Here is a 288,358-nt window from a genome sequence, read left to right as displayed (position 1 = left end):
CTAAGGAGGGGAACCTGCATTTGCTTCTCATTTACCTTGCTTGCTAATAAGTTCAAGGAGTTAGGGTTAAATGCTCATTCCATTTTTAATTTTAGGTGCCCTATCCTCTCTTCATAAAGTTTGTTCAATTGTAAAGCTATGTTAGGTAAATTTAGATGTCTGAAAAACAGAAGGGATATAAAATCAGGGCTAGAAAAAAAAAGAAGGAAGATGACATATAAGCCTTTTCTATGTGGACCTCTGGAAAGAGTTAATAAAAACAAATCATTGGCTAACATACTACTAGATTCGATCCATATATAGAATATGTTTACAGGCCTATGTGTTCTTAAGTTTGGTATAAATGGAAATTGATGTTGAGTAAACAGTAAACCCTCAGAGTCCTAATAAGTCACTAAAAGTTATTTGAATGAAGATGTCTCCCCTTAAAACTATTTTAAATAACAGGTAGAATTATCATAAAAAATCATTGTATAAAGAAGAGTAGGGCTTCCCTGGTGGCGCAGTGGTTGAGAGTCCGCCTGCCGATGCAGGGGACACGGGTTCGTGCCCCGGTCCGGGAAGATCCCACATGCCGCGGAGCGGCTGTGCCCGTGAGCCAGGCCGCTGGGCCTGCGCGTCCGGAGCCTGTGCTCCGCAACGGGAGAGGCCACAACAGTGAGAGGCCCGCATACCGCAAAAAAAAAAAAGGAGAGTAAAATCTTTCTTTCAATATTCATTGACTGTGTATCCCCCTGTCTCATAAAAATAAAACCAATACTGATAGGACCTGAAGAAAGGAAATAGAAAGGAGTAGCCATTTGGTGGGTGGGAGGATTAAAAGTTAGAGGGAGATACAGTACCATACTGAGAAGAATACTTTCAAAGAATATGATATGTATGATTAGGTTTGTAAAAATAAAGGGCATTGAGAAAGTTACCAGTACACCTACTTCTATTTACTATATGTAGAATGGTCCAAAGAGGCATAAAAAGGATATCTTTAAAATTCATTTAAAAAAAAACAAAACAAAACACTTGTGGACATCAAGTTCCCAATTAAGTGAATTCACATCGAATAAGATTAAGCAGTCGGTTAGCCAGCACTGCTATAATACTGTAGTCTAGGTAAATGGCAAACATATTTTTGGTTTTTATTTAAAATAGTATGTTAGGGACAAAAATAATTAAAAAGAAACCATATCGTCAAATAACAGATTCTACGTCTAAACTGGCCAGTTGACATTTCAGGCTGCTAGTTAAAATGCAATCATCCCTTTTGCATTAGAGCTTGAAGACAGGAAGAATGTTACTTGAAATGCTACCTCCTACTTTTTATTTAAAAAAAAAGAAAGAGAATATCTTCCTTTTTTTCCTGGTGATTTGTTTTTAAATCAAGGAAGTCTTGGGCATCAATTTGAATGAAAAGTCATCCAGTGGATGTAGGTAGTTAGAGAAAGCTGCCCCTTTCAGAGATGTAATAACTAAACTAATTATAGAAACCAGTCTGTGAAATGCTTTGCTTCTCCAGGTCCTGGCACCAGCTCCATTTCCCCACTGCCTTTCCAAACCAGTCGTCTGTGCAGAGAAGTCCCATTATTACTGCTAATTAAATTATGTACACTTTATCACAAATACAATATTTTAACACTTTACAGATTTCTTTTCAGATAGTAATACAGTAGCTGCTCAATTAGAGTAACTAGTATCAGCATTGGCGATAGTAAGTTGGGCCCATGTATTACTCAGAAACTACCATCTAATGTGTGGTTAGAAAACTGAGGTCCTAAATTCGATGATGCAGGGATGAAAATTAATCCTAATCCCCTCAGAGTTCTAAAACTCGATAGGAAATTACATATTAACTTTTACATTGAAAGAAAGTCCCTAATGCAAAAGAGGGGAGTTTCCATGACCAATGGAGAGATATTTTTAACCAGGAATTTACAAAAGATCCTAAAAATACACAAAAAATATATCAGACACTTGAGTACTATAGACTTACTGTCAGTTTGGAATAAACTAATCAATCAGCAGCTTACAGCAGGAGACCAATAAACACCATTAAAATATTTCAGCTATGAGGCATTTTTTCCACCCCAATATCAAACTGTTTTCTCACTGCCTTAGAGACCAGGGTCAAAACAGTCTTCTTTAACAAATCCAAAGCACCAATGCTTATGTCTAATAAAAATCAGAAAATTCTTTTGTGGTCATAGAATATAGTGGCACATGGCAGCAGGTCAGATTTTTTTTTTTCTGGACACATTTCAGCCCACAGAACTATATGCTGTTTCTCGTATGAAATGCAGACTCGGGAGCCAGCGACAAGGCCTTGGGGACCTGATCCCCCAGTGCTCTGATTAAGCGCTTCACAATTCAGAGGCACGCGGCCGATCTGCTGGAAACAGATGTCCTCAGACTAAAAATGCAATTACTTGTAGAGCTATCGGGAGACAGCGGCTAGAGTAGAGTCTGGTTGCATGGCTACCTCAAGGATACACTGAAGTAATGTGACATTGGTGTCGCCGGCCAGGACCTCGGGACTGCTGTCAGAGCACACTGACACACAGAACAAGAAACAAGTAGCTCCCTCAGAGCAAAATCAGGGCTGACCTCCACAGAAGAAATCGCACTGGCAAATGAGCACAGACCCTATCAAGACAGTGACAGGGATCACTTTAAAAAATTTTTAAATTAAATCTTTAGATTCAGTGCTACTAATGCAACAAAGTATAATGACCCCTTCACAATTACTTTTAACAAAAACATTTGTAAATAATAGGATCAAGGTGTTCAATTTAACTTCCCAATTAAATGCAGTAAGTAACGAAATCATTCAAAGGTTTGTGTTTTTAAAACACAATTGATTCCTATTACAATGTTGCTAACCATCCTATGGATTTGGATATGCCTGAGATCAAACTGCCTCTCAAAACTAAAATGACTAATTATCATCAGGGTAGAAAACCTCTGGCTTGAGCTTAATTCATCCAACCCTAGACAAATTTCGTAAAATTAAAAATTCGTTGGTTATTTCTACCTACTGCAGTTAACATCAACAAATAAACTCAGAAATTCCCCCAAACATGTCCTCTCATACATTGCTGGTGGAAGTGTGAATAGGCATAATTTTGATATAAATATCTAAAACATGTAATATGCACAATATCCTTTGGCCCTGTAATTCCATGATATATTAGAGTGGAAGCTGCAGAGTAACATTTTACTTCAAAATGAGGAGGACCTTTCCCAAATCTGAGCTGTCCCAGTGGCATAATCAACCTTGGAAAATAATAAGAATTCAACTTAAATTTGAAATTCCCATTATTGACAAACCCGATACAAGTTAACAATAAATTTAACTGTCCATGAGGCCAGTGTGTTCCTGGGCTTCACTTCAGTACTGCAAAACGCTCTGCCCTGAACTGGTCAGACTGTGCCTGGAGGACCATGGACAGTTCCCAGCTGAAATTTTAAGAGGGACATTGTCAAAATGGAATGAGTTCTGCATCACATGCTAGGATTAGACCCATAACAAAAAAATTTATGCAATCATGTTATTTTAAATTCTGTTTTAATTTACTTTAAATGTGTTGAATGAACCTAAAGACAAAGCATTGAAAACTTAATTATAGTTACAGAACAGAATGAAAATATTACAAACCTTGACAAGGTAAATACAATAATAAAATAAAAACTGGAATGCAGAACGATGGGAGTAAAAAGTAGGAGGCATTAAATTCATCATATATCATAGCAGAACATCTAAAAATACTATATCAGGTTGTTGAATCAGGAACAGAAATGTATTGTTTTAAAGTCTTAATGGTAATATCAGAGGTTCAAACAAGAGTTTGAGGCTAGAAGTGGAAGGAGAGATGATTTTTAATTTCACTTTGGAGCCTTATGAACATTTTTAATCTTTTATAATATGAGCAGATATTAGTTTAGTGTTTATTTTCATTTTAATTACTCACCATTTTAGAATGGTGAGCTCCTCTAGCTTATGAGCGCCAGGACCCAGACCTACCCACCATCCTGTTGGCACCAGTACTGGGATGCCTCAGGCCAAGTAGCTAGGTGGGAAGGGATACAGCACCACTAGTAGGCTGGCTGGCTGCCTTAGAACCCCATAATCCACTAGCCCACCCACCAGAATGCCCAGGACCAGGCCCCACCCACCTGTGCACCTGCACTAGCCCTGGAACCCCCAAGACCTGCAGCCAGCTGACATTACTTGGCCACAGCCACTAGGAGGCCAACACCAGCTCTGAGATACCTTGGGCCCCTCAGCCAGCCACCCCAGGAACCAACCCCACCCACAAGCAGGCAGACAACAGACCCAGGACCACTGCAACCCAGGAACCTGCCATGTCAGGACCCAGCCCACACACGAAGGAGCCAACACCAGCTCTGGGACACCCTGGGCCACTCAGCCAGCACCAGTCCCTAGAAACATACAATCTTCCAAGACTGAATCAGGAAGAAATAGAAAATATGAACAGACCAAACATCAGTAATAAAATTGAATCAGTAATTTTAAAACTTCCAACAAACAAAATTCCAGGATCAGATGGCTTCATAGGTGAATTCTACCAAACATTTAGAGAAGAGTTAACACCTATCCTTCTTGAATTGTTTCAAAAAATTGCAAAGGAAGGAACACTTCCAAACTCATTCCACAAGGCCATGTATTATCCTGATACCAAAACCAGACAAAGAATCACTAAAAAGAAAATTACAGGCTAATACCACCGATAAACATAGATGCAAAAATCGTCAACAATAAATTAGCAAATCAATTTTAACAATACATTAAAAGGATCATACCCATGATCAAGAGGGATTTATCCCAGGGATGCAAGGATGTTTCAACATCTCCAAATCCATCAGTGTTATATACTACATTAATATATTGAAAAATAAAAATCATATGATCATCTCAATAGATGCAGAAAAAGATTTTGACAGAATTCAACAGCCACTTATGATAAAAAAAAAAAAAACTCTCCAGAAAGTGGGCATAGAGGGAACATACCTCAACATAATAAAGCCCATATATATGACAAGCCCACAGCTAACATCATACTCAATGGTGAAAATCTGAAAGCATTTCCTCTAGGATCTGGAACAAGATAAAGATGCCCACTCTTGCCACTTTTACTCAACATAGTATTGGAAGTCTTAGCCACAACAATCAGACAAGAAAAAGAAATAAAAAGAATCCAAATTGTGAAGGAAGAAGCAAACTGTCATGTTTGAGGTTGACATAATACTATACATAGAAAATCCTAAAGATGCCACCAAAAAACTACTGGAACTCATCAATGAATTCAGTAAAGCTGTAGGATACAAAATTAATATGCAAAAATCTGTTGCATTTCTATATACTAACAATGAACTATCTGGAAGAGGAATCAAGAAAACTATCCCATTTACAATCACATCAAAAAGAACAGAATATCTAGAAATAAATCTAAGGAGGTAAAAGACCTGTATTCAGAAGATTATAAGCCACTGATGAAAGAAACTAAAGATGACAGAAACAGATAAAAAAATATACCATGCTCATGGACTGGAATAATTAATATTGTTAAAATGACCATACTACCGAAGGCAATCTACAAATTCAATGCAATATCTATCAAAATACCAATGTTATTTTTCACAGAACTAGAACAAATAATTCTAAAATTTGTACGGAAACACAAAAGACCTCAAATAGTCAAAACCTTCTTCAGAAAGAAGAAAAAGCTGGAGGTATCATGCTCCCTGATTTCAAACTATTACACAAAGCTACAGTAATCAAAACTGTGTGGTACTGGCACAAAAACAGACATGTAGATCAATGGAATAGAATAGAGACCCCAGAAATAAACTCACATTTATATGGGCAATTAATCTACAACAAAGGAGGCAAAAATATACTGTGGGAAAAAGATAGCCTCTTCAACAAATGGCGTTGGAAAAACTGGACAGCTACATGCAAAAGAATCGAACTGGACAACTTCCTCACACCACACACAAGAATAAATTCAAAATGGATTAAAAACTTAAATGTAAGACCTGAAACCATAAAACTTCTAGAAAGAAAACATAGGCTATGTGCTCTTTGACATCAGTCTTAGTAATATTTTTTTGGACCTGTCTCCTCAGTCAAGGGAAACAAAATCAAAAATAAACAAATGGGACTACATCAAACTAAAAAGCTGTTGCACAGCAAAGGAAACTATCAACAAAATGAAAAGGCAGCCTATTGAATGGAAGAAGATATCTGCAAACAATAAATCTTTTAACAGGTTAAAAGCCAAAATATACGAAGAACTGATACAACTCAACATCAGAAAAAAAAAAAAAAAAGGTCTTCCCTGGTGGCGCAGTGGTTGGGAGTCCGCCTGCCGATGCAGGGGACGCGGGTTCGTGCCCCGGTCCGGGAGGATCCCACATGCCACGGAGCGGCTGGGCTCGTGAGCCATGGCCACTGAGCCTGCGCGTCCAGAGCCTGTGCTCCGCAACGGGAGAGGCCATGGCACTGAGAGGCCCACGTACCACAAAAAAAAAAAAAAAAAAAAGAGAACAACTAGATTGAAAAATGGGCAGAGGACCTGAATAGACATTTTTCCAAAAAGACATACAGATGGCCAACAGATCCATGAAAAGATGCTCAACATCACTATTGAAAATCAAAACCACAATGAGATATTACTTCTCACCAGTCAGTACAGTTATTATCAATAAGACAACAAATAGCAAGTGTTGGTGAGGATGTGGAGAAAAGGAAACCCTCGTTCACAGTTGGTGGAATGTAAATTGGTGCAGCCTCTGTGGAAAACAATATGGAGATTCCTCAAAAAAATTAAAATTGAACAACCATATCATCCAGCAATTCCACTCCTGGATATTTATCCAAAGAAAATGAAAATACTAATTAGAAAAGATATATGCACCCCTATGTTCCTGCAGCATTATATATAAATATATAACTCAGCTATAAACTCAGCTATAAGAAAAGAATGAAATCTTGCCATTTGCAACAACATGGATGGGCCTAGAGGGTGTTATGCTAAGTGAAATAAGTCAGACAGAGAAAGACACAGAATCACTGTGCGATTCCATTTATATGTGCAATCTAAAAAACAAATGAACAGATATAACAAAACAGAAATGGAGTCATAGATACAGAGAACAAACAGGTGGTTGCCAGAGGGTAGGGGGACGAGGGAAGGAAAGAAGTAGGTGAGGGAGACTAAGATGTACAAACTTCCAGCTGCAAAATAAGTGAGTCATGGGTATGAAATGTACATTGGGGAATATAATCAATAATTACGTAATATCCTTTTATTGTGACTGACAGTAAATAGACTTACCATGATGATCACTTTGAAATGTATAGAAATATCAAATCACTATGTTGCATAACAGGAACTAACATAGTGTTGTAGGACAAATATACTTCAAAAACAAACTCATCGGTTACAAGGGGTGGGAGGTAGGGGAAGGGGGAATTAGATGAAGGCAGTCAAAAGGTACAAACTCCCACTTAAAAGACAAATAACTCCTAGGGATGTGATGTACAACATGATAAGTATAATGAACGCTGCCGTATGTTATACGGGACAGTTGTTAAGAGAGTAAATCCTAAGAGCTCTCATCACAAGGAAAAAATTTTCTATTTCTTTAATTTTGTATCTATACGAGATGATGGATGTTCACTAAACTTATTGTGTAATCATTTCACGCTGTATGTAAGTCAAACCATTATGCTCTACACCTTAAACTTATACAGTACTGTATAGCGATTATATCTCCATAAAACTGGAAAAAAAGAGAGAACCAGGATGAGGACGTGAATTATAGGGATTTTGATCCTGACTTGCTCCAGTGAAGAACTGTCAAACAATTAAGACTGCACAGAGGAAGTGGACCTCCGGTGAGTTCCCTGCCTCTGGAGGAGTTCAAGGGAAGGCTGGGTACTAGCTAGACAGGGACATTTTAGAGATGATTCTTATTTCAAATAGAGAGTTTGATGATCTAGATTCTAGAAGACCTTAGGGTCACTTCCAACATTGTGATTCTATGATTTTGAAGAGCTCTTTAACTTCTTTAGTAATTTATCCTGTCTGATAATTTCTCATTTCCAGGAACTCTTTCCATATGTCTGTACTCTTAAAATAACCATACATTTACTTTAATCCCTAGATAAAAGTAAATAACTAGGAAAAGGAAATTAAAACACTGAGCATCAATTATGTGCTGGGCTTGTCTTGAGTACCATATGTAGATTACATCATTCAATCCTAACGATAACTGTAAGAGGTAGATCCTTAAATTATTTTCCCATTTTACATACAAGAAACTGAAGTTCAAAGAGGTAAAGTCATATGCCTCAGATCACACAGCCAAATGATTCTGGAGCCTATATTAAAAACCCAAGAGCCTCGCCTCTGAGCCACCCTGCTCAGTGTGTCTCTCTTATCCTCTCCCCTCCTACACACGCTGCTGTAGACAACAAACCAAGAAAGCAGAAGGGACATCCTTCCAAACCAAGCCTGCTGACTCCAAAACCAATATTCTTTCTCCTAGCTTCAATTCTGGCCACTAGAATTAAGGAAAATGTGAACAGTGTGAAGGAAAATAAGCTGTTTTAAATCCATTATGTAAGTTTAATTTCTGATTCACTGATTGAAATGTCTGGTCTATAGGAAACGTGTGTGGCTAATGTAGATAAAGTGACTACTTTTCTCAGCATTAGATTATTTCGAGACAACAACAACAACAAAAGGTGCCAATCTATAAAAGTTTTAAAAACATACTGCAATTTTAACTATTAAAGATTGTCAAATAATATATTATCCATATGTATAATAAATCACCTGGATTTTTATTTGGGAATTTTCATAAAGTAACTTAAAAAAAATCATTAAGATAATAAGAAAAGCTGAGTTTGGTAGAAACAGCACCTCAGCCCCGTGGATACTTCTACCTCTGCAGTCATTCTGGACTTTATTAATAAAGTAAGTTTCCAACCTCAAAAACAGAGCTTTAGAAAGCATTATGAAAACTCTTCCTGAGACCATTAATGTGTCAGTAAAAGCACTTGACAGTGTTTTTCAGTAGTAAATCTTTGGAGTCATAATCCCATGAATGAGCACTTTATTAAAGACCTCAAGTTTTTTACTGCCCATATTTTTTTAATAATTTGTATTATTTTGGCAGGAACTTGATCCCAAAGTGAATGTGTTTCACAAGTCTGAACAACATTGCATCATCAGTCATTTACAAGTAAAGACACATATAAAAGAGGAGTAAGTTTTGTATTTTTAATGTGCTTTTGCAATACATTGTCATTTCCTACTGCTCATCTCCAGAAACGCACTTTTATAGACAAACTCAATTCTTCATAATTTTCAAGGCTTGATAATTTGATAACTACTATCTATAATCAAATTAAAATCATTCATTCACTGAGGAAATTTGCATAGCTACTTATTTTTATTGTTCCACTGACAAATAGTATTTGGCACCAGACTTGTATGGAGGAAGTAGCTGTGAATATACATGTAAAGGGGATTACTGATAAAAGCACAACAACATAATGACCAGGGTTCAAGTCACTTTGCCAGTTAATAGCTGTGCATACTTGAGCAAAGTACATAACCTCTCTGAGCACTTAGCAAAATGACTATGCTAATGGCAAGTGATTGATAAATGGTGACTATTATACTAATGATTGCTGATAGTACTAACATAAAAAGTCTGAGAGTCTTAAACTTCACTAAGAAGGTTTACTTATAGGTAGAATATTGAAAGTGTAATTTTGAAATAATTTTATGTATATTGTAAGACAAATCAAATGAGTAAATATTATTATTAATATCCAAAAGATACTAATATAAAGTTAAAAGATATTAATTTATTAATAAATTAATTTTTATTTTTAAAATTAATTAATTTTAATTAAAAGTAATATTCTAATTAACTCTAGAATATTACTTTAATTAAAAATACCAGTATTAATTTATTACTAAAAAAAGTATTTCTAGCTCTGTCCACTGAAAGCAATGACACCCCAATAGCAATGAGCACACCTAAAGCCTGAATCTTGGTTTCTAAGCACCATTCCCCAGTAAAAGGAGCCAAAGCTCCATAGAGAATAGGCTGCTTTTAGTTCTGTGGTCTGAAAATTGTAAGTGAGCCTAAGATATCATCTTCTGTCAAAAGGCAAGGAAGCATTGAAAGACTAAAGGAGTCAGGTTATGAGGTCACAGAGACCATCTTGTAGGGACTCGTCCTGGCCAAACATGGAGGATTGGAAAGCCAAAAGGAGAATAATTGATTATAACATAGTAAGTGTCAATAAATAAAAATCCATGTGTCCATAGAATTGAAAACAAAAAGCTTTTCTTTACATAAGAATGTCAACTAATAAGTAGAAGGAAGGGTGAAATTAGAATATTACCACTTTGCCACCCCTGATGTAAGTTAATCCAGAAAAGGATCAATGGATGATAACATCACTAGGTCAACTTGATGCAGAACAGAAATAACCTGCCAATGATCACCCCACAGATACCTTACTTAACTGAAGGAAAAAAAATGTACCTTTACACTAAAGAGCTGGGCAATCAAACTTAGTTTCAGCAACAACAGAAAAATCTAACACTGTCTGCTTCTAATGCAATGCAATATGAAATGTACAACTTTGTTTTGGTTTTGTTTGTTTGTTTTTACAACTTTATTTTGTTTTTTTTTGTTTGTTTGTTTGTTTTGCGTTACGCAGGCCTCTCACTGTTGTGGCCTCTCCCGTTGCGGAGCACAGGCTCCGGACGCACAGGCCCAGTGGCCGTGGCTCACGGGCCCAGCCACTCCGCGGCATGTGGGATCTTCCCGGACCGGGTCACGAACCCGTGTCCCCTGCATCGGCAGGCGGACTCTCAACCACTGCGCCACCTGGGAAGCCCTGAAGTATACGACTTTAGCTTTGAAATATTCTTGCCAGAAAGGTTTAACCTGGGAACTTCCCTGGTGGCACAGTGGTTAAGAATCCGCCTACCAATGGAGGGGACACAGGTTCAATCCCTGGTCCAGGAAGATGCCACAGAGCAACTAAGCCCGTGCACCACAATTACTGAGCCTGCGCTCTAGAGCCCATGAGCCACAACTACTGAAGCCCGCGTGCCTAGAACCTGTGCTCTGCAACAAGAGAAGCCACCGCGATGAGAAGCCCACTCACCACAACAAAGAGTAGCCCCCGCTCGCCGCAGCTAGAGAAAGCCCATGTGCAGCAACGAAGGCCCAACGCAGCCAAAAATAAATAAATAAATTAATTAATTAATTAATTTTAAAAAAGGTTTAACCTGAATCCAATACAGCCCCTAGGTATAGGGCATAGATGAGCAAGTTAAATAACACCTTGAAGAAACAATCAGACCACTGCTCTGTACTCTGTACTCTGTATAAGTCAATGATATGTTTTGAAAAACTATAAAAGGCTAAACATAACAAATAAATGCAATGAATGAACCTAGACTGAGCCCCAATTTGGGGAAGAAAACAGCTATAAAAGACATTCTTGTAGAAAATGATGAAATTTGAATGTCAATATTAGATGGTTATTGATTAGCTATTGCGGTGTAACAAATTAGCCCAAACTTAGTGGCTTAACACAACAAACATTTATTATCTCACAGCACTATGGGCCAGAAATCTGGGACTGAGTTAGCTGGGTGTTTCTGACTCAAGGTCTCTCAGAAGGTTCTAGTCAAGCTGTTGACCAGGGCTACTTTCACCTCAAGATCATCTGAAGGAGGATTCACTTCCAAGCTCACTCACATGGTAGCGGATAGGCCTCGGTTCCTGGGCACCTGGGCCAGGCAACTGGCTACCTGAGGGCCCCACCACATGACAGCTGGTGTTCCTCAAAAGCAACGATGCAAGGGAATTCAAGAGAGTGTGTCTAAGACAAAAGCCACAGTGTTTTCATAACCCAATCTCATAAGTGAGATCCCACCACTTCTGACGTATTCCACTCACTGGAAGTGAGTCAATTCATCCAGCCCACAAGGGGAGGGGGATTAAATTCCACCTCTTAAGAAGTACAAAAACCATGTGGGTCTGATAACCTCCAAGGATGATATTGTGGCATTATTGTTGACTTTTAGATGTGATAATGGTATTGTGATTATGTACGGTAATGTCCTTATTCTTAGAATATATATGCTGCTGTAGTCAGAAGCAATACATACGATGTCTAAACCTATTTTGTGTGTGTGTGTGTGTGTGTGTGTGTATGCAAAGTAATAAAGCAAATACAGCAAAATGCTAACAACTGTTGCACTTGGGTGGGTAATAAATGGATGTTCATTGTATTCCTGTCTATACATGTTTGAAAATTTCTGTAAGAAAAATTTGGAGAAAAATAATTGAGTTACTTGAATTGTGTCCGCTCAAAATTCATATGTTGAAGCCCTAGCATCCAACGTGATGGTGTCTGGAGATGGGACCACTGAGAGGTAATTACATTTAGATGAGGTCACTAAATGTCATTACCTCCCAGCCTCCAGAACTACGAGAAATAAATGTCTGTTTTTTAAGCCACCCAGTGTATGGCATTTTATTATAATAGCCGAAGCAGACTAAGACAAGGTGCTCAAATGATTGAAGTGACTTGATAACAGTGATAAAATTTTTACTCATTTCACAAAGTTAATGTGACAGAAGAAGAAATCCAGTGGTAAGAAGGGCTTTTGATACAGAGAACTGGGGGGAAATAGAAATTATTATCATTGCTGTGGATCACTTTCATATTCCAACTTCTCATATTACCTCAGCTTGGCAGTGAAGTCACTGTAGACCTGGAAGACCTAAGAGATGATCCCACAAAGATGGCTCCTTCTACTGCATCCCGCCAACTCCAGAACCCCCGTCACAGCCTGTGGGACACCACTGAACCTTCACCCTTCATGGAGCCTCTCTTTTTCAGCATTAGTCATTCCTTAATTTTAAACTCCATCTCCTTTACTCTTCAACTTTCTCTTACGTATTTTATTAACTGATTGCACTAGCTCACTTTTGCTTTTGGAAATTAATTGTTATTATTAATCCCATAATTAGTTTCCTTGACACAAAATTTTTTAAATATAATTAAAGGATTATATAGTGTTAAAAAAATACCGTATTAATTCCCATGCTCAAACAGACTCCAGCTAATTTAAAAGGTAAAGCAATTCATCGGATAAATAAAAGTTTGGAATTAAGAGTCACTTCCCTTTGGCAATATCTCTCAAAAATTACAAACCCCATATCCTTTGACCCAGCAAGTCTACTTCTAGGATTTTTGTCTTGCTGATATAGTCTCACATATGAGAACTGACAGATTATTCATAGCAGCCTTGTGTATAATAGTGTGTAGTGTCTTACCAATTTTTTAAAAAGTAAATAAAAAGAAAAACATAGAGGTGCAGAGTATGTTGCCATTTGTGTTAAAAATAAATAAAAATAAACATATGCATATATATATGTAGAAGATTTCTAGAAAGGTATATAAGCAATTGTTAACAGGTTGCCTCTAGAGAGACCAACTCGGTGGCTGGGGGGAAGGGACTGGGGGATAACTTCTCATCACATTCCCCTGTGTCCATTTAGAATTTTGTATCTTGTGAATGCATTACCTATTTGTTCAAAAATTAATTTAAAATTTCTGTAATCCTTACAGTTTAACCAAATAAGACATATTAGCTACAAACTTTTTACTTTTAAGTGTTCTGTATTTCTTTTTTTCTAATTAGAAAGAAACTGTATCCAATGGCCAGATCAGGTCACTGACTCCCGTGGTGCCCCAGACCTCCTGCTGAGAGGAGCCTTTGAAATCGCAGTCAATAACACTAGTGCGCTCATCCACATCTGGTTTTCAATTTCTGCTTCATAAACATGATCACAGATGCACACACACGCTCCACATATTGTACCTGGTTCAGCTTCTCTTTCTCTTCAACGCAGGAGGCAGCTTTTTTCTGCTCTCTGTTTACTTCTGAAGCCAGCCTCATGATTGTTTCTCTGCTAGCTTTTGCCTCCATCTCATGGACATTTTTAGTCTCTTCAAGAGTAACGATTTGTCCTTTCACGAATGCGTTTGCCTTGCACAGCTCTCCAAGCTGAAGAGAAAGCAATTACAGCTGTCCCGTAAAAATTAATAATTTCATACCACTCTAAGCAATTCTGATCTATAAACCCCAATGATCTCATTATCACATGACAACAGGGAAAGAGCTATCCCTCCATCCACTCAAAAGATAACTTTTTCAAAGGCAGCCCCTAAATGCTCTTGTTATGTGCAGACCCAGTGGTCAAATTAAAATTAATCAAAAGGTAGCTACAAGGCAACAAGGATGAGAGTTCAGCCAAAAGCTTCCAGACAGAACAAGCATCAACGAGCCCCTGGCTGCGGAATACTCAAGGGCCGGTGATGTCCCTACAGTTACGGCAGGCAAGGAAGCAAGGCGCTCTATTCAGCCCACATCCACTGGCACCAACTGCCTGCAGGGCGTTACCTGGCACAGGGTGGGGACACACAGAGAAGAAAGCAGGACTCTCTTTTTCAAAAAGAAAATCCTTCTTGTTAATATAAGCATAGAAAAATCCTGAATAACATGCTCGAACAATGTATTCAAGGGGTTGGCTGGGAGAATAAGACTTGTATGATTTATAAGGAGGGAAAATAAAACCAACCAGCCTCCTTGGCCCCAGGGAAACAGCCACGCAGACAGCTCAAGGATATCTGTCGAAAGACCCAAAACTCCTCATGACAGGGTCAGCATTTGCGTTAGGACAATCAGGGAAAGTGACATATCTTTTAGCCTCAGCAATTTGCCAACATGGTGCCCTGTTCCTGACTCAGTGCTATTCCCTCTCTCGTGAACACTTTTCCTCATATTTGTACACTTCCTCTCCAACCTCCTTTTCAAGGTCCCCATCTCAGAGGGGCACTCCTCGGCCGGTCTACCTAAAGTAGCACCCCATGCCTCTAACCTGCTTCACTCTCTTTCCCCATATCCCGATTTGTTTTTCTTCTTTGCATCTTTTACTACATGGGATAATACTGGATATTTGTTTATTTCCCCAGCATCTTTAACCACAACAATGGAAGCTCTAGGAGGGCACAGACTCAGTCTTGTCTCATTCACTGCTGTGTCCCAGCACCCAGAACAGTGTCTAGCACACTATAATCACTCACTAAACGTATGGGAAATGGATGAATGAATTGCCAAATAAGGAATCCCTTCTTTTCTACTGTTTCCTTAGAGTGTGTGTGTACATGTGGTTACAAGGGCTTTAAAAGTAAGGGAATGGCTTTGAAATTGCAGTGGTTTCATTCACCTTCTCAGGGTAACACCCAGTGAGTGTTCAAGACAGTAGCCTTTTTGCTCTTGGCCAGGGAGATTGTTGGTTGTTTTTTTTTTAAGACAGGGACCTCCTCAGGCGATTGGGATGCTAAAACTCTAGGGTCTCAGGATCTGTTTAAAAATACAGGTTATATTATCATTCAGGTATGGTGAGGCCAACGGATCAGGAGACATTGTAACTGTGTTACTCACAGTTTCTGAGAGGAAGGGGCACACCATGCCGTGCAGGGCCACCCAGGGAGCACCAGGGCTGGTCAGGAGACAGAGAGAGCCAGGGGAAAACATGCTTCCCACGGGAAGGAATGGGTGAGGCAGGGTAAGCAAGCTAGTCTGACTAATTTCAGTGGGTTCTGGAGTGTAGGAGCCATCTCTAGTTGTCTGGCACCTGACCCTGGGGTGATTAGTTGTATAGTGGCCAGAGTATAAAAGCCTGATAGAGGAAGTGGCTGGGGTATGGGCTGTGTATTGATTGGTTTGCATATGAAAGCTGTGCACCCAGGAGAGTCATTTACTAGGAACTGGCTGATCCTGGGACCCAGTCTTTCCTGGGTCAGCAAGGTCCCAGATGTCAAAGCATTCGAAGTACAGAATATAAAAAGGCGAGATTAATACAGTATTAACACCCAAATTAGCACCTGGAGATTGTCTCTGATGAGGGAAAGGGTACCTGAAAGAAGGAGCTTCTTAATTTCCTTTTCTTTTCCCCACCACTTGGCTTTAAAGATAACCCCCCAAACTACAATGTGAAGTGGACTTTTATTGCCAGGCTCCTGGTCACATGTTACAGAGGGGGAGCTGAATCCAGCACGTTGAGGATAGCAGACAGACCCCAGGCCTGAGCAACCAAAACCCATGAGTGAGGTGGAATTTCCTGAAGCGAAGTGTTACATTTCGCAGCTCTCACAGAGTTCACGTGGGAGGCTTACTAATAACCCACTGAGGGGAGGCCTTTAAGAACGGCTGCATCGGGCTTCCCTGGTGGCGCAGTGGTTGAGAATCTGCCTGCCAATGCAGGGGACACGGGTTCGAGCCCTGGTCTGGGAAGATCTCACATGCCACGGAGCAACTAGGCCCGTGAGCCACAACTACTGAGCCTGCGCGTCTGGAGCCTGTGCTCCACAACAAGAGAGGCCGCGATAGTGAGGCCCGCGCACCGTGATGAAGAGTGGCCCCCGCTTGCCACAACTAGAGAAAGCCCTCGCACAGAAACGAAGACCCAACACAGCCAAAAATTAATTAATTAATTAATTAAAAAAATACGGGAGTCCATGTATTTAAAAAAGAATGGCTGCATCCCCAGTGGTCACTGCAGTGCTGTTTACAATAGCCAAGACATGGAAGCAACCTAAATGTCCATCAACAAATGAACAGATAAAGAAGATGCAGTACATATACACAATGGAATAATACTCAGCCATAGAAAAGAATGAAATAATGCCATTTGCAGCAACATGGATGGACTTAGAGATTATGATACTAAGTGACGTAAGCCAGACAGAGAAAGAAAAATATCATATGCTATCGCTTATATGTGGAATCTAAACAAAAATTATCCAAATGAACTTACGTACAAAACAGAAATAGACCCACAGACATAGAGAACAAACTTATGGTAACCAAAGGGGGAAGGGGGGGAGGGATAACTTAGGAGTCTGACACTAACATATACACACTACTATATATAAAATAGACAACCAACAAGAATCTACTTCATAGCACAGGGAACTATACTCAATAATTTATAATAACTTATAAGGGAAAAGAATCTGAAAAAGACTATATATATATAATACATATATATATATATATATTACTGAATCATATGTATATGAATCATTTTGCTGTACACCTGAAACTAACACAACAGTGTAAATCAACTATACTTCCATTTAAATAAATAAATAAATATTTTTTTAAAAAAAGAATGGCTGCATGGAAATCTATCAGGAAGCAAGGATATGAAAGGTTTATAAATGAGCAAAGATATGGTGTCCATTCAAATAGCTTCAGGCTCTCTAATGAATCACTACAGTCCAGGTAGTGATATAATTAATTTCCATCTCAATGGCAACCTACCATTAAAGTAGGATTTTTATTTATTTGGCTTTAGTGTAAAATTAAAAAGTACTTTAGAGATAATCTTAACCTTATGCTCAAAAAGTATCCAAAAAATGACACACAGCTGGTTTTGGTTTTGGTTGTGAGTGTGTATGTGTTTCTATCTGTAACTAAAACAAACAAAAATCTTCCTAAAACAAATCATTAAAATGAATAATTCGTTGTATTTGACAACCTAAATACATTTTAGACAAAACAATCAATTCCTTCTGGAGAATAATTAATCTCAAATAATGCTAGAAAGGATCTTGGAATTGAGGCTCAGAGAGGTGATATGTTTTTTCCCAGGTCACACAATTAATGCTGTACTAGGGCTCCTGTCCTGTTCTCCTGCACCCCCAGACTCAACCACAGCTCTTCCTTTATGGCACACTTCAGAATGACCACTAAATGTATAGTCTTTTTAATCTTCATACAAATACCTTTAGAATTAAATCTTCATCTGATGCCTTTTCATTCTTCTTCCCTGGATCTAAGCAGTCATGAAGTTAAGCCAGAAATTCCTCATGTTTCCTGCAATTCTGTGAGACTTGATCCTTATTCTCCTTGTTTTCCTTTAAACATTTTCTGTCGGGCAAATAACAAATAGGTCAAGTTTTAACACCAAAGAAGATAACATTCATCAAAGTTCAGAACTCAAGCTCTCTGTCGGGAAATAACCAATAATCATTTCAACACAACACAGTTTCCCAGACACAGAGCACGATATCGTCTTGCAAGCCCAGTTAAAGAGGGAGAGAAGTGGAAACAACACTGGGGCACGTACACTCTGCAGAAATGTAGGGAGATCTTTACGGCATGTTAGCAAGGGAGACAGATCTGCCTCCTGTTCCTGACATTTTAGGATCTGCAGAAGTGGAAGGTGGTTCTCTAGATCACACATGGATCCACTCAGCCATGAGTCTCTGTTGTGGCTTCGTGGGAAAGAAAGAGAGTGATGCTACATTGGGTCTAGAGACCATGCTTTGGTCACTACACAATGATCCATAAGGGTTACTTAGAGCTTTCCCTGGCTCATGGCCAAGCATAACTATAATCAAAAATACATCAGAAGCAGGGGATGTGCCCACCCCTGGAAAAGAGAGGTGTTCAATCATCAGCAAAGATCACTATTAGTTTTTGCACATCCAGAATTTTTAAAGAATATTGGAATGGGCCAATCAAGGAAAATCAGTCAATTTATGCTCTGCTGTGAATATTTTATTTCAAATCTCAGATAGGTTTGCTAAAATAGCATCGTCTATTTCTAATTCTTTAAATGTTAAAAACTAAGAGATCATAAAAAACAGACATATTTTAAAGGCAAATTAGGATCATTTCAATAATTTGGCATCATTTTTTAGTACCCTAGATAATAAACATGATTATTGCTTTCCCTTTTTACCATGTTGAGTGTTTACTGCAATTCTTTCACGCTATTCAAAGATTAACAAAGCATGTAATTGCATATACTCAAAAGCATATCATATTTCTATTTAGAAAAAATGTATAACAATAAAAGACCAACATCAATATATCTCTAAGTTCTTATTTTCAGCATATGAAAGGTAATATTTATTCAGTCTCTCTCACTCATTTAAGTCATAGTTAATGCTATGGCTCTGATTTATTTATGTATATGATTCTATATATTTACGCTAAGATTTCAGTCTTACTTCTGTTCCAGGAGTTTCTAAATTATTTCCACTTCTATTTGCATTTCACTTTAACCCAACAAAGTCCCAGGCGTCTGTCATAAAGACATAATCACATAAATGTGAAAATATGAATGCACATGGGTACTCACTGCATCTTAGTTTATAATAATTTTTTGACTGGAACTAACCTAAGTGTCTAAAGTTAAGAGCAAAAAGAACCTGTTAAGTAAATTATGATATTAACAGGCAATGGAATATCACTGGCCATTAAAAATGATACAATGAAAGACTTTTTAAGTATTTACAACATAGTATTCAGGAAAAATAGTTCCCTACATGATGCCGTTTATGTACAACTGTCTGAAGATCTATTCAACAAAATGTTAGCTATAGCATTTCTGGAATCATAAGGTTGTGAGTAATTTTAATTTTGGGGGGCACTTTACTATATCTTTAAAAACTTTCTTATAATGAATATATATCATTTTATTACTCAGTTGTTTAATAAATATTTATTGGGCACTTACTATGCTACTTACTATGCTTAAAGGTGCTAAAGATACAGTAGTAAACAAAACAGATAAACATCCCTCATAGGGCTTACATTCTAGTTGGGAAGATGGACAATAATCAAAACATAAATGTATGTAAAATGTATAGTATATTATAAAAGGGCTGGAGACAAAAACAATTAAGCAGGAAAGGGAGTAAGAAACATTTGGGAGGAGTGGGGTGAAATTTTAGATGTAGTCGCTAAGATCAGGTTAGTGGCAATGGGAAGTTGTCAAAATTTAGATTTATTTGGACGGCAGAGACAGATGATGAGATTTACTGAAGGATCAAGGAAAGAGAAACAAGGATGATCCAAGATTTTGGCCCTGATCAACTAGAAGAATGGAATTATCATTAAACGAGATTAGGAAAAGCACAGGAGGATTTTATGGAAACACCAGGAGGTATTTTGGACATGCTCCGTTTGAGATGCCTGTTAGACATCCGCATGGAGATGCCCAGTAAGTCGTAAGATATGTGGGTCTTTAAAAAAAAAAAAAAGATATGTGGGTCTTGAGCGCTGGGAGGAGGTCCAGGCTAGATCTAGAAACTACATGCTCGTGGGGGGTCACGAGCATGTAGATCATACTTTAAGTCATGAGACTGGATGAGAGTGAATTTAGATAGAAAGGAGAAGAGAATCAAGGACTGAGTGAGCCCTGGGGCACTCCAGTACTTGGAAGTCAAGGAGATGAGGAGGACAAAGCAAGAGACTATGACAGAGAGGCTAGAAAGGTAAGATCAAAAGCAGGGGGGCTTCCCTGGTGGCGCAGTGGTTGAGAGTCCGCCTGCCGATGCAGGGAACACAGGTTCGTGCCCCAGTCCAGGAAGATCCCACATGCCGCGGAGCGGCTGGGCCCGTGAGCCATGGCCGCTGAGCCTGCGCGTCCGGAGCCTGTGCTCCGCAACGGGAGAGGCCACAACAGTGAGAGGCCCGCGTACTAAAAAAAAAAAAAAAAGCAGGCACGCGCAGTGTTCTGGAAGCTAAAACAAGAAAGTGGTTCAGGGAGAAAAGCCAACTGTTGGCTCATACTGGAAGGTCAAGTAAGATAGGACTGATCATTGAATTTGCAATGCGCGGTCACTGGTCACCTTAATGAGTGGCTTCAGTGGAGTAGATCTGAGAAAGGAGAGAAATTGGTACAGTGAGTACATATAAACATGTTCCAGGAGTTTGGCAGTACATGGAAGGAGAGAAAGAGGACAGGAGCTGGAAGCATTGGGTTTTTGTTTTTATAAGATGAAATAAGTAAAACAAGTATCAAGTATTTTATTAGTAAAGTGATTTAAGTTATTATACACAGAATTTTTAAAGTGTATCTTAAGAACAGGTAGCTCCCAATTTTATCTCAATAATCACCTTGTGTCAGAACTAAGGGTAGAAAACCTAGATTTCCTGAGCTCTCTGCATAAACTGGCAATAAACCCTAATGAGGAGTGTTCAGGGTGGTCTGGGGTGTTTTGGGTTTCCGGGGTATTTTTATAACTAGCTTCTGAATAAACCCTTCCCCCTGTGCACTATTCCTCCACCTCCACTTAAACCTCTACTTAGAGGAAATCTTCCAAATTGTATATATCTAAGAATTTGCAACCCTAATCAATAGGGCATAAACATGCTTAGGACAACGCCATGACATTTAGAAATGAGCTTGGAAAAAATTTTCAAGAGTCCAAAGATACGTGAGGTCAATGATTTTTTTTTTTTTCAAAAATGCAGGGGACACGGGTTCGAGCCCTAGTCCGGGAAGACTCCACATGCCGCAAAGCAACTAAGCCCATGCACCACAACTACTGAGCCTGAACTCTAGAGCCCGTGAGCCACAACTACTGAGCCTGCCTGCCACAACTACTGAAGCCCATGCACCTAGAGCCCTGCTCGGCAACAAGAGAAGTCACGGAAATGAGAAGCCTGCGCACAGCAACAAAGAGTAGCCCCCCTCACCGGAACTAGAGAAAGCCTGCACAGAGCAGCGAAGACCCAATGCAGCCAAAAATAAATTAATAAATTTATTTTTTAAAGTTAAAAAAAAAAAAAGAAATTAGTATTTTAACACTAGCTCCACTGAGAAGTATATTGAAATATCCTCACTGCAATTTCTCGTCCAGTTCTACAACTTTCTTCTTTAACTCCTGGTTCTCCTTGATTGCAGACTGAGCTGTGATTTTTAGTTCTAATTTTAGAAGTGGAGAGTGCCGCTGATTCTTATTCTAGCTCCTGAACTCTGTCTCTCAAAGAGGTGAGGAGAGACGATTCTCTGGCATTGTTTTCTCCGTAGTTCTCCATTTCAGCTTTCAACTCTTGACAGGAAACTCCTTTGGAAAGCATCTTGGATCGCAGTTCTCGAAGCTAACATGGAAAAGAAGTAAAAGAGGGAAAAGAAGTAAAAGAGGGAAAAGATGTCAATGGTATAAGTTGGAAGTACCTTGAAAAAAACCCAAAGTCATAACTTAAAATTTCAATCTTTTATTCATGACTTCATCTGACTTTACTTTTTTTTTCTTCATATTTGTTTCCACATTATCAGCTGGGAAATTATGCCTTCAATAGGGGACTTCATAGTCTGTCTTTTTCAAAAAACAATTGAGCAATGTCTTGTGGTAATTGAGTCTCACTCAAGAGACATGTGTTGTGTATTTTGCAAAAAGCAATAAAATATTTTGCAATGAGAATTCATTTTCTAAATCTGTATTACTGCTATTGCTGCTCACGATGAAACAAGGAAGCTGCAAGGTAGGCTGTTTGTAATTTCATGGCCATAGCTGTTTCCCAAGTCAATACGGACTATGCGATATATCACAGCATTTCTCCCCCTGGCCTTATGGACCCTTACTGTGGCTGATAAAGAAAAATAATACTCGGATTTCTGGAAAAAATATAGGAGAAAAGGAAAAATCATTATAGGATTTATACTAAGGAAACGTTTTAACTTTTATGAATTCTGTGGCATCAAAATGCTGAACACAGTATGTGCCTTATTAAGCTACCAGATCCACTCCCATTAGAAAACTTTATGAATGCATCTATTTTTTTGGAAATGTAAGTATGCATGCATACACATACACACACACACACACACACACACACACACAATCAACTCATCTTTCAGTGGGATCCTGGCAGCCTAGTGAGACTGCTAGTTACCTCACAGGCAAGCCTAGGATTCCTTGGGGCCATCAGGCTATAAGTGCAGTGAGTCTAGAGAGAATCTCCCAGAAACTCCACAATAGACCTGATCCAGGTCAGAGGGTAAATGGATCCCAATCATCTTCCTAGAATTTCCCCCAGACAATCAGAACCACAAGAAAGGGATTCAGATTTCCAACCCCAGAGCTTCAGATTGCAAGCAATCCACATTAAAGGCAGCTACTCCCAGGGATGCTTACAGCCATCCAAAGCCCACACAGCCCAAACCCGAAGTCCCCAGGTGTCCCCAGGTGCTCTCGAGGATGTAGAGCTCCCCTGAGATCCAGAATCCTGCCCACGTCACCCTGCTTTGCATCACGGCAAATGCACAGCCTTTCAGGAGTTCTCCACAGCTAGAGGGTAGGGGCACAATAAGAGAATAACCGTAAACTTTGCCAAAAAGTTTAAAACTGTTTCCCTTTGTCCTACTTCTAATCACCTCTATACTCTGCTTCACTCCATAAGAAGCTAACAAGGCCATTTGTGAGTTATGAAGACGCAGACTCTCACCTCAGACTGAGCAGATTCAAATTTGACCAGAGTTGCTGCAAGTTCACTCCGGGCAGCCTCGGCCACATTCCGATAGTGGTTTAACTGCTCCCGAGTAACTGTGACTTCCAAGAGATGATTATAAGTTTCCTGATAGGGTTCCCCAAAAGACAAAATATACAAAGGAGAGTTAAACAATCTTTTCCATGCAGCTGTGCAAAGCAAGATTAAGTACAGAAGCATTCTTTGTAGTCCAAATATGTTGGAAAGGCTGCCCAGAGATGTGTTTGGTTCAGATTATTTCATTCTCCTTCTCAAAATTTTAAGGGAAGCAGGAGGCAGCCCAGGAACGAATGATAGGCTCCCCCAGGATGGTAGTGGAGTTTGACTTTTAAGAGTTAGTATGTCCCCTTGGGGGACTTCCCTGGTGGTCCAGTGGGTAAGACTCCACACTCCCAATGTAGGGGGCTGGGATTTAATCCCTCGTCAGGGAACTAGATCCTGCATGCTGCAACAAAGATCCCACATGCCACAACAAAGACCTGGCACAGCCAAAAATAAATACATAAATAAAATAAAATATTAAAAAAAAAAAAAGATTTGGGCTTTGACACTTTACAGAGTTTCCTTCCGCCCAACTCCAATGTTATTTGACCTCTGACCAGAACAGATAGCATCAACAAAGAACCACCAGAAGAGATGGCTAACAGGAGGCAGTTTTTATTGTTCTTCTATTTCCAGACTACAAAGATTATCAACTCATCTCTGGTCTGTTGAATAAGTGTTTCAGGTGTTTATCAAAGAGACCCTGTGATTCAAGTATAGAAGTCTGTCTCCTTCATAATTATCCACTATGCCATTTATTCTCAATCTCATAGCCTATCTTGGTTTTTTGTTTTTGTTTATTTATTTATTTTTGGCTGCGTTGGGTCTTCGTTGCTGCACGCCGGCTTTCTCTAGTTGCGGTGAGCGGCGGCTACTCTTGGTTGTGGTGAGTGGGCTTCTCATTGCGGTGGCTTCTCCTATTGCAGAGCTCAAGGGCTCTAGAGCGCAGGCTCAGTTGTTGTGGCGCACGGGCTTAGTTGCTCCACGGCATGTGGGATGTTCCCGGACCAGGGCTCGAACCCGTGTCCCCTGCATTGGCAGGCAGACTCTTAACCACTGCGCCGCCAGGAAAGCCCTATCTTGGGGTTTTGAAGGTTACTCAGATGAATGCCTGAGGCCAGAGATAGTGGTCATGCCTGGAGTCCTTCTCCATCCAGAAGGGAACAACTCCCAGCTCCACTGACGGCTGCCAATGCAGAAATATGGATCCCAGCATGGCCTCATTACTCTAATTTTTCAAGACAAGTCCTATATTTGGGCTTTTTGAAGTAAAAATTCCCAGTTTTTCCCTCTGGGTAATTAATTTAAATTAAAAAAAAACACCATATGATCCCAATAAACACATCTGCAGAGCAGATTTGATGGGTTTGGGCTGTGGGTCAGTATGTAACCTCTGGTTCTGCTTCTGTCCGATTCATGCCATAACACCCGCTTTCTGAAAGAATTATTCCAGAGTTTGGACAGATACCCACCTCTATGAAGTTTCCAGGGCCTGGGGTCTTTGTGAAAGACATACAAGAAAGCCATTCATTTTTGAAGGAATATGAAAGAGGTCACATAAAGGAGGGTTTCCCTGGAATATCTAGTGTCCTCGGGGGACACACCAGTAAAACCTGTTTATGATTCTGCCCGGCTACTGAACTGCCAAAGACTACTGTTTGGAAATACTCATGAATGCAAAGTCATCTTAAAGCCCTGAACTTCACAACAAGCGTTGTCATGACTAGTGTGTTTCAATCCACAAAATGCTAAACAAAACCTTCAGCGCACTTAGTAACAGCCAGTGTTTGTCAATTACAACATATGCAAGAAGATGGTAGGCATGTACTCCTGGGGAGAAAGCATAAAACAATTAACTGCATCTGTTAAGAGAACCACATCCTGTTCAGCCTCACCCAGCATTCAGAAGGAACTTTTCCACCCTAAACACTCCAGCAATATTTTCCAGAATAAGCCATGTGAGGACCTAGGTCACCTACAAGAGGTCTGAGCTACAGCACGTATGGACCATTTTCTAAATTTCCTTAGGGAAATAAGTTTCTTAATGGCCATGATTATTTCTTTCATTGACTAACATGATTTTTTAGGACATGACAGAGTCATACTATAATTTTATATCTCTTTCTTATGAAAAAATAGTGTCCGTTGGATATAATATTAAGAGCCCCTGAGACAGTTCAGAAGTGGGCCTTTATTTGAGGAGGTTACAGTGTAATGCAGGACACCACCAAAAGCATTAGCGTCTTCACGTGCTCATGGGCGAAAGAAACCACATATTAAGATATTATTACCTTTGACACTGGAGCAGGGCCTACGTGAGGAGGACTCTTGATTACTGAGTTTAGAAGACAGGTGCTAGGATCTAAATCACCTTTCAAAGTCCAGCAGACTCGAGATTATTCAACAGCAAGTGTTTACAAAAAGCCTGTTCTGGGTCAGGCACTGAGCTTACAGTCTAATAAGAAAAAGAGCATTTATCAAACAACCACGCTGGTGATTGTGTAATTACAAACTGAAATAAATTCAAGCAAAGAAAGAAACAGACAACAAAGGAAAGTGACTTAAAATTAGGGAGGTGGAAGGAAAGATTTCCCTAAAGAAGTGATGATTAAATAGAAATTAAATAGGCAAGAGGTACTGAAACAGGAGCAACCCACATCTTTCAAATAGCCAGAAGTCCGAGCAAAGGTCCTGTGGCAGGAGTATGCCCTGTGTCATTAAGGATCAGAGAGAAGGCAGTGAGGCCTTCTGAGGGGTCAGAGCAGGTGAAGAATACTGGCAGCAGGGCTCGAAAGACAGCCCTGAGCCCATTGATATATTTTAGTACCTGACAGGGCTTCTTTTTAAAAATACTCCTCCTTGGCTATTCTTACGTGTTCATTTTACCATATGAAATTTAGAATCAGCTCATCAAATTCCAAAAATTCCTGTTGGTATTTTTATTGGGAGCATGTTAACTTTATAAATAAACTTAAAGAGAATTAACATCTCTTAAATGTTGAGCTTTCCAAATAAAATCATCTTTTTTCCATTTGTTCAGGAATTCTCATATGTCACATATGTAGCTGTGATGGTTAATTTTATGTGACAACTTGACTGGGCCACAGAGTGTCCAGATATTTGGTTTAAACATTATTCTGGTTGTGTCTGTGAGGATTTTCTGGATGAGATTAACATCTGAATCAGTAGACTGAATAAAGCAGATTGCCCTCCCCAATGTGGGTGGGCCTCATCCAATCCACTGAAGGCCTGTATAGAACAAAAAGCCTGAGTAAGGGAGAATCTGTTCTTTCTGCATGTTTTTGAGCTGGGACATCAATCTTCCCCTGCCTTTGGATTCAGACTCAGACTGGAATTTACACCTTCAGCTCTCCTGGGCCTCCAGCTGGCCTACTGCAGATCTTGGGAATTCTCAGCCTCCATTATTACTCAAGCCAATTCCCTGTCATATATATATATGTATATATATATGTATATATATATACACACACACACACACACACACATATACATACATATACATCCTACTGGTTCTGCTTCTCCAAAGAACCCTGACTGAGCCGCAGGGACACCTCTGTGTTGAGCTGGGCTCTGGAGTATACCACACTGACATAAATCATACCAATGTTTTCTTTTTTTTTTTTTCTGTTGCTATACCAATGTTTTCTTAAGCAAAAATAAACAAATGGGACCTAAACTTATAAGCTTTTACACAGGAAAGGAAACCATAAACAAAATGAAAGACAACCTATGGACTGGGAGAAAATATTTGCAATGTGACCGACAAGGGCTTAATTTCCAAAATATACAAACAGCTCCTACAACTCAATGACAAAAAATTAAACAACCCAATTAAAAAATGGGCAGAAGACCTAAACAGACATTTCTCCAAAGAAGACATACAGATGGCCAATAGGCACATGGAAAGATGCTCCACATTGCTAATTATTAGAGAAATGCAAATCAAAACTACAATGAGGTACCACTTCGCATCGGTCAGAATGGTCATCATCAAAAAGCCTACAAATAACAAAAGGTTGGAGAGGGTGTGGAGAAAAGGGAACCCTCCTACCTGTTGATGGGAATGTAAATTGGTACAGTCACTATGGAAAATACTCAGTAGTATCAAGGTTCCTTCAAAAAAAAAAAAAAAACTAAAAACAGAGTTGCCATATGGAGTATACCACAGAAATCCATTCCTTCAAGACACTCTGAGGTAGCTTGAAATGAGAAGAAATGCACAGCAGTAGCATGAGAGGATTACAAGGATAAGAAAAACAATATGAAAACTGAAAGAAGACATGAATTTATTTAGTTATGCCTACGCTTTTCCTCTTAGCCCTTCCTTGGCCGTCCCACAGATCCTTATGTAGTCTTCTTCATATTTGGCTTGGATTTCTTCTTTGACCTGAGTTGTTTTAAGGGCTTAGTTGTTTTTGTGGCTCTCTGTCCTCAGAATTTGTTACGATGTCTGTTTTATTGCACTGTGCTCAGACAACCCAACTGTATTCCAGGCTGACATTCACGGGTGTACACCAGTGGGGTGGACCAATGTCCATTCAGAACTGGGTCCATTCAGACTGGAAGGTTGTCCTTCTTATACCAGCCATTACACATTTTCACCATCATCCTTTTCTATATTATTTCTACTTCAGGGAATTTATCAAGGTTTTTGTGAATACTCAATTTTATGAACATCCAATGGGTATTTAAAAGGAAGGTATATTCTCTATCTTCTGAGCTTGAAATTCAATATGTATCAATTAGTTCTACTTTATTCATCATTTTAATTACGCATTTCTAGTCTCGTCTAATTTCTACGCTAATTTCTACTCTATCCTGGCTCGAGAGAGGTGAGCTAGAGCCTCCTATTACTACTATAATTCTCCATCACCTTGTAGCACTTGTATTCTTGCTGAATGAACACTGGTACTGCTTGACTTGGTGCAAAGATTCAGAAATTTCATATATTCTTTGTGAATTATACCACGTAGCACGGTAATGTGCCATTATTTGTCTGACCCTTTTTGCTCATAATTCAACTTTTTCCAATATTGAGATCATGACTCCTGATTTCTTTTTGTTTGCATCTGACTACATATACCTTTGTTCCAGCTTTTTATTGTCAACCTTTCGGTATCACTTTGTCTTGGGTGTCTTATATGTAAATAAAGTTGGTTAAGCCCTTTGGATACCCTTCCAATTACACTATATCTATTAAAAATTTAAATGTAAATACTATGACCCAGCAGCTCTACCTCTCAATTATCTCCCCTTGAAAAACAGTCACATATGTGCATAACGATATAACAGCAAAAAAGAGGGGGTGTGTGAAACAATATAAATTCCCATCAACAAGGCAATTACTAAAAAAGGCACTCCCAAACTATGAATACTAGGCAACAAGCAGTAGGAGATCGTGCTGTATGTTTGGGCATAAGAATATCTCCAAGATATACCACTGAACAAAAGTAAGAAAGTACAGATCCACAGTTTGATACCTTTTTTCATAAAACACATAGGGAGGGAAAGCACTATGTCTTTTCTATAAATGTATTTAGAGAAGAAAAAGAGAAAAAGGTCTGAAGGGACACACATCACCTTAATAACACTCCTCACCTCTGGAGCCGACAATAGTATTGGAGCTGGGAGGGGAAAGGCTTTGTTTTTTTCAAGAAGGATATATTTATGCATTATTTGTATAATTAAATATAATTTAAAGAAAAGAAAAATACTGGGAAGAAATGTTACTGTGGTTATGTTTCAGTAATAGGACCACCTTTTATTTTCTTCTTTATTATATGTTTTTATATTTTCCAAATCCTTTATAGTGACTGTACATTAATTTTATAATCAGAGTAAACATCCCCCCTTAAATAGAAACAAAAGGAATAAGGATAAGAATAGACAAAAATCACAAAACCTGCCATGTGGTGCCTTTATGGAAAACACAAGGACAAAGAAACAATCCCAGTAGCATAGGAATTTGAATGCATGTGAGAGCAGACATCTCAGGGGTTTGCTCTTTTAATTAAGCCCCCTAAAGTTAGTAAGATTTTTGGAAAATTCTTCAACTTTTTCTATAAATATTAAGCAATCTTCACTTTAAAGAAACGAATTTTACCCTATTCAAAATGGCAAGATTAAAAACTCATCCATTTGTCCTCACATGAGGACACTCCAAGTTATTAGGTCTCTCTCAGCCAACCCATGAAGCAATTTTACATTAATTTTAAAAAGCCAACTACCTATGATTTGATTCAGCTACTGATATTATGATAATGATTGAAATTGCCTCACAGGGTGGCTCACAGGCTTTTCAGAATAAAGGATAGTTTCAAAGCGCAAAGGCAGAAAGAAGAGATCAGCTTATTCATAATTTAGTACACAATGTGTCCAATTATCTGACCTGGGGACAATGTCTTGGGCCAGTCTTGCTTCTATGGTTTAGTTGTCTTATTTTCCCATGGACAAAAAAGAAAAAGAAAAGAAAAGGAGAGGAAAATCACTGCCTACCTCTGACACACAAAAGCACCTAAATCCATTCCTATCTTTCTATCCCATAACCAGCCTCCCCTTTTGTTCCAGCATTATTCCATACCGCAGCTCGTGACTGTGTCCCCAGGGCACTTCCACTGTGGAATGCTTCCTTTAGCCTCTCTCTCTCTATCTCCTTCCCTCTCTCTCCCCATCCCTCTTTAAGCCTTCACTGCTGCCCCAGTGAGCAATTCCTTCTAAGACTCTCTCCCCTACTCTCCAACTTCTTCCCCCCAAGTAGTTTCTTCCCTAATTTACAGAGCATAAATTAAGTCTTACAAATTGTATTTCTCCAACCAATGCCAATTTTGACTACTCATCAATTCTTCTCCGGATTTTCAAGGATTTTCCTGGCCCTCCTGCTTTTCCTTCTTATATCTGCATTTGGTTTCCGGGGTTTACTACTGCCTGCAGGGGACAGTGTGATGGGTGTGGAATTCAGGAAATAAATCTGAGTGTCTACATTTTAGCAGTTGTGGGACAAATTTTGGAGGAAGACATTTCTGCATTAAATCAAGTTTTGTGAAGAAGCTGATCTATTATTTTTCCATTGTTCTCTAATCCCTTTTTTCTTGGGTGTCACTTAAAAACCCTTCTAACTCTATATCTTTATTGCAGAGAATGCAGTATTCCAAAATGTTCTTAATACTGTGGCTCTACTAAAAGAAACTGAGTCATCTTTTCAGATGGGGAAGGGTTGCAGTTAGAAAAACTTAGATGCCAAAACTTTTGAGGGTTTGCTTCAAGTACTAATCCTGATATAACAATATATATTAAATATGTATCTTATATATACTTATATATTAGATATGTATCTCATATATATACATATATATATGATCATAACTAATATTCACTGAACCAGGAACTACTTCTTTTTTGGGGGGGGTTGGGGGGGAACTATTTCCATTCAATCTTCACAACAGCCCTATGACTATTCTTTTTTTAATTTATTTATTTATTTATTTACTTTTGGCTGTGTTGGGTCTTCGTTGCTGCACGCAGGCTTCCTCTAGTTGCTTTGAGCAGGGGCTACTCTTCATTGCGGTGCACGGGCTTCTTAATGCAGTGGCTTCTCTTGTTGCGGAGCACAGGCTCTAGGCGCGCAGGCTTCAGTAGTTGCAGCACACGGGCTTCAGTAGTTGTGGCTCACAGGCTTTAGAGCGCAGGCTCAGTAGCTGTGGTGCATGGGCTTAGTTGCTCCGCGGCATGTGGGATCTTCGCGGACCAGGGCTCGAACCCGTGTCCCCTTCATTAGCAGGTGGATTCTTAACCACTGAGCCACCAGGGAAGTCCCCTCTATTTTTATCCCCCAGGGACTGTTCTTATCCTCTCATCAAAAAATGAAGCTATTAAGGACTAAAAAGGAAATTCTTTTGCCAAATAGCAAACAACTGGTAGTAGATCTGGAAGCAGTGATTGCTTTTCTGTGCTATATAATTTTAAAATTAAGTTTAAAGTAGGATTAATGAATGGGCATATAAAATGTCCCTGCCACTGCAGGAGACACTTCGGCGTATACCCCGTGACCCACAATTCTACTTGTCATTCTACATGAATGTTCGTGGTTCGCAGTGTCCATCAATACAGGAATTGGTCAACAATAGTACATTCATAAGATGGGAAACTAGAAAGCAGTTAAAAGAGCAGAACTAAACCTATTTAGAGCAGCACAGATAGATCTCAAAAACATATTGTTTTTCAAATAAAGTAAATCAGAGAACAAAACTAATAGTATGATACCGTTTATGTTTTTAAAATACATGTTAGACAAAATAACATATTTTCTAGGTTTAAGTATGAATGCAAAAAGTATTTTTTTAATGGTCTGGAAGATACTCACCAAACATTTAATAATTCCCTCTGCAGAAGGGGATCAGGATTAGAGGTGATTGACAAAAGGAACTATAGTTTATATGTAATGTCCTCATTTTTAAAGGAAAAGTGGATATAATTGTAATATTAAAATCAGTTTCTTAATTAAGTGAAAAGACAACTGAAAGCATGTTTAAAGAGGCCAATTTTCTGTGTTCTCAGCTTTCACACCCTAATCTTCAGACTTAAGAAACTGAATACCATGTGAATTCTTTACTGGCTGCGGAGGCAGCAGGAAACCCTGAACTTGAACCTCAGCGTGCACAAGGCGGCAGCGGTAAAAAGAAGAATCATTGAGTTTCCAGCAATACTTGGAATGTATTTTTTGGGCAGCAAGAAGGTTTTGACTACATTTCGGACAGGAAGTTCACCACAAAAATGAATGGAATAATACAATATTATAGCCAAAACAGTATCTTCAAGGATTAAAACAAGAATTCAATGATTCTTAATGTTTTTATTAACTCTAAAACGATCTCCAATTAACAAAGGACAAGCCAGAGAGAGAAAACAACCTAAATAACATGCGTTGCACTAAATCCCTGCTTTCTCTTCCAGGGTAACTCTTAGCTCTGCCCGAAGAAAACTCAACAAAAATGATGCTGCTTCATCATTTTGATAATATTTCTTCTGTTAAAAGGAGGCCATGACTTCCAGCATACACACTCCTGCCAGCGACAGTCTCCTGAGAGACGAATTTTGTAAACAATGAGAAGACTGTGGAACGTTAGCATGTGTAATCTCTCCAGGTTTCACATTAGAAAGAAACCAAATAATTTTTAACCTCCTCATGAGAATTGTTGCAAGGTGACAAAGCAAGATGACAACGCAAGATCCACAAGTAAGTTTTCAGAATTAATTTTTCTCTTTTGCGTCCAGAATAAAACGGGTTAAAGGCAGATTTCAAATCCCAAACCGCAGGGCTTAGCAAGTCTCATTACTAATCATGGAGAGGACAGGGATGTCCTCGGCACACTCTAGAGGACAGACCAGAGTGGGCAGACTCCTGTTTAGGAAGCCCTTCCTTTCTAAAGATAGAACCCCTAATCTCACCCTCTCTCCTCCCCAGGACCTGCATCACATGATCCCTAATAAAGAGCTCAGCAGGAGGCAGCTGGGGAAGATCAAAGGAGGGGTCAGAGGCCACAAGAAAATCAACTAATGGACAGTGTATTCACCTGAATAGTAAACCTCTCGGGACTTCCCTGGTGGTCCAGTGGTTAAGAATTCGCCTTCCAATGCAGGGGACGCAGGTTCGATCCCTGGTCGGGGAACTGAGATCCCACATGCCACGGGGCAACTAAGCCCGCGCGCCACAGCTACTGAGCCTGTGCACTCTGGAGCCCATGCGTCACAACTAGAGAGAAGCCTGTGCGCTGCAATGAAAGATCCCGCGTGCCGCAACTAAGACCCGATGCAGCCAAAAAAAAAAAAAAAGAAGTAATCCTCTCACTCTTCTCATATTTGCAATTTCAAAGTCTTCGCACTCCATTTTCCCCTCTGCTTAATTTTCTAAAAGACTTGACCCATCAAAATTCCCACCTGACCACACCACTATCTTTCAGTTATTCTCTCATACAGCCTATGCTTCTCCTTCACAGCACTTACACAATGGCAAGGAATACATTATATGTGTAATTAGTATTTAATGTCTCCCTCCCTCAAAAGACTGTGATGTTCACAATGTCATACCTAGCACCTAACCAGTACCTCACAATGTAAGTGTTCAATAATTATTCGTAGAATAAGTGAATGGATGGATGGATGGATGGATAGATGCTCTTTTTATTAATATCTTAGTCCTCCCATTTGATTCACTCCACAATCTCATCCTGTTCTCATCTGCTATACCAAGTTCCATCAGTCTCTGGAGCTGGCTGATTTCTACTGCACACCGAGCCCCAGCGATGATGGGCTAGTTTAGGAAACACACAGATTCTCCCACTATGACCCATCGCAGCCTGTCCGTCTCCAGTAGCATGAGTATCCAGACACCACGGATGTATCACATAACCATAAGCCCTGACAAGAGAAAAGCTGTCTTGCCTTTGACTCTATGGGTGTTCTGGAACATACTTCCCAGTCACTGAATAGCTTCTTCTATATCATGGCAGGATCATAAACTAAAGGCGAGTCCCCACCCCACTAGTGTTTCCTGTAATCTTCACAGTTTACCAAAGGTCAGGACCTTAGAGAACGACTTTAACTTCCATGCAAAGTTTCAAGTTTATTTCTCATCCAATGTCAAAACAAGAAAAACAAAAAAGGAATTAAGCAAATGGCAGGAAAGAAAGATTGAAAGAGGGAACGAATAAGAGGAAGCGAGTGTCCTGTGTGTGCTGTTGGTGCCGTGCACTTGTTAGGGGCGAACCGGTGTGACTTGGCCCTTCCAAGCAGATCAACGTGACTCACACGATCTACCCGAACCACGAGGTAAAGCAAACAAGTTGCTCCGTAACAGGACACCTGTTCACTGCAGGAAATCACAACAAATCTCAAAACCCGTGGAACAATCCAACGGCGTAATGCCAAGCCTTTGTTCAGTAAAAGCACTTCTATAGCAGGGCCAAAACAGTGGAGTCCAAATAGGCATCTCTCTCGGGTTTTGGTTTCTCAGGGGTAATTTTGAAGTAGAGCAGAGAATGAATGAATGCAGCTTCTTCGGTCAATCCTCTGAATGTCATTGGACAACATCAGCTTAGTTAATATGAGAAACACATTCCTGAGACCTCTCGTATTAAGACTCATCGTCTGGATCCAGCCTCCTGCTGAGACCAGGAAAATACGTCCTGCTAGGTGAGAACAGAGGCTTCGTATATCTAACTCCAACCTACCAAGCTCTCAAATGTCACATGTGCTAAGCTGATGTAATAATTTTAAGGCATTTCAACATTAGGACTGAAAATGGCTCTGTCAAAACTGCATCCAAAAATAAACGTAGACGGATGCCACAGCTGTCTCGCTCTCCTCCCTTCCACGCATCTCCTTTTGCGCTGACCTAACCTTCCCACTGCTGCAGAGCAGACGGGATGAAACGCACACCTGGTCAGGTCCCTCCCTACCTACCAAAGCTGCCCATCTTAGACAAGGTAAGGGATAATCTCCTTAAGTTGTACAAATCTCCTCTCAATCACCAAAGGCCTGTTATCAGTGTTTCTGTCCCAATGTCAGTATCTAGCCTAACCTTCAGTCACAAATGAGATTTGTCTAAACATGCCATGTATCTTTTGTAACTGTCCCATGCTTGAGGTCCTTCTGCCTCCTTCCCAGTCTCTTCCTCCACTTGAGAAACGCCTGGACTCAACTCAAGAGTTAGAATTGGCTTCTCTGTGAAGCTTTTCTAGCGTACCCAGGCAGAATTCTTTTTTTTTTTTTAATTTTTATTGGAGTACAGTTGATTTACAATGTTGTGTTAGTTTCTGTTGCACAGCAAAGTGAATCAGTTATACATAAACATATATCCACTCTTTTTTAGATTCTCTTCCCATATAGGTCATTACAGAATGTTGAATAGAGTTTCCTGTGCTACACAGTAGGTTCTTATTAGTTATCTATCAATATTTTATATATATTAGTTTGTATGTGTCAATCCCAGTCTCCCAATTTATCCCTTTCCACCCCCTACCCGCTTAGTAACCATAAGTTTGTTTTCTACTTCTGTGATTCTATTTCTGTTTTGTAGATAGGTTCATTTGTACCATTTTTTTAGATTCCTTACCCAATTTACCACTCAGCCTCAGCTTGTTTTATTTATTTTGGTTAATAATTCCCTGATTGTCTAATCAATGAAAAAAGATAAATGTCACCCGCATTCTTACCAGAGACAATACTGATATATTTTCATGCATTTCTTTATAGTACTTTTCTTATACATATATATTGTGTGCTTTTTAAAAAACATAATTGGGGTTACACTATAACAATAATTTGGTATCCTATCTTCTTCGCTAAATATTAATATTTTCCCAAGTATTCTTTTAAAATGTTAAGAGATGCACAACGTTCCATCATAAAGCTGTAATTTAATCTCACTATTCTATTGATAGACATTTAGTTCTTTTTCCTATCTGTCACTATTACACATCTGTTAGAATTTCTGATTGTTTCCTTAAGATAAATTCCTGGAAGGGAAACAACTGGGTCAAAGTGAATAAAAATTTTAAGGATTTTCGTACATATATCAACACATAAGCAGCACTAATTTACATTCCTACCGATAATTTATTATAATAGTTTCATGACACTAAGGGTCACCGCTTACTCAGCCCCTTCCCAATATTTCTCTATCACTTTAAAGATGGCTGCATTTTAATATTTATCAAATGAATAATAACACAGTAACATAAGTTATCATTTTCTGAGGATTTGAGCTACATAAGCACAACGTGAAGACTGTGCTAACATGATTACATTCGATCCTTACAATTCTTACAGAAGACAATTCTCCTCCTCTCCCAGGCTTGCCCAAAAGATAGTGAGTGACAGAACCTGACAACAAACCCACAGCCTACCTGACCTAAATCCATGCTTTGACCAGCGGGCCTACAAATGTTTTTGCTTATGCAACCTATCAGTATCAATTTGTAGAATAAATTTGAATATTTATTTATGTAAAAATATACTACTGTCATATTAGGCATATTACCAAATATACACAAAGATACAAATTAAGACGAGATTAAAATAATAATGCAAATATTTTCTTCCTGAACCTCTCATAAGTCATTTTGCACAGCTCCTGTAGACACAAGCCCACTTCTGAGCAGCACAGCACTTATCTTCTACACTGGTTTTTATGTCTACCACTAGGACATAAGCTCCACGAGGGCAGGCCCTGTGTCCGTTTTTTAGCACTGTATCTCCAGTGTCTACACTGCCTGGTACACTAATGAAAGACATGTTGAATATTAATAAATGAATAAATGATTCAGCTGCAAGGTTGTGGGTTTGAGGGAAGAATCTAGAAATCAGTTTTATTTGTATCCCTAGCACCAAGCACATTTCCTAGCACATGATGGACACCTCTATAAATGTCTGCTGAGTGGATATACATTTGCTGTTTGATGAGTAAATGAGTGAATGGAGGGATGATGGATGGATGGATGGACAGATGGACAAACAGAATGGAAAGGCTTCTTCCCCTCTGTTCACATCTCTAGGATTAGCATATCAAAGATAAAAATACCTGGCTGAACTTATTTATTTAATTTCAATAACACTTTACTACTGCTAAACAGTGGTCCTGTTGGAACAAGTATAGATGGAGTTTCACTCACCTCTTGTAAAAACAGAAAGTAACAAGCCTCATATTTTTAAAATTAGCCCTGGCGAGAGATCAACCTAGAACAGAGATATGAGCTTCAGAAGAAGATGGGAGGGAGAGGAGATAGTTGACCAAGATGCACTGGGGAGGAAAGGCCATGAATTATTTATTCATCCACATCTTGCTAGATAAGAATAAAAGTTTAAAAGACTGAAAAAATACTTACCTTGAAGGAACCAAAATTATAACTCAATCCTTGTTAGGGTGAAGGTCTCATCCTATCTAATTTGTAATTTTTCTGTATCTTGTTATGAAAATATCTTGGCTAATAAAATTGCAGTTGTTTCTTTAACTCATCCTGTCTTTAGAAGCTTATTGTCACTCCCTGTGTAACAGCTATTCTTAATCTCAAGGTTTACATGCTACATGGACATGAGGGGAAATTACATTAATCCACACTCTCAGTATCTCTAATTTGTAACCTTGCTGATACATCACTTACGTTCACTTGTTAATCAGAAAACATTAAGATGTTTTGTCTTGCCTTTTTCTTCAGCTGTGACTGTAATTTTAAAAATCATTTCTAAAATGAGCATAAATGTGGAAGCTCTTCAAACAGCTATTAGCCTCTCTTTGCTTATTTCCATTCTTGAGGTGGATATGATTACCTCACCGGAATGCAAACTCCATGAGGGCATTATTATTTATAGACACCAGGTAGCCAATACTAATCATGCTAGCTCTGTGTCAAGCATGAGTCAAATACGATGCCGTTTAACCCCAAGTGCAGCCGCGCGAAGCTGTTACAACTATATCCACATTGCATAAAAACGAAATTTAGGTTCAAAGATGACAAGGCATTTGATCTGAATCCCACAGCTGTGTTTTCCGGCTCCTCTCTTCCCCTCCCCTCCCCTCCCCTTCCCTTTCCTCCTTCCCCCGGTCTCCTTCCCTCTCCTCTCCTTTCGACCATCAACTCTAATCTCTTACTCTGGCTCACTCTACCCAGCCACTGTGACCTGTTTTCAGTCTTTAAATCAATGTTCCCTGAGCCTCAATCTAAATTAGTTTCCTGTGTTATTCACGCTCGTGTCGCCTAATACTTATCCTTCGTGTTATCACCAAATTAACTATTATTTATTTGTATTTACTTAATATCTATGTCCCCCAGTAGTACTTAATATTATTTACTTAATATCTATGTCCCCCAGTAGACTATGAGGTCCACAGAGGCAGGAAAATGCCTGTTCTTTTCACCACCGTGTCCCCTGTGACTGAGTATCAGTAAAGATCACAGAGTGAATGAAGGAGTGAGTGAAATGGCACAGCCAGAATTCAAACCAAAGCCTATCTGACTCCAAAGTCCGTATTGTTAATCACTATGTTATCATCCTATATATAGATATGCAATCATTTCTCCCTAAGTTGAATTCTTTTCCGACCTTCATTCAATATTGCTGTCTGCAAGGCAAGTAGGGCTGCTGTAGTAATGAGGTGCATTTCCATAACTAATTTTAAGTTCACAAAATTTAACTTTAATAAATTCATAAATCTCTTTCCAACCACTTTCTGGAAGATTCCTGGGGGAAGGGATAAATTGGGAGACTGAGACTGACATATACACACTACTATATAGAAAATAGATAACTAATAAGAACCTACTGTATGGCACAGGGAACCCTGCTCAATACTCTGTAATGATTATTTGGGAAAAGAATCTTAAAAAGAGTGGATATACGTATAAGTGATTCACTTTGCTGTACAGCAGAAACTAACACAACAGTGTAGATCACAACAGTGTAAATCAACTATACTCCAATAAAAATTAATTTTAAAAAACGATTCTTGGGACTTCCCTGGTGGTCCAGTGGGTAAGACTCCACGCCCCCAATGCAGGGGGCCCAGGTTCGATCCCTGGTCAGGGAACTAGATCCCGCATGCATGCCACAACTAAGAGTTCACATGCCACAACTGGAGGATCCCGCATGCTGAGACTAAGACCCGGCGCTGCCAAAATAAATAGATAATTGATTAACAAATAAATGAATAGATTCCTTCTGCTTTCTACAAGTTCCTGAATGTTGTATAGGTCGGGTCTAGTCAATTTAGAAGCTTATATTTTCACTTAACGTAAAGTCCTTTGAATTTATTTTTAATCTGTTACCAAGTTATCTGTTACCAAGATAACTTCTTAGTTAAGAAAGTCACAGGCAAGTTAATTAATTTCAGGTCCTATTTTAAGTGACTAGCAATTTCTCAGTGTTTATATCGGATATATCTCCATGGGAGGTATCAGGTGTAGCTATCAAGGCTAATAATGGATGCAGATTTGGGAACACTGTCACATATGGAATAGCTTCTGTGAGTGGAAGGGTGGAAACAAAAATCTCTGTTGACAACTAGATGGGACATTTTATTCATTGGAATCCTGTATATATCTTTTTGCATATTAATGATTCTAGAACTCTTCCCAAGTGGGATTTTTTTCACTCTATCTATTATCAAACACTTGATAAATTATCTTAAAGTGAAAAATTTTCCAAGATACAATATTTTACTTCCTATGCTGAGTGGTGTGCTTGAAACTTTAATAAGTTGTCTATTCAAAGTGGCTCCTCAGGAATATTTCCCTTAGAATGAACTTGAAATATAGCTTAACCCATCTTCCAAAAGAGCAATTGTCTAGTGCAATAAAATTGTCATAGGGAGACTTAAGTCTTGTTGGACTTCATTTCAATACTCATCATTTTATGTCAACCTTTAGGAGAAGGAAAAGCAATTTTAAGACAAAATTTTCTTCAGCATTACTCACAATTCACAAGACGTGAAACAACCTAAAAGCCCATCACTGGACGAATGGATAAGGAAGAAAATGTGACATGCTTATATCTACCTATATCTAAATAATGGAATATTACTCAACCATAAAAAAGAAGAAAATCCTGCCATTTGCAACAACATGGATGGACCTTGAGGGCATTATGCTCAGTGAGATAAGTCAGACAAAGACAAATACTGTATGATCTCATATGTGGAATCCAAAACAAGCAAAAAACTCATTTTTTTAAAAAAAGAGGGGCTTCCCTGGTGGCGCAGTGGTTGAGAGTCCGCCTGCCGATGCAGGGGACACGGGTTCGTGCCCCGGTCCGGGAAGATCCCACATGCCACGGAGTGGCTGGGCCCATGAGCCATGGCCGCTGAGCCTGCGCGTCCGGAGCCTGTGCTCCGCAACGGGAGAGGCCACAGCAGTGAGAGGCCCGCGTACCGCAAAAAAAAAAAAAAAAAAAAAAAAGAGGACTTCCCTGGTGGCACAGTAGTTAACAATCCACCTGCCAAGACAGGGTACATGGGTTCGAGCCCTGGTCTGAGAAGATCCCACATGCCTTGGAGCAACTAAGCCCGTGTACAACTACTGAGTCTGCACTCTAGAGCCTGCGACCCACAATCACTGAACCCACGTGCCACAACTACTGAAGCCCACGTGCCTGGAGCCTGTGCTCCGCAACAAGTGAAGCCACCACAATGAGAAGCCCGCGCACCGCAACGAAGAGTAGCCCCTGCTCACTGAAACTGCAGAAAGTCCGTGTGCAGCAATGAAGACCCAACACGGCCAATAAATAAATAAATAAAAAATTTTTAAAAAGAGATCAGATTTACAGTTACCAGAGGTGGGGGGCTGTCAGGGGTGGGGGCATTGGAAGAAGACAGTCGTAAGGTATAAACCTCCAGTTATAAGATAAATAAACGCTGCGGGTGTAATGTACAACATAATGACTATAGTTAACACTGTTGTACGATATATTTGAAAGTCCTAAATATATCTGAAAGTTCTCATCACAAGGAAAAAAAGATCTTCTTTTTTTGTATCTATATGAGATGATAGGTATTAAATTTAAGTTAACTAAATTTATTGTGGTAATTACTTCACAATATATTTAAGTCAAGTCATTATGCTGTAAACCCTAAACTTACACAGTGCTGTATGTCAATCATATCAAGAAAACTGGGAAAAAATATGTTCTATTATCTATGTCTTCGTATCATCTCTTCTGTTGCTTAACAATGCTTTCTATACAATGTTTCTACACACAGTTTCATCTCCCTACAGGACTACATTATAAATTTTGTGGGTCCTGTGCACTTTTACCTTCATGGTCTCTTTCCTCCATAAAGACAGTAAAAATTATATTTTATAACTAATTGGTATAAAGAACATATCAAAATATTACATATTAAAATATTTTTTCAACTTAAAAGTTATTTTTTTCTCTCTCTCTCCTGATTTTAAAAGAAATTAAAACATTCTTATGGGTTCCTTAAAATATGGTGGTCTCCAGTGACACTGATGGATAGATTGGTCCTGTCTCTCTAAGAAAATCAGGCAGTAGATATGACAAACTCTCCCCAGTTTTCTGCTGTTGATTATTAGCTTTTGTGTTTGTGTGTTGAGCACCTGTGGGCCTTGCTGCACTGTCCGTTGTTTTTTTTTTTGCGGTATGCGGGCCTCTCACTGTTGTGGCCTCTCCCGTTGCGGAGCACAGGCTCCGGACGCGCAGGCTCAGCGGCCATGGCTCACGGGCCTAGCCGCTCCACGGCATGTGGGATCTTCCCAGACTGGGGCACGAACCCGTGTCCCCTGCATCGGCAGGCGGGCTCTCAACCACTGCGCCACCAGGAAAGCCCGCTGCACTGTCCTTTGTGGTGGACTACAAACCCATTGGTTCTCACAACCTCCTCAAGCATGGAAGGACTCAGCGAAGTACCCTGTGTATTAATTAAGGTTCTCCAGAGAAACAGAGCCAATAGAATGTAGATAGATAGATAGATAGATTTATTTTCAGGAATTGGCTCACATGATTGCAGGGGCTGACACGTCTGAAATCTGCACAGCGAGCTGGCAGCCTGGAAACCGGGAAGAGTTGATGTGGCTGTTTGAGTTCAAAGGCAGTTTGGAGGCAGAATTCTCTCTTCCTCGTGGATCTCAGTCTTTTCTCTCAGGCCTTCAACAGACTAGGGGAGGCCCACCCACATTACGGAGGCTAATCCGCTTTACTCAAATCTACTGACCTAAATCTTAATCTCACCTAAAAGATACCTTCAACAGTGAAATATAGGCTGGTTTTTGGCTATATATCCTAGCCTAGACAAGTTGACATACAGAAGTAACCATGACTGGGCTTCCCTGGTGGCGCAGTGGTTGAGAGTCCACCTGCCGATGCAGGGGACACGGGTTCGTGCCCCGGTCCGGGAAGATCCCACATGCTGCGGAGCGGCTGGGCCCGTGAGCCGTGGCCGCTGAGCCTGCGCGTCCGGAGCCTGTGCTCCGCAACGGGAGAGGCCACAACAGTGGGAGGCCCGCGTACCGCAAAAAAAAATAATAAATAAATAAATAAAATAACCAAGAAGTAACCATTACTTTGCTGTACATGTGAAACTAACACAACATTGTAACTTAACTATACTTCAAAAAAAAAAAAAGTAACCATTATACCCTGTATTTTGAAAAAAAATATGATCTTGAGGTTGCTACCAGGCTGTTACACAAGGTTACAACGATCTTCATGCAAATATCACTGCCAGACTAGAGAAGAAATAAATTGTCTCAAGGTCAAAATAATGTGAAACAAAACTGTATCACCTGTGTCTTGAACAAACCTAGCCTTGTAAACTTGAATAAATCTGAATATTTTGATTTTGTTTTTAAGTAAATGTCAGCCTGCCCATTTGCCTTTATGAACAGAAGTGCAAGCATTTTTCTTTACCCAAATAGCATGGTTTTTAAGCCAGGGGCCAGAAATGGCCTTAAAATACTTAGTTAATTACATCAGAAAGGAACATTTAACAGTCAGTATGGACAAAACCATAATCATTGTTTTTGGCAGCTATTCTCAAAATTCAAACTGTCAATTCTAAATAAATCCAGGCTCCAACACATGGGAAAAGGAGAACTGGAGGGAGACACGACCAGTGCTTAGATGATGCTGGCCCTAGTGCGACCTAACACCTGCCATGAGTGGTGCAGGCTGCGGGCACTAATGAAGACCCCAGCTAATGCCCTTGCTTCCCAGGATGTGGCCCTGGAGTGGAAGCCTCTCACAACAGCCCTACAGGCAGGAAGCTCCCGGGCATAGAATGAATGGCGATGACCGAGTGTTGTGCCCACTGGGAAGCCCCCCCACCAGCACCCACTCCTCAGGTAAGGAGGGGAAACCATACCCTGGTTTCCCTGACACGGAAACACTATTTTTTTAATTTATTTTTTTAACTAATTTTTATTGGAGTATGGTTGCTTTACAATGTTGTGTTAGCCTCCATTGCACAACAAAATGAATCAGCCATACACATACAGATATCCCCTCCCTTTTGGATAGACAACTGATGGGAACATACGGTATAGCCCAGGGAACTCTACCTAATGCACTGTGGTGACCTATATACATTATTGATACTATGTATAAAATAGCTAACTAATGAGAACCTACTGTATAGCACAGGGAACTCTACTCAATGCTCTGTGGTGACCTAAATGGGAAGGAAGTCCATTTTCCCAAGTAAAGCAAAAAGGTAGACGTAGATAAGACAACAGACTTAAGGGACTTGGGATGGAAATAAAGAGCGTACAGCAAGGCTGAACCTTCAGAGCCAGGGCAAAGTTAAGGATCTCAGTAGAAACTGCTGTCCAAGTCCACGAGGGAAGTCGGGGCCAAAGGGAACAGAGGATGGTGCTCAGCCCAATGCTCCACCCCACCTTCAGTGCCAAGAAACTCATAACCAACTCCACTCCCACTTGCAAAGACTTAGTTCATCTAAGGGGAAAGGGAATGAGGAAAACAAATGGAATAAGTTTCCTTGAATTGACAAAATGGCATTTTTCTTCTAAAGAGAATAGCCTCTGCTGAGCTAAGCTGAGTTGTTATAAAATGTTACAAAATGTTTGCCCACCTAAGTTACATCGTCTCTAAGCCTTATACTCACTGTATATGTAGTAACTGAACTTCAGTCACTCACCAAAGAGAGCTATCCATCACGGCTAAATACATAAAGAAAACCGATACATAAGCAGAAGAGTAACAGAAACAAGTTAATGAATCGCTTCAGGTTCTACAAGTTAGAGTGGCAGAAAGTTTATTTCTCTAGAGAAGTGACTTCGCTAAGGTACAGCTTAATACACTTCAGCCTTTAGGGATAAATGTTATGAGGAAACTTCATATGAAGAAAGTTGTGCAATTAAAGACAATGTCCATTATGTTCCATCATAGTTACACTTTATGTTTATTTGAAAGACCTCTGTGGTGTGAGCTCTGAGCACCAGTGGTTGTACTAACTTTAGCAAAGGCTGACTATTAGTCAGCTCCCGCTGTTGTAACAAAATACCTCAGATGGGTGGCTTCAACAACACATTTATTACCTCACAGTTCTGGAGGCTGGGAAGCCCAAAATCAAGGTGCCACTCAATTCAGATCCTCCTGAGAGCTCTCTTCCTGGCTTGCAGATGGCCACCTTCTCACTGTGTCCTCACATGGCAGAAAGAGTTCTAGTCTTTCCTCTTCTTATAAGGACATTAATCCCATCATGGGGGTCCCACCTTCATGACCTCATCTAGACCTAATTACCTCCCAAAGGCCCCACCTCCTAATACTATCACATTGGGGGTTAGGATTTCAACATGCAAACCTGTGGAGGACACAAACATTCCATCCACAACAGACGGCACATTGAATTGCATGGAGTGCAAACAGGTAAATCCGAAGTGCAGGCAGTGGAAGGGCACTGGGGGTGCAGGCAGCCAATCCACGTTCTGTTCATCAATTAATCACCCCAAGTCCTCCTTACTTCCTAATCTGTATCCCTAACTGGCAATTCCAAGCATGGAACCTTCCAGAGGTCTCTGGGAAGAACAATTCCACCTCCACTGCTATCTTCTCCTATGCCATTTATTCACCAGCATGACGCCACTGCCTTTGTATTTTCTAGAATGGTTAAAAAAATTAAAAATTTTTGGTCTTATTCCCAACAGTGCTGGAGAATGATTCTATTACCTACTTTTTCTCCTCTTTTAATGGGGTTTAGAGAAGCAGAGGACATAAACACATGTACTCAAGTCCAGAATCTTGAGCAAAAAGCCCAAATCAGCTATTAATAATCCCATTTTCACAAACAGCACACTGAGGCCTGAAGGGTTAAGCAACGTTTTCAAATGGTGGGGCTGACTTACACGGTATCTTCTAACTTACTGTCTTATACATAGCTCTTTATAAGCCCCCTCAAATTATTTGGGAAGTTATGGTTAGTTTATCAATATTTCCTAGAAAATGTAAGGTGGAAATTAACCTTAAAACATCCAGAAACCAGACCTAGAGAAAGTGAGGAATGAGCTCAGGACAACAAAATCAACTCATTTCAGAGTCAACAAGATCCAGGGTTCTTGACTCCCTGTGGCTAATACTCTTTTTAGGCCAACAGACGTTTGCTCAATAGATGACTGAGTTGACAAGCAAACGATTTTCTTATGAGGTGCCCATAATAGGGAGAATTTGTTCCCTTCATTTGTTCCTCTCAGTTTCCCTGGTCTGCTTATCCTCAACCATCACATGGTAAATTTCACTGTGAATTTAAAAATCCTTCTCGCTCTCTCCTTAGAAAACCTCTTATTTCTCTGGCCTTCCTTTATTCATAACTTCAAGAACCATCTAAACGGTGATGAGCCCCGTCTATCAGACGATCCCCAGCCCAAACCTGTCTTTTGGGCTCAGGATCTACCCAGCTAACTGCCTTCCGGATATAACGTGAAAAACAGACAGACCCTTCACACCCAACACGTCTCCAGCTGAGCTCATGCTATTTTCCCCCAATTTGTTCTTTCCCCATCTCGGTGAATGGCACCACACATCCACCCAGTTCCTCCAGCCAGAAACCTGTGCTTTACAATCTCTCCCTCCCAGTTCCAATGCCTCTGTCTTGTTGATTCTCACCCCCAAACAACGACTCACCCTCAACCTCCTCGTCCACCACCCAAGTCTCGGTTACCATAACAGCCGGCACACAGTCTCCCCGACGTCAGATTTATTCCCCACCCTCACCACTCACCTAGCCTCTAGTCCATTTATAGCCAGAGTGATCTTTTCAAAATGTAGAAGTGCTCAATATGCCCAAGGCTTGAAATTCTCCAGGGACTTCCCCTTGGCCTCGGGACAAAATCCAAACTCCTGGGCTTCCCTGGTGGCGCAGTGGTTGGGAGTCCGCCTGCCGATGCAGGGGACGCGGGTTCGCACCCCGGTCCGGGAGGATCCCACATGCCGCGGAGCAGCTGGGCCCGTGGGCCATGGCCGCTGAGCCTGCGCGTCCGCAGCCTGTGCTCCGCAACGGGAGAGGCCACAACAGTGAGAGGCCCGCGTACCGCAAAAAAAAATCCAAACTCCTAGGGAGTCCCGCATAACCTGACCCCTGCCTACCTCACCGGCTTCATCTCCCGCTACCCTTCCCACCTCACGGTCTCTCGCAACTACTCTCCCGCCCCAGTGGCTTCCACGGTTGCCTGAACGGACTTTGCTTCTTCCCATTCCCCACGGTGTGCGGTGGAGAAAACTTATCCAGCACTCCCAGCCCCGATCCTTTGCCTAGCTGACTCCTACTCACCTCCCAGAGCTCAGCTGAAATTTCACTTCCTGGGGTAAGACCGCCCCCAGCACCAAGTCCAGGGGACACTTTCACTCCTTACCTGACCTCCCTCTGGCACTTGCCACACAAAGGACACCCTCCTTGACCTCTCCGGACTCACACCCCCCGCGCCACCACTCTCCCAGGCAGCTCCCCGTTTCTCTGACGCACCTGGCCCTCCTCTGCCAGTGCCTCCTGTAGCTCATCGTCCTCTACCTACTCCAGCCATGCTTGCCTTCCTCCTTTTTTCAAACTTTTATTTATGACCCCATTTATTATTTACTTAACTATACTGTGAGCTCGATAGTTAGAAACAGCCTCTTCTACTTAGTATCCCGATTTATTACAGGCACGTACTCTCTTTAAAGTCTTATTTCAGTCTTACAGGAAAGTTACAAGAATAATCAAGTATATGCTTCGCTTAGTTTCATCAGCTGTGAGAACATTTTGTCACATTTGACTTATTCCTTTCTCTCTGTACATTACAATCACGATAGCCGAATCATCTGGGAGTACTTTGCAGACATCGTAGCCTTTAACCCCTAAATACTTCAGCATGTATCTCCTAAGAACAAGGACATTCTTTTGCATACAGCTGTCAGATTCAAGAAATTTAACTATGATACCGTATTATTCACCAGTTATCTCGATAATGTTCCTTAGAGCAACTATAAATGTGCGGCATGTATTGTCAGGTATCTTTAGTCTGTTTAATCCAGTTCTTGGCCTTCCTTTCTCTTTCATAACATCAATAACGGGATAAACTGACATATGGCTCCTGACATGAAGCACTGAGAAGTAAACAACGTGTCTCATATAGAATCACCATAAATGCCAAAAGTGATTAACTTGAATCTAAGGATGAGGAAACATGAGGCATACCCAAACTGAGGGACATGCTACAAACTGTACTCTTTTTTTTTTTTTTTCGCGGTACACGGGCCTCTCACGGTTGTGGCCTCTCCTGTTGCGGAGCACAGGCTCTGGACGCGCAGGCCCAGCGGCCACGGCTCACGGGCCCAGCCGCTCTGCGGCATGTGGGATCTTCCCGGACCAGGGCACGAACCCGTGTCCCCTGCATCAGCAGGCGGACTCTCAACCACTGCACCACCAGGGAAGCCCAAACTGTACTCTTTTTAAACACATTGCCCCTAAGGGCCTGTAGTTGCCCTTGTTATTTCTGAGAACACTCCCTCCCATCATCACCGACAACTCCGCACAGATGGCTTCTCCTTGGAGAGCCCCCCGGACCCACTCCATCCCCATCCCCACCCCAGTCAACCTCCATCCTGCTATCCCACTTCACTGCCTTTTCGAAGCATTTAACACGCTTTGAAATTACTTTGTTTATCTATTTGTTTTCTTTTGTTATCTATTTCCCCCACTAAAATATAACTTTTATGAGTAGTGGGACCTTATCTAAAACAGTGCCTGCTTTAGACTAAGCCCTTACTTTTTAACTGCTGAAGGAAAGAATTTCCATATCTTTGGTGCCCTAAGACTCAAAGAACATTCGCCACATGGGTGACTCATGCAATGTATGATTCACCAAGCAGAATTTTTCTGGTTCAGGTTACCTCCCAAGTTCTCATTTTTGCTTACTCCAAATATTCACAAAATTTCAACACCAAGACCTTCCTTTATGATTCTCCACTCTACCCATTTCATTTACCCTTAAGTAGAAAAGACTTAGGAAAATGTGATAATTATAGTCAGTTCTTAATATTGTTCCCCTTTGCACTGACGTTGAGATTAGTTGATGATGACCTGGAAATGCTGAAAAATACATTTCTGTACAAAGCTAACAGGGAAAGTCCAGGAGGGACAGCACAAGGGTAAATTCAGTCAACAGAAGGGAAGTTATTTCAGTTACTCAGAAATAAAATTCACATATTTCCTTTTATTAGCAATATTTAAACTATTTTATTCAAGCATATCTAAACATGTAGAGATAGAAGCAATAATCAATAGCGGTGCTGGTATCAGTAAGAGAAAGAGTGCAGTGTCACTGGTCCACCTCAGCAATGCTTTGAACTTCTCTGACTTACATCAAAGTCACCAAGGCACCGATTTCAAAGGGAAAAAATTGGAAGCGAAACAAAGAAAAAAAGAAATCTTGGGTAAATAACCTAGCATAAATAATTCCTAGCACAGCAAATGTTACTCCCTTTTTAAATTAAAATTTTTAATTGTCCTTGAACACAGAAAAAGTAAGTCTTTGTAATGAGTCAACTTAACTCAAGTACAAACCAAGAAGCACTCACTATTGTTTCAAATACACTACCCATTACATCTGGCAACATTGAGTAAAGATACACACGACCTTTTTAAAGTATGAAAGGAAAAACCTGCTGTCTGTTTGGGGTTCAAAAAGGTTTCTCCTACCTGTTCTTTGAATGCTTTCCCTCATGCTGCATTCTAAAGCCAGGTGGTCAAAGAATAATTAGATACCAAGAGAAATTAAGTGTTACAGTTAAAATAAAGTTGGATATACAAATGAATTAACTGGTTATCATTCTTTTGTTTTAGCTTTTTATTCTGAAGTAATTTTAGACCCAGAAAAAAAGTTGCAAAATTAGAACAGAGAGATTCTGTTTACCCTTTACCCAGCTTCCCCTAATGTTAATTACATAACTGAAGTCTGCTAAAACCAGGAAATCAACGTTGATGCAATACTATTAACTAAACTACAGATCTCATTCAAATTTCACCAGTTTTCTAATAATGCCCTTTTTATGGTCCAGGAGTCATCTCAGGCTCCCACACTGCATCTAGCTGTCACGCCTCCTTAGTCTCTGCCTATCATGACCTTGACACTTTTGAAAAGTACTGGCCAATTATTTTGCAGAAAATCCTTCAAGGTGGGTTTGTCTAATGTTTTCTCATGATCAGATTGTTATGATTTATTTTTGATAGTATAAAGCTCTTTTTTATTTGAAACAAGGGAAAACATTTAGTTACTTATCTAGTTCAATCCCTACCAATAGAGTACACTTTCTAGGAGTTTGTCCAATTGATTGTTTCATAGTCTAAAGGTATTTATTCCCTTGAGCAAGGAGAAAAAGTCATCCTGTTAACTTTTACAGCCATATCCCAAATATTTTATATACTTTTCTTCTTCTTTATAATGACTTAACCAAGTTTGTATTTTTAGCTTTTTAAATAGTTCCCTTACCAAATTTTTGTCTGGTGTATCTCTCAAATACTAACAGAGGTATGTTAAAAGTGTTCTACTGTAGTTGTGGATTTGTTTATATCTCCTTATAGATTTTTGCTTCTGTCAATTTTTGTTTTATATATTTTGAGGCCATTTAATTAGATGCATACACATTTAGAATTGTTAAAGTTCCTGATGAATAAAAATTTTTATTATTATGTGATAGTGATATAATTTGTGTTATTATTGTGACTTTGTTTACCTCTAGTAATGCTTTTTTGCCTTAAAACTATTCTGTATAATATTATTATGCCTAAAAGCTTTCTTTTGCTTATTATGTGTCTGGTAAATCTTTTCATACACTTTGCTTTCAACTTTTCCATATACTTTTGTTTACATGTGTCTTTCATAAATAGCATATACCTGGATTTTTAAAAAATTCAATGTGACAGTTTTGTTGGTTAACTGAGCATTTAGTCCACTTATATTTATTGTAATTACTGGTACATTTGTATTTCTTTTCATCATCTTTTTTTTTCTTAGCTTTTTCTGTTTCTTTTTCTCTCCCTTCTTACCTTTTTGGGGAAGCTTTAGGGTTGTTGTTGTTTTTTTCTTTATATCTAGAATAGGAGGTTTCTGACTTAAGTTCATATGAAGATGTGATTAGAGTCAGATCTTTTCTTAAAGTGGATTAAAAGGAGAAAACCAAAAAGAACAGAGCAAATCAGAAGAGAGAGGAAATGGTTCTTTAAAAGGTGGAAAATAGGGACTTCCCTGGCAGTCCAGTGGTTAAGACTCCATGCTTCCACTGCAGGGGACACCGGTTCGATCCCTGGTTGGGGAACTAAGATCCCGCATGCCACACAGTGCAGCCAAAAAAAAAAGAAAAAAAAAGTGGAAATAGATACTACCTCACACCTAGTAGGATGGCTATGAGAGAGAGAGGGAGGGAGGGAGGGAGGGAGAGAGAGAGAGAGAGACAGGAGGGAGGGAGGGAGGGAGGGAGGGAGGAAGGAAGGAAGGGAAGGGAAAATACAAGTGCGGACAAGGATATGGAGAAACTGGAACATTTGTGCAATGCTAATGAGAATGTAAAATGGTGTATCCACTAAAACAATATGGCAGTTCCTCAAAAAATTAAAAATTGAATTACCAAATAATCCAGCAATTCCAATTCTTATACCCAAAAGAATTGAAAGCAAGGTCTTGAGGAGATTTGTACACCCATGATCATAGTAGCATTATTAACAGTAAAACAGTCCAAGTGTCCTTGTACTGATGAATGAATAAACAAAACATAGTATATACATACAATGGAATGTCATTCAGCCTTAAAAAGGGAGGAAATCCTAACCCGTGTTGCAACATGGATGAACCTTGAGGGTATGATACTAAGTAAAGCAAACCAGTCACAGAAGGACAAATGCTGTATGATTCCACTTATATGAGCTGACTAGAGTGGTCAAATTCAGACACAGAAAATAGAATGGCGGTTGCCAGGAGCTGGGGTGACGAGGGAATGGGGAGTTATTGCTTAGTGGGTACAGAATGTCAGTTTTGCAAAATGAGACGAGTTTCAGGGATAGATGGTGGCGACAGTTGCACAATAATGTGACTGTACTTAAGGCCACTGAACTGTACACTTAAATATTAAGATGGTAAATTTTATATGTATTTTACCACAATTTTTTAGAAGTTTGAAATGGTGGGGGAATAAAGGAAAAGTGACTTGACTTCCTTCATAATTATACATGACCAGCTCTATGTCCTTTACTTTAAGGAACTATAGCTGTTGATTTACATTCGCTTCTCAAAACAACCCCATCAGACAGCAATTCTAATTAACCCTTGTTTTACAGAGAGGAATGGAACTTGCTCAAATCCCCAACAATGGTATATACTGGAGCCATAACTTTGGTTCAGGTCTTCCAAATACATGAAAACACTGACACAGCAAAGTAGCTCCATGTTTGTGGCCTCTGCGTCCAAATCCAAGCACTTTTCACCAAATGAATGCTAGAGCTTTTTGCTGACTGATGATATAATTTGGTGACATTTTCCAGCTTCCATACCTTATTTCAGATGCATGGCAAAGTTACACTGCTCTGCTCAAAGTGACATCTGTCAATTTCCCCAAAGCACGTTTCTGTCTTCCACGCTTGAGCTGTGACACTTCAATTCACACAATATTGCTCTTAGTATTTGTCACTTTTCCTAGCCTAGTAAAGCTCTGCTGATGATAAGGGGTAAATCCAACTTGAGAAAAATGCAACATTAGATTTGGTGCAGGGAGGATACTACAAATGACACAGTCTTGTTATGGGTTATTGTAGACTCTTGATTTTTCATTGACACCAGGGACTGTGTCAGATTCATTTCTGTATCCTCATTCCCTCACACAGATCCTCAGTAACTGACTGCTGACGTGGTCCTGAGGTAAGGATGGAGGTGTCAGGGGTGGTGGCAGTGGTGTTGATGTACGGCAATCTCACAAGTTATAAAGACTAATAATAGCTAATAGATAAAATAGATAAACAACAACAAGGACCTACTGTGGAGCACAGGGAACTCTACTCAATATCCTGTAATAAGCCATAATGGAAAAGAATCTGAAAAATTATACATTATATACATATAAACAACTGAATCACTTTGCTGTACACCTGAAACTAATACAACATTGTAAATCAACTCTACTTCAATTTAAAAAAAAGAAAAAGGAAAGAATAAGAAGAGCGAATATTAAGAAGCATTTACTCTGTCACTCTATTGGGAGCTTTACATATATGAACTGTGAATCCTCAAACCACACTATGTCATAAGCATTATGATCCCATGTTTCAGATGAAGAAACTGAAGTTCTGAGACATTAAGTAATTTTTTTGCCCAAGGTGTCACAGATAAGTGGTATACTCAGGACTGCTTGAACTCAAAGCTAATACCTCCGGTCCCTGCAGTATTCTACTTCCTCATACAATTGCATATTATCCCTGCTTTGTATTTTAATCAGTTTTTCAGTGTCATAATGGTGTGGTAGGAAAAGTACTAAACTTTCAAAGAGAAGGTATTTAAGTTCCCGCTCCATTATTTGCTAATTGAGCAAGCTATATCATCTGTATAATGGGAAATTTCTGCCTTGCCTATCTGAGTTATAAGATTGTCTCAGATGAAGTATTTTGGAAACTGAAAAAACAATTATAATAAATGCTGGCCTTTTGCTTCTACTTTTATTCTCAATAAAATTTAGGTCTTTCAGGTCAATTAACATCTTGGGCTTGGTGGATATTTTCCTTTATGTAGGTAGTGAAATTTATCCTAAAAATCTCAATATGGGGGCTTCCCTGGTGGCGCAGTGGTTAAGAATCCACCTGCCGATGCAGGGGACACGGATTCGAGCCCTGGTCCGGGAAGATCCCATATGCCGCAGAGCAACTAAGCCCATGCACCACAACTACTGAGCCTGCGCTCTAGAGCCCACAAGCCACAACTACTGAGCCCGCATGCCGCAACTACTGAAGCCCGCGCACCTAGAGCCCGTGTTCCGCAACAAGAGAAGCCACTGCAATGAGAAGCCCTGCACCGCAACGAAGAGTAGTCCCCGCTCACCACAACTAGAGAAAGCCCGCGCGCAGCAACGAAGACCCAATGCAGCCAAAAAAATAAAATAAATTTACTTTAAAAAAATCTCAATAAGATTACTCAAAATGATCACTTATTTATTACTAAAACTTACTTATTTTTCCACCTTTACAGTAGAAAACTCTGGCACATACCAACGGTTTGGAATATCACCAATAGTGGGACAAACTGACATCATGCACCTCTTGCTGTGACACACTGTGACACACCACTTATATAGCATTCCTACCAAAAATCTTATCATGAAAAACAATCAGATAAACCTATTCTGCAGAACAAATGACCTAGAGTCTGTAAAAATATCAGTATTACTGAAGACAAAGAAATGCTGAGGAACTGTTCCAGGTTTACAGAGACGAGAGACACACAAGTAAATATAATGTGTGATCCTGAAATGAAAAAAAAAATTGCAGTAAATGGCATTATGAGGACAATTGGCAAAATTTTAGCTGATAGTGTACCTTAGAAAATACTATTACAACAATGCTAAACACCCTGAATTTGATCATTGCATTTTGGTTAGAGAATGCCCTTGTTCTTAGGACATACACACTAGAGTATTTAGGGATGAAGGGCCATGAAGTTTGTGATTTACTTTCAATTTGTTCCCCAAACAAATATAAATGATATAAAAATTCTACATACTCATGCATGGGCTAATATTCTTAATTCACAGAGGATACCAAATAGGGATAAAATATGCAAATGTCCAGTGGAAGAAAAATTAATTTTATTTGTACAAGACGGAACTAGTTTTCCAAAAATATACCAGGAATCAGAAAAATCTAAATGTAGGTAAGGCACTATTGGGTCAGCTGTAAGGCAACAATCAAAGCTGCTGAATATTACAACTCCTATAGCATGTTGGAGAATCCACCCCATGTTTTGAATGGAAGAGTGTGCCCCAGGGATTTTTGTGGTCAGTACGGCTGGGCTGAGGACACCCTCTGGGGCTAGCAGTTCCGCTGAACACAGTTCCCCCGTATCTCTGGCAAGCACCCCTGACACACTCTATGCCTGGTGGGCCCCTGGTGCCAGGTCGAGAAGAGGACACTTAACCCAGGCTGAGCCTGAAAGTCCCCAGTGCCTAAGTACCTCCTGGGAGTAAATGAGTAAATGGAGCCAACGACAATCGAATTACTGTTTCTGGAGTGGCTGGCAACCAGGAGGCCAGCGACTTTGCCCAAGACTGGCATTAATCCTACCACCTCAGGCTTTGAAGAAACTGCTCTGAATCACGTCTTAGTAGCTAAGTAGTCTAAGTTAACTGCAAGAATGCTTTGCTCCGGGGCCGGAGAGGGTCTACAGGAGCCAGACACGCCGTTTTTAGAACTTAACCCGTTTAAATGGCCAAGAGAAGCAAACTGGTACAACCTCAAAATTCAACAGCATTTCACAAACTCACGACTTGCCCCTAACTTCCTAAGATTAACCGGCCGCTGGCAAGTCCACTCCCGTTCCGACTACGATCTCCCCACGCCATCGAGAGGAAAGTGTGCCGGCGAGGAGCGCCCAGCACAGCTCGGGCCGCGCAGCCGGGGCCGAGCATCCCCCGCGCCCTCCCGGGTGGAGACGGGCCGCCGGTACCACCCACGCGCGCGGCCGCGGACTGCTACGGTACCTCGGGCGCTGGCGACTTGACGCCGAAGGCGGCGCGGCGGGTGGGCTGCGGGCGCCAGCGGCCGGAGCAGCTCATGGCGGCCGGAGCCCCGCTGCGCGCTCGGACCCGCGGGCGGCGGGGAGCCAGGGGGCGCGGGAGCCGGCGGTGCGCGCGGTGCGTCTCCTCGGGCAACCGGTAAACACTGCGGCGAGGCCCGGACGCACGCTGCGCCCCCGAGACCCGGAACCCGGGCCTGGCTGCGAGCCGTCCGGGCCTCCGAGAAGCGCCCGGAGGCGCCGGACCGACCCCGTTTCTGCCGAGGGTGTCCCCCACGATGCGCGGCGCAGCGGCCGAGAGGCCGCATCCGGCCAGGATGAGGCTCACACACCCGCCGGAGCGACTGGGGACAGCGGGGCTGGAGGCTGGTCTTCACCGCGGAACTCCATCGCGAGCGCAGTTCCGGGTCTTGTCCTCAGGTCAGGGACAAGTGATAGCGAGGGGTCAGTATTGACAGGACTGGTGGCGTGCGCTGTCACGAAGGTGAATGAGCATTTATTTAGCGCCCACTGTGTGCCAAGGCTTCTGCGTCTTCCAGCGCCGGGCCGCTTGCTGGGTGTGCAATCCGTGCAGTGGCACAGGCCCTGCGCTCAGAAGGGCCTCACGCTTGGTTTTACTCCCTGCTGTCCCACTCTTGAAATTCTTAGTGATTTTTGAACAAAGGGTCCTACATTTGCCTTTTGTACTGGGGTCCACAAATCATGTAGCGTTCTCTCATTCAACCTTCTCAACAACCCTGCAGGGAAATATAAATATTAGTAATACTAGTGTTAGAACAGGCATAGCTTCTGGTTATAAAACACTTACATGTGTTCTTTCAAGAGCTTTTCTAACTGCTTTCCAACTAAGATTTCATTACTTAAAAGAAGATTATGAAGTGGATATAAGAAAGATCCATTTTTAAAGTGAGGAAACAATCACAGGGAAATGAAATAAATTGTCCAAGAGTATACAGCTGGTCAGTGGCAGAATGATGATCAGACCCCAGACCATAAGACTAAAAGCACAGAGAAGGTGAGTAACGTGCCTAAGGTCCCACTATTTGTAGCAGAACCTCAAACTGGAACCCACATTCATCTCACTTCAAGGCCCTTGATGGACCTCCCTGTGTGCTGTGCTAAAATTAAATGAACTCACAGATGTGGCAGCTTTTCTTAGATTCCATCCAACCATCCTATTCTGAGGACTTCTTGGCCTTGAGGATGGCTTTTGATTTTGTTTTATATTTATTTTATTTGTTTATTTGGTTGCGCCGGGTCTGGCTCCTTAGTTGTGGCATGCGAACTCAGTTGCGGCATGCATGTGGGATCTTGTTCCTTGACCAGTGATGGAACCCAGGCCCCCTGCACTGGGAGCACGGAGTCTTAACCACTGCGCCACCAAGGAAGTCCTTATGGCATTTGATTTTACAGTAACATTGCCACGTATCCAGTCCAGAATCACCTCCATGCTTTCACTTGAAGCAACATTAAAAAAAACAAAAAAGTCCTTAATGCAAATGAAAACTTTCAGAAATCTCCTATTAATAGTATAGTCTGTAGTAAACATGCTTTCAACTTGCAGTTTTTCCTTGCAGTAGAATCACTACACACTTGTCAATTTTTCTTTTTTTTTTTTTTAATTTTATTTATTTTTGGCTGCGTTGGGTCTTCGTTGCGGCATGCGGGCTTTCTCTAGTTGCGGTGAGCAGGGGCTACTCTTTGTTGCCGTGTGCGGGCTTCTCATTGCGGTGGCTTCTCTTGTTGTGGAGCATGGGCTCTAGCTGCGTGGGTTTCAGTAGTTGTGGCACGTGGGCTCAGTAGCTGTGGCTCGCGGGCTCTAGAGCTCAGGCTCAGTAGTTGTGGTGCACGGGCTTAGTTGCTCCACGGCATGTGGGATCCTCCCAGACCAGGGATTGAACCCATGTCCCCTACATTGGCAGGCGGATTCTTAACCACTGAGACACCAGGGAAGTCCCACTTGTCAAATTTTCAGTGAAACGACACTGCCCGAGGAAACACAAAAGCTGATTGAAACCTCAAGTCACCTGGAAGAGAAACTGTCTGAAAATGTCCCTTCTCCATTAACTCCACGTCCAATTGTTGCAGAATTCAGTTTCATAAAGTCTAATTCTGGTCACTGTGGTCAAGCTTGTAACTCTTCTTCATGACACCAGAAGATATGAATTTACACAGTCTTTAAAAATCGGTGTTGGTGATGAGTGTGTTAATTAAAGAGATGGGAGGAATCCTTTCAAAATATAACTTATATCAAATCACCACTATGCACACTTTTAACATCTTACAGTTTTGTCAGTTATACCTCTATAAAGCTGGAAAAAAACAAATACACACAATAAAAGATTTTAAATCAGTGTTAAACAGATTCTTCTCTATGAAAGCAATATACAGTTTTGCAGTAAGTGGGAGAAGAAAAAGTACCTGGCCTGACCCTTCCCTGGACGCCTGCAAACTTTCTGGGATGTCAAGACATGAGCCAAGTGACCCTTCAAGGTAGCACCCGATGATGTGTCCCTTGAGAATTGAAAGGAGGACCCTGCGTCCGGAGGTACGTCTGAGCTGGACCCTGGAAGGGACTACGGTTTGGGACTAGCTGGCACTATGGTGACAGAATACGCAGGCTGGCAGTGGGGGGAACTCTGGGTATGATGATAGTTTAAGCAAGGCCTAGGGGGTGGGCACAGTTAGTAAAAATGCACAAAGCGCGGCGTTCCAGCCCAGATTACTCACAAAACTGCATGTGTGGACAATATATTATGGTTTGTAATATCTCGGTACAGACTTCTAGTTTTCTTTATAATGACAACAGAGTCAGGAAGCTGCCAGGTGCGTGACCTAGTCCACCTCATATACCTGCTTCTTTATAGAAGAGGGAGGTTCCTTATTAGATACCAGGCTAGTGTATAGGAACCCTTCAGCTGGCCAAGTTTTTAGCCATAGTTGATTAACAATGTTGTGTTAGTTTCAGGTGTGCAGCAAAAGTGATTCGGTTATATGTGTATATTCTTTTTCAGATTCTTTTCCATTACAGTTTATTATAAGGTATAGTTCCCTGTGCTCTACAGTAGGACCTTGGTGCTTATCTATTTTCTATATAGTAGTTTAGGCCAAGTTTTTAAACAGCAACAGGACGAAGGCTGCAACCAAAGGAAGATAACAGGGCAACAGGAGGTGGGATACACAGGAGGAGAGAGAGGGAAGGCAAGGAGGCCTGCAGGGGGAGCTGTCACAGGCCAGGTGAGAGGAGGGACCGGCCGGCTGGGGGCGGTCATGTGAGGAGGGGAAGGTTCGGAGGGGGAATCCACTGGAGGCTGAGTTTACCAGCCAGGCTGAAAGCATAGTGAGGCCTGAAAAGCAGTGAGGACATAAAACAGAGGAGGGCAAAGGAGAGAGAGTTCAGTTTGGGACAAATTTAGTCTGAGGTGCTGACAGGAGAAGGCAAACAAATATTTTGTAGTTTGGGAACGGGAAGCCCTGGGCACACCCAGCTTAAACCAGAATTTCCGGCTCATTCTGCTATAATGTTAAATCTTATCCTGAAATATGTTTACAAAGCTGGCACGTTGAGATATACATTCAATAAACATGATATCTGAGACAAGATAAAAAATGCCTCATCGGTAGCTCTGGGAAGCGAGGAAGATCTACATCTCTCTGGCACTTGGGCTTTTATTCAGGAGCTTTCTTGTGGTTTCGTAAGTTTATTTCTCCGGTTTCTTCCTTTTGTTTGTTTACTTGTCTGTCTTGCAAATATACAAGTTTCTCATAGGAAAAATCTGTAATAGGAAACTTTGGGGGCTTTCAATATATTTAGAAACCTGTCTGGAAAGCACTCCTGTAATATTTTGTTTGTCTAAAGATTGTTTTCAAAGAATGTTTGATTTAAATATTTTCCTAACCTGAATGAAATGTTGCCAAACCTGCAAACTACTTTAGTCATCCAACACAAGATTCCTTGGTAAAAGACCACCAAAACCTACTTCTATCCTTTAAGTGACTGCATTTAAAGGACTTTATAACCATTCTCAGCCCTGTCTTAGACTTGTTTCAGTTGCTTTGCTGATTTCTATTTGATCTCTCTAATAATTAGTCCTTCTTTAGCAATGGTTATTGTTTTACCAATTCATCCTAAAACAAATCCCCGTCCCTTATTTGTCCTAGTAGGACAACACAGCTAGTTGTAAAACAATCTATCACTGTCACTTCCAAAGATCTTCATAAATTTTCATATCATTTATTTTTAAAGTCCGTTTTCTTTTCCCAATACATATAACTGTTTCCAACATATTTTAAACCTAAAATAAATGTGATCCATTTTATAACTTTATGATAAGCTAAGCTTAGAAACCACTGAGAGCTCTCTTTATAAAAAATAACCAATTCAGGGACCTTTGATTTCAGCATTAAAGTCAATCACAGACTGCTCTTTTTATTAAAAAAAGTAAAATCCTTATCAAAAACTTAAAGTGCTTTTTAAAATATTTTAGCTGCGTAAGTAGAAGGTTCTGAAAAACATCCATGATAAATATATACTTTCGAAACTCACATGATTTTTATCTCACTTTAAATTCAACATATTTTCACTCAATTGCAACCTATATTTCCTCAAGTCAGCAAAGAGATTGCGTTGTACATAACGCCATCCTCCGTGGCCTTACTGAAGCAATCCTTCAGTTGTAAAGTTGCAAATTTAAAATAGTTCAATATTTTAGGAAAAATTTGGAAGGATTAATCATGCAGTCAGTGTTAATATTTTTTATCCCAAGGGGACAGTGAACTTTCCGGCAGACTGTCAGAAGAACTACTTCACCATGTGTGTCTTTACAGGAAAAGTGTCAACCAGTCAGGAGGATTATGGCAAGTCTGGGATGAAGCAAGAGCCCTAAGGGCCTTCTTTGACTGCTCTCTCCTCCACATTCCCTTGCAGCTATGGGTCTTTTAGATAAGTCTCTCCCCTTTGGCGTTAGTTCCCCAGGAAGAGCCAGTGGTCAGGATTCGTAAGGAAGTGGTTTACTGAGGAGTGCTCCTAGGACAAGGAGGTGAGGAAAACAGAATAGGGCAGGAGAACGAGCTACTCCAGCATGTGGGGCAAGCCTGGAAACTAACTTCCCACTTTGGTTCCAGGGGGCTGGCCCTTTGTACCTGCAACCCCCCTCCCCCTGCCCCATCCAGGTCTCCTGTCAGTCAGCCATTGGCAGGAGCACAAGTCTCCAGCGAAAGGGACAGCCTTTTACAGCCAACACTCACAGCAGCTGTTGGGGGGAGGGGGGATTCCAGCTAAGGAAGGGGGTTCCAGAAAGGATAACATCTTCAACTGCACAATTCAGACTCTGAAATAACTCTTCAGTCTGTTTCTCCTTTCTCCATTCTTGCTATCAATTGATTGCCTTAGACTAGGTTTTAAGGAGTTTTTTAGGGCTTTTTCTGTTTGTTTTTTTTTAATCTGGGACTTTATACCAGTCTGCTTCTAATCCATTTTCAAACCAACACAAGAATTATTTTTTAAAAACCCCAATCTGATCAGATGATTCCCATGTTCTAAAACTTCAAGGAAACCCCACTGCTTATAGGAAAAGAGGGAGAGTCTTATTAACATCATATGCCTCTTTTTTTTATAATTTTCATAGGTATTTTATTTTTCCTCCTCAAATCAACTCCTCTGAAGTGGGTATTATTATCCTCTTATTACAGATATAAAAACTAAAGTTCAGAGAGGGAACTTGCTCACATGCACATGACATAAATGGCAGTACAGGTATTTCAAGTGAGATCTCTCTGCCTCCAAGTTCTCTACTCTTTATAACTGATGTTATTTAACAGCATTTCTCAAAACTTGAACCCATCCACTCTGCCTACTGTGCTTCCCCTATGCAACCTAGATACAATCCAGGCTGCCACATATGGTTGGTCAGGTTGTGCACTGCACGAGGGCACCGCATTTTAAGGGACACTGTTCAAAGCAGAGACATTTTTGCTATTTTGAAATTTCTTTGTATTTTTATTACGCTTTTGTAAATTTTGAAGATGGGCTGTTTGTACATTTAATATGACATTTTTTTCAACTGATAGAAATAAAATGTCTTTTCTAAAAGGTTAGATATGTACCAGCTGCTTTGATCTATGAAGGAGGACTAACTTTGATAAGTGAATAATAATTAAAACAACTTGGGTTTCTAAATAAGAAGCTGGTTTTCTGACACACTGATCAGTGTATATCTTTAAGTTTTACAAATACAGTCAATCCTTGCTATTTGTGGATTCAATATTTGCGAATTTACCTACTTACCGAAATTTATTCACAACCCCAAAATCAATACTCACGGAGCTTTCTCGGTCATTCACTGACGTGCACAGACTGGTGAGAAATTGGAGTCAACCGACATGCATGTTCCCAGCGGAGATCAAACAAAGCGACACTCTGCCTTCTTGTTTCAGCTCTCAGAGTGTAAACAAGTGTCCTTTTTGTGGTCCATTTAGTTCCACTTTTTTTGTTTGTTTGTTTTGTATTTTTTTGCTTTTGTGTGTTTGTGTGATTTTGCTATTTTAAATGGCCCCTAGGCATAGTGATGAAGTGCTGTCTGGTGTTCTTAAGCCAATAAGGCTGTGATGTGCCTCACAGAGAAAACAGTGTGTTAGATAAGCTTCATTTAGGCATGAGTTACAGAGTTACTCATGGCTGTTGGTCATGAGTTCAGCATTAATGAATCAACAATATATATTAAAGTGTCTCTAAACAGAAACACACATAGGACAAGGTCATGTATTGATCAGTTAATGAAGATGCTGTGACCAAAGGCTCACAGGAACCTAAGCCTGTATTTCCTCTGGAAGCAGTGGATCAGTATTTGCTAATTCGGTGTTTAAAGCGACTTTATAGAATATAACTACTGTGAGTAACAAGAATCTATTGTATTCCACTGGAATTAATTGCTGATTAAATTTGACACTTACAATGCAGTTTGTATCATCTGATGTTTGGTTTTTGTTTAGAATGGTATCTTGGAGTTAACAATTTAAATCTACAAGTGTTTTCATTATGACAGCTGCCATTAAATAATTCATATTTAATAATGCAATAATTATGGGACCTCCTGGTGGTGCAGTGGTAAAGAATCTGCCTGCCAATGAAGGGGACACGAGTTCGAGCCCTGGTCTGGTAAGATCCCACATGCCTTGGAGCAACTAAGCCCGTGCACCACAACTACTGAGCCTGTGCTCTAGAGCCCGTGAGCCACAACTACTGAGCCCACATGCCACAACTGCTGAAGCCCACACGCCACAACTACTGAAGCCTGCGTGCCTAGAGCCCGTGCTCCACAACAAGAGAAGCCACCTCAATGAGAAGCCTGCTCACCACGACGAAGACCCGACACAGCCAAAAAAAAAAAAAAAGAAAAAGCAATAATTAAATGGGATAAGTCAAATGTATTTCCTGCCAATTCAGTTACATGACCATGTAATATAAATTTTTTAATTCTATATTCTTGTTAAAAAATGATCCACCTGAAGTAAAATTAGATTTTCCAAAATACTCTATAGGTAGAAAGTTTTGGAAATTTATCACACATTGCAAAATGAAAAAAATCTGTGAATCCTTGTTATTTTTTTCCTGTCTCCTAGTATTTTTTAGTCTACCTATATTTTAAACCCTTTAGGGATGAAAAAATGAAGTGAAGAGTAAAAATGAGTTCAGAGATTTGCAGCATTTATCATGTATTCTAAAAAGCAAGCCAAACGTTACTTCAAAATAACAACTTTTAAGTGCCTTTGCTCTGTGTTCATTTGGTATGATTTTAAAAACAAGTGTTATCGGCGAAATAACGCAGGAATTGAAATTCATTGTGCATGGAAGCATCAAAGAGATTAGGAAATTCTTTGAATAAAAAAAGAAGCAGTGGTGTTTACAAACATATTTTTGGTTGTTATGTAGCAATATAATCTTTAAGAGAGAGGTTTGCGATGCTGAAAGAATATCACTGCTGTGTCGCTTCAGTAGATGCATTACTGAAAGATTAGAACAGATTTTTCCCAGATGAAAGCCAGCCCTCCTTGGTAGCTGGAAGTAGCAGACTGACTACCCAGTGAGACTCTGTAGGGTCAAGCATTTCCCCCGCTTTAACAAAGTTGGCAATCAGTAGATATACCCTTAATTGAAATCAGATTATAAATGAGATCTAGTTATTTTCATACATATGAAAAAAAAAAAGCACCAGTAGAATATAAACTTGTATGAGAGGTCTTGTCCTTTTTTAAAAAATACTAAAAGTCCTTGAATTTATCTCTGGCCTTGGAGGCCTTCCAACAGTGGTTAAACGGACAGACCCTGGAGCCAATCTGCCTGGGATGAAATTCTGGCTCTGCCACTTCCTAGCCTTGTGATCTTGGGCAAATTTCTCTACCTCCTTGGGCCTGTTTCCTCATCCGTACCATAGAGGTAATAACAGTACTTAACCCATGGAGTTGTTGCGAGGATTACATTAGTTAATGCATGTAAAGTGCCTAATACAGACCCTGGGACAAAGTACAAAGTAAGTGTTAGCTATTCGCATTATTATTTTAAAACAGAGTAGAAAATTCCCCCACAAGACACTGCAAAAAAGCACTAGAAAAGCAAAGGGTTTACTCTTATTCTAAATTACTCAGAACTTTGGACTATCACAGGATTAAAAAAAAGTTTTTTTTAACTACTCAGTATATAAGAATAAATTCTTAAAGCATTTTCATTACTTTTGGAAAATAAGGATCTTAGAAAGAGGCTGTAGGTAGAAGCAACAGAGGCACCTCATCTCCAAGAACTTAGAAATCAATTGCCCTTGGGACTTCCCTGGTGGTGCAGTGGTTAAGAATCCGCCTGCCAAGGCAGGGGACACGGGTGCGAGCCCTGGTCCGGGAAGATCCCACATGCCGCGGAGCAACTAAGCCTGTGCGCCACAACTACTGAGCCTGTGCTCTAGAGCCCGCGAGCCACAACTACTGAGTCCGTGTGCCACAACTACTGAAGCCCGCACGCCTAGAGCGCGTGCTCCGCAACAGGAGAAGCCACCGCAATGAGAAGCCTGCGCACCGCAACGAAGAGTAGCCCCCGCTCACCACAACTAGAGAAAGCCCACGCGCAGCGACGAAGACCCAACACAGCCAAAAAAAAAAAGAAATCAATGGGCCTCAAGGTATGGAGGCAATCAAAGTGTCCATCAACAGATGAATGGATAAAGATGTTATATATATATAAACTTTACATGTGTATATATATATATATATATATATATATGCTTTATATGTATGTGTGTATATATACACATATACATATATGTGTGTATATATATATATTTACACAAAGGACGACTACTCAGCCATATTAAAAGTGAAATTTTGCCATTTGCAGCAACATGGATGAACTTGGAGGGCATTATGCTAAGCAAAATAAGTCAGAGAAAGACAAATACTGTATGATATCACTTATATGCGGAATCCAAAAAATACAACAAACTAGTGGATGTAACAAAAGAGAAACAGACACAGATATAAAGAACAAGCCAGTGGTAACCAGTGGGGAGAGGGAAACGGGCAGGGTCAATATAGGGGTAGGGGAGTAAGAGGTACAAACTACAATGTATAAAATAAGCTACAAGGATATATTGTACAACATGGGGAATATAGCCAGTATTTTATAATAACTATAGGTGGAGTTTAACCTTTAAAAATTGTAAATCACTATATTGTACATCTATAACTTATATAATATTACTGTACATCAACTATACTTCAATTTAAAAAAAGAAATCAGTTGGCCTCATTTGATTAAACCGAAGCAGAGATATGCAAAACCCCTTATAAAGACAATGTTTCCCCAGCCAAGACAGGACTGTAACTTAATGGAATATATTAACATATAATGAAGAAAATGGTAACCACAAGAGAGGATATTGTCCAGTGGAGGCTCAGGGGAAAGATACTGAACCTCAACTGTTAATGTCATGCCCATTTGATAACTTTCTCATCTAAATTAATAAATAGGATTTCAAGTTTTTAAAGAGCAAGATCCCACCCTCACAGCCTACAAGCCTGTGGACACCAAGTCCTCCCCAGGGACCTGGCCTTCCCTCAGGATGGTCATCCATACACAGGATGTGTCCGGTGTTGAAGACAACAGGACCCTCATGTCACGGTTCTGTTTCGACAGGGTCACTCCAAGACAGCGATGAAAACAGGAATGCAGTTCTTCGGGTTCTTTTTGCTCCCACAAGTTGAAGTTCTTGAAGGACCAATGTCACATTCCACCGAAAAATATGATAACTTGCCAAACAAATGTTCCATTAAAAAAAAACAACTTTCAAAAGCAAATGTGGTTTCTAAATTAAGCAAAACCCCAGCTTCTTCTGGATCTTTAAAATGTCTTTATTATTTTGGAAAATCTTATGGCTTTGGGTGGGGGAGTGTGGGATTTTCCTGACCCCATTTTAGACATGCTTTGGGTTTCTTTTAAAAGGATGCCAACTTTCCTTCAAAAAGCAACAAATAATTCTTGTTAATAAAAAGTTTATAGAAGTTGAGAGGGAAGACTGTTCCTCATGTGCTCTGGGTCTTCAGTATCGATTCTAACTTCCTGTTGAGGTTTGTGCGAAAGTATTCAAAAACATTTTGATGATTTTTCTGACTCGGACCAGGCTAGATTTTATTACCAATTCGATTTAGCCAAACTTATACATACATATAAAGTCATCCTCATCTACTCCTCTCAACAACATCATAAAAATAAATTTGTCTAATTTTTGGAAAGAGATTTTAATCTTCTGCTGATTCACTGATTTGACCTCAATTAAAATACCCTCTTTATAAGCTTGCATTATGAGTCACAAATTTCCTTGGTTTATAAAACCTCTAATGAAGAAGAAAGAGAAGGAAGCAAGTTACAGGAAGCTGAGTCTTTGGCTAATCATTTTCTAAAGAAATGAACGCCTCAGCCTTTTCAGGGACAGACGTCTCTTGAGGTGCTTCCAAAATACTGACCTATGAGTGTAAACTGCCTTTATTTCATTTGCTAAATCAGCCACAGTTACTTAATACCTGCTCTCGATACAGAACGGTGATCAGAGTGTACAGTGAGTTCAAAAGAGTAAAAGGTATTTAAGTCTAACCTCGAGGACTTTCTGGTTAACGAGGAATGATAAGATGCAGAAAAGAGAAAAACCATAAAACACAATCGCAAAACAATTAGTCACCAAGCAATATTGCAAACATGGTAAGTCATCATGGCTGGAGTTACAAATGTACCTGATGGTAGGTGAAAGACTTCACTAGGGAGGTGAATCTTCCCAGCACTCTGAAAAATAAAATGAGGAAAAGTCAGAATTATCCTCATTCCTTAGCACACCATGCTTCAGAGGCAGCCATTCTATAACATACCTGCGAACAAAACTCTCTGAATCAGTTCTTACACATTTCAGGATTCACATATAGTCACAAACACTCAGACATAAATTCAGCCTGACTTGCCCCGAGGTGAAAACATAAATCCAGGGCCCAGGTTTATGTTTTCCAATTATTATATCGCAATCATGTATGTGTCAGGGACAGGTTAGCTGTCCACTAAACATGGTTAGGCATGACCTTGAATTTCTGGCCTTTGGTACGTGGACGGAAGTAAAGTACATCAGTCTCAGGTTGGGCCTGTAAAAACTTCCCGTGTGATTCTGTACGCTCTCTCTTCCCCTGCGATCTGGCTAGATCCTGATTCCAGGATGGCATCTGAAGCCACATACTGAATGTGGTCGAACCTCCATCAGCCTGGGTCCCGGAATGTCTGCGTAGAGCAGACAACCCCGTCACCTCCCCTACACGCGTCCTGGCTGATTGGACTTCCCATTTGTTAAGCCACTGAGCTTTGGGTGCTTATCTGCTATAACAGCCGACATAACCTTACCTATATAATGTATCGTATCTGAAAAAAAAAGAAAACATTTCATTTTTAAAAATAAAAAAATAAAGGGCTTCCCTGGTGGCGCAGTGTTTGAGGGTCCGCCTGACGATGCAGGGGACACAGGTTCGTGCCCCGGTCTGGGAGGATCCCACGTGCTGCGGAGCAGCTGGGCCCGTGAGCCGTGGCCGCTGAGCCTGCGCGTCCGAAGCCTGTGCTCCGCAACGGGAGAGGCCGCGGCGGTGAGAGGACCACGTACCGCAAAAAATAAATTTAAAAAATTAAAAAATTAAATAAAACATTTGAATGGCAAGTAAAATCAAAACTCTTAAGTGTAAATATGGTTAGAAGAAAACATGGAGCGATACAATTATTTGAGGGGGAAATTTTTTCTTAACGGGGTCAACTCTGTAATACAACTAGCTGTGCCCTGTTGCTCCCACCCCCCTCCCCGCCCCATGACCCCGGCAGTGCTGTGGGACCAGAATAGCTTCTGCCTGTGGAGAAGACTAAGACTCTTCATTCACTAAGACTTTGGGGTGTGTGATTTCTTACACAGTAACCCCGCTCCTTTTCTTTTTCCTGTGTCATACCTCGCTTCGAAAGCCACGATTTACATTGATTCAATCGCAAATATTAGGTACAGTCTCACCAAGCATCCTTAGTTTCCAGAACTTACAATGGCCTTATCATCTACCATGCATTATCTGCATTTTTGGAAATTATTTAAATTTTCAATCTATGTATACTCTTAAGACGATAAACTCCATTTTCCTCTAAAGTATTTCTTTACATTTATCTTTCTTCCATTTTTCTCTGTCATCAGCCTAGTTCAGGCCCACATTACATGACTCCTTTGCCTCAGTTTCTCCCCACTCTCCCAATCCATCCAGCACACTTCCTTTTAAGAGTCTATTCTCTGTCCATGGATAAAGATGTGGTACATATATACAATGGAATACTACTCAGCCATTAAAAAGAATGAAATAATGCCATTTGCAGCAACATGGATGGACCTAGAGATTATCATACTAAGTGAAATAAGTCAGACAAAGACAAATACCATGTAACATCATTTATATATGGATTCTAAAATACGACACAAATCAACGTATCTACAAAACAAAAACAGACTCACAGATATAGAGAACAGACTTGTGGTTGCCAAGTGGGGCACAGGTGGAGGGTTGGATTGGGAGTTTGGGATTAGCAGAGACAAACTATTATATATAGGATGGATAAACAATAAGGCCCTACCGGATATCACAGGGAATTATCTTCAATATCCTATGATAAACCATAATGGAAAAGAATATGAAAAAGAATATATAACTGAGTCACTTTGCTGTCCAGCAGAAATTAACACAACATTGTAAATCAATTACACTTCAGCAAAATTAAAAAAAAAAAAAAAGAGTCTATTCTCTGTTCAGCAAGCACAAGTGGCCCTTACAGAATATGCATCTGAGCAGGTCACTCTTGCTGGAAACCCTCCGATGGCTACCCATCACACTTTGAATAAAAATCCAAAGGCCTTTCAATGGCCCCTAAGACCCCACATGACTTGGCCTCAGCTCCACGCTCCCGGCTACTATAGCTGCACCTCGCTGTTCTTCCTCAAACGTGGCAATGACGCTCCCATCCCAGGGCCCCTTACGCTCACGTTTCCCTAAACCTGCACCTCTCACTTTCCTGATGACTGGCTGGCGGTTTCCTGATGTATTTCATCCGGGACCAAGATCAGATCTGGCCTGTTCAAAGCCTGTCCCCGACCACCTTGTGTGAAACAGCTTCTCCTTTATGCCCCTACCCAGAGTATATCATTTCCTGACATTAAATCACGCATGGGCTTGTTTCCCCTCACTTAGACTGTAAGCTCTTTGAGGATAGGATTTTGATTTTGTCCATTACTCCATCCCAACACCTAAAACAGTACATAGCACATATCTGTTGCTCAGTAAATAATTCTATAAGGGAATAAATGAACGAATTCCCTCAGAGAGTTTGTAGCACCTAATGATTACTCTTTCCAGCTCAAAACCATTCAGGCCCCAGCATTACTAAGGCACAGCTCCCTTCTGCAGCCTTATTTCCTGTCTCAGAGTCTCCTGGACGTTGACGCTCACGGCAACATGTGTGAACCTGAAAGGCATTATGCTGGATGAAAGAAGCCAAACTAGAAAGGTTTGTATTGTATGATTCCATTTATATGACATTCTCAAAAGGACAAAACTGTAGGACAGAAGAAGATCTGTGGTTCCAGGAATTATGGGTGAACAAGATCTGTGGTTCCAGGAATTATGGGTGGAGGTAGGGGTGACTATAAAAGAATAGCACGAGGGAGCTTGGGAGGGTGGCGGTGATGGATGGAATTTTTCTGCACCTATTATGGTGGTGGTCACGAATCTATGCATGTGCTGAAATTCATAGAATTGTACTCCAAAGGAAAGAAAGTCAAGTTTAGTATAATTTTTAAAATAAAATAAATAAATATGCAAAAACAATTTTGGTCCTGTGGACACTAAGATCCAGACAAATTGAACTTTTGCTGTTCCTACTTCTTGCTCTGACTTTCCTGCCCTCTCCCATCCGCTCCCGTAACCTCTCTTGTAACCTCTCCTTCCTAAGTCTCTCTCTACCGGACTCTCTACATTGAAAGCTTCCTGCCACAAAACTGCCAGACTGATCTTTCTAAAACATGACCTCCTCAGAAACTTTCAATGGCTCCCTTTCACTTATGGCAATGGTTTCCAAGCCTTTCTCCTTTTCTCCAGTGAATCTTTGTCCAACTGGAATCTTTTTCAGGAGCCGAGTGTGCAGAACAGACCAATTTGGAGATTTCCCTGGTTCACCTAGTTGACAAAGGGTGGGGTGCTAGAGTCCCACTGAAGCGCCTCCCCATGGCTCCTTCTTACACACCACCCCAAATCCCCAACACTCCTCCATGGAGCCCCAAGAGCTACTAGAAGCACAGGATGAGAACCAGTGGCCAATAGAACAAAGTCTAACTTTCTAGAGAGATATTTCTGATCTCTGAGAGATCTTGCTATTTGTCCTAAAGAATGTATGGGACCATTAAAGGGCAGGAGGCTTGGAAGATTTGGGGTTCAAGCCCCAATCTAGCCACTTACTAGCTGTGTGAAACTCTTTTGCCCTTAGATCAAGTTAAGGTAAAAATAACCTATCTCACAGTGCTCTCGTGATGATATGACATAGTACGAGAATTCTTTTGTAGAGTACAAAGTGCTTTGTAAAATGTGTGATAGAGTATTATTATGAGAGGCAGTGTAGGTGTGGGCAAAAACTATGGGTTTGGGCTCTTGGTTCAAATGTAGGTCCTGTCACTTGCTACCACTGGCGAGTTTCTTATCGTCTCAGAGTCTTTTATCTTGTGTGTAAAATGAAGCAAATATAGCATCACTTCTGGACATGAAAATCTCCAGAAGAAGAAGAGGGATATCTCCTTCCATAAGCCCCTTTTTAAGCGCAATCACTGGCAAAGGGACTGGTACCAACATAGGGAAGGATGTTCAAACAGCTGGTGCCCATGCCAGGAAAAAAGAAGGGAAAATGACTTTTGTATTGTCACTCAACAGTCTCAGCTTCAATTTCTACCTTTGGAGTCCTGTTGCTAAGCCAGACTTCTCAGTGTAATAAAATATTCCTCCATTCTATAAAGAATGTCTGTCTATAGTGTCAACAGTCTACAATGTGCAATATTTTCATCAATCCTTTTAATTGAAGATAAATTGTATTATTTGGTTCTTCTCACTGACATATTTAATTATATCCTCATGATTTGTCTTATAGAAACTAGCCAGTCTTTCAATGGGTTAAACAGAGATTAATAGAAACAAAAGTTTTCTATGGAGAGAAAAATGACATTAATAAGTAGGAAGAAGGAAGTAGAATTTTCCACAAAGGTAAAATGCCAACGTTTGTGCAAGAGTAAATAGGATTATGCTGTCTTGGTGCATGGCAGAAAACACAATTGGATCATAAAATCATAGAGCTAAAAGCAAATTTATGGCTTATATACAAAACATTAAGCAACAATAATAGAATGCCTAGCTAAAAATCACATAATTAATTAGTAACATAACTGGGACTGGAGTTCAGATTCCTTGAACAAGAACTCTGAACAAGAACCTCCCTCAATAAAGGAAGGTAGCTGATGGGTCTCCTGTAAGATCATCATTATTAGGGTTTCAGCAGTTCAAATAACATTCCATTTGGGAACTAATGAGAAACGAAACAGAAATATAGAATTAAGGTATAAGCTTACAGATTAATATAAAATTGTGCTTCATTTAATTTTAAACAACTTATCAGTAATGCTATCAAAGACCAGGCAAGAATTGGAAGAGTTTATTTGAACAGATTTTGGATTTCACCAAGATAGCAAAACAACTTTTATATCATCCCTTCGGTTGAAAAAATAAGCCAGTTCATTCTTGTTAAATCACTTCCATCTGGTCGCAAGAATAATTTCCCTTCAAAATAACTACCCACTGGTTTTCAGCTGGTTGGTGGCCTGAAACATGAGAGGCTTTCTTTTCATTACTGGATTTGCTGATATTCAGCTCTCTACACCAAACTTCTTAGAGACTTCCTTTCTCAGTGTGGTGTTCAGCCTACTATAAAATTCCATGAATTCATAAGTGCCCAAACGATACAAAATGTATGATACAGAAAAACAATCCCCATTCCCACCTACTCCCATTCTACATGACTATTTTAAAACATATAATTGACCTTTAGCTTTATTTCTTCTGCTGCTGAGATTTCCACATGTTAATAACTCATAATGTGGTTGATCATCCACATAATCTTATGGCTCAAATTTCTATTGACAGTAAGTATATTTACTCATATTTAAAAGGAACTTAAGTAAATGGTTACAAATTATGGGAAAGGCATAGTAACTTCAAATAAAAGCCATAACTTGACTTTTGGAGTCCAACAGAGCAGAGTTTAAATTTTTTTTTTTTTTTTTTTGCGGTACGCGGGCATCTCACTGTTGTGGCCTCTCCCGTTGCGGAGCACAGGCTCCGGACGCGCAGGCTCAGCGGCCATGGCTCACGGGCCGAGCCGCTCCGCGGCACGTGGGATCTTCCAGAACCGGGGCACGAACCCGTGTCCCCTGCATCGGCAGGCGGACTCTCAACCACTGCGCCACCAGGGAAGCCCTCAAAGTTTAAATTTTGTCTCTGCCATTGACTAGTTCAGTGGCCTTGTGCCCAGTTACTTGAAATCACTGAGACTTGGTGCGCCTGTAGGAATAATGGAATAAAAATATTTGCCTCCGGGAACTTTATGAAGATACCATGCCACGTTATGAGTAAAGCACTTAATACTGTGCCTGGAATATAGTGCTCCATAATGGTATCTATTCTGTTATAATGTATCTATAATGTGCTTGCTATTCACTGATTGCCATAATTATTATAAAAATTAAGAATATATGTAAAAGAAATTTTTTGAATTTTGCTTCTTGCTTTATACTTTAAACAGCTTTTTCTGATTTCTGATTTTTAAGACCTTTAAAATATTTTAAGAGTTCTAAATAGGAAAACATTCCTAATGATTTTTCATCTCTTTTTATTTTAAAACACAAACACACACACACAAAAAAGCCTTGTAGTTGTAAGATTAAGGATGACTCATTCTATGTGCACATGTGAAATCTTTTCCTTCTTTTAAGGACCCCTGGAAGAAATCAAGCTAGACAATAAAGGAATTATATTAACTGAAGTTTGAGATGGGAAGAAAAAATACAGTATGATGTATCTTCTTCATCTCAAAAACAAAATCATAAAAATAAACCAGGGCTTCCCTGGTGGCGCAGTGGTTGAGAGTCTGCCTGCTGATGCAGGGGACGTGGGTTCGTGCCCCGGTCCGGAAAGATCCCACATGCCGCAGAGCGGCTGGGCCCGTGAGCCATGGCCGCTGAGCCTGCGTGTCCGGAGCCTGTGCTCCGCAACGGGAGAGGCTGCAGCAGTGAGAGGCCCGCGTACTGCAAAAATAAATAAATAAATAAATAAATAAATAAACCAAATCATGGCTTTCACCAACTGTGAAAAAGAAAGAAAGAAAACTGAAAGAAAAGGAGAAAAATAAGAGCAGGTATTAACTGTTTTTGTGCCATCAACTTCTCCAGGTAAAGCATCTAAATTTTTGATGTAATGATGAAACAATAATTCACGATAGTTGAAGTAACCGTAATATAATATGAAAAGGCTTGTGATTTTTGCAGTTGACGAAAGTACAGGTACTGCTAATACTGCTGAGGTTTATGGCTCATATTCAATATTAAAGGAAATACTACATTTCAATTAGAGATTAATGAAAATAAAGACGCAATTTTTTCTCACCCAAGCTTACAGACCACCTCAATTCTATCTGCTGAACCCCCTGGACCCCAGTTGCAGAATTTCTGCATTGGAGGTATACCAAGCCCAATTTGTATCTCCCTAAATGTAAGATAGAATTGGAATATTAGTTCCTTTAAATTTTCTGAATCATGGTAAAAATTAACTTGCTGTGTCACAATTAGCAAAATAAGGAAACAAGTACAGTTTTGCTTCTTTCCTTCAAGCAAAGTTTAAGTGAAGTGACAAGCAATTCTTTTTATTTTCTTACAAAGTTTTTTCTTGGGTGACTTTTCTACATTGTTAACAAAATTGTTTCTTTTTTCCACTTTTCCTGAATTTTCTTTTCAAATTCACCTATTTTGATATACTTCTATGATAAACCACTGTAACACTGGGTCACAAACATTATATGTATACGGAAAATTTCAGCCAAGAAAGGAATGAGGACACAGTTTTGTTGTCATTGACCTTACTGTGTTTTACCAAATCCTTGCTCCAGCATAATGATTTTAAAGTTGAAACCACAAAAATGTGTGCAGTCAACAATTAATATGATACTCTGCCAGGTTTTCTTGCTGAAATCGGCAATTCTAAATAGTACAGAAGAAAAATCCAGCCACTTTACCGTGCTAAGGGATCTCCCCCTTGTGCCTAAACTTTGTATTGAACTCAAGCAGGATTGAAAGTCATCAGCATGACATATATTATGAATTATTTTTTTTCTTTTTGGCTGCGCAACAAGTGGGATCTTAGTTCCCCGACCAGGGATCGAACCCGTGCCCCCTGCAGTGGCAGTGCAGCGTCTTAACCACTGGACTGCCAGAGAAGTCCCTGAATTTTTTTTTAAAGTAAGGCAAAAAGTGACCTTCCTTCTCATATAAAGCAATTACTCAATGTTGAGAGTTTGGGGCTAAAAGCCTAATACAAGCACTATTCTAGGACTAGAATAATTGGGTGGCTTCAAATAATTCTCCGTTACTGAAGACTTGCAAAGCTTAATGGGTATTAGTTGTCTGAAGATGTTCATATCAGCTTCTTTTATAATAGCAAAGATTCTGAACAATCTACATAGCAAAACAAAATATGATCTAGCTATATGATGAAATGTTTGCAGCCATGAAAAGTCACATTTTTGAAGAATTAACAAATGGGAAACTGAGCACAATGTAATACTGAAGGGATAAAGCAGTATTCAAAGATGTATACATTTATGGAAAACACCCAATTATATAACATGTATTTCTTTCTTCATTTAACAAGCACCAACTGGTCTAATTGATCAGACTTTCAAGTAGACCCATTTCATCCTTCAGACTTCAATTTAAATAGCATCACATCAGGGGGTTAAGAAAATTATTTCAAGTGCTAGAATTTGTCACCTACCAATCAGTCATTCATTGAACACCTACTCTGTGCTCTACATTGTGTGGGGAGCAAACACACAGAAGTCAGTGGCTGCCCCCAAGAAATGTACAACTGATGGGATTCAACACTTTAGAAGTGTCTTCCCTAAGAACTGGTTTTCCTTTCTCCAAAATTCTGGAAGGTCTGAGAGCGAGGTGGATGTTAAATAAACTGAAAGGGGGAAATGTGACCCACCAAAGAAAAGCAGGAAGGTAGAACCAGGTGAACAGTGGCCTCTGATTGGATGCCTCAGAGTATACTAACTCCACTCCCAACAGTATCTGTCGTTTACAAATGAAGGGAAAAAATCAGGGTTCATGGAATACTCAGGTGGCCGCTAGGGGATGCCAGAATGCTGGTATCTTTCAGCGTGACGCCCGTTTCCCTAGGGGAATCTTGGGTTTGCGATTGAATGTAGTTCAAGTTGACCAGAAATAACTTCTCCTTTTCCAGTAAAATTGTGAGAATGTGACTTAGGTCACGGAGTTAACAGTAGACCAGGCATTAGCAATCAAGTATTTATGAGTCCCAGATCATTATTAAGTCCCAGGTCATACTGTTATCCAAGGGGAAAAAAAAATCTTCCATCCCTCCAGCCGGAACTAATTACAGCAAACCAGACAAAAATTACAAAAGTAAAATGACAACAACAAAACCAGTTAACCAAACTAAAACTTCAGAAGCTGGAAAACCACTTCAGAATTTTTTTTTAATTTAAATAGTACAAACCTGGTTTTTGTTTTTTGTCTTAAAAATGTAAAAAATATGTCTAGGCACGGAGAAAGAAATACATCCAAATCTTAACAGGAGTGTTGGAGGTGGTGGAATAACATCCTTATTATTTTTCTCATTTTTTCCCTCTGCTTTATTCATTTTCTGTAATGTCAGGATATCATTTATCGCATACCATAAATGTCAGACACTGCATTAGCACTTTATCATGGTAGTAAGACACGCATGTGTAGAAGTGTTCAGAGTCTCCTCGACTCCCCACACCCAGTCCAGGGAAATAGGAGAGTAGAGGGGAGAAAGTTTTGTGGAGTTAGAGGCTCCAGAACAAGGCTCAGTGAGAGCTTGGGCGGAGGGAGCTGTTAGGAAAATGGGTGGGAGAGGAAATTTTAATAATTCTAACTCTGAACTGTGTTTTCAATTCACCCTAGGGCTTTCTTAAAATCTAAGAAAACAGTTTGAATTACGTTGGTATTGCCTTTTGCAGTGGGAATTTCTTTTATAGAAACATGACCTTGAGGTTGAACAACATGGGTTCTGGCTATTAAAAAGTTCAAAAGCATTACTGCATTTTATCAAACACCAAAATGCCACCTTGAATTACAGAAAAAAGCTGGGTCATCTCAAGAAATCTTGTTCATTTGATGTTTAATCAAAAAGTAACATAGAGCTTCCCTGGTGGCGCAGTGGTTGAGAGTCCGCCTGCCGATGCAGGGGAAACGGGTTCGTGCCCCGGTCCGGGAAGATCCCACATGCCGCGGAGCGGCTGGGCCCATGAGCCATGGCTGCTGAGCCTGCGCGTCCGGAGCCTGTGCTCCGCAACGGGAGAGGCCACAACAGTGAGAGGCCCGCGTACCGCAAACAAACAAACAAACAAAAAACACAAAAAGTAACATAAATCAATGGAGTATAAACCGCCATCCTCCACCTATTTACCTGCCCTTCATCCACATTTTCATCATAATATATCTAAGATACTGGATCTATGTCTTGCTAAAAAAGGGTTGCATGAAATTTATAGGCTGCTTTACCCAGGAGTTACTTCATACTTAGGCAAGTATGGTATTGTTAGCAGTTGAAACAATTGAAGATGCTATTTTAGGAGTTTCCCAAGATCCCTCAGCTCTTCAGTGGAAACTTCACCCCCAGCTGACTCCAGAGCCCCAGCTTCCCTCATCATGCTCCTCTGTACCTACACCAAACAGAATATATAGGCCAAATCTGCTAGGGTAGAAACAGGTGGGGAAGCAGGAGAAGGCGACAGGCAGAGCCCTGTCCATTGGGTGTCTCCAGCCCTCATTTCAGAGGCCCTTAGGTGATGTTAAGAAGCAGTTCAAAAACCAGTGTTTTCCAACAAAAGAGAAACAAAAAACATAAAGAAGACTTCGTGAAAACGTAAAACTTTTGTGCTGCAAACAAAAAGACACCCCATAGAATGGGAGAAAATATTTGCAAATTATATATCTGATGGGACTTGTATGCAAAAGATATAAGAACTCTTACAATAAAAAATAAGTAAACATAAACTCTTGGGACTTCCCTGGCTGTCCAGTGGTTAAGACTCTGCGCTTCCACCACAGGGGGCAAGGGCTTGATCCCTGGTCGGGGAACTAAGATCCTGCATGACAAATGGCAACATGGCCAAAAATAACAATTTTAAAAATTAAAACTCTTACGACAAAAGATAATCTAATTTTTAAATGGAGAAAAGAATTGAAGACACTCCTCCAAAAATATACAAATGACCGATAAACACATGAAAACATGTTCAACATCAGGGAAATACAGATTGAAACCACAGTGAGATACTGCTTCTCACCCAGTAGCATGGCTATAATGAAAAACACAGACAATAACAAGTGCTGACAAGGATGTAGAATTGGAGCCCTCATGCGGAATGTAAAACACTGCAAACACTTTGGGAGTCTGGCAGTCGCTCAAAATGTTAAATGTAACTGCCACAGGATCTAGCACTTTTACACCTAGGTACATGCCCAAGAGAACTGAAAACACACATACATACAATCACGTGTACATGAATGTCCACAGCAGCATTATTCATAATAGTCAAAAAGTGGAAACATACCAAGTGTCCATTCACTCATGAATGGATAAATATGGTAGACCCATATATGGTATACAATGGTATACAATGGAATGTTATTCAGGAAAAAAAAAAAATGAAGTACTGATACACCTTACAACTGATGAATCTTAAAAAGAAGCCAGTCACAAATGACTACATATTTTATATTCTATTTATATATGAAATGTCCAGAACAGGTAAATCCATAGACAGAAAACCGTACTAGTTGCCAAGTGCTGAGGAGAGGGGGCTGGCGAGTGACTGCCAATGGGTGCAGGGTTTCTTTTAGAGAGGGTAAAACTTTCCGAAATTAGACTGTGGTCATGGGGGCACAACTCTGTGAGCATACTGTACTAAAATACTGTACACTTTAAATGGATGAATGGTGTGTGAATTTTATCTCAAGAATGCTGGTTAAGGGCTTCTGTCGTGGCGCAGTGGTTGAGAATCCACCTGACAATGCAGGGGACACGGGTTCGAGCCCTGGTCTGGGAAGATCCTACATGCCATGGAGCAACTAACCCCGTGTGCCACAACTACTGAGCCTGCGCTCTAGAGTCCCCAAGCCACAACTACGGAGCCCGCGAGCCACAACTACTGAGCCTGCATGCCTAGAGCCCATGTTCCACAACAAGAGAAGCCACCACAATGAGAAGCCTGCGCACCACAAGGAAGAGTAGCCTCCGCTCACCGCAACCAGAGAAAGCCCACGTGCAGCAACAAAGACCCAAAAGCAGCCAAAAATAAATAAATAGATAAAAAATAAAAATTATTAAAAAAAAAATCAACTGGTGAAACTCCAAGAGGCCCCTCCCTCCTGCTAAATAAGCATTTTTAAGAGTGCCGCCTTGACTTCCTCTTCCATGGTGCCATCTTCTTGATTGCTCTAGTTTGCTTCCTTGCTCTCTTTCTTGTAGGAGAGGGTGAACTACTTCCTCATAATCTCATGTTCTTAATAAAACATGAACATAGAAAAAAATCCCATGCTTTGGAAAAAAGTAATGTATTATACCATAGCTCCTGCTGTGGCTACCAAGTCAATACAAATATACAATTGTCTTCTAGTTTATGGCAAGTGTCTACAAGTAATTCTCATGTGCTCAGTATTTTAGTAACAATGTTTAAAACAGGAACACATGTAGATAAGGAAATGAGTAAATCCAAAATGTGCAGCTTTATATAAACATTTTACCAAAACAATTTTAAGCACTTAGCAAGGGCACAGACTATCACTTCATTTAAGTGACATAATTTAACAACTGCTTGGACAACATCTATAATATACATTATGAGTTTCTTCATCATAAAGACCTCATCTTTAATCTTCCCTTCTTGACCTTCCCCCACTGGAAGATAAAACCAGTGAGATTTTCAGTACAATTTACAATTCATTTTATTATTCTGGTGCAAGAAAACGTTCCCAGGTTTATTTCCAATTTCAGTTTCAAAACAAACTGACCTGAAACTTAGTCTTTAATAGCTGTGATCACCAATAAATGCGTAAGATTATAAAAGGTGAATTAACTCGTTGGTAGTACAAAGTCAATGCAGAAGAATCTTTCCTACCTAAAGCATTTTTTTTAAACTGTAGAGCAATCCCATTCATTTAAAACATTTATGTGTTAAAATAATATACTTCAGTTGATTATGGACATCACAAATAGAATTACTGTAAAAGATATTACATTTCTTCAAGTACTATTTGTTTCATTCTGTTCAGTTTTGTGTTTCCTACCATCCATTCTACAGGTCAATCAAAATACAAATGCGTGCAAATAATACAGGTTATTGAAATGAAATAAAATTCAAGGAGAACAAAATTAAGAATTAACTTATGAGGTAAGTTTTACTTTCGTGTGTTCAGATATCACAGTTGTTAAGAAATGCCTCTCTTTACAAAGCATATTTAACATGTAAATATATTATATCTTCACTGAGCCCTTATCTCTAGAGCCCAAAATCAAGTTGAGTAAAATTCCATGCCTCCTAGAATATTAAATACCATGCAGCATAGTATTTTTTAAAATGTTAACTTTTAAAGCAGAATTCACTTATATTTCTGCCCAATTGAAAATAAGTTCATTAAAACCATTTGAAATGATGCATTTAACTTGAAATAAGTTACTAAAATTCCAACATAAATGTAGCTATCTGTAACCAGTGTAATCCACCGACCCCCAAAACAATGTAGCGGGGCAAAACGTTCAAAGGAGAAAGCATCAGTGTGTGTGTCAAAGAGCACGGAGAAGCCAAGCTTCCCAGAGCTTTTCTGGGGATGAAGAGTGACTGTCAGATCTTCCTACCCAACTGAGAGTTCCTACAGCACGTCAAAGTGGACCATCAAACTGAAATATTCCGTATTTCCCAACGGTCAACCAGTTGGGCACAGAAGCTGTGAGCTGTTCACCTTGCCCAGGCTGCAGACCAACCTGAACTTCAGCTTTTAATGTTCTTATACTGCAGACAGGTGCAGGGTGGAAGCCATTCAAAGCCTCATGAAATGGAATGGTAAATTCCCATCTTCTGTCCCCCGTCAACTTCCTGTAATTCAAATCACCCTTAAATAAAATTAAATGTGCCTTTTGTAGTGTAGCATATAAGTCAGGAGCGACTTGAGGCATTGCACTGAATTCATGAGGCAGAGTCCAAAACATGTGATCGAGGTAAACCCATCTGCCCATTTTAATATGGTTTTCCCAGTCAACCCCACACTTGGACACCCACTTATGATTAGAATGTTTTAGTTGTTCGATTATCCAGTTAAAATCATGTAGAGTAGTATCAGAAACAAACCATGGAATCGTTTTCCCATAAAAATGGATCTCAGTAGCCAGTTTAGAGGACAACAGTAAGTCAGCTAATACTAAATCTGTAACAAGTTCAAACCCAGAATTATCCAGAACAATATCCACTCGAGTAATAGATGCTTTTCCTCTTTTTTTTTTGCAATTGCTAAGCAATGACCAAAGATGTTCCATGTCATTCACTAAAATGAAAGGTTTTAGGTCTTCCAAAGAATTTATTAAATTGATCTTCTGAGAAATAGTTTTCCCACCTGATAGAGACAGATCACACTTATTTCCCCACAGTGAAATCTGAAAAAGAAAAAGCACAAATCATTTACCCTTCTTTTGAATAACCAACAAAAACTCTATTATGTAGGGTGTAATGGGAGGTGGGGTTGCTAAAAGTATTCATAAAATTCTTAATATAAAATGTCCACCCAATCTACATTTACTCTAAGTATACTGTATAAAAAAGGTAAAACAATGAAACTTTAGCCAGTATGCAATGAACTTAAGAAAAAAAACAGTTTGAATGATTTTAGCACTCACATTGTTTAATCAGAGTGAACGTTTCTGCATCTTGCAGATATTACTAGAACATGATCAGATGCTGTAAAAATGAGGCTACAAAGTTTACTTTATAATCCAGAGTCAAGAGAAAATAAAAATTCCCCCAATCCTTAGGACCTGGCAACTTTTCTGGGATTTAGTTCTCTCACTTGTAAAATAAAGAAATTGAACACGGTGATAACCAAAGATTCTTCCAACTCTAATAATCTATTATTCCACTTTGAAATACTCAAGTTTATTTTGTAGGAAATGGCATGTAGCCCCATTTTTTTAAGCTCTAACTAAAATTACACATTTAGAACTGTAGGCTCTAGAATCAGACAGACCTGGGTTCAAATCCTAGCATCTCCAATAAACAACCACTGGTAAATTAAGCTCTAAGGCTCAAATTCCACAACTGTAAAATGAGATAATAATAGCACTTAGCTCGTAGAGTCATTCTGAGTATTTGACATAATGCATGTAAGTAATGTACCCAAAAGCTGGCATACAGAAGTATTCAATAAATGTTAGCCCAAACAGGCTCTAGTATTCTGTGATTCAAAATAAGAGGAAAGTGCATGTTCCAACCAAGAATATTATTTTAAAAAGAAAGATAACTCAAGCGTCCAAATTTGATGAAGAAACATACAACGGCACACATGACGGCACTCTCCAGCTGAGGTCAGGGTCTCTGTTGGCCTACGGCACATTTCCTTCAGATCATCTTCCAGTGTGTAATTCTGTATTTATTTGTGCCATTATTCGTTTATATTCCTTCAGGATTACAAGTTCAATGGCAACAAGGACTAGTCTGTTTTCCTCACCACCACATGCCCGGCATCTAGAACAGTGTTTGATGAAGTTGACACTGAAATATTTGTGTGAACAGCGGTGGAGTGCTGTGGCTTTTAAAAGCATCAATAATTCCCTAGAAACTAAGACACCTTCAGGCTTCCTGTAGGGAGGTAACCTGCTGGTCATTGTGAGCACTAATGGGGACAACTTTGGCTTCCTTTACGTGGGAGAAGAGGGGCAGTTGGGGTAGCTGGCTGAACTAGATGACAGAAGATAGATCAGTACGCTTTCTTCTTCACAGTTTATTATACTTACGGGACAAAGAACATATTCAAAGAAGATGATTTCCCAAAAGAATGGGCTGGCTAGGGGCAGCGAGTGACATGCTGATTTTTTTTTTCTTTTCTTTTCTAATTCTAAGCTAAGTATAATAGTGAGAGGGGGAAATAATACTCCGGTTTATTAGTTAACAGAACCATGACCACTTTTCTTCCAAACTCAAAATATGCCTTTCCTGCTTCATCATTCAGCTTACTCTGCTCGCCCTCCAAGTTTCATCAGGACTTTATCACATCCCACAACTATCAGAACATTCGGTAGCCTCTACTTTCAAGGTACATCCAGAATCTGGTGACATTTACCATCTCTGATGCTACCAACCCTCACCTGAGTCACTGTAGTAACAAATCTCCCCATTCCCACCCTTGTGCCTTCAGCCTGTCCTCAGAAGTAATCCTTGAAATAAGTCATTTAATGTTACTCCTCTGGGCTTCCCTGGTGCTGCAGTGGTTGAGAATCCATCCACCTGCCAATGCAGGGGACACGGGTTCGAGCCCTGGTCTGGGAAGATCCCACATGCTGCGCAGCAATTAAGCCTGTGCGCCACAACTACTGAGCCTGCGCTCTACAGCCCGCGAGCCACAACTACTGAAGCCCGTGTACCACAACTACCGAGCCTGCGCTCTAGAGGCCGCGTGCTGCAACTACTGAAGCCCGCGCACTAGAGCCCGTTCTCCGCAACAAGAGAAGCCACCGCGGTGAGAAGCCCGCGCACCGTAACGAAGAGTAGCCCCCGCTCGCTGCAACTGGAGAAAGCCCGATCGCAGCAAGGAAGACCCAACGCAGCCAAAAGTAAATAAAATAAATAAATTTATTTTTTTAAAAAAGTTACTCTTCTGAGCAAAACCCTCTAACAGCTTCCCGCTTCATTGTGAGTAAAAACCAAAGATCTCGCCTTTGCTCTGGAGGCAGCCTGGCTTCTGTGCAGCCGCGGCCCGCAGGCCCTCTCACCTCTGCTCCCCATTCCCTGAGGCCTCCCCGGCAGGGTTTCCCACACACCTGGCAGGCTCCCCGCTCAGGGCTCCGCAGGAAGCTCCACCCAGACGTGAGGGGACCCCCTCCTTCACCTGCCTCGGGGCCCGCCCCCCTCCTTAGCAGGCCCTTCCCTGGGGGCCAGGCTTAAAACTGCAGCTCCGCACCCCTCCCCCACCACTCCAGGTCCCCCTTCCTCGCTTTATGTCTCTTCCGAGCACTTTCAAACATCTCTTTATGGAAATGTTTCGAACGTCTGTCGGGAAATAAGGGCTGGGGAAACTGCTGTGTAAAACCACATACTTTCAAATAGTTCTGATTATAATGATATATTTTAAATTTTAGGATGTTTTGAATGAGAATTCAAAACTAAACTTAAGACAAGATAGATGAAGAAATGTAATAAAAGCATATGAAATAGGCCATGGGCCACCCGATTGTTTCCACCTGCTGATCACAACTGCACAACAGCTGTGCTCCACTCTGTGCCCAACACTTACAGGAACGAAGCTAGTTTAATTCTCAGGTCAAATTACGAGGCACATAGTACCACCCTCAGTTAACCGATGAGGAAACTGAAGCTCAGAAACATCAAGTACCTTGCCTCAGGTCCAAACACAAGTAAGTGACACGGCCAACATTCAAAGCCAAGTCAGGCTGGGCCGATCAGATGACTGTGGACTTCAGTATCTCTCAAGAATGACAGAGCTATGAAGCCAGATGACTCCTGTGCCACTAAAACCTCCAGTGGGAGGAGAAGAAACTTCAAAACCCCTTTTCAGAGATTAAATGGATTTTCATCTCTCGAATAATTATTAAAATGATAAAAAATGATCACTGATAACTTAAATGACAATATGTAAACATGCTTTGCTGTTAAACGTGTACCAGTTTATTTTTCAACTATTTAAATAAACTCAGGAGATTAATTATTACATTTACCTGAAGAACTTTAAAAAACTCATTTTTCAGCTGATTTTCATCTAGGTCTTCAATAGTTTTCATCAACTCTTGCAGGTGAGTACATAAAGCAATGATAGATTCCTGAGACTCAAAGAAATTTTGGTCTTTTAATTCTTTAAATATATCAAAGTCATCGATTGGTGGACTAAAGTAGGAAAAAAGCATAAGTGAACATTTATATAACTGTACCTTTTTTTTTTAATATTTGGGTAATTGCAGTTTATTAAAGGAAAGAGAATAGTAGCAGCCCATCTAAAAACTCACTGGTAATCTTTACTAAGTATAACATAGATCAAGTTACACAAAATAAATCAAATTAAACAAATTATGCAAAAGTAAATCCCCACACTCATTTTAACTGTCAAATGTTCCTTAATCAAATATTTTACCGGAAGCATTAAATAATTATAAGGACTGTATCTATAATTACTTACCCAGTGGGTTTTCAGGGCAAAAGGAGAAAAAGAAACAAAATTTCAAGACAATTGCTTTAGTTCGACAAACATTCTTTTGGGTGCTCAGGGTGGCCAGGTTCCAAGTAACAAACATATAAACAGAATAGTTGAATACAATGTAGTGATTACTAATAGAGTCAAATACAGATTATGGGAACCCAATGACTACTTGAGATAGATCAGATAATATTAATGTAAATTTTATTATAATGACAAATTTTGATCATTTATGTGTAGGTTCTTAATTTTTTAGCAACTTTTACTCCCAAGTTGACTTTGACCAACGGTGATGTATGTGCCATGGCTACATCTTCATGTTGTCCGTTGAGAGATCAAATAATATTAATACTGGCCTAAGAAAAACACAACTCAGAAGACAGAAATACTAACATAAAAGACTTTACAGAATCAAACGTCAACAACATTCAGATCATCTGTTCTTCAAAATTAGCTACTTTTTCCATGGGTCTTCTACCTTAGGGTAAAAAGGCAATATGGCTGATGCAATGGGATTGATTAAAATCAAAACCAAAAACATACCAGAATTTACACATCCAAATGATGGCTGCCTCCCTTCTCAGTCAGTCACCTTGGGAAGCTACACCCTTAGTCCAAGAATGTTGCCATTGCTCAAAGCACTTTTGGAATTCCTCTCTGGGGATTTTCTTCAGAACCTGTGGCACATTATTAAACGTCCTATCAGTGACAGTATACCTTCATCCTTTGGAGTTTAATTTGTTTTTGGAAACAGCCAAAAGTCACTCAGAGCAATTTCAGTAGAATGAGGCATGTAAATCAAATGGAATAAAATATTTTTGATCAAAAATGAGGAGTGACTAAAAAATAATGAGACTAATCTTTTTTTGAGGTTTGTAAATTGGCTCTGAAAGAAGTTCCAAAGAATTAAAAGACGTTTTTAGCAATGGCAGCATTGCTGAAGTGAATCAGTCTCTCGAGGTGACTTAAAAGGACAAAAATTATTTGGGTGCGTGGGTTCAACTGCAGGGGTCAGCAGACTGCAGCTTGCAGACTCCCTCTGGCCCACCACCTGTTCTGTATGATCTGCAAGCTCAGAATGGTTTGCACATTCCTGAAGAGTTGAAAAAAATTAAAAGAGAAGATTTTGTGACACATGAAATTCAAATTTCAGGGTCTATAACTGATGTTCTATTGGAACACAGCCATGCTCATTTACATACTGCCAACGGCTGCTTTGGCACCGCTAGAGCTGAGGAGCTGCAACAAAGACCATGTGTCTTCCAAAGCCTAAAAGGTTGGCTATCTGGCCCTTCACATAAAAAGTTTGTGGACCCTTGTTCTAGTGCTTTATTAACAAATCCTTCATTAATTTAAAGTCACACCTCATGTTAAGAATGAGACTTGTTCCTTATATTTAAGAGAGCAAACTCACATAGCTATAAATGATTTTCAGAATTTAAAACGTTTGCTAGTTTAGAATCTACTATAGCTGTATATGTGTACACAATGACCCAGGGGTTCTCTCCTACGTATATACGCAACACACACGTTATGTTCACCAACAACAGAAACACACACGTTATGTTCACCAAGAATATGTGTTCGAGTATTTGTAGCAGCACTCTTCATAATAACCCGAAACTGGAAACTACTCAAATATCCATCAACAATAGAACAGGTCAACAGATTGTCCTGTATTCATATCAAGCAATGCTATACAGCAATGAAAACTAATGGTTTACAATTATACGCAACAGTATGGATGAGTCTCACCAATGTAATGCTAAGTAAAAGAAAACAGACACAGAACTACTTCCATAAAATTTCATTTAAATGAAGTTTAAAAACAGGCAAAACTAATGCAGGTCAGGATAGTGGTTACCCTTAAGGGGCAGTGATGGTGGTGACTAGAAGTGGATCCAAAGGGGCCTAAATCCTGCCTCTTGATCCAGGCACTGGGGACACAGCATGTTCTGGTAAAGACTGCTGAACACTTAAGACATGTGCACTGTTCTGCATGTATATCACACTTTAATAAGAGCTTAAAAATGTCTGCGATTTTCTCCATACTTTCATCTTTCAATATCTGAAGTATATTTACTTAATATATTTAAATTTTACATATGGCTAAAACTTTGAATCTTAATTTAGATTTGCAGATTTTCAACCATTTAACTCTAAAAAAAACAAAATATACATCTTGACAAAGAAAATTAGAAGTATGTTTCAGTGTAAGGGGCAAAATCAACAGAAACATATCTTAAAGCTAATGTGTGCTTTGGGATCCTGCAAAAGTTAGGAAGACCATTCTTTGGTCACTCTGGAGGCGTCACTGACACAGGATAGGAATTCCTCCTATAAGAGCCCTAACAAATTGGACACTTAAAAACTACCTCAGGGGTAGTGATAAATTAGGAGTACGGGATTAACAGATACAAACTACTATACATAAAATAGATAAGCAACAAGGATTTACTACATAGCACAAAGAACTATATTCAATATCTTGTAATAACCTATAATGGAAAATAATCTAAAATATATATACACACACATATATATTTATCTGAATCACTTTGCTGTACACCTGAAACTAACACAATATTGTAAATCACTGTACTTCAATTAAAACAAACAAACTACTTCAGTGCTAGTTCTGCGTAGGACAGCCTTTCTTTGCACCGACCTGACCTGGAGTATGGTACAGTACCAGACAAATCCCCGGACCTTCAAGTATCTGCCACAGAGATCACCTTAGCAGAGTTCCACATCCATGGCTGACTAATACTCTCATTCCTGGAACTTAAAGCTGAATTTTGCCTCTACCCCTTTTATCAAGCTATTCTTGGACCAATGGGTTGAGCAGCACAGGCTGGGCAGAGTCTCCCTGGGGCCTGGAAAGAAAAACTGATATGCAGGCCCCACCACAGACAAATTAAATCATCAGGATTTAATGTAACAATTTCCAAATCTGTATGTTTAAAAACAAAACAAAAAACTTTTCCCCAACTGGGTGACAAATGTGCAGTCAGGTTTGTAAGCTCCTGCCTTAGAGTTTTCATTCTCTGAACCTGATCCGCCTCCAAAATCAAACTCAGAAACAGCATTCCTTTTACCTTTCTAACTTCCAAACTCCACTAAGCCTGTTCAGGGTGCCACTCAGCATTTCAGCACTTCAGCAGCCTTGTCTAATACCATGGATATTTTCCAAAGTCATGAAACCATCACCCAGAACGTCAGACTAACCTTAGTCCTGGAAAGATATCCAAATGTACTACTTGTTTGAGGGCTCTAATCCAATTTACACAGACCAGGCTCAAATACTGGCTTTACCATTTACTAACCATGCAGCCCTGGGCAAGTTACTAATCTCTTTGAGCCTCAGTTTCCTCCACTGTAAAATGGAAATCATAATACCTATACTTCACTGGGCTGCAAAGTAACTAGAACGGAGCTGGTGTTCAATATATGACAGTGCCTAGTGTTTGCTATAGTCCTTTGCTTGGATCTGCGAGCCAGAAAATGTGCTATCTTTTTAACATTGTATCCTGCTTCTAAAGCACAAGACCTAAAACATACTTATTCAGCAAATACAAAAACTTTTGACTTTAAAGTAATTTATAAAGATGATAAAATAATTTATAAAGATGAAGACAGAAAAAAAAATAGTGAATAGACTCAAATTTACGCATGTTCCCCAAAGTCATCTTTTTTTTTTTTTTTTTGCGGTATGCGGGCCTCCCACCGCCGCGGCCTCTCTCCCGTTGCGGAGCACAGGCTCCAGACGCGCAGGCTCAACGGCCATGGCTCAGCGGCCCAGCCGCTCCACGTCATGCGGGATCTTCCCGGAGTGGGGCACGAACCCGTGTCCCCTGCATCGGCAGGCGGACTCTCAACCACTGCGCCACCAGGGAAACCCCAAAGTCATCTTTTTATTTTAATAGTAGTGCTGGTTTAATCAATTGTTTACAATTATCCTATGCTATGTTTAGGAACAGATACCTAAGGATTCCTCTTATTCAGCAAACCTGTATTTCTGTAACCTGTGAGCTAAAAGAATGATCCATATTACACTTTCTTCTGCTCTACAGGTCAGTTCTCTGTCAGAATTTTCCTAGGAAAAATTAAATTAGTATAAACAAACCTATAAAAAATTATTTGGGGGACTTCCCTGGTGGTCCAGTGGTAAAGAATTCACCTTCCAATGCAGGGGATGCAAGTTCGATCCCTGGTCAGGGAATTAAGATCCCACATGCCGTGGGGCAACTAAGTCCGTGTGTCCCAACTACTAATCTCACCCACTTTGGAGCCCGTGCGCCACAACTAGAGAAGAGAAAACCCGCACGCCACAACTAGAGAGAAGTCTGCGCGCCACAATGAAGATCCTATGTGCCGCAACTAAGACCCGACGCGGACAAAAAAAAAAACAAATTAATTAATTTAAAAAAATTATTTTTTTCTAATCTAGCTGTTAAATAAAGAGCTAAAAATTATTAAGATAGTGCATAAAACAATATAGTGACTCCTTTCACCAAATAATTCTAACATATTATCTATTTTTATAAACAAAACATATGCTTACTTTGTCCTGTCTTGATTTTTTATATAAATAATTATTTCAAATTAACATTTTCTGCTCAATAAGTACATTTTGTTTTACTCTACAAATAAGTAAGTTTTTATAAGGATTTTTATATCTGAATATCCTATTCAGATATTCAATCTTAGGTCTCTTCTGGGCAAGTGGATTGTAATTGCCAAGAATGTATTACAGCAGTAACATTTGCAGAAACTTCCAATAGTGCCACTAATATCTGTTGAACTGAATACAGGCTTCTACTGGTTTTTATTTTAAAACTTACCATTTTATAATTTTTAAAAAAGCACAAATTATCTAAAACATTTGTTATTTGATGGCTATATACTTACCTTTGGATAATTGCTTCATGAATTCTTCGATACATGTAGCATTCTACAAACAACCACGGTGAGAGAAACCACCTTGGTTTTCCATTACTTTCATTTAAAAGGCTCTGTTGATATTCTAGGTACTGATTCCATAGGTCAGTATCAACAAACTTCTCAACCAAAGGAACAATTGGTTTATCTGTTTGCAATTCATTCCGTAATTTAGAAAGAAGAGAAATTGCTTTCTTTTCAGCTTCCAGGCCTTTCTGCAGAAATACAGGGGGAAAAAAAATACACACACACACACACACACACACATATTAGTTTACATGTAATTAATTTATATATAAGTATTTCATCTACAAATATAAGTATATATGTACACACATATATACATAATTCCTCTAGGGTAGCAAATGTTTATGTATCTAAATTTAAGAAGGAAAAACTAATACATTTCAAAACTACATTTTATGTCTTTCAAAAACTATTATAAACATTTAAATTTAGAATTCTTAAGTTGAAAAATCAAAGAACAACACAGATCTCATATCAACATTATGTTGCCTTATCTAGCCTGCCTTTATTCTTTTACGTTTCACCATATGAACTTATCTCCAGGTGGAATGACCATTACCACAGAGGGAAAACTGTTTATTGTGTTTCTATTAGAGTTAACCAAAAAAGAATTAATGTTAAAACACAATTCTTACCTCTCCATGTTTCTCGAAAAATTCACTTTTATGTCGATGCAATGTATCAATAGCCTTGGTTAAGATCTGTGGTAATCTGTCTTTAACTGTAAGATATGCAAATGACCTAGAAAAGAGTCATATACACAGTATATTACTTAGTAGCATTAACATTAGAAGGCTGGTCATCTTTCAGTTTCTGGAACACCTCATTTAAATTCAAATTCCTTCTCATACAAGCCCTGTAAAGTAAACCAGCATTGCCCAACTCCTACAGTAACACAGGAAAATCTGAAAACCCCTCTGGTATATTGTAAAAGCTAAGCACTCTCTGTGCCTCAAATTCCAGGCTCTACCCTGGAGTCCTCTTTCTTATCTTTCTCATTGTATTCCTTTTATTTTCCTTAATCGGAAACCAGTTTAACAATGTGATAGGACAGAAAAAGAGTTATCCTAAAAATCAAACAGCCTTTCCTCCTAGGTCTATTACTTACTAAGCGACTTCTACTTAGAAAGATGAACGAGGCAATGGATGGAAAACTGCCTGAAAGACTTTATTGTGCTAGAAAAATATAATGAAAAATATTTATGAACCTGCTTCTTTGTCTATACTCTTAGCCAACTTAATTCTTTTCTAAGGTTTTTCTTGCTGCCTTCTTTACCTGCCTAAAGAAAATCCTCTCTGCCCCTAAACAAAATTAAGGCAGATTACCATCTTGCTCTCCCAACCAGAAAATTAGAGATTTTCAAAAAGTGTCGAAGAATGAAGAAACCTGGAGAGGAACAAAACTTGAGTATACCTGAATCAAAAATTAAAGATATTCTTGACTTTAGACATGCAAAAATCAAGGGTTACAGATTATCACTGTATGTTTAGTTTAAGGACATACATGATTCGGTTAGAAAAAAGACTTTAGTACTGTGCAGTTTTTAGATAGAAAGCACAAAACTTATCAGTTCATGTATATCTTCAGATCACCAGAGACAAAGTAAAAATGAAGAAAGTTGGAATACTTCTGCCCAAATCTCCTATTCTAACTTTAATGTGGGATCATCACACTACTAAAAATTCAAAGACCTTATTGCAATTTTTAAATATAGGGTTATATACCCTGAGTATTTTTTCAAGAGCCTTCCTCAAATGTTAACCATAAAACTCAAAAAAATAGCAAAAAAATAGGAAAAGTGCTTTCTGATTCTGTGGTGTTTTACGGCGAGTAGGTTTTAATATGCATAGTAACTGCTCTGATCAGAATTTAACTTTTAACAATTACTACTAATTCCCTGGGAGAAGAGAAAGAATATTAAATCAATTGACACTTGAATTTTCCAAGGCAGCAGATACGAAAATAAGTGCCAGTCCTTTGAGATTTTACTTAACTGGAAAATTATTCTATTTTTCCAGCTAGTAAATTTCCTCAGAGGCTTCCATCTCTAAGGGTAAGGTCTCAGGTCTAGGACTTGGGTGAGAGCAGAGATGCCTAGGACTCAAAATTTAAGGACGCAGACACTCCCTATATTTGCCTGAAGGTGAGCACATGCTTAAATTCTGGGACATTGGCCTCTTTGGCCTCAATCTACTGCCGGTACAGTCAATTTCTTCCAAGTGCTCTTGTGTTTTGCCATCTTTCGCAGTAAGGACATATTTCAAATATAAATTGGGCCTCTCAATTTATACAGAGAGATATAATAATTTTATAGAATCTATAACATGACGCCTAAAACGCAAGAAAGTACAGGCACTTGTTATAGCGGGATTATGAATTAATCTGGTCAGCAATAGGAAGAAACACGTTTCTCGATAGATCTCAGACCCCTAACTTTTGCAGACAACTTTAACCCCCCCAAAGTAGGTTTATTAATTAAAATATGATTAAAGGCACGCGCTGCAACACTCTGAAAGGAAGCATACACTCTCAAGACAGTCACGCGTAAGTTTAAAAAAAAAACCAAAACCAAAAAAAAAACCGTATCGAACCACTTGAAAGACGCGCTAACTGATTCACATTAATAGAAGACTATCAAAACCCCTGAACCACCATTGTAGAGAGAGGTGGGGGTAAGCGGAGATTTTCAGTCGGGGTTCGCAGTCCGTTCCCGTGTAGGCAGGGAAGAAGCCACGAATCAGCTTAAGGAAAAAGCTGCAAAGCCGATCCGAGCCTGGAGCTCGGAGAGCAGCCTCCTAGCCCTCGCCTCCCCGCGAGCCGTTAGAAACCGAGGCACCGCCCCCGGGAAGCGGAGCCTGGACAGCGGGATGCAACTCCCTGGCGGCGGGGAGCAGGCGCCTCCGGCCCGCCGCTGCTTCCCCGCTGGTACCCACAGGTTCCCGACGAGGCCCAGCTCTCCGCAAAAGTGGGGAGGAGGAAAAGGAGCGGAGCTGGCGAGGAAAGCGACACGAACCCTACGTCCCGTGCCGAGAGAGACACCGGAGGCCCCGCCATCACCTTCCGCGCTCCCCACGCCAACGCTCGGGTTTCACTCGCCGCAGGAAAGGAGGCGGTGCAGGCGCGGGGGAGGAGCTGAGAAAGGGAGGGATGTGGATTAAAAAACTGCTTTTGAATGAAGAAACTTTATTTGGTGCCCGTAGAAGAGAAAAACAATGGCCGAGGACGCGGAGATCTTCCGGGGACGAAGGCGGGGACAGCTGAGGGGCGACGAGAGAAGCGGAATAAGGAAGTGGGCGGAAGGCGGAAGCAACCAGGGACCGGGACGTCGCAGGGACCAGGGAGCGGATAAGGTCGCGGCAGCACGGGTCACGTGCTCCGACGGTCACGTGGACCGGGCGGCTTACGCTCCGCTGGGCCAGGAGTCCTGTGCGCCTGCGCAGTGTCGGGCGCTGGGCGGGGCACTGGGTCGGTGTTGGGACTGGCTGCGGGAGCGCAGGACTGCAGCCGGTACTCTGTCTCTTTCCTGCGGCGGAGGGGCAGGAGCGTGCGCCTTTGGCGCGTCTGTCTTTTCTTCCCGCGGAGAGGTTAGTGCACTACCTTGTTCTGGGAGCTTGTATGGTTTCCCACAGAGGTCCGCCCTTTGCTCCCCGCCGCCCTGAACGTCTCACGTGTTTCACCAGTACAGCGGAGGCCCCCTGCCTATTACAGTGATCTTTGGTCGATTTAGCTGGGAGTGAAAAGCACTCCGTCCATACCCACGTACTGAACCCTTTGAGCCAGTGCATAGCGGTAACTGCAAAATAAAATAATTTTGAGCAGCTTAAAGAATTGGAAGGTGTGCTCCAGAGATTAGCGCCACTTATCCATTGACTTATAGCCTAGTTGATACAGATTTCTTAGTTGGTATGTTCTTAAAAAGTAAAAAATGTGTCCAAGAACTGAGTAGCTGCCTTGTATTTCATTCAAAAAATACGAGTTGAATACCTGATGTTTGCTGGGCACTCTGGTTACAGGAGACACAGCATGAACAAGAGGCAAATCTTTATCCTCAAGGAGCTTAGGTGCTACAGGAGCGAGACAAAGTCTCCTTTCCTCTTGTTTTTTTCCCTGTAGCGTTGTGACTATTTAATGTATATTTTAGTGGTTTACCACGTGTATTATCTCTCACCCCCACTGTGATGTAACTTTCAAAAGATAGGGATTTTTGTCTATTTTATTTTCAGCTGTATTAGCAAGTAGGACAATTTCTGTCACATGGTAGGCACTCAGTTCATAATTTGTTGTGTGAGTTAATAAATTAAGAACACAGCGTGTTTGCAAGTGATGTTAAATGCAATGGAGAAATAGTGGAGGAAGCTAGAGTGTGGGTGCTGGTGTGCGTTTTAAATGAAGTGGTCAGGGAAGACTTCACTGTGAAGGAGACATTTGAGCAAAGGTGTGAAGGAGGTGAGGGAATGAGGCTTACAGACACACGAGAGAAGAGTATAAGGGATAGTAAGTGCAGAGATCCAGAGACCAGAGTGACTGGAGCAAAATGAGCGAGGGGAAAAAGCTGGAGGAGATGTCAGAGTGGTGATAAAGGGCAGAGAATGGAGGGCCATGCAGTCTGTCTTAAGGTGTTGGGCTTTTATTTCAAGTGAAATGTGAGGCCATGATCAAATTTTATGAAGAGGGAAGATGTAATCCGATTTGAGTTTGGTTGCTGTGTTCAGAAGAATCTGAAGAACAGAAGCTGGGAAACCAATTCGGAGGCTGCAACAATAATCCCTGGGAAGGACAGCAGCTTGGACCAGGGTGGTGGCAGTGTTGGTGGTGAGGACCAGTCCGAACAAAGCCAGTGGGATTTGCTGACAGATTGGGTATGGAGAAGGAAGAGAAGAATAAGGTGGACTGCAGGTTTGGGGCCTTGGCAAAGGGAAGGATGTAATTGCTATTTTATGAGTGGGGGAGACTGGGAAGAATAAGATTTGCAGGAAGATTTCAGAAGCTCAGTTTTGAGCATGTTACATTTTTCATGCTCATCAGAGTAGTTTAGGGATAAATATTTGCTATTCATCAATTGTAGGTACTATATAAAACTATGAGATTGGGTGAGATCACCAAGAGCTGAGAATAGAGAAGAAAGGTGGCCCAAATACTGAGCCTTGGTACATTACATTCTTGGGATGGGAGACGAGCAAAAGAGACATCCTACCCGTGAGGTAGGATGAAAATGGCCAGTGTAGTATCCCAGAAACGAGTGAGGGAGTAGGGTGGAGTGATCAGCTGTATCACATGTTGCTGGTCAGTCAGGTAAAATGAATACTGAGAAGTGACCACAGGACTTATAAATGTGGTGGTCCTTGCTGGCCTTGACAAATGGGCTTTGGTGAAGTGACAGAGATGAAAGCCCAATTGGAGTGGGTTCAAAAAAAATCAGAGAAGAGGAGATGGAGAGAGGCAATAAAACTCTAAAAGGAAAGGAGCTCAGAGAACAAGTGTAGTATATGGAAGGGAAGATGGGGGTCGGGGAAGAGTTGTTTTTATAAGGTGGGAGAAATCAGAGCCTAGTTGTATGCTAATAGGAATGTGTCAGTAAAAAGGGAAAAATAAATAGCATGGGGGAGAGAGGGGAGAAGGGCTTAACTATGTCTTCTGTAGGCAGGGAGGGAAGAGACTTGGTGTGCAGACAGAGGACCTGGCTGTAGATGGGACCACGGGCACCTCATCTGTAGCAGCAGAAGGGAAGACAAAGTATATGGGCACAAAAGCAATAGGTGGGCAGGTGGATGATGGCAAGAGCTGGTGGAAGTTCTCTCCTGATTATTTCTGTTTTGTCAACCAAAGAGGAAGCAAGGTCGTTATTGAGAATGAGAAAGGAGGAGGCATTGAAGGTGTGAGGAGAGAGCAAAAAGAAAAATATAGTATGTAAGTACAGTATTTAAGATCATTGAGCAGCACGAAAGGCCCACCCGAAGTGAGTGGTCATGATTTTAAAGTGAGACCAGATGGTTGTTGGTTGGTTGTCCATCTCCAGCCACGTTGAGGTGCAGGGGTCCAGGCATAAATTGGGTGAATTATATTTAATTCACGTTGAGGTTTTGCCACGTGGGTATGTGGAAGAGTGGGGTACAAGGGATTTGAGGTCCATGGAATATAACTAAGTGTGGAGGAAGTGATGTGGGGAGTGAGGGACAGTGAAAAAGTGGTTGGATCATTGAATTGTAGGTCCTGTTGGGGTTGAAGAACTGTTGGAATTGGGTGATAGAAGGAGTGAGGCTGAAAGATCAGAGGTGGTGTTTGGAGAGTAGAATGCTTGAAATTGAGAACATGAGGTTGCAGTTATTTGTAATGACAGGTCTAGAGCAGGACCTTCCAACAGGAATACGATACAAGCCACACACGGCATTTTAAGTTTTTTAGACACTTTAAAAGTAAAAATTAAGAGGTGAGGTTAATTTTATTTAGCCCAATATATCTAAAAATATTATTTCAACAAGTAATCAATATAAAAATTATTGAGATATTTTACTTTTTATATTAAGTATAAAATACAAGGTACCAAAAAAATTATTTTTTAAATTTTATTGAGCCACATTTCAAGTATTCAATAGCCCTAGGTGCCTAATGGCCACGATATAGCTCGGAGCATAAGACCCTGGGAGTGAGTGGCTAAGGGAGGATGGAAGATGAGATCACTCGGGGGGGGGGATCACGCCCCCCACCAATCTGCACGGATGTAGAAACCATCAAGAAATATGACAAGGGCAATGCAGAGCACGGAAATTCGGTACCCAAAATGTTATATAAAGCTCTTAGTGTAATTAAAAGTGTAGTGTATTTTTATCTTTAAATTTAGTTTGTGCAATTAAAATTTCACTTTCCTGAGGTGTGTTCCAGTTTTTAACAAAGCCTGAATAATTTTGTGTGTGTGTCGGATACCTTAAATGCTACCCCTCTGTTTTTTCTCAGCAAAGATAGAAAGCACACTTGTTTGTCCTGTAGCTTTTACATTCTTTGTCCCAGCCTCTGTGTGAAGGCAAGATTTAGAGCTTGGAGGTAAGAATTTCCTAGAAGAGAATGGAAGAATCCAGGTCTGCGTAAACAGATTCCTAAAATATTGTATAATTAGGTTCTGCAAAACCCACTGGTTCAACTGGCAGGTAATAGTACTAACTAAAGGTGAACTAAAATAGCTAGTTGGACTGGAACTAAACAGAGAATTCCAACTTTTGAAGATATTTTGAAAGCAGCAGGTTGGTTCTACCTCCTAAATATCGCAGTGACTCATCCTTGCCCTTATCCTTTTATTTTATTTATTTTTTTATTTTTATTTTTTTGCGGTACACGGGCCTCTCACTGCCGCGGCCACTCCCGTTGCGGAGCACAGGCTCCGGACGTGCAGGCTCAGTGGCCATGGCTCACGGGCCCAGCCGCTCCACGGCACGTGGGATCTTCCCGGACTGGGGCATGAACCCATGTCCCCTGCATCGGCAGGCGGACTCTCAACCACTGCACCACCAGGGAAGCCCCCTGCCCTCATCCTTTTAAAGGGAGATAATATATATGCAGTGGTTACAGTGTTGTCTCTAGAACTGGAAAAGCCTGGGATTTCCTTCTGTCTCTGCATCACTGATTGTAAGCAGTCAGCCTCCCTAAGCCTCAGTTTCCCCTGTGAAGTACCTCACAGGATTGTCGTGAGGTGAAGCAGAGCGCTTGCTGGGTACAGAGTACTCAGAAAGCAATGTCTTAGTGTCTCTCAGTTCCTCCTCTAAGTTTTAACCAAGGATATGTTTCTTGAATGTACTTTTGACCACGTGAGTCTCACACGAAGAGCTCCGACTTCCCTCTCCTATAGAAACTCTTTAGGACCAGTGCGTAGGATGCAGCCACAGGCTCCTGTTCAGCCCTCAGCTGCTGCTGCAGCTCACGCCTGGCTCCCCTGAAGTTGCATCCTGTTTGTCAGGTGAACAATACTGTTTACCTGCGGTGTTCGACTTGCTGATCCCTCTGCCCTTTTGAAACCCGATTCAAACATCACCTCTGATAGGCACCAATAATTGTCTGTTGCTTTAAGGTGTTAAAAAAATGATATGTGTTTAAAGGACAAATAAACTACTTTTTTTTTTGGTTTGGCCACGCCGTGCGGCATGTGGGATCTTAGTTCCCAGACCAGGGATCGAACCCTTGCCCCCTGCATTGGGAGCGCAGAGTATTAACTACTGGACCGCCAGGGAAGTCCCTCAATAGCTTTATAGTCTTATAACCTTCCAGAAAGTTTTGACTAAAAGAAGGCTAAAGTTTGACTAAAAGAGAGGTGGTGAAAACACTTGTATGTATTTTTTTAACCTCATTCTTTTACTAGGCTTAAGTTAAGATGTATCTATTTTGCAAATTGTTTTACAGAAATATACCTGTTACCTGGGAAAACACTATATACTTTTTAAATATTTTTTATTAAAAAACTTGAACTTTGAATTCTTTTTCTTTTAGCTTGAGATGTGGTAATGTCAGCCAGACTTCTCAGATCCTTGGCCAGATCTCACTATATTTTATCAGAAGCGTGTCAGTGCCAAAGACTTGTTCATCGAACATTAAACCCACTTAAGGAATTTGAGACCACAACATGCAACACCCTGACAAGAAGTCAGAACGTGAATTTGTTCTTTCCTGATACAGCAGTTGTTGGTTTGAATAAGTCCCAGGTCCTGGAAATGAACCGGAAAATATCAAATACAAATGTACTCTCTCCATTAAACACCACACGTTACCAAGATGAAAAAGAGCACCTTCCAACCAGGAACTCCCTTGGTACTCATAGGAAAGTGATTCACAAACCAAGTCTGTTAGGTTTTAAGTGGTTTATAAAAATACCGAAGAGACATTCCTCATCTGTGTCAACGGAAGCACTTGTTTCTAAACAAGACTTTCCGCAAATCAAGAGACCACTGAAAGCATCAAGGACCAGGCAGCCATCCAGGACCAACCTTCCAGTTCTGCCTGTGAACAAGGTAAAAACACTTGTGGGTGGCACCTCTGTTCCCTAATAATCACTCTGAACCCCTGTGGATCCCACCTCAGCCTTACTACCAACATAGGAGAGCCAGCCATCAGCTCAGCACTTCTTTCAGGATCTTTGAAGCCTAATAGTAAAACCTGTCATCTCCAAAGGGAATCAACATCTTAATTTTAGGAATTAGTGGTACATATAAAGGTAAAATAGAGGCAATTAAATATAAAAATATAGTTTATGAAAGGATTAGTGGCCTAAGGAAATTTTGAAAAAGACTAGTAGTAAGTCCATTCTAGGAACAGTGCTATAAAAAGCCCCCATTTAAAAAAAAAAATCAAACTGTAGAAATTCTGTATTAAATTAAAAAAAATTTTGTTTCATTAAGTATGCAGACAGGTATACATTCATTAGCCAATGGTGACTGCATGGGAGGGGGTGGTGAAAGGACATGGCAAGGTGGAATCCAAAAAGCAGAGTGAAGGTTTTTGCTTTTTTTTATCATTTGAAGGTTGAAGTGGTTGTTTTCATTCACTGTTAAGAGGTTTATGGGAATTTCTCAACTACAGTTCGCATTTGCCCACTAAATGATAAATATTTAAGGTCAGGATCAAGCCCTTTGGTAACCTGTGTATCTCGCATGTTACTTGAAACTGTGCCTTATACTTAATAAATGTTTATTAAACAGGAAAGGATAGAAGAGAAGCAAAGGGACCTTTGATGTCTGTAGCCATCAACATTAAAAGTAGGAATGTCGAATATTTAACACTTGATGAAGCCTTCTGAATCTATCAGAAAACAGGTTATACTGTCTATCTTACAATCTCGATTCTGAGAAGGAGACCTTGAGAGCGTTTAACCTGTTCTGTTTTTGTTTTTGTTTACTGCGTGGTTGACTTCCTTTAAAAAGGTGTACAGGCCTTCACGTCTTGTCCTCAGGTTGTGAAGCTAGGAGTTGGTTAATGACTTGTTTTGGATTCTAGCTTTGTTTACATTCTTGTTTGGCTTCCTTGAACCCACGATATGAAGGATGGGAGTTTTGGATGCATTCTGCCCTCACCCCTTTCTTTCTAGCTCTTGAGTGTTTAATTATGTTGTTTAGTGTTGTGATCATCTGGGAAATTTAGTATTTAAGTGACTGAGATGAAATTAAGTGTAAAAACCTGAATTCACAGCAGATCCAAAAAAGAGGAGGACCAAGTCCCTTCTTTCTTCCGTTACATCTAGCAGTGCAGAGCAGAAGCAAGTTTCTTATGAAAGGCTGGTGAGGTCAGAAATGGCACTTGTTTTTGTAGTTGTCGGTTGTAAACTGTCAAAGAGGCATTATTGCTTTGGGCTGTCTGTAGACTTGAAAGCAGTGTTCCTGGATTCCGTTTTTTATTTTTCTTCAGGACTTTTTTCCTTTCTGCTTCCAGGAAAGGATTTGAAGTAGATTGTCAAAATTTAATAAGTTTCAAATGAGATAATAAAAGCATTACATTTAAAATAGAGCAAGCAGTTGATACGAACAGCGAAGTAAATATTATCAGATATCTGATACGAGTAATCTAGTTGAATATTTAGTTCCACGAAGCCCAATGATTAAAGAAAGGCAGGAATACTCCTGGGTTGTACATTTCTTGTTGTCTAACAAGAAGAAAAGAAAAACATAAGAATGTCTTATAAGAAATAACTTTTTCTATCACCAAACTTAAGGAGTCATTTATTTCCTGGGTCCTGACATAGGACATGTTATGTAACGTAATAGCTGTGACTTCAGTTGGAATTCCGCGAAAACAGAAACAGCATGTTGTTTCTCTGGAAGTACAGGAAAATAATAGACAATCTTTTCTATTTCTGAAGGCATTTTGAAAGTGACCTGAGGGAGTATGATTTTTGGAACATTATTTTCTAATGATCTTACAGGAGAACACAGTCTTGAGGTATAACGAGGTAATATATGCCCAGGGCTGAAGACTGGCTTTTATCTGTCCCGAATAGAGGGCCCCTCCATTTCCACGTGGGCCTCATGGGGCTGGCGAGTCCCCTTTGGTGGTAAAGCCCTTTCCTCCCCTCTGGACTGAGTCAGGAAAGGACTCTACTTTGTACCAGAAAGAGGTACCCTTTGTCTCATTCCCCACGTGTGTGCCTGAGCTCACCCTCTTACCTCTGCCACATGGCATGTGCTTGGAATTGGCGGGGTGAGGCCACTCACCCTCTATATTAGAATCAAGTCTTCACCTGATTCCATTTGTAGAGATCATAACCTGCTGAGATATTCAGCCCACATACCGTTGGCTCATCACTTAACATGGCAGGGCCAGTGCTGCTTGTTGGCCTGTCCTGTCTTTGAGGAGGACGATGCCCGAGGGTAAGGACCAACCTCTGAGCAGCGTGGAGGCTGGCAGAGAAGGCAGGGTGCTGGGACGCCCAGCAGTAGTTTGCAGGCTCACACCACAGTGTGTAGTAAAATCAACCAGTGGGTTGTTAATAGGTTTGGGTTTTTTTTGGTGTGTTTGATGAAACAGAATAGAAAGTATCAATGCATTACTCATGATAAAGGTAAATATTGTTCTGTGAAGCTTTTGTGTCCATTATTGGTGTGGGTGTCTGTGTGTGTGTAGGTACCGTGTATGTGAAAGGGTTTCTCACCATGGGTTGTAGTCAGAAAGGTTAAAAGCTAAAGCTTTATACTAGTAATGTAAAATGCATCTGTGTTTTCTAACTTTTGCCTATAATCTGTACATAACAGGAAAAACATGCATTTTTTCCCCTTAGTAATATAGGAGCAACATTACTGTAATGCAGTAATTTCTTGTTTTAGTAAAAGAACACGAATAAAAATAAACTTTCTTTTTCAGGAAAAGTATTCTGTCAGAGTATGTGATGCTCTAAAACAAGAATCATATATAAATTTCTAGCCCCATCTGCTGGAATATGTTTTCTGTGGCCAGAAAAATGAAACATACTGAAACATGGTGGTTTTCTTGGCTTTGGTTTTGTTTTGTTTGGGTTTGGGTGGTTTTCTTTTAACATTTTAAAATAGAAAGGCCTAAATTTAAGTCTTAAATCCAATAACTATTTTAGGTTGGTTTGGCACATTTATTTAAGAACAAGTTGTTGATCCCCATGCTAGAACCTGAAGTTTGGTGTATATTTATATTTAATGCTCAAAAAATAATGGTTCATTATAGAAATCCAGAAAAAGACATGTCTGAAGATGAAAGCTTCTTGCAGAATAACAACATCTTTAAATAATAGGGGGAAAAAATGCAAAGATGACACACACTCTTTCCCTTTACCAAGTGGATTTAAATACAATCTTGAAATTGAAAAACAAAGGAAATAAAACCCAAAAAAGATATTTCTAACAAGTCAAATTGGAAAACCTTGTGAATCATCTATTCACAGAAGATTCATAACTTAAACAGAGACTCACATCCCAGATGTTTAAGGAGGATACAGAAAGTAGTGTGGCGAGCCATGTAAGTTATGTAACGTAGGCTAAACCAAATAAGCTGTGAGACATTGGCTAGGACTCTGAGCCAAACTAAACAGGAGATGGTGAGAGAAGGAAAGGTGACCATCTTCAGAAAATCTGCAAAGATCCTTGGAATGACTAAGTTAAAAACAAATTGTGTTTAAAAATTTATAACCTGACTCTTTGGAGCTCAGCATATATTTTCTCATGGAAGTAGTGGTTGAATGCTTTGACTTGTCCCACTTTTTTTTAAAATCTATTTTATTTATTTATTTTTGGCTGTGTTGGGTCTTCGCTGCTGTGCGCGGGCTTTCTCTAGTTGTGGCAAGCAGGGGCTGCTCTTTGTTGCGGTGCGTGGGCTTCTCATTGCGGTGTCTTCTCTTGTTGCGGAGCACGGGCTCTAGGCACACGGGCTTCAGTAGCTGTGGCAGGTGGGCTCAGTAGTTGTGGCGCACGGGCTTAGTTGCTCCGCGGCATGTGGGATCTTCCCGGACGAGGGCTCGAACCTGTGTCCCCTTCATTGGCAGGCGGATTCTTAACCGCTGCGCCACCAGGGAAGCCCGACTTGTTCCATTTTTGAGAAGGTAAAATAGTATACGTTTTTTTAGCACAGATGGGCCTGGTCAGTAAGAAAGATGATGGTGAAGCCAGGCACGAGCCAGGGAGTGGGAGGGACTGCAGCGGCTGGAGAATCACGCCCCCCCCGCCCCCCACCGACCCTGGTCAATTACTGCTAGATCTTCCACTGGAGCGAAAGATGGTGGAAATCTGGATTGTGCGTCAAATGGCCATTTATTGTTGATAGTTTGTTCAAATCTTGAAAACACTATGTGGATCAGCTCTTGAGTTGGATGGTTGTCTGGGCTGCCAGTTTACGGCAATGATTCTAGAAACAGTCGGCAATGCCGTTTCTAGTACAGTTCTGGGAAAACCCTCCGCTGGACTAGCTGTCGACCTTCTCCTTATCTCCTGTCTTCTCCTTCGTGCCGCCTTCTCTTCCCACTCCAGCCTAAACTAAGCATGTCAGCTCTAGCAGCCCCAGAGTCACTCTGACATGCAACCTAATGCACTGGGATTTTGCTTAGCAAACTTGAGTAAGTTTGTCAGCTCTTGTAGGGTAGAGCCTGCCTGCCATGGCCTTACCTGATGCTTCTTTCCAGGATTCCTTTCTTTCAGCCAGCTTAATCTCACATCCTGCCAGCTCTTTTTAACTCCACGGAGCCTTAAAAGAACAACTAGTGCTGGCACTTCTAAACCTTAAGCACATAACTGATTCCTATACTCCAGTAACCAGCTTTACTTTGACTGTATGGGTCCATATGTTTTTGTAAATTAACGTGTTCTTACCTTCATAATGAATACGGGAATCAGCATATCAGATATCTGCAACAGGAGGATCCTGCATCCGTTTAGCTCACATTCAGTGACAATTTCAGCTTGCTTGTCTGACTTTTCATTTTTCCTCTAATTGAATTAAAATCAATTAGACAATTGAATGTTTTGCTTATGAGTGGATATTTTACGGATTTTAGGTTTTTCAGGTCCTCCGTTTATTCCTCTGCTACTTTTTAAACCACACATTAGAACTGTGTAACAGATGGAAGAAAAAGCAGAGTTAGGTCATCTCTTGAGAAAGAGCCAGGAGTTAGGTAACAAAAGTGGGAGGAAGGAAGAAATTTATGTACTACTTTTCTTGAATTTCATACTAGGAATGTAGCAGAAAGGGAAAGAATTTAGGAGCCAAGATGAGTAAATCCTAGGAATAAATTTTGATTTAGTGACTCATATACCTCTTTTGATACATATGGGCCAAAGCACCATATGTATCAAAGACAGTAGAATCACTAATGTTCTGATTAATAGACACTAAAATATAAAATTATGAACAAATGAAAATTCAGATGTAAATCTGATAAACTTTTGATAAACTTTTTAGCCTCCCATAAATTTTGATGGTTTAAACATACCTGCATGTGCCATAATAATAAGTATTATCTAAAAAATGTTGAACATTTGTGCTAATCATGGTTCTGAGCAGTTGACATTCATCAGCTTGTTTAAACTTCACAACAACCCTATCAAGTAGGCATTATTGTTATTCTGATTTTTTTTTTAATGAATCTAATTCTGTGCCTGAACTCTTAACACCTCTGCCGATAGCTTTTGAACTTTATTGACCGTATTCCATAGTGAGAAATTTATTTTACATTACAGTGTATATGCAGTGACCCAGTATACCTATATAGACATATATGTGACAGAAAATGTCATAAAATAAAATTTACCCTTACTATGAATTATGTACTCTAATATTTTCTGTTTTATTCTGTTTAGTTTATTTATTTATTTATTTATTTATTTTTTGCGGTACGCAAGCCTCTGACTGCTGTGGCCTTTCCCGTTGCAGAGCACAGGCTCTGGACGCGCAGGCCCAGCGGCCATGGCTCACGGGCCCAGCCGCTCCACGCACGTGGGATCCTCCCAGACCGGGGCACAAACCCGCGCCCCCTGCATCGGCAGGCAGACTCTCAACCACTGCGCCACCAGGGAAGCCCCTAGTTTATTTTTTTTTTAAGCTGGTTTGGGCCGACTAAATTGATATCAGGACTCACTAACGGCTTGTGACCTACAGTTTGACAAAAACACTGTGTGCTGTACCATATGCTTACCATATGTATACTGTATAGCTACACACAATATAAATGTATGCATGTACACACAGGTAAGACTCCTAGTGCAGAAATCCAAAGCACTCACCAAACCTGGACACATTCTCAGATTCACAGAACTTTTAACCAGAGTACAATTAACTAGAGTAAAAATTTCTGTAATTCCTTAGTAGATTCAAAGTAGTCTCTGCCTGTACAAGGCTAGTGGCAAATTATCAAATGACCTCAAATAATAATGCTGCTGTGAAAAAGAACCATGGAAACTCAAGGTTGGACAGACTTTAACTAGCATCTCATCCAGGCGCCTTGTATGGTGCCTAAATCCTCTCTATTTTTTGATCAGTCTGTGCTTGAAGCACAACCAGCAGGTGTGGCTCCCTGTTCTGATAGCCCATTCCATCTCTTTGACTATTAAGAGAAAGTTCTTGCATAGATTGAGCTGAAATCCGCCTCCTTGTAACTTCTTTCTCTGCATCCTTCTCACATCCTTTGTCTGAACCGTTGAAATGTTTGGATAAAACTCTCGAGTGCCAGCTTTGCAGCACGCCATCCTCCCTGTAAAGAGACAACCATCACAGGCACCTCTTGGTAACCCATCTCATTCTCCTCTCTCTGGCACAGGACCTGATGCGCTGTACTGCGTTTGCAACCGCAGATGAATACCATCTCGGAAGTCTCTCTCAAGATCTGGCCTCCCATGGATATGTTGAAGTAACAAGCTTGCCTAGAGGTACATCTTCTTGAACCTGGGGCCAAGTATGTTAAAATGTATTGGAAAATAATTTTCCTATGATAACTGTCTTAAATATGCATTTGTTTAGTTTTCATTTTCTCTTTCTTTTATAAATTTATTTATTTTTACTTTTGGCTGTGTTGGGTCTTCGTTGCTGCACACGGGCTTTCTCTAGTTGCGGTGAGCAGGGGCTACTCTTCTTTGTGGTGCACGGGCTTCTCATTGTGGTGGCTTCTCTTGTTGCGGAGCATGGGCTCTAGGCACGCGGGCTTCAGTAGTTGTGGCACGTGGGCTCAGTAGTTGTGGCACACAGGCTCTAGAGCACGGGCTCAGTAGCTGTGATGCACGGGCTTAGTTGCTCCGCGGCATGTGGGATCTTCCCAGACCAGGGCTCAAACCCGTGTCCCTGCATTGGCAGGTGGGTTCTTAAACACTGAGCTACCAGGGAAGCCTCTCATTTTCTATTTGAAGGATTATATCATAAAAGTGGCGTTGAATCTCTTTATACAAATGACATACAAAGATAGGAAATTTAAGACATATTCACAGAGAACTTAGTTCGAAGATTAAAATCAATATGGTTTATTCAGCTGTATTTATAGGATCACTCTTACTTGGGATGATCAAAGGCCATGACACTTCATTTCTGTCACGTTAAAAAGTTATTTTAGTATTACAGAAGAACCATATAATTGATAGAAATGTTGGGGAGAGCCTTTAAAGAAAAATTTACTAGTACAGTCCAACACTTTAAAACTAACAGAATTAGTTAAAAGATAAGCTCAATGAATATTTTAAAAGAGAATTAAACTGAGAAGATTTTAGGATAGTGTGAGGAAGGCTTCTTGAGAAATCACCTGCTTTATGTTTAAAAAATGACTTGGAACACTTTGATGGAAGATTCATGAATTTACCTCAAAGTAGCAAAAAACAGTAGGTTGAAAACCTCTCTGCTACAGAGAAAGTTCTTAAAAGAGTCACCGACCCTGTAAGAAACAATCGAAATGTCATTGTGCTTTCTCAGCCTTGATGATCTGAACCAACTGTTTGTACTATTTGGTGGCAAAAAACGAACATAATTGACTTAGAAAAACAGAGCTATGTCCAGGGCCTCTAAGAAGGAAAATTGCCCTGCGGTATTCTTGGCTGATTCCAGAGGCTGTCGGCAGGGTGCCCCTGTGCATCACACACTTGGGGGCTTCTCGTACTATTCTCACTGGCCTGGATCTTTCCCACTTCATTTGTGGTGTTCTTGGCTATATGGGTGAGCCTTGCCCTCTATAGATGTAGAACTCAAGGAAGTGTGATTTCACCAAAGAAAAGGAGTTTAGGAGTTGGTCTTTTTCTGAATCCCCCATTCCCCAACCTCTATTAGGAGCTCTGAAGCTTTGAGGATCCTAATTTTATGTTAAGAAATTATGTTGGTGGGAAAGAAAGATTCTTTTTGTGGCTGCACTTCTATTCAACAATTCTCTCCCCTAAAAGGACAGATTGTGGTAAAGAAATGAAAATAATTGGAAGTGAAACATCAAAAGATAGAATTAGAAAATGTTGAATTTCCAAATGATTCCGAGGTGCGGCTTTTCCAGTGTCTTTTTCTCCTGAGATCGCCCCTCCCACCTCCTGCTTTGCAGTAGCAATTTAATGAACAGTCTGTGAAACAAATCTTAAATACAAACACACGCATCGAAAACTATGCTCTGAGGATATAGCAACTTCTAATTTGTGGGAAAAGGATTAAATATTTCTGTTTTCTGAAAAGGGTTATTTTGTATTTTGTTTTCTATTAAAATGTATTTAGTTTCAAAAAAGAAATTATGTAACATGTTACATACTAATATTAGTATATTTATTGATAGACTAACATGTTATTTATAGTTTACATTATAGAATATTTATATACTTATAATAAATACTACTAAACTAATATACAAAGTAACTACTTACTGGTGAATATTTGTATATGTATGTATTTAATATTTAAAATGTTAAAATATTTAAATAGTTACAGGTGATTATCATGGTAGTTCTCATGATTAACTTTGAAATCGGATATGTTTTGAAATGGACTGTATCTTTGTTTCTGTATGTTTTCTATTTTCCACACTTTATACAATATAATTTAAAATTCAGTGGAAAGAGTAGTTTGAGAATATTAAAATTATATTATTAATAAAATGATATTTAAAGGAAGAGAATATATTAATGGCTCTTCAAATTTTATTTTAAATTACTTTTACAGAAAGAAGTTTAATTCTTTTTTCTTTTTTTTAATTGAACTATAGTTGATTTACAGTGTGTTAATTTCTGCTGTACAACAAAGTGATTCAGTTATACATATACATTCCTTTATATAGATACATTCTTTTTTATATTCTTTTCCATATGGTTTATCACAGGATATTGGATATAGTGCCCTGTGCTATACAGTAGGACCTTGTTGTTTATCTGTTCTCTATATAATAGTTTGCATCTGCTAACCCCAAACTCCCAGTCCATCCCTCCCCCACCCCCCCAAATTCTTGAACCTTAGTTGTGCTGATACTAAGACTTTAGTAATTATCAACTGGACTAGCGATTACTGAATCAAAATGGGCGTGAATGAGTTTTAAATAGCACTAATAATAGTGCCACAGGTTGTTGAATATTTTGTTCAAGTAATTTCTTATGGTCTTTTCATTTTCATATATTAAATACTTTTAGAAACCTTAGTAGAAAAATGGACAGTGTGTTGTAGAGCACTTCATGGTATATGAAGCAATGATCACAAATACTTTGTTAAAAGTTTATAGGTGACTTAAATCTTGTGTCACCTTGTGACATAGCTTTTTGCTCATTTATCACAGATGCAGCAAATATTTTGGTGATAGGTATGGAAAATTCTGCAAAAGAAGGTGATCCTGGAACAATATTCTTCTTCAGGTAAGACAAGAAAGCAACTCCATTGGAAGATGGGCTGTGGCCAGGTAATGTGTTCCTCAAAGATGCAGGTGTACCTTCTCTCTTAACAGAAGATGTTTCAAAATTTATTTGTGATATAAATTTATCCTTTGGTTCTTATTTGAATAGGAGAGTTTGTCACTTTTAGGTATCTGCTGGTAAATCCTCTTATGAAATAAAGAATTTTCCCCCCTAGGGAAAAGATTAGGGATTTTTTATTCATTTTGTTCTAAATTAACTTTAAGCATTATGTCATCTTTGTATCATATATGCAAGTTTTTCGCACTGCTCATAATTCATGACAGTAAAGGGTGCACTTAACACGTTATAAAAAGAGAGCATTGGGGGGCTTCCCTGGTGGCGCAGTGGTTGAGAGTCCGCCTGCTGATGCAGGGGATGCGGGTTCGTGCCCCGGTCCGGGAAGATCCCACATGCCGCGGAGCAGCTGGGCCCATGAGCCATGGCCGCTGGGCCTGCGCGTCCGGAGCCTGTGCTCCGCAATGGGAGAGGCCACAACAGTGAGAGGCCCGCGTACCGCAAAAAAAAAAAAAGAGAGAGCATTGGACAAAGCTAAGGTCAGGAACCACTGGTGGAAATAATGGTGCCCTGCAGAATGCAGGGATTTAGGGAACCGAGTGGACTCCCCCCAGCTTCCGGCCTTCCTGAGAGCAAGAGACTGAAGGAAGCTCAGGCTGAGGTCATTAACAGAGGCCCATTCGGGTAACTTGGTGTGTACTTGCCTTTATTGGTAAATGTGTGTTTTCATTTACTAAGAATATGTAAGCATCTTATTTCCCGTTCATCTTCAGTGCCCCTCATCAGGTGCGTGCTACCTGCCCCGCTGTCTTTCTTCCTTTTCCATCTTCGCCCTCTGAAGCTAAAGTTTTAGATCACCTTACCTCTCTGGAGGCTTCAGACTGGGACCCTGATCCACATACATTTATTCCTTTTATTTAAAGGTGTTTTTTTTTTAAGGTTGTTTTAATACCAGATGCTCCAGAGTAGCTGAGTGGAAGTGGTAATGATAATAGAAACCATTTAAAATAATCTCATCCTCACAACATTTGAGGAAGATCTTTTATTCCCAAGGGTCAGAGGGATTAACTGAATTACCCACAGTCAGAGGACTAATAAGTGGCAGAACAGAAATACATGGAACATCCATGAGAATCCAGACTTTGATGAAGTTTCTGTGGTCTTAGTTCTTACAGTTGATGATAACTGGAAGCTCTGTCTTTGTTCCTGTGGATGCCTTACTTTCCTTGGACATAATCAAGAGTTCAACATTTAGTGCCGGTAGAGAAACACCCCTTTTGACTTGAGTAAGGAATTTGGATTTCTGAGGTCCTCCAGATCAGCATCATCCAGTAGAAATACAACGCAAGGCACAAATGCAAGCCACGAATGTAATAATATATTTTCTTGTAGTCGCATTTTTAATTTAAAAAAAGATGAATTTAATTTTGACCAACACTAATAATAACATCATATATTGCCTGAAATTAATTTTACTGGTATATTTTATTTAACCCAACATATCTAAACTATTATCATTTCAGCATGTAATCGGTCAACAATTTTAGTGAGATTTACATTCTCCTTTTCATACTAAGTCTCTGAAACCCGGCGTGTATTTTCCACTTATAGCAGCTCTCAGTTTGGACCAGGCCTGTTTCAGGTGCCCGGTAGTCACACGTGGCTTGAGCACCATACTGCAGAGTTCCTGGGATCTCTCATCTGCCTTGAGGTGCTTCTCTGAACCAGCGCTCTGGCTGTGGCCTTAAACACCTCCCAAATCCATATACTGAGACCCCACCCTGGCCTTTTGCCACACTCACTGCTTGGTCTCCCTGCCTGTCTTCTCACCCCACCAGCAGTCTGTCTGTCTATTGGTAGGCAGAGCAATTTTTCAGTGGGTAATTCTGATCACTATACTGTCCTTAAAATTCTACGGAATGTGACCAAACGCCTTGTCACAGCACGAAGTTCCTTCAGGGGTTGGCTCTTCCCCGCCTCTGACCTGAGTGCCCTCCCCTTCCCCTCATCCGCAGCCATTCAAACTACTGGCTCTTTATTCTGAAACGTTGCCTGCCCCCCTTGCACCTTTTCCTGGAGCCTGGGGTATTTCCCCAGGGGTATTTCCTCGTTTTCTCATTTGGCTCTGCTAGTCCTTTAGGAACTGTGGCCCTCCGGTGTACATCCACCTAGATTCTGCGTAACTCTGTTACAGCGTGGATCACACTATTGTAATTGGTGGTCCGTGGATCAATGTTCTCTGGATTGGGACTTCCTTGAGCAGAGGATTTAGACCATACTCATCTTTGCATCCCAGATGCTAAGCACAGACCCACACACATACTAAGCACATTGCTCAAGATGGTTTGAAGAATGGTAATGGGAACATCATATTTTTACCATTTATTGATGGATGGATGGATGGATGGATGGATGGATGGCTGCGTTGGGTCTTCGTTGCTGTGCACGGGCTTTGTCTAGTTGCGGCGAGCAGGGGCTACTCTTGGTTGCGGTGCGTGGGCTTCTCACTGCGGTGGCTTCTCTTGTTGCGGAGCATGGGCTCTAGGCACGCAGGCTTCAGTAGTTGTGGCACGTGGGCTCTAGAGTGCAGGCTCAAAAGTTGTGGCACACGGGCTTAGTTGCTCTGCGGCATGTGGGATCTTCCCAGACTAGAACTCGAACCCATGTCCCTCGCATTGGCAGGCAGATTGTTAACCACTGCACCACCAGGGAAGCCCCTACCTTTCTTTCATTTCTACCCTTCCTTCCTCTGGTGCAATGACCCAGAGCTGTAACTCCTTTTTCTTTTTTTTTTTCTTTTTTTTAATTTACTACCTAAAACAGCTCAACACATCAGACTTCAGAAATCAAAACAAGTTCCCTAACAGTTTTTAGACTTAAATTTTGTCAAAGGCAGACTTGGATTGTGAGGGCCTCCTGTGGCATTGTTGCAGGTCTACTCTGAGCACTGTAGGGATGGCTGGCATGATTTCATAGGTGCCTTTACCATCTGAAGCTTTAAGTTATCTCAGTCTCTTTATTCCACAGATATTAAAAGCATGACCCTTTATTCTTTTCTGATAGCAGAATCTGCCTAATGAGAGCTAATGAGACAGGTCTCAAAAATTTCCTTATTCTGATATCTGTACACCAGAATTGAATCAGGGTACTTCTGTGGTGCGCAGTGGTTGGGAGTCCACCTGCCAATGCAGGGGACACGGGTTCAAGCCCTGGTCCGGGAAGATCCCACATGCTGCAGAGCAGCTAAGCCTGTGTGCCACAACTACTGAGCCTGTGCTCTAGAGCCCATGCTCCACAACAAGAGAAGCCGCCGCAATGAGAAGCCCGCACACCACAACGATGAGTAGCCCCCGCTCACTGCAACTAGAGAAAGCCCGCATGCAGCAACGAAGACCCAGCACAGCCAAAAAGAAATTAATTTAAAAAAACAAAAAAGAATTGCATCAGGTATGAAAGAGTTTAGATACCTGAAGTTACATGGTTTTACAATAATAGTTATTTATTCTGCAAACCACAGGAGAAATCCATGAATTTTTGAGGGGTCAGGTTTTTTATCAGAAATTCAAAAAATAGCTTTTGTTTATCATATCCATCCAGGGACCATCATGTCAAATCAATAATAAATCATATTTTTTAAAATTGGCCTTCTAGATGCATTCTAGAAGCTACCTAAGCATGGCTTTATGTGTGGCCCTAAAGAATGTATTCCACCTTTAACGTAGTTTATTCTTTTAAATCAGGGAAGGAGCTGCTGTCTTCTGGAATGTGACAGACAAAACTGTAAGTATAAATAAAGTGTGAAAGTATTAAAATTTAGTTTTCTGAGAATAAATTGTTAATTGGCACTTAATAATCTGAGCAATTGGAAGATAAATTAACAGATAATCCTCAGTTTATTTGCTCTGCATTATGTGATGTTGGTTCTAGCACTGTCATCTTCCAAAATTTTCTTTTTGACTTAGAAGTTTCCTACATTTTCCATTCTCTGAGCACACAATAATTTGTGGAAAATCAGAACAATCCTAGCTACACTGCAGACAGAAGGAAGTATACTTCTCATGTGATAACCTACAAAATGAGTAATGTACACACAGTTCACTGGAAGCTGGCTGCACTGAGTCTTATTTTAGATCAAGTTTTCTAGAACTTTTTAGCTCACTGGAAATAATTTCTTCAATATCCCGATCATGATTTGTTTAATACAACCTTTTCAGAGGCAGTTTGGTAATACATATCAAAGCTTTATATTTAACTCAGCAATTTTACATCTAGAAAGTTATCCAAAGGAAATAATCACAGTTATATATGATGAATGATGTATAGAAATGTTCATCAACACATTATTTACAATGGCAAAAATGAGAAATAACCAAAACACATAACAATAGCAAGTTCGTTAAATACATCCATAGTATGTATTCAGGATGTACATACTACAGCTCTTAAAAGTCACGTGGGAAGAAACCAATTCCTGAGGAATTGCCTGTGTATGTGCTACAGTTAAATTAAAAGAGCAGGTTACAAAATATAACCAATATAATGTCAGAGCTGGTAAAAAAAATATGCCTCATACAAACCCAGTTTTACTGAAAGGAGATACACACATAGGGGGCAGGGGGAGGGAGACTGGGGAGCGGTTTCCTGGAGAAAAGGAAATATAAATGAGCAATAAATGTAAGAAAAATGTACAAATTGGCTATTTGAATTTGCAAAGATGTAAAAGGCTGACAATACCCAGTGTTTTTTAAGAATGCGCTCATTAAAAAAATAAATAAAAGAATGCTCTCATAGGCACAGATGTAGAGAACAAACATATGGACACCAAGCGGGGGAAGGGGGGGCAGTGGGATGAACTGGGAGATTGGGATTGACATATATACACTGATATGTATAAAATAGATAACTAGTAAGAACCTGCTATATAAAAAAATGAATAATATTCAAAAAAAAAGAATGCTCTCGTAAATCTTTGGATTCTAAAGCTGGAAAAACTGTTTTGGAGAGCATTTTAGAAACATTTATCAAAATTATAAGTGTGCATGTCTTTTGTTCCAACAAATCCTAAAGAAATATTCCCACAAGTCCTTGAAGATACACGCATAAGGCTGGCACATGTGACATCGTGATAGTAGAGAATGGGAAAAAAAACCCATGGATGGACATTTAAGACGGTTAAATCAATTACGTTTCCTCCATGAAGGAGAATCGCATTGAAAATGTTCACATGTACAGTATCATCCCATTTATATAGAAAGCAAACTAAATGTACATACATATACAAATAGGGAAAAGTCTGGAAGGGTATGCACCAAGTTTAATGGTGGTTACATTAGAGGATTAGAAATTCAGGAGACTGACTATACTGCTGAACTGAACGAATAAGCATTTTCAGAACTCTAATGGAAAACTGATGAATTCATAAAAGTGCTCACAAAAGATCAAGATGAAAAAAAATTAATTACCTGGGACTGAGTGAACTGATGAGGGTGATTATAATTTTTGTGACTTTCTGTTTGAATTAAAAAAAAAAATCCACAAGGACTCAGAGGCAAAAAATACACAAATCAATTTTCACTGCAAAGTGAAGGAGCTGTTACAGTGGAGGATTCCTGGACTGAAGGTCAATATTATGACACAGTGTGAGTGTGTTTCGTGTTTGGTAATTGCAATCATTGTTGCTTTTGTTGTGGCCATCCAGTTACAATGCTTGGTGTCAGTTTATCTCTTGTAAAAATAAAATACAGTGTGTGTGTGTGAAAAAAAAAATTCAGGAGAACAGAGAGAGAATCACTTTCTATACCTCTGTGTTTAAAGTTTTACAAGTGTGTTACTTAAACTTTTTGTTTTGAAGATTTAAAGAATACAAACCATAATGTTATTAGGGGTTTTCTTTGGGTCGTGGGATAATGGGAGGTTTTGTTCTCCTCCTTAAGCTTGTCTGTGTTTTCCAAATGTAAAAGCAAATGCATATATCGTTCCAATTAGTTTAGTATCACCATGAATTTGCTTTCTCCTTAAAACCTAAAGAACAGAAGAAATGGTATCAAATGTAATTTTAAAAATGTTATAAGCATTAACTCTATAACATTATCCTGTACTGAGGGAGTTGGTTATAATTTCAGGTTGATCTTCCTTTTCTTCTAGATGAAGCATGTGATGCAAGTTCTTGAAAAACATGAAATTCACCCCTATGAAATTGCATTGGTGCACTGGGAGAATGAAGAGCTTAACTACTCAAAAACAGAGTAAGCAACTTTTTATCAAGTTTATGAAAAGGGTGCTTGGAATAACTAGGTACAGCAGTAGAGAAGATAAATTATTAACTTGGAGACTAATTTTAAGAAAAAAGTTATTGGTACAAATACAGAGCTGAAACAATTAATAAATATTAGTGGGTAGATATTATTTTTATAGCTTCTCAGGCTACCCATAAATTAAAACAAGTAGATAGTATAACCCCAAAATAGAAAGTTTCCTAAGCGGCCAAAATCAGTAATACGGTGTGCCTTCGTTAGAATGAACCTGTTCAGTTATTCTAGTAAAGTCTTCTCTGAAGTAAATCCTTTTTGCTTTTTTCCCATTGACTTTGAGTGTAAAAAGTATAAAGTATAATGACAGGGTGCTCTAAGAGAACCACTTGTGGAAATGGGGGTACCACTGCTGTACCACTCTCAGGTCAAATGTATGGGTAGGCAACGTACTGGCCAATTTCCATGTCACAGCAAGGGTGCAAAAATGAGGAGGGATGTTAGGGCGGAGAGAGAAGGCAGAATGAAGGTCTTTTCTCTCAGGGAGGTACTGGTCTAGTGGAATGTGAGAAGGAAAAAAAGTCTTTGTATTGAGAAAGGAAGCGACACAAGCAGAGCTTTAGGGAAATTTGGAAGAGACACCAGCTATAGAAAGACTAATTGGGATGAGAGCAAAGTGATAATAGACAGCGATGAGCTTTCCTGTATCGTCTTCTCGTCCACCAACCTTTGTCTATGTCTTCTGGTCTCACGTATCTCGTGAAGGTTTAGCCTCTACTTTTCCTATTTGCTTGTGATACTTACACTCCCAGATTCCCTCCCTTCCCCCTCCTCCCCAGTCGCTCCAGAGTTCTCTACATATACATCTTGGTTTGTCACAGCTGCCTCATCTCCCTCCCCATACTCACCATGTCCATGTGATTTCAGATTATACTGTGTATAGTTACATAGTTTTATATTCAGCATTTTTTCACTTAGCAAATTATTGTAGTCATTTTCCCTTTTCTACTAAATATCCTTTCAAAACATGCTTGTTCATTTTTGTTGTGTGAATTCCTATAAATGAACCGTTCTTCTGTTGAACTTTTAGTTTCTTTCCTGATTTCTTACTATTCAACATTTGACCATAGAAAGTTTTTTTTTAATGTATATCTCTATTCATTTGTCTTTTTTCTTTAATAAATTTATTTATTTATTCATTTATTTATTTACTTACTTATGGCTGCGTTGGGCCTTCGTTGCTGTGCGCAGGCTCTCTCTAGTTGCGGTGAGCGGGGGCTACTCTTTGTTGCAGTTCACAGGCTTCTCATCACGGTGGCTTCTCTTGTTGCAGAGCATGGGATCTAGGTGCATGGGCTTCAGCAGTTGTGGCATGCAGGCTCAGTAGTTGTGGCACACGGGCTTAGTTGCTCCGCGGCATGTGGGATCTTCCTGGAGCAGGGCTCGAATCCATGTCCCCTGCATTGGCAGGCGGATTCTTAACCACTGCGCCACCAGGGAAGTCCCCATAGAAAGTTTTTTGTACACAAATCTTTCCTTGCATCTTTGATTATTTCCTTAGGATAAATTCCTAGAAGTGGAATTACTTGGATCGTATGGTATAAGAACATTTGTAAGACTCTTGATACAGATTGCCAAAATGACCTCTAGAAAGATTATAAAGATTATTTTTCAAAAGAAAAAAGGTACTTTTTGCGATTTAGAAACTACTTTTTTTTTTTTTTTTTCTTAGGGGACAGTCAAAACTTCACAGAGGGGAAATCAGGTTAAATTCAGAGCTAGATTTAGATGACGTCATTCTAGAGAAATTTGCTTTCTCAAATGCTCTTTGCCTTTCAGGTAAGTTACTACTACTTATCAGAGACGGTATCACATAGTTTTCATTTCATCGAGGGAAGCTGAAATATTTAGTAAAGACTTTGACATGTTTTCGCAGAGCACTCAGCAAAGCCTTATAATTCCTTTTCCTTTTTTTTCCCTCCAAGAGAAAAATATATGTAGCATAGAGTATAATATATAGTATCTGTGCTATAGTTATTCATTCCTTATTGGTATTGATAAAGCTTACCTCTCCAAAAATATTCTTTTATGTTGTTGCTGTTATTATTATTATCACTACCTTTGTTTTCCCCTCTCCTTCTCTCTGAGATTGTTAGTCTTAGATTGTCTCTAATCCAGGCAGAGAAAGCACAGCCTTCTGTGATTGGGCACAGGCCTCTATGTAGAAAAATACACTCTGGTTTTTCACAGGAATGGGACAGAGAGTCACAGTGGCTCTCAGTTTTTTCGGCAAGATCCATGCACCTGAATAGAACTGTAGAAGTTCTCTAAGAAATGTTCCTGCCACCAGTCTGCACTAGGCTGCTGCTGTGGTGGACTGCACATACCATCCAGGAGGCTTCGGGACTTCTGAGCTGTACCCACAGCCCAGAGGAGTGGAGGGAAGGTCAGGAAGGCCTGATTTCTGCCCCTCTACAGAGCCACCCTTCGTTCCTCTCAGCTTCTGAGATGCAGTAGGAGAAAATCAGGGATTCTACCCAGTGTAGTTTTGGTCTGCGAGCAGGGCTTGGAAATCCACTCAACTTTCTTCTGTCTCTTTCTACCTAGTGCCATCTTTTGTAATAATAAGTAACGACTCTTAAATTTCAGTCTCAAATTTTTTGGACATCTGCTTCTTAAACTATTGTTGAAATGGCAGTGAAGGTACTGTGCAGTTTTACATTTTGTAGAAACATGAATATGATGATAAATGTTCTATTGTTAATTTTTTTCCCCCCAGTGAAACTGGCTATCTGGGAAGCATCACTGGATAAATTTGTTGAATCTATTCAGTCGATTCCAGAGGTAATTATACAAATTTTATGCTTCTTTTCAAGGATTGAGTTCTATTGGGGAAAAATACAAATTTCCCACTATAATGATGAATTTAGAAGTACAATAAAGTAATAATAAACATTAAGAAAGCTGCACTGAATTTAAGCAGGAAAAAAAAAAACCCGGTTACGTATAAAATGATAAAATAAGAAACCTTTTAAAACTTAAAATTCAAGTTACTTTTCTCTAATGGTATAGTATTTTTAATGTAACTGAATTGAAGGGAAATAAAATGAAATGTTTCCTCTCTAAGGAAGGAAATTATGACCACTTTTCTCGATTAAAAAGTGTCTTGACAAATTACAAGGAAAATAGTGGCATGAAAAATGCATCTAAAATTATATCAAAACTTCAGAATACATTAAAAATCATGCTTACTGTAATTAACTTTGTTTTTACTGTGAAAGAATAATTATACTAGGGAAAAGAGCCCCTGGTTTTTCATTAAGCGATTAGGAATGTACGTCATAGAAAATGCTAGTGAGAAGGGAAAGCTGTGTACGTATGTATCTATTTTCCCCTCCCAAATAGGCTTTAAAAGCTGGGAAGAAAGTGAAACTATCTCATGAAGAAGTTATGCAGAAAATGGGTGAACTCTTTGCCTTAAGGTAAAATTTTCTCTGTAAATGAAATATTTCATATATTTAACCATCTCCAGAAAATATCCCTGTAGCTGTACAGTAAAGAGCGAACATTTATATCTGTATGGGAATTGCAGCTGTTTTTATTTCATTCACTATAGGCATGGAGAACTCTTACCCATTAGAAGCAGGTGGGCTGTATTAGGACTGTACTGGAAGAAACTGTGCATGTGCAAGAGAGACCATAATTACTCTACGTTAAACCTACGTCAGCGAGCGTAGTAGGTGTTATTCAAAGGTGGAAAGATGCATTCTAGAATTTGGACAAGGGTAATTCTCAGTAAAAGTATATCACTGCATCATAACGCTGAATAGACCTCATTGCTACGGAAAAGTGATGTACCATATTTCACCGACTCTGAGACACCATACGACGCCACAAGAAAGTGAAAGTGCTGCCCACTAACATACGAGACAACGCTTTTTTATCACAGAATTTTAATTTTGCACTACGGAAATAGCTCTCAGTCTTATTTGGATGTAGATTGATCACATTTCCTCTTGGGCACACATAAAAAGGAAAGAATAAGAGAAATAAGTCATCTAAGGCAATGACAACTAAGTCTCAACTGCCACCTGTAAGACATCATCAATTTTAAAGATGCCTCCCACTTTCAGAGATGTTAAAATGGGAAGAAGAGTGTCTTAAAATTGATGAAATATAATAGTACGTCGTTCAAAATTAAGTTAAAAGGCCTTCAGTTTATTTCATTCTTGTAGTTTTCCCAAGATTTATGGAATGAAACACCCTGAATCTTGGTGTTATTCTCACTAGGCAGGATTCTCAGTGTTTCGGCCCTTGTCGTGTGTGGGGTGAGTTACTGGAGTTCCTTGTCAATAGTTTACCTAAGAGTTGCTTTTCCACATTCTCCTTAGTTACTTGCCCTGGAGAGAAGTGGTCCAGTGTTGTGTCATCTAGGCCCTTCTCAAAGCTCAGGGACCCTAACTCAGGGCACCAACAAAAATAAAAAGCCCTGCATGAGAGCGTCCCACAGCACATCTACAGCCTTGAGCTCGCTAAGAAATGGGGGAGACAGACTCCTCTCCCCTCTTCTCTTGGTCATGCGAGCAGAACTTGATATAGCGAATTATAATACTAGGACTCAGAAATTAGGACCTGATATACTTAGGTATGTGAATAGTTTCGTAGAGTCTTACTGTTGTTATCCTGAGTTTTCGTCTCTTTACAGTAAGAGTGCTTATGTGTTATTCAAAGGCATGTGGCGAATCTATGACGAGAAATAGAAGTAGAAATGTGGCAGTCACAGCTTATACATGGTATGATCCTACTTGTAAGCAAACAACATAAATATTCATCTCTATCTTGATACGTATACATACTACCAGACACGTAGGTGTATGTGCACGCACACACACACACGTGCACGTGTGTGCATGGAAGCAGATCTGGAAGGACACAGGAGAGTATTGGCAGGGCCGAAAGGATTTGATTTGTTAGGGTAACGGGCCTACCAGTGTTTTCTGAGTTCTTCTCTAGGGTTTTTTTTTATAGTGAACAGCTATTTATGTGTTACTTCTATAACATAAATTTTTGTTTAAAAGCAAACTCAGGCCTCATATGTAAAAAAGGTAGAAATAGAGAGTGTGTGTGTTTGTGTGTGTGTGTGAAACTAGCAGCGGCTACCCTCAGGGAGTGGGAGAAAGGGAAAAATGGGGATAAGAATAAGAGTAAGATTGGTCAATTTTTACCTTTTTCTGTCTTTTTTATTTTTGAGCCATCTGATTACCTATCCACACACACACACACAAAAATATATGTGCATGTATATTGTAACAAATTTTAATAAAGAAGCTTAGAAATTTTTTTTTTAATAAGTTTATTTATTTTGGCTGCGTTGGGTCTTCGTTGCTGTACACGGGCTTTCTCTAGTTGCAGCAAGCGGGCACTACTCTTCGTTGCGGTGCACAGTCTTCTTATTGCAGTGGCTTCTGTTGTTGCAGAGGACAAGCTCTAGGCGCGCAGGCTCAGTAGTTGTGGCTCACAGGCTCTAGAGCACAGGCGCAGTAGTTGTGGCGCACGGACTTCGTTGCTCCGCGGCATGTAGGATCTTCCCAGACCAGGGCTCAAACCCGTGTCCTCTGCATTGGCAGGTGGATTCTTAACCACTGCACCACCAGGGAAGTCCCTAGAAATTTTTTTAATTGGGTTTTTTTCTCTCTACTTCATAAATGTTAATATAAAGATTGAATTAATTTGGTTGCACATTTTGAAAATTTTTTGTTTACATGTTTCTCAGAAATATTACAAGAATCAGCATTAAAAACTACTTTTGGGCTTCCCTGGTGGCGCAGTGGTTGAGAGTACGCCTGCCGATGCAGGGGACACGGGTTCCCCGGTCCGGGAAGATCCCACATGCCGCAGAGGCTGGGCCTGTGAGCCATGGCCGCTGAGCCTGCGCGTCTGGAACCTGTGCTCCGCAATGGGAGAGGCCACAACAGTGAAAGGCCCACGTACCCCAAAAAAAATAAAAAAAACTACTTTTATAAAGCACCATGTAAACAAGAAATAAACTTATTTACAAAACAGAAGTAGACTCACAGACATAGAAAACAAATCTGTGGTTACCAAAGGGGATGGGGGCAGATAAATTAGGAGTTTGGGATTAATATAGCCACACTGCTATATATAAAATAGGTAAACAGCAGGGACCTACTGTATAGCATAGGGAACCATACTCAATATCTTGTAGTAACCTATAATGGAAAAGAATCTAAAAAAGAATATATATATATGTGTAACTGAATCAGTTTGCCATACACTTGAAATTAACATAACATTGTAAATTAACCATACTTCAGTCATCAATCAATAAATATCTTCTTCAAAAAAGAAATAAAATAGACCATGCTTTTTAATTCAAGATAAAAATTAAAAGTTAATGATTTTCCTTTTTTTAAGACACCATATAAACTTGAGTTCAGACTTCTTGATCACTCCTGATTTCTACTGGGACAGAGAAAATCTGGAAGAACTTTATGATAAAACTTGTCGGTTCCTCAGCATTACGCGTAGAGTTAAGGTATGTATTTTGCACTTCTACTGGAAGTGACACAGTGTCACCTGTAAGTTGTATGACTGTGTGAAGAGAAGTTTTTAACTAAGTAAATGTGTTTAACTGCTTTTGGGGAAATGTCTTGTTTGACTTCTACTCAGATCTCTAGATCTCCCGCTCTAGTTTTCCTGTGTACAGACAGCTTTCAGCTTTCACGTCAAAGGATATTCTGATATTTGCTCTACAGACTAGATAAGGTTGGTGAGCGTTTGGAGGCCTGGTGGTCTGTTAGGAAGTTTCTCATCAAGTTTCAAGCAAGAGTTCATGGGGTCCAGAACTTTACTGGTGGCAGTGAGCACAGAAATGAATTTTTAAAAGAATCCTTTAAGACAAATGAACTGGTTGGTACTGGGAGGCCAGGGAGAAGGAAGAATAAGGATGACTGACGTTTGTTGTGGGTGACAGGTAGAAAGATGGCAAAACGTAGAGAGGTTGGGGGGAGGGGAGGAGCCACATTTAGGATGTGTTGAGAGTAGAGTAGCAAGAAGACATCCAGTTAGAACTGTCTGAAAGCATTGAGAAGCGTGGAAGAAAAGTTGAGGAGGGAGGAAGCTGATGGAATGATGGAAGTGCGTGGAGGGCGTCACGGTGGAGGTAAACCACACGGGAAAGAGAGCAGAAGACAAGATGGACAGTAGTACCACGTGTGTGCATAGTTCTGTCACATTTAATCACACGTGTAGATCCAGGTAACCACCAGATCTGGATACAGAACTGTTCTATCACCACAGAGATCTCCCTTGTGCTTGTCCCTTTATAGTCACACCCTTCCCTCCCCGACCATCCCTAACCGCTGGTAATAAGTAATCTACTCTCCAGCTCTGTAATTTGGTCATTTGGGGAGTGTTCTATAAATAGAATCATACAGGGTGTGACTTTAAAATGGGCTGTTTTCAATGAGTATAATACTCTTGAGATCCATCCAAGCCATTGCCTGTATCAATCCCTGCCTTCCTGTGAGTTACTTAGCCATTTGGGGGGATTCCATTTTGATTTATCTGTATTGTTTTTGAGTGTGTCTCTTTGCATAGATACTTAGTGGTTGCTCTAAGTGTCACATTATACTTACCTAGCTTATCACGATCCACTGGTTTCAGCATTTTGCCAGATTAAATCAAGCGTGGAAACCTTACTGCTCTTTACATCCCTTTACTCCCCACTTTGAGAACTTCATCAGTGTTACAATTTTTGCTGCAAACATCAAACATAATTTAGAAAACTCACGAGGAGACGGAAATCCTATTGTATCTACCCCCGTTTTTCTTCTTTCTGTTCTTTTTTTTTTCAATGATGTTGCAAGATTTCTTCTTTTATTGTTTCTTTTCTGTCTTAAGAACATTCTGTAGCCATTCTTTCAGGGTAAGATTGCAAAAGCATAGTCTCTTAGTTTTTCTTCATCTGAAAACGTCTAGATTTCCCGTTTATTCCTGAAGGAGTTTTTCACTAGGTAGAGGATTCCAAGTTGATAGTTCATTTCTTTCAATACCTACAAATTACTGTGTCACTTTCTTCCGGCCTCCATGATTTCTGAGGAGAAATCTACTATCTCTCTGTGACGTGAATGTCAGACCTTTAATTACACTCCAGCAAGTCTTCGAGGCTCTCTTTATTTTTTTCCTAATCTTTTCAACAAATGGTGCTAGAACAATGGGATAGTCATAATGAACCCTATCCTTTACTTCACACCATTTCTAAATGAGTCAGAGACCTTTTAAATATAAAAGCTAAAATTATAAAACCTCAGGAAGAAAATATAGGAAAAAGGCCTCATGACCTTGGGGAAGGCCAAGATTTGTTAGGGGAAAAAAAAAAAAACATGCACCTTGGGGAATGAATTTGATGAGTTGAACTTCATCAAAACTAAGACCACTGCTCTTTGAAAGACACTCTTAAGAATATGAAAAGGCAAATCACAGGCTGGGAGGAAATATTCTCAATATATAACCTGACAAAGGACTTGTCCATAATAATCAAAGAACTCTTTCTACTCAAGGGGCTTCCCTGGTGGCGCAGTGGTTAAGAATCTGCCTGCCAATGCAGGGGACATGGGTTCGAGCCCTGGCCCAGGAAGATCCCACACGCCGCGGAGCAGCTAAGCCTGTGCGCCACAACTACTGAGCCTGCTCTCTAGGCCCACGTGCCACAACTACTGAAGCCCGCATGCCTAGAGCCCGTGCTGCACAAAAATAGAAGCCACCGCAATGAGAAGCCCGCGCACCACAACGAAGAGTAGCCCCCGCTTGCCACAACTAGAGAAAGCCTGTGTGCAGCAACGAAGACCCAATGCAGCCAAAAATAAAATAAATAATTTTTTTTAAAAAAGATCTATGCACTAAAAAAAAGGAAGAACTCTTTCTACTCAAAAAGACAACCCAGTTTTTTAAATGGGCAAAAGATTTAAACTGACGTCTCACAAAATATGTGAACGGCCAAATGAACATGAGAAGATGTTCAACGTTATTGTTTACCAGGGAAGTGCAAATTAAACCTGCAATGCGCTGTTACTACACACTCACTAGAATGACTAAAATTAAAAGGACTGACAATACCAAGTGTTGGGAAGGATACAGAGCAGATGGAAGTATCATACATTACTTGGGAATGTATGATACTTTACTTGGGAATACTTTACATTACTTGGGAATGTGGGAATATACATCGTTACAGCCACTTTGCAAAAACAGCCCGGCAGTTCCTCAGAAATTTAATTGTTGTGTTACTATACGATCCAGCAATTCCACTCCTGAGTATTTACTCATGAGAAATGAAAACATATGTCCTCACACTGATTTGTACCTGAATGTTCTTAGCACCTTTAGTCATAATAGCCAAAAACTGGAAACAATCAAATGCCCATTTGTAGGTGAATGGATAAAGAAATTGTGGGATAGCCATACAGTGGAGTACCACTCAGCAATAAAAGCGATGAATTACCCATCCATGCAACAACATGAATGAAATCAGGATCATTATGCTGAGTGAAGAAAATCTAGACACAAAAGAATGCATGCTGTTATATTTATAGGAAATTCTAGAAAGGCTAATCTAATCTATAGTTACAGAAAATAGATCAGTGGTTCCCTAGGGCTTGGAGGTGGGGTGGTGGGTAGGGCAGTAGATTCCAAAGGGGCACAAGGGATCGTGGGTGATGGAAACGCTGTGGTGTTACTTACATAGTGTCTATCTGTGAAAAGTCTTCAAATTGTATACTTAGAATGGAAACAAGTGCAGATTACTGTATGTAAATTATGCCTCAAGGAAAACTTGAAAATAAACCTTTTGTGAGAATTCTCTAATGACATTAAACAAAAGCATCAACCTTGATGAGCAGCCGTATTTGCTAGGGACGAATTTGAAAGTGCTCAAGAGTTATGGCTTTTGGATGTCTCCCCTTTTTCTCTTGGAATGAAGATGTTTAGTGGAACCACGACCGTTGGGGTGAAGTATAAAGATGATCGCCACCAGGCAGATGCATCAGACCTCTTCTGATGACCAGCCTGTTGTGCTGAGTTAAGTCAGTAACGGTGGCTGAGCAACAACCAAGGTAAACCGGCTGCCTGGGAAGTGTGCGCTCCAGCATCCTCGCCCTGTCCCCACCCCCATCCTGTGTCCTTCCTCAAATCACGGCACCTTTGATGCCCACGGTGTCCTTCACATGTCCCTCGTGGACAAGAGTACAGGAAAAGAGAACAGAAGCACTGAAGTCACCAACGATGAAGGTGGTTTGAGCAGGAAACATCCTGAGTGTGTGGTCCAGAGGAGGAGAAGTGTAAAGATAGGAACTTACTCAACATGAACACTGCATTTAGCGTGAAAGCCACAGCTGAACGTGAGGAATGTTAAAACAGGATCGATCGTGAACATTGACACGCAGTGAAGTAATCAACTAGCTGGACCAGCATCACAGTGCCAAGTAGGAAGGGGAAACCTGGAGAAAGTGCCTCTGCGTCTTCACTTTGCTGAAGCAGAGGGAGGGTATGTGCCAGGAGGGCACTTGGGGTTCGCTGGGGACAGTGCTCCTCTGAGTGGAGAGGCTTCCTCAGTCCCCAGTGTGGGGAAATTGATCGCAGCCCAGGGAGCAGGTGGAGCAGGTCCCCTCAGTCCCCAAACTGGAAGAGCCCCAGAACAGGTCAGTTCCGTGGTATTTTTCAAAAAAATCTTATGTGAGTTCTGTATAACTATAATGCTGCTGACTTCCGAATCCTTAACTGAGTACCTGGAATAATGCGTACATTGCACTTAATCCGTGCTGTAAAACAAGTGGAAAATAACTCAGGTAGTGTCCTGAAGAATAAAAATAAAGGTCTGTTTCAATCGGGCGCCACTTGCCCGTGTGCTTCTGCAGTACGTGGTGCGCACTCCTGGGGGCGGCAGTTCACGTACCACGTCGTACTGATCTGATGGCACCACGGATTCAGTGCCTTTGTGAGAAGCCTCTCCTCACCTTCTCGGTGTAGCCTCCTCACAAGGCAGGGAGAGAGCACCCACTCTGGTGTCTCTGCCTCTCCTTGTAAGGATGTTAATTTAGACCTCCTCTAAACCTAATCACCCCCAAAGGCCTCATCTCCAGATACCATCACATTGGGGGTTAGGACTTCAACATGAATTTTGGGGGAACACGAACATTCCGTCCATATTACCAAGCAGTCCCTGGAAATCCACTTTAAATTTTCTTTACGAGCTAAAATTTGTTTCTTTTAAATTGTGTTTTATAAATTACATATTTCTTCCACATCCTTATTGGAATCTGTGTAGGAACTGGGGCAAGGTGGCTAAAAGTAGAAGTAGCAGGTATTCAGGGGGGAAAAGGGGATTTATATGAAATTGGAGCTGCACTCGTGAGATTCCCCCTCTCCTTCCTTAAAACACAGCAGCGAAAGAGGTAGAAGCTGCTTTCCCTGTAAATATGTGATGGATACACTCCCCTCTAGAACGCAGGCTTCGTGAAATCAGAGAACAGGATCGTCTTCTTCCTGGCTCCCTTCCCGCTTCTTGGCAAAGGCCTCACATAGAATATGTGCTCCATAAATATTTGTAGAATTAATCAGTGATTAAGAGTTCAAAATGAAACTCACTGTCTTCTCCCAGAAAATGCAGTTGAACCTTCTCTATTTCTGTCTCAGCTAACAGCACGACCACCTGGTCAGTCAAGCAGGAACTTGAAACTCACCATGGTTTCCTCTTTCTCCTTCATCTTCCACATGCAGTCAGAGCATCCTTTCGTTTTCTCCTAAGTGTCATGCATTCATTGCCAGATATTTATTGAAAGTCTCTACGATAGGCCCTGGGCTGGTGAGACAGGGAGGGATACCAAACCGACCCGCCTCCTGCGCCCTGACGGCTGATGTGCATCTCCCACCCCCGTTCACCCTAATACCTTCTTCTTTGTCTCCCAGCCTCTAGGCTGGGCCCTGTAGCCAGAAGACAGAGACATATCTGTCTTATTCACCATTTCATCTCCTCTTCCCAGCACAGTATAGTAAACATTGAACAAATATTTTAAGAGTGGACAAAGGACTCCCTTACCTGCAGAAGAAAGTTGCAACATGATCGTGCTATGTATTCATTTCTACTGCGGCTGCAACAGATTACCACAGACTGACTTAACACAGATGTATTATTTTACAGTTCTGTAGGTCCGAAGTCTGACCTGGGAGTCACTGAGCCAAAATCAAGGCGCTGGCAGGGCCGCGTCCCACTCCGGAGGCTCTGGGTGGGAGCCACTTCCTGGGCTGTTCCAGCTCCGAGGGGCCACCCATTGCCCTTGGCTCAGAGCCCCTCTTCCATCTCGCATCGCTGAGCTCTTCTGCCTGCCATTCCCACTTTTAAGGACCCTTGTGATTGCCCTGGGCCCACCCAGATAATCTAGGATTGTCTCCTTATCTAAAGATCGTCTGACTTAACAAGCTTAATTCCTTCCTGCACAGTCTTAAGTATCCCTTGCTATGTAATACTCGTGGGTCCCAAGGATTAGAATGTGAATATCTGGGGGACCATTACTCTGCCTACCACCTATGGTCTGTAGTACCCCTCACAATTCAGTACTTAACCTTTTTTTAACCTTACCTCCAAGCACTTTCAGGTTTTTCGCTATCTAGCTGTACTTGCCTCCATGCTGTTTCCTCTGCTAGAAATACTGTCCCCCTGGCACCCCACCTTTTCTTCCTGGCACCTGCCTATTTAGAGCCTACTTCACATCTACGACCTCTGTGATCCTGTCCCCGTTTTCTTCTGCTCCATCATCTGTGCGCATGAAACACGTCTGATTCTGTAACCAAAGGACATAGGAAGCATATGTTAGTTGGGGCTCCCTTGCTTGCACACGACAGAAGGCCAATTGGAATGACCTTACTTATCCCCGCGTACTGGCTCACGGGACTGAGAAGCAGGGAGCAGGTGTGAAACGGAATGTGTGTTGCGCAGACGCAGACGGGCCACCAGGACTGTTTCTTGCCTCAGCATCCTCCGTATCCATTTGGCCTCATCCTTTCCTTCTTGGTGGCATTCTCTCGGCGATGGGGGGAAGGGGTGTGGGAAGAGGGATATCCGAGCGACATTTTACTCTGCCTGGCAGCGTCAAAGGACTGGGCCACGTGTCCGTGCTTTGACCAGCCATGTGATGAGGCAACTGGGCCTCACAGTCGGCCAAGCCTGGGTCTTGTACTGACCCCGTCTCCCCCTTGGGCTTTTCGGGGGAGGGGAGAGGGGTTGGTGTCAGGTGGGTAGTGATACTAAGATTGGCAGCATCGTGTGGTCGGAAACAGGGAAGAGTAACTCTCCAAAGCAAGGGGGCAGGAGCGGAGGGTGCCGGGCAGGTAGCAGGTGGCTATGAGGCAGAATGAGGTAAGTTCTAAAGGAGGGAAACAGCGAGGTGCTGTGGGAGTGCTGAGCGAGCAGGAGGTCAGGAAGGGTCACAGAGACCTCGCCTTCAGGCGTGAAGAGGGCGCCACCCACTGAAGAGTGCTTGGACTAAACCATCTGGGGTCATTTCATGTCATCGAGAAGGCAATAGCAAGACGTTCGAAGCTTCTGAGCAGGGGAGTGAAACGATCCATCCTGTTTAGGATGAGAACTCTGGTGGCCCGTGCAGACGAAACCTGGAAACCCCCCAGCCCATCACCACCACCAAAACGACCAAACAGACCAGTCTGAAGAGGTGACAGATGGTTGATGAAAGCCTACTAGGTGTATTAAGAAATGCTAAGGAGAGGATAGACTCAACTCCATACAGCAAGGACAACTGAAGTGCCAGGGATCCAGGAGTGCGGGATAGAGATCAAAGGTTTCTACGCTGGGTGCCCGAGAAGATAGCGTGACCTGCTTTGAGCTAGGGACCCAAGAAGAGGGATAGACTTGAACAGCATGTCAACTATAGTTTGAGAAATGCTAAATTTAAGGTGCCGGCAGGAAAATAGTAAAAAGATGTTTTTTATAGGCAGTTAGAAATTCGGGCAGAGGAGAAATCGGGATTAAGCAGTTAATACTTGGGACTTATCAAAAAAGTTTAAACCAGTGTTTCTCAAAATGTGGAATACATACACTTGTACAAGAGATGAACTTAGGTAACACATGGACCCTGAAATAACATGTAAGCGTTGAAGCAAGTGACACTTCTGTTCAGAGTTGAGGAGAAATGCTTAGCTTGGCTTCAGTGGCTCTTGACCGGCCCTCTAATGTATAATCTACCAAATTCCCAGGCACCAGGCTCAGCTTTGTGTATCCAACACCATTTCACATCATACTGGTTTTCCATTTTGGCAATGTAGTTTCCTTTTAAAATAAACATTTCTAAGGTTGTTTTTGTGGTTTTTTTTTTTTTTTGGTTGCACCAGATCTTACTTGCAGCTCACAGGCTCCTTAGTTGTGGCTCGCCAGCTCCTTGGTTATGGCATGCAAACTCTACGTTGCTGCATGCATGTGGGAATCTAGTTCCCTGACCAGGGATCGAACCTGGGCCTCCTGCATTGGGAGCACAGAGTCTCAACCACTGTGCCACCAGGGAAGTCCCCATTTGTAAGTCTTTTTGACTTTAAATCCAATTGGCACATGTGTATCACAGAAGCAGTGACGGTGGGATGGAAATGACTGAAGTTGAGGAAGCGCCTACACAAACCAGATGGGCAGGATCTGATGGACAGGAGGGACCAGATCAGGACCCTGGAAAGTGTCATCCACAGGCCAGGGGAGGTCCGAGAAGACTCAGGAAAAGAGTGATGGTCGGAGGCAGAACTTAGTCCCTAGGGGAGAAAAAGCCAAAGGAAGTGTGCATTTCAAGGTGTTGTCAAATGCTTAATTGAGATTTCAGAATCTAACCAAGAAAGGGTGTTACTGTTTAGGAGACATCTGGAAGTTTCGGGGGAGCAGAGGTAATATCTACAGCCTCTGAGGGCTAAGGAATAAGTTGGTGGTGAGAAGTGGAGAAAGAAAATGTCTGTTCTTTAGTCAAACTTGAAAGAAAATGTAAAAAAGGGTTGGGTCAGCATTTCGAAGAGAGAAGCTTAAGGCTGAGTATGTTTCTAGACCAAGATCGAGCAGCCAACAGAAATAGGAAGACGAAGAAAGGGAGAAAAGAAAGAGGCACTGTTCTAAACATTTATACAAATTGGTGACTACAGGATTACATGAAGTCTGGAAGCGTGGGCAAATACGTATTATCAGTGTGCTTCCACGTGTTCGCTCTCGTTAGTAATGCTCTGTGCAAAATGATAGTAAATATGGTGCACTAGCACATTTCAGTCAGTCCCCAAACATGCATCTGTGATTTGTCTCAGATTTCCACTGAGCATACCTGCATTCTCAGCCTACGTACCCCAGAAGTTATCAAGGGGAATCCAAAAACTTTTTAAAAATTTGTTTCCAGACTGTGTAATTTCCAAAAGAAAGTGAGATACAGAGAGATTAAGGAAGTATAACTTGCCAGTGGTCACATTCAAGTCTTAACTTCAAAGATTCTGTTTTCTGTGAACCCCTCAGCCAGCTTGTGGGGCATCAGAATGCAGAACCTCTGCAGTTAAGCATTAAAAGCAGCGCCATCGGGCTTCCCTGGTGGCGCAGTGGTTGAGAGTCCGCGTGCCGATGCAGGGGACACGGGTTCATGCCCCGGTCCGGGAAGATCCCACATGCCGCGGAGCGGCTGGGCCCGTGAGCCATGGCCGCTGAGCCTGCGCGTCCGGAGCCTGTGCTCCGCAACGGGAGAGGCCATGACAGTGAGAAAAAAACAAAAAAACAACAAAAAAACCCCAGTGCCATCTAGTGGCGAGTGTGCAGCAGGTCAAGTTTTGTGTTTGCGGGGCTTGGAACAGTTTTAGTAGAAGGTAATCATTGTCATCTTAAGGCCATGCTAAAAGAGTATTTCAGGTTTGCTTTTAATAACTGCTGAAAATCCAAGGGCAGCAACGAAAAACTAGAAATCAAGAACTTTTAGATCTTCCATCAAAGTCTTATGAATATAAGAGCTTCAGTATGCAAAGTATTTCTTGCAGTCAAATCTGTGCATGACAGAACGTCTCTAGGTGGATTCACAGAAAGGAGATAAGTGGCACTGGTAGGCTGCCTTTGGGGAGGGCTGGGGAGCAAGAATTGAAGGAGTGATTTTTCACTGCACACCTATTTCAAACTTATAATTTTGAAGCATGCGACTGTTATCGTAAGTGAATGTTTAAATATACAGGATACTTTGAGATTTTTCTAATGCAGGTCATGAATGAAAAGCTTCAGCACTGCATGGAGCTAACAGATCTGATGCGGAATCACCTGACTGAGAAGAGGACGCTGCGCCTGGAAGGGATGATTGTCATCCTTATCACCATAGAGGTAGGTAACTTTTATGAAAGTAACTTGACAGAAAACAATAGCAGGAAAGAGCATGACTTTGTTCTAAATGTTAAGTCTATTTGGAAGTGAGGCAGGTTTCAAGTGACTGTGGTAATATTTTGAAAATGCATTAAGTATGATTTTTGGAAAAGTTCCACATTTTTATTTATTTTATTTGGCCATGTTGCGCAGCTTGCAGGATCCCAGTTCCCTGACCAGGGATTGAACCCAGGCCATGGCAGTGAAAGTGCCAAATCCTAACCGCTTGACCACCAGGGAATTCCCTCCACGTTTTTTTCTTAAATTATTTGCTCTTTTTATTTATTTATTAAATAAATTTATTTTTGGCTGCATTGGGTCTTAGTTGCACACAGGCTTTCTCTAGTTGCAGCGAGCGGGGGCTACTCTTCATTGTGGTGCGCAGGCTTCTCGTTGCGGTGGCTTCTCTTGTTGCGGAGCACTGGCTCTAACGGTGAGGGCTTCAGTAGTTGTGGCGCGTGGGCTCAGTAGTTGTGGCGCACAGGCTCATTTGCTTTGCAGCATGTGGGATCTTCCTGGACCAGGGCTCAAACCGATGTCCCCTGCATCGGCAGGCAGATTCTTAACCACTGCACTAACCTGGGAAGTCCCTCCCTCCACGTTTTTAAAGATGGCATTTAGGGCAAGTTCTAGCTGTAAATGTATAATGTTCAACCCAACACCAAGCACCTGTGCCTCAAATCTGCAGCTTGCCCTGTAATGCCCTGTAATAACAAAAAAGTTATTCTTAACTTCGGGAGCATTCTTCATTAATCACGACCTTAGAAAAGTCATTTTAAGGTTTGTACCAGTGATTTGCCTTGAAATTATTAATACTTCTCACTTTTTATTTGTAAGGTAATGTTTGAGCTGGGACGAGCATTTTTCTGATTAAGTGACGACCAAAGGAAAAGTGTCATTGCAAGATATATTGAAGCTCTACAATCAAAAATAAATGCTCACCTGTTGAGATTAATAGGTATTTAATTTTTTTAATCAAGAAATTGTCACAGTGATCTTTTTCAGTTTCTCAATGTATTGCTGCTTGAATAAAAACTATAAAGAATCTGGCATCTGGGTCTATAACACTGACAGTTTGAAAGGATAATGTTCATTTTATATTTTAAAGAACTTTGGATAATCTGGGCATCTGGGGAATTTGGGCATTGCTCCTAACCTTTCCCCAGGGAATCCCAAGCTTGGCCCTAAGAAAACCATACAGGAACTCCAAAGTGTTGAAATTTATAAAATAAGTAGGCTTGAATGGCAAAAACGAACTTTGTATACCTGTTTATTTTTAGGTGGCGTAATTTGAGTCTGACTGCTCACTGGCACTTTCCTTTTATTAATCAATACTTTCCATCCTTTCACTACCAAGTTGGGTCAAAATATTCTTCCCACAGAGGAATATTTTTTTTAAGTTTCTCACATACTCAGGGAAAATTAAAAAATACCAAGTACAAAGAATTTAACACTTATGTGCTTACCATCTTGAATTGATAATTAACTTTTCAAAAACAAAGTCCTGGGGCTTCTTCCCTGGTGGCGCAGTGGTTGAGAGTCCGCCTGCCGATGCAGGGGACGCGGGTTCGTGCCCCGGTCTGGGAAGATCCCACATGCCGCGGAGCGGCTGGGCCCGTGAGCCATGGCTGCTGAGCCTGCGCGTCCAGAGCCTGTGCTCCGCAAAGGGAGAGGCCACAACAGTGAGAGGCCCGCGTACCGCAAAAAAAAAAAAAAAAGTCCTTTTTATCTTCATTTGCCTTATTTTTACACATATCCCCCTGCCCTACTACCCTCTCGCCATCACAATGACTTTTTCATAAGTTATATACATATCCAGAGTATTACTGTTCTAAATTGGGACACTGTCAGTCACTTTATAGCTTGTTTAACTGCTAAATGGTATACTCCCAAGAGAATACACATTTATCTGTACCCTCACTGATGACATTCATGTATATATTTGCTGGAACAGTGTGAAGTTGCCCATCCTGGTGTCTTTCAGTGCACCGCAAGAGTTCTTCCTGAGTACCGGTCTTCTATTTCAGGTACCTATACCAAGGACTATGCAACATGTGGGCATAGATAATTTAAGAATTGCTTTCTAGGGCTTCCCTGGTGGCACAGTGGTTGGGAGTCCGCCTGCCGATGCAGGGGACACAGGTTCGTGCCCAGGTCCGGGAGGATCCCACATACCGTGGAGCGGCTGGGCCCGTGAGCCATGGCCGCTGAGCCTGCGCGTCCAGAGCCTGTGCTCCGCAACGGGAGAGGCCACAACAGTGAGAAGCCCACGTACCACAAAAAAAAAAAAAAAAAAAATTGCTTTCTAGGGACTTCCCTGGTGGCGCAGCGATTAAGAATCCGCTTGCTAATGCAGGGGACACGGGTTCGAGCCCTGGTCCGGGAAGATCCCACATGCCGCGGAGCAACTAAGCTCGAGCGCTGCAACTACTGAAGCCCACGCACCTAGAGCCTGTGCTCCGTGGCAAGAGAAACCACCGCAATGAGAAGCCCGTGCACTGCAACGAAGAGTAGCCCCCGTCCGCCGCAAGTAGAGAAAGCCCGCACGCAGCAACAAAGACCCAACGCAGCCAAGAAACAAGTTTTTTAAAAAAGAAAACTCATTTCTACCTTTAAAAAAAAAAGCTTTCTAGATCAAGTTCCACATCAGCACTTTCATAAAATCGCTGTGCCTGCACTGTCACCTGTAAGCAGCGTATCAAGCCTGTTCTCCTTTCCCATTTTCCCAATCTCACAATGTACAGAAGGCATCTCACCCATCTTCAATTTTAGTTTGGTCCACTATATTTTAAAACCTTTAAATATACTTAACCTGCATTTCAAAATCTTTAGAAAGCCAAAGGACAATTTGAAATACTGGTCAACAGAGCCTTCTTTAATAAGAGGGGCCATTTCCAGTAAAATTTTACTCCAAGTATCAATGTGTACAATTTGCTGTCTGGGTCAACTGTGTAATTATAAAATTTTAGTACAACAAAAAGGAACACGAACATTTAGTGCTTTATGGTCATGGCAAATTAAAATTTAACATTTCAACTTATACACAAATACGTAACAAAGAACAAAAAGACAGTGAGACCTTCAAGCATAAAAATTTATTAGGATAACGTTTTGTGGGGGAAATGTAACAAATACAGTTTTCAAGAAGAAAAAGGAAGGTAACACTTGGATCGTTTACTTACGTTTAAATGGATCACGGTGGACATCAACTTACTGTATTACATTCCACTAAGATATATTAAAGATATAAATTATAATTTTATTGTTTATATATAATTTAAATATTTTAAAGTATCAATACTTATGTCAGAAATTACACATTTTTCAAGTATTTAAATTTATGATAAAAGCTTCAACTTTATATATAGAGTTTTTTTAATTATTTTAGGTATAATACAAACGTAAAAGTTGTTCAAGATCACAGCTTCTCTCAGAACAAAATGTCTGTGAGGATTAATGGAATTAACATATGTGAAGTTATGAGTTAACTGTTAGTACAGTCCATCTGCGTAAAAACCCATATATGATTCTGAGAGTAAATGAAGGCTGAATCAAATCCCCAGGATCCCCTTTGAATCCTTAGTTAAGAAACATGTCTGAGGGCTTCCCTGGTGGCGCAGCGATTAAGAATCCGCCTGCCAATGCCGGGGACACGGGTTCGATCCCTGGTCCAGAAAGATCCCACATGCCGCAGAGCAACTAAGCCCGCGAGCCACAACTACTGAGCCCGTGTGCCACAACTACTGAAGCCCGTACACCTAGAGCCCGTGCTCCACAACGAGAGAAGCCACCGCAAGGAGAAGCCCGCACACCACAACAAACAGCCCCCACTCACAGTAACTAGAGAAAGCCCATGCGCAGCAACGAAGACCCAATGCAGCCAAAAATAAAAATAAAAAAAAAAAAAAAAAATATATATATATATATATATATAGCTAACATAAAAATATGGACCTGGGACTTCCCTGATCGTCCAGTGGTTCAGACTCCTCGCCTTCCACTGCAGGGGGGCACGGGTCTGATCCCTGGCTGGGGAACTACGATTCCTTGCAGCAGTGCAGCCAAAACAAAGAGAAAGAAAAAAATGAAAATGGACCAGAGTGCTTCTTAAACTCACTCAAATGAAGACTTACAGAGGACAACAAACTAGTATCAAATACCTCTCTGATGGTTCACTAATGAAATCTGAGGAACTGGAATCCTCCAATTTCCTTCAAGTGGCCCTTTTAGATCCTGGGTTTCCCAGCACTGGGGGCTTTTCTGGAGCAGCCAGGCTTTCAGGGTTAAGCTGGGGAAGGTTTAGGCAAAGCAGCCAGCTGTTATCTTCAGACCACATTTTTAGAAATTAATGATGTTTAAACAACCACCTTTTTCAAATCAGGACTGTGCTGGCAACTCTACAGATCTTTAATAAAACTAAAAACAGGATCCTCTCCTACCAATGATCAACTATCTTCACAAAGAAAAACAAGCTGATACGTACACAGCTGTCATCAATTGGGGGAAGTAGTTTTCCCCTATATATTTCATCATCAATTTCACTTTCAAACATTAAAAACTCCAGTCACACACAATTCTATAAGCAAAATTTCAGACTCACTTTTTTTGTTTAATATTTCACAACTATATCTTTAAAAATCCGTTGTGCTATTAATACATGTTACAACTTTTTATGACTCTTCCACTCAACTTAGCTGACTGAAAGCAGCCAGTCTCAAAAGACTACATATTATATGATTCCATTTATATACCATGCTAGAGAAGACAAAAAGTGATGGAGAAGGAATCACTGGCTGCCAGGGAGAGGAGTGGGAGGAGGTTAGTATGCCAAAGGACAGCATGAGGGAGTTTTCTGAAGTGACAGAGCTGTCCTGTATCCTGACTGGGGTTACATAAATGTGCACCTATATTCAAGTTCACAGAACTGTACACCAAAAGGAAAAAAAGTTAATTTTACTTTAAGATAACTCTAAAGATTTCTTTAAATCAGTGACTATTTTAAAAATATATTAATGATCCTGTCATTTACTGAGGCACTGTGCTAAGCCCCTTAACATACACTTTTTTAATACTCACACAGCCCTTTGAGATAAATATTATCCCTATTTGAACAAAACAAAAACTAAGGCTCAGAGGTTAAATAACATGCCCAAAGCCAAACAGCTTAAGGGACAGAGTATGATTCCAACCCAGATCTGACTCCAAAGCCTATATTCTTAACCACTGTAAATATATACTCTCTGCCCTCTACTCATAAACACCAACCACTCTGTCTCTCCTAATGTCAGGAAGCTGTTAAGTTTTCTCACTCTATTCCTAACTTAACACTCTACAGATAATGTGAAAATGTGCAGACTGACTCTGGAGCAGCACTGTCCAACCACAGAAATGTTCAATATCTGTGTCACCTAATATGGTAGCCTTTGGCCCCATGTGGATACTGAAGCACGTGTGGCTAGTGTGACATTAACTTACATAGCCACATGTGGCTAGGAGCTACTGAACTGGACCAGCACAGTTCTAGAGAAATAATATACCAAGAGCACGCATGCCACAGAAAGAAGCAACTTATCAAACTATGATGGCCACTTGCCAACAGTAAAACAATTCAAGGTAGATGTATAATGGAGTAAAGCTGAGAAATGCACAACCCCAAACATGTCACAAAACCACATCTTATCCACTCACCCTTCAAGATTCAGTTCTAACACCAACTTCATTGTACCAGCACACCATTTTGCACATGTGTAGTACAGAACAAACTGTGTATTAAGTATATGATTGTGTTCTCCCCCACTGGACTGTGGGCATCTAAAGAACAGAGATAGTGATTAACACATACACCAGCTGCACCTACCACATATATCCAGAGGCTTTCTTCAAAAATAAACATTTCTTCATTCAGTTGTGGTGGTAGAAATTATCATCTTCGGTCCTTCAACTACAAATTCAATTCAGTTCTTCAAGTGCTTGAGTACCAGCAGTATATATGAAAGTAAGTCCCGGTAAGGATCTTACAGGGGGATAGGAGATACAACATATATAAATAAATACCAAGAAAAGTAATTACAAAAGTAAGTACAATCAGTGCTTTAGGGCAGAATAGAACTGTCAGGTGTCCTGGTGGTAAGACAAACTAGAAAGCAGTCTAAGAAAAAAGCAGCCATTATCCAATTCTGTAACAGCAGAAGTGTAAGACGATTTACTGTATCCCCACCTATTACTCAGAAAAGCCTAATGGAAAAAAAAAAAAAAAAAACCACAATCAAGGTGAGCCTTGGTAACTCATCCTGGCCTCACTCACGCTACCCATGCCAGGGACTCATCCCACTCCTTGGAGCGGTCAGCCAAAACTAGGCTTATAACAAAGCCTTCTAGATCCGAAGTTTCCATGAAAAATTCACAGCAGAAAAACATGGTATAGTTTTCTTTACACGCACACCCTGATTACCTTTTAGTTGTAACATCTTCTTTTAGGTCCTGGAAATGTGCTAATTGGAAGAGTTACAGTACAATTAGTTACAGTTACAGTACAATCTCAGGGTCAGTAATATAGGCAGCACATGGAGCTAACCATAAAGTAGTTAAAATTCATTTAATAAGTACATTTTCCGTTTCCTCTAAAAATCAGTTGGGACAGGGGTGCTGGTATGAGGAGTCTGCAAATTCATAAAGACATCAAGCATTATCCAGAGACCAAATAAATTGACACTATAACTATGATCATGTAAATACAAGCTGCAAGACTAGAGAACAAAAGTTCCACACTATAACTTCTTCAGAAAAGATTTTTTTTTAAAAATCAGCCAATTTTCTCATCTCTATCAGCACACAGATTATTATTTTCTCATGACAAAAAGTCAGAGAAAATCTGTTTCGTTTTCCTAGACTGAATGGGCCTGGCTAGTTAATTACCTAACTTCTTTGAGCCTGTCTTCTCAAATTTTAGAGGAAGGAGTGTGACTAAAGGCCCTCAGAGAAAAAACTGACTTAATTAACTAAGATAATTACTTACAGATTGACTTCAGCAAGAATTCTGGTTCAATCCTAATTCATCCATAAACAGGAAAAATATAGAACTGTGGTAGTTATTAAAATGTCATAAATTCTTTGAGACTCTTCCCTTCAAGACATGGAGCTTAATTCCTCTCCCCTTGGCTGCAGGCTGGACTGAGTAACTTGCGTTTAACTAACAGCGTGTGGCGGATGGTGATGTCTCCGCGCTCTTGCTTGGATCGCTTGCTCTGGGGGAAGCCAACCACCACCATGTTGTGAGGACACTCAAGCAGCCCCAGAGAGAAGAACCGAGAACTACTAACCCGCTGGAGTGTAAGCCGCCCTGGAAGCAGATCCTAACTCAGTCAACATCTTGACATAAAAAACACCTCATGGAAGACTCTGACCCAGAACTACCTAACTAAGCTACTTCCAGATTCCTGACCCACAGAAATTCAGAGATAAACAAATGTTCACTGTTTTAAACCACTTAAGTGTTGGGATAATTTGTAACAGCAACTAATACTAAAAACTGAAATACCAGTTTTTTCACACTGTGGACCCTGATCCATTTGTGATTTATGAAATCAATTTAAGGTACCACAATCAGCTAATTTTTTTTAAAAAATGGGACAAAAGATAGCAGAGTATATACCCATAGTAACAAGTACTATTTCCTGAAAATTTTGTTTCAACTTTACATATATGTGTGTACCAGGTAGCATTTAATAAAATATATTTTTTTAGAATCTCAACAGGAAAAGTTTGAAACCCACATGCCTACGCTAATAGGTTTAAAACAAACAAAAAAAAATTGCTAAAGTATAGGGAATCCTTGAAGGAATACAGTCTCAATAACAATCAACTATAAAATAAGCATTTTCTATAGACTTTTTAACAAAAACAACAAAATCTAAGACACACAAAATACATCTTTTCTGACTTATACGTTAAGCTTGCAAACACAGGTGTGGCATCTACCCTAGACTTAGAAATCTAGCGTGTAAAAAAGCATGTCGTTCTCCCAATTTAAGAAATTACCCGTAAGACATTCTTCAAAAAATTACGTAGTGAAAAAGCTTTGGGATGTACCCGCATGTATTACTTCCTCTTACTATTACTTTCATCATCAGTGTTAAAGGAAATTCCATCTTCAACCTGAGCGCACACAAATTCTTGCCCACTCCCCCCCCCCCCAAAAAACCCGAAAGTACAGTACTGTTAAACTGCTTTCTGCCCACTGTCCAAGTCTCCCTGGAACTATCCCTCTTCAGAACACAAGCAAGTGCATGTATCTCTGGTTGCACCTCAGCATAACACGTATCAAAGCTTTCAGCAGCGCAAGACTCTGCAGAGTAGTTACGCGTAACGTAACTTCCGATGAGTCCACTCGATTATTCGCTTGCACTGAGATTTTCTTTGAGGTAAAATGTGGGAAACTATTTTTGAAATCCCAATTTGCCGAATTTATTTTCAAAATGAAAACTAGATCAGTACACAAACACTAAACAGATGACTTAACTTCTTTTTCTTATTACTTAACTCAGGGCATTTGTGGCTCTCCCATAACCAGACTAATTGACAGCTTCCCTTGGCCCAATCCGGACAGACTACTAGCCATTCTCCGCAAGAACTAAGTTTTCTCCCCAACCTTTGCATATGTATCCATCAAAATGTTTCTACTTCAACCAGTTGTAGAAAGCAGATATAGTCTGTATAGCACTCCTTATGATGCTTTTACTTGATGATGGTGACTAAAAATCAAAATAATTGACATACTCGGCAAAATCCAAGTATCCATCATTATGCCTTCCAAGAATTAGCAGCAAAGCCACCCCAGTTCTAAATTCCAGAGCAGCAGCTCTAAAAGAAAAGACTAGGATGCTCCTGACAGCACTTTCTCTAGGAAGGAGATTCCGTTTCAGGAATAACCCCAGGGTTTATTTCTATACAACTATATAGAGTATGGCACTGAGAAAATATTTGTTGATCTTAAGAATAAGCATAGTTACTCTGACTCAAGGCCAAAATACTTGAGACACATAGCCAAGTGTCTGCCCTATGGCTTCATCTAAAACTTCAGCATTAGTTTTGCTCAGTTTTTCCTTTGGTTTCTCTTAAATCAGTTCACTCTCCATGTAAGCACTCATCAGACTATAAACTTGAAAGTTCAAAGTCTAAAAGAATTAAGAACCCAAAGATCTCTAACGATGTCTACCAATCAAAATCACTTTAGTTTCCCAATGAGATGAAACAGATCTCAACTGTAAAGCAAATCCAAGGAAACTGGCATGCCAGTGTAATGGCCAACTTTGATGTTTTAGTGATAGTGCACCAGAAATGCTTATAGCAGGGTCAGAGTTTGGTTTTGCAAGGCAGACATTTAGCCATTCACAAGTCATTTATCTAGCTGATCAAAGAACAAGAAAGTTCAAGGCAGGTATGTACTAAATCTATTACTCACTTCTGGACCACTAAAGTTACACAGCTGCTTATTTTGTCTTCAAAGAAGAAGGAATTAGTCATCAGTAGCCCCAGGTACGACTGGATTACCGAATCACACGCAGATTTTTAGCAGGACACTGCTGTATGTTAAATTAACTGTCTTAAGATAATAAACTTGCCTTAAGTATTTTGTGAACTACGTGCCAGCGCACTGTGCTTAGGTCTGGCTGTGTCAACCAAAATGGGTTCCACATCAAATCAAGGAGCTTATATCCAGGATAGCATGCTTTAAAACCAGAGTACCCTAGGAACTGCTGCCTCCATTTTCTTACAAATCAAGCCATATTCTTTTTTGTCTTCAAAATCCTAGATATGTAAAACAAATCGTTAAATGCATTCCTCAAAGGACTAAATCATACTTCTAAAGATATAAATAAAATTCTAGCAAAATGGCAACGACGCAAAAGTAAACTTTAACATGTTAAGAATGACCATCAATGAATATTAAACCCCATGCTTGCCCTGTTACCATGTTTCAGGACCTCCCCGTTAAAAGATTTCAGGACCTCTAAATTTAACAGAATGGCCAACTCTGGAATCCACTCTAACAATATCTCAGAGACCAAAGCTTAAAAGGAGAGTAAACTGTTCGTAAGTAACAAACACGCTTTGCAGACTTCGACTTTTCTGGACCAAAGCTTCATAAGCTAAAACCCAATTACTGAAATAAGCACCAAATTCAATCCTAACAGAAACGTCTTACATCACACTCATCTGGTCTGTAAAGAAGCACTTCTACCTCTACACACAGCACCAGCAAGCATGTCTACTCCAGTATGCCTTCTCAATTACCACTGGCGGTAAAAAAACTATTAGTAATTTCACAACTATCTCCCTGGTTCCAATCCATTTCAAGTCTTTCAAGGTTAAAACTTATGCTAATACGGGAAGCAGAGGGACAAAGCTATAGGCCAGAGATGTCAAGCACAAGCTTGCAGAAGGATCCAAGCAGTAATTCTCCATCCCTTCCCCGAGCATCTCCAGGATTGTCCTACCTAACACTTCATGTAAACATGGGGCTTGTGACTCAAGCCTCCAGCCCCAATAGGTGGAGAGAAGTTTCCTCGCCTCGGCTGCACATGGTCTGCAGAAGTTTGGCTGGAGTAGAGCGCGGAGCCTGGGTGGGAGCGGCAGCGTACTTAGTGCTGCAGGCGGCGGCGGCTGCGGCGGCGGCAGAGCAGCAGGAGGCGGAGGCGGGCGGGGGGAGGGGAGGCGGCTGGGGGGGCGGAGGGGGCTCTTGCCGCCACAGCTCTCTCGCCGCCTCTCCCCCCCGGCGGGAGCCGCTCTCAGCCTCTTTGCACTAGTCGCTCCGCTCTCTCGGTCATGTGACCTTAACGTAACCGGACAGGAAAAGCCCCGCCGCCGCCGCCGCCGCCGCGCCGGAGACACCGACCGCGGCGGCAGCAGCAGCAGCAGCAGCGAGAAGCAGAGGCGGCGGCGGCGGGGAGAGCACGGCCAAGGCTGCCCAGCGGTGCCTCCTCCACACCCCCCGCCGCAGCGGCACCGGCGACAGGTAAGCGCGCACCGCCTCCTCCTCCCGGGGCCGGTGCCCACGTGCCGCCCCCGGCCCGGGCTCAGGGAAAGCGAAGGGGGGGCGGGGGCCACCGGAGCTCGCAAACGGTTCCGGCAGCGACGGTGGCAACAAAGAAGACGAATGACCCCAGTCCCGGGGCTTCAGCTGAAGGCAGGCGGAGGGCCCGGACCACACGGGGACCCGGTTCTGGGAAGCGAGGGCACGGGCGCCCCGCAGGGGCGGGGGCGGCTGCGCCTGGCGCCGGGGCTCTGGCCGCCTGACAAAACCATCCCCCGGAGCCAGGCGGCGGCGAGTCGGCAGCAGCTCCATCCGGGGCTTTGCGCGAGGGGGAGGGGACGGAAGCCGAGAGGGCGGGCGGCGGAGAGGAGGAGGGAGGGAGAAAGGGGAGGGGGGCGATTCGCGTTCCGTTCCCCGTCGCCGGTCCCTCCCTTCCCGCCGCCACCGCGAAGCGCGTCCCGAGCGGCGGCGGCCGGTGAGCGTCCCGCGCTGGAGCCCCAAGAGGCCGGCCCGTCAGGTGCGTAATCCTTCCGTAATCGCCTCGCCGCCGCCTCCTGCTGCTACCGCCGCTGCTTCTTCGGCGGCAAGGCTGCGAGCTGCGGAAGTGGGTTTGGGGGAGGGGAGCGGAGAGGGAGGGGGAGGGGAGGGATCCGGTCCGACCGGAGCAGGCCCGGCCTCTCTGGCGCTTCTCCCAGCTGCAGCGGCTCCTACAGCTGCTGCCGCTACTGCTGCGGCTCCGCCTCCCCGCTCGCGGGCGGGGGCGCGCACGCGCGCTTCCGGCCTCCTCGGGTCTCGCGCTGTCTCCCGCTCTCGCGCGCGCTCTTCCCCTCGCCCTGTCTGGCCACCACCCCCCCGCCCCCGGCGCCGGAGCTGTTGCGCCGGCCGGGGCGTTGCGCACGGCGTAGGCGTCGGCATTGTGTTAAACTCCGCGGGACTTGGGCGAGCGCGCGCGCGCACGCGGGACTGAGGAAAGCGGAGAGCGTGCGGCGCGGCCCAAGTGCGTCGCTCCTCCTCTCCCCTCAGCACCTCGGGGATGGGGGCGGGGCCGGGGTGTGCGGCGCCTGGCCCCGCCCCCGGCCCGGCGCCCGCCCTTGGCGGGGCGAGGCTGGCGGGACTAGGCTGAGTAGGCGGCCGTTGAGCCGCTTTATGGCAGGGGGTGGGGGGAAACGCTGGCCCCCGCCCGTGCCGCGGGGGTGGGCGCGCTGAGCGGCGGCTTCCAGCTTCCGCTCCACGGGCGATCTACGCCTCCGGTAAGGCCGAGGCTAGCCCAGAGCTGCGCTGTGGTTGCTGGCTGCTTGGCCTTGGGGCCGGCCTCCGAGCCGCGCTCCCGGCCGATGCGGCCTTCACACCCGTGTAGGGCTCCGCGGAGGGGAGGTTGGGGCGCGGAGGCTGCTTCCCGGGGCCGGAATCGTTTTCTCGGTGTAGCGAAACCCCCAAACCATTCATCTTTAAACAAGGCTGCAAAGAGACATGGTGATGCAAAAGGTGCTTAGGAAGCGAGGTTTTTGTTCCTTTTAGCTGGTAGTGAATTAAGAGGGCAGTAAAGAAAGCAGGGGTAGCAGAGCGGGCAAGAAAGTGGTTGGGCAGTGTGAAAATGTAGTTAGTTATTGCTACCCCATTTACTGCGAGAACTTCAACTGCTGAACTCCTAATTATGCCGTAGGGAAATAACCCAGGCTCGTTGCCCCGCCCCCAGTTTGCGGTGTTCCTTAGCTCTTCATCATACAATGGGCCCCCTTGGCGTGTGAGTCTCAGGTCTATTCATTTTCATAGGTTATTGTTTTAGTAAAATAAAGCATTAAAAAGATCTGAATCACGGGCTCAAGTAGAATTCCAAGGTGCTCTGGGTTTCCTTAAACCCAGTCCTTCCTAGGACCGACCCTCTGTGTTGACCCCTAATGGGTCACTGGAGCAGGGTATAAACATCACGAGCATTTTAGTCTGAGGGGCCTGAGATTTTATTAGGAAATCAGAACTAAGACATTTTAAACCCTAATTTCTCTGATTTATTACAAGCCAAAATTAATTGTTAAAGGAAATTTTTATTTTGCATTCTAAGTGATCTTGGTGTGTGTCCAGGGCATTTTCAAACTGTTAAAAGTAATTTTGAAGAAGGAAGTTTACGACTAATAATACATTCCTGTAAACTGGGCGTTTCTCACTTAATAAATGTGTGGTTTGTATAAGTTTATTTTCTAGCCAAAGACTTGACCTGTGTTGAAACCATCACCAGATCTCAAAGTACAAGAAGTGGCATACCAATGGTATCGGTGCCACAGATAGTCAACAGTGGAGGAACCCTGTTACAGGACGGCAGATAAACCACCCCTAAAGCTTTGCTGTACAGTCCAGCCGCTTACTTGCCAGTTTCAAAGCTTCTCTTCAGAGAGGACGTAAATAACCGGTGCTCTGCCAACTCTTCCAGTGGAATACACCAGCAGCAGAGAATAAACACTAGATGTATTAGGTCATAGAATAAAAGCTATGACAGTTTCTTTTTTATCTTAATGGTTAATATGAACTTTGCAGTGTCCTCCAAAATCTGCACTTTTGTGATATAAAAATTTTATTAAATTATATAAAATTGCATTTACCCCAGTTCCTCCAAGAAGATACATGTCCCTGTGTAAGGAGATATGCTTTTTCCCCAGCTTGAGAATCACCAACATAGAGGTGGGAAGTGAAGGAGATGTCTAAGGCTGACCTATGGCGTTGGCTTGGGATCAGCTTCTTTGGAGTTGGGAGACTCTCCTACCATTTCTTACCTGTGGCTTGTTGCTTCATCCCTAGACCCACTCACCTTTCTGTGAAGTAACTTTTGAGACTGGGCAAGTAGTGTAGTGCCAGGCCATCACAGTAAGGGAGGAACTGCTGGTCAGCCGGAGACTTTACCATAAATTTCAAAATCCACCTGACAAAAGGGCCTTTTCCTACTTCCTTATGATCTTTGGGTCACAAAGCATGACCCTGAAAACCAAAAAGGGAATTGAGAATTTTTTTTCTCCTGAAGAAAAAGAAATTCAACATTCTAAGCATTAGGTCAAGAATACTTCTAAACCTTTTTTATGCTCAAGTAGGTTGTACTTTTTATTAACAAATTAAACTTAAATAATTAAATATTTCTTTGAATCCATAGTAAATACGGTTGTGTTTTACAGTGCTGATATGCCCTTGATGCAGTCAGTAGCCACAGAAAGAACACTTACAAGGAGTTGGCTGGCCAAGACGGTGAAGACTTTAGGCAAGTTTGAGGCTGGTATTTATGCTCAAATGCAGAATCCCCAGCTCACATGCATTGAGGTTTACATCATGTGACATTCTCACATCAAGAAAGCTCCGTATGCAAAGATAGGAATTTGTAAAACACTTTACTGTATCTGGTTAAGTACTTATCAAACAAATCTTTTACTTTACAAGAGGCTTTCGTGTACAGTTTCTTTAAATATTGTGCACCCCTAAGTTCTGCATGAAGCAAGGGTGAACTTCAAAATAATGTGAGAACAATTTCAAAGCGTACACATGTTCTTCTATGCCCCACCTAGTCATTTAGATTCTCCATGTCCCCAGAGTGATTCTGAACAGGGATTGTCTAAGTGTGGTCTACGGTCCCTTGTGAATCCCCAGGACCCTTTCAGGGTTCCATAAGGTCAAAGCTATTTTCCTAATGATACTAAGATGTTACTGGCCTTTTTCACTGTTGACCAAAAAATGTGTCAACATTGGGGAGATCTGCATAACTCAATGAACTGACATTTTCCAAATAACCAATAGGCAGTGTTAAAAGTCATGAATGGGTAAACGATCCATTCAAAGTGTAAGAGACAGCAATGAATTTTACTGTAATAGAGCAGGTAAATTTCATTCATTGATGTGTAAAACTTTTAGATCGCACAACTAACCTTTAAGAAATTACCACTTGTCAAGTTTTGGTGTAATATCAAAGAAGAATAACCACAATTACCTGAAAAGTCTACTTAAATGCTTTCTGTTTTTTTTTAACTGCATATGTGAGTGAGACTAGATTTTCTTTAATCCTCAACCAAAACAGACGTCACAGCAGAGTAAATGGAGAAGCAGGGTGAATGCAGAATCCAGTTGTCTTCTATCAAAGAGATTTGTAAGAATATAAAAAGATGCCACTTCACTATTTTTTTGTTATTTTGGAAGATATAATTTTTTTTCACAAAAATGTGTTATTTATATTAACATGCAACGGGCTTATTATTGCTATGCCTAATTGAACTAATAAATGTTTTTAAATTTCTCAGTTTTAATTTCTAATATAAATATCAATAGTTATATTCCATATAAACAAAAGCTCTTGATATCATCAGTAGTTGTAAAGAGTGTGAAGGGGTCCTAATACCAAAAAGTTTGAGAACCCTGAAATAAAATATTGAAATGAATTAGTTAAGTCTTTGAGTTAAAATGTATTTGGAGCTCCTCTCTGGCATACATGGAGCTACACCTATAGGTGATTATGTTTCCTTCAGATTCATTTTACTAATCATCACACAACATATGAAAAAGGAAGGCAGTCTCTACTTTGGAGGGTTATTAGAAGCAAATTAGATTAGGTTTTAAATTTTGCTGTGTGGCCACATCCACATCTAAGTTTCCTTAAAGTTGGTGGTAGCATAATACCTTACAAATTATCACTTAAATATCAACTCTTTTTAGCCATAAATCTCTGACCTGCTTCTCCTTGACATCTGAACTATCCCTGAACTCCCTCCTTCTGACCTCAACTTATACTCAGAAATTAAAAACTAATTTTAATGTTAACTTAAGCAAAATACAATTAAAAAGAAATCTTTTACAAATGCAATGCTTTCCAAAGTCAGAATAAGTGCCAGTGGTAAGTGTATGTCCCTCCTTTTCCTAATTACTATGGGGAGGATTGACTAAAGAAATGTTAAGAAAAATATGTCAACCTATCATCACAACTAAAGACATTTCCTAGCCTGGAAATACGGTTTTAAAATATATTAAAATTCAAACAACCAGCCTCATTCAAGTTTACTTTATAGGCCCTCAAATATTAATTATTAATAATACTAATTGAAAAAGCAGTTTTTTCCTCCTGGTAAGTGGTCTAAACTACTACTTGAAAGAATCAATCTTACTTGTGGGTAGTGCTTTTTCTATTACTGAGGTGTCCTGTGCATTACAATATTCATTTATGCTTCACTTAAATAAAATCAAGGACTCCAGAGGACCCTTTTAGTGCCCTTGAAATGGGTAATCTAAGTGGTATTTAGTATCTTAGAAGGGCTATTATCTTTAAAAAGTGAATCATCAGTTCCCAAAAGCTGTTTTGGTCTCCTGTTCTTATACCAAAAATGAAGGAGGAACTTGGGTTGTCAAAATATAATGTGATTACATACGTCCCATTCAGCTGTTCCTCCAGAAGATGAGTCATTTACTTAAGGATCAGCCCACCGTGTGCTGTGTGATGGCAGCTGACAGCACTCGACATCCAGGTAGTAGCCCATTTTCAGAGTGATACAGTGGTGAAGGCAAAACCCAAAGCATTAAATAATATAAATGATTATTTGTATTTGGCTTTGGAAAGTGTTTTTGGTTTATTTCCACATGTTACGTCTTACGGTCTCTGAATTTGCTTCAGAAAAAAGCCACTTTGTACACCTATACGTACATAAGAAGGCATTCTGTGAAATCTCACTTTTAACAATTGACTCCCCTCTTTAACTCTACTTGTCTTCAGTTCCTCTCTGCTCACTATTCTGATTTAGGAAAGACAAATGATTTTTTTTTTAACGTTCCATTTATAGTGTTGAATGGGTGGGGGCTTTATATAGGTCTTCAGTTTTATGTCAGGTTGTTGGCCCTCTGTGACTACGACTGGTAAGAACTTTTAGGAATGACCTGTAGAGCAAAGTAGTGTCGTGGAAGGAGTGTGAAATTTACACCCAGAAGACCAGGGTTCAGTGGACTCCTGTTAGTTTACAGTTTTAACCTCTTTGAACTATCATGTAATGATTTAAGGATGTGACTTTTGGAGTCAGACACACCTGGCTTCTCCAAAGACTCTCTGACATAAATTACAGACAAGACTTCGGAGTTCCAGACCAACATTACTGACCGACAAGTACCCTACATCCCTACCTGGCATGTCTCAAAAGCATCTCAATCCCAACATGTCTGGACCTAACCTCATGATCTTCCCCCACAAAACTGGGTTTTTGCCTGTGCTCCCACCACTGGGGGGAGCCCCATGCTCTATCCAGTTACACAAATTAGAAATCTGGGGATTACCTAGGACACCTTAATCTCCCCCACCCTCCTCCATTGAATCCACCAACAACCAGTTCTGCTGATTTTTTTATCTTCTGTTTTTCAAATTCTGTCCATCTCCCTCCCATCTTCATCGCCACCACCCGATCTGTCATCTCTCTTCTAGACCACTGGAAGACCTCCCCTCTCAACCACTTCTAACAGGCCTACCCTTGCCCACCTCTTTGCCACCATCCCCTGTTTGGTTGGCCCTTCAGCTGCAGCCATCTGATCATGTAGATCAGCTCAGAACGATATTTATATCGTACACATCTGGTCATGTCACCTTTCTTCAAATCCCCTTTGGGAGCTCCTCACTGCTCGTAAGATATGGACCAGAATCCTTTACAAAACCTGAGTCTTCAGCTTCACCTGCCTCATTCGTCTCTGGCTCTTTGCCCTTCAGCCACATTGACCTTCTTTTAGTTCCTCAGTTGCATCTTGTTCCCTCCTGTCTTAAGGCCTTTGCAAATGCCGATCCCTCAGCCTGGAATACTCTACCTTTGCCCAGTTAACTCTTCTCGTTCTTTAAATATCTCCTTAACTTGTATTTCTTCACAAACACCTTCCTTGACCCACAATCCCCAAATTAGACCCTAGTTTTGTGACCTCATAGTTCCTTATATTTTTCTTTGATAGTTCTTATCAGAGTTGGCTATTAGCAATCTGTGCACTTGCTTGATTATACCCTTGAACTCTGTGTATTCTTCATACTTGTATCCACTGCCCCTGGCACCTTAGGAAGCTCTCATGTGCATGACCACTTCCCAGATCTGCTTCTTAAGAGCTGGCTCTGCATGTGGGCAAGTTACTTAACTTCCCTAAGTCTAAATTTCTTCTGGAAAAAGGCTAATTAATCCTTGACACATAAGTGGTCATTTATTATTAATGCTGTGGTTATTATTATAATTAATAATGAAACAAATAGTAAAAGACAATATACCATGGTATTGACCAGGATTAAATGATGTGTGTGAAGGGTTATTATAAACTATAAAGCACTATTAAGAACATAATTATTAGCATGAGGAAACACGAGGTGACATTTTAAAATTGAAAAATTGTTCCAAAATATAGCACACATTAAATTGATGAGAATTTTGGAGTTAATCTAGGAAAAACAGAAACTGAACTTTTACCCCCAAATCACCCAACTAGTCAGGGGCCAACCAATGATTGGAACTCAACACTCTTCTCCTCTCTAAACATGTAGTTTTTAATTTATTTAACAAATATTGAACCTCAGACAGTATGCTTAGGCACATGGGATAAAGTAATAGATGATAAGTAGCACTCAATGCTGGCTCTCCAGAAGCATCAGGCAGGTTCACAGAGGCTCTGGGGGTAAGAAGACCCTCCAGTCTTGAAGGTCAGGGAAATTTTGCAAAGGACAAGTAGAGCTGGGGGGGAGGGGCAGGTGGTCAGTGGTGGTCCCTCTGCAAGTGGCACATTCAAAGGTCCTGCACAGAAGTTCCAAGGCCCAGTTCAAACAGGCCTCGTCTCCTGACCATGTGAGTAGAAATCAGGTTGCTGAGCTGCTCAGCTTTGAGAGGGAGGCCCCTGAGCAGTGAGTGTTATGTTCTGTTAGGAGCCCAAGAATGGCCTGGGCATTCAGGACATTTTCTGGGCAAAGAAAACTGCAGTTTATCTGTTCACCCAGAATTTCCCAAGTGAGTGAAATACATCATTCTGTCTTCATTATCGTCAACATACTCAGATAAAACTGGATTTGTGATCATACCTGGACTTCAGAACAATGGGACACTTGTTGATCACTTGGTAAAGACCACCAAACGGACAGTCTTGTATCAAGAAAACAATTAGGCACAACTTAATGTCATAAAGTAAAACTTTATGTTGTAATTTTTTTTGCATTAGAAAAATTTTTTTTTCCATATGTTGAATATAGTGCCACTGTACTTCCTCTAGAAGTATATTCTGAAGTTATGTCCTGTCTACCTTTTTATGTTGAAAAGCCCTCCATTCCTAGCAGGTATGTAAATATTTTATGTCTTTTCTTTCAAAATAAAGAGGGAGCACACTCTGTTGGACCCCCAGTTTCAAGGTTGCTTGGTTTGTTTTTAGTAGGTCTTGGCAGCCCAGAAGTCTGGAAACCAATAGTTTAGATTAGCACTAGAGCATGGAATGCAGAGTGAGCAGCGGTGAGGTCACCTGTAAGCCATGTTGAGGAATCTGGGATTCATCCTGAAGGCGGTGGGGAAACAAGAGGAGGATTTTCAGCAGGATGGTAACATCAGATTTGCCCTTGAAAAGATGGTTCTAGCTGTTCCATACGGATAGGTTGGAGAGGCTAGAGCTGGAAACGGGGAGATGAGTAGGGAGGTAGAGTTAAGGTGTGGGGTGGGATAAAGAGTTTAAATTGGTGGCACATGGGTGGCATATGGGGAGTGAGAGGTAGAGGCCTGAAAGGGGAGTTGGGGTTCCTGGCTTGGTCGAGAGGTAGATGATGGAGCCATGCACTGAGCTGGGGATACAGATGGAACAGGTTTGTGTCTATCGCTTTTATTGTCCCTTTGGGATCTGAGTTGTTTTGCCTAGACTGAATTTTAGGTTCCTTTGGGGCAGCCAAGTGGGAGTGGACCAGATCACCACAGAGAGTCTGCAGAGTGAGAAGTGGGCTGTGGACCAAAAGCAGAGGAGCAAAAGAGGAATCTTGATGGGGATTAAAATAGAATAGCCAGAGGTGAGATGAAAACCAAAGTGCGGCGGCCTGGAAGCAGGGCCCGAATATTTATGGAGCAGGAAGAAGGGTATTAAATGCGGCAGAGAGGTCGAATAAGCTACCCTTCCATTGGGCTGGGGAGCAAGAGGCCATCAGTGACTTTGGTGGGCAGTGCAGGGCCGTTTCAGTGCTCGCGGGCAGCAGCAATATGGTTGGGTGAGCAGTCGATGGCGGTGGGAAGAGCAGATGTCCATTTCCTCAAGTGGGGGTAGCCTGGAGCAGAGCCAGCCCGTGAAGGAGCTGCATCCTCGGCCTACGCAGCACTGTGCAAGTAAGGCCTCATGGAAATGATTATGAAGGGGGCCGAGATAAGGAAAGAAGATCGGTGAAAGGGCGGTACTGTCAGCTGGATGGGGGTGGGGCAGGAGCTCCCTGAGATCCTCCAAGCCCAGTACCCTCTCCTCCCTCTACCCTCTTACCCCATTTTCTCAGGTTCATTTATATATGTGAGAATCTAGGGGGTTGTTTTTCTTTTTCCCACTGAGAAAGGCTTTTTGGTCTCTAGAGTAAAGAAGATTTTTTAAAATTGATCTGTATGGGATTTTCCCCCCATGTGAAATATGAACATATGACACATTTTCTTTGTTTCTCCTTTCATTTGGTTTTTCCACTTTTCAGAGACTCAGGACATGTGTTCTGCCTTCTGTATTTGAAAGACACATGCAGTTCATTTCCTATTCTAGATGCCCCTAAATTGAGATCCTAAAATAACTAGTAGACCCTCTTTAAAAATAAACATTTTGCAGTTTTATCATAGTTTTATTCTTATGATCTGAATAAGATACTTACGTTAGTCCGTTTTGGAAAAAGGGGGGAGCCATACATTTTGCTAAATCGAAGAGATGATATATATCCATTCATGTAAAAATCCCAAACCTCAAAATCGTCCTATAAAATGTTGATAAATTTGATAAAAATTTTATATGTCAAAAATCTCTCTAAAACAAAAGAGAGAAAAATATTAGCAACATATGTGACAAAGGGCTCGTTTTCTTTATATACAAAGGGTTTTACAGATAAGAAAAAAGAACAAATAACCTGATAGAAAATGGGCAAAGCTCATGAAGAGAAGCAAGAGGACATAAAAATATACTTCAGCTCATCATTAAATCCATAGAAGGTAAAAAGTGATATTGGCAAAGATTCTTTAAAAAGTGATAATACCCAGTGTTGGCCAGAGTGTGGGGAAATGGGTGGGGTGGATGGACACTATTGTGTGTCCATAATATTTGAATCTCTTATAACAAGTATATACACTTTAAAGTAGCCATAAAAAATCCCCTATTAATTTTAAACAGACATACTTGTATGTAGTGTGTTCCAAAAAATCAAATGAACCCCAGTTTAAACCCTACTTCTTGTTCTTAGGTATTCTATAATCTTGGGCAAGCTACCTGACTTCCCTAAGCCTGATTCCTCGTTTGTAAAATGTGGTTAGCAAAACCTCAAATAGCTCAAGTCAGTGTTAAAGTAAATGAATGACATATAGGTATTATACTTTTTGTAGAGAAAGGCAAGTTAGATGGGAAAGGAAGTGTTCTGGCGCTTTTCAGAGAACAGCCTTGAAGGCAAGTTTCTAAAGTTATATCCTGGTGGAAGTCAGATGAGAGCGATGTTTCTTAGTCATCCCAGTTACTTTGCCACATGGCAATGTCCCTGTCTCTCCTTCCTGATCTTCAAGCTTTCGCCTTCTCTGACATACGCAGAAAACCCTGGGCAACTAAGTTCCCAATCCACGCCACTGATGTTCACCTGCAAGCAAGACTACAGTCCAGGTCTCTTCACACTCAAACTCCTGCAAACAGGGATGGCTTTCCTGCCCCTCATGCTTGGATATTTAGCTCTTGGTAGAAAACACGATACTTGACATTCTGGAGTCTTGCTCTGTGACCAGATCAGTCTCTTAAAGAATCATTCCACTTTGTTCATTTATTTTAGGGCACACTTGTCAATTTCTGTATCTGCCAGATCATCCCCAGAACCTAACCCTAACCCTAGAACAGGAAAGAGGGTGAGGCGTTGAGCACCAGCTGAGTAAGAATCGATGTGTTTCTGTTTCTATATTTGTTTTTAAGCTTACTGGTAATGCTTTCTCCACAGTCACTTCCCTGATTCTGAAGTTAAGCATCGTGGTTATCCATTTTTAATCTAATTAATTAATGTGTGATGGGCCTTCCTTTTTTAACTTTTTATTTTGAGATAACTGTAGATTTACAAGAAATAATACAGAAAGATCTCATGTACCCTTTACCCAGTTTCCTCTAATGGAAACATCTTGCAAAATTCTGCTCCATCACAACCAGGGTATTGACATTGACACCGTTGAGCTGCAGAACATTTCTGTCACCACAGGGCTCCCTCCTGTTGCCCTTCTACAGCCAAGCATCATTGCCCTCCTCTCCCCTCGCCCCTCCACCACTAATCTGTTCTCTACTTCCGTAATTTTCAAGAATGTTATGTAAATGGAATCGTACAGTATGTAACCTTTGGGGACATAATTCACCCAGGTTGTTGCCTGTTTCTGTAGTTCATTTCGTCTTAAGGCTGAGTAGTTTCCTGTGGTTTGGGCATACCACATTGTTTTAACTGTTCAGCCATCGAAGGGCATCTGGGTCACTTCTGGTTTTTAACTGAGGAGTAAAGCTGCTGTGGATACACAGGTGCAGATTTTTGTGTGAACCTAAGTTTTCATTTCTCTGGGATAAACATCCATGTGTGCAATTGCTGGGTAGTATGGTAGTTACATATTTAATTTTTAAAGAAACTGCTTACTTTTCCAGAGCGCCTGCACCGTTTCACCTTCCCACCAGCAATGGCATGAGCAGTCCATTTCTCCACATCCTTGCCAGCACTTGATTGTTGTTCTTTTATATTTGGCCACCCTGCTAGGCATGTGGTGAATCTCACTGTGGTTTTAATCTGCTTTTCCCTAATCGCTATTGAACTGTCTTTTCATGTGTTTGTTTGCCATCTGCATATCCTCACTTCAAGTATTTTGCCCATTAGGTTTCTAATCCGATTGTTTTTGTACTGTTGACTTTTGAGAATTCTTTATATATTCTAGATACTAGTCCTTTATCACATTTTTTTCTCCTACTTTTTAGCTTGTCTTTTCATCCTCTTACCAGCGTCTTCCTCAGAACAAAAGTTTTTAATTTTTATGAAGTACAATTTATCAATTTCTCCTTTTATGGTTTGTACTTTGGATGAATCCTAGATTCTCTAAGATTTTATCCCATTTTTTTTCCCCAAAAATTATAGTTTTGGTGTTCTACATTTAAGTCTGTGATGCATTTTGAGTTAATTTTTATGTAAGATATGAGACTTAAAGATCAAAGTTCTTTTCCTTTTCTTTTTTCCTTTTCCTTTTCCTTTTTTTTTTTTTGTCTATGGAAGTCCAGTTGATCCAGCACCATTTGTTGAAAACTGTTCTTTCTCCACTGAATTATTTTTGTGCCTTTGTCAAAAATCTACTGTACATAATTATGTGGGTTTCTCTATTCTGTTCCACTGATCTGTGTGTTTATCCCTCCGTCAGTACCATACGGCCTTGAATACTGTAGCTATATAATACATCTCGAAATTGGATAGACTGATTCCTCCCGCTTTATTACTCTTTTTAAGAACTGTTTTAGCTATGCTAGTTTCTTTGCCTTTGCATAAACATTTTAGAATATTCTCGTCTGTATCTACAAAGAAAATCTTGCTGTGATTTTGAAAAGAATTATATCAAACCCATATATCAATTTAGAAAAAATTGATTTATATTATGTGTTCCTAAACATAAATACAGTATGTCTCTTCATTTATTTAGATCTTCTTTGATTTCTTTCACCAGCATTTTGTAGTTTTCAGTATACAAGTCCTATACGTGTTTTGTTAGATTTACATCTATGTATTTCATTTTTTGTATGATTATAAATGATCTATTTCTAATTTCAGTATCCACGTGTTCAGTGTTAGTATATAGAATTACGATTGGGTTTGTTTGTTTGTTTTTGGCTGCATTGGGTCTTTGCTGCTGCGCGGCATGTGGGATCTTCCCGGACCAGGGGTCGAACCTGTGTCCCCTGCGTTGGCAGGTGGAGTCTTAACCACTGCACCACCATGGAAGCCCTACAATTGGTTTTTATATGTTTATCTTGTATCCTGTGGCATGGCCAAAGTCATTTAATAATTCCAGGAGGTTTTGTAGATACCTTGGGATTTTCTGTGTATATAAAAGTCATGTCATCCGCAAATAGGGACAGTTTTATTTCTTCCTTTCCTGTCAGTATGCCTTTTATTTCCTTTCTTGCTTTATTGCTGTAACTAGAATATCCAGTACTATATTGAATAGTGAGAATGGACATCCTTGCATTGTTCTCAGTCTTAAGGAGAAAGCATTCACTCTTTCTCCCCATTAAGTACACTGTTGAGTATAATGTTGATATTTGTGTGCTGGGCTTTTATAAATGCTGTTTGCCTGTGGGAAGGAACACATCAGGATTTGATACACTGGCTCCCCCAGAGGCAGTTCCCCTACTACAAATAGATTGAGGCCATGTGGTTTGCTGGAGTGAAGTATGAGGAATTAAAGAGGTTAGAACCTTGGAGTCAGAACATTCAGATTTAAATTTTGACTCCCCCCACCTTCTGGCCAGATGGACCAGGTTAACTACTTGCACCTCTCGAAGCCCATTTCCTCCTCCACAAAAGATGGAGAAGAGGACCATTCCTGAGCCCTTGCCCTTGAGGAGTAACCGTGTGGGGTTATTATAGCCCTGCCGGCTGCAGCCCTGTCCACACGGCAGGAGCTGGAGGATTGTCCAGACTTGGTGAGATCTTGGCCCTACCCTGCTGTGGCCACACCCCAGCACCTTAATTTACTTGTCTCTCTGGAAGGTTGGACAACTTCTGATGGATCATTAGAATTTGCGTTTGGAATCTTAAACTCAAAGACAAAAGATCCAGGAATGTTTGCTGTCTGGCGGGCTGACTGCTCAGGCCCATTTCCTGGTTCCTCCACTTACCATCTGTATAAACTTGGGCAAAGCACGCAGTCCCCGAATTCACCATAAATTTCATCCTCTGTAAAATGGGAGTAACAACAGAACTACGTCACAGGGCTGTTGTGAAGACTGAGTGAATTTATGTAACGTTTCTAGCAGTGCCTGACATATTAGCTGTGACCATTACTGTTGGTGACTATAAAGACACTACTTATTTGTGAATCATCTTTCTTAAAACAAAATTGTTTGCTTTGCAGATTTTTTAAAAAATGGATTTGGCCAACCATGGACTTATTCTTCTGCAACAGTTAAACGCTCAGCGAGAGTTTGGTTTCCTGTGTGACTGCACGGTTGCCATCGGCGATGTGTACTTCAAGGCACACAAATCAGTTCTTGCTTCATTCTCCAATTACTTTAAGATGTTGTTTGTCCATCAGACCAGGTAACTAACGTGGTTGATAATAATCTAATGACTGTAGACTCTGAACTTCCGTGGCCCTCTTTCCCGTGAACATGCGCTTCGCCCTCATCACCACCGGGGGTCTCGCCGCCTCTCCCCAGGTTCCAGTCCCTCATCACCTCGCTTGCCCCGAGCAGCCCCTCCACCTCCGAGTAGCCACGCTGGGGGTCACCTACACAGTCAGGATCGGCAGGGTCGGGTCCACTACGAAGGCAGCTTCCTCTCACTCCTCCGGCCCTGTCCCGGCTCTCCCCCAGGCTTTGAGTATTTATCCTTGTCTCCTAATGAGAAGCTTGGCGGCCTGAATTCCCACAATTTCCTTCTTTTCTCTCTTAAAATGTCTCAGTCTCCTTATCTTTGCACAGTTTTTTTCCTTCCCATCTCTCTGTCTTGGGGAAAAGGGCCCCTGGTTGTCTAAGGAAAACAATCTTCCTCCTGCCCTTATGCTCCCAGATCCTACCCTGTAGTTTTCATTCTGTACTTTCCATTTTATACTTGTACCCGCATTGCCATCCCCAAGCCTGTGGAGGCTCAGCCCTTCCGTGGCACGGCTGTCTACCTGCGTGATGGTGCTGCTTTTCCTTTGTTTCACTGTGAAAGTTCTACAAAGGATGACCGATGGCCTCGCTTCTCTCCTCATCCCACACTCTTCCTCTCCGTTGGCACTGTGGTTTCCACCCATCGCTCCACTGGCATCATTTTTCCAAGGCCGCTTCTTCATCAGAATCACTGCCTCTTCCCAGTCTCTGTCGTCCCTGACCTCTGCAGCCTTTGCGACTGTTTTCTTCCTTCTGAAGGGCTGTCACCTGCATTTTGATGACTCTGAATCCCCCTTGTTTTTCTGCCTTCTCCACAGGCGCCTCCTGCAGTTTTGGTGAGTGGGGTCTCCACGCTGCTTTCTCTCTGCCTCTCCTGATGGGCGCTCATCTTTTCCTGGGTCTTGCCTCTGCTGGAAACCCGTTGACAGCTCTGGGCTTGATCTTTCTCTGTCTCCAGAACTCTATTTCCCAAGGCCACAGGCTGCCCGCTGGACATCTAGAATTGAATATCCTCTTTTATCTCATTTTGCATGCCTAAAACTGAATTAAGTCTTCCCTGAAGTCCCTTCTGACTTCCCTATTTTTTTATCTTCAAGTAAGCCATACTAAAAATCTCTCTAAAATCGTATCCTGTCGGTGCCCAAATCATGTTTTCTTCATAATTACCTCTCACATTAGTTCTTTCCTTCCCTTCTCACTTCTATTTCCTAATCATTTTCCACGTTACTGTCAGATTAATATTCCTAAGCATTGCTTTGATTGGAGTGTGCCTTTGATCCGAAACCTACCAGAGCGTGTTACTCCTTTGATTGGAAACCAAGAGGACACCCGTCACACATCAAAATAGCACACAGATTCCTCATTCTGTCTTTCAAGGCCCTGCAGGCATGAAGCCTGACCTCCTTCCAGCCTGTCTCCCGACCGCACGCCCACCTGGACCACGCTTTGCTGGCCTTCTGCCCACTCCCTGAGTTCTAGTTTACACATCACCTCTTCCGTGACCTCCGCCCCCGCAACAGTCAAGTGAGCCGAAATGATCAAAAGCAGTCTCTTCCTCTCTCAATAGCACTTTATTTATGCCATTTTGTAAGAGCAACATATTTTCCCTTTGTTGTTGTTATTTGCGTACTTACTTACCGCCCCTCCTCATTTGTAAGATGCTTGAGGGCAAAGACTGGGTTTTACAAATGTTTTTGAACATTTGCAGCCAATAGTTCGGGGATTTGTACATAATAGACACTTGATAAATGTCTAGAGGAGCAGAATGGGGGATTAGTAGGATTAATGGCAGGCGGAGCTTGCTTTGTCTTGGGACACTAAAGATGCTTCCGTTTCCTTCATTGTCAGAGACATCACAGCTAATAGGCACTGGAAGTCTCTACGCAGTGAATTAAATTGTCTTGCAAAGGGACAGGTTTTCATTTTGAGGAATAAAAGAATATAATGTAATGAGTTTTAAATAGATGCAGGAAACTTAAGTGTAGAAGAGTAAGCAAATACCTTTCTAACAAAGGAATGTGATGTTGGTGCAGAGAGGAGCCCCAAGTTTCAGCAACAGTGTGTTATTGCCCCAGGGCTGGCACGTGCCATTTGGGCTGCCTGAGGCCTTGACCGCCTCTGGTGAGAGGAGAATACTGCGCGAAGACCACAGCCATGCTTTTAACTGCTGGCTACTGTAGAGATAGACCAAGAATACAGTTTTTTCACACTTAAGAAGAGTGTTTTATGTCTGCAGTTACCACTAGATGTCTCTGTCTTATGGACACTCTCTAAGTGAAAGTTTTAAATCATGTAGCACTGCAGACTTGGAGCTCTCAAAAATAAAACAGAGACAGGCCTTGCTAAGTACAACCTCTGACAACATCTAACGTTATTTTAAAATCTTTACTTTCAAAGGGTCTAGTGAAGGAAAGATTGAAAATGTAAATGACTGTGAAAGTTTACAGGAAGGGCATGTAGCTGTGCTAAAACTATATTTTTCCTCCATAAAAGTGTTACGTCAAACAGACCTCTGCAAATCAAACCACTTAGGTGTAAGCATATTGTAGAGAGCTGTGTCCTTCCCAGAGCACTTGCAAATGACCAGAGTGGCCCAGAGCAAGCTTGAGCGAATCGACAGGAGGTCTGGCTGACTGGGAGGGAGAGCCGTCAAGGACAGCAATGGCTGGAACGTAACATAAGGAGTTTTTTGGGTTTTTTTTAATTGGTTGCTAACTTTTTTTTTTTTGGCTGCATTGGGTCTTCGTTACTGCGCACGGGCTCTCTCCAGTTGCGGCAAGCAGGTGGCCATTCCTCGCTGCAGTGTGCAGGCCTCTCATCGCGGTAGCCTCTCCCGCTGCGGAGCACGGGCTCCAGGCTCACGGGCTCTAGAGCGCACGCTCAGTAGTTGTGGCTCCGGGCCCAGTTGTTCCGCGGCATGCGAGACCCTCCCAGACCAGGGCTTGAACCCGTGTCCCCTGCATTAGCAGGTGGACTCCCAACCACTGCGCCACTAGGGAAGCCCTAAGGAGCTTTTTAAAATAATTTCTGAAGTGTCTTGAGTGTGTCTATGTGCTTCTGCTTTAAGAAAAGAAAAAAAAGTGAACAAATCAGGATAAATTGGCATCTGGAAACCTCCCAGAGCCCTGGGCACTTGCAGTAAACTCCAGGGACATGCCCTTTCCTCTCCCTGGGGGTTCCTCACTAGCTCTGCGGCCCCTGGGGTCCTTCCTTCTCCCTCTAAGCCTGGCTGAAGTGTGGACGGGGCCTCCCCAGCCCCATCCCTTCTCTGCCATCAGAAACTGTATGAAGTTCTTTAAAATTTGAGAGATTTACTGTCCAGTCACCTCCATTCACAGTCGGTAGACAGAGGACAACCTATACAATAACAAATAAGGGGAAATTATAAAACTTACAACAGAGTTTTTCTGGAAAGGGGCCCTGCTTTGTATTTACCTCTCATGGATGCTGAAAAATATAGCCCTGCTTTGGATTTCTGCCCTTCCCTCTTCTCTGCCCTGGGGGCAGCGGGGCTCACTCTCCCCTCCTCCTGCCCGGAGGAGCATTCCTACCCACAGAACAAAAGGTGCCCTATGGTCTCCTGGGGGTGATTTGCATCTCTGAAGGCCTGTGGCTTTCCGGTTCATTAGGCCTTTGCCTGGCCCTGGAAAGATCCCCAGTAGTTAAGTCTTCAATCTGGAGTTGATTGCTTACATTATGAAAGTATCCTTCACCACACCTAATCCCTGCAGCTTTATTTTGAATATTGAATTTCCCTAAAGCATCTAAATATGTTCTAGTATTCACATAATATTGTTGGCACTTACCTTGTGCTTAAAGGGAGGCCCACCCAATAAAGACATGAATGATCTGTGTGTCTTTTTTAAAAACAGAGTGACATAAACTCTTCCTCTTTCTACGGTCAAAGGGGTGCTGGTTTTTAGGCTTGATCTTTATTCTTTGGCTTCCATACTTTATAGTCAAACATTTTCCACATGATTATTTGTATGCCGTCATGTTGAAATATACACACATTGATAGCGATGTAGTAATTATCCAAATCTATTTTGTCACAAATTGCTATTAAAGTCACTTTCCCCCCTTTTTTTAACAGAATAAAATATTAAATTTAGAAGAGCAGAATATACTGATACTATTTTAGCATATTGGAAAATATTTGTTAATAAGATAAATAGCTTAATAGTAATAGTAAATCATAATAGTAATAAGTGGTATAATCAAAAATGATTGTAAATTCTAAAGGAATTCAAGGAAGGTGTCTTTAAAGTTTAAAAATGCACTGTCGGGCTTCCCTGGTGGCGCAGTGGTTAAGAATCCGCCTGCCAATGCAGGGGACACGGGTTCGATCCCTGGTCCGGGAAGATCCCGCGTGCTGTGGAGCAACTAAGCCCGTGCACCACAACTACTGAGCCTGTGCTCTACAGCCCATGAGCCACAACTCCTGAGCCCTCGTGCTACAACTCCTGAAGCCCGGGTGCCTAGAGCCCGTGCTCCACAACAAGAGAAGTCACCGCAATGAGGAGCCCACGCACCACAACGAAGAGTTAGCCCCCGCTCACTGCAACTAGAGAAAAGCCCGTGCACAGCAACAAAAACCCAACACAGCCAAAAATAAGTTAATTAAATAAATAATTTTTTTAAAAGAAATGCACTGTCTATAGAACATATTCACTCAGTGTGTGATAGCACACATACCTCATAATATGTAGATATATATCTCACTGATTTATAATGATGCATTAGAGTTTCCCTGAGGGCCCAGGGAGAGTTCTTGGGACCTTTTTATTATTGTTGCTTGAATCAGAATGCTGTTTCTGGGATGATGCAAACACTAAAGTCTAAAAGTTATAAAATCAATTTTGCCACAGCTGCTTTAGCTACCTCAGATAAATCATTTAACTTTGGGGGACCTCAGTTTCCATGTCTGTCAGATGGGAATAATCAGATCTGCCTCATCTACTACACAGGGTTGTCTTAATGCTCCAAAGAATCTTGGTGCTTTGGCTTAGGAGTTAGACTCAAATTTAAATCCCAGTTCCGTTGCTTACTAACTCTGATATTGAGCAAGGTATAAATCCCTTTGAACCTTAACTCCTTATCTGTAAAATGAGAATTAATGGCAATTAAATGAGAAAATGCCTATAAATCCCAGCTGCAGGGACATCCCTGGTGGCGCAGTGGTTAAGAATCTGCCTGCCGATGCAGGGGACACAGGTTCGATCCTAGGTCCGGGAAGATCCCACATGCCGCGGAGCAACTAAGCCCGTGCGCCACAACTACTGAGCCTGCGCTCTAGAGCCTGCAAGCCACAACTGTTGAGCCCGTGTGCTGCAACTACTGAAGCTCACGCACCTAGAGCCCATGCTCCACAACTAGAGAAAGCCCACGTGCAGCAATGAAGACCCAAAGCAGCCAATAAATAATTATTAATTAATTCTTTTAAAGATAACTGGAGAATATTAGAAACAATTTAAAAGAAAAAAAATCCCAGCTACAGTTCTAATGAGGATGATTACATATGTTAAGGAACTGAGTTGTCCCAGAGCTGCTTTTCATGCAGTCTAGCAATGCTGGGGCAGTGATCTGACTCCATTCGAGCTAGAATGTGGTTTGCCGTTCCTGTTCTTCCCAGCTCTACAGCACCCCATCCTCATGCTGGAGAGAGCAGAGGGTTGCAGAGCGGGGGTAAAATGAGGTTTTCCTTTTTCTCGCTTTTGTTGTCTTGCTCTTAGGCACTAGTCCAGCTCCTCCATGTTATATTGTTTGACTCTTACCTTGAAAGATCTGCTGAGCTCTGGATGGCCCTGGATCAATACAGAGTCCTAGACATTTAGCTAAAAGATCTGCAGGTCAGTGGTTCTTAACCATCTACTGGGTCACAGGCCACTCTCAGATAGAAAGCAATGGATCCTCTCCATAAAACACAAAGTTTTTTATATATGATATAATTTTACGTAGATTACTAGGAGAAAAACTGCTTCAAGAGTCTATGAGTTAAGATACCACATTTGTTTAACGTGAATTTTCCTTTCTCGGTCCTTTAAAATATCCTTATTGTATTTCTCTCTGTTCTTAATAGGATTAGAGTTAAATCATATAGGCTCCAGTACTCTAGTTCATGAAATGAACAGTAAGATATACGTGAGATGGTCTTGTTTCATTTGCCTTTATAAGTACCGGGTTTTTCCCCCAGGCTTTATGTTGTCATTTGAGTCATGAATTGACGTTCACTCACAGGCTTGTTTTTTGCCTGTGTGTTGCAGTGAGTGTGTCCGTTTGAAACCCACTGACATCCAGCCCGACATCTTCAGCTACCTCCTGCATCTGATGTACACAGGGAAGATGGCACCTCAGCTGATCGACCCTGTGCGGTTAGAGCAGGGGATCAAGTTTCTCCACGCTTACCCGCTGATCCAGGAGGCCAGCCTGGCCAGTCAAGGAGCCTTTTCTCATCCTGACCAGGTTTTTCCGCTGGCGTCTTCCTTGTATGGCATTCAGATTGCAGATCATCAGTTGAGGCAAGCCACCAAGATTGCTTCAGCGCCGGAAAAACTTGGCCGAGAGCCACGGCCACAGACGTCCAGGATGAGCCAGGAGCAGGTGCCTGAGGCCTCCCAGCTCTCCCAGCTGCCCTCGAACCTGACCCAGGTGAATCGGACACACATGACCCCCTCAGACCCGCTGCAGACCTCACTGTCGCCCGACCTCGTCTCCACTCCTGTTCCTCCCCCGCCCCCCGGGGAGGAGACCAATCTGGAAGCCTCTTCCTCGGACGAGCAGCCTGCGCCCCTCACCATAGCCCACGTCAAGCCGAGCATCATGAAGAGGAACGGAAGCTTCCCCAAGTACTACGCCTGCCACCTGTGTGGGCGGCGCTTCACCCTCCGGAGCAGTTTGCGGGAGCACCTCCAGATTCACACGGGGGTCCCCTTCACAGCCAGCCAGCCCGGAGAGAGCCGCGTGCCCCTGTCTCTCTGCAGCAACACGGCGGACCTAGGAAAAGACACCATGGAGGTGCCTGAAGCGGGGATGATCAGCGACAGCGAGCTGCGGCACATCTCGGACTCGCCCATAATCGATGGGCAGCCGCACTCGGAGACGCCGCCGCCCTCAGACATCGCGGACATTGACAACCTGGAGCAGGCGGACCAGGAGAGGGAGGTCAAGAGGCGCAAGTACGAGTGCACGATCTGCGGTCGCAAGTTCATCCAGAAGAGCCACTGGAGGGAGCACATGTACATACACACCGGGAAGCCTTTCAAATGCAGCACTTGTGACAAGAGCTTCTGCAGGGCCAACCAGGCTGCCCGGCACGTGTGCCTCAACCAGAGCATCGACACGTACACCATGGTGGACAAACAGACTCTGGAACTCTGCACCTTTGAGGAAGGCAGTCAGATGGACAACATGTTGGTACAGACGAACAAACCCTACAAATGCAACCTGTGTGACAAAACGTTCTCAACTCCCAATGAGGTTGTTAAACATTCATGCCAAAACCAGAACTCAGACGTTTTCGCCCTAGACGAGGGGCGGTCCATTCTCCTGGGCAGTGGGGACTCTGAAGTGACGGAGCCCGACCGCCCAGTGTTAGCTTCCATCAAAAAGGAGCAGGAAACAGTGTTATTAGACTGAATGTTACTTATCTTTTTAAAAAACTGTCGTTTTTACAAAGACTATCTTCCTTCCCTTCCCCCAAGTCAGAACTCTTGTTCTCCATGGCATGATACAAACAGGTCCCCACTCCCTCCCTCCCCCTCCCCCTGCCCCGTCCCCAGCCCCCCCTCCTCCGTAAAGGCTTTGTGCATTATAAACCTGGAACATATTTACTTTAATTCAGGGGATATTGGAAAGATAATGGTCAGTAGTACTTACAAGCTCAAATAGACTTCAAGAAGTTTTGGATGATTGGAACTAATGAAGGGTATATAACAAAACAAAACAATTCGAATGCAATTTGGTAAGCTAAAATTATGACTTTCCCTGGGTAATAAGTCTTCCTTCTCAGAAAGACAATGTCTGAAAATACAGCATGCTGCCTAGAGATACAGTGGGGCTCTGTACTATGCAAAATCTAGAGGTGTGGGGAACTTTAAGTCCAAGAAAACGTACTTAGTATTTATCCTCCAGAGGTCTTATTTCAGAATGCATCCTTTGAGATTATGTCCAGTTAAGAAAAATTATTAGTTAAGAAATCTACTTGAACAAAACACAAAAGAGAAAAAGTAATAATGTGATGGCAATCTTAATTTTTGGATAAAACGTGACAAGCTGTGAGTTTGCATGTCTGGAAGAGAAAATGTGTGGATACTTGATGTAAACAGGTGAATTAATGCAAATGCCTTATCTAACTGCTGGCTTCTTTCAAAGTTGAACAACAACAAAATACTGTGTTTTAGTTTCTGACAAATTTGTCAGTTGTTTTAAAAACCAGATTTGAAAGTACTGTTCTATAGATTGTCTTTCTGAATAGAAAACAACATGCCATTCTAGCAGTTGCCAGTGGTAAATTTGTTTTTAGCACCAGTCAGCTGCTTTTAAATCAGTGTGTGTATGTGGGGAAAAGGATACAGGAATATGCATCTTACAGGGAAACTTGTGAGCAGATGTAGCAACTTCAATAACTTTAAATGTTACTGCTAATAGTTTACTGGCAACATTCATTGAAGCATCAAAAATGGCAAAGAGAAATGAGGACAAAACACTTAACTGCTGTTTCGGAAAAAACTTAATTTTGATGTTTAGTCTCCAGTTTTTTTTTTTTAAACACTGAAATTTCCTCCATCGGCCTGAAAGCAGTAAAAGTTGTCCATTAATCTTCCTTTAGGCCAGTAACAGAATGGTCTCACAGGATAAAACAGGAGCCAGAAATAAGGACCGAAGGGGAAAGGGAAGAACAGTTAATAACTGTGCTGTACGTATATGTTAAAAACTGAATATCCCGTCATCCTATTTCATGTATAGTTCTCAGATTTGTAAGTTTTTATACATACTTTCATTGAATAAACATTTGACTAAATGGGTACATGATTTTCTCTATGCATTAGTTTGTCTACCCAAAAAGATGCAGGAAGGCCAAGTAGAGAGCATTGCCCCAAGAGTCAATTTCTTGCTATGTCTCCTCCTCTCTCTATCTGTTGAACTTTGGGCAATTCCCCTACCCAGAGTGGTACTGTCTCTATTTGTAAAATGAAGACAATAACTGCATTGGATCATAAGACTGTGAGAATCAAACGAGTCAACAATATAAGAAGATGCTATGAAGAATCAGGATTTGACCACGAATGGGTCTAGATATTGTCTTATCCAACTTTTTTTTACAAGGAGGTAAAAAAGAGGCTAAGGTGTTTGCCTAAAGATGACACGAATACAGGCTATATAAACCTAGATTATTAAATATTAAGAGGTTTCTACCAATTTCATCTTTTTTAAAAAAAACTACAGTAGTCTCCACTTATCTTCAGGGGATACGTTCCAAGAACCTGAAACTGTAGACAGTACCAAACCCCATATACCCTATGTTTTTTCCTACACATACATACTTAAGTTTAATTTACAAATTAGACACAGTAAGAGAATATCTAAATTGCCAGCATCACTGCTTTTGCGTTTTGGGGCCATTTTTAGTAAAATAAGAGTTATTTGAACACAAGCACCGCAATACCCTGACAGTCGATTTGATAACGCAGACGTTAAATGACTAACAGGCGGGATATGCTAGGCAAAGGGGTGATTGACGTCCCAGGAGAGATGGAGTTGGCGGCACAGTATTTCATCCTGCTACTCAGACGGCCACAATTTAAAACTTATAAATTGTTTATTTCTGGAATTTTCCATTTATTCAGATGGAAGTTGACGGCAGAAAGTGAAACCTCGGATAAGGGTACTACTGTATATTCACATCTCCCAACTTAGATGAGAGTCTTGTGCCTAGTTAACTCCTCTGAATATCTGAAAGGGATAATCAAGGTGTGCCTCCACAGCCCTTCAGGCAGACAGGGGGTCTTGAAGACCAGAAAGTCATGGGAATCACAAAGGATCTGGTGGATGAAGAGAGAGGGGTGAGTGCCTGCACCCTGATGAAGAAGGAAGGGTAGGTGTTGTGTTCACCTACTCATGCTGGGGTGCAGGGGCTCTTAGCAGCTTGCGGCCACCTCCTCCATGTGACAGACCTGGACAATGCCAGTTCCCTCCCCAAACCAAAAGCTGAGTACAGATAAGGAAGCCCACCCTACCCTGAGATACTCGGTACCTATTTAATCCCAAGAGGTTATAAACTAATAATTTATTCTGAGTTTTTGATGGTACCAGTTTAAATAAGCTTTGGACATTTCAGTTGATGGTATTGTTCCTGGTGATTTTGAGCTTCTTGACGTCTCCTCGCAGAAAGAATTCAATGAGAGACAGAGTTACAGATAAGAAGTGGATTTATTTAGAGAAACACACTCCACAGACAGAGTGTGGGCCAACTCAGAAGGCAAGAGGGCCCTGAAATACAACGTCGTCAATTTTTATGGGCTGGGTAATTTTATAGGCTAATGAGTGGGAGGATTATTCCAATTATTTGGGGGAAGGGGCGGAGATTCCATGAATGGGCCATCGCCCACTTTTTGGCCTTTTATGGTTGGCTCAAAACTGTCATGGCGTTTGTGGGTGTGTCATTTAGCATATGCTAATGTATTACAATGAGCGTATAATGAGGGACAAAGTCCTCTGGAAGTCAAATCTTCTGCCATCTTGGACCCAGTTTCTTCTAACCAGTTTTTGTCATGTCCTATGGCTATGGCATTCTTTTAAACGTTGTGCCCTTCCCCCTTTCCTCCTGTTTCATTAAGAGCAATCTGAACACCTAAGCTTTAGAATTACTTTGAGCTGTCATCCTCCATGCTTTAGCCCTTATTAACCCCACTGGTTCTATTACTTTTCCTTTCTTAGGGAAAACAATAAACGACTCATTCAACAGATGTTGCTAAATGATAGATTCATAAAGAACTGTAGGATTTTATTTTACCATAGGAAATATGGCTTTAATAGGAAGAAAGCATTCCATTAAAATATATTTATCAATTATTCTTCAATAAAGCTGAAAAATAAATAAACAAGGTAGCTTGGATAATGATAGAAGAATGCAGAGTAGAGTGGACCCCAAACCTCCTTGTTAAAGTCATAAGAACTAGCCACCATTCTTTTTTGTAGTTTCACCTTGCAAGAGAGGGGAAGAGCTGAGACATCCAAAATAAACATTTCTAGTTCAAAACGTCAGACCTCAGTCATGCGTTTCAGGTAAAATACTAAATTGCTTCGTTTAAAAAGATACAGGGGGCTTCCCTGGTGGTGCAGTGGTTGGGAATCCGCCTGCCGATGCAGGGGACGCGGGTTCGTGCCCCGGTGCGGGAAGATCCCACGTGCTGCGTAGCGGCTGGGCCCGTGAGCCATGGCCGCTGAGCCTGCGCGTCCGGAGCCTGTGCTCCGCCACGGGAGAGGCCACAACAGTGAGAGGCCCGCGTACCGAAAAAAAAAAAAAAAAAAAAAAAGATATAGGCACTTAGAAGGATGATTGTGGAGGATGGTATGTGCGTGGTACCTCCTGAAATTTGGCTAGGAATTGAGATGGGCGAGGGGGAGCCCTCTCGTACTAATTCACTAGGAGTGAATTCTAAGACAAAAGTATGTGTACAGTGAGTAGTTTATTGTAATGAAATTTAACGTGCTCTTCGGGTTGACTTTGCATTTTTATGACAATTTTTGCTTTGGTTTAGTCCTCCATTTTGGTCTAGAACAAATTATTGCTATATATTACTTGCGGGTAAGCAAGATTTAGGCTTGGAAATCTTTAAGTAAATAAAAAACTAATTATCTTAAGATATGATCAATGAAACTCCTTTTTCTAGAACTAGCTCGTAAAACACAACTGGAAGACTATCACTAAACTGTGTAATAGCTCTCTAAATAAAAGAAAGACTAGGGGCTTCCCTGGTGGTGCAGTGGTTAAGAATACGCCTGCCAATACAGGGGACACGGGTTCGAGCCCTGGTCCAGGAAGATCCCACATGCCACGGAGTAACTAAGCCCGCGCGCCACAACTTGAGCCTGCGCTCTAGAGCCCACAAGCCACAACTATTGAAGCCCACGCACCACAGCTACTGAAGCCCCCGCGCCTAGAGCCCGTGCTCCGCAACAAGAGAAGCCACCGCGATGAGAAGCCCAGGCACCGCAAGAAGAGTAGCCCCTGCTCGCCGCAACTAGAGAAAGGCCGCGCACAGCAACCAAAGACGCAATGCAGCCAAAAATAAAATATTTTTTTAAATTAAAAATAAATAAATAAATAAAAATGAGACTGAGAATCTCAGTGTGGGAAAAAAATGGATCAGGATGAAATGATATTGTGGCTTCATTCTCCTCAGGCAGATCAAAAAAGAAATTTTTTTTTTTGGCGCCTTGTGCGGCATGCCGGATCTTAGTTCCCCCACCAGGGATCGAACCCCGGCCCCCTGCCGTGGAAGTGCAGAGTCCTAACCACTGGACCACCAGGGAATTCCCAAAATATTTTTTAACATAAGGAATAGTTATTAAATTTTTGACTCAAGCTTGTGCTATTCTCTGGAAAATATTCAAAACCTACCCTACCTAAATTCCCTGGTTGTTGTGAAGATCGATCCTTATGAAGAAGGCATTACAAACTGAAGGGCTGAACCTGGGGAAGCAAGATCCTTCTTTTTATTTTTATTTTTTTAACATCTTTATTGGAGTATAATTGCTTTACAATGGTGTGTTAGTTTCTGCTTTATAACAAAGTGAATCCGTTATACATATACACATATCCCGGTATCTCTTCCCTCTTGGGTCTCCCTCCCTCCCACCCTTCCTATCCCGCCCCTCTAGCTGGTCACAAAGCACTGAGCTGTTGCGGAAGCAAGATCCTTTATAGGGTGTCTGTGTGCTCCTCCCAACAATACTGTCAGACATGTGTCCCATGTTTACAGTTGAGGGAATTGAGGCCCAAAGAAGTTAACGAACTTTTCTGAGGTCACCCAGACAGGATTCAAACTCCCATGTGGCTCAGATGCTATATTCCCCAATGTGCAAATATTTCTGTGGTCTAGAAGCAACTGGGGGGAAGGTATGTCAGGAGAGGGGTGGGAATCTGGAAGGGGAAACCTTTTCCACCTGTTAACCTATTCATTCTGCTATTGAAGCGATTAACTTAATTCTGTTTTATTGCCTTTACTACAGTAGTCCTAAAACTTCAGCACATCAGAATCTTCTGGAGGGCTCGATAAAACAGACTGCAGAGTATCTGATTCAGTCGGTCCAGGGTGGGGCTGAAGAATTTGCGCTTTAAACAGGTTCCCAAAAGATGATGATGGAGATGATGATGCCAGAAGCAACACTTTGAGAACAACAGCATCGCTATACAATTTGTGTTGTAGTATTACTGCCTTTTCTTGGTTCTACTTTCTTCTCAGAATTGAAATAACCAGGGGAGGGACTTCCCTGGTGGGCCAGTGGGTAAGACTCCACGCTCCCAATACAGGGGGTCCAGGTGCGATCCCTGGTCAAGGAACTAGATCCCGCATGCGTGCTGCAACTAAGAGTTCACATGCCGCAACTAAGAAGTCTGCGTGCCACAACTAAAGATCCTGCATGCTGCAACTAAGACCCGGCGCAGCCAAAATAAATAAATAAGTAACCAGGGGAGCTAATAAAGGGCCAGAAAGGGGTCTGTGCCATTTCTAGCATGCTTCTCTCTTTGAAGCAAAGTGCTCCTTAATGAGATGTGTGCAACGTACAGATTGGTGCATGAACCCTTAAAAATGCATGTTTGAGAGGCCCTAGAATTTATTTTAAACCTCCCTGTTCTCATTCTAAATGCCTTTGTAATCTCTGAGCACAGAAAAGATCATAGCCATAGTAACCAAATACCCTAACTAGCTTTTGAGGAGGTCACCTAGACCATCCTCCTTACTCTAAGAGATGCAAGGATCTGGATGAGGAAACAAAATGGTGGTAATTACAGAGTCCACGTCTCCCAATCCAGGACTCTTTCTGCTATCGTTACTCTGCCTAGGAAACCCTTCCTTGCCGTTAGTCATTTAAATTCATTTCTATAATTTTTTTTGATTAGCAAAAGAAAAAAGACTAAAGAGTCCTTTTATCTTTCCATTTAGATTAAGATGCCCAGAAGCAGACAAAGGTCACAAGGTAGCCAGCCAGAGAGAACTGGGCGCCAGGAGGATGCATGGTCTAGGGAGTCCCGGGAGTGACCGGGAAGAGACTGCAGGTTTGGTCCCCTCCCAGCCAGAGTCCCCTACCCCACGTTGCATGCCCCCCACCCCATGTTGCATGCCCCCCACCCCAGTCTCCCTGGGGAGATGTGCCAGCAGGCCACAAAAGCTGAAAAGGCAACAAGGAGAGGAGGAAAGATAAGAAATGCAGATGACACACAAAGAGAGCATGTCTGAAAAAGATGTTTATGATATTTTTAGAATGATTCATTATTCTAAATGAATACTTCATTATTCTGAATCTTCCAAAATACTCAAGGGCACAACAGTCATCAGGTTGCTTCTAATGGGTGGTTTTACTAAAACTTCTCCTCTAATTACTAATATTAATGTACTATGGTGGATTTTGCTTTTTACTTTGTCAAGCACCTTCACAAGAGGAAAATCTTGTGAAGCACCTTGTCATGCATTCTGAAATGAGGAAATGGCTGTGACAGGGTAAGTGAATGCAACAGCCTCACCTTTCTTAGTCACCAATGTTGGTGCATGAGCTTTTAGGAAACGTCGTAGGGATCTGTGTAGGTTATCTCCCGCTCTGTGTCTCCAAGGACTTAGAGAGGACAGAAGAGCCATTGATGTCTCTGTGCTGAACCCATTTCTGTTTATAAGACCCATATAGCCAGCTACTGGTCCTGCATTTTCCCTTGGGGATCTCACAGGCCTCTCAAATTGAACATTACCCAAACAAATATCATCACCTACCTCTACCCATGTCGTACATGGCTCCATATCCAGGCTGTCAACATAGAAACTTCATTAAAAAAAAAAAAAGTTTGTCATTTTATTGCTCGGGGGGCGGCGGTGTGTGTGTTGGGGCGAGGGGTGGGGGTTGGTTGTTTATTTTGGGTTTTTGGCTGCACCTCGTGGCTTGCAGGATCTTAGTTCCCCAACCAGGGATTGAACCCAGGCTCCTGCAGTGAAAGAGCCGAGTCTTAACCACTGGACCACCAGGCAATTCCCCGGAAACTTCATTCTTCAGGCCAAGCTGTTCCTATGACAAATAATCAGGTATCCTGCCCTGAGGCCACCTCCTAACATCTGTCGACCCCCTCACACCCCTCCAGCCAAAGTGTCGCTACTTTAATATAGGCCATTTTCAGCTCTTGCTAGGTTATTATAGTAACATGTTAGCTAGTCTCCTCCCAACCTCTGGTCTTTAATTCTCTAGAAGCAATTCTCTAGAATACTTGGCATTTTAGGTAGAAACTCTCTTTTTAAGAAGGGCTGTTCTGGACCTTGCAGCATCACAAGCATTTGGTCCCAACTCATTAAAATTCAGTAATACTCTAGCCATTGCGATAAGCAAAAACTCTACAGGGGAGTGGGGCAGAATCACAACCCCTAACACTGCCTTGGGAATGGCAGAAGGATAGCATCATTTCTCTGCTAATGATATCTTAGGATAAACCCCACTCCTTAAAATGGCCCGCTGGCCAACACTGTAGTACCCTTTCCAAAAGGCCTTTACAAAGAACCCTAATTGTATCCAGGTCTCAAGTCCTAGAGGCAACGCCACCTGCTTTTCCAGGAATCAGGTGAGCTCCTGAGGCTGACAGTGGTTAAGTAGCATCAAGCACAATGTGGGTTTTTTTTGTTGTTTTTTTCGGGGGGTTGGGTACACGGGCCTCTCACTGCTGTGGCCTCTCCCGTTGCGGAGCACAGGCTCCGGACGCGCAGGCTCAGCGGCCATGGCTCACGGGCCCAGCTGCTCCGCGGCATGTGGGATCCTCCCGGACCGGGGCACGAACCCGCGTCCCCTGCATCGGCAGGCGGACTCTCAACCACTGCGCCACCAGGGAAGCCCCACAATGTGGTTTTTAAATTGGCCTAATTTAAAGGATTGTCGTTGTGCTCACAATTATACCAAGTTATTTGGGATTATTAGAACAAACAAGAAAACGCACAGGGGTGAGTTAGAGCTAGGACTTAGCACTCAATATCCTGTTGTGGGAAAATAACACCTTGGGTCCTAATTTCATCATTTATGAAATGTTACTCTACCTCTGGTCTCCAAATATGAGTACTATCTATAAGGAAGCTTCTCTTAAGTTACATGTTATACTTCTCTTGTGTTAAAATTTTTCATGTCAACAAGAAATGGGAGAATACGCAAAGTCATGAGATTACCTCAGTCCTAAGTGTAGGATACTGTACAGATGGCCTGTTATATTTAAATATCAAAAAAGGGGGTTGATTTCTAAGCTGTGACAGCACTAAAAAAAAAAAAAAGTCATGATTATCTTTATCTTCACCACCATGCCACCCCCACGTCCTGGTCACCTTAGCTAAAACCTGTGCTATCACATAAGGGCTGGTGATCTATATCTCAACTTCCTTATTTATAAAAGGAGAGCCAGGTCATTTTCCTAATTGTAAGAGATGGTAAGGAATTTGGTGGTGAGGAGAAAACTTGCATTTGCACAAAAATTGTGCCAGGCTATCCATCAGATTCATCTCCAGCATCACATTACAAATGAAGTCACGTGACATTGGTCACGTTCAGGTGCCAACTTCTTCCTGGGAATCCTTGGACTGTGTCCATTTCCTTTCTTGCAGTTGGATGAGGGGTTTCTAACTCTGGTTCTGGTTACCATTGGGATTTCAGAGTGTGGCTATCCAAAAACGACCTGAAACTGTGTTCATTTTAGGGAGTTTGAGGTGAGCCAGAGCTTTAATGAAAGTCTAATTAAAGGGGCCCTGACCCAAAAAGGTGAAGAAGAGACTTCTGTGCACTCACAGAATCCCAGATACATTCCAAACTCCCACGAAGCTTTGTGGCCAGTGTCTCAAAGGATGATTAAGTAGTTAAAAGTAGAAGTGAAATGTGTGATGGATCTCATAACAGTTAAGAGCAATCAAAACTGAATTATGGTGCAATTATAGAAAGAAAATCCATGGCATTTAATTAGGTTGCATTTTATTTAGATAAATGAAAATTTACCCCCCAAACAGAACTAGGAATCAAATACTGTCTCAGATTAAAAAGGAAACTGCTAAGCTTGAAGCTTACACTGAAAAGCTAAAATTTCCAGCCCTTCACTACCTGTAGTTCCAAACATCAAAGGAAAATACCGGAAAAAAGTATCTGTGTGACAGAGAGAGGCAACTCGGGTGTACCATTAGCAAAAGAACCTGAGGGGGAACATTTTATATTCTTCGATTACAAGAAATGGCGAGAGTTTACAAGTCTTGCGTTGCTTTCTATTGAACATGGCTCCACAGTAATGCCAAAAATAGCAAAGTTTAGGCACTTGCTCCAACTTCTGCAGTTTGCATTTGATTATTATGTACTTCACAAATTAACAGCCGCTTTAGAGTTATAATACAGAATTGTATTTCATGCTACTGTTAATAGCATTCCTCCTGTTAATAAAACAATGATGCTTAATGGACATAGGTCCAGAGCTTGTACGGAAGTAATCCAGGGCACATCAAGGGCACAATCATGAAGCAACCACTACTGGAAAACCAATCGTGATGGCCAGAATGACCTGGCCACGTGTCTTGAGACAAGACCAAATACAAATGGGATGAAGTGGCAGGATGGAATTTAAACCCTCCAAAAATGATTACCACAAACTACACAAATCTTTAATCTGTTCAAAATAGCACGAAGTTTCTTCCTGCCGTAGAAAGGAAGTTAGTTGATATTTAGAAGTGTAATGAACTCCTTAAAAACTGCTACCATCTCCAAATTTCAGTTGATCTTCAAAAATTGACACCAGCATTCGGATTTTTTTAAAGTATCAAGTTGGCGAAAGAAATATCTTTAGATCAGAGGGTGTTTTTTTTAATTTGGGGATTTTAAAGTTTAGTAATTAAGCACAAGTAAGTGGCTATTATATGTGTGAAAAACTCCCAAAAAGATACTAAATGTTTTCCAACTACAAGATACTAAATGTTTTCCGACTACCATATGCTCTTACCATGAGGGGGTCTTTCTAATAATGGCCAATTTTTTATCGTAGTCAGGTTTGTTGGTTTATGAGAAACTACTTTCCAGTTTTGACAGCAAACTGTCTTTCTGCTAAAAGACTGTTCTAGTTTTGCTAGAATGTTATACTTCAACGTAATCTAATTGGCAGTTGAAATTTAAGTTCTCAAACTGGAGTACTGACTGTGAGGACAATTTAAGAAGTGTGCACACCAGGCCAGTGCTACCCATGAAAAAGTGGGACTTTCAGGTAGATGGGGGACTGTCCTTTGTGTGGCACCTGTCTGACAGAATCCTTTAGGTATTAGCGTGAATCAGAAATCATTCTGACACTTAAAAAATTTTTTCCAAGATCACCTGTTAGGTAAGGCATTTTTACCAATAAGCCTTCTTAAAATGTCATTCTAGAGACATTTGTCATTAACAGATATTAATAAAGAAAACTGACTTTTTCAGGAAGGCACCACCAGATGGTAGCATTGTTTCAGTACCGTCAATCTAAAAAGCTCCTGGTTTATTTCAGCGGATCCCCCTCTGCCTTTGACTTCCTCTGATCCCCAACTCAAACTGGTGTAAAGTGGTGACCTCGTGTAGTGACTACATTAGAAACTTCTAGCTTCTCTGCTTTTAGAATGCAGTAAACATATGTCCCAGGCTTCCTATTATCTAATAAATCCAACAAATCTAAGTGAAGCAAATGTTTTATTGAAATCAGTTGTCAAATCACAATTTATCCAAATGATAATGCTACATCGTTCTTAAAAGAGTGGGCACAAATATGGCACAGACACAATCCAGCATCTATCAAAATACCATCTGTAAAGAACCTGACTTATTTCGTGCTATGTGTGGATGTGGTCCAGCATAGAAGGTAGACTCAAAACCAGTCGAATTTTTTCTTGATAACATGAAAAACATTTCACTACTTTGCCTCAAAACCAGTCGATTTTTTTCTTGATAACATGAAAAACATTTCACTACTTTGCCTCAAAATTAAGCACTCATCTGTCCGTAACAACCGTATAACAATTAGCGGAGAAGACTTTAAATTAATCTGCTACTGAAGAAAACTTCCTTCCAACCTCCACTGGGGGATAGAAAGAAAAATTTCCCAGTAACGATGGAACATTCTGTATGTTTCCCTCCAAAAAACACTTTCTATTTTTAGTGCACTGTGCATAATAGGAAAGTGACCAATTTCAGAGTGATACTAAACACTCTGAAAGGACCTAATCCTTAGTGAATTTTAAAACAAGAAGTGTAGCTTCTGATCAGGAATGTTATTTCTAGGAAGCTCTGTTTTCAAAGGTTGTAACTGAGACAGACAGCTTCCTGAGACTTCACCGTGGTTGCATGCCCCGTCGTATATTGTGTGATACAGAAGGAATGCACTATACTGTAATTTCCTTAAACATTAAGAAAAAAAATATACAATAGATACAGGAGAATTACTTAAAACATACATATAAATACATAAAGAATGATACTCCAGTTTGAGAAGCAGAACTAGGTATTGCCAACTCCAGTTCCGGGCTAAGAATTAAGGACCTTGAATCAGAAACATTATATGGTACCAAGGGAAAATATCAGGGTGGTCTTGAAAGGAAGAAATGTTATCTGGCTACAGCTCCCGATGAAGCCTCAGGATTGTCAGGGGTTCTCTAGAAATGAGAGCAGTTGATGTGTCTGTTCTTCCATTCCCAAAGTTCTGTAAGATTGGTCTCGTCAGCAGCATTCGTTTTCTTCTCCCACTCGTCTTCACATTCTGGTCTTGCAAATACACAGCAGTAACTGTAGAAGGAAGCCAGAATCAAAAGTAAATAACATATCCTTCACCTCCCTCATTTATTCAACAACAGAAGAGCTGTGAAAGTGAGTTGCAGCCAATGGGAGCCCTAGTGAGAACCACGGTTTAACTGTGTGAGAAAGAAAGATGGTGAAGGTCCATAATACAGCATCCTTTGCTACTTGAACACCAGTAGGCAGGATCTCACACGCACTGGAAATTTTTTTAAATGCTTCTTACTACTGCTGGAAGAAATCCAATTTTTTCCCAGAGAGCTATAAACTATAAATTTCAAGCACTACCTTATAAACCTACTTTGGACTTCTAGTTATTAAAAAAAACAAAACAAAGTAGCTGTGAGCACAACGTATTTCTTATGTCTTTGAGCCAAACACACACACAGTCACACTGGGGGTAAAACGAAGTCATTACTTTCAGGACACCTGTAAGACTGAAGAGCATGTCAATGAGAAAAAGGAAACTAACCCTGGGGGCTTCCCTGGTGGTGCAGTGGTTAAGAATCTGCCTGCCAATGCAGCGGACATGGGTTCGAGCCCTGGTCCAGGAAGATCCCACATGCCACGGAGCAACTAAGCCCGTGCACCACGACTACTGAGCCTGCGCTCTGGAGCCCGCGAGCCGCAAATACTGAGCCTGCGTGAAGCCCGCACGCCTAGAGCCTGTGCTCTGCAACAAGAGAAGCCACTGCAGTGAGAAGCCCGCGCACCGCGACGAAGAGTAGCCCCGTTCGCCGCAACTAGGGAAATCCCACGTGCAGCAACGAAACCCAATGCAGCCAATAAATAAATTTTAGAAAAGGGAAACTAACCTGGATCTCCTAGTCTGGTTGATGGTTATTTCCCCAGATGTAGGTTCTGCATAAAATCCTAATTATTTGAATTCCTGCTTCCCTCATAACAAATCTGCCACCAGATGACAGAAAAGAGGGCAAAATTACTTTCAAAGGAAAGGAAGTTACTTACGTGACGTTTTAGGATTCTGTGGGCTCGGGTTTTGCCGGTGCTCTCTCTTGGTCCTGTGTCTCCTCCTGTGTTTGTGTTTTGATCTCTTTTTCTGACTCGCTCTGCACTTTTTCTTCCTGAAATTCTACTTCCTGGCCATCTCCCTTCTCTTTCAGTTTGGGTCCAATTGTATCTGGAGACTCTTTGGTCGAGCCTCCTGATGCCTCAGCATCTTCCGGGGCTGAGGTTTGGTTCCCGGGGTCAACAGCAGCATCACCTTTTTCATCTTCTCGGGATTCAAACGGTGACTTCTCTGTTCTTTCTCCAAACCCGGCACCACCGTCGTCTTCTGGCACAGACTTTGTTTCAGGGGCTTCTCTCTTTTCCTTGGATGGGGAAGCTACCTCTTCAAGCTGCTGGCCATCTACCGGGGAACTTTCTACCCTAGTGGCCGCCATCTTCTCTAAAGCTTCATTCACATCTCCGGAAACATCTGGATGTGTGTGTTCCCCAGCACTTAGCGGGGACTCCTCTTTGGCTTCGATGGTTTGTGTTTCATCCAACGTGCAGGGCTGAAGTTTGCTTTCTTCTTTCTCGACTTTCTGCCCAGCTTCCTGGCTGTCGGCTTCCGTCAGTTGAGCCTGGGTCTGGAAAGCAGAGGCCGTTTCTTCTGTACTCCCCAACTGGTCAACAACTGTCTGAATTACGTTTTGTACAAGCTTGCAGCTCTCTGTCTCAAGTTTCAAAATCTCATCTTCAGCCTTTAAATCTTCCTCTCTTGTTTTGCTTACTCCGCCTTCCTGACAACCAACCTGCTCACCGTCTCCATCTGACTCGCATTTCTGTGATGTGGTTTTATCTCCTTCCAGGTCTGCGCTGATGCCTTTTTCAGGCATAACAGATACTATTACCGGGATTGATTTGGCCTGAGACTCAGTCCCTGTGGGCACCGCGTCTTCCCCTGGCTGAGCAGGAGAGCCTTCATCTTTTTCTGAGGACTTTTCTTCCGGTACTAAACGTGCCTCTGCAGATTCCAAAGTTTCCGCTGTTTCTAAAATCTTGATAGCTTCTCCTAAGACCTTCTCCCCCATTGCTGCAGCTGTTAGAGCTAATGGTGCCTCAGAGCTTTGAACTTGAATATCTGTGCATGCCTCTTCCTCGTGAACGGGCAGAGAACTTCCTTCAAAACTGATGACTTCCTTTTCCCCGTCTATGACGGTTACATTCACTGCCTGAACCAGTTGCTTACTGAGCTCTTCACATGTGGTAACAGCTGGTTTGCACTCAAGTTTCTCTTCATTTACTTGAGTTGGCTCTAATTCCGTTTTGTCCCTTTCCACTTGAACTACCCTCTCTGTCTCCACTGGGGTTGGAAGAGACTTAGCAGGTCTCTGGGGTTTGAGATCATCATTCTTTTGAAACTCAGCTTTTTTCGTAACTTCGTCCTCAAGGGCAACTTCAGTTATCTTTTTCTCGGCTGTTTCTGTGTCAGCGGACACCACAAGTCCTTCGGCAGATGGCTCCTCTTTGGCTTCCTCCTCAGTGCACCGGCCAGCCTCTTGAATCACCTCAGTCTTTGAAAGGATGGGTACAGTTACCTCTTTATCTGTATGTTCTAGAACCTCTTCCATTTTTGAACGCTTTTCTTCCTGGGATTGAAAATTGGAAGGTTCTGGAGGCATCTCTTTCAGTTCAGGAAGTGCCTCACCTTCTGTGACCTGGTATTGGGTACCGGATGGAACCTCACCGTCTTCATCGATTTCCATGATCTTGGTCTGCTGGCTTACATTTGTGGCTTCAAAATCTGCTACTGGGGTGCTTCCATTGGCCTCACTATCTGTGAGGGTTTCAGCTGAGTCAGGAGCAACAGCCTGTTCTGGGACAGTCTCTGGTTTTACCGCAGCCACGGTTTCAGCTGGACAGGTGCTTGTAAGCTCCCTGGCCTCTGCACTCTCTGTGCCTGGAGGAATTTCTTCCAAGCTTTCCAGGGTGGCCTGTACCATCGCCGTCCCCTGTGTCAAAGTCTCAGTTTTCGTTTCTTGTACACGTACTCTGGGTGCTCCATCCATTGCTTCCTTCTGATCGAGTGCTTCCTCCACCTGCTCCAGTATTTTCGCTCGTCCTTTCTGGGTTGTCTGGATGGTGTCGTCTAGCCCTCTGGCGTCAGGCAGCTGTGATTCCTCTTTAACTTTTTCTGCAACGGCCTGCAGCACCTCTCGGGTCCTCTTCGCCTGGTCTTCCATGTCGGGCATGCTGCCCTCCACCTCCTGAACCGGTGTTGCTTCCTCGGTGGTATCTGGAAAGTCGGTTAACTGGGAAACAGCCGAAACCATGTCGGTGGTCTCTTCTTCAGCACAGAGCGCCTCTGTGGTTTCTGCGGCCGTCAGAGCTTCAGGGGTCAACTCCACCTTGCTGGCGACTGTGTCATCAGCGACCTCCTGGCTCTCTGGCAGCGTTCTGGTTTCGACGGGGGTTTCCTCTGCAACGACTTCTTTTTCAAACACCTCCCCAGGTGGTGGCTTGTCTTCGTCTTCTGCTTGTTCAAGAGGTTCTGTCACCGAAGCAGAGATCCAGGAAGGTGCCCTTTCTTCAATGCTAGTAACGGCCCTTGTCCCGTCCATGACAGCCACAGTCACGGTGTGAACCAGACCCTTACTGAGCTCCTCCGACACGTCGACAGCCACCTTCTGCTCGGGGCCCTCCTCGCTCTTCGGAGCCTGCTGTGCTTCTGTTTTCTCCCTTTCCACCGCATCGTACTCGGACAGAGGCACCACGGCTGGGACGTCCGAATCGTCCTCGTTGACCTCCGTTGGCCCCGTATCTTCCATCGCCGCTTGTTCTTGTTTCCCATCCAGCCTTTTCTTCCTTCGCCCAGGAATAAACTTCCTGATTGAAACCCAAGACTCTTCTTTCCCCAGCTCAGCATCTGAGGCTGAATATTCTAGGCCGGACCCAGCTACCAAGTCTTCGTTTTTCTCTTCCAGTTTTGACTTCGGTTTTTTCCTCGAGGTGACTAATCTTTTAAATGACTCCCAGGTGGAGACCCCCTCCCCTTCGGAGGGGCTGCCGGCCTGCTCGGGTGAGGAACTTCCTGGGGGTTGGTCGTGGTCTTGGGAGCCGGCAGGGGGCGCGTCTGGGCCCGACTCCCTGTCTCTCCCTGCTTCCTCTGGTTTTTGGCTGTCTCCTCCCAGGGGTTTTGGTCCCCCTTCGTCGTCAGAAGAGGATGCTTTCCTTGCTCTTTTCTTGGATGACCCCACACAAATCAGAGCTTCCCAGGACACGGAGGTGTCAACCTTGCGCTTTGGCTCTTCCGGCTTCTGCTCCTCTCCGTTTCCTTTCCCCTCCTCCTGCACTTCAGAGGTGGTGCTCTCCGTGGAGGACAGGGTGGCGCTCTTAACCTTGTCCACTTCGTCCTCCTTGTCACTTTCAGACAGCCTTCTCACGCGTTTCTTGGGCGTCACCATCTTTTTGAAAGATGCCCAGGGGGTAACACCTTCCCTCTTCTTCTCTCCGTCGGAAGTGGTCCCTTCCTCCGTCTCCCCGTCCTGGGGGGCCTCGGCCACGCCTTTCTCCAGGCACGTGATCTCCTCGGGCTCTTCGGGGGACGAGGCCGAGCTCTCACCCTTGGGTTCGTCTGGGCTGTCGGGAGAATCCGCTGAGGCTGGATGCTGCTCTCCGGACTCCTCATCTCCTCCTCTTTTCCCTTTCTGCTTCTTTCCAGAGAGTTTTTTTAAGCCGCTGCTTGTGAACAGTTTCTTTAAAGGGCTTCCCTGCACCTTAGTTCTCTCCTGCGAGGACGGCACTTCCACCTCCCCCGCGACGCCCTCAGGGGGCGTGGGAGGTGCTTTCGCGTCTGCGCAGAGCTCGGCTGGCTGGGCGTGGTCCCCGCTGGGGGCGCCCGCCTCTTCCTGCATCTTCAGCAGCGCCTCCGGGGGCTCGGCATCCGGAAGGTCGGCGTCCGTTTCAAGCGATCGCTCAGGTGGCGAGGGCTCTACTGCCTCTTCTACCTCGGCTTTCTGCGCCTCTGTGCCCTTCTCTGCAGTGCTGACGTGGACCTCCGCGACAATCTCTACTTTTTCATCGAACACTTCTGTTGCTAACGGCGCGGGTTTCTCTTCGGGAGGTGCTTGCCCTTGGTCTTCGGGGGGCAGCTCCACCTTTTCATACTCAGCCGACAGCCTGGCATCCTGGGTGCTCTCGCGGGCCTCCTGTGAGGACGGCTGCTCGGAGAGATCATCCGTCTTCTCGTTTTCTTCTGTGTCTGCCTTTTCTGCCTCTTGTTCCTTTTTCTTCTCTGAAGCCTCCAGCTCATCCTCCCGAGGCTTCCTGAAACTGGTCTTTTTTCGCCAGCCGGCCCAACCTTGAGTGAAGAATTTTTTGAAGGGTGATGCAGTTTCGCTGGCCACTGGACTAGTCGGAGAATCTGGAGATCTGGCGGGTTCTTTCTCTTGTTTTTCTTCTCCTTCATCTTTGCCTTCCTCGGCTGGTGGACCAGACTCCGCCTGAAGGGAGACTTCTGGGCGGCTCAGCTCGTGTCTGGGCGTCTCTTCGGGCTTCTCTGTGGACTGTTTGAGTTCAGTGTCTGGGGGTGTCGCGTCCCCCGTCTCCCGGCTGGGCTCCAGGCGGTCACCAGCCCCGTCGGACCCCCCTGGCCCTCCGCCTTCATCCTTTTTGACGGTGAGAAGCTGCACAGTGTCAGACTTCTCTGTCTTATCCTTTTTCACAGTGAATTTGAAGCCGACAAACTTAAACACCTTCTTAAATCCTACGTCATTAGCCTGGGGCTCAGCGGGTTGCATCAGCTCGTCTACACTGCTTTCTGAGGCAGGGATCTGTTCCATCATCTCAGGCATTTCCTCCTGCCCCTCCTTCGTGATGTCTTGAATGTCTTGAACCGCCGCTGAGTTAGCAGCCATGTCTTTGTCTGAGTCCCTTTCAGTCACATCTTCAGACTCTCTCTGTCCAACTATTAACAGAAAAAAAAAGAAGAGGGGGTGGGGGTGGGGAAGAAAAAGGTTGAAAATGATTACAATTCAAGAAAATTAAATATTTAAAAAACACGGCCAATGAATACTTTCTTTAACATCAGGCAGTTCCAAGATCGGGTAACGGTCTTACCAGTATCTGTAAATCTCAATAGATTAGGCAAAAAATTAGTTATAGGTAAGTAGCCACAACATCACTAAGGGTAGGTCAACCAGACGGCGTATGCAAAATGGAATCACACATCACACCTAGGATCTAGAATCCATCAAGCTTTAAAGATAACTTCCACTTTATAGGAAATAGAGGGTTAGAGAAACTAAGCTAAATAAGTACCTAGACAAATCTAAAGGAGGGGCATTCTATGTGATAACTACCTGGCCTCTTCAACAAGTCCCCAAAGGCGACCAGAGCTCCTTGGGGAAATTCTGGGCTAGGTCAGGGAAAGTACAAGGAACATTTTATTGCGACAAAAGGGGGTGCTCAAAAGCTTGTGTGTGTGGGGGCATATCCAAAGGACACAGGAGCCAGCTTGAAAGGGCTTCTGCTGGCCAAACTTTGAAGCGTAAAAAAATAACAATGATAGGTTATAATACATTGACTAAAAATAGAATCTATGAACCAAGAGTGACACTACAAATACAACATTGTAAATCGACTATACTTCAATTATAAAAGAGTGATACCAAAAAATTAAGTGAGGAGTACGGGATACTTCCTTATGAAAAAACGCCAATCAATAAATTTAGATATAACTTGCACTTTGATCCGTAGAGCTATTTCTTTAGAATTTAGAATTCTACCACATCAAGATTCATATTTATTAAGGACGAGAGTTAAGAAAAACGGTTCTTTTATAGACAGTTGTCCAGGCTCTTCCTAGGCCACAGCAAACAGCCGTTCAGCCTTGAAAACGCAGAGCATCACTGTCTCTAAACACGTATTTGTATCATTCATCAAACAATTAACTTAAAGGAAATAATATAAGTGGATTTTCGCTTGCAGTTAATTTGGAGAGGAGAAAGCCATGTTTTAATTCGCTTCAACTGTAGGGTCAACTGAACTGAACTTTTTCAATTGCTTAGAAAAATAAAAATAATTTCTCATTATATAAAATAAATGCAACACTGTTTCATGGCCAATGAGGTTACTCTTTTGAATGTGGGCCTGACTGAAGGCATTTGGAACTAGTCATATCACTATTAAAATCAGCTATTCAGAAACAAATTTTAAAGACAGGAATTAGGGGGAAAGTTTTTAATAGATGAGACTTGGAAGCAAAGCAAGGATATTGGCTGTAGCTTAAGTGGTTGCCTTATTTGGTAAAGCCTAGTTGGCTGTTTATCAGTAGACTTAGAAAAACCACGTTTACTAATAACACCATTCTAATAACTCATTCAGTCAAGAATCAAGAGATGCTAAAACTTTGGGGTGAAAGGTTTCCAGCACACTTACAGTTTTAGAGTATCAACACACAGATTACTTCATTTCAAAAGCAACAATTTCCTTTGTAATGCAGAAACCTGCCAGGTACCACCTTAACCAAGCGATCAGAATTAACATCTCCAATAACGGGACAAAACCGTCATCATGCTTCGTGATGTGAGGCACTGAGAGGGCCAATAAATCAGCTACACAGTACTCCTGACAAAAATGTTTAACAGAATTGAATCGTGTGGAAACAGTCAGACAACAGCCCACATGGAAGCCTGGCCTGAAATATAAATGTCGCAAAGGACAAAAATCAAACATAAATACAAATGCATTGTCTGCAAGTAACTTTCAAAAAGTTTAAGGGGAGAGAATGACGGGGTACGGCTAGAGGAGAAAGAAAATGTGGTAAAGTATCAGTGAATGGTGAATAAAGTCAAGTGTATATGGGTGTTCACTGTATTTTTCTTTAGGTTTGAATTTTGTTTTGTTTTTTTTGCGGTATGCGGGCTTCTCACTGCCGTGGCCTCTCCCGTTGCGGAGCACAGGCTCCGGACGCGCAGGCTCAGCGGCCACGGCTCACGGGCCCAGCCGCTCCGCAGCATGTGGGATCTTCCCGGACCGGGGCACGAACCCGTGTCCCCTGCATCAGCAGGCGGACTCTCAACCACTGCGCCACCAGGGAAGCCCGGGTTTGAATTTTTTTTTTTTTTAACATGTTTATTGCAGTATAATTGCTTTACAATGGTGTGTTAGTTTCTGTTTTATAATTTAGGTTTGAATTTTAAAACTTGGGGGTTAAAGAAGCAAGTCAATGTTATTTAATAAAGGGTGGGATTCTGTGCTAAATTTAAAAATTTAAGAAACATAACAACCAGAGACACCAGGCATGGTCCTGGGTTGGATATTTGTTAGGGCAAGCCAGCTTAATGACATTTTTGGGTCTACTTGGGATACGCGATGTCAGATTAGAGGAGATGAATTCTTAGCAAAATGAAAGGGTAGAAATTTTGACTGAAGAAAAGCAGGTTACCAAACAGTGTATGTACTATGACCTCATTTTGGTTTAAAAACTCTCTCTCTCTCTCCCTCTCTCTCTAGGCCCCAGCAAACAGCCGTTCAGCCTTGAAAATGCAGAGCATCACTGTCTCTCTCTCTCTCTCTCTCTCTCTCTTTCTCTCTCTCTCTCTCACACACACACACACCCCTTACATACGACTTCCGGAGGATGGGAATGTGATATAGTTTAGTTTTGCTTATCTGAATTTTTTCATTTTCTATTTAGTATTGCTTTCTGTAATAAACAAAAAGGTCAATTAAAACTGACGCACAAAAAGGTCCCAATAATGTTGGAACAACATACTTAATGCCCGCTGCACAAAATGAAGCTTAATAATTATAACCAGTTCCAATACCAGTGCTTAGAACGTGGCAATAAGTATTTGAAATACAGAAATACAGAACAATGTGGAAATACAGAAACCATATGCATATCCAAATCCATAAATTCCTCCAAGAAAATAATTTTATACTTTATGTGAAATATTACAAACCTATGTCCACAAATTTCCATTTTACTATTTATTGGGTTTCATTTTGAAAGTGAAGCCTAGAAAGTTCACTGAAAAGCTGTCCAAAGTACCACCCAAGTGAAGACCAGAGCCCGCGTGCAGAGCCCCGTTTGAACATGCCTTGTACTGTGCTAGAAATCAACCTAAAGTCCTTTTCCCCTTCCTTTTTCTTTTCTAATGTTACCAGATTTATGGATAATCACAGATAAAACCTGTGACCATCTGGACCTCCTCTTCTGCAGAGAGGAAGGAAGGATACTGAGGAGGTGCTCTAACGCTACCTACATACTTACAGGGCTGGGCAGGGCCTCAGCTTTGGTGACAGTGCGTAGCTGTCTCTGTAAGAGTTTTGGGAGTTTCAGCCAATTTTCATTTTTTTCTAACTGATATCAGCATCTAAGGTAGCATTAAAAAATAATAATAATAAAACCGAACTGAACATTTATATATTTTTTTGGTCTCGCCACAAGGCTTGCAGGATCTCAGTTCCCCGACCAGGGATTGAACCCAGGCCACACCAGTGAAAGCTCGGACTCCTAACCACTAGGCAACCAGGGAACTCCCCAAACTGAACATTTTTTTTAAAAATTCATTTATTAATTTATTTATTTTTGGCTGCGTTGGGTCTTCGTTGCTGCCCGTGGCCTTTCTCTAGTTGCGGTGAGTGGGGGCTACTCTTCGTTGCAGTACACGGGCTTCTCATTGCAGTGGCTTCTCTTGTTGCGGAGCACAGGCTCTAGGCGTGGGATTCAGTAGTTGTGGCACACGGGCTTCAGTAGTTGTGGCTTGCCGACTCTAGAGCGCAGGCTGAGTAGTTGTGGTGCACAGGCTTTAGTTGCTCCGCGGCATGTGGGCTCTTCCCGGACTAAGGTTCGAACCTACGTCTCCCACACTGGCAGGCAGATTCTTAACCACTGTGCCACCAGAGAAGCCCCCCAAACTGAACATTTTAGATAAAGAAGGTTTGAAGAAAAATCAACTTGATTACTTTCAAGTATGCTTCTTAAAGGGAAATTTTTCCTTTCCTTTTTTAAAAAAATCAATTTGAGAACCAAACACTGAACTCTAGTTAATAACATGCATGCTAAAGTGTTTAGCGGTGAAGCATACTGATGCCTGCAGCTTACTTTGAAATGCATAAAAGAGAAGTAAGATGGACTCATGAACAGATACAAGGATGGATAGTTGAAGAGATATGTGAGAAGGCAATTATGGTAAAACATTAATTATACAATCTAGATAAATATACATGTCTAATATTCACTTTTCTTTCAACTTTTTCATATCTTAAAATTTTTCATAAATAAATAAATTTGGGGGGAAAAGCTCCCCAGGTGATAAAAAAAAATCACTTTGAAATACACATTTGTGACCAACTTTAGACTTTATAAACAATAAAGAAGGACTTCCCTGGTGGTGCAGTGGTTAAGAATCCGCCTACCAATGCAGGGGACATGGGTTCGATCCCTGGTCCAGGAAGACCCCACATGCTGCGTAGCAACTAAGCCCGTGCACCACAACTACTGAGCCTGCATGCCACAACTACTGAAACCTGCGCGGCTAGAGCCCGTGCTCCGCCACATGAAAAGCCACTGCAATGAGAAGCCCGTGCACTGCAAAGAAGAGTAGCCCCCGCTCACCACAACAAGAGAAAGCCCGTGCCCAGCAACGAAGACCCAATGCAGCCAAAATTAAATTAATTTAAAAAAAAGACCCAACGCAGCCAAAACGAAATAAATTTATTTTTAAAAAATAAAGGAAAAATTACAACCCACATTAAATACTGAGGCAAATATCCCAAGAGAAAGAAAAATTCAGACATATGTGATAGACTGTTCAGAGTATCCAACCCTGACATTCCTTTCCTTCTGGGAACACTCTCTCCCCATTATTTATTTAAAAGTATGTATAATCTTCTGAAATAAGAATATGCTGTTTATTTATCTCTTGTAAAAATAAAATACAGTGTGTGTGAAAAAAAAATATGCTGTAAGTTTCCATTTGTTCCTATTATAATCCAGTTTATACAGTTAAGTCTAAGGGTTTCTTGAAGTTAAGTGCATTTCGATGAACTACTTTACAAGTTTTCCCAATTATAAAAGCATACTCATCAGAGAACTTTCTGCAAACACTTCTAATGCAACACAAGAGATGTGACCTTCTTTTTTTTAAAGATGGATGATATCATTGGAAACACACTAGAGGAAAAAGTCAAAGCCCAAAAGTAAACTCTATTCTACTATAAATTTACTAGTAATGCACACATATAAAAATTAAATTTCCTGCCAGCAAGCTGGAGGTAAAAACACTCATTAACTAACCTCTCTAGAAACCATTAGAAAATGCAGAGACGCTTTGCTAACATAGTAGGAGAAAGTAGGTGTAACACACCAGTTCCCCCGTTTCCCCTCCATGTTCCTAAATCTGTGTTTCAATTTGAAACACCTTTTATAAAACTCTGGGATGACTGGAATGTTTATAGTCAAAACTCGGGAAACAAAGCTGAACAGCTGCTAACTGGAATTACAAAACAACTATTGGTGGTTCCTTATAGCTTAGCAATATTCAGATGTTCTCTTTAGAGTGTTATATGGCTGAACCCATTAAAAAAGAAAAGTATTTAAGATCACAGGAAAATTTAAAATCCTAACTGGTCTGCAGTCTCTTTTTACCTAAGTAATCCTAGGAGCTACTATTGTCAGAACAATCTTCCAGACTGGGCAAGGCCCTCGCTGGCCCAGATGGCGCCTTTGTGCTTTGTGCACAAGGCTGGACAAACCCAACTCAGCCCTGATTTCCACTTGCCTTCTGTACCAGCTAGACCTGTACAGACCTTACAGAGAGGCCCTGTTTCCTAAAATACCCCTTTGATCACACCATGAAGCTAGCTGCCAAACATCCCTAAGGGCTCCAGGATCTAGGGGAGTGTCTTCTACACTACTAACCTGGCAGCCAAGGCTGTCTAAATTACATTCTAACATATAAGCCAGCTTAAAAAAAAATTTTTTTATCGGATATATGCATATGTATAACTGATTCACTTTGCTGTATACCTGAAACTAACACAACATTGTAAATCAACTATACTCCAATAAAAATAAGCCAACTTTGATCGCACACTTGCACTTCAGAGGTCTGTAACCTGCCTCAAACCACGTGCGACCACGTGGCTACCCACTCAGCTGGGAACCCGCAGGTAGTGAAACTTAGATCCTTTTATTTCAGCCTCGTTTCCTATGACTGGGCCAGGCGCTCGGCGTGCTGCAGCCCAAGTAGCAAGGCCTGCTCCGTCCTGTTCTGCATCCCCCATTTTGCTCGCCTGCCTCTGGGCTCTTGGGGAGGGGTGGGGGGGCGACTTTCTGGTCTTGGCTAAATCCTTGTGATTTTTCGAGGCCTGTATCGTTTTCTACCTCGCCCGCCTGCCGGGCAAAGACCTTCCCAGGTGACCCCAGCCCGCACAATCTCTATCCCAATCCTCACGCCCCTCCTTCTAGGTCATTGTCTTCCCGATGTGCCTCTTTCTGGCAAGAAGCAACGTGCAGCCTAGGGCCTCCCTTGCGCTGCGGTTCTGTTTTTCAGTTTCCGGGCGAGGTGCTGGCTCGGAGAGTGCAGGGTTCGGGCACATGCTCCACGGGCCTCAGCGAACCCTATGGAGCCCAGAGGGTGGCTCTGCAGCCCTGGGCATGGTGTCCTGTGGTGTCCCTCCCTAACACCCCCCCACCCACCCTGCGCACTCCTGCGCCGGCAGGTTGATGAAAGCAAGGGAAAGGAGGAAGGATGGAAACCCACAAACCCATCTAACTGACACTTCAGGGGTCGCTCCCGGCGATCCGGCCCGCCAGGCCCCGGGGCGAACCGCCGCTGGGGGGGGCGCGCGCTACTCACAGCAGAGGATACTCCACCAGGGCCTGGCGCGCGGCGCGCCGCTGGCCGGCAGGGGCAATCCGACAGAGGCCCCGGAGGCCCCAGCCTTCCTCTGCCGGCTGCCCCATCGCTGCATGGAGACGCCCCTGGGAGAGTCGCGCACGTCTCAGAGGGCTCAGCCTCCTCGTCAGCCTGCAAGGGAAAGCCAGGAGGCCCTGAGCATCACCCCCAGGGGCCCCTCTTCCAGGCGAAGCACACTAGATGCCAGAAACCAGCCAAACCTCCCTGGCCAAAGGCCGCCAAACCTCACTGTCGCAGCGTTCCTGTACTGCCTCTCTTACCCGCACAACATTCCATCGAAGTAGTTGATCCAAAACCCGCATTGCCTATCAGTGGCCCAGGGCATGGCAGGCACCTGTGCCTGGGTGGGTTTGTTTGTAAGTACTTTAACTTCCTAAGTATTAGAATAAGAGCTGGGTTCCCATTACGAAGCTATCATCTCCAATCATAGAGCCTTAGAGCTGGAAAGCAGAGGTCACCTGGTCCCCCTAGCTGGTTTACAGGGGAATAAACTGACTTCAAACATGGTTGTATGTGGGAAATGCAAAACGGTATAGCCACTTGGGAAGACATTGGGGCAGTTTCTTGCAAAACCAAACACACTCTTACCATCTGATCCAGCAATTACGCTCCTTGGTTTTTCCCTAAATATTCTTGGTATTTACTCATACCCACACTTGGTATGAGTTGAAAACATGTCCACACAAGAACCCACACATGGATGTTTATAGCAGCTTTACTCACAATTGCAAAAACTCGGAAGCAACCAAGATGTTCTTCATAGGTGAATGGATAAATAAACTATGGTGGTATATCCAGGCAATAAAATATTATTCAGCACTAAAGACAAGCTAGCAGATCATGAAGACATGGAGGAGCCTTAACAAGCGCATATGACTAAGTGAAGGAAGCCAAACTGAAAAGGCTACGTACTGTACGATTGCAACTCCACGGCATTCTGGAAAACGCACAACTGTGGAGACAATAAGAAGACCAGTGTTACGGGGGTAGGGAGGTGGGAGGGATGCACAGGCAGAGCAGAGAGGACTTTTTAGGACGGTGAAATACTCTGCATGATACTCTAGATACATGTCATTATACATTTGTTCAAACCCACAGAATGTACACCACCAAGAGTGAACCAGTGTAAACGAACCCATACCAATGTGAACTATCGACTTTGAGTGATAATGATGTCAGTGTAGGCTCATGGATGGTAACAAATGTACCGCTCTGGTGTGGGACACTGATAGTGGGGGAGGCTAGGCATGTGTGGGGTTAGGGAGTGTATAGGAACTGTACTTTCCACTCTTGCTTGCTGTGACCCTAAAACTGCTCTAAGAAATAAAGTCTATTTTTTACCAAATGCTAAACACAAAGATTGTCTTTTTGAAAGAAAAATAAACTCCATGTACTCTCAAAGCATTAAAATTCTTATTCTCCAAACATTGTAACTTTACAATTTGTAAATGCCACTTATGACAAGAAAAATTATTTAGACATGTCAACACCTACACTTAAGAGAAAAATTGCTATGTCTGATGTGGACAGCAATTCAAATTCTATTTCAGTGTAAAAAGCGGTTTTTTCATGGTTACGGTCATGCTTTAAAAAAAGAAAGAGGGCTTCCCTGGTGGCGCAGTGGTTGAGAGTCCGCCTGCCGATGCAGGGGACACGGATTCGTGCCCCAGTCTGGGAGGATCCCGCATGCCGCGGAGCGGCTGGGCCCGTGAGCCATGGCCGCTGAGCCTGTGCGTCCGGAGCCTGTACTCCGCAACGGGAGAGGCCACAGCAGTGAGAGGCCCGTGTACCGCAAAAAAAATAAATAAAAAAATAAAGAACACATATATACTACGCGCCCACTCAAAGATAATGATTCAAAAGATCACCTGAGTACATCTGTAACTTATATAATATTGTACATCAACTCTACTTGGATAAAAAAAATTTTTTTAATGTTGTAAGATCACCTGACCATCATTTTGTCACTTTGTCAAGGTAAAGATTGGATAAAAGCAAGAATCAATGGGTGCTGGATTTCCCTGGTGGTGCAGTGGTTAAGAAACCGCCTGCCAATGCAGGGGACACGGGTTCGATCCCTGGTCCGGGAAGATCCCACATGCCACGGAGCAACTAAGCCCGTGCGCCACAACTACTGAGCCCGCGTGCCGCAACTCCTGAAGCCCACGAGCCCTAGAGCCTGTGCTCTACAACAGGAGAAGCCACTGCACTGCAACGAAGAGTAGCCCCCGCTCGCCGCAACTAGAGAAAGTCCGCATGCAGCCACGAAGACCCAACTCGGCCGTAAATAAATAAATAAAAAAAAAGAATCAATGGGTGCTAAATGGGGGAGGGGGGGAGTTGGGCTGGATACTTACATGCCTAATAGTCGAAAGGGTGGTGAAATCGGACAACAGCTCAACATCAACCTATGAGGGACAGATGGACATTGTGTACAATACCTTGAGAAGGAAACAATGTCATCTGTGGCTAAGAATGCACAACCTAAATTCAATTAGGAGAAAACAAACACAAAATAAGGAATGTGGTAGAAATGGGAAGAGAACTATATGCTTTGAACATGCCAATATCTAAAAGACAAAGGTTATACAGATGCTCCAGATTAAAAGAGGCTAAACAGATTATGAGGTAATACCTGACCTGAGAATGGATCTGGCAATGCAAGGGGAGAATGCTAAAAAGGACCTTATTAGATAACTGACAAGACTGAAAAAAGAATGGTAGATTATAAAGTAAGTATTGTGATAATGTAAATATCTGACATTGATAACGGTACTATGATTACGAAAGGAAATATCTCTATTCTTAGGAAATACACACTGAAGCATTTAAGAGTGAAGGACCATGATGTACATAACCTTTCCTCAGATGATTCAGAAAGCTCCACATCTCATGCCTACATAAGACATAACAGGAACCTGTATGTTGGTTTTTTATTTTGTTTTGTTTTCCAACATAGAGCGAGAGAGTAAATAATGAAGCAAATGAGGCAAATGTTAAGAAGTGAATCTAGGTGAAGAGTACATGATGTGCCCTGTACCATTTTTATTTTTGCTACTTCCTCTAAGTTTGAAGTTATCGTTTGAAACAATCAATCAGAAGAATGAACGAGTGCAGATGACTAATGAAAATATAGAGAACAACAAAAATGGAGACGGTAGTGACTCACCCTACCTGATTTTAGTGGCTCTTTGCCTCATATTATATACCATAAAACAAATTTTTATCAATGAATTAAATAACAGAAAAACTCTTCCCCTACCCCTCAAAGAAGAGACAGAATTCAGGTAGAAAGGAAGAAGATTAAAGACCAGAAGTTCTAGAGACAGACTGGTGTTTAAATTTCAGCTGCACCACCTACTAGCACTGGGCCCTTGGGCATATCTCTTGAAGTTTCTGTTCTCGGTGCCCTCACCTATAACATAGGTCCCCTCCGCTACTAGCAAAGGCTAGTTAGGAGGGTAAAACATCAACTGGCAGTCTAGAATAAAAATAAAACAAAAGCCATTAGAATGGCTTTTTTTTTTTTTTGCTTCACTGTTTTCCTCAGAACAGAAATACTTCCTTTTAATTACTTTTTACCAGTTCCAACCGTGAACTATATGAATTGCAGAAGATTTAAAAATACAGAAAATTGGGAGTAACATCCATAAAGACTATGTCCAGTGATAACGGCTATTAATATCTGTATTTTCTTCTGGATAAATTATCTAATAGTCTTCAAAACTATGACATACTGGTTGCATAATTTCTTTTTATGTCCCCTTGTTTTTAGACAATTTATGTTGGTCCAGTTTTTCATTATCACACTCACATGTATAAAGTCATTGTCCAAACCCGGGAAGGAGTTTTTGAACAGAAGAGGGCAGTCTTGAGCAGCCTTCAGCTCTCCAGACCTGGCAGCCTTGAGACACTCCTAGACCTTCAGCACCACAAGACGCTGCAGAAACCCATCAACACATAAAGTTTAGGTGCTCTTTCAAGTTCTGTGAAGTCATATCACACCTGTTTTTACCTCTTCGACTCCCAGCATAAACACTTCAAGGGGGGAAATGGGCATTCTGAGTTAGCTCCCTATCTGCTCTCTTCTTCTTTATTTGCACCCAGATCTAGATCCTTTTCCCCGATTTTGGACCAAGTTAAGGTCACACGTAGATGAGCCCTACTTTCTGTCTGGAACTCCCTTCCTCCCCTTCCCTGCTTTCCCAGCCCAACTGCACACAGTACAGCAAAATCACCCCACATTTCCCAGGTTCCGGCTGAAGGCAGAGACTCCCAGACCATCATCCACCCCACCCACGTTCCAGTTTGTGGTTAGCAGAAAGCTCTTTAAAGGTGTTTCTATGAGCTGTCTGCATGCAGGTTCTAAGTGAGTTCAAAGATCTTAGCTTGGTGAGCAAACAAGGAGGCTGTTAAACGCATAAAAGAACAGCTAAATAAATAAATATCAGTGTAAAAATGTAACAATATAGCTTATAATCCATGAAATTATAATCAACTTATCAAAAAAAAGAAAAAAGAAGAACAGCCAAAAAATGTGGGGTGGGGCTTCCCTGGTGGCGCAGTGGTTGAGAGTCTGCCTGCCGATGCAGGGGACACGGGTTCGTGCCCCGGTCCGGGAAGATCCCACATGCCGCGGAGCTGCTGGGCCCGTGAGCCATGGCCCCTGAGCCTGCGCGTCTGGAGCGTGTGCTCCGCAACGGAGCAACAGTGAGAGGCCCACGTACTGCAAAAAAAAAAACAAAAACGTGGGGTGGTAGGGAGGGGCGGACCACGTCAGCAGGTTCAGCTGTTGGGAGTAGAAGAAGCAGGTGAGTGACAGGAAGCAGATAATAATAGTGGAGACGGCTTTCGAGGAAGATAGTCCAGTGTTCACCTGTTCGGACTTAGCATAGCAGAATCTACTCACAACCACACTTACAAGCATTTCATTAATACGTTTACTTTTAAATGACTTCAAAACCTCCTCTGCTCTAACTTGACACATCAGCTCCCTATGGAATTGCTGTCTGCCTTAGATTTGTCCAGTTGGATAGGAAGAGGAAAATCAAAAACCTTCATCATCTAAGCATCACTGATTTGGGGATGCACTTTCTTGGCATCCAAAAAGACCTTGCACAAAATAACTGGTTTAGGGTGGGCCTTTCTGATACAATGTATAATTATCCCGCATGTGGGGCTTTGAATTATCCAGCCATTTTGCAGAACGCTGCTATTAATCCTGCAAGTTTCTCAAATACCCATAAAGTCCAAACACAGTGCTCCCATACTCAGTGATGGTGCGGTTTACGTAGAAACTCCACGTTCTCGCCAGGCATCAAAGATGGCCAAAAGGCTGGGAAAGGGAGTCGGTCAATGTGTCAACTGGGAAAGCTCTAAGAGGCGGAACCAGCAAATGCTTCATCTCCACGCAGTCCTGCTCGTCACTGGTCCTCTCCCCACCCCGCAGACACTTCAAAGGGCAAGAAAATACTACAGTTCTTGCAAGGATCCCCGCACTCATCGGCAGCACCCTAAACACAGTCTTACCTGGACACGTGATTTGTGTCAACATGGTTTTCCACTAAAACCGTTAGTGGCATCAACGTCATAAGTCTTGCTTCGTAAATAAACATCAACATAGAAACCAAATATTTCTAGTCCCTTTTTCTGGGAAGAGATTCTAGTCATATGCCTTTGTGAGTGAGTGTTACTACGTTGGAAACATTACTTGGAAAAGAAAAAGATGATTTAAAAATGACATAGGAAGTGCTTTCACTCACTTAATTTTCTGCATATGCCCCAGAAGGAGGCTCTTTAGGGTGGACATACAGCTTTATAGATGCAGAAAAGATAAAGGCGAGTGACGGGTGAAGCGATGGTGCAGCTTCTGAAGTTTTATCAAAGACTTTGAATAAGCTTTTTGTTTGTCTTTATGTTTTTCTAAGACAAATGAAAGGTCTCCTTTTCTTTTCTTTTTTTTAGCCGCACTGCGCCACTTGTGGGATCTTAGTTCCTCAACCAGGGATCGAACCCTGGCCCCCGGCAGTGGAAGTGCGGAGTCTTAACCACTGGACCGCCAGGGAAGTCCGAAAAGGTGTCCTTAAAGAAAAAAGTATGGAAAGTGAAACGGAGAAGAAAAATGACAGCTGGTAGTACATACTTTCTGCCCCGATATTTTTACTTTTAAAAGTATAAACTATCCTCAGGTACTACATAATAGGAAAACTTATGGCATATCTGTAATAGTAATAACCTATGAGTTGTTTAATGTTTTGAACAGCTTAACAAGCCCTTCCAAGGCTTAAAAAACCTACAGAACATTAATGAAGTCAAATAAGTGTGAAAATATACGAATAGTTTTATCTTCAGTAGCGTCGAAAGAAACCAAAACTTGAAAGCATTTTGTGGACAGAAATTCCACTTTGGAAGAGAATTGTCAAAGCTTTTCCTTTTTCGGTGTTATCGTCTACTAAACCATGCTTATCTGCAGATAAATGTCCAGTCAATGCCAATTTATAAAATCAAGCACAGGAGATCTATGAGTATGGGCGAATATACATTTTCCCTGTGAACAATTTCATAATCCTCCACCTTCCAAGTCCCAAAGGGTCTTCCAAGTCCCAGAGGTTAAAGGTCCTGTACTGAACCCTGCTTCCCGCGCAGACACCCTGCTCCCAAGCTCCACAAAATGCAACAAGCATTTGTGGGTCCAAAAGCTGCAAGATCAGCATTCTTTTCTCACTCTTCCAAAGACTCAGAGATTAAGAGATAAAAGTATGACTTGTTTTCTTTTACTTTAGAGGTTTAAAAGAAAAAAAAACCTTTAAGGAATATGTCATATTATAGATTACAAAATGTTAATGTTTTTATCCAAACTTAGATATATTTGTCAGATAAAAAGTGCAATACTGTAAACAGCTATAACATTGATTTTTTTTTTGGTTTAGTATAACCCATGCTCTCCGTTCCCCACGCAAATTGGGGCTGCTTGCTGTGACATCTGGAACTGGTTAACTTTCCCCCATGATTTGCAGCATTGCCCTGAAATTTTTCCAGGAATTCTCCACATTCTAAATCCATCTCTATATCTTACACACCCAACCAACTATTCTCATTCTAATGCTGATCAACCACGAAACCTCCAAGGGGAGATGTGTAACTGGGGTTGAAACTCAGAGAAGCAAAACCCCACACAGGAGCATACAGGTGATGCTCATCATTGGCCCTGGCCTCGATAGTGACGTCCCGCGGTCCCTTATACACCTGGGCAGGCATGTAAAAATGTGGGCACCACGAAATCAAAGCAGCATCCGTTACACAACGAGAAAGAGGTCCTTTACAAGCTATTCTACAGCTGTGCTTTTTTTTTTTTTTTTTTTTTTTTTGCGATACGCGGGCCTCTCACTGTTGTGGCCTCTCCCGTTGCGGAGCACAGGCTCCGGACGCGCAGGCGCAGTGGCCATGGCTCACGGGCCCAGCCGCTCCACGGCATGTGGGATCTTCCCGGACCGGGGCACGAACCCGTGTCCCCTGCATCGGCAGGCGGACTCTCAACCACTGCGCCACCAGGGAAGCCCACAGCTGTGCTTCTTAGTAGCTGTGGAACACAGAGAAACTTAGTTTTCATGTTAAAAAGGGGGGTTACAAAAACCACTTTTTGCAGGATTTTTGTGGGAAATCATAATAATGGCCACCTCAGAGTGGGCACTCGGTACACGGCAGTTACTGGGCCAGAGTTGTGAGGGTATTAATTTCAGGTTTCACAAATCCCTTGATAACTAGTCTGCCTGCACAGCAGAGAGAAGCAGCCATGTGGGGGGATTTTTTTAATCTTGTAAAGTGATTTGCATAAAGAAGTGCATTATCAATCATCTAGAACTTTTGTGAATATTGGAGGATTCTTTCTTCCCAGTTTACTTTAGAGACAGAGAATACTGTTGCCCTAATTCCTCATGATAACTCTATATTTTGTCTCAATACTGTGTGTGAGTTAGGGAAAACAGGAAAGATATTTTCCTAATTCAAAAAGGTGGTGTTTTTTTGTTTTTTTGCTGGCATGCCACTGATACACGGGTGGGGAGGGGATACCTCTTTCATCATCGTGTCCAATTACTTATTTTCTAGTTCTTAAACTAAGCTACTGCTAACATGATGTGAGGGAAAGACTTCAGGAAAGGCAACAGAATGTGATGTGAATAATCAATCATCTCCTACTTGAAGGTCTGCTGTATTCACTTCGGGGGGTTGTGCACACAGGGTCTGAGGAGGGGAGAATAATGGTCAGTATTAGGTGACAGCTTTCCGTGCTTCACAAAATGAAAACTCATTCCTAAGCAGTTCTACAAAAATGTCATCAATCCTGCTTCCTTCCTATTAATTGTGAAACTGAAACACATTCTCACATAAGGCAGTCCTACTAAAGCAGCCGAGAATAACTTTCTCCTATATTATTTATTTTAAAAAAAATTTTATTTATTTATTTAGGCTACGCTGGATCTTAGTTGCTGCATGCGGGATCTTTAGTTGTGGCATTCAGGCTCTTAGTTGCAGCATGGGGGGATCTAGTTCCCCTAACAGGGATGGAACCCAGGCCCCCTGCATTGGCAGCGAGGGGTTCTAACCACTGAACCATCAGGGAAGTCCCTCTCCTACATTATTTAAATGAGCAATCCGGAAGTTACAAAAACCTTTGCTATTCAATTAATCCTGAATGCCAATTTTAAAAGCCTTCATTGCTTTTCAAGATTCTGACCAGTTATTTAAAGACTATTGATTGTAAATCTTCCTCATCAGAATAACTTGCAGAGGAAAAAAAAAAAAAAGACGGTTGAAACTCCTTTTTAATTTTTACTTCTTCCATTATGAAATGTTTATTTGCTATAAACCTTTTGGAATTTAAGATTTTCTGCACACTTTCTTTTTACCAGGAAAAAACACAATATTTTGCCACATCCTTCATACCAACATTGTAATAAAACTCAGAAAGCAATTGACCCAATTATTTAAAGCTGCCTTAAAAATTAGACAGCCCTTGCAACTGTTTCCATTCATTTAGCATCCCATTAGGATTATCTGAACCAATTTTTTAAAGCCCCCAAGTATCCCAAGTTTGTTAACTCAACTTCTGCTTAAAAAGGACCACCTTCCTTTCCCATAAGAAACTGAGCATGTGCTAAACTCATCAAATAGTGAATATAATAAAGATTATACTGTACACAAAAAGCACCCGGAAAAAGTCATGATCATAGAAGCCCCACCCCCAGCTGTGACACCGCACAAACCACACTCCCAGGCAGGCTATCTCAGGGTTGAGCATTTATATATCTCATTCATAGAAAAATTAATGATCTGGGAAAAAAATGCATTTCGTGTTTTTAATTTTTAAGTTTTGTGTAGTCTAATAATACTTTCTAGGTATCATGTAAATTTTCACGCTACGTACAGGGTAGAAAGGCAAGTTGAGTTAACTTGGGGAAGGAATTTTAAGGAAATTTCAAAGTAAACAAGCTCATCTATAGGAAGTGAGAGATACGGAGAAAAAGTTTAAGTCCTAGAAATTCTATACTGCCCTTTTAAGAAAACATGTATTTGGAGAACAAAGATCTCAAATATTTAGAGAAGAGCTGGTCTTATAAACCTAAATTAGCAAATGGAGTTGAATTTTGATGGGGACAAAAGGCAGAAAGGAGGAGAAAACAGGCAGGTTCCTAAGGATTCAGGCTACAGTACATCAGCATGAGAAGGTCAAATGACAAGCAAGAGGGGCTCTGAGTACGTTCCACAAGTTTGATGTCTGTAACTTATTTGCTGGAGGTAGGTATTAAATATTATCATTCACACCAACAGCCAGATTTCTAGAAAGCAAGCTTAAGAAACATACATTTTTATTATTCATTGCCCAAATACTGTTGCCTGTTAGTCACCAATTTTACAGTAACTATGGCTTTATGAGAACCACCACACAGGCCTTTCTCACCTTCTGAGATGGGCCACACTCTGTCCTGTGGAGTGTGTTTCCCTCTAAATAAATCTGCTTCTTACCTATCACTTTGTCTCTCACTGAATTCTCTCTGCGATGAGACATCAAGAACCTGAGCTTCACTAAGTCCTGAGACCAGGCAAGACTCCAGCCTCCATGATCTTCCCTGAGTTCCAAAGGGTGGATTCGAACAGTTGCTAATCAGTGCAGCCAAGAAACCATCCGAGGCCAGATTGAAGGAACCAGAGAAGCTCCTCAAGATTAGGAAACCAGCCACCTGAGACCCCGCACACACCCTCATCTTGTCAGCAACCCCGCTCGTGAAATATCCTTATGAAGCTCCTCATTAAATCCTGTCCCGGGTTGGGACACAGTTTTTCAAGGCAAGACCTGATGTGCCCCCTTTTGCCTACCAAAGCAATAAAGCTATCCCTTTCTACTTCCCCCCCCCAAAAAACACCCACCACACAAATCAGAGATAACATTTTCATCCCCTAAATGGCCAAGTGTACCTTCATTGCCAGTTCCTAATAAGCAGGTCAAAATGTCAAATACTGCAATTTCTCAACAACAGGAATTTACCTTTTTTTAATGACTATAGCAAGCAATTAGGCTTTCACAACCTGTTTTCAAATTCACCCCAATCTAACACGCATCTGTTGGGGTGGGGTTGTCGTTCCCCTCCACCAGGGGAAGAGGTGCAACCCCTCCCAAAATGCATTCCAGGTCTCCCCTGGGCCCGGGTCAGGAAGATTCCTGCAGAGGCAAAAAGAAAACGTTGGGTTTGCTTGGTGCCTGCTGAGCCCAAAAGAGAATGACCTTCTCATCAAAAAGTCAGCACAGTGAGAGCGTTTAACGCCCATCAGGATGTCCAGCCGCTGCCCTGCGGCCCCCGACCCGCCCATGTCCAAATGCAGGTTCCTCCACCTGCCACGGAGGCAGGACACAGCTGACCCGGCTTCCGCCTTACCTGTGATGGTGATGATCCCCAGCATCTTGGACGGCGCACTCCGAGCGGGAAGAGCGGCCGCCCTCGGCCTCTTCGGGCGGTTGGCTGGGGCCGCACGGGGTCTTGCCGGCGCCCCTCTCCCTCCCCCGGCAGTCTACGCTGTGATCCGCAAGAACGAAGCGCCAGGCCACCTTCGGAAGATCAGGGAGAGCCAGAGGTGCCTGCGGAGCTGCAGCCGCAAGCGGACTGAGGCTGCATTTCCCTGGCTAATTATGCAAGGACTCACCCACCCATCCGGGCCGGCGGGCTGGGGGCCCGGGGCTGGCCCGCCCTCCCTGCGCTCCGGGACTGGGCTCGGCGCTCTCCAGTCGTGTGTTTCGCTTTAAAGGAGAGGAGCCCTCCCTGTAGCTGGCCTCTGTTCGTGGTCAGTAAGGCTCTGCAGAGAGACCCAGGGAGGGTTTCCGAGTTGCTGGGATGAATAAGACCAGAGTCAGCGGCATTTTATCTAAACCGTTACATTCCTGGCACCGATATACTTGTCTCTTAGCTCTTAATATTACTTAAAGGAAATAACCACACAGATATTAAATCCCACTGCCATTTAAAAAAAAAAGACTGTGTTCCGTACCCTTATGTTTGTTTAGAGGCTGATGAGGTGCAAAAATGCTCTTTCCTTTTTAGTACCTATAGCTTTTTATATTTTCACCACCTGCTTCTCACACAGGCACACACACTGCGCTGATCCGGGGTTGGCAACCCTCAGCTGTCCTGTTTCCTGAACTCTCTGAGAAGGGCTGTTACAAGGCGAACATGTGTCTTCAACACTTGGTCCAGGCAACTTTTTCAAAGTCCAAATACATGAGCATTACGTCTGTTCCCCGCCCCTCCCCGTCCCACGCCAAGCCATGGTAGAAGTTAGTTAAACTTTCAAACTATGCCGTATTCCAATTTAGAGACACCATGGCATCTCTAACATACAGGCACACAGCATGAAAATCAGTCAGAGCCGACATTTAAAGTTCAGAAATTTTCAAGCAGCCCTAAATTTGTAAAATCTTTTTTTCACTGAAACTTCAGATTTGTTCTATATAAAGACACAGGATAAGTTGGGGGGTTCTTACGATTTTGACACACTATTTCCATTTAGGCCCTCCCGGGTTTGTTTCTTTTTTCATCCTTTTTCTCTTTATCTCTTCATGCCTTGCCTGTCTGACCCCATTAGCACAGGCTCTCCCCCTAAGTAAACAAAAGAAAGGTTTACTATTGCTTTTTTTCTTCAGGCAGTGAAGATTTTGTTCATCATTGCTCGGGGGCAGGGAGGAAGGTGGGGGGCTTGGAGTGGACCAGAGTGGGCACAGGAAAGAGGAGGGAGGAGGGGAACAGAATTATCAAGAAAGGCTAATAAGGGCTTCCCTGGTGGTGCAGTGGTTAGGAATCCGCCTGCCAATGCAGGGGACACGGGTTCAAGCCCTGGTCCGGGAAGACCCCACATGCCGTGGAGCAACTAAGCCTGTGCGCCACAACTACTGAGCCTGCACTCTAGAGCCCGCGAGCCACACTACTCCCACGTGCCACAACTACTGAAGCCTGTGTGCCTAGAGCCCATGCTCTGCAACGAGAAGCCACCGCAATGAGAAGCCTGTGCACCGCAACGAAGAGTAGTCCCCACTTTCTGCAACTAGAAAAGGCCCGCGTGCAGTAATGAAGACCCAACGCGGCCAAGAATTAAAAGAAAAAGAAAAGAAAAGAAAAGAAAAGAAAATGCTAATGAGGACAGGCTTGTTGGCTGGCATGGCACGTAGTTGCTCCCTCTGGCCACCAGGGGGCGCTACGCACCCTATCAAGCCTACACCGAGCAAGGTTAAGGCGGCACCGTCTCTGGCAACCAGACCTTGTTACAGAAATCAGTTCAGCCTCCATAGATTGGATTTCCCTCATGTTCTGGCGAACGCCCAGCCTGGCCATACGTCCAAGTGGGAACAGGGAGTGATGCGCCTTGTCCTGAGGCCTGGGAGCTGATTCCCAGAGTGAGCCACTTAGCAGTTTCCTAACCTTTATCTTCCCTAGCTGAAACGTTGCTGGTGTTAATGGTCCCTGTGCAGTCCATAGAGTTAAGGGGTCTGGGCAGCTCCACATTCCTCTCTCCGCCACCCCACCCCCAACCCTCGAGAGTCCTAGCTGTGCAAATCATGGATAAAGCCGACCCTGAAGGCTGCATTTAATGTAGACCACTGTACACTAAATGAGTGGTCTACAGCCTTCCCAAGCGTGTGTATCGGCCTGGGCTACCTCCAGGATCTGACCTCCCAGCTCTGCATCATTTCTCAGCACCAGCAGTTGGGGACCACAGATGGCTATCATCCGGCGCCGCCTGAAATACACATATTCAAGTTCTGGGTGCATCTGTTGATTCTCCCCTTGCTTGGCTGTGCCACCAGCTCCTTTCCTTTCTAAAAAGTCCAGATTCTAACAATAGGACAGGCATCAGCTGTTCGCCTGAGCTGAATGGAAGAAACATCACTAGTTACAAATGCAAGGTCCAGGGCTTCCCTGGTGGCACAGTGGTTAAGAATCTGCCTGCCAAGGCAGGGGACATGGGTTTGAGCCCTGGTCCCGGAAGATCACACGTGCCGCGGAGCAACTAAGCCCGTGCGCCACAACTACTGAGCCTGCGTGCCCAGAGCCTGTGAGCCACAACTACTGAAGCCCGCACACCTAGAGCCCATGCTCCGCAACAAGAGAAGCCACTGCAATGAGAAGCCCGCGCACCGCAATGAAGAGTAGCCCCCGCTCGCCGCAACTAGAGAAAGCAGCCAAAAATAAATAAATAAAAAATAAAATTAAAAAACAACAACATTTAAAAAGGTAAATGTATCGCTATTCAGCTTTGGTGCATAAACTTTCTGTTTCTTTTCAAGACATTGGTGAAGACAGTGACACAGCCCGTTTGATATTCTTGGAGTGGTGGTTTAAACCAGAAAGCAGAGCAAGGGATCACGTGGCAAGTTGTTGCCTCTCTTAGCAGACAGTCCTCCTTTGACCTCCATCCACCTTGAAGAGTAATCAAGGACAGGGCATGTGGCAGGCTGCCCGATAAGCCGCTGTGTGTCTTGGATTTACAAAGAAAGGTCATCAATCAGGATAAAAGCTGGAGTAAAGATCAGACTTGAGGTCAGTGTACAATGCAGGCAACTTTCTCTGGTTACTACTTTCATTCCCTATTTGCTTGTTTTTGTTACATCAGAACTTTTAGAGGAAGACGTCATCACCCAAAGCAAAAATGATGGGAAAATGTTTACCAATATCATAAATAGGTGGATGAAAAAAAACGTGTTTTCCCAAAACTTCATGGTTCATTCAACAAATATTTACCAAGTTCTTACTCTATGTTAATTATGCTAAGCCCCTAGGGATACAATTGGATACTGTCCTTGACCTCGGGGAGCTCAGTCTTGGGTGGTAGACACACCAAAGGAAAAAGCACGCATGCTCCACTTTAACCCACCTCAGGTATCATCTCTGCTAGCCTCTGAAAGGATGGGGGATGTGAGGGGATAGCCCTACCTGAGGCCCAGAGGAAGGCAGTCCCACAGAGGGAACAGCATGCGGAAAGGCACGACGGAACACAACGTTTAGGGAATATAAGTGAGTTCTTTATAGCTACAGGCTCAGAGTCTACTTGGAGAGACCAGGAGAAGGGAGGGACAGAGGTGATAACTGGAAATGAGACAAGAAAGATTACATTGGAGGCCAGATTATGAAGGGCTTTGAATAACATCTTAAGAACTTTGTAACAAATAACCCAATTAAAAAATGGATCAGGAATTCCTCAGCGGTCCAGTGGTTAGGACTCAGCGCTTTCACTGCCGTGGCCCAGGTTCAATCCCTGGTCAGGGAACTAAGATCCCACAAGCTGTGCAGTGTGGCCAAAAAAAGAAAGGATGAAGGATCTGAGCTGACGTTCCTCTAAGGTAGATAACACAAATGACTGATGAGCACGTGAAAAGATGCTCAACATCGTGAGCCATTAGGGAAATGCAAATCAAACCCCACAATGAGATATCAATTCACACTCACTAGGATGGCTGTAATCAGAAAGACAGACAATATAACAAAGAAAGGAGAAACTGGACCCTCATACATTGGTAGTGGGAAGGTAAAAGGTGCAGCTGCTTTGGAAAACAGTCTGGCAATTCCTCAAAATGTTAAACATAGATTTACCGTGTGACCCAGCAATTCTACTCCTAGATATATACCCAAGAAAAGTGAAAACCTACATCCACACAAAAACTTGTACAAGAATATTGGTAGCAGCATTATTTATAGCAGGCATAAAAGTAGAAGCAACCCAAATGTCCATCAACTGATGCATGGAAGAATAAAATCTGGTTTATCTTTCCAATGGAACATTATTCAGTAACAAAAAGAAATGGACTATTTATACATGTTATAACATGGAGAACCACTGAAAAAGTATTGCTAAGTGAAAGAAGCTAGTCACAAAAGAGCACACAGTCTCATATTATTTAATTCCATTAGAAACAGGCAAATCTATAAAGACATAAAGTGGAGTAGCGGTTACTCAGAACCAAAGAGTTGGAAAGACTGCTAGCAGGTAAGGGCGTTCTTTACGAGGAAATGAAAATGTGCTAAAATTGATTGTGGTGATGGTGGTACAATTCTGTGAATATACTAAAAACCACTGACATGTATACTTGTTTTTTTTTTTTGGCCGCATTGGGTCTTCATTGCTGCATGCAGGCTTCTTCTAGTTGCGGCGAGCAGGGGTTACTCTTCGATGCGGTGCACAGGCTTCTCATTGTGGTGGCTTCTTTTGTCGTGAAACGCGGGCTCTAGGTGCGCAGGCGTCAGTAGTTGTGACACGTGGGCTCAGTAGCTGTGGCTTGCAGGCTCATTAGTTGTGGTGCACGGGCTTAGTTGCTCCGCGGCATGTGGGATCTTCCCGGACCAGGACTTGAACCCGTGTTCCCTGCACTGGCAGGCGGATTCTTAACCACTGTGCCAGCAGGGAAGTCCCAGACATTATACTTTAAATGGATCAATTGCATGGTATGTGAATATTTCATTAAAGCTGTTTTTTTAAGAAAAAAAAAAGAATTTTGTATGAGTTCTGGAGGCTGCAGGGAATCATTGGAGGTTTTAGAGTAGAGTTGGTGGCACAAAATTTGAACTGTGATTTAGAAAAAGTAAGCAGGCAGTAATGACAAGGAGGAAGATGCTCTAGAAATAAAATTGATGGAAACCGTGGTGACCAAGGAGAGGAAGGAGTCAAAAGTTACATCACCCACTGTTGGCTGCAGGAAGGCAGCAGCAGCCACGTGCATCTCTGAGATCATCGGAATGGTATGAGGCAGGTGAAGTCAAAGGTCTGGAACCCTGAGGAAGAGGAATCTGAAGAAGGGCTCTGAGAATGAACAGAGATTAGTGGCCATCAGGAGAAAATGGCATCAGAAGCCCAGAGTGGAGAGGATTAGGAGATGGAAATAGTGGAAACAGTCGGACACAACTCACAAAGTGGTGACTCAGGATGAGAGCTGAGGAAGCCTCGCAGTCAGGAGAGGCTGGACTAGTGGACAAAACGCTGCAATAAAGACAAGGACCAAGACACCAGGATTAGCACTGACGCTATGTTCATTAACTTCTTCCAAGGAGGCGTGAGTATTTAACCCAAAACTGAGCATCATCGGGAACTGTTGACTTGGACTCACACCAAATCCAGCCCCCGCCCATCACCCCATCCTTCCGTTTTCTTTTCACCCCAGTTTTACACTCGGAGGAAGATAAACCGAAACCCAGTGAGGTCACTTTTCCTCTGGCTGCAAAGGGCAGGTGAGCTCTAAAGGAGCATCTATGCACTGTTACCCCTTTAAAATGCTTCAGAGATAATCTCAGGTTGAGTTAGAAGCTGCTGCAAACCAATAACCATGAAGAAGATGAATATCTACACTGAATTAAATGCATTGGGCAGGTTCTCCTGGGCTCAGTGTATTTTCAAGTCTCTGCTGCTCTGCTATGAACACAGACAAATACCAGCTAATTGGATTTTACGGTCCAGTTGAGTTGGACATGTTTGTGTAGACATGGTTATTTTGATTCAAAATCCTCAAGACAAATAATCTGAAGACTAGCTCCTCAAAGGGACTATTGTAATACAATAGAAAAGCTAAGGGGGATTTAAAAGTCACTTAAGATAATTTATCCAAAAAAAAGAAAAAAGAAGAAAAAAAACGAGTCAAGGGGAAAATTATTAAAAAACTCAATCCAAGTAATAAAAGTGACGCAGAATAAGTTTATTTCTCCTCTTACTGAGTTCACATGTTTTTATATTTTTTGCTTTGGCAATTCTGCTTTTATTAGCTATACCAAATGAAAGTATAGATTTATGTATGAAAATTTAACTGCTTGGGACATATAATGTTTAAAGAACCTAAGTGTCCCAATACTAGGAAAATAGTACATTTAACTCTTCAGTGGACTATCTGGCAAAACAACATGTTTGAAGCAGTTAATGACAAGGAGAAATGCTTACATGGATATAGAAAGCCACACACCTCTTTGTTCAGTATATAAACTATATATTCAATAGAATCTTTGCTTTCTAAAATGCATATATATCTGCACATAAGTGAGGGTGAGGAAGAAAAGAGCCCAGAGAGAAGACTAACAAAAGCCAACCACAGTGGAATTATGGGTAATTTCTGCCCTGATAGTCTCCAACACTTTACACATCTTCTACAACAACCTCTGTTACTTTCACGGTTAGAATGCAGGCACCTTTGACATCCAGCTTGGGGTTGCACGGGGTGGTCCAGCACTGCTGGACTTTGAACCTTAGAGCAATACCTCCGATTTTCCATTAAAAATGCAAGGCAGTCTAAACCATGATCAACTCCCGATCATGGAATATATAAATTAGCAAGCAGATTAAAGTCAAAGTGTGATCTTTTAAAAATTAGGAAATAAGCAAAAAGATGTCTCACTACCAAATTTGGTCAAGTATCTGCATAGATTTCAAATTCTTTCCTGAGTGCTTTGTGTTCAACTCTTCTATTCCTCTTAGGACTCTGAACTCTCATCTTTGGTTTAGTCTAAAGAAGATTCCAAAGTGTTGAGAAACTAATTGTAGTTCTCGTTCTTCTGATAGCAATGTGGCCGGGGTAAAATATTCTTTTAAATCTCTGGGCTCTGGGCTTCAACGGACGGGGGAATAAATACACCACCCATGCTAATGTTATTCTGAGGTGCAAATAAAGGCTAGCCTCGGCACTACTGAGTGTATTCTAAAAGCATAATAAATGTTAGCTATTGTGCTTACTTTAAACTATACATTCCCCCATGGGGTAAAAATTAGTTCATGGTTCATCTTACTCTTTATATATGAAGCACAGAATTTATATATATATGTATATATATGTGTGTGTGTGTGCGTGTATATGTATATATATACATACATACATATTTAGATAGATATAGATATTACATAAACTGATATACAGTATATCTCTTCTATTAAAATATTAGGTGGGGGGCGGGGACCATTAGGGAAAAAAATGTCTGAAAAGACTCAGTGGGGCAGGGCAGCGGTAACGAAAAGAAGGTTGAGAAATACAGCTTTAAATATAGTTAAGTCTCATTTTAAAAAGTCCTTTGAAAAATACTTCTATAAAAAGCAAGAATACCCTTTACCATCAATTTCTCAGAAATGCATCCTAATAAGAGAAGCATCATCTTGCACTAAAAGTAATTAACCTGAGGCTCCCTCTCGATTTTTCAGAAGAGAATGAGACAATCTTTGATTTGCCTGAAGTCTTTCTCAAAAGGAGTGGGAGCGAGGGGCCAGCTGAAGGTTCACACTGGGAAGAAATAATGATAATTACCTACCCAAGACCCACTGACATTCCACAGTTGTCCATCTGAATTGTGATGTGAGCCTGTCACCAAGCCACATGCAAGGCTTTAAATTTTCTTTCTTTTTTTGGGCGCCCAGCATGACTTGCAGGATCTTAGTTGCCGCCCGGGCAGTGAAAGCACCAAGTCCTAACCACTGGACTGCCAGAGAATTCCCAACTTTAAATTATCCGGTAGTCACATTAAAAAGAATAAAAATAAACACTTGAGGTTAATTTTAATATATTTTATCAAACCCAGTATGTCCGGTTACGTCACTAGGTACTCAATAAGAAAAATTATTAGGGAAATATTTTACATTCCTTTTTTGTACTATTTCACATGTAGAACACATCTCAAATAGGATCAGCCACATTCCAAGGGTTCAACAGCCACATATGGCCAGAGCACAACTTCTAAAACTACAAAAATAACTGAACATCCCTCCTTTATGCTAACTCATTTCCCAATGACAATTCATGTGGGATCTTAGTTCCCCGACCAGGGGTGCAACCTGCACCCCCTGCTCTGGAAGCACGGAGTCTTAACTACTGGACCGCCAGGGAAGTCCCCTGCAATGACAATTCTAGCCCTGCTTCCATCTCCTTGCCTCCTGGACAGAAACAACCAAGCTATCCAATCACAGAACTGCCCTTACTTCAGCATCCAATCTAGAGATGACTCCTTTGTTTTCTCAGAATCATCCAGCATAAGCCCAAACTCTATAATAAAAGTCCTCCCACCTCCCACATTACTCCATTACTGAGCCACCCATGCCTAGAATCCTCCCTCGGTGCAGCAGAGGCTAAATAAACCTAACTTGGTTTGACTACACATGAGTTCCTGCTGGTCTCTAAGCGGCAAGGAATTAAATTGCCATTGATAGATTTAATTGGTACATCTGTCTCTTTCATTATCTCTTAATTTGAGTGAATATATTCGAATCTATTATTTTCCCAGCAACTTTTACTGTAGTCATACACAATGATAAAGTGCTTAAAATGACTTTTTTTTTTTTTTTACTTAAAAGGTCAGCTAGTATATTTAGACTGGCTTCAAAAATAATTGCAAAGCAAAAATTTACACTTGCAGGAGTAATACATTTATTTAACCTGTAGTCACATGAATTAAAATTTACTTGTAAAGACAACTTTTCTGCAAATCTAGAGTGTGATCTTTAAAAGTATATCTTTTTTTAAAGTCAAGGTGGAATTCACTGCCTAGACAAAGAGTAAATTCTGGATGACAGAATTTACTTCTAATCCCTCCAGAAAACATAGTCCTGCTCACCAAAATTTATTGCATAAACTCCAAGGTCATGGGAATTCCCTGGCGGTCCAGTGGTTAGGACTCCCAGCTTTCACTGCTGAGGGCCCAGGTTCAATCTCCCTGGTCGGGGAACTAAGATCCCGCAAGCCACTCAGCACAGTCCAAAAAAAAAAAAGGAATGAATGTTTAGAACACAAAAATCAGTTCTTAGAAATTAAAAATATAGTGACAAGATGAAATCTATTCTCGAGGACGTTCTCCAAGAATAAAGAGATACAAACTAGAGGAAAAAAAAGTTTTACTTAGAATCATTCTAGAAGTCCTAAAATCTGAACAATAGTAATCTTGAAAAGAGAGCAAAGAAAAAGAGGGAAATGGAAGACATAACTTCCTACAAATGAAGTGCACGAGTTTCTAGACGGAAAGAGGTCACACGAACCCAGCATGTTGAATAAGTGGATTCACATGAAGATCCATCATTGTTAGATCTTCCGAACACGGAGGACAAAAAGGACTCCGTGAGATAATGGGCTACCCAAGGGATTAAGATCAGAATAGCATCAGATGCCAACAGTAATACATTTATCAAGATGACACTGATAGAATCCTACTGTGTTAGAACACTGATCAGAAATTAACACAACTGGGGGAACGGTCAGGGCCAAGATTTGACAAGCGCGAGGAAGACATCACATTTCCGTACACTGAGCTTTACTAAATGAGGCCACAGAGCTTGAGATGAATCCCGGGGGCTCTCTGCAAGAGGCTGCTTAGGGGCGAACCGTGGCTCTGCTAAGGGGACCTTTTTGACCTTCCACTTTATTTACAACTAACAATGACTTGAAAAGTGGGATTTCTCTTATTCTTATCTCTAGCTACTGTTATCATGTAAAGGCTGTCTGCTTATGATCATGCTGGGTGAAGCACCGAAAGGGTGACTAAGGATTCCAGCGTTAGAAATACCAATGTGTATGGGTATTTTCTTCTACTGCCTTCATTCTATGTGGCAGTAGCTCCTTTAGCAACATCCTTGATAGGGGAACTTCTTTATATACTTCTGAATCAATTTACTTCTCGCCTCCAATCAATTCCTCCAGTACGTAATCCTTGGTTTAAAGCAAACTAAGCTGTTCTCGTGTTTTAAAGAGTCTGAGAAATAAACTCTTCTTTAAAAGTGGGAATATTGAAATTAATACCCCGTTATGCTTGGCAAGCTTCCATCAAGCACATCCGTATCTGAAATATATATATCAGCCCTGGCATTTTTCTTTGAATGTGAGACAGCCTGTCTTCTCTGGGGAGGTTCTGCCTAGAAGAGAAAAGATTAAAGGAAAGACACGATAAATGTTTTCAAATACTCAGAGGGCCGCGATGTGGAAAAGGGAGGTGAGTTTGTTCTATGTAGCCCCAGAAGGCAGCACCAGAAGCAGGGAGCAGCTGGAGGAGGCATATTCTCACTCCAGTGGAATAACTGGTTTCCTTTTATGGAGAAACTCCCCAAACCTTCCCGTGTTTAAGCAGAAGAGCCTTCTGAGTGGGGGCAGGAGCCTGGCATAGACAGCCTCAGACTGCCTTCCCACGGAGGCTTCCTGGTCCCAAACCTGGCTTTCCAGCTGACAATCATAAAGGCAGGTGTCCCGGGCTGAACTGCATCCTCTCCAGATTTGTATGTTGAAGCTTTAAGCCCCAGCACATAAGAACGTAGCTGTATTTGGAGAGAAAGTTTCTGAAGAGGTGACTAAGTTAAAATGAGACTGTAAGGGTGGACCCGAATCCATTCTGCCTGGTGCCTTATAGAAGGGGATTAGGACACATAGAGACACCAGGGATGGGCACACAGAGGAAAGACCAAATTCTGGATGACAGAATTTACTTCTAATCCCTCCAGAAAACATAGTCCTGCTCACCAAAATTTATTGCATAAACTCCAAGGTCATGGGAATTCCCTGGCGGTCCAGTGGTGAGGACACAGAGAGAAGCCGGCATCCACAAGCCAAGAAGAGGCCTCAGAGAAACTAAACCTGAGGGCACCTTGATCTTGGTGAGAAAATTAATTTCTGATATTCAAGCCACCCATTCTGTGATATATTATTATGGCAGCCCGACCAAACTAATACAGCAGGATAACTGCCTGGTACTTGGTGTCAGTCTAAATACTGCATGTCCGGTTTAAGACACATTAAAGCAACCAGTTCATTCAATTAATTCAATCCAGCATATATCAATTTTCACCAAAATAACTAATGCATGCATTGTTAACTGGGGGACAGGGGGGTCTACTTGATATCACATTGTGCCGACACATTAATTACAAAAACAGTTTGTAAAAATTCAAAGTATGGTGCTCAAGAATAAGACTCAATTGATTGGCTAAAAAGTTGTAGAACTTAAGCTCAGAGAATACACCTTCCAGAGATATATACAAATATAGATCAGAGGATTTATGTTATCAAAGCATCCTTCCATATAATATAGGGACATTGTGCTCTAGCATATACATTGCCAGGACCATTTGGGGGTTGCTGTATTAGGTGAAACTGGAGCTGTTTTAAGAACGTCCTTCAGACCTAAATGTCAAAAACCTAAATTTTTTTTTGGCTGCGCTGCGCAGCACGCGGAATCTTATTTCCCCCAACAGGGATTGAACCCCTATGTCCTGCAGTGGAAGCATGGAGTCTTAACCATTGGACCGCCTGGGAAGTCCCCTAAAGGATTTTTATTAAATAAATAAAATGCTAAATTTAACGTTTCCTTTCTTGGCTTAGTTACCATTAGAAAACCATTAACTGCCTCAATCCCTTCAAGGGAAAGGGTCTGAATCTTGGTATGTTACTTGGACAAGCTATAGGCCATCTTACCTACGCTCCTCAAGTGGGCCAGAGCATCCATCCTATTCATGGGTGCCCTGGAGTAGCCTCAAAATTACAGCCATTTATAGGTAAGTCTTTGCAGTAATTTAAGATTGACTGACAGTCTTTATGGCACTTATCAACATCTTGCACTCATTCTGGGCCAGAACCAACCCCTATTACATGATTCTGATCTCCTCCCATGTAGGCAGAGAAAAACGTTACTTTGTGGCCACATTTATGAAGCTCCTTATCTTTCTTGCATACCTAAATAATTACATACGGAGACATTCTTGAATGTTTTCCCCTCCTGAACTTTTTTTTTTTGTTTTAATTTACTTATTTTTGGCTGCGTTGGGCCTTCGTTGCTGTGCGCGAGCTTTCTCTAGTTGTGGCGAGCGGGGGCTACTCTTCGTTGCGGCGTGCAGGCTTCTCATCGCGGCAGCTTCTCTTATTGCGGAGCACAGGCTCTAGGTGCGTGAGCTTCAGTAGTTGTGGCATGTGGGCTTCAGTAGTTGTGACTCGCGGGCTCTAGAGCTCAGGCTCAGTAGTTGTGGCACACGGGCTTAGTTGCTCGGTGGCATGTCGGATCTTCCCGGACCAGGGCTCGAACCCATGTCCCCTGCATTGGCAGGCGGATTCTTAACCACTGTGCCACCAGGGAAGCCCCCCTTTTGAATTTTTTGTTCATTAAAGTAAAAACTTCAAATCTAGAAGATGGCTTTTAAGATCAAACTAAAACGAAAAAACGTAAAAGTGTTTTTATAAAAAGCCATAATGAAATTGACAAGTAGATTCCCACCTGCCTAAAGTCACTTGCATATCTTCAACAGTTAATCCATCATTGTTTTTTTTTTAATGCCTATATTACCAGTACTGCTGATGTGACTCAGTCACAGAATTTCAGAGACGGACAAGGATGTTCATTTTACAGATGAAAACTGCTGCTCAATGAGATAAAGGGATGTATTCAAGGTCAGACAGAAAACCACTGAGAAAAGCAGTCTCGCCAGTGTATTACTCTCCTGGAATGAACTGATTATAAAAGGGAGGGAGGATGGATAGAAGTCTTACTCCTTCTTCCTTCACCCACCCCACCCCAAATTTTCAAGTTAGAACAAAAATAAAGGTTCATTGCACTGTCAGACTTAAATAGACTTCAGAGGGAAAAAAGTTCTATATAGCTTGGATGTTAGTTACTGAAAAATAAATCTGTGTTTCTTTAAAGATGAAAGCAGTAGAGTATTTGTACCAGAAATTTGTCAATGACATAACTAATTTCAGAGAAGCACGCTAAAAATATTGCTGTGGAGCAGAGGACTGAATTAAAACCAGCTCCCAGAAAGTGCAGACTGTAGGACTTTTGCCTAAGTTCAAGGCCTATCTTGTGAGTGTTTCAAAACATTACAAAACAGGATACAGCTTGAGAAAATGTCATGTATTAATATTGTATTTGAAGTACCAAAGTGTTGGAAGGGAGACCCCCGTCTGTCTATCCAGCCCTCATATTTGATAGCATCACTGGGCGTTCTTATTTAATTGCAGGCAGGTCAGGGTCTGATTTCGTGTTTCCAGGCAACAACACCTGGATAACCAATGGTGGGCACCTGTGAGAGCCCAGCACCGGAAAGCACCAGCTTTGTCAGTGGTGATGCAGCAAAGGAAAGGGAGCCTCGGATACATCTAGAAAGCTCTGGTATTTACGTAGGGAATGAACTGATATAAAGGGAAAAGCAAACAGATCCTCCTCTCCCATATGAGTGAAAATGTAATATTGTTAACTAATTTAAAACTGTGTCTTCACTTATTCAAATTTTTTTTGAGCACTTACTATGTGTCAGACACTGTTCTAGGCTCAGGGGATTCAACACTGAAACATATAGATCCCACCCCGACCCCCCCATCCCAAGAAATCTCTGCTCTCATGGTTCTTATATTTTAGCAGAGGTGGGAGGTAAGAGACAGGCAGACTGAACGCCAGATGTTGACAACTGATGTAGAGAAAAATAAAGGAGGCACGGAGGGTAGTATTTGTGCAACACACATGTCTTCATGAGAATACTAACAAGGTACCAATTATGTCACAAACTGAAGGAGAAAAGGGATTGACTCATAAAAACATTTCTTCCCAGTTGGGAAAACTGTATCACAGAGAAACAAGTATTTTGGAGGATCATCTTTTAACAGCAACCTAGAGCAGCACTTGGGGTACTCATTCTTCACATAAAGTTATTAAATGATCAAAAAGCAAAGAAGAACAACTTTTAACTCCCAAATGGATTTTCTGTAAGGTAACAAGATCCAGGGGGAGGGCTGTGATCATATCCCAAAGGCACTATACACCAGAAGCTGCCAGGTTCAAGCAGCAAATTCAATAAAGGCCAAGACAATGACATTCAGCACCGTTAGAAACATGAAATTCCCCACAGTGCTGCAGACTCAGCTTCTAGATAACTGAGCAACGGACACTCCATTTTTGTTACTGTATCTGCAGGGAAAATATCAGGATGTAGAAAAGTAGAACCTTGAGAAGGATAAGGAACACACTCTCTTAAAGACTTCTGCTTTAAGTGACAAGATTTTTTTGGCGCGGGGGGGTATTTTTTCTTGGGGGTGAGGGGATGTTTTCCAGGCTCGCCTCCCAAGTCAGAGAAGTCACGTGCAGTGAGTCACGTGCATAGTTCCTTAAGCAGCTTCCGCACCATTCTGCTCAGCATAGCAAAGCCTGTTCCCCCGGTTTGCCGGCTGATACTTGCGGCCGACCCCAGAGTAGCAAATGCCAAGGGCAGAGTTCTCAGCTGCGGCTTCATCGCTGCTGGTGTCAATGCCCTCACTCAGGGTATGCAAATAGTATAAGGCATATGTGTGCAAAAATTCAAAGACCAAGGAGAGGACCACCACTGTGTGTTTATTCTTTCATACAAGCAAATGTGACCTGTGACGGATGGAGAAAACATAACATTCACAGGCTTTACAACGTTTGCTGTAGCTACTCTGCAGAAAGACAAATCTCAAAGAACCCCAGAAATAACTGTCTTGTAAATGATACATTCAAATGTGCTAAGATCACCGTCACATGATTAACTCGTACATGGCGATGAGTTCAGTAGGCACTTTAACAAATATGTTATTATCAAAATAAAGAGGTCTTGGGACTTCCCTGGTGGCACAGTGGTTGAGAATCCACCTGTCAATGCAAGGGACAGGGGTTCAAGCCCTGGTCTGGGAAGATCCCACATGCCGCAAGCAACTAAGCCTGTGCACCACAACTACTGAGCCTGTGCTCTAGAGCCTGCAAGCCACAACTACTGAGCCCACGTGCCACAACTACTGAAGCCCGTGCTCCTAGAGCCCATGCTCCACAATAAGAGAAGTCACCTCAATGAGAAGCCCACGCAACACAATGAAGAGTAGCCCCAGCTCGCCCCAACTCGAGAAAGCCCATGTGCAGCAACAAAGACCCAACGCAGCCAAAAATAAATAAATTAATTAATTTTTTAAAAAAAGAGGTCTTAAGTTTTTTGATTTTGTAATCCTTAATTTCCCCATCTGTTTGGAAAGAAAATAATCTGCCCAACAGATACTAAGACTGAATCAAAAAAAGAAAAATCTAAAAGTTTTAATTTGCAAAAATTTAAAATCTAAAGTTGGACCCGGACTGAGATATAATGTTTTAAAAATCATTCTTGCTCAGGCACCCATAGAAACTCATAGAAAACCATATAAACGATAGACTATAGAACAAATGACAATCTGGGTTGGGAGGGGTCTTCTTTTTCTTTAATCTTTCCAGCAGAAGAGATTAAAATCAGCAGAAGCAGATTTTCCACAAAACGAACGGCACTTCGTGCGGCCCCTGTGAGTGCTAGGCGTGGCATGGCTGGATAGAACCTTCTGGTTCGGAAAAGGCTGTATTGTGATAAATGCTAAATCGCCTAAAAAGAGCTCAGAAAAAAGGGACTAACTCCAAGGCTAAAGTAATTTGTTGTGAATTCTTTTTTTTCTTTCATTTTAATAAATATTTGTTTTCATGCCTGACTGTATACTCTCTAAAAGATGGCCCCTGAAATTATATAATCTTCAAGCTCCCTCCAAAACACACACACGTGTGTGTATATCTATATCATCTATATCTATATCTATATGTGTGTGTGTATATATATCTATATACATATATAGATATATATGTGTGTGTGTGTGTATATCTGAACCCTACTGCATAGTTTTGAAAATATTTAGTAAGCAGATCCCTTTTTCTATCATTTAAAGAAAGTTTACAAGGAAACAGGATTTCATTTTCATTATAGGAAGAGGACTGGTTCTGAATTACCAGGATTTCCGGTTTCAGAAAGAGAGTAAGTCAAGGTAGAAGCACATTTTGCATATTCTACATTTGTCTAAATATTGTCTGTCACTTTATTTATTTATTTTTTTCTTTTGCGGTACACGGGCCTCTCACCATTGTGGCCTCTTCCATTGCACAGCACAGGCTCCGGACGTGCAGGCTCAGCAGCCATGGCTCACGGGCCCAGCCGCTCCACGACATGTGGCATCTTCCCTGACCGGGGCACGAACCCGTGTCCCCTGCATCAGCAGGCGGACTCCCAACCACTGTGCCATCAGGGAAGCCCTGTCTGTCACTTTAAATTAAAACCCCTTGAGCAGGAATGCCCCTCATTTGTAGTTTTCTCCCATCCAACGATCCACCTATGCCAGGACCAAATTCCACTGCTGGCCAATCCTCCTAGGGACCAGGGTGGCTCAGGTCTTTCCTTACTGAAGTGGGCAAGAGTAGAAACCAAGGCCCACCAAATCCTACAAATAAGCATCACATACCAAATTATGCCTTCATTTACATTACAGTAAGCCGCCATGTAGGACACGGATTCCTGGAAATACATAAAATCTAACCACAGGTTATCACCTATGTCAAAATAAAAGCATGAAAAAATACTGTTTAATAATTTAACATAGAGAATTTTCTGCATTTGCATTGCAGACAAAATAGGAAAAGAAAAACTAATAAAAACAAGTGTACCAGGCTGCCTCAGAAACACCCTAACAAGCCAAAGCAATAACAGTTCTGATCAAAACAGTAAAAGCTCATCCCAAAGGCAGAGCCTCCGGAAATGCCTCTGGCGGGGGTGGGGTGGCCTCTGCAGCCCTGGGCCACACGGGGGTCCTTTCTAGGCCCGCAGGCCTTTTCAGGATCTTGTGAAGGACAAGGTATATTAATCACCACTCTTCCTGCAAGAGGCATCTGTATTTGCTCAGACCCCCAAGGCCATGGTAGGCTCAGGGAGACAATGGAATAATCACAGGGTGGGAACAGAATCACTTTCCATAAAAATCAGTGTTTAAACACATGGCTGAAAAGTGAAAGAAATTACATCTGGACTAAAGGAAGATAGCCAGCGGATCTCCAGTAAACAGGCCACAGATTAGACAGGATTTTCACGCTACCTAGGATTGTATGGAAACAAGGGCATCACTGAAGCCCCTCCCTTCTCTTATCAACACTCCACACCAGATCAGATGAAAAGGCCTGGCCCGACACTCCCTTGGGGGTATATTTCAGTGATCCCACATTGCCAAAATACTTCCTGAAGCCACTCGCCTTTCAGAAGAGCCCTCCAACCCAGCGCACTTTCCCTTCTGGGTTTTCATTCTACCCCTTGCTCAGAAGATGCCATCCCAGTGGGCAAGGCTGTGGATGTGGCCCACACAGCGGGTGAGAGCTCGTGCTTGGAAATCTGCTGATCTGGGTTTGAATCGAGATAGGACCTGTCTCACCGGGTTACTGCTAGAGGCCATACTGCACAAAAGGCACAGTTCCAGGACCCATAATAAAAGCTTGTGAAGTGTTGGCTGTTCTTATTCTCCTCCCTTCCAGCTGGCAGCCCCTGTCCCAACAAATCTAAACCTAACCTCCCCTCAGTCCCCAGACCTTATCCCACACCCTGACCTCAAACGAGGGCTCCTCCAGAACTCTGAGCAGCTCTCATCTCTTGCAAAATTCATTAGGTAATCAACACGTTGCCTTGTCTTAATCTTTTTTTTTTTTTTTTTTTTGACCATGCGGCATGTGGGATCAAACCGACCCGGGATCAAACCCGTGCCCCCTGCATTGGAAGCCTCGAGTCTTAACCACTGGACCACCAGGGAAGTCCCCCTTAGTTTCATCTTAGGGAGCCTTCCATAGACTAGCTTGTCTCCCCTGGTGGACCGTTTCTTAGCTTTCTTCACCCTCCCCAAAGCACAGGGCACGGTGGCTTGCCCATCCATGGAAGGCTCCAAATCGGCTGTGGCTTGATTTGATTCAAAAGTTATCATGGGAAGGACAGAGCGTGGGACTCTGGAATTTGAGTTGGGGCCGTTCCAATTACTTTGGTAGAAATTATTTGAAACTCTCGCACTAGGTCGTGCAGATCCTCTTTCTGTGAGGCTGTATGTATTTCTAGCTTTATATGGTGCCTGTGGTGCTATAGAAAGATCAGGATTCCCACCAACTTCAAAAGCAGCCCCCTGCTTGCAGCAGCTCCACAGGGGCATTGAACACGAGGAGAAACGGGTTCCACATGTTAGAAGAATCTCATCTCACCGAGGCAATGGCCAGTCTCCTTTCACAAGACTTTCCCTTCATTTGTCTTATTCACATTACATGTAAGCGTGAGTTCACTTATGGAAAATGATCATTTTGTGCCTCTTCAACAGCAGTGGCTAAATGATTCCTTTATGACTAAATGGAACAACGAGACAAGAAACAGGAACAGAGGAAGGTTCTTCTCCAACACGTGGCCTTCGCAAGAGACCTTCTTGTCAAGGTGCTTGATTCTGACCCCCAGGTGTGGTCCCCAGCCCCTCCACGGGCAGAAATCAAACCAGTGATAGCATGGTCACAGATTTGCTTTCCAATAAACACCTCTTGAGGATCTCTGGGCTCAAGAGCTATAACACATGCGCATATCATAGTTTGGGCAAAGAGGTATGCACCTTGAAATGTACACTACCAGAAAAATCTTCGCAAGGCCAGTAGTCTACTCTAGAGTGAGAGATACTGACTCTGAAAGCAACCAAGACTTAAGCATTTCCAACAAGAATTCACGTTCGACATCAGACAAGTAGTTGGAATAAGGCAACAATAACAACAACAACAAAAAGATCATGAAGTTTCAGGCAAGGATGCCTAAGAAAAAGGAAAAACAACTTCACTTCCATACCCAAGCGTTACTATAAGCTCCCACGGGGCTATGCAAACGGCCAGATAAATACTTCTTTTTGCAATCAATTGATTGCTTTTGTTGTCAACATCACCCACCCCCAGGTAGGATGACAGTGCCCATTCTATCCAGGCCTGTTTTTATTGTTCTGCAGGGATCCGTTGCAGGTGTTGTTTGTCCTCCAGCCCCTGGTTCTGCCCAGTCCCCCGCAAGGCGACTTACCATCTGTGACAGTTTCCTCCTCCTGGCCATTCAGGGCTCCCTCCTGGAGGCCTTGCTCGGCTAAGCCATTCACAGTGGACAGTTGACCATTCTTCTGTAGTAGCTACGGGGAAGACAGAACCATGTAAACTTAATTTCAATCTTCACAACCAAGTTAGAAACGATACTGTAAGTTCAAGAATATAAATCATTTAGAGGAGAAATACAGAGAACTGGAGGGCTAGTAACAGTGAAGAGTTAAGTCTTTTTTTTTTTTTTTTTTGTCTGAATGATCCAGCTATCTTACAAAAGATACAAGGAGCTATGAACAAGCAGATAGGACTCTGTATCTGGATAAAGGTACACACCATTCATGCATTCGTTCACTCTTCTGAAAAACCAGACATAGGCCTGACACACAACACCCATCATTCCAGGTCTGTTTGAGATTTCACAACGACTAAGTCAGGTGTAGTCCCAGACACTTTGAGCTTACAAACTACTGTGGAAGGCAGATAGCCCTCTGAAAAATATTTTTTACTTTAAAATAATGTTTCCTTGTGATTAGACACAAGATATGCATATTTGGCTGGAATATATATCTAAGCGACAATGTGTCCTTCTCGGGGAAGAGGGCAGACATTTAAATAAATAATTACTGAATTGCAGCTATGGAAACTGTCACGAAGAAGGAATACATACAGCAAATGACAACAAACAGAGGGCCATGACCTAGGCCAGGGTGTCGTGAAGGCTTCTCGGAGGAAGTAAAGGTAAAGCTAAGATCTAAGATGCCAGCAAGGGGTATGTGAGCAAAAGGTAAAGGGGAGGCAAGTGAGAAGGCCCCGTGGTTCAAAGGCCAGTGGATCCAGAGCCCAGTGAACAAAGAAGAGACGCCTAACATGTGTGTTCATGACTCATTGTATTTTCCTTAAAAATATTATTAAAACGGTGGTTTACAATCGTCCCCATAGGGTAGCCCGTGCAATTGACGTCATCAGATACAAAAACAGTAGACATATAGACATGCCCAGTTTTTTTTTTTTTTCCGCCCCAGGGCTTGCAGGATCTTAGTTCCCCAACCAGGGATTGAACCCGGGCCCACAGCAGTGAAAGCGTGAGTCCTAACCACTGGACTGCCAGGGAATTCCTAAGACATGCCCTAATTTTTTAAATCCTGAAAATATAGGTTAAAAGTTTTAAACCAAATAAAAATCGTACAATAGGGCTTCCCTGGTGGCGCAGTGGTTGAGAGTCCGCCTGCCAATGCAGGGGACACGGGTTCGTGCCCCGGTCCGGGAGGATCCCACATGCCGCAGAGCGGCTGGGCCCGTGAGCCATGGCCGCCGAGCCTGCGCGTGCGGAGCCTGTGCTCCGCAACGGGAGAGGCCACGACAGTGAGAGGCCCAAGTACCGCAAAAAAAAAAAATCGTACAATAACCACTAGGAACCTAAGGATTTCAACAATGCTTTATGGTCCACATACATTTCTCATTTTCCTTAAAACCAACTTAGCGCGGTGCTGCTGTTTCCATTTTACAGATGAAGACACCGAGACTCAAAGTGATTACAGAGGGGAAGGCTGGCCGGCCGTGGGTCCCAGAGCTCAGCCATGGCCTGAAGGCCAGGGCTTACCACCAGCTACTTCCAGAGATTTTTCTTTTTCTTCTTCTTTTTTTTAATACACAGATGGTTTCTTTCTTTTTTTTTTTTTTTTTTAGTATTTATTTATTTGGCTGCACTGGGTCTTAGTTGCGGCATGCGGGATCTTTAGCTGAGGCATACGGGATCTAGTTCCCTGACCAGGGATGGAATCTGGGCATCCTCCATTGGGAATGCAGAGTCTTAACCACTGGACCACCAGGGAAGCCCCCAGAGATTTTTCTGCAACACAACAAAGTGTTGGAGGACCTGTTACTAAGCACAATGACAAAATGCCTTAAATAGTATCCCACAGTACCCAGACCCGATCATGCCAAAGTAATCTCAAAGCTGGACACTCTGTTTGGCATCATTCCATGCCGTTTACAGGCCAATGGGGCATGCTGGCCAAACCACAGACTTCCATCAGAGCCTTGAAGGGAGTAGATCCAATTCAAGACGATCAGTCCAGAAGGTTCGAATGGTGCTGAAATGGATTTCACCTGGCTGTTCCCTGCTCCCAGCAAAGATGCCCTGCAACTGCAAAAGCTGCCTTCTGAAATACCGTCACTGTACTCTAATACTCTCACTACAGATGGGAGAGCCGGCTTCAAAATGTGCATGCTGAGTCAGTGTGTTAGAAAGGATGCTCAGATTACACTTCCACTTAAAGTCTTCTCTTACCAAAGTATGAAAGATGGGAGTTTTAAATGAAACCTAAAGACGAAAGCACAGGAGATGGGGCAGGGGGGTATCCCCACAATGCACATCAGCAAAAATGTCAACGTTTAGGAGTATTTTAACTAAATTCCACTCGTCTTACGCACAAGTTAGACTGAAATTTCATTAAGAATGTGATGAAGAGCTAGTGGGGGAAAGCAGGAAATGCATATTCTTGTGGGCTACATGGTCAACCAATGAACCTGAAACCTAAAAAATTTAACACAGACAGCATGGCATGGCAACCTAAGCAGGGGAATGAAAGACAGCCATTCTAATACCTCGATTTCAAGTCAAAAAACGTTGGTCAACTGTGCTCCTAGTTTAGGACCCAGAACTCTGAACTTTATTATAGAGTCTAGAGTTCTACAGAGTTTCTATAATTCTTGAGCTGTTTCTCACAATTCTTCGTGAATTGTCAAATCCAAGACATCTTTAGCAGGAGTCAAATTGAGTATCTTCAAACTTGAGGGATCTATAGGACACGGCACAAATTTTCATCTACTCTTTTAGAAGTGTTACACGTATACAGTGATGTATTACATTAGATGATATAAAACAAAATGAGTCTTTGAGATCACCTGCCAGCCCCCTTTATGGTCAAGCGTGATAAGTAAATTGTGGATTAGTTATTCCCCGTGACCACAGGGCAACTGTCTTTACCTCAGAAAGGCACTTGCTGACTTAACTTTGGTGACAATTTATGACAGCGACATTACTGAAACTGAGTTTTGAGCTTATTTTATTATATGTGTAGCTTGGGTCCAGCAAGTGTGCCCAAGCTCTGACCCATGAGTGATGTCTTGAGCACTCAAAGCCCGTGACACACCAGCCCTCCACACAACAATGGGACGTCATTCCATTCAGCCATACTCAGACACTTCCACCATTCTGTGTTTCACTTAGAGATGCTTTTTACAAAATCTCACGTGTTCTTGTACATGGATAATTCACTTTTTGGCCAACCCAATCTATGGTGTTTTTGTTTTCCTTTTGTCCCATTCCCAACCATCTAAATAATTCATACTATTGTTAAGGGTTCAGGTGCTTCTGAGAGTTATCAGCACGTTAAAGTCACCTCAAATGGCAAGAAACCTAACCCACGGTTCCTTAACGCTTAAGTTCTTTCTGTCTTTTCTATGTGTTTACATGCACACAAGCTTTCTTTTTTTAAAAAACAAAAATGGGGGCTTCCCTGGTGGCACAGTGGTTAAGAATCTGCCTGCCAGTGCAGGGGACGCGGGTTTGAGCCCTGCAGGAAGATCCCACATGCTGCAGAGCCACTGAGCCCGTGCGCCACAGCTACTAAGCCTGCGCTCTAGATCCCACGAGTCACAACTACTGAGCCCATGTGCCACAACTACTGAAACCTGCGTGCCTAGAGCCCGTGCTCCACAACAAGAGAAGCCACCACAATGAGAGGCCTGTGCACCGCAACGAAGAGTAGCCCCCGCTCGCCGCAACTAGAGAAAACCTGCGTGCAGCAACGAAGAACCAATGCGGCCAAAAATAAATTAATTAATTTTTAAAAAAAAGGAGAATACATGCTTTTATAATCTGATTGCTTCGTACACTGTGGATGCATTTCTTTGTCACTAAACACACATCTGGCTCGTCCTCAGTCTTTCTCTCTTTTCTCTGTAACTCAGACGCCCACAGAAGACAAGGATTTCAGTTAAGCCCAGATAGACCCTGAAAGACGTACAGACACAACTCAGTGACACACGGGGTGGGAAGGGCTGGAGCCAGATGAGATGCGAGGGGAGGAAATCGGTATAGGATTGAAGTTTCCAAACACGTTCATGCTGAAGCTTCCTCACATAACTTCTTTTTTTTTTTTTTGTGGTACTTGGGCCTCTCACTGTTGTGGCCTCTCCCGTTGCGGAGCACAGGCTCCGGACACGCAGGCTCAGCGGCCATGGCTCACGGGCCCAGCCGCTCTGCGGCATGTGGGATCTTCCCGGACCAGGGCACGAACCCGTGTCCCCTGCATCGGCAGGCGGACTCTCAACCACTGCGCCACCAGGGAAGCCCTGTCACATAGCTTTATCCATCCACCTTGTTCTTACTTTTATGAACAGTTAGGTCTTTTGAGATGAGAACTAGACTTCAAAGGCATGCTTTTTGCACTGAAACACAGCTAGCACCGGGAAACCTATTTTCCCACTGGATTTCTGCTTCAAAAACGGTAAACGCCCCCTTTGAGCAAATCAAAACCCTAAATGTTTTCAAGCTCATCTCCCTTGAGTGGGTCAGCCAGAGTTTATTCCCGTAAAGCATTACCACATTACAACTAAACAAGCTTTTAAAAAAAAATCTTGAATGCTTCCAGCAACAGTGTTGTCCTCTCATTCCTCTAAGGACAACAACAGAAAACATCAAAATGGTAGCTAAGGCACGGCAGAAAAGCCACCCGATGTCTCTGTCCCCTTTCCTTCTCCACAGGACGGCCCACAGCTTGCTCTGAACCCCTTTGCAGAGTAAGCTGTAGGGGTATCAAGCTCTTTAATGAACATGCTAAACCATGAACAAAACGGGTGAGCTCCTGACATGTGTCAGGATGCTGGGGGAAAAGGAGGTGAGCCCACGAACCATTTCCTCACAGAGTGATGCTCCCGGCTCCACCATCTCACTGCAGGACCAGCACGGGTGGGAGCGGCCAGAGCCCTGCAGTCCACACAGCAGATGAGGCTCTGAGCAGAGCCACTGGTCCCAACAATAACAGCAAAACCCAAGAAGCAGAACTATTACATGGCTGTAACCAGGAAGGAACCAGAACCTTGTCAATATAAGGAGAACACATGCACAAATGATGAGAATAAAAAAGATAATCTGGAAATGATTTTAAATCCCATGACAGAACTTATAAAGAAGACTCTTCAGGGACTTCCCTGGTGGCACAGTGGTTAAGAATCCGCCTGCCAGTACAGGGGCCACGGGTTCAAGCCCTGGTCCGGGAAGATCCCACATGCTGCGGAGCAACTAAGCCTGTGCGCCACAACTACTGAGGCTGCAAGTCACAACTACTGAGGCTGCATGCCACAACTACTGAAGTCCGTGCACCTAGAGCCCGTGCTCCGCAACAAGAGAAGCCACTGCAATGAGAAGCCTGCGCACTGCAACGAAGAGTAGCCCCCACTCTCTGCAACTAGAGAAAGCCCGCGTGCAGCAACAAAGACCCAACGCAGGCAATAAATAAATTAATTAATTAATTTTAAAAAATGGTATCAATAAAGCACATGTAATAGTGTAGAGATGTATTTTATGTTGTAATATTAAATTTAAAAAGCAAACTAGGGGCTTCCCTGGTGGCGCAGTGGTTGAGAGTCCGCCTGCCGATGCAGGGGACACGGGTTCGTGCCCTGGTCCGGGAAGATCCCACGTGCCGCAGAGCGGCTGGGCCTGTGAGCCATGGCCGCTGGGCCTGCGCGTCCGGAGCCTGTGCTCCGCAACGGGAGAGGCCACAACAGTGAGAGGCCCGCGTACCGCAAAAAAAAAAAGCAAACTAAACAGTTATAGGTACAATATGATTACAAATATATATAAGAACATGCCCCAAATAGCTAAATAAGTGGTGATAACAATATTACCAAATTGTTAATATCACAGTATACCAAATAATCATCGGGGAGGGAACTATGAATTTTTCATATCCTTTGTTTTTCTACTTTTCTGTGTTCTGTTCCTTGTCTGATACACCTGATTACTTTTATAACTGGATGGTGGGAGAGAAGCTTTTCCTTCACACGTTTTCCTGTCTTAGTTTGCTTATTGTTAGTATGGCTGGGAGACAGTTCAGAAAATTCTGCTTCACCGATTGCCAGTCACATGGATTTTCATGGGAAACGAGAACTGCTTTAAGACAGGAACTTGACACTGAGATCATATTTCAGGAGGCTTTTCATGCAAACTAAGCCATACTCACTCCTCCACCGTGGAGGACATGGCGGACTCAGAAGCAGAGCGGAGGGCTGGGTGCTCTGGCGCAAGATGAAATACTTCACACCTGGTGTTGTATCATTGTCGTAGGCTGAAACTTGGTAATTCCAGGTCAGCAAGCAGGAGGTGGCTGGGAGATCAGGGTCTGATCTGCCATCTACTTGATCTTTGGCCTTGGGAACATTATTTAGCTTCTCACAGCCTCCTCTCTTTTTCTGTAAGCTGGGTTAAGAATTCATTTTCACCTACCGTAATGAATAACTGCAGCTTCACCGCACACATGTTAAGTGGCTAATAAGTCAACTACTAACGTAAGTTTTAGCAGTTTTTGTTCTACCATTTGGTCAACAACTGCGATCTAATGGGAATGAATTGTCCTGTGCCCATTTCCCCTCTAAAATGAAACCTCCAAGACTTCCTTCCTGTTGCCTCCAAGCTCTGCACCCAATAGAACATCTGGTGTGAAGACTCCTAATTAGACTTCTTCTAATTTTCTAATGGTCTGGGTGGGAGAAGAGAAGCAATGCAGTTTATACAAAGGTCTAAATGGAGGGTAGCCACCTGAGTCTTTTCTTTTCTTTGTTCTTTTCTTAACCCTAGAAGGTACAGGGGAAACAGCAGACAGAGCACAGTCAGGCTCCTGTCAGCCATGGAACCTTATCTCTGAGCTCATTTTCCCAATTATAAATTGAAACTAATACCATCTCTATTTTCAGGCTGGTTGAGATTCAAACGAAATATTTGGGAAAGTTCTCTCTCTAATGGAAAAGCTCTCAGAAGCCATTTTATGTCTGTCCACTTGATCAAATCAAGGCAAAGCTTGTACTCCAGTATTTTTCCAGCCCTTATATCACACTAAGGATGCCTTTTAAAAATTGTCCTCATGTTTGTGTTAAAGAAGGTTTCTTTCTTTCTTTTTTTTTTTTAATGTGATTGGATTATAGCTGATTTACAATGTTGTGTTAGTTTCAGGTGTACAGCAAAGTGATTCCATTTTCAGATTCTTTTCTCATACAGCTTTTTCAGATTCTTTTCTCATATAGGTTATCACAGAATATTGAGTCGAATTCCCTGTGCTATACAGTAGGTCCTTGTTGGTAGTGTGTGTATGTTAATCCCAAACTCCTGATTTATTCCCCCCGACAACCCCCGCCGCAAGGAGGGTTTGGAAGGAGGCAGCATTAGATGTGAGACGATAAGAAATCCAACAAAATGAGACATCTGTGTACAGGGACCGCATCTCACTACACCCACTCACGAGCACTTGAACAGGGTTGTAGCGCAAGACTCAGGCAGCCCTACAGTAAAACGGCTGTAGCCTTGCTTGGTCACAAGAAGAGAAAACAATGGCTGGAGAGAGGTAGCCTTTTCTGCCTAGGATTCCTGCTTGGTTTGACCCTCAGGTAGCAAAAGCAACGTATGCTGCTGTGGGAATGGGGCTGTAAATGACATACCACGCATCCACACCTCCACACCCAGAGCTGCGTGGGAGCTCTGAGTGAGCCCATCCATCAACACCGACTAAAAAGCTGACCATCCTTTTGGCTGAAGACTCACTATGTTCAATAGCCACAGCTCCAAACAGTATATTCACTCTAGAGCCATGCTGTCCAAACAGCAAACATGAGGACCATGGTGAAAGTATTTCATTCCCCCTTTTATTTAAACACAGGCACACAAAGCATTTTCCAATGTATTTTAAAATTTCTAGAAATAGGCTGAAAATAAGAGGCTAAAGGCAGAAACTGATGACTCCATCAGCAGTCCGTGTTTATAAGAATTTTAGAGGGGCAACAGCCCTAACTGTTGTGAGCAAACTGGATTGAATTCTTTAATCCCTCTATGCCTTCCCCTACACAGCCATGCTTTCCAACAAGTTAGCTTTAACATGCTGTGTCTTGATATGAAACCTCTCTACCACAAGGACACGTCTCTTCTGAGATGCAGAAATAAAACCGTATGAAAACATCAGTTGTTAAAATAATTTTTTAAAGATTTTCTTTAAGATTCTAAAAAATTATTGTTAATTCTATAAAGAGTGACAATAACGTGGTTAGGTTTTTATAAAGTCCTCAACTGGGGACTTCCCTGGTGGCGCAGTGGTTAAGAATCTGCCTGCCAATGGCGGGCACACGGGTTCGAGCCCTGGTCTGGGAAGATCCCACAGGCCGCAGAGCGGCTAAGTCCGTGTACCACAACTACTGAGCCTGCGCTCTAGACCTGGCGAGCCACAACTACTGAAGCCCATGCACCTAGAGCCCATGCTCTGCAACAAGAGAAGCCACCACAATGAGAAGCACGCCCACCGCAAGGAAGAGTAGCCCCCGCTCGCCACAACTAGAGAAAGCCTGCATGCAGCAACGATGACCCAATGCAGCCGAAAATAAATAAATAAGTAAATAAATTTATTTCTTAAAAAAAGTCCTCAACTGTTAGAGATATATAATAATGGAGATATATAATAAAATATGGATGACATATCTTGTATTTGTTTTAAAATAGGAAAATAAAATTTAAAAATTAGACAAAATAAGACTGGCAAAATGTTGATTACAGCTGAAGCTAGGGGACGGGTACTTGTTGCTATTCTCTACTCTTGTATACATTTTGAAATCTTCCAGAATTAAAAGAAAAAATAAAATTTTCTTTAGTGAACCTTCTCACAGAGTTAAATTTTGGGGTATAGCCAATAAAATCTGTAGACTCAAGAAAACCTCAGTGCAGTCGAGAAAATTTCAAAAGTTTTATATTTTAAACAGTAAAATGTTTCACCCCTTGGTAATCATCTAATTTCTAATTAGCTCAAGATATACAGTAAGCAGGGCTAAGGCAATTCTTAAATATTAAGATATATTTCTAGTCTATGAATTTAAAAAAAGATTTAAGGCAATCTATAAAAGAAAAATGAGAACTTTTAACTTGCAAAGCTTTTCAAAGAGAGAGAATATGAACTACTTATCAAGTTTCAGAGGTATTGTCAAAACATCGGGCCAAAAGCTCTCTCAAACCACATGAAATTGAGAAGAGCATGTACCCCAGGTCAGGGGTGCTTCTAGCGACCTCTAAAACGGAGAAGTCCTTGTCTCCAAGAAACTGGCCTTTAGAGATCTCTTTCTGATGCCAGTTTTCCTCCCGAAAAGGAGGACAGACCCTCCTGTCAGTGTGGCAGCTGCCCCACCTCTTAAAATCCTGGTGCCCTGAAGCCTCTGACCTTTAAAGAAAACCTCTGTTTATTTTTAATTTCATGCTACTTTTCTCCACTCGTATATTCAGCAAACAAAACCGACAAACAAAAATACGCCCTTACTGGCTGGTAACTTTGCTTTAAATATGAGTGAGTTCATTTGAAGGACCAGAAAAGGGGGCGGCATCTCATCACCATCACCCAGAGTCAGTGTGGCCCCCTTCCTTCCAGCCCCACCCAATGAAAACAGTGGTCCAGCTGTCTGACCCTGCACATACTACCAATTTATCCTGCTGGTCTTTACTTAGAAATCTGACTGTGAGTCTACAGTGCTGTTCAACTAGACAACATCCCCCAACCCACAGCCAGAAGTAAAAATATTGGCCAGAAAGCCACATTTAACCAAGTTTATACCTAATTGGCGGAGAGCAGTTTTGTTGTGCTGCTGTTTATTTTATTAATTTAATTTAATCAAAGTGGAAAAAATTCTGATGTTCAGAATACAAAGATTAATCTTATTTTGCTTTTGAAATTGCATTGCTCCCTATTTATGGAAAGTTTCTGGAACATTATCTGCACAGCACATGAGGGTCCTTAAATGCCACTTGGTGAAGGGTGTACATACCAGATAGACAGTCTCTGGTCATTGTCTACAAATCACTAATTTTCCTGTTTCTCGTAGTTTTCAGTAAAATTTGTGAAAATTACTTAGTATAGTTTTAGGAGGAATAACACAGGCTCACCCCTCGACATGAGAAAGAATGAAAACTAGGAGATATCCATTAAAGTCCCTAGTTTGCTTTTAGCCTGTGAAATTAAATTTCAATTCAATTGAATGTTTCTACTCAAATATTCAAATTGTTGAGTGTCTTAGAAAGTAATATCTCTCATATTATTTATTTAAATCCCAAGGGACTTGGCCACTACAGGTGAAGTCATTTTATGAGGAATGGTGTCTACAATTTAGGCCTCTAAATCTCAAAGATCAGCATTTTTCAAACTGGTATCCAAGAATATCAGTATACCAGGTATTATCAACACCTGTGTATTACCAGGCTTCTCTCAGAAGCGTTCTGGGCTCAAAATCAGCTTGCAAAACTCTGACCTAGACAGTTAAGCAGATTTAATTAGAATTTAGAGACTCTTGAATGTGCATTCTGAACCTCTAAGGAACAAATCATTACAGCATTTTCTCAAGTGACTTGCCTACAGAACCCTTTTTGAACCACATCCATTAACATCTACCATAAGTAAAGACACCAAGATAAATGCAATATGTTTTAACACACGACATTTCAGTCAAATATTCCCCTACATTAAAACGTTATAGTTGTTTTAAAAAGTATTAAAACTCCTGGGTTCTCTGGGAAAGTATGTAAAAGAAAACAAAGAGCTCTAAATCTGGTGAGGTAGGAGATCAGCCATGCTGATTTCAAGCAAAGGGAATTTATAAGATCTCTGCTTGAGATGAAGGAAATGAAAAGCACCACCGACCCAAGATAGCAATTCACTGAGTGAAGATAGGTCACCACAATTCCATTACGTGAAATGCCTACCTGTATTGTTTGGAGTCCTCACACAATTGAGGTCTGTATCATACTTAGGACAGAGAGATGCTTGATAAACACAACTTAAGAAACCTGTGTGGACAGCTAAGTCAGAGGACTGATACTACCTAACTTAGTATAAAACTACAGTAATCAAAAGACAGTATGGTGCCGGTGAAAGAATAGACAAACACATCATGGGAACAGAATAAACTGCCCAGAAATAGACACACACAGATATAATTCTAATCTTTGACAATGGAGGCAACTTAATGGAGAAAGGAGTCTTCTCAACAAATGATCCTGGAAAATCCTATGTCCACTTGCAAATAAAGCTGTGTGAACATTCGTGTACAAGTCTTTGTTTAGATACATGCTTTCATTCCTCCTGGATAAATACCTAGGTGTATTTCCTAGGTATTTATATATTTATATACCTAGGTTATATTGTCGGTATATGTTCAACTTGTTAAAAAAACTTCCAAACTCGGAGCTTCCCTGGTGGCAGAGTGGTTAAGAATCCGCCTGCCAATGCAGGGGACATGGGTTCGAGCCCTGGACAGGGAAGATCCCACATGTCACAGAGCAACTAAGCCCGTGAGCCACAACTACTGATCCTGCGCTCTAGAGCCTGCGAGCCACAACTACTGAAGCCCACACGCCTAGAGCCCGTGCTCCCCAATAAGAGAAGCCACCGCGGGCTTCCCTGGTGGCGCAGTGGTTGAGAGTCCACCTGCCGATGCAGGGGACGCGGGTTCGTGCCCCGGTCCGGGAAGATCCCACATGCCGCGGAGCGGCTGAGCCCATGAGCCATGGCCGCTGAGCCTGCGCGTCCGGAGCCTGTGCTCCGCAACGGGAGAGGCCACAGCAGTGAGAGGCCCGCGTACCACAAAAAAAAACAAAAACAAAAAGAGAAGCCATCACAATGAGAAGCCTGCGCACCGCAACAAAGTAACCTCTGCTTGCCTGCAAATAGAGAAAGCCCGCGCGCAGCATCGAAGACCCGACGCAGCCAAAAATAAATAAATTTAATAAATTTAAAAAAAACAAAAAACTTCCAAACTGAACAACATGGATTAATTTTATTTTATTTACTTTTTCTTAAGTTTTTTTTTTTTTTTCATGTAGACCATTTTTAAAGTCTTTACTGAATTTGTTACAATGTCGTCTCTGTTTTATGTTTTGGTTTTTTGGCCCGGAGGCATGTGCGATCTTAGCTCCCCAACCAGGGATCAAACCTGCACCCCCTACACTGGAAGGCGAAGTCTTAACCACTGGACCATCAGGGAAGTCCCAACATAGATTAATTTTAAAATAATTATGCTGAGTGAAAAAAGCAAGAGAAAATTATACATGTGGTATATTCCATTTATATACATTTCTAGAAAATCCAAACTGATCACAGTAACAGAAAGAAGATCAGAAGTTACAGAAAGGAGGGGGAGATTACAAAGAGGCATGCAATTTGGGGATGTGTTTGATATGCTCACTATCTTGATGGTGACGATGGTTAGACAGATGTAGATGTATGTTGACATTTATCAAACTGCACACTGTCAATTATTTCTCAGTGAAGTTGTTAAATGCAATGAGAAAAAAAAAAAGAAAGAAAGAAACTTGGGAATCCTAGGCCAAATCTCTGAATCACCAGCGTCCTCCTCTATGTGGAAACTATGCAGAGGAATTAGGACATGAGGCTTCCCTGATGGTCCCCACAGCACACCCACGTGTGCCATCTCTCCTCAGGGGGTAGTGCTAACACTCGTTAAGAACCAGCCAGTCCTCAGCCTCCTAGAATCAGGAATGAACTCTAAGCATTGAACTTGAAGAACTGTTTTTTTTTCCCTCCACCAACTTGTCCTGAACTAAGAAAACACAATCCTACTTCTATTATGTTGGATCAATGATACAATCCATCTTACTTGAGTGAACTATGGCTGAACTGAGGTGTCCAACTGGGAGAAAAGACTAAGCATAAGCAGCCCAACTCAAAAGATTCTTGTGTTACGACAGGGAACACGTCCCACTCGGGTTACTCCGTAAGCTCCCAAACCTGCTGAAGTTCCCGGTTTTACAGAAAAGTGAGCACCTACCATCTGTTGGTTGGTTATTTGACTGTGGCCCCAGTGGGATGAGGCTCTACAGATCTTGTCAAGTTAGACATCTCAGGATACAGACCCGGAAAGCTTATATTCTCGTGTTATGACAGAGCACGAATGTCAAGTTACTTTCTTCCCATTTGATCAGTTGCACCTATAAGATGTACAGGGCAAAGCAACTGCCTCCACAAATCCCAAATGCAAAGTAAGAAAAATATTACTGTGAAGAGAACGATAAAAATGAGTAGCCTAAAAACACAAGATTGGTGTTTTGAAACTCTTCTGACAATTGTCACATGTCTAGTTCCTTTTGAGCCCTTGCACCAGAGTTTCATTCTTGTAGGTTTAGAAGTCACGATCCCAATTCCCACCTAATCCTTACACACCATGTCATATTCCGGGAATTACTCTCTTGGTAAATGACTGCTTCTTTCAAAGGATGTGCGTTCAGTAGTAAAATAATTACGTCACATCCTTGCTTAGGAATTCAATAATACAAAATGTTCTAAAATCCACCACATGCCATAGGAAGGCTAAATAGTGTCTGAGCCTGACAGATAAACAATTTTGACAAAGGAGGAAACCAGCGTTATCTCGAGTTTAGATTTTAAGGTTCAAAAAATTTTAGATGCTAATATTACTTCTTTTTGGCCACGCCCCACGGCTTGTGGGATCTTAGTTCCCCGACCAGGGATTGAACTCAAGCCCTCCCCAGTGAAAGCGAGAAGTCCTAAACACTGAACTGCCAGGGAATGCCCTAATACTACTCCTTCTGATGAAAGACTTGTCCCTAAGACACAAGCGTCAGAAACTTCACCACGGAGGGAGTCCCAAAAATATACAGTGCCCAAACTTTGCACAATAAACTCCAATCGCCAATACAAGACGCACATCTGGGATTGAGTACGGGTCCAGTGGTAGAGGCTCATCATTACCTGGTTATAGGAGACAAGGCAGAGATGAGAAAAGGGGAAACACAAGAAAGTCTCTTAAAAGAAGCTCTCCTTAGGGCTACCCCGGTGGCGCAGTGGTTGAGAGTCCGCCTGCCGATGCAGGGGACGCGGGTTCGTGTCCCGGTCCGCAAGGATCCCACATGCCGCGGAGCAGTTGGGCCCGTGAGGTATGGCTGCTGAGCCTGCGTGTCCGGAGCCTGTGCTCCGCAACGGGAGAGGCCACGGCAGTGTGAGGCCCGCGTACCACCAAAAAAAAAAAAGAAGCTCTTCTCCTATTCTGAGATGTTTATTTGCTCGTTTAAGTAGCCCAGCGGAGCATGCATCGCCTCCTTTGGCAGGTAGTTCTACACCATGTTATTGTGGTAGAGAGAGATGGAACAGATGTTAACTCCAAATTTCGCCCAACACAAACAACATACTTTTTTTTTTTTGGTCACGCCGCGCGGCTTGCAGGATCTTAGTACCCCGACCAGGGATTGAACCCAAGCCCTCAGCAGTGAAAGCACCAGGGAACTCCTAGCGACATACCATTTAATTAGGAATATAATTGAGACCACTGTCAAAGTTAAACAGCATACTTTATCGGTATGCAAATTTAGTGGCCATACTGCTTTTGAACCACATTGCTTAAAATGACTGCTGATTTAAAAAAAAAAAATCCAGTTAGAGAGAACATATTGATCATCTTGTTGCTACTTCAGTTCTAAGCTTGTGATCCATTTGACTGAAAAAGAAAACAGGCAAAGTTCTTGTCTTATTTTCGGTAAAATGAACTTAATTTGCAAAGATGGCCCATCTAAGATAATATGATTTAGAATCAACAATTGCTATCCTATAATGTTCTACCCTAAATATTTCTAGCACAATCACTGGAAAAGCTAAGATACAGAATAGCAAACCTGCCAATTGCTACTCCACAAAGAGCCGCGCTGCGTTTGCTAAAAAGCATCTATTGCTTCCTGGCCTGAATTCGAAACTGCTTTTTGATTGATTAAATGTCTGCCTCACATCTGCTTCTTTTTGAAGCCTGCTAAGCAGGGGGTTTCACTGCTAGAACCTCTCCTGCCTGAAGCTTTTAGGAGAGAAGGCAACCCAGCAAGGAAGGAAGGGGAGGGGGCCAGCCAGCGGCCAGTGAGAGCTATGTTAAGCCATCCCCAGGGACGTCCAGAAATGCCTCCTTCTATGTGAAAAACACTAAAGAAAGTTTCCTATACTCCGTGGCATGGATTATTTAACAAAGTTATTAAACATTTAGCTCTGATAATGGGCTTGAAGATGCCATTCTGGAGGAATCCATTTAGGGTCTGTGATGGTTAACAGCAGAATTAAAATGATAAATTGAAATGGGTTTCTCTGACGTGTGTGCTTAGCCCTGTACTCCCCGGAATTCCAATGGCCTGCTGCATACCAGAAGAAGTGACGTGATCCAGTCCTGCAGCAACTGCAGCATGGCTACTGTTTATCAGTAAGTCTGGTCGGACTAAAACAAGGCCTTTGTCTAGGCCCACGGATTCATAAAGGCAGTTAATGGCAGAACACATCCTTAACCGGTAGAAATGCTACAAAGCTTCTCTGGATCCACATAGCACAGTGCAGCAAATGAAAAGCGGGCATTACAAGCAGACAGATGGGGAGGGGTGCCCAGATCCGTTGCTTATTAGTTGTAAGAGCTTTGAGCACATTTGCCATCCTCTGAGCCTCTGTTTCTTCACCTATACAATGGCGATAATACTATGCAGAGTTGTCATTGTGGCCACACCCCAACTCAATTAGGCCGGCATCTCTGGGAATGGGACCCGGGGTATAATATTGACAAAGGAAACTGATCATTGGTGAGTGGGGATACCGGATTCGGTCACTGGCAGAGACTTGAACCCAGCTCTCAAAAGGAAAACAAGGGGTGAGGGATAAATTAGCAGATACACACTACTATATATAAAACAGATAAACAACAAGGTCCTACCGTATAGCACAGGGAACTATATATACTCAATATCCTGTAACAGACCATAATGGAAAAGAATATGAAAAAAATATGTATATATTACTGATTCACTTTGCTGTACACCAGAAACTAACACAACATTGTGAATCAACTATACTTCAATTAAAAAAGTAAAGACAGGGGTTTCCTTGGTGGCGCAGTGGTTGAGAGTCTGCCTGCCAATGCAGGGGACACGGGTTCGTGCCCCGGTCCGGGAAGATCCCACAATGCCGCGGAGCGGCTGGGCCCATGAGCCTGCGCGTCCGGAGCCTGTGATCCGCAGCGGGAGGGGCCGCAGCGGTGAGAGGCCCATGTACCGCATTTAAAAAAAAAAAAAAAAAAGAAAAGAAACAGTGACTATTCTAAGAACAGGTTGATGCTGGTCCATACACTTCTTCGGTCTCAATGGTAGGCTTCCAAACCATCTTGTTCAGATGCCTCTTCCCAAGCCATGCCTCCTGGACAAATAAAAGCATCTTCAAACCAGACAAAGCAAAACCAAACCCAAACTGACGCAAACCCTAAACATGCTAGTCATCGTGTTCCCTAAGGAATAAAGAGTCACAACCAATGTCTCTGCAAGTTAAGCATCTCTCAGCCTTTACTTTGTAAATTTATTTATTTCATTTATTTTTACTTTTGGCTGCGTTGGGTCTTCGGTGCTGCGCGCAGGCTTTCTCTAGTTGCAACGTGCAGGGACTATTCTTCGTTGCGGTGCGCAGGCTTCTCACTGTGGTGGCTTCTCTTGTTGCACGCGGGCCCAGTAGTTGCAGCACATGGGCTCAGTAGTTGTGGCTCGCGGAAGTTATAACTCAGGATGACAGAGATCCCACAGTTCCAGCCCTGGTCCAGGAAGATCCCACATGCCGCGGAGCGGCTGGGCCCGTGAGCCATGGCCGCTGAGCCTGCGCGTCCGGAGCCTGTTGCTCCGCAACGGGAGAGGCCACAACAGTGAGAGGCCCGCGTACCGCAAAAAAAAAAAAAAAAAAAATTACTAGAAACTGGAAAATATATATGGCTTTCTTCACCATATAGACTGTCCAAACAATTTCCCTTTCCCTCTACAACTCACCCAAACAGTAAACAGTAATACTTTGAATATTCTTCTGCTTTCTTTACGTAATCAACTCCTCCCTTTTGGCATGAAACTTTTTTTTTTCCCCTAAAAAAGAGTAAATTGCTACTGGAGAAGTTAGTATTAAAAAAAAACTTTTGATTGTCTTAATACTCATTTGTCTCAAACTTGTGCATTGTTCTTCTAAAAAAATCCCCTTTTCACCTTTTCCATAAACTCTCCATTGAGGATCAGAAGCTTTCTGGTAATCAGTAGTTTGAAAAAGACACACACAGAAAATGAAATGCAGTTTTCTCTGATGGGTACTATTACCTCCTGGCAAGGAAAAAATAGTTCAATAGCAAACAATAATGTGAATGATTGCCAGGACGGGAAATTATTTGGTATCCATTCATATAATAATGGGGAATTGTTTTGAGATTGAAAAGTTTTTATATCAATTAGGTTAGCAAATATCCTATAAAACTGTCTCTAGTTATTGCCTCTGGGAAATAGGGGACGACATTTTGCTTTAATATGTAAGTTTTTATGATGGAATAGTATTACTTGAACTCAGTAGACTCCCCACTCTGTTGCTTCATAAATTATGTTCTTCACAGTAATTATTCTTTCTTTAATATAAATTTATTTATTTTATTTATTTATTTTTAGTTGTGTTGGGTCTTCGTTTTTGCACGCGGGCTTTCTCTAGTTGGGGCGAGTGGGGGCGACTCTTGGTTGTGGTGCGCGGGCTTCTCATGGCGGTGGCTTCTTTTGTTGGGCAGCAGGGGATCTAGGCATGTGGGCTTCAGTAGTTGTGGTTCGTGGGCTCAGTAGTTGTGGCTCGTGGGCTCTAGAGCACAGGCTCAGTAGTTGTGGCACACGGGCTTAGTTGCTCCACAGCATGTGGGATCTTCCTGGACCAGGGTTGGAACCCATGTCCCTTGCATTGGCAGGTGGATTCTCAACCATTGAGCCACCAGGGAAGTCCCACAGTAATTATTCTTAAGGTCACAGAATCTCATAACTTAGACCACTACACACTCACATCTTGCACTGCAGTCTCCTGACTGACCTTCTAAGTTCAGTCTCCAAAGTCAATTGTATGAGTCTTCTTGAGATGCTATAACAAAATACCACAGACTGGGTGGTTTAAACAACAGAAATTTATTTCTCATGGTTTTGGAGGCTGGGAAGTCTAAGATAAAGGTCCTAGCCAATTTGATTTCTGGTGAGGGCCTGCTTCTTAGCTTGTAGATGGCCACCTTCTCACCATGCGCTCACACGGCGAAGGGAGAGCACTCCCTGGTATCTCTCCTTATAACGACACAAGTCCTTTCAGGCCCTACTCGATGACCTCATTTAGCCTTAATTACCTCCAAATACAGTCGCACTGTGGGTCAGGCCTTCAACACGTGAATTTTAGGAGGATGCAGTCTGTCCAGAGCAGGAAGTAATCACTAGAAGGGGCCACAGGGAGGTCTCTGGGACGCTGGGAATGGTCTACAAACTGACGTGGAAGCTCTTTACACACGTGTGTTCATTTTGTAAGAAGGCATCAAGCTGTACACTTAAGGTTTGTAGGCTTCACGGGATGTAAGTGGACCATGAGCAAACAAACCTAAAACCCCCTCAAACCGCAGGACAGGAATAAAGATGCAGACATAGAGCATGGACTTGAGGATATGGGGAGGGGGAAGGGTAAGCTGTGACAAAGCGAGAGAGTGGCATGGACATATATACCCTACCAAATGTAAAATAGATAGCTAGTGGGATGCAGCCGCATAGCACAGGGAGATCGGCTCGGTGCTTTGTGACCGCCTGGAGGGGTGGGATAGGGAGGGTGGGAGGGAGACGCAAGAGGAAGGAGATATGGGGATATATGTATATGTATAGCTGATTCACTTTGTTATAAAGCAGAAACTAACACACATTGTAAAGCAATTATACTCCAATAAAGATGTTTAAAAAAAACCCTCAGACCATCAATCTGGCTGCCCAGTGGACAATGGAAAGAAGGAGGCCAAGAATAGAGGCAGGGAGACTGCTACTGCATCCAGTGCAGAGCTAGAAGCAGGGAGGAGACCCTGGGGACAGGAAGGATCAACCTGAAATAATGGACATGAAGCCAGCAGGACCTGCCAATGGAAAAAGAAGGACTCCCAGACTTGAGGCTGGGTTATGTCAGTGACAGTTCCTAAGTTTAGAAAAAAAAAACCTTGTCCCTGTTCACTGCTTAAAACCCTGAGCTTTTGGTCTTTATACTGAACTTCTCTCTCTTTCTCTCTTACACACACACACATTCTCTGAGCCAGAATGTCTATTCCTGACAAGAGACCCTAGCTGCATGGTTCCTTAATCTCTACATAGTGCCTGTTTCCTCATTGGTAGAAAGAGGATTTACAAGTTTACTTGTACAAAGCACTTAAGACAACACCTGACACGTAGTACACACTCAATTAATGTTAGCTATTAGTATTACACAAATGACAAATCATGCTTTTGTCACCCCTTCCCTCTGTTTTGCTAGCCAACAGTTCATTCATGTCTTTTCTCGACACTACTCTCTAGGAGAGGAATAACATCTCAGATGCAAGAGCCTAGACACTTGGGGATCACCTGGGGCTTTTCTGCTTCTCTTTCATCCCCAAGTGCCATTCCACCAGCTGCCATCATTTCTTTTGTCTTCAATGCTGTCTACACCCATTCCTTGATCTCTGCCCTAGCTCAGGCTTCAACGTTTCATTGAATCAATGTCTGATTTAACGCAATATCCTAAAAGCTGATCTCCCTGACTCTGGTTAGTTCTCTAACTCAATCTGTCACGCCAGTCTCCTTTAGTTCCTAACCGTAATTCCCCGCCATCAACTACAGAGGCCCAGCCTCCTTATCTAAGAGCCTCTGCCTTGCCATGATTTCCTACTACCCTCTTCCTTAAAGGCTCCGCCCTGAGCTAATCAGGAAGAAATTCTCAACGTTCTTCACCAGTCACCTCTGAATTTTTATACAATGCAGGCTATGCTGTGGGAAGCTTCAAGGGCTAAGCTAAGATTAAAAAATCTACTCCGTGAGGATGGCGGACACACCCAGCACCTTACACATAATACGCTTTAGGTAAATAGTTATTGAATTCAAGTGTGGCTAGCTTGAACAGAAACTGGAGGTAGACAGCAGGGAACAAATCTAGTCAACAGACAAGAGGCAAAAGGGAAAAAGCAATTACATCAAAGAATCCCTACGAGCGATAACACCATTAGACCCAGGCCAAAGAGCCTCTCACTTTGGACAGTCCATTCTGGCGGTCCTCTGGCCCTTCCCTCCCCTACAGGAAGCAAGAGGGCAAACCTACCTGAAGTTACCATCCCACCCGCCCGGGGACCCAAGACTGTGGAGTTCCCAGGGCACCCCAAGGCCAGGGGCCTGCCAAAGGCTGTTTGTTATGATGGAGTTTGGGGGGTAGGGACAAAGCTTGGACAGTGGGCTGGTTAATCACATCCATGTGCTGAAGGCCTCTCAGGGGCAGCCAGGAGTGGGAAGAAGGCAAGCTGGAGGCTGGCCCTCCCTCCAGCCTGCCTCCTTTCTGGTAGGGAAGGTCTAGGGGTCTAAGAGTTCTAAACTCAGATCTGGCCTTCTAGGTCATTATGAAGGTATGTTTTTCAAGATAAGACAATAGCATTTCATTTAACAATGTGTTAGCTTGATTAATAGTTTTAAAATATTTTGACATGTAGTACATGTGTCTTCATTTGTATTCTTGTCCTGGGCCCTGCAAACATGAGGGATGAGCCTATGAGAACCAAATCCGGGTTATGAGCAGCCCAAGGCCTAAAGGGAAAAACCCAGCACCATCCATTAGAGTCAGCCCAGAGGAGTGAAGAGCCAACCTCCAGGATTCTACTCAGGCTCTGCTTCCTGGAGCTGGGTGACCTTAGTTAAAGCTGCTTCACCAGTCAGCCTGTGCCTCAGTTTCCTCATCTGTAAAATGGATCTAATAGTACCTACATCTCAAAAGGTTGTTGAAAGGATTACATGAGTTAATATTTGTAAAGTTCCTGAAACAACCCCTGGGACATAATAAGCACTATGTAAGAGTTTGTTAAAGAAACAAAATATATGTGGAGAAAAGGAACCACAGGAAATCAGGTCCCAACCTCACAAAGAATGCATTAACCACAAAACCCAAGACTTAAAAATCCATGGTATCATTAGATAACAAAGGGTTAAGTTCAGGATTGGGGGCTTGGCCTGTAAACCCAATCCTTATGTGTAGGAAACTTCTAAGGGAAGACACTTCCAGCAACTCAACTCACCAAAAAAATTAGAAAAAATTGTTTGCCGAGGGACTGCCCACAGATGTGAAAATAGAAACCGTGAGTTTTGAAGCATATAATAAGACCCCAATAGATAAAATGGGCAAAGAATACCGTTCGTAACATGAAACTAAATCAGTAAATCAACACATGGAAATATATTCACCTGCTCTAATCAAGTAAAAGAAGGCAAAAACCAAAGCAAACTTAAGATGCCATCCTTCACCTGTCTAAGTAAACTCTACCAGTATCAGTGACATGGCAGTAAAATCTGAACACTTATTTGTTCCCAGCGGCATCGAAATTAGCATCACTTGTGAAAGCACGCCCTTAACCACCAATTTGTAGAGGAAGGCTCACAAGGTAAGCCACTTATCTTGGGTAAGTGGCAGACCGAGGATTCAAATCCATATCTTGATGACAAAACATTTGCTGTTTCTACCATTCGTGAAACCCGGGAAGTTTACCCTCAGGAAATAAGAGAAGAAGGTCACAGAAACAAAGACACTCCCTGCAGAATGGAAATCAGCTGTCAGTGTGTTCCCTGGCAAATAAAAAGAATGACTTCGTTAGCTGTAATGTATTTTTTAAAATGACATGGAAACACAGGAAATTCTATAAGTGAATGCAAAATGGGAGTGTTTTCAAGCTAACTGCAACCCAATAAAAATTCATATGCTTATGAATCACAAATTATGGATTAAATATATTGAATACATATAAATTTAAAATTCTTATGCCAGAAGGGAGGGAGTGTTCTGAGTATTTTTAAAGTATCTAATATTATAATATCTTTAAGAAGGAGGGAGACAGAATACGATTATGAAACATTAGAGCTTGACGTGTTCATCTTCGAGACCATCCAGAACAGTCTCTCCATTACACTGCTGAGAACCCAGCCCTGAAAGAACGCTATTTGTCCAAGGTCACAGACCTCATGAGGAATAGAAACCACACTAAAACACTCTCGGCTTCAAGGCCACTGTTCCCATCTCCTTCTCTATCTCTACCTTTCTTTTAAAAAGATAACATTGGGCTTCCCTGATGGCGCAGTGGTTAAGAATCCGCCTGCCAGTGCAGGGGACACGGGTTCAAGCCCTGGTCCGGGAAGGTCCCATATGCCACGGAGCAACTAAGCCTGTGCGCCACAACTACTGAGCCTGCGCTCTAGAGCCCGCGAGCCACAACTACTGAAGCCCACGGGCCTAGAGCCTATGCTCCGCAGCAAGAGAAGCCACGTGCACCGCAATGAAGAGGAGGCCCCGCTCACCACAACTAGAGAAAGCCCAGGCAGCAACGAAGACCCAAAGCAGCCAAAAATCAATAAATAAAATTAATTAATTAATTAAAATAAATAAGTAAATAAATTAATTTAAAAAAGAAAAAGAAAATAATAAATGGCTCTTGGATTCTCCCTCATTGTGAGTCTATCCACATTCATACATTACAGACCCAAAGATTTCCTTCCACATAGAAATTAATATGAAATTGGAATTCCAGGGAAGTCCAGTGGTTAGGACTCTGAACTTTTACTGCTGAGGGCCCGGGTTCAATCCCTGGACAGGGAACTAAGATCCCACAAGCCATGTGGCATGGCCAACAACAACAAAAAGAAATTAACATACAATTAACTCATGAGCTTTTCAAATACTATCTGAAGTGATACATTTCATTTTCATCATTGTAAGTGTTAAGTAAAATATGAAAATCTGAAAGAGAAGATGAACAGTGTTTACTATCCCCCTTTCACAGTAGTAAGAAAAAAGAAATGCTTCTTCTCTACTAGGAACACACACACACAGACACACACTCACACACACACCTATTAGCTGTTCCCTAAGGATCTGAAAGGGAAGTCTTAACAAGTCTCATATATTCCAGTGATTAATGCTTTATTTAACATTACCAAAAATACCAGTACCAGGCAAACCAATGCAATTGAAGAATAAATTCTTACAAAGTCCACACATTACTCCGAAAATCTGTTCCTATGTATATTCTTATTAGCATTTAAAATGACTTTTATCTCTGTTCAAAAAGAACAGAAGGGAAATGTTAAAAAAGTAGGATTTATAGCCCTGTTAAAATACAGTATACTAAAGAAAATGGTTAAATAGGAGGCAATAGTCTACTTGCAGGTTAAGCTTGCTCATTTTATTAAGGAAACAGGTTATTTTTAAGACCTAAGAATTAAACTCATTCAATAAATACCTACTGAGTGTCCATTACTTATCAAGCATCAAATTTTCAGTTAAAGAAATGTAACGGGAATATTTTCAAAGTATTTCAGTTCTACAAAGTTCTCTCGTTGTAAAACTCTAGATGCTTAGAAACTATATGTGTCCTCTTTCCACCCATTTTGCATTTTAAAAAGTCTCCTTCTTCAAGGAGTAGATCCAGAAAATGAGTTTTATCTGTCTGGGTGTGGTTATCTTAGGAGGATTCCACCCCCAAAGAAAAACTCAAGGCTCTCCCTTAACTTAGGAACATACACATTGCTGAGGAAAGCACTCCAGTCTATGTAACATTTACAATTGACAAATGATTCTTGTAGCCCCGTGGATTAATAAGTGATCCCCATCTGCTCCAACGGAAATCGGGAGCCCCAGCGTACAGAACTCACCTTGAAACAGCTGCAGAAGCAATTACCCCTAGGAAAGGACGGATACATTTTCTTCTGTATCTTCGAGATTTTATAAGTCGCTGTATCTGTTTTTAGGTTTGTTTTCGTGTTCACTAAATGACCACAAGCAAGATTTGTTTAAAATGGCTTAAACTGAGTATGTGCCTGTGGAAATGCACACACAAGGAACTCCACCTCAAAACCGCCAAGAAAAAGGCAATCCTTCCATATCAATCCACGAACGATAGTCTTTTAAACAGCAGGTCCCCTTGTATTCTTACTAATTGGATAAATCAACAAAAAGGGCTATCTAAATCTTTCACAAAAAGATAGGATTGTGATCAAACACAATCACAGACTTCCTAGGAGGAAAAGGTAAAATAAACGATAAGTAAATAAAATAAGTTCCTCCAAATCTTCGGCTCACCCGGCGTACTGTGCCCCTGGAACCACTCCCAGCCCCGCTGGCTTCCCTTTGTGTGAGCCACCGGGAAGCTCTGTCCACAGGGAGAGGCGACGCAGTGAGTGTGAGGCAGGTTCAGCGCTGGGAGGGAACCGTATCCCTTCAGCTGCCCGGACCGCTGACAAAGTTAACTTGAAAGAATGCTCAACATCATTAATCATTAGAGAAATGCAAATCAAAACTACAGTGAGATATCATCTCACACCAGTCAGAATGGCCATCATCAAAAAATGTATAAGCAATAAATGCTGGAGAGGGTGTGGAGAAAATGGAACCCTCTTGCACTGTTGGTGGGAATGTGAATTGGTACAGCCACTATGGAGAACAGCATGGAGGTTCCTTAAAAAACTACAAATAGAACCACCATATGACCCAGCAATCCCACTACTGGGCATATACCCTGAGAAAACCATAATTCAAAAAGAGTCATGTACCACAATGTTCATTGCAGCTCTATTTACAATAGCCAGGAGATGGAAACAACCTAAGTGTCCATCATCGGATAAATGGATAAAGAAGATGTGGCACATATATACAATGGAACATTACTCAGCCATAAAAAGAAACGAAATTGAGCTATTTGTAATGAGGTGGATGGACACAGAGCCTGTCATACAAAGTGAAGTAAGTCAGAAAGAGAAAGACAAATACCGTATGCTAACACATATATATGGAATTTAAGAAAAAAAAAAGTCATGAAGAACCTAGGGGTAAGACAGGAATAAAGACACAGACCTACTAGAGAACGGACTTGAGGATATGGGGAGGGGGAAGGGTAAGCTGTGACAAAGTGAGAGAGTGGCACTGACATATATACACTACCAAATGTAAAAGAGATAGCTAGTGGGAAGCAGCCACATAGCACAGGGAGATCAGCTCAGTGCTTTGTGACCACCTAGAGGGGTGGGAGGGAGGGAGACGCAAGAGGGAAGAGATATGGGAACATATGTGTATGTATAACTGATTCACTTTGTTATAAAGCAGAAACTAACACACCATTGTAAAGCAATTATACTCCAATAAAGATGTAAAAAAAAAAAAAAGCTAACTTGGTTTCATTAGCCATCCTTTCTCAGTTCCACTAACGCCCTGAGCAAAAACAGAAACAGCAATCCAAGGCATTGGCACCTATGAAAATGTCTTCATCACTTTGCAATGTGTAGCGAACATTTGGAGGAAGAAATCTACATTTTCAATTCCTTCCTGGCTCTGCTAGCAAGACTTTGCAACAATGACTAACCAGCAGAACACCATGCTATTAAACTGAACTTTTACAGCTATAGCTTTGCTACAATTAAATTCTGTGCAAGATTTTAAAAGTGTTCGGGAGGTCCAAGAGGGAGGGGATATACGTGTACATATAGCTGATTCACTTCGTTGTACAGCAGAAACTAACACAACATTGTAAAGCAATTACACTCCAAAAAAAAAAAAAGTGTCCCAGGAACATGGAAAGATAAAAAAAATAGGAGATTCATTGTTCTACACTGAAAATTGTATTTCAAGGTCTCTTTAAGCTCACCACTACCCTAATGACGTTTATACACAAAATTTCAGCCTGATCAATTTGTTAACCAACAATTGTTAGACCAAGAAAAATTGTCAGGGGTGTTATCGATTAATATTATGGTCAATCTAATTTTTATCCTTTAGTAGCTATTTTCTTCCTGCAAAGATGAATGCTAATAAACACTTAAAACCAGTCTAGATGTCTAGATAAATAGAACAGTTTTCCAAGTCAATGAGGCATTCTGATGGTTTAACCTGCATAAAGTCATTCAACAAAAATAAGACTAGAAACAGTCCTGCAATCCCCACAGTGGAGTGAAAAATACAAATGCACAACTTGCAGGCAGACAATGAAATGCAGGTGGTTTTCTGAGACAGATGCCAGGAAAATAATTATTTAAAATCTTACTCCTTCCAGCGATAGTCATAGTATAGGATTTCTTGTTTTTAACATTCAAAGTACTAAATCAATATAAAACGTATAAATGTATAAATGTTCTGATTTTTAAAAAAAGACTGTTACTGATTCATTCAAATGTCTCCTACAACAAAAATATGAGCCTAGGAAATGTGGCATCTCCTATAATGGAGTTTCTAAGGGAAGATCTCAGTCAGGCAGTTTTTTGGATCACCTTGTTGGAGGGTAGATTCATTTTGCAAACATCTAGTCTTCAACAGGGTTTCCCCTTTTCTAGATGTAAAATGTACATGCATTCTTCAAGGATTACTCTGAGGGTTCAACATCCAAAATGCAAATAACATAGGAGACCTCAAACTTGACACAAGGGACACTACCCAGTTCTAGGTTCTCTCAGATGCAAAACCTCTGCCCTTTCCAACGCCTTCCAAACGCAGCACGCTAAGGAGCTAGGAAGATGACGGTTTAGGCACCCTTGCTGCGAAGCTCAAAATGGCCGCCAGGGTGATCCATCCGCAACACTCCTGGACCACATTTGGGTCAAACAGGTTTGTGAGGACTCGCTTCGAATTCTCACCTCTGCTTTCGTACATTGTCTCTATGAACCTGAGTTTGTGTGTGTGTGTATTTGTAAGGCTTTTGAAGTTAGAAACTATAAAATTGTGAAATGGCACCCAGTCACAAATATTCCTTTTTTCTAAGAATATGCAAAAGAGATAACGGTTGTGTTAACTTGGAATTTCCACTTTTTTCCCCCTCTGCTACTTTTTAATCTTTCTACAGTTTCTAATTTCCATATTTATAATACGGAAAGGCCATTACCTGGTCAGGGGCAGAACTTTTTTTTTTTTTTTTGCGGTACGCGGGCCTCTCACTGTTGTGGCCTCTCCCGTTGCGGAGCACAGGCTCCGGACGCGCAGGCTCAGCGGCCATGGCTCACGGGCCCAGCCGCTCTGCGGCATGTGGGATCTTCCCGGACCGGGGCACAAACCCGCGTCCCCAGCATCGGCAGGCGGACTCTCAACCACTGCACCACCAGGGAGGCCCGGGACGGAAATTTTTTGTTTCGTTTTATAATTGACAACTTCTTCCAGGAAAAAAAAAAAAAGAACACTTCTGACAAAATATTTCTAATTCATTTTAATGAAATTAAGGCCTATTATTCTAGTCAACTGCCTTGCTTCCCTGCTACGCTACCCCTCCCTCGTCTTCCATAACCACCACTCACACCCAGGTGATCCTCAGGAACTGAGGGTAACGACCATCTTGATCCCAGTTTTTTATCCAGTCTAAGCAATAACCATCTAACCATTCTCTTGTTCTGTTAAATAAATATGCTCATAACGTTTCTACTGGGAAAAATTTTTTTACCTTTAAGAGGAAAACGAAGGGAGAGAAGAGGATACAAAGGAAAAGCTCTTCTCTACAGAAGAACGCCAGATGGAGAAATGTAGAAAGAATGATGGATGAGAACGTTACCATTTTGTATCTCCCAATGTGATTCAGTCGAGGATCATCAACGGATGCTAGAACACTGTTTGGCAACAGAATAATCAGCATCGAGCGCTCATATTATCCCACAGGGAAAAGCATACCTTCCTAATGAAGAGATCTGGTGGGAACCATTAATCAAATCATGAAACTCAGCATCACCTCTTGATATAATCGGGCAGCCAGGCGTTATATGACTCCCGGGGTGATGTAATAGTAGGTACTCAGTAACACCTAGGTGTATTCTTGCTAAGACTGTTCGGCCTCAGTCTAATCATAGAAAAACAAATCCAATGAGCCCACTACCCAATAAACTGGCCTGGGCTCTTTATTAAAAAAAATCCCACAAAAAACAAAAAGGCAGGAGAAGTATTCTAGTTTAAGAGACTGAAAGAAACGTAACTGAATGCAATATGGGACTTTTGATTAGATCCCGGATCCAATTTTTTGAAATGCAGGTATAAAATATGTTTAAGGAATAGCAGAAGTTTGAATACGGACTCTGTGTTAGATGATATCATCAATTTTATGTTAATTTTCTCAAGTGTGATAATGCTACTGTGGTTAAGCAGAAGAATGCAAGAATTTATTCTTAGGAGGCAGGGCTAGACTCTTTAGAAGTATTTTGATGTGTAAAAGAGTTCAGTAACCACACATACACACAAAAGTATACAAACAAGACAAGGACAAGCAAATCTGGCAAACGCTGATGACTGGTGAATTTACACAAGTAACTGCCACTACGTTATTTGGTGAGAAACATATTTAACCAACAGAAATTCTCACCACCTCCTCACCATGGAAACATTTAATTATTCCATCAACTCCCCCATCTAGAAACAGTATTTCTTATCTATTAAGTCAGGACTGTAAGAACCATTTTTCAGAAGCCAGAACGTGCTTTAACTGCCAAGGATGCACAATACATACTGTTCCCTTGGATCCGCTGTGCTGTTTGCTGTACAAACATTGATTTCAGAAGGCATCTTTAATTTTTAGCTTTACTTGGCTGTATAAGAATACCAGATATTGGGCTTCCCTGGTGGCGCAGTGGTTGAGAGTCCGCTTGCCGATGCAGGGGACGCGGGTTTGTGCCCCGGTCCGGGAAGATCCCACATGCCGCAGAGCGGCTGGGCCCGTGAGCCATGGCCGCTGAGCCTGCGCGTCCGGAGCCTGTGCTCCGCAACGGGAGAGGCCACAACAGTGAGAGGCCCGCGTACCGCAAAAAAAAAAAAAGAATACCAGATATTTATTTCACTAAAAATAAATGGGATCAGCATGATTGGCCATCAGGGAAATGCAAATCAAAGCCACAGTGAGATACCACTTCACAGATTACAAGTACTGGAGAGGATGTGGAGAAACTGGAACCCTCTTATATTTCCAGGGGGAAGGTAAAAGCTGCCTTGGAAACCAGTCTGCTAGTTAACATATAACCCAGCGATTCTACTCCTAGATAAATACCCAAGAGAAATGAACACATACGTCTAAGCAAAAACTTGTACACTAATGTTCTTAGCAAAAAGTGGAAACAACCCAATGTCCATCAACATGGATGGATGCATGGATAAATAAAATGTGGGGAAGAACCACACAATACAAAATTATTGGGCAATAAAAAGAAATGAAGTACTGATACATGCTGCAACATGGATGAATCTGGCAAACATTAAACTAAGTGAAAAAAGTCAGAAACAAAAGGCCACATACTATGTGATTCCATTTATAAGAAATGTCCAGAATAAGAAAATCTTTACAGATAGAAAGGAGGTTAGTGGTTACCAGGGACTGGAGGGGAAATGGGGAATGATTGCTAAGGGCTATGAGGTTCATTTTGGGGGTCAAAATGTTCTAAAATGGACTGTTGTGATGGTAAGTGTACACAACACAGTGAATGTACTAAAAACCACTGAATTGTACACTTTAAATGGTAAACTGGGGACTTCCTTGGCAGCGTAGTGGTTAAGAATCCACCTGCCAGCGCAGGGGACATGGGTTTGATCCGTGAGATCCAGGAAGATCCCACATGCTGCGGAGCAACTAAGTCCGTGTGCCACAACTATTGAGCCTGCGTTCTAGAGCCCGCAAGCCACAACTACTGAAGCCCACATGCCGCAACTACTGAGGCCCGTGTGCCTAGAGCCCGTGATCCGCAACAAGAGAAGCCACAACAATGAGAAGCCCGCGCACCGCAATGAGGAGTAGCCCCCGCTCGCCGCAACTAGAGAAAGCCCGCGCGCAGCAATGAAGACCCAACGCAGCCAAAAATAATAATAAATAAATAAATAAATGGTAAATTGTAGGGTATGTGAATTATATCTTAATAAATTCTTCCAGCAATTGAGACTAGGAAATATCTCAGAGGGAAAGTTACCCATGGATGTCTTCCTGGGGTAAATATATCTGTTCGTTTCCTATTAATCACAAGCCAAGATCTACAATGCTTCTTGAGCAACAGTAAAATGTCATGACAAATCAGAGTTAAGTGGTGTTGATTCCTGAAGGAAATAAAATACATCCTTTTAATTATGTAAGCCTCCCCAGATGTTTTGGCCAGTTCTTATGGTAGAAATAAGCTCCTTTTCCACTAAATTTGGAGGGGAAGACTGAATAGGATGACAAATGAGTCTAAAGTGCTATTGAAAGATATTCTGCACTAAATTTTAAAAATTTAGGAAGGATATATAAAACAAAAAAAAAAACCCTTAAAACTCTGGTGACATTTTGGGACGTCTCCAGAAATCTTTTCACTTAAGATCGAACATCCTTCATCCTGACCATGAGATTTAGTCATTAGACATTATTTTCCACACCTAGTACTGGGGACAGCTTCCTTCCAGCATTCTTAACACAGAACTCATATTACAGTAAACTTCGATATGCCCCAAGTTCTAATTTTCTTTCTGTAACATTAAAACAGGGGTTTGAAAGCTGGTCAAATACCCTGCAAATTATAAACATGGGTCTGTTCCAAAATTGAAAGTTTCCATATAATGTAGGTATTTGATTAGATGTCACACCCTCTCTTGTAAAGCGAAAAGAACAATATTGACAGATTCACATTAAATTTAGTTAGATATATGTATAGCTGCCAAAGTTTTAGTTTTGTTTTAAATACACACATTTGAGAACATGCCTCATTGTTTTAATAATGGCTACTTGCTTGGTCCCATATGAAGATTCCTGGATCTCACTTAGTAGAAAAGAAAAAGATAAAGTGGGGGGTTTTGCAGGGGGATAGGAGTGGGTGGCATCTGTCAGGCAGAAAGGTGATGCCCAGTGAGTGTGGGTAGGAATCAGAGTACCTGGGGAGGCCTAAAGGATGATCACTTAGCTCTCTCCATCAGCAATACCTGAAGAGAAAGGTTCAGAGAGCCCAAAGAATGGATGTCTCCCTATTGGCAATGGAAAAAACTGGCAGCCTGGAGACCTTGCCTTTGAACTATCTCAGCTGCCACTAAAAAGAAACCACATCCCACACCTTCCTGGAACTTGTCACACTCTGTTCCTGCCATTATCCCTGTTATGTTTGCCTGTGAAAAAGCCTTATTAAATTAACAGTGATATGTTACCTTGCCAACCTGTGAGAACAGTTATGGCGTCCTTCCATGGTTGCATTCTAGATATTTAATAGGCCCTGATAACAGCAATCAAAAATGGTGTACAATGACTACAGATGCAAAAGCAGGTCCCTTGTTCTACACATCTATAACTTACTTGCAAAACTTATCACAGGAAACAAAGCTGGCACTCTGAAGGACACTCTTTTCAAAATAACCCTACTCCAAACCCTACATTCTCTCTGTTCACCAGGGTTTTGTGGATTCTGCTGTGACAACTGTCTCTCAAGGCCCTGAAAATATTCATGAGTCTTTTAAGGACCAAAATCTACACTTCTGGCTTTAATGTAGCAATATCTGGCACTAAAATGTGACTCTGAGGACTAAGTACTATACTCCAAGTAGACATTGACCAGTGCAAACCACGGTACACTATTTCTATTAATATAGCATAAGAGGGACTTCCATGGTGGCGCAGTGGTTAAGAATCCGCCTGCCAGTGCAGGGGATGTGGGTTCAATCCCTGGTCCAGGAAGATTCCACATGCCGCAGAGTGGCTGGGCCCACGCACCACAACTACCGAACCTATTCTCTATAGCCCATGCGCCACAACTACTGAAGCCGGCACACCTAGAGCCTGTGCTCGGCAACAAGAGAAGCTACCTCAATGAGAAGCCCGCGCACCGCAACGAAGAGTAGCCCCCTCTGGCCACAACTACAGAAAGCCCACACCCAGCAACGAAGACCCAATGCAGCCAAAAATAAATAAATAAGTTAATTAATTAATTAGTATATATATATATATATATATATATATAGCATAAGAGTATGTTTGGTATGTATTAGCCACCCGCTCTCATTTAATACTATAGTTAACAGAAAATCAATTAAACCCCCAGTGTTTTACTTCCCTTCTGTTTTGGGGTTTTTTAAAAAAATTTTTGGCTGCATTGGGTCTTCGTTGCTGCACGCAGGCTCTCTCTAGTTACAGTGAGCGGGGCCTACTCTTCATTGCAGTGCGTGGGCTTCTCATTGCAGTGGATTTTCTTTTTGCGGAGCACGGGCTCTAGGCACGTGGGCTTCAGTAGTTGCAGCACATGGGCTCAGTAGTTGTGGCTCGTGGGCTTTAGAGTGCTGGCTCAGTAGTTGTGGTGCACGGGCTTAGCTGCTCCGTGGCATGTGGGATCTTCCTGGACCAGGAATTGAACCCATGTCCCCTGCATTGGCAGGCGGATTCTTAACCACTGCGACGCCAGGGAAGTCCCTCCTTCTGTTTTTAAACTAGATCCTCTTTCATCCTAAATTCCCTCCCATGTTGATCTATCTGCTGGTTATTCAATAAGCTTAAAAAGGGAAAATATTAAAGAAAGTTTTTAAAAGTTGACCTAAAACACTGTCGTCCTAACACCTCTTCATTTTCATGTGCTCCCTTCAATTTTTAGCCACATACATACACTTGGATTATATACAGTTCCGCATATTTTCCCCAATTTGAAACCATAACCGTTTCCCAAGTTGCTACCAATTCTCTTCACGTATCCTTTAACGACAAAGGATCAGGTGTATGTACCACACATAATTCACTTAACAGGTCTTTCAAAACCGATAAACATTTGTAACACATTTTATGTAACATAGCTTACCTTCCTTTATATTATTTATTTGCTGAATTTCCAGAACCAGGTGCACTGGAAAAAAGGATGTGAACACTTACATGGTTCAATGCATTGCCAAATTGCTCTATAATTTTTTCTTTTTAAGCACGGGAATGGATGCATTTCATGGATGTTTCAAAGATGTTTTCCTTCTGTCGTATTAGAGGCCCTCCTTGCTCCCCATTCTTCCACAGATCCAGTGCCCTCCTCTGTCTCTACTGGATGCCCTGGGTCTGCCTGCTCCAGTGCACTGAGCTAAACTGGCTCTCTTCTTGATCCCATAACACTGTCACCATACCTACGTTTGAAAAAAGACGTCATCCAGCGTTTGCTTTCTATCCTAACTTTAAAAAAAATCTTTTGTCAATTTGAGACATCTGCCTTCAGTTCTGCTGCAAGGTGATGAAATAGCAGGCAACTCTTACCAGGATGATCAATCGATTATGTTTATTCAACTGTATGTGTGACTAGACCACATTTATAACAACTCAGTTTTGTCAGACCTCTGTCGTGAAATCCAGAATCACCATCAGTCCATTCCCCTGAAATCGTATAGTTCAGGAACCTGAACAACAATAAAAGACCAAGAAATGAAGGAAAAAAAATTAAATTAATTTGATTATTAGGTTTATTCTTAATTAAGTGAACCCAAGCTGACCCCTAATGATCACCAACTTTTTCTCACAAAACTGTTGAGCAATCCATTCTAGGCTGGGAAGGATGTTATAATTGCCATTATCTGTGGTTCCTTCTGATAAGGAAGACTGACTGATGGGGGGGATGGATGGGTAAGGAGAAAGAAGGGCTTTTATATAGTTATGTATGTACTATCAGATTTTTAAAAGCACTATTATTCTTGAATTTTAAAAACATGAATTTAAGTGGGCCTTTCTCCAGAAAGGTAATATATTCAAATGTTTGTCTTCTGCTATAGTCTTCTACTAGATTTAAAATACAGCAGAAGAAAATGAACTTGAAAGCTACTGGGTTGAAGTTGTTTTAGCTAACTGATTTAATGGGTCATGAAATCCCTACAGTGACTAAAGTTCAGACAGTAAATAGGAGTTCCCTTCCTCTACTTCGATTTTTGAAATATTTTTTAGCAGGGGCCAACTGGATTCCTATGAAGGAAAGTATTAAACAGTCGTAAGAACCTAAGTCAGATGAGTTAACAAATATCACTTCCTTTTAGTCATTCAGCAATAACATTTTTTCAGTAAAGAATCTTTTGATTACTAAAAACCATTGAATCGTACACTTGTTTTTTTGGCCGAGCCTAACCACTGGACTGCCAGGAATTCCCCTGACTCGTAACACTTTAAATGGGTGAAATGTATGTTAGGTGAATTATATATTAATAAAACTGTTGCAGAAGGAAAAAAATGCTTTCATTTACATGTATAAATTTAACTTTGTCCTTAAAAACGTAAGCTTTTGGGCTTCCCTGGTGGCGCAGTGGTTGAGAGTCCGCCTGCCGATGCAGGGGACACGGGTTCGTGCCCCGGTCCAGGAAGATCCCACATGCCGCGGAGCGGCTGGGCCCGTGAGCCATGGCCGCTGAGCCTGCGCGTCCGGAGCCTTTGCTCCGCAACGGGAGAGGCCACAACAGTGAGAGGCCCGCGTACCGCAAAAAAAAAAAAAAAAAACGTAAGCTTTTACTACAAATTCTATTTACTACAGGCAAATTTGGTCTGTATCATCCAAATAAATGAGATTTTTGAGTCTGAATTTACTTTTTCTTACCAGAAATATTACATACATATTTATATTATATAAAAATCTATCTTTAACAGGCATTTCTGATTCCTACTATCTTGATGTAGAATTTGTTGGCAAAAGAACCACCTAGAATTTTGCATTCAATATAGATCTTATTCTTTTATGATGCTAGCAAGCAAAACTAGTAAATTGCTTTCAACACATATTTTAGAGCTAATAGGTTCTTGTCTATTGTCCTTAAGGCATTCAAGCCTCCTTGCAGGACCACGCTTTGCTTGACCTTTCTTCTTGGTGCCCTTAAGACTTTTGGGCCATCTGCCAAGCTGATGTTCTCTGTTCCCTTCCTCTGTGTCACTCAATCCCATCTGTGTACCGCTGGCTTTTCTCCCAGAAGTCTCCTCTCCACCTGCCCCAAGCTGGAGACTGCATGGACCATCAGGGAAGAGAGCAGGGAAGGTACAGACTTGGGGTAGGTGGGCTCAGCTTGAAGGAGCAAAAGACAACAACCTAGAGGTGTCCGTGGCAGAGAGAGGGATAGTTTCTGGATTCAGATTCGACAGCATGTAGTATCAAAAGCCAAGATGGTGCACAAGATATCTCCCAAGAGCTTGTGGAGCAAAAACAACTGAAGAAATACCAACAGGAGTTTAGTATGTGTTGAATGGATGCCGTGACAAGTTTTGCATGGATACAGCTAAAAAAGAACTGAGTTAGAGAAAGCCCATTAAGTAAGTGGTGATTCTAGTTCAGGAAGTAATGGTAGTTCTCCTGCCATTAAGTTATCCAGACTCTCAGCGAATCACCAAGTGAGTCAAAGAGAAAATTTAAGAGAAGACTCTGAAAAAGTCACATGAACACATTTTTCACCTGTAAGGAAGAAACCTAAAGGCTAACAACTTCAATTAATAAACTATCTTTTATATCCAGGCAAAGAAAATGGGCTTAAGCTCTGAAGAATAAGGAAATTAAGACCCAAAAAACTTGTTAAAGCCTTAGACTTGAAGTTGTGAAATGTCTCTTTAGCTTTAAAAAAAAAAGAACTGTTAATAGTGTCCTCCTGGGAAATAGTCCTGATAAAGAATGGCTTCAACTGTTTTATGACAGAAATTATAAAAAACTTTAGGAATTTTCTCTTTTTTGGAGGTGGGAAGAGGAGAAGGAAAACAAAGAACTTCTAAACTTTATTTAATTCGTACCAGATACCTGCTCGTTGAAAATGAAAATGCCAATAAATCAAATGCTGGAACATTTTAAGTCAATTGGCCACGTTTCTGCTTCAGATAGAATTCCCAAAATAAAAACCAACCCAAGAATGGAATAAATTTACAAATATGATGAAGATACCATAGTTTTCATTTATCTTAAGATGCCCGCGGTGGTAGAAAATTGACTTCAGTTATGTAGACATTTCTCGGAGGCCATGTTACTGCAGTACATGGAAGAGTATTTAAAATCAAACAAAGGCAATGAAAAGAGCTTCCATTTATTGCTACATTCACTGACTGAATGGGAAAAAAATATATAGAAGAGCAAAAGAAAGCATCTAACAAACCACCGGTTTTTATCTTCTCTCCCAACCCTCAAGGTGCAACCTGGGGAATGAAGGATAACAAATACATAAGTGCGTGACTGGAGGCAAAGAGGAAAAGTCTGGAGAACCCTCTCAGATCACAGGGTTCCAGGTACTTCTATTACCTATCTACATCTATAAAGCAGTCATACACAGAGAAAAATGGCTAGAAGCAGGAAGACTAGTTTGAAGACTAATGTTGCAGTATATTGCATGAGATAATTAAAATTTGGAAATGAGAAAAACATCTGAGGAAGCAAGTGAAAGGAAAAGCCAGTAAGACAGAACCATTCTACAAGATGCTAAAGGCACCAGAAGAGAGTTCTCTTATGGCAGCGGTCCCCAAACCCTGGGCCACGGACTGGTACCAGTCCTGGAGGTGAGCGGCGGGTGATCGAGCGAAACTTCATCTGTATTTACAGCCGCTCCCCATCGCTCACATTACCGCCTGAGCTCCACCTCCTGTCAGATCAGTGGCGGCATTAGACTCTCACAGGAGCTCGAACCCCACTGTGAACTGAGCATGCGAGGGTTCTAGGTTGCGTGCTCCTTATGAGAATCTAATGATCTGAGGTGGAGCTGAGGTGATGCTAGTGCTGGGGAGCAGCTGCAAATACAGATTATCATTAGCTGAGAGGTTTGACTGCACAGAGACCATAATAAATCGATTGCTTGCAGACTCATAATAAAACCCTATCAGTGGACTTCCCTGGTGGCACAGTGGTTAAGAATCCACCTGCCAATGCAAGGGATACCAGTTCGATCCCTGGTCCAGGAAGATCCCACATGCCACGGAGCAACTAAGCCCGTGCACCACAACTACTGAGCCTGCACTCTAGAGCCCGTGAGCCACAACTACTGAAGCCCGTGTGCCTAGAGCCTGTGCTCCGCAACAAGAGAAGCCACCGCAATGAGAAGCCCGCGCACCGCAACAAAGAGTAGCCCCCGCTCGCCGCAACTAGAGAAAGCCCACGTGCAACAAGAAAGACCCAATGCAGCCAAAAATAAATTAATAAATTAATTTTTTTTAAAAAGAAAAAACAACCCTATCAGTGAGTGGCAAGTGAAAACAAGCTCAGGGCTCCTACTGATTCTGCATTATGGTGAGTTGTATAATTATTTCATTATACATTACAGTGTAATAATAATAGATATGAAGTGCACAATAAATGTAATATGCTTGAATCATCTCAAAACCATCCCCCTCCTCTGGGTCCGTTCAAAAACTGTCTTCCACGAAACTGGTCCCTGGGGCCAAAAAGGTCGGGGATCGCTGTTTTATGGGAAGAGGAGGCAGGCAAAGGGGACAGGAGAGAACACTGCTCTTGAGATAAACTTGCCCAGTACATAGATGCATATGTGGGGCTGAAACTTGGTGGATATAATTGAGTATTAAAACCCTGGGAGAGGGCTTCCCTGATGGAGCAGTGGTTGAGAGTCCGCCTGCCAATGCAGGGGACACGGGTTCGTGCCCCGGTCTGGGAAGATCCCACATGCCGCGGAGCGGCTGGGCCCGTGAGCCATGGCCGCTGAGCCTGCGCGTCCGGAGCCTGTGCTCCGCAACGGGAGGGGCCACAATAGTGAGAGGCCCGCGTACCGCAAAAAAAAAAAACAACAAAAAAACACACACAAAAAAAAACCCTGGGAGAGCACAGTATCCCCGAAGGACAAAGCCTTGATCTGGGCTGGCAAATCCTTAGAGAGGAAATGGAAAGGGGTTTACACGGGTACAGTAGGATGGATGGATGCCCTGGGAGGTCAGGTTGGCAGAGCAAAATGGGAAGGGAGAAAACGGCGGTTGTAGGTGCCTGGCATTCAGTTAAACCCAAATGAAAGAGGAATGAGTGGTATCGATTCTTTAGGTCATATGACTTGCCTCCAAGCCCAAGAAGCTCTTACAGCCTGGCATCAGCTATCTCCCCTCTCAGATGGGATGGGAAGAGTGCGGACAGGGTCTGAAATAACCGGTTGGCCCACAAAGATGAATCGTTTGCCATTTACTTGACAGCAGATCGAGTGATACATCCTAAAATACCCAGAGAGGCAGAGAGCCCTGGGATCTGAGGAGGGTCTAGCGTGTCAGAAGTTATTAGGAGCCGTCTTCTCAGCATCACAGCCAAGGCCCATTTCACATTGCAGTGGTCTTATACCCAGCAGTCCCAGCCCGGAGCTGACCAAACCGGGGGAGTGCGGGGAGGGGGGTGCCCTCAAGAGCTAGTGAATCCCCCCAAATGTGAAATAGACGGCTGGTGGGAAGCAGCCGCATAGCACGGGGAGATCAGCTCCGTGCTTTGTGACCGCCTAGAGGGGTGGGACAGGGAGGGTGGGAGGGAGACACAAGACGGAGGGCATATGGGGATATATGTACATGTATAGCTGATTCACTTTGTTATACAGCAGAAACTAACACACCATTGTAAAGCAATTACACTCCAATAAAGATGTGAAAAAAAAGAACCTGCTGTATAAAAAAATAAATAAAATTCAAAACAAAACAACAAAAAAAGAGCTAATGAATCAAAAGCTCCGTAAGTATTCACTTTGTTGGCTCCTTTTTTAAATGGGGATGCCACTACTTAGCTCATAGAAGTTATAAGTGACTGGTAAGATAGGAAAAAGCATGTACAAGTGCCCCCAAAACTGTCTGGTACCTGATAGATACTCAACCCGACAAACGAGCTGACAGTCAGTGAGAGAAGGGACTATATTTTTTAATATTTCTACATGTACCTGACCCTTAAGGCTTTGGCATTAGTTCATCCCCTACAGCTTTCACCCTTGTAATCAACCCAGAAACACACAGTAAAATAACTGTGTGAGGAGCCTCGGACATGGGCAGAGCACACAAAACTGGCACAGCCAGGCTCCTCTTCCACTCACAGAAAGTTCATGCTTTGTTTGAGAATAAGCACAGAAAGTTACACTGAAGAAAAGGGTCAATGCGTGGGTATATTAAACATGTTTCTATATGAGCTAATTTTTAAAGTAAATGCAGTATTACTAAATGTTTACTAAGCAGGAATCATTACTTTATGCCTAGATTGAGTCACTCCCACTTAAAAATGGCCTAAAGCAATCTTACAAGAACAGCCCTACATTGATTTTTAGGTTTTCCAAAGGAGCAACTTACTTAAAAATTTAGCTTCGTTAACAATCCCAGAAAACAGTTATTTGCTTTGATTTGCTTTGATGAGACTCAAGAAAAAAGAAATCAGTGTGCGTCTCAGCTTCTTATCCAAAGCCAAAATAAGCCAGCTGGTCAGCTCATAGCAAAGGAATCAGAAGCTTTGGGGATTTTTTCCTTCTTCATGACCATAAAAAGCAACAAATGGGTGACATTTCCCTTTACTCTTATTTGCCAGAGGAAGAATTTGCAGCTCCATTCAAGGAGGCTCTGCTTTGACCTTCCCCTGATCTTCGTTCAAGTTCACATACAGTTACAATACCTCCAGTATTCACTGCAGGAGCTGGAAAGGGTTTGAGGAACACAATAATTTACAGCATTTAACTCCACAGTAGTCCGATTGTCTTTGGCCCCAGAAAATCTGGTTAAAGGAAAGTTTCAGGACATAATGTGGCTTGTCCCAGGATGTTCAGCTCTACGTGCAATTAATTAAGTGCCATAGAAACTGAGTCAATAAAGTTATTGGACTCACTGCACAGTGAAAAAAAAAACTAAACCTGATATGCAATTATCTGGATTATCTGAACAATGAAATAAATCCAAAGTATATTCAATTTCCAAATTTTTAATCATCCTTATTGTTGCTCCACACAACCCCCCAAAATACATCAGAAACTCTAAACATAACTTAATGAGGATGTAAAAATATGAAATATTTCATCTCAGGATAACCTGAGGCATTTCCCAATAATGTACATTTAAAAGCTGGGCTATAAAAAAAAAAAAAAAAAAAAAAGCTGGGCTATATTCCATATTTTTCCATTTTAATCTGAGAGTAAGAATCTCTCTACATATGGTTCATTTAAAAATTAGATATAAAAATGCAATCATTTTTATATGAAAGAACTGAAAATCCATCCTCCTTGCTCCCCTCCTCCAAAAGAGAACAAATTTCCTTAATATCTCAGAATTATTCTTTGTCTCAGATTCAAAACAGAAAGTTAAGTCCCCGCCTCCACCCTAACAGATGTAGATGTAGATCCCAATTAATTATTGGCTTCACATTGCCAATTACAATAAATGTAGAAGTCACACTCTGGTATTCAAATTCTCCATGGCAGAGCCACAAGATACCTCTCCTGGCTTCTCAATCACCACTCTCTAATTGTGCTCTCTTCACTAGCCTGGCATTTCCCAGTTGTATTTGGGTAACGATGCATACTATATGTCTCCTTTGGGAGAAGCATAATCAATAGTAACATATTAAAGGTTCTGGGACTTCCCTGGTGGTCCAGTGGTTAAGACTTTGCCTTCCAATGCAGGGGGTGTGGGTTCGATCCCTGGTCAGGGAGCTAAAATCCCACGTGCATCACGGCCAAAAAACTAAAACATAAAACAGAAGCAATATTGTAACAAATTCAATAAAGACTTTAAAAGTGGTCCACATCAAAAAAAAACTGTAAGAAAATAAAATTAAATATAATAAAGGTTCTGGGGGCTTCCCTGGTGGCACAGTGGTTGAGGGTCCGCCTGCCGATGCAGGGGACACGGGTTTGTGCCCCAGTCCGGGAGGATCCCATGTGCCACAGAGCGGCTGGGCCCATGAGCCATGGCCGCTGAGCCTGTGCATCCAGAGCCTGTTGCTCCGCAACAGGAGAGGCCACAGCAGTGAGAGGCCCGCATACTGCAAAAAATAAATAAATTAATTAATTAAATAAAAAAATAAAGGTTCTGCAAAAGTCCTGCAGTTAAAAAACGAAATCTTTAACCCAATTTTTCCTAGACTATTTTTCACTCAGTATTTGTCCCAACAAGATGAGGTTCTCTCTTGCCTCCTTATTTCATTATTTATTTTTATTATTTTAAAAAATTACTTATTTTCTTGCCTCCTTCTCTCAAGTATCTCCACTCTTCAGCAATTCACTATAAATTCCATTTCCTCTGTCTTAGTTCAGGCTGCTATGACAAATTACAATAGACTGGACAGCCAAGACAACTAACATTTATTTCTCACAGTCCTGGAGGCTGAAAGTCCAAGATGAAGGTGCAAGCTGATTTGGTTCTTAGTGAGAGTTCTCCTCCTGCTTTGAAGAGGGTATCTTTTGGGGGGTGGGGAGGGCAGCAAGCTCTCTGGTGTCTCCTCTTATAAGGGCACTAATTCCTTAATGAGGGTTCCACCCTCATGACTTAATTACCTCCCAAAGACTCCATCTCCTAATATCATCACACTGGGGATTAGAGTTTCAACATATGAATTTTGAGGGACACAAACACTCAGTCCATACCATCCTCCATGCCACCTTTCCTGCTACCCCAGTATGTGCTCTCTCTCTTGCCTTTGAACCCTGTCATGTTAGTGCCTCTTTGTCCAGCACTCAGATACAATTCAGGGCAAGATATGGTTTCCACAGGCTTAAGTCCACAATAAACGGTGGGCACTATGGTCACACTTAGGTAGAACAGACTCAGCTGGTTCCCGCAGCGCTTAATCTTGGCAGCAAAGAAATACCCCCAGTTCACTTAAAAGGTACTCTCTAAATTTCCTAAGTAAACTTACACATCATCTGCCTATTTACTATTTAAATTTTTTTTTTTTTTTGCGGTACGCGGGCCACTCACTGTTGTGGCCTCTCCCGTGGCGGAGCACAGGCTCCGGACGCGCAGGCTCAGCGGCCATGGCTCACGGGCCCAGCCGCCCCGCGGCATGTGGGATCTTCCCGGACCAGGGCACGAACCCGTGTCCCCTGTATCGGCAGGCGGACTCTCAACCGCTGCGCCACCAGGGAAGCCCTAAAAAAAATTTATTCCAAGATTGTGCAATTAAGAGAAAACACTTATCACATCTATGATTTTCTTTTTTTGTTTTTAATAAATTCACTTATTTTATTTATTTATTTTAGGCTGCATTGGGTCTTCATTGCTGCATGCGGGCTTCCTCTAGTTGCAGAGAGTGGGGGCTACTTTTCATTGCGGTGCGCGGGCTTCTCATTGTCGTGGCTTCTCTTGTTGCAGAGCACGGGCTCTAGGCACGCAGGCTTCAGTAGTTGTGGCTCACGGGCTCAGTACTTGTGGCTCGCGGGATCTAGAGCGCAGGCTCAGTAGTGGCGCACGGGCTTAGTTGCTCTGCAGCATGTGGGATCTTCCCTGACCAGGGCTCGAACCCGTGTCCCCTGCATTGGCAGGCAGATTCTTAACCACTGTGCCACCAGGGAAACCCACATCTATAGTTTTCCAGTCACTAGTCTATAGCCCTAACTCTTTTTGGTGTTGGGAGTACAGGCGCATGTGGTGAATCTGTTACTTTTAGTCCAGCCCTCCTAGAAACTAACAAGTTAATTTAGCTACCTAATTTGCCTAAGACTAAAGAACCCTGAGTACAGAGTTAGCGGGGATCCAGCAATCATAAGGACTGCTTGAGAAAAGTTCTCTGACAAATGTAAGGCTTTAAACCATGACCTACTTCCCTGAAGTAGAATGCATTCTTCGCATTCCTCCCTGTCCTGGAGGACTGTTTATCAGGCACAGTTCCAGAAGTGACTTGAAATCTCTGTCACTGTTGCAATTCTAGATAACACTGTAGGTCCTCTTAGCTCCATTTAGGACAAAAATCTTTTCAGCATTCAAAAGACCTTAGTGTGCCTTTAATTAATAACAAAAGAACAACCAATCTGCATTTTAATTGAAGTAAAACAAATTTCCTATATTGCAAACAAAACGGACAGATCTAACACTGCCATCACACTGAATTTAAAGGAAACTTAAACTCCTGAAGTTTTAAAAAAAAATCAGATATAAAATCAAATCAATTTGAGTTTTGCTCCCGGTACTGTAAAGAAGTTTTTGTTTAACTTTTATACACTTTTGTCAGGATTGGAGAAAGGATCTTAATAATCAGGACTGATTTAGTAAACTTTAGTGGTGACATTTTCCACTGCTTTTCAGTAACTTACTTCATATAAAACAGAGCAGAACAAGAACAAAAATTTCCACTCCAATATTTAGATTAACATTATAGGAGTCAGGAACTCATGTCTAAATATTGGTTAAACGTGTCATTTCTGAAATAATTAAGAAAAATTCGTCATAGAGAGACTGTCTAATTTTTAGCAATTTCCTGTAGATTTCGATCCCTTCTCCATTTCTCCCATCCCACCCCAGTTGGTACTGCAGTGTATATCAATTGTAAATTCAACCACATCTAAGGTTGAACTTCGCATAGCATTCAACATTACTGGTGTGGAATAGGCTGTTTTACATACATACCCAAGTGAAGGATAATTTCAAACAAAAGTTTCTTAAAAAGCATTATGCAAGCAGTTTGTTACCTTAGTGAAAAATTAACACCCAGAACTGAAAATGTAAAAAAAAGCTAACAACCATAACATACATCAACAATCTTGTTTTATGCATCACAACGATATGTATTTCAAAGAGTAAGGAAAACCATCAAGGACGTGATGAAGCATGGCTTCAACAAGGGTGGTCAATATCTGAGCAAGGACAGAAAATTGATCATGAAGCAGACAAAACCCAGAGCCTTATGTAATGGTTCAATTCAGTAAGAAATCATACGCTCAGACATGAAGAAAAATAGCAAACCATAAATAGTCCGCCGAACGACACACCAAAGGGCATACACTGGAGATGGAAAAAATTGCGAAGAAGTATCTGCTTTGAAAGTGAAGATAAACCTTCCCCAAGCCACCTAGATTCTTTGCCTACAAATGGAAGAAATGCTAGTCAACCATCAGTCTCTTTCATTTTTAGGTGGACCCAGATGTGCTGGGGTAAACCAGTCACTGTTGCATGATGAAGCAGTGACCCAATGGCTGGCGGAGCCAGTGCCATCTGTCTTCTCTAGTCTTCTCCTCTATTAATATTCACTGTTGGTTCCATCTTCTCCCCAGCCGCCACTCTCAGCCCCTTCGGTGTCATCATCTCTTATCCTGTGATATTTAATCTTTCCCTGTGCCCCCGACTCTGCAAGCCTGGATTGCTTGCAGTGCCAGTGGTCTGGGCTCTGAGCAGATCACTACTTAGAGAAACCCTATTGATCTCATGGATGCCCTCTGTCATTCCCGAGACTCTGCTGCAAACCTCTTCTTTACATTAAAAAAAAAAAAAACCCAAGCTGTTACTATCAAGTGATGTTCTCTCTTCTAAAGATACTATTGGTTTGAGCAGTTGTTTGGCACAGTTGGTTACACAGCAATAGAAAACTGAAACCGACATCCTGAGGGGAACGTCCTTGTCTGCTGGAGAAACTGAGGCACTCCATATTCCAAGTCTTGAAACCTCAATTGTTTTTGGCTGCCCCCGTGCCGAGCCTACACCCTGCACCCATCCCACCGCATGGGCTAATATCTGCCCCCCAAGCTCCTAGGGGTGTCCTCTCTGCCGAGTGTGAGAGGGTCTGCCTCTTTGCTTTGTTTTTTATCGGAAGTCTTCACTTCACTGGCTCTCTGCTGCCTGTGCAGCTCTTACCATGATTGGCTGCAATTCTATCGGCATCTTCCCATTATCCTCTTACAACATTCAGCTCTTTCATATGCCCTGTACCTCCTGGCCTCCCGACTAACGGCCTTTATCTGCCTGCAACACTTGCCAAGATCTTCTTTTCTTTGTACATCAGTTATCTGGACAATTCACTGAATAGACATGTACCAACTAATGGCAATTCTTCTATTGTCTACCCAACTTATTTGAATCTTTCTTATTGAATCTTTTCCTCTAGAGGGATCCTATACCTCACCTAGATCCTGAGGTGCTCAAGGATAATGCTGTGTGTAATTTACCTCAGGGAGCATCTAGACCAGGGCCTTTCATAGGCTAAGTGGTTAGTAAATACTTGAGTGACTATTTTTAATGCATAATGTTATCACATGCCAAGAAAATAAATTCACTTCTGAAGACAACACAGGGCTCCCCACTTTTTTATATTTATGTGTGTATAAACTTACGATAGCCACAAGACAGAGGTGAGCCCAGAGATGTAGAATATAAAAGTATTTTAAACCATGGGTCTGCCATTAGAATCGATTACATTTTTAGCCACTCTCTTAATGCTTTTAACTACGTGTACAAATAAAGAGTAGGAAACATTTTTTAAGTAAAAAGAAATCAATAAACATATATGCATACGGAAACTCGAGTTTTAACCGGAGGGACTATTTAGTCAATGGTACTGGAACAGGTAACCAGTATGGAAAATGAATTAAATTTCTCCCTCTAGACAGAAAATAATACATTTTAGTGCACTGAGAACACTTTAACCTTCTTTTTAGCACCGAACTCTTGGATTTCTCTCTTCTTCAATCCCCAGTTCCTGGAGTACAGGAGCCAGTAAAGAAATGTTAATGAAATCAAGTGGTGGGGAAAGCTACACAGCCCTCTTCCTCTTTTTTCTTTTTAATTAAAAAAAATTTTTTTTAGACAGCCCCCTCTTCTGATCTTCAGCAACTTGGTTAGGTGTCAAGATTTCTTCACGGATTTTCGGACCAGCCAAAGGCCATAAACTAAGCCATCAGCTACTGTCTACTTACCCAACACAAGTGACGTTTTAAATTGATAAATGAGGGTTGAGGATTAAGAGGCAATCAGGTGGGAACGAAAAGTGAACTTTGACAAGTAGCTCCTGGCCCAGAAACGATGAGAGCATTTGATTCCACACCTATTTACCCTGAAGAGCACATTCCATTAAGAAAAAGCCTCTACTAGCAGCACACTTGGTTTCAAGACAGTAGAATAGGGACTTCTCTGGTGGCGCAGTGGTTAAGAATCCGCCTGCCAATGCAGGGGACATGGGTTCGAGTCCTGGTCCGGGAAGATCCCACATGCCATGGAGCAACTGCACCCATGCGCCACAACTACTGAGCCCGTGAGCCACAGCTACTGAAGCCCTTGCACCTAGAGCCCGTGCTCCGCAACAAGAGAAGCCAACGCAATGAGAAGCCCGCGCACCAGAACGAAGAGTAGCCCCTGCTCGCCGCAACTAGAGAAAGCCCACGTGCAGCAACGAAGAGCCAGTGCAGCCAAAAAAAAAAAAAAAAGGCAGTAGAATAAAGGAGGGAAATTATGTAGGAAATGTTTCCGTTTATTTTCTCCTCTGTTGTGAGGAGGGGAAACACCTAATTCTTCTAGCATCATCTGAAACCCTCCCTCCCACCCACACAAGCACCAGTGTCAATCAGTCTGTGCTGTGTTACCTCTGAATGCCTCGCCCAAGTCTACACCCCAAACCGCTTCCTCCAGGCAATGGTGGCCTAACTAGGCAAATTAGGATCCCTGATGAGCATTAAGGCTACAGAATCTCAGACGCTGGGGTGGCCTGGGATTCTGACTGAATAATCTAGAAGGGGGCCCAGTGGTGTCTTTAAAAAGCTCCCCAGGTGACTCAACTGCACAACCAGGTTTGGGAGCCACAGAAAATTTAATCTCTCCAAACTCCACAATTTGCAATGTCTGCATATGACGGACAGAAGATCTGCCAATGATTTATAGTTATCTCCCCTTCTTATAATTTGGCTTATCTCATTTACATAACATCATGAAGAACCTGTAGGGAAGATAAAAACCTTTGAACTTGAATGAATACTTGTACTAAGAGAAGCCTAACAGTGTCTGGGAAAGACCCTGTGGCTTCCAGTGCTTTGAACACCTACGTTTTCCTGGGAAAACACATTTATTCCAGTTAACAGAGCCAGGCTGTCATTTGTTATGAGAATTGAGAACAGCACCCAGGGGAGGAGACTACTGTTTTCCCAGGAGGTGGATTTCTGCCCACAATCCCTGATTCCAACATTTCATGGATCAGATGTATGAAGAAATTTCTGGCAACTGGATGATTTTAGATTGTTCCCGGAGGAGAAATTTTTAAACTGATAGCTAAAGAAGTAGGTCATTGCAAAGTCAATCCAAGCAAATAAAATTAAAGACAGTTTGCTAATTTGGGAAGGAAAGGGAACAATACCTCAGCCCCCTTTTTACTCTAAACTTGCTTTTTCCCAATTTTGATTAATTTCTGGAGGGAAAAAGTCTTTTAAAGTTAACTAACAATAAAATAAACTATACCCTTTAATGCTCTAAAAGCCAGTCCAGTTCCTGATGGAGTGGTGCACAGAAAAAAAGCATATGGTCAATATACCTGACAGGGCACCCAACTTCATAATTAAAAATGCATTGAGGAAACTGAGGTGCCAACTGAGGTACAGATTGGCAAATACTAGAAAAATCTTCTATCCACTGAGGCAAGGGCAAGGGAAAGTGAGCGCTGCTCTCCACAGAGTAGGGATGCAAAGTAGATGAATCTCTTTGGAAAGTAAATTTAGCAAGGACTATCAAAATTTTAAATGCATGTAAATCCTGTAATCCAGCAATTCCACTTCCAGAAATATATCCTAGAGATACATTCGCACACATACAAAGATGTCTGAACTAGGATATTCCCTGTGCCAATTTAATATAACAAAAGACTAGGAAAATCTAAATATAAACACAGGGGGATTGCTTAAATCATTATGGTACTTCAATCCATAAATGAGAAATTTATGTAGCCAATAAGAATGAGGGTAGATGTTTATGTCCAGATATGAAAAGATATCCAAACTCTAAAGTTGCAGAATATATGTGTTATGATCTTATTTGTTGAAAGCAAAAGATAGAGCTATTCTTATCTATATAATTGCACATGTATAAAGGTTTTAAAAGAATATGCTAGAAACAACCAACATTGATTTCAAACTATTGTTAACAGTGAGTACTTTAAGGGGCGGGGAGGAACACGAGGCTTTCCCTTTTTACCATACTCTACAAATTAAGGTTCTCAACCATTAACATTTTTAGAAAAATAAACATTAAATGAATCCTGTTTGCTATGACTTTAAATAAAAATCATTTTAATAAGAGTAAGCAAGTGCTTTTGATCAACTTTTTATAAAGCCTTTATTATTCAAGAATGATGATGTCAGGTCTACAGTCAGGTTTAAATAAGTAAACTTAATTATTCACGATAAGAAATAAAAATGTATATATAATCAAAATTATTACAGATTAATATCTTCACCTTAATCCTTTTATTAGATGTACTAACAAGTAAGAACATAGGTATAAAACCCATACCCATTCTCTAATAAGGTGCTAACTTACAGGAAAATAGCCCAAAATCTAAACAGACAAGACAAATAATTATAATTATAGATTTTTAAAGAATTTATTGAAAATAAGCTTGCTGGGCTTCCCTGGTGGCGCAGTGGTTAAGAACCCACCTGTCAATGCAAGGGACAGGGGTTCAAGCCCTGGTCCGGCAAGATCCCACATACTGTGGAGCAACTAAGCCCGAGCACCACAACTACAGAGCCTGTGCTCTAGAGCCCGCGAGCCACAACTACTGAGCCCGCATGGCACAACTACTGAAGGCCGCGCGCCTAGAGCCCGTGCTCCGCAGCAAGAGAAGCCACTGCAATGAGAAGCCCGCACACCACAACGAAGAGTAGCCCCCGCCCACCCGCCCGCGTGCAGCGACGAAGACCCAATGCAGACAAAAATAAATGTAAATAGAATAAATTTTTTAAAAAAGAAAGTAAGCTTGCCTATTTACAAGATATAATGCATCTCCCTCCCAAACCCAGCTTTTTCCATATTTTTCTATTGTATTATTTTAAAATGAAACTTCTTCTAAATTATAATTTTTTAGGTTATAAGAGAACTAAGAATTGGCTTCAAGGATTTTTAGTTTTATATATATATATATATATTTTTTTTTTTTTTTTTTTTTTTTTTTTGCGGTATGTAGGCCTCTCACTGTTGTAGCCTCTCCCGTTGCGGAGCACAGGCTCAGCGGCCATGGCTCACGGGCCCAGCCACTCTGCGGCATGTGGTATCTTCCCGGACCGGGACACGAACCCATGTCACCTGCATCGGCAGGTGGACTCTCAACCACTGCGCCACCAGGGAAGCCCTTAGTTTTATATTTTTCATGTGATAAAAGTACTGATATATTTTTCTCACAATGCTAAGTGCTGTAAATTCTAATTTCTCACTTCATGAATGACTACAGCAGTAAAAATTATAGAGGCCAAGGACGAGCACCATTTAGCTGCATTTTCTTTTCATTGGTATTCCTGTAACACTGAACAGGTGTTAAAACTGGTAAAGAAAAAGAAACTATTTCTTAGTGCCTTTTATTTTTCTTTCATTTTTTAAAAAACATTTATTTATTTATTTGGCTGTGTAGGGTCTTAGTTGCAGTGTGTGGGCTTAGTTGCCCTGCGGCCTGTGGGATCTTAGTTCTCCAACCAGGGATTGAACTCGCGTCCCCTGCATTGGAGGGTGGATTCTTGACCACTGGACCACCAGGGAACTCCCCTTTGTACCTTTTAAAACAAAACATTTTATTTCCATTTTATTAATTATCCTGTAAGATACCAAGCTGGAATCATCCTTTTAATGTAGTTTAAAGCTATCCCAGCACAGAGATTAGTCAATGCACAGCAAATTCAAAGAGGACGCACGTTTGGGGACTTTTCCTCACCAAGGGAAGTATTTTAAGTGGAAATCTTCACTGATCTCACAAATCTAAGAGCTTAAAAGGCTATAATGGATTAAAGGGAAGGCACTGCAGTCCCCACAGGCTATTGGTACCCTAAACGACCATCTTCACACCCACAGCTCCAATTTCTAGACTGTGCTCTAATCAGAAAGTAGTACCTCTTATAATCTGAGGGAAATCCATATGAATACAGGTAGTCACACACAAAAAAACGCACTCTGTTAACATATAATTCTCTCGAAATCATCTTAAATTCTGGCCCTTCTAGTGTAAAACTGGTGACAATCACATTACAGCCATCTCCATTCCTATTTTGTAAACACAGGGTAAATGGGAAACAGCACATACCTTGTGTTGGGAGAGGAATTATGAAATGCAGCTGGCCAAATCAATTGTCTGTTTTAATGCACAAAAGGTAAGGGCGTCCTCAACTTTATTAATCGGGACAGTGGATTCTTCTATATGAATACATCTGTTTGAGTCACAGCTCTTATAACCAAATGGAACCACAGCTTGAAAGACTGTCAAGGGTCCCAGTCTCCCCACCTGCTGGGGACCTAGGCCTCACACTGTTGCAACTGAGAGCTGTTCCATTTCTAGCTCTGAGTCACTGAACAGAAAAGACAGAAAGGCTAATTTAGAGGATTGTGATTGTCCAGATTTAGCCTGAAGCTTGGCTCCAGAAATCAAGGTTTGCCAGAGATATGGAAGTTTGTCACTGGCCACCCCACCCTACACGGCTACCTGAGTGAAAACAGGCTTTTCAGCTTTTAAAAGCAGATGACTTCAAATGTTTAAAAGCAGATGACTGAGGAATACCACGAGGCTTTGCTTACCACCTGTGTTCAGGTGGTCTAATCCCCCTGCACCCTGCAGTGGCCAAAATGGCAAACTCTCAAAATTAAACCTGGAGAATAACTGATCAAGCCATTTCCCTCCAGAATTAACATACAAAGATTGTAAAAGATTGACTGGAAGATAAGACTCCTTCCATTTCCATTAAAATACATCACAGATAAAACCAGGACTTGTCTCAGTGCATCTAAACTGTGAGGCTTCAGTAATCAAGTTTTACCAATGGGGAAAAAAAATCTAACAGTCTTTAATTAATGAACAGCATTCTACTGGGGGGAGGAGGGAAGCATTAGTCTAAACCTCCCCAAATGTCCACAGACCCAATCAAAAAAGCTCAAGATGTAATTCATCACTAATCCAGTGTATGAAGTGGCCTCCTCTGAGCAACCTGCATTTGTAATGCATTTGTCTATCTGAGATTAAAGGCAATTTGAAATTGCAACGGTAAAAAGCCCTTCTAAAGAAACAGAAATCAGAGTCCCCAAACCTTAGTTTTTTGCTAGATATTCACCTGGTCTGTGAATAACCAGACTCACTTTGACTTAGTCACTATCTGATAAGTGACACAGATCATGATGATGAGAAAGTCAAAGAACAAGTAGATGGGCCAAGGTGTTCCCCAACTTGACCGTCTGCAATCAAAATCAGGGAGCCAGCCTCAGCCTACCCGCCAGCCACACACGTCACACATGGGGCAACACCTGTTATGAGCCAAACCAGATATGGTCCCTGCCCTTGTGGAGCATTCAGAACAGCCAGAAGAACACAAGTCACTAAACCCACAAATATGGAAACTGCTGGAAAGAAGGGTCCGTGGTGCTGTGGGAACCTAGAATGGCAGATGAGATTACTCAGAGGTCAAGAGCTGGGGCTGAACAGGGCAAGGAGGGGAGGCAAAAGCTATGTGCAGAATCGTTCTTAATTAGACCATCCTTGTGAAAAGACTTAGGTCTTCAAAACCTGAGAAATAAATATTGCTAGTTGAAATGAAAAACTACACATTTCCTAAGGATACATGTAAGTTTATTGATTTGTCTCCAAATTGATAACTGGGCCGTAGGCCAAAAAGTTCAATGATATTCCGGGTGTCATTTAGGTAATTTTTTAAAGGAGGTCATCTGGCTGTTTCAAGATGGTGGTGACTAAGAAAAAGGGAGGATAAGGTTATGGAAGAAAGAGAACAGAAAGGAGGGACTATTTTAAATGAACACACTGAAGTTATTGGGAAGGGAATAAGTACCATATCCCAGGGTGAACTGTTGATAAGGCCTGAAGGACTGGTAAAAGCCAAGGAAAAAAATGTTCCCCAACTGCAAGCTTTTAGCAACTACACCTTAAAATTACTTTCATTACTGGACTCTAAATACTGGTTATACAGCCATTTTGACAGTAGTTGGCATCAAAAAGTGATGTACAGTAAATATTAAAACCTAACTGAGATCTCAAAAGGATAGTACATTGCTTAGGCATCTCAGAAAATCTAGGCATTCCAGGCACAGTTGGTACCTGTGAGCACCTACAGCTCTAGTACAAGTAGTTATGTTAACGACTAGAGGTAATCTAGTTAAGAGCGGTCTCTCAGCCCAAACTAAACTAAGACAGCTAAAAGGTCAAGGCGATTAGGTCATATAATTCTGTGATTTTTACCTAGATTTCAGGGTTGTTTTTTCCCCCCCACACTGTAAACATCTATACTTCCTGAGATAACTCCTAAAGGTCCTCATGTACTCCGTATATCCTCAAATTTGACACAACGGGTTTTCTTTTTTCCTTTTAAGTATTAAATGTGGTTATCCACATCTTCTATAAAAATATCACAAAAAGGGTTGGGTGAAGCCTGGCTAAAGAACATAGATGCTGGAAAATAGATCTAAAAGACAACGATCTGAACAAGTCACAATCTTGGCGACTGTAGTCGCCAAGAAGAAATATTTCAGCCTTGAAGACTACGACTATAAAATGCAAAATGTCTAGGAGGTTCAGCACTGCCTCCAGAGACCAGAGTAGAGGGAATGCTGGCTTACGCCTCTGACCGCATTTGAGAACTTCTAACTACTCCTCCAGTATTTGTTTATCCAACCGAGTGCAATGAACTGAGCAAAAAGGAGGACGCCGCCGTGTTTGCGAAACCTGTCATTCCTTTTGGAAATGCAGCGTCGGCTCAGATTTTCTTTGGCTCCGAGCGAGCTACACCCCAGGCTTTCTCTGCATCAGGAAGGCGGTGTCTGCTCGAGCCGCTGCCGCAGGAGGACTGGGTACCAAACCCGGGTCGCTCCAGACACAGCTGATATCACGGACGGTGCGCTGCGGGGAACCCATGGGTGGAGGGCTCGCCAGGCTGCAACACGCGTCAGGGCCCAACAGCGGACTTTCCGCTTGGGGAGATAGCGGGGCGGGGGCTCGACACGCTCGGCTCGGGGGTCAGTTCTCCGCGGACTCCCCCAAGCAGCTCGCCGGTATCGGGCTGGGTCGCTCCCACCGGAAGAGCGTGGAGAAAGGCTCAGTTAGCGGCGGGCAGCCGGCGGGTTTTATTACTGCGGATGGCGCAGTCGCCACCCCTGGAGACCCACTACAAAGATGCAAGCCCCTCGCCGCGCTCGCCGCTGCTGTGGTCCCGCCCCGGCGCTAAAGACCCTGAAAAGCCTAGAAAGAGGGATTCATGCTCCCGAGTTTGCAGATGGGCTGGACCGACCGGGAAGTGATCGCAGGCGGAGATCAAGGGACCCCCACACACACACCCACACACACACCCCACCCTCCGCCACCCCGGGGCAGGTGGCTCCGCGCGCCGGTACCTTGGTGGCGGGGTCCGCAGCGGCGATGGTCGCGTCCGCCGACGATCCGGGCGCCGCCTCCGCCGCAGAGCCTCCGCCGCTGGGCTCGGGCTCGGGCTCGGCCGGCGTCGCGCTCCCCGCCTCCGGCTGCTCCGGGCTCCTCTGTTCGGTGGAGCTCCCGGCGCCCATGGCTTGTCTCCGGTTCTCCCGCGCCCAGCAGCCGGGTTACGCCTTCCCCAAATAGCCGGGACGGGGAGAAGAGCCAGGAGCCGTGCGCCCGCGAGGTCTCAGGAGCGCCTTCCTCTCCCGTCGTCCTCCTCCGAACCCGCCCAGACAGCGAATGAAGGAGACGCGCTCGCTGCAAACTCCTTAAAAGAAAAAAAAAAAAAAGCCACCTCTTTGCCTCCTCCTCCTCCCCCTTGTTTTTCCCTCGCTTCATCACATGAGCACAGCCCCAGACACGCCTTGCAGCAGCATCTCCTGCTAGGCTGCTAGGACCCGAGGAGCGGCCAGAGCCTCGAGCCAAGGGCCAGGCGAGCCGCCCACCCCGACCCCCAGGACGCCTCCCGTTCCTGGACGGGGACAGGAGCTGGGGGACCACCACCCAGGGCTGCCTCCACGAAGGGGAGGGGAGGGCGAGAAAGAGGGCAGGGCAGAAAGCCCCCCGAGGAGATCGGATTCGCTGGGGGTTTATTAAATGATTGATGACCCGAGGCAGGGCTTCTGCTTCAGCCCACTTTCAGCTGGCCCAGAGGCGAACCCAGATCCCCGTTTGCTTACCTTCAGAGTGTTTGCTTCCTCCCCATTAGCAGGAGAAAGGCAAGCGCTCCTGGGCTCCTGCGGAGTCTGACCATATTAGGACACCTCACGTGGCAGGAGCTGGGAACCGAGAGGTTAATGCAGTCAGACCACGGATGAGGTGGCCCAGGCAGCCCCACGCTCTCCTATCACCCGGAACAAGTGATATCAGGCGATGCCGTGGGCAGCACCGGCTGCCCTCATTCCCCGGGGAATCTGGGGAATTGAGCCTGTTACTGGAAATGTGCCTGTCCTTAAGGGCCTGATGCTGGAGGTCCAGGCCACCTCTCCCTCACGCCACTGCTGAAACAGGATGACATGGATCTGCTCGTCGTTTGCTGTCAGTATTTCTCCATAGATAAGGGCTTTCAATAATAGCTGCCTAAGTGGCTTGCATTCTGTCCCTTCATACTCTTGAATATAATACTTGTCATATGAACATAGCAGGCAGTCACTATATATTTGAACTAAATTAAAATGTTAGCTGAATTATCTGGACGTAAGCATGAAGGTAGTGGGGCTGAAAGAAAAATTATCCCAGTTTTAACCGACAACTAAGCACCTTAGTTTTCACAAACAGAAGCTCATTAAAAATGAAGAAACTTTTGGAATATTGCCACTAGATGCCAGATAAATATCCCATACCCAGATTTAGGACAATCTTGTAGAGAATTGATGTAAACAATAGTTCAGCACCAGGATATTTGTGCCCAACTAATTGCATGCAGTACAATGGCTCCTTGGGAACCACAAGTTAGTTATCCAGCATAAAATTTTTCTGAATTTATCATTTTTATTTGAAAGGAGTACAGAACGACCACCTTCTCTGGAATCTATTCCGAAGTTTTAAGCATTTCCCCCATTTTGACTTAAATATTTAGGAAACATTTGAGTACTTACTCAGTACCAGACATTGTGAATGGACTTTGTGTGTATAATCCCATTTCAACCTTACAGCAATACTGCCATGCTGATCCTATTGTTCTCATTTTACCAATGGAGTGGGGGAAAGTAGGCCCGGAGAGGTTAAATCAGGCCTTCAAGGCTTCAGAGCCGATACGTGGAAGACAGATTCCTCCCTGGCCAACCACTGGCCAACATTTCACTCCCCTTCTGTGGGAAGCTTGGAATGTGTTCTCTCTTCTTCTCAGGGATGTCAGTGAAAAGTGGCGTTTAGACCTCACCTGGGATGTTAAGAGCAAAAAAACGCTGTTAAAACCTATTTGAGGGGCTTCCCTGGTGGCGCAGTGGTTGAGAGTCCATCTGCCGATGCAGGGGACACGGGTTCGTGCCCCGGTCCGGGAAGATCCCACATGCCGCGGAGCGGCTGGGCGTGTGAGCCATGGCCGCTGAGCCTGCGCGTCCGGAGCCTGTGCTCCGCAATGGGAGAGGCCACAACAGTGAGAGGCCCGCGTACCGCTAAAAAAAACCAAACAAACAAAAAACCTATTTGAGAATGACTAACCTCAGCACATATGAAAATGTACCATTAAGTAGTACAAATACTTTCAAAATTCCCCATTCTGTGAGATTATATTTATTCAGTTCTTGGGAAATTCTTAAAGCTTTTCACATCACACTAGCCTTTGAATTTTCAGAAGAGATTGCAAGGTCAAAGATTTCAAGCTGGCAGTGTACACCCGCATGCTGAAGAAGACAGTGCCAATGTCTGATTAGATTAGCAATTGCTTGCTTTGTGTTTATTTTTCAGTGTGAAATGCTCAGATTCTTATTTTTTAATTGCAAAATCTTACTTTAAGAAATGTGTATGTGGGCTTCCCTGGTGGCACAGTGGTTAAGAATCTGCCTGCCAATGCAGGGGACACGGGTTCGAGCCCTGGTCCGGGAAGATCCCACGTGCTGTGGAGCAACTAAGCCCGTGCACCACAACTACTGAGCCTGAGCTCTAGAGCCTGTGAGGCACAACTACTGAGCCTGCATGCCACAACTACTAGAGCCCTGCTCGGCAACAGGAGAAGCCACGGAAATGAGAAGCCTGCGCACTGCAACGAAGAGTAACCCCTGCTCGCTGCAACTAGAGAAAGCCTGCGCGCAGCAACGAAGACCCAATGCAGCCAAAAATAAAATAAATTAAAACTAAGTTAAAAAAAAAAAAAGAAATGTGCATGTTCTAGTACTCCCTATTCTTCCTGAAACAGCACCATGATAAGGAGGTATTAAGGATAACAGGCTGCTTTGTAGATTCACACAAACACACACATTAAGTATCTTTGAATTTTAGACTGACCAAAGAATCCTTTCCATCTTACTCAGAGACTGTGGAATTACTCTTTATTTTTTTTAAGATGCTTCATTCTTTCTTAAAAATATTTCTTCATCAGATCATGCATTCAGCTTTGTTTTTTTTAATTTTTATTGAAATATAGTTGATTTACAATGTTGTGATATGTTAGTTTCAGGTGTACAGCAAAATGATTCCGACATGTATATATATACTTTTTTAGATTCTTTTCCATTATAAGTTATTACAAGATTTTTTTAAAAATAAATTCATTTATTTATTTTTGGCTGCCTTGGGTCTTCATTGCTGTGTGCAGGCTCCTCATTGCGGTGGCTTCTCTTGTTATGGAACACAGGCTTCAGTAGTTGTGGCTCACGGGCCCAGTAGTTGTGGCACACGGGCTTAGTTGCTCCGCAGCATGTGGGATCTTCCCAGACCAGCGCTCGAACCCATGTCACCTGCATTGGCAGGTGGATTCTTAACCACTGCGCCACCAGGGAAGCCTGACCAAGGTTTTCTTTTCCAGAGTTTTGGAGACACCTTCAGAATTGCTTGCATCAGTGTCAGCGATGGAGAGGAAGGCAGCTGTTCTCTGTTTTCCACTTCTCAGTCCAAGGCTGTCAGTTACCCCGATTTCTCACCAGCAGCCCTTTCTCCTCCAAACAGCAGGACGCAGGTGTCCCTGCACATCTTCTCCCATGGGGCAATTGGTGGTAGAGTCGTTTCCCTGAGAGAGTTAATGCTCTCATAAAAACAGAGATTTCTCAGAAACAAATACACATTGCCCATATAGCAGGCTGAACTTGTATGTCTAATGCTTACTTCTCCAGAAAGGTAGGTCACATGAGATTTGCCAATAAAATTTAGAGTCATAGCTGGGCATCTTGTGCATACAAAGCATTTTCAAATATGTTTGAAAATAATTCACATATGTTAATACAACCCCTTGAAAGCACAATAATAACTACAGTGATTAAAACAGAATCTAAAACCAACACTCTCCCACGGATCCATTCTCTCGATTGCCTTCAGACAATTTCACTTAAAACTGGCAACTCTTCACCCTTGAAACTACCACTTATCACTTGTTTTCCCTAAATAAAAAGTCTACTTTTTTTCTGAAGCAATTACTTACATCAAGTTATCTAAGAGCCCAACTCTTACCCTCCTCTCCTGTATTTGCTGATTATTAACTAGAACACCAGAAAAATTAACAACTTTATTCAATTCATGAGTAGCTAATAATCCAATATTTGTGTAGAAACTACAGAAAAAGTTCGACATACAGATTAAGTTCAAAGGTCATCTTCCGGTAAATATACATTATGTATATAGGCAAATATTATTCTTCTAACTTTTTTTTTTTTTTGTCGTACGCGGGCCTCTCACTGTTGTGGCCTTTTCCGTTGCGGAGCACAGGCTCCGGACGCGCAGGCTCAGCGGCCATGGCTCATGGGCTCAGCCGCTCCGCGGCATGAAGGATCCTCCCAGATCGGGGCACGAACCCACGTCCCCTGCACCGGCAAGCAGACTCTCAACCACTGCGCCACCAGGGAAGCCCATTATTCTCCTAACTTTTAAGGAATGTATTGCTTTGGGTTTAAGTATAAAGCCTGCTATTCATATATCTATTTCATTTACCAAGATTTAAAATTGGCTCCTGACTCAAATCTAAGATTACTCCAAGGTTAACAAAGCAAGGGAGCCGTGAGTTGAGGGTTGCGGAGGTGGGGTGTTGGAAGGGGACAGTTAGTTCTTTCATTCATGTCATTGATATATACATACACCTTTGTTCCCCCTCCAGCCACTGTGGAAGGCTTTCCAGAAGCAATTATTTACAGAGAACTGATTTAACATAGCTCCCACCACTTTGTTCAAAATGTGTCTAAATGTAAACAAATAAACAAATAAATGAATACTATTGAAATGTAGTCCCCAGTAAGCCCATATAGCTTTGGCTTCTCATTTTTCTAGAGTTGAGCTGCTCTCCACCTATTATGGAGTGACTAGAACGCAGATACAGTAAATGATTTGCCCAATATGGAGGGAGATTTTCTCAGGATACATTTATGGAGGGTGCCTGAAGTTATCTGAAAGGTTTCTGCACTCCAGGGCAGTTCAAGTTACCATAATCCAACAACTTCAAATCCCTTCACAAATTCTTCAAAGGGTCCTGTAAATATCCAACATTTTAAAAAATATTTTGACTTATTAATTCGACAAACTTTTATTGAGTTAAGTGCCAGGAAAAATGCTTGGGGCTTTTCAAAGTTGGAAACTGGTTTCATAAGTCAACATTGCTTACTGGAAAAATAGACATTATAGAGACATACATTTTAAATCATTGAGAGATTTTCATGTTCCCCTATTAACTTGAATACCTTTATGAATTTTTAATCTTAGATCTGTTATATGTTGTCTCTGACATTAAAAAATACTTCAGTTATTTTTTGCGTGTGATTAAGAACCCAATGAAAAGACCAATGCTTGATCTAAAGAATTACTAAAATTGTATAGAAGAGAGGTTGACTGTTTTATCCCATGTTATTGAGCTCCCATCCAAATCTCAGATGTTGTCCTGAGATTCCGTATTTGAATTGATCTCAGTTGTACTGGGATTGATCTCAAGTCTATCAGCTGCTTTTTGTTTGTTTGTTTTTTAATGACTTCTGTCACTCCTACAAATGCAGTATTTATAGGAGAGGTAGTAGAGCCAATGGTAACTTTGAAAAGTGAAGCAATCACTTGATATGTTGTTTTGAATGTTATTATGCTCTTTGACAATTCTATGGAAGAAATCATGGGTAAAATATTTGAATTTTCCTTTCTGTTGGAGAATTTGAAACACTGATTATTTCAGAGTGTGAAATTATGGGGTGTTTTCCTGAGTAAAAATGATGGGTTAGTGAAAATAATATCCAGCAAGTGACTGCAATATCCAGGATTTCAAGCAAAACTTTACAGAACAAATTCCATGACTGGAAGTTGCCAACAGTCCCTTATTGTTTTGACAGCTTTATGGAGGTATAATTGCCATAGAAGGAACAGCACACATTTAAAGTGTACAATTTGATGGGTTTTAGGACAAATGTATACATCCTTGAAATCCTCACCACAATCAAGTTAATAGGCATAACCATTCACCCAAAAACATCTCTGTGCGTCCTTGTAATCCCTCTATTCAGCCCCTCCCATTCCCCATCTTGCCTTCCCAGGCAGCCGTTTACCTGCTTTCCATCACTATAGAATAATTTGCATTTTCCACAATTTTATAGGAATTCATAGAAATGGAATAATCTACTATATGCTCTTCTTTGTCTGACTTCTGTTACTTAGCATAATTATACTGAGATGCATTCATAATTATATAGAGTTGTTGCATCTAACGGTAGTTACAGGCGATTTTTATTTTTAAAAAATTTTGAGTGGGTTACTTCCCTGGCAGTCCAGTGGTTAAGACTCCACGCTTCCACTGCAGGGGGAAGTGTGGAACCCGCTTCCACGGGTTCCATCCCTGATCGGGGAACTAAGATCCCACATGCCATGCAGTGCGGCCAAAAAGAAAAAAAATTTTTTTGTTGTTTATGACTTTCCTAAATATTTAATAGTGAATATGTATCAGCTTTTTCCCTTGTAATACAAAGATTTAGGCATATGCTCATGATATATGCACACATATCTCCTCCCACTGAAATCTAGAGAATAAAAATTCAACTGGTATTTGAGTCTGAGTTAGAGGAACGCAATTCCATTCTGTATTTAATAAGTCATATTTAATAAACATATTCACTTTATATGCTTTTCCTGGTTCATATTCTTATTCTAGTCTGAGTAGTTGAAGGATTTGGAAAAAAAAATTAACTTTATTATCTTTACACAATAGTCATCAGTTTGGCTGCTAATGATGCATTTTTGGCCATAATTCCAAAACTACATATGATAGCAGTACTTTGTCAACTTAGGGGGAAAATATTATGGGAAGTATAGTCATATGCCTTAAATGTTGTTTTGTAGCAATGTAAAATGACTTATTAAAGGATATGTCTTACCTGCTTATATCCATGACCCAGATCAAGGTGTGTGAAAGTGTAAAAATTATGACAGTTGCAAACCAATACTGATCTCACACTTTCGCTATTGATACTAATTTTTGCATTTATTTATGAGATTTCTAAAATATTATATAAAGCTATATTTGCAATATCATCTCAACGTTGAAAGAATAAAAGGTGAGTGTGTGCGTGTGTGTGTATATATATATATATATATATATATATAGTATGTGTATATGCCTAATAAAAAAAACTAGAATGCTACAATAATTCTTTCTGGATGATAGAATTTAAAATGATTTTTTTCCTTCATTATGCTTGCCTGTTTTTTCCCCAAATTTTCTTCACTGAATATGTGTTACTCTTGCCAACAGAATAAAAAGAATGTTAGAAATTTTTAAATTATCCAAGGAAGAGTGAAACCTGAAAGATATAAGTTCACATAGTATATTATGACAACCCAGTACACTGTATTCACAGTATTGAGTGATAAATTATAGTAATATAAAGTTTCATAAAGAAATAAACAAAAGAAGAGACCTAACAATTGAGCAGTATTCTCAAACTTGGCTGCATACGGGAATAACCTGGGAGTTTTAACAAATACTAATACCTGCATCCTAACCCCAGAGATTCTGATTTAATTGGTCCAGGGTGCAGCATGGGTATTGGGATTGTAAAAATCTCCCCAGGTGATGCTAATGTGTAGCCAGAAGTTGAGAACCACTGCTCTAGGGCCTTGAAATTGAACTGATTTTCTTGATGCCACCTGGCTTCCTGATGGGAATTAATAGTCAACTGTAATAAGGATGTGGGAGAAAAGCAATTTCCTTTTAGCACAGTTTTTAAATGACATTACGGGAGGCGAAGGTCTATGCTCTGGAATCATCATAATTACATATATTCAATCTAATCCTTCCAAGAAAATCAATCCACCTGGAACGGGTCCAACATAGGGTTTCACGCATAATGAATTTTGTTTTACAGTGGGAATATCTTATAGTGAGACTGTATTTTTTAAAATCATGCCAAAGAAGATGGTTATTCCAGTATATAGTTACAGATAAATATAAAATTATCTATATTCAATTATATACTACTTACCATATTCCTAGGGAGAAAACCATTAGGTTATGAAATGTTGAATATTTTCTCTTAAATATAGAATTTAATCACTATAGAAAAATATTTGGTCAGCCAAAACCCACATGCCTTTAGTCATGAAAATAATCAGAGTGTGAACTGATAAACATCTTAACTAGGAATAAATTGAAGAAAGGCAGCTAAGTTCATCTAACATTTCTTTTGTATTCTTTTAAGTTGACTTGCTATAATATGCTTTTAAAATAAATGTAAACTAATTTTGTAACAATTTCAGTAAACCCATACAAATATGAACAACCGATTTTTTACAAAGGTCCAAAAGCAATTCAGTGAAGGGAAAATACCCTTTTCAACAAATGATGCTGGAACAATTGGACATTCACAGGTAAAAATATTAACCTTGACCTAAAGCTCATATCTTATTTTAAAAAATTAACTCAAAATGGATCAGGGGCTTAAATGTAAAACATAACACTGTAATACTTTTAGAAAAAAAAATAGGAGAAAATCTTAGGGACATAGGCCTCGGCAAAAAGCATGATCCATAAGAAGAAAAACTGATAAATTATGCTTCTTCAAAATTAAAAATTTTGCTCTGCATAAAACCCAGTTAGGGAATGAAAAGATAAGCTACAGACTGGGGGAAAATATTTGCAAACCACATATCCAATAAAGAACTAGTATATGGATGTACAGATGTCACCAACTTATGATGGTTCGACTTACAATTTTTGGACTCTATGATAGTGCGAAAGTGACATGCATGCAGTAGAAATTGTACTTCAAATTTTGAATTTTAATATTTTCCCAGGCTAGCAATACGTAGTACCTGCCTCTCTTGTGATGCTGGGCAGTGGCAGGAAGCTGCACTGACTAGACTAGAACTAAACTATGATATTCTGTAGGTAAAGTGTATTAAATGCACTTTTTTTTTTTTTTTTTTTTCTGTACGCGGGCCTCTCACTGTTGTGGCCTCTCCCGTTGCGGAGCACAGGCTCCGGGCGCTCGGGCTCAGTGGCCATGGCTCACGGGCCTAGCCGCTCCACGGCATGTGGGATCTTCCCGGACCGGAGCACGAACCCGTGTCTCCTGCATCGGCAGGTGGACTCTCAACAATTGCGCCACCAGGGAAGCCCTAAATGCACTTTTGACTAATGATATTTTCAAGTTACCATGGGTTTATTGGGATGTAAGTTTATTGTGAGTTGAGGAAGACCTGTATAAGGAATTCTCAAAACCCAACACACAAAAAAACAAACAATCCAATTAGAAAATGGGCAAAAGAATTGAAGAGACTTCACCAAAGAGGATATAAAGATGGCAAATAAATACATTAAAAAGTGTGCAACTTGCAGGCTTCCCTGGTGGTGCAGTGGTTAAGAATCCGCCTGCCAGTGCAGGGGACACGGGTTGGAGCCCTGGTCCGTGAAGATCCCACATGCCGCGGAGCAACTAAGCCCGTGCACCACAACTACTGAGCCTGCGCTCTAGACCCTGCAAGACACAACTACTGAGCCCATGCGCCACAACCACTGAAGCCTGCGTGCCTAGAGCTGGTGCTCCACAACAAGAGAAGCCACCGCATTGAGAAGCCTGCGCGCTGCAATGAGGAGTAGCCCCCGCTCGCCACAACTAGAGAAAGCCTGCGCGCAGCAACAAAGACCCAACACAGCCAAAAATAAATTAAAAACAAAAAAAAAGAAACAGGCAACTACCACGTGGTGCAGTAACTGCACCTTGGACCTTTACAGACGTATGTTAACACCAAAACCTGTACATGAGTGTTTATAGCAGCTTTATTTGTAATAGCCCCAAAGGAAAAACAACCCAGATATCCTTTAACACATTCAATGGTTAAATAAACTGTGGTATGTCTATACCATGAAACGCTGCCCAACAGTATAAAGAAATAAACTCCCCATATGTGCAGCAATCTGGACAAATCTCCAGAGAATTATACTGAAAGAAAACCAGCAATCCCCAAAAGTTATATACTGTATGACTCCATTTATATAACAGTCTTGAAATGCAAAACTGTAGAAATGGAGAAGAGCTTGGCGGTAGCCAAGGGTTAGGGAGGGGTGAGGGAGGAGAGAGTGGGTATGGCCATAAGACTGCAACAAGAGGGGTGCTTGTGGGTTGGGAATGTTCTGTACTTTGACTGTATCAATGTCAATATCCCGAGTGATATAGACTACAGTTTTGCAAGATGTTACCATGGGGGAGACTGGGTGAAAGGTATATGGGCTCTCTCCTGTACTATTTCTTACAACTGCTGTGTCTACAATTAACTTAAAAAAAAAAAAAAAAAGTTTGGGCTTCCCTGGTGGCGCAGTGGTTGAGAGTCCGCCTGCCTATGCGGGGGACACGGGTTCGTGCCCCGGTCCGAAAAGATCCCACATGCCGCGGAGCGGCTGGGCCCGTGAGCCATGGCCGCTGAGCCTGCGCCCGGAGCCTGTGCTCCGCAACGGGAGAGGCCACAAGAGTGACAGGTCCGCGTACCGTAAAGAAAAAAAAAAAAAAAAGATTCAATTTTTTTAAAAAAAGAATAATAAAATATATATTCTTGGATGGGCTAAAATAAAGGTCTAAGATACCTGGTTTTATTCAATTTACAGTCTCCTCAACTTTCCAGCATCCTTGAAATGCCCTTTAAAATGAAAACTAAGCCAAATTAGATGTCAACTCAGTGTTAGTAAATTGGTATTTTGTTTTGCTTCTAAGCTTGTTAACTCTGAAACAATCAGACTTGATAAAATACAGGAACAATAGATTTCCTGACTCTGCACTGCTGTGTAAATACACGCTTTTAACTCCTTAGCTTCATCTGCCAATGTACTTGTGGACCCACCTATAATTATCCTGGCCAATATAATTTCCAAGTTCTCCTGCTTGTGAAGGGCCTCAAAGGAACCAGATCAAACAAGAAATGAAGCAAGGAACATCTTAGACTCAAGAACAGTTTCTGCAAAGGTCCCTCCCTTTTCTGCTTCTCTCATCACCAGCATTTAGCATGGCTTTAGTTAGCAAAATACACGTAGGAATTCAGCAATATTATATCAGCTACAAGATAAAGAAAGATAAAAAAGATCAGTTAAAGAAAGAACAGGAGGGGCACTTAGGGTTTAAAATGCTAATTTCTAGGGTAAATTTTCCTGGAACAAAATTGGATTTTATATGGCTTATATTTTCTGGATTTTAAAAAATGCACATCCTTCTTTGGCCTATATTTAATAACGACTATTAAATAAACATCTGCGACATGCACGGCAATGCAGCGAAGCATTCCCCAAGATTAAGGAATTTATGACTTTATAATCATGCTTTTTTGTTGTTTTGTTTTGTCTTGTTTTGCGGTACGCGGGCCTCTCACTGTCGTGGCCTCTCCCGTTGCGGAGCACAGGCTCCGGACACGCAGGCTCAGCGGCCATGGCTCACGGGCCCAGCCCGCTCCGCAGCATGTGGGATCTTCCCGGACCGGGGCGCGAACCCGCGTCCCCTGCATCGGCAGGCGGACTCTCAACCACTGCGCCACCAGGGAAGCCCTATAACCATGTTTTTTAAAAACTCCAGTAATGGTAAAGCTCTCAGGCAGCATTTAGCAGCCACCAATATTTGAAACTGATATTTTAGCAGAGTAAGACTCCAACCCGGGCAGTGGAGCTAGACTTACCCCAGAAATGTCCACGTGAGAGTTTTTACTTCCCACATTTCATTGTATTCAAGTAAAATGGTTTCTGGATAGTTTGGAGATTTGCAGAGAAAAATCCCATCTCAGCCTCTTTTCAAAATACTGCTATGCCTGTCTTTGGCGGCCGAGAGAAGAGGCCAGAAGGTTTTTAAAGATCTCAACAGTGTAAATAGCTCTTTTGCCAGTCTGGGCAGGAAGACACTGAACTTTCCCCATTCCTGTAAAGAAACTGCTCAAGGCACTAATTTCCCGTTTGTCTCTGGCTCCCAGGTTTCTTTGATATCCGGGAGGTGGCTTTGGTCTGAACAAATTAGCAGCTGAGGTGAAGAATGGTTGCTTTTATTATTAGATAATCTTTCTCTTACTGATTTTTCTTAGCATAAGTCGCAAAAGCAGCTCCTTTTAAATGCATTATCGTCCAAAACTCAAAGCCAAGTGGCTAACTAAACAGGAGTCTCTTCCTTCCCACCCAAGCCACAGTCAGGATTCAGAAAAGTGTGTGGAGCTCGTAAAAATGTTTGGCCTTGACCCTCACTTGGGTTTTTCTTTCCTAAAACTGCAAAGTTCCAGTTTGTGTCCTGTCACTCCATCTTTATAAATTTATTTGGTTTTGGTTCATAATTCGCTGTGGAAACTGCTGTTCTGATTTGAAATCCCTTATCTGTTCCCATCCGACCCCACCACTTTCAGCGGCCCGCTCTTGGGTTCTCCTGAATTCCTTTGCCAGCCCTGGGACTCTAAGGATGAGGGAGGGACTTTGCTGTGGGGGAAACTCATCTGGGACTCCCTCGCTCTTCCTGGGGCCTCTAACGGCCTAAGCCAAGGGTCCTGGAACCCCTAGACTCCTGGAGGAGCAAGCGCAATGGTCCGTCTCTTCGGAGGGGGTGGAGGTGGGGGGCTTAGAGAGGAGGAGGGGCCCAACCAGGGCAGGGCCCAAGGACAATGAAATGGCACTCTTTTCTTTCTTTTTTAAACATATGGAATTTATTGTTTTCTGGTTTTCCCTCCTGACATACCATTTATTTATTTATTTATTTTAAATTATTTTTTTAACATCTTTATTGGAGTATAATTGCTTTACAATGGTGTGTTAGTTTCTGCTTTATAACAAAGTGAATCAGTTATACATACACATATGTCCCTATATCTCCTCCCTCTTGCGTCTCCCTCCCTCCCACCCTCCCTATCCCACCCCCTAAGTGGTCACAAAGCACCGAGCTGATCTCCCTGTGCTATGCGGCTGCTTCCCACTAGCTATCTATTTTACGTTTGGTAGTGTATATATGTCCATGCCACTCTCTCACTTCAACCCATCTTACCCTTCCCCCTCCCCATATCCTCAAGTCCATTCTCTAGTAGGTCTGTGTCTTTATTCCCGTCTTGCCCCTAAGTTCTTCATGACCTTTTTTTTTCTTTTTCTTAGATTCCATATATATGTGTTAGCATACGGTATTTGTTTTTCTCTTTCTGACTTACTTCACTCTGTATGACAGACTCTAGGTCCATCCACCTCACTACCAATAACTCAATTTTGTTTCTTTTTATGGCTGAGTAATATTCCATTGTATATATGTGCCACATCTTCTTTATCCATTCATCTGTCGATGGACACTTAGGTTGCTTCCATGTCCTGGCTATTGTAAATAGAGCTGCAATGAACATTTTGGTACATGACTCTTTTTGAATTATGGTTTTCTTAGGGCATATGCCCAGTAGTGGGATTGCTGGATCGTATGGTAGTTCTATTTGTAGTTTTTTAAGGAACCTCCATACTGTTCTCATAGTGGCTGTATCAATTTACATTCCCACCAGCAGTGCAAGAGGGTTCCCTTTTCTCCACACCCTCTCCAGCATTTACTGTTTGTAGATTTTTTGATGATGGCCATTCTGACCAGTGTGAGATGATACCTCACTGTAGTTTTGACTTGCATGAAATGGCACTCTTGATAAACCTGACACAAAAACTGGCACATCTGGCTTTTTTTCTTGTTTGCTTTTGTTTTTTTCTTTTTGACTACAAAATAGGAAAACTTAAAAGTGATTTATTTCACCAACCACTATGGGGTCCATAAAGGATATCTTGACCAGTTTTTAAGTGAGGATTTTGTCTGTGGAGCAATAACACACAAATAAGAGGTGAGATCAATTATATTACAGGCTTCACCACCTGGAGGACGTTTTTTCTAGAGGGAGCATTGGCAGAAACAATAGAAATTAAACTGTCCTTAAGGCCAAGAAAATGAGGAGCACTACTTACTTTGAAAAGAATCATTTGGATATGATCCTTACAGCACTTTTATTCAGATTCTCTCTTCCAGGCGCACCCTAGCGTCAAAATTTCCCACTAACTTGAGAATTCTGAGACTGAGATTCTCCAAGAATTTTCCATGAGCAACCTTTCTGAGTGGCACAAACGTGCATCTTGGGGGGCTGCCCCTAACAGGCCAGTTCTCAGAGGACTCATGAAGTACAGCAAGAGAACAGGAAAACCTCTATTTACATGTATTTAACCTCATCCTATCTAAATTACTAATTGGAGTATATGATATGATATACCTAACATATTAGTGCTATAGCAATATAAGTATAATATTTATAAATAAGTACAAATATGTATATTGGATCTGAATGCTCAAGTTTAAAAAAGTTGACATTTATGATTTCACACTGTCTCGGGAAGCTGGAAATGGCTTAGCTGTGTGATTCTGGCTCGGGGTCTCTCATGAGGTTGCCTTCGGGCTGTCGGTCAGGATTGTCGTCATCCCCAAGCTCATAGGGAGCTGAAGAATCCACTTCCAGCTCACTGTCTTGGTAA

At 42.0% G+C, this 288,358-nt stretch overlaps 5 protein-coding genes and 1 pseudogene across 9 annotated transcripts in view; 3 read left to right on the top strand and 3 right to left on the bottom strand.

Annotated features, from left to right (window-relative positions):
* The window catches only part of CCDC170 (coiled-coil domain containing 170), a 95,326-nt gene extending 29,915 nt beyond the window's left edge, over nucleotides 1–65,411 (bottom strand). Inside the window, 9 exon segments of the mRNA XM_089921681.1 lie at nucleotides 13,950–14,135; nucleotides 17,924–18,068; nucleotides 21,780–21,856; nucleotides 21,858–22,037; nucleotides 23,385–23,660; nucleotides 55,218–55,363; nucleotides 55,366–55,409; nucleotides 55,411–55,623; nucleotides 65,311–65,411. Coding sequence (XP_089777807.1) covers nucleotides 13,950–14,135; nucleotides 17,924–18,068; nucleotides 21,780–21,856; nucleotides 21,858–22,037; nucleotides 23,385–23,660; nucleotides 55,218–55,363; nucleotides 55,366–55,409; nucleotides 55,411–55,623; nucleotides 65,311–65,411 — 1,368 coding nt within the window.
* Nucleotides 65,412–71,519: 6,108 nt separating this feature from the next.
* DCPH1 (damage control phosphatase 1) lies at nucleotides 71,520–92,750 on the bottom strand. Its single transcript, XM_089922148.1, has 5 exons — nucleotides 92,601–92,750; nucleotides 90,222–90,327; nucleotides 89,530–89,774; nucleotides 84,146–84,311; nucleotides 71,520–80,854 (listed from the first exon to the last, which is right to left on the bottom strand). Exons 1-5 carry the CDS (start codon nucleotides 92,639–92,641, stop codon nucleotides 80,087–80,089), a joined length of 1,326 nt encoding a protein of 441 aa, XP_089778274.1. The 5' UTR covers nucleotides 92,642–92,750; the 3' UTR covers nucleotides 71,520–80,086.
* RMND1 (required for meiotic nuclear division 1 homolog) lies at nucleotides 92,493–135,015 on the top strand. Of its 2 annotated transcripts, XM_022559352.3 has the most exons (12): nucleotides 92,498–93,171; nucleotides 98,060–98,577; nucleotides 105,327–105,435; nucleotides 108,285–108,360; nucleotides 112,155–112,194; nucleotides 114,559–114,659; nucleotides 116,395–116,501; nucleotides 117,442–117,506; nucleotides 118,068–118,144; nucleotides 121,098–121,218; nucleotides 130,948–131,064; nucleotides 131,941–135,015. In XM_022559352.3, exons 2-12 carry the CDS (start codon nucleotides 98,074–98,076, stop codon nucleotides 131,971–131,973), a joined length of 1,350 nt encoding a protein of 449 aa, XP_022415060.2. In that variant the 5' UTR covers nucleotides 92,498–93,171; nucleotides 98,060–98,073; the 3' UTR covers nucleotides 131,974–135,015. The 2 variants fall into 2 exon arrangements, 1 of the variants encoding a protein (XP_022415060.2); XR_016395256.1 differs by lacking the exons at nucleotides 130,948–131,064; nucleotides 131,941–135,015 and having other exon boundaries at nucleotides 92,493–93,171; nucleotides 118,068–119,455; nucleotides 121,098–121,208.
* A 6,815-nt stretch (nucleotides 135,016–141,830) lies between these two features.
* Nucleotides 141,831–165,689, top strand: ZBTB2 (zinc finger and BTB domain containing 2). Of its 4 annotated transcripts, none has more exons than XM_022559297.3 (3): nucleotides 141,831–142,117; nucleotides 156,424–156,608; nucleotides 162,928–165,689. In XM_022559297.3, the coding sequence occupies exons 2-3, from the start codon at nucleotides 156,436–156,438 to the stop codon at nucleotides 164,297–164,299; spliced, it is 1,545 nt and encodes a 514-aa protein (XP_022415005.1). In that variant the 5' UTR covers nucleotides 141,831–142,117; nucleotides 156,424–156,435; the 3' UTR covers nucleotides 164,300–165,689. The 4 variants fall into 4 exon arrangements, with proteins under 4 accessions (XP_022415005.1, XP_022415015.1, XP_022415026.1 ...); XM_022559307.3 differs by lacking the exon at nucleotides 141,831–142,117 and adding an exon at nucleotides 142,473–142,652; XM_022559318.2 differs by lacking the exon at nucleotides 141,831–142,117 and adding an exon at nucleotides 152,179–152,295.
* Nucleotides 165,690–175,568: 9,879 nt separating this feature from the next.
* AKAP12 (A-kinase anchoring protein 12) lies at nucleotides 175,569–274,128 on the bottom strand. Its single transcript, XM_022559274.2, has 4 exons — nucleotides 273,678–274,128; nucleotides 219,940–220,042; nucleotides 177,653–182,597; nucleotides 175,569–176,674 (listed from the first exon to the last, which is right to left on the bottom strand). The coding sequence occupies exons 1-3, from the start codon at nucleotides 273,843–273,845 to the stop codon at nucleotides 177,661–177,663; spliced, it is 5,208 nt and encodes a 1,735-aa protein (XP_022414982.1). The 5' UTR covers nucleotides 273,846–274,128; the 3' UTR covers nucleotides 175,569–176,674; nucleotides 177,653–177,660.
* Nucleotides 189,369–193,525, top strand: LOC149747912 (uncharacterized; annotated as a pseudogene).
* Nucleotides 274,129–288,358: the final 14,230 nt, after the last annotated feature.

Source organism: Delphinapterus leucas, chromosome 12 (genome assembly GCF_059928025.1).
Source record: "Delphinapterus leucas isolate spDelLeu-1000000601 "Yukka" chromosome 12, BTC_Dleu_Yukka2, whole genome shotgun sequence".
Lineage (NCBI taxonomy): Eukaryota > Metazoa > Chordata > Mammalia > Artiodactyla > Monodontidae > Delphinapterus > Delphinapterus leucas.
Note: the sequence above shows the minus strand (reverse complement) of the source record. Positions and strands in the feature narration are given on the sequence as shown.

Excerpts from the sequence above, each read along its gene's own strand:
- DCPH1 (XM_089922148.1), bottom strand. The coding sequence starts at position 92,641 with ATGGCGGGGCCTCCGGTGTCTCTCTCGGCACGGGACGTAGG. Across the intron at positions 84,312-89,529 it reads CATGAAGCAATTATCCAAAG|TCCACCAATCGATGACTTTG; the intron begins GTAAGTATATAG and ends TTCCTACTTTAG. Across the intron at positions 80,855-84,145 it reads AGTTTTTTAAAGTTCTTCAG|ATTTCACTGTGGGGAAATAA; the intron begins GTAAATGTAATA and ends TTTCTTTTTCAG.
- RMND1 (XM_022559352.3), top strand. The coding sequence starts at position 98,074 with ATGTCAGCCAGACTTCTCAGATCCTTGGCCAGATCTCACTATATTTTA. Across the intron at positions 108,361-112,154 it reads GGAACAATATTCTTCTTCAG|GGAAGGAGCTGCTGTCTTCT; the intron begins GTAAGACAAGAA and ends CTTTTAAATCAG. Across the intron at positions 121,219-130,947 it reads GCATTACGCGTAGAGTTAAG|GTCATGAATGAAAAGCTTCA; the intron begins GTATGTATTTTG and ends TTTCTAATGCAG.
- ZBTB2 (XM_022559297.3), top strand. The coding sequence starts at position 156,436 with ATGGATTTGGCCAACCATGGACTTATTCTTCTGCAACAGTTAAACGCT. Across the intron at positions 156,609-162,927 it reads TTGTTTGTCCATCAGACCAG|TGAGTGTGTCCGTTTGAAAC; the intron begins GTAACTAACGTG and ends TGTGTGTTGCAG.
- AKAP12 (XM_022559274.2), bottom strand. The coding sequence starts at position 273,845 with ATGGGCGCCGGGAGCTCCACCGAACAGAGGAGCCCGGAGCAGCCGGAG. Across the intron at positions 220,043-273,677 it reads CTGCGGACCCCGCCACCAAG|CTACTACAGAAGAATGGTCA; the intron begins GTACCGGCGCGC and ends TCTTCCCCGTAG. Across the intron at positions 182,598-219,939 it reads GGAGGAAACTGTCACAGATG|TTGGACAGAGAGAGTCTGAA; the intron begins GTAAGTCGCCTT and ends TTCTGTTAATAG.